This window comes from Mustela erminea, chromosome 6 (genome assembly GCF_009829155.1).
Source record: "Mustela erminea isolate mMusErm1 chromosome 6, mMusErm1.Pri, whole genome shotgun sequence".
NCBI lineage: Eukaryota > Metazoa > Chordata > Mammalia > Carnivora > Mustelidae > Mustela > Mustela erminea.
Window position 1 is genome coordinate 52,422,820 of NC_045619.1, and position 288,358 is coordinate 52,711,177.

At 40.2% G+C, this 288,358-nt stretch overlaps 5 protein-coding genes, 1 long non-coding RNA gene and 1 pseudogene across 29 annotated transcripts in view; 4 read left to right on the forward strand and 3 right to left on the reverse strand.

Moving 5' to 3' along the window:
- The first annotated feature begins 15,631 nt into the window (after window positions 1–15,631).
- On the forward strand, window positions 15,632–96,225 carry RIMKLB (ribosomal modification protein rimK like family member B). 8 transcript variants are annotated; one of them, XR_004286836.1, is made up of 9 exons: window positions 25,274–25,580; window positions 38,005–38,236; window positions 70,570–70,800; window positions 73,849–73,935; window positions 75,840–76,043; window positions 84,850–89,449; window positions 91,643–91,720; window positions 92,168–92,328; window positions 96,048–96,225. XR_004286836.1 is itself a non-coding variant. In XM_032347181.1 (7 exons), exons 3-7 carry the CDS (start codon window positions 38,062–38,064, stop codon window positions 85,311–85,313), a joined length of 1,161 nt encoding a protein of 386 aa, XP_032203072.1. In that variant the 5' UTR covers window positions 24,717–25,021; window positions 25,499–25,580; window positions 38,005–38,061; the 3' UTR covers window positions 85,314–92,228. The 8 variants fall into 8 exon arrangements, 5 of the variants coding, with proteins under 5 accessions (XP_032203076.1, XP_032203072.1, XP_032203075.1 ...); XR_004286835.1 differs by having other exon boundaries at window positions 91,643–92,328; XR_004286837.1 differs by lacking the exon at window positions 91,643–91,720.
- On the forward strand, window positions 84,924–177,473 carry A2ML1 (alpha-2-macroglobulin like 1). 2 transcript variants are annotated; one of them, XM_032347178.1, is made up of 36 exons: window positions 84,924–84,995; window positions 136,752–136,935; window positions 137,264–137,426; window positions 138,021–138,073; window positions 144,294–144,314; window positions 145,086–145,245; window positions 145,722–145,806; window positions 146,731–146,857; window positions 147,625–147,739; window positions 148,296–148,405; window positions 149,674–149,841; window positions 152,048–152,275; window positions 154,641–154,701; window positions 154,952–155,097; window positions 155,602–155,751; window positions 156,323–156,481; window positions 157,815–157,908; window positions 158,327–158,447; window positions 159,117–159,345; window positions 159,476–159,602; window positions 160,958–161,079; window positions 161,766–161,817; window positions 162,186–162,269; window positions 163,693–163,869; window positions 164,027–164,108; window positions 164,471–164,627; window positions 166,638–166,712; window positions 166,889–167,051; window positions 168,637–168,851; window positions 172,056–172,271; window positions 172,436–172,560; window positions 172,714–172,804; window positions 173,101–173,169; window positions 174,265–174,367; window positions 174,799–174,840; window positions 176,754–177,473. In XM_032347178.1, exons 1-35 carry the CDS (start codon window positions 84,958–84,960, stop codon window positions 174,837–174,839), a joined length of 4,311 nt encoding a protein of 1,436 aa, XP_032203069.1. In that variant the 5' UTR covers window positions 84,924–84,957; the 3' UTR covers window position 174,840; window positions 176,754–177,473. The 2 variants fall into 2 exon arrangements, with proteins under 2 accessions (XP_032203069.1, XP_032203071.1); XM_032347180.1 differs by lacking the exon at window positions 84,924–84,995 and adding an exon at window positions 111,205–111,326.
- An 18,471-nt stretch (window positions 177,474–195,944) lies between these two features.
- PHC1 (polyhomeotic homolog 1) lies at window positions 195,945–218,609 on the forward strand. Of its 8 annotated transcripts, none has more exons than XM_032347192.1 (15): window positions 195,945–196,574; window positions 199,541–199,698; window positions 201,376–201,486; window positions 202,472–202,552; window positions 203,124–203,273; window positions 203,874–204,029; window positions 209,791–210,289; window positions 211,768–212,552; window positions 213,348–213,495; window positions 213,741–213,952; window positions 214,540–214,654; window positions 215,319–215,445; window positions 215,663–215,813; window positions 216,285–216,516; window positions 217,378–218,609. In XM_032347192.1, exons 2-15 carry the CDS (start codon window positions 199,585–199,587, stop codon window positions 217,530–217,532), a joined length of 3,036 nt encoding a protein of 1,011 aa, XP_032203083.1. In that variant the 5' UTR covers window positions 195,945–196,574; window positions 199,541–199,584; the 3' UTR covers window positions 217,533–218,609. The 8 variants fall into 8 exon arrangements, with proteins under 8 accessions (XP_032203083.1, XP_032203084.1, XP_032203081.1 ...); XM_032347193.1 differs by lacking the exon at window positions 195,945–196,574 and adding an exon at window positions 196,603–197,446; XM_032347190.1 differs by lacking the exon at window positions 195,945–196,574 and adding an exon at window positions 197,509–197,883 and having other exon boundaries at window positions 203,898–204,029.
- A 438-nt stretch (window positions 218,610–219,047) lies between these two features.
- M6PR (mannose-6-phosphate receptor, cation dependent) lies at window positions 219,048–228,383 on the reverse strand. 2 transcript variants are annotated; one of them, XM_032347197.1, is made up of 8 exons: window positions 227,942–228,033; window positions 226,311–226,360; window positions 224,122–224,301; window positions 222,855–223,021; window positions 221,595–221,704; window positions 221,181–221,311; window positions 220,514–220,640; window positions 219,048–220,056 (listed from the first exon to the last, which is right to left on the reverse strand). In XM_032347197.1, exons 3-8 carry the CDS (start codon window positions 224,298–224,300, stop codon window positions 219,934–219,936), a joined length of 837 nt encoding a protein of 278 aa, XP_032203088.1. In that variant the 5' UTR covers window position 224,301; window positions 226,311–226,360; window positions 227,942–228,033; the 3' UTR covers window positions 219,048–219,933. The 2 variants fall into 2 exon arrangements, with proteins under 2 accessions (XP_032203088.1, XP_032203087.1); XM_032347196.1 differs by lacking the exon at window positions 226,311–226,360 and having other exon boundaries at window positions 227,942–228,383.
- A 12,175-nt stretch (window positions 228,384–240,558) lies between these two features.
- LOC116593230 lies at window positions 240,559–241,209 on the reverse strand (annotated as a pseudogene).
- A 7,125-nt stretch (window positions 241,210–248,334) lies between these two features.
- The window catches only part of KLRG1 (killer cell lectin like receptor G1), a 74,997-nt gene continuing 34,973 nt past the window's right edge, over window positions 248,335–288,358 (forward strand). For 2 of the 8 annotated variants that reach the window (XR_004286838.1, XM_032347199.1), the window contains exons 1-5: window positions 248,336–248,722; window positions 250,763–250,864; window positions 253,671–253,840; window positions 268,096–268,196; window positions 268,591–268,690. Coding sequence is in view for 6 of the 8 variants with exons in the window: in XM_032347199.1 (XP_032203090.1) it covers window positions 248,635–248,722; window positions 250,763–250,864; window positions 253,671–253,840; window positions 268,096–268,196; window positions 268,591–268,690 (561 nt within the window). In the remaining 2 variants the exon portion in view is untranslated. Of the gene's footprint in view, window positions 248,723–250,474; window positions 250,497–250,762; window positions 250,865–253,670; window positions 253,841–268,095; window positions 268,197–268,590; window positions 269,018–287,204; window positions 287,231–288,358 lie in introns of those variants that run through there. The other 6 variants (XM_032347203.1, XM_032347198.1, XM_032347202.1 and 3 more) reach the window with 6 other exon arrangements.
- LOC116593232 lies at window positions 269,715–272,032 on the reverse strand. Its single transcript, XR_004286841.1, has 3 exons — window positions 272,005–272,032; window positions 270,473–270,477; window positions 269,715–269,822 (listed from the first exon to the last, which is right to left on the reverse strand). It is a non-coding gene; the product is annotated as an uncharacterized LOC116593232 (long non-coding RNA).

Here is a 288,358-nt window from a genome sequence, read left to right on the forward strand (position 1 = left end):
TTTCTTTCAAATAAATAAAATCTTAAGGAAATTTTTAAAAAAGAATAAGATGTTAAAAAAAAAAATCCAAACAATTAGAAAATCTGTTTTGCAAGAAAGAACTAAAGGAATTTAAGTAATTTGCCTGGAGAAAAAAACCTGAGAAAGGAACTTAAATTTTTAAATGTGCTATTGAAGATTTTTGTAAATTTAAATATACCACTTCCACAAATAAAAGGACACTGTAAAAATGAATTTATTTTGGTGTTTAGTTTATATATTGGAGTGAGTTCCTGCATAAATGACTATGAGTAATTAAAATAAACCTACTCACTTTGCTTGGGTAGTTCAGTCAGTGGATTTGTATTACTTTATTTATTCATTTATTTATTTATTTTAATTTTATTTATTAATTTATTTATTTGAGAGAGAGATAGTGCTCGAGCCTGAGCAGATGTGAGCAGGGAAGGAGCAGAGGGAGAGAAGAGAATCCCAAGCCATCTCTGCCCTGAGCTTCACATGGGGCTCCATTTCACTGCCCTGAGATCATGACCTGAGCCCAACCAAGAGTTGGCTTAACGGAGCCACCTAGGTGCTCCAAGTGTGAGACTCTTGATGTTGGGGTTGCAAGCTTGAGCCCCAATTTAGGTGTAGAGATTACTGAAACAAAACAAAAACTTTCATAAATAAATAATATAGAATATTTATTCAACAAACAGGTAAAACTTCCTACACTCCCGCCATTCTTTTATGGACATTTGAAGTAGAGTAGAAATAAAGCGGGCAATATTTTGCCATTATTTTGCTTACATTCATTAAGGCAAGCTATGGTAATTCTTTCTTTGCAGATAGACTTCTTTAGTGACTTAACCTTGATCTATTTCTAGAAACAATGATGGACTGGATGGTCATTAAAGTTGGAACTCCTCATAAGTAGGCTCCACACCCAATGTGGGGCTTGAACTCAACAATCCTGAGATCCAGAGCGCAGGCGCTATGACTGAGCCAGCCAGCTGGCCTGTAATTCTTCTGGCAGAAGAGGGAAGGGGGCTCTTAGAGGGGTCTGGAAGATGGTGATAGGCAGGAGGGCAGTACCACACATTCGAACACTGCATTCCGATTGGTTATCATGAACAGTTGGTATCTTTCCACTTGAAGATTTTCTCCCCAGTTCCCTTAGTAGTGCTCTTTAACAAAACATGTATTCTTTTCCCGGAGTGGTGTGTGCTGCTTGCTGCCCACAGGAATCCACGACGCGGTCGCGGGCCATGGTTCTCCATGCCGTGTTGACTCATTTGGGTTTCGACAGCATAGCCATGGGTTGAGATAGAGCATTCCAAGAAACAAAGGACGAGGCAAAGGTCTCTCAAGGTTCGGCCTCAGAGGTTACCCAGCATCCCTCTCCCACGTTCCATTGGTCGAAACAAGTCTCCAGGGTCCGTTCCAATTTGGGGGGAGGAGCAACAGACTCCCTCTTCTTGGGAGGAGTGGCAGAAAATGCGTAGCCATCTTCATTCTACCTCGGTGTTTCTGAGGTTGCAGCGAATCTTTTCAACAGCTTAGGTAAGTGCCTTAGGGGCGACATTTGTATTTTGCGCTTTCCTGGAGACCTTCTCTTCCCAATGCAAAGGACAACTTCGCTCTCATTTTCTTGTTTTATGCACTGTTGACCCGTCCTCCTGGTTGAAATATCCCCTTCCCTGGGCATCTCTGACCCTTCATCCCTTTTTCTCTCTTTGCCTTGGCCAGTGTCCTTTCACATTACTTTTTCTTCTGTTCACGCTTAAATGCTGGTAGTTGTCAAGGTGCTTGCCCGGGTCCTTCCTCGTCATTATACTTGATCTCTCAGTCACATTCACTCCCGTGTCTGTGTTTTCCCTCTACAGACTTAGGCTCCCAGATCCACACCTCACTCTAACCCACATCTGTCCCCTGAGCTCCACATCTGTGAGTCCAACAACACGTCTCTATTGGCATGACGGTCCCACAGGCACACTGAGTCAGTCAGACTTACCCTGACAGGAGAGAAAGCTAAAGAGCAGAGCAGACTCTGGCTGAGCTTTCGGGAGTGGCTACCAGGAGACTCTAGTGCCCCTCACAGCATCACAAGGGTACCTTCTAGACTGAGAGCTCACCACTCAGGCTCTAGAACCACCCTGGCTCTGCCTCACTTATGTTGGTTTTGACCCCAAGTCTCCTAGTGCACATGGTTGCTGGAACTAAGTAACATCCTAGCTTCAGCTATAGGAGAGTCTAGAGTGTGTGGTTTTTAGTTTTCTGCCGTGGAATGCAGGGAGGTACCCAAGAAGGAGGTTGAAATAAATGTTGACTAAGTTAAATCCTGATGGCTTGGTGTCTAAAGTGAAGTCATCTTCTTCCCCTCACGGTCTCATCTCCATCCCGCCTTAGGACTGTGCTGCCGATATCTGGCCAGCTACTGAATTGAAGTATGGCAAGTCAAGCTCAGGCTCCCCATTGCTCTTTCCCCTCAACCCTGAGTCCTCCTCACACACCCTTGGTCATCAAAATTCTACGGATCTTACTTCCTTCATCTTTATGATCCGTCCATTCTGTCCATTCTTGCCATCACCACTTGAGGTCAGCCCAACCATTGTTCCCAGTTCCAACATTTCTCCACTCTCGTTCCTAATAACACAAAGCACAAAGAGCCCTATTTCTAGCGCTGGTCAAATGAAGTCACTTTCTGGCTTAAAGACATCAAAGGTTCCTCATCCTTAGAGTATGGATGGAATTCTTAGTGTGTATACAGGGCTATTTATATATTTTATCTCTCAGGGTGCCTGGGTGTCTCAGCCTGTTAAGCATCTGCCTTCGGCTCAGGTCCTGATCTCTGGGGTCCCGGGACTGAGTCCCGAGCTCAGTGAAGATACTCCCTGGGCCTCTGCCCTTCCCCGCTCCTCCCCCCCCCCCACTTGTGCTCTCTCTCACATTGCTCTCTCTCAAATAAATAAATAAAATGTTTTTATCTCTAATCTCCAGTGTTCCAGCCCACCCACTCCTTCGAGGATGTTTGCACCTTGCTTACCGCCTATACTGAATTACTTGCACTTTTTTTTTTTTTTTAAGATTTTGTTTATTTATTTGACAGAGAGACACAGCAAGAGAGGAAACACAAGCAGAGTGAGTAGGAGTGGGAGAAGCCGGCTTCCCTTTGAGCAGGGAGCCCAATGGGGGGGATCATGACCTGAGCAGGCAGACACTTAACAACTGAACCACCCAGGCGCCCCTACTTGCACTTCTGAAAAGCTGCAGGTTCTCTCTTCTAAGCCATTGTATATGCTACATTCTCTTTGCCACACCTCCACCATAGGTAATTTCCTACAATTTTTATGTTCATCTGGCTAATTGCTACTCATCCTTTTCACCTCAGCTTAGGTAATATCTCCTTCAGATTGCTTTCAAGAGCGTCTCCACTACAATGAGTGGCTCAGTGTGGACAGATTGTTTACTGTTGTATACCCAAAACTGAGCGTAGAGACTCAATCTGTGCATCAGAAGTGGAGTGGAAAGGGGAGAGGCTGTAGTTCCTAAAACTGATCACAAGAGGGCAGCAAATCACTTCTTTAGGCCAGGCAGGCAGTTTTGCTGGTTTTTCTCGCAAAGCATTTGCTATTCCAACTGTCTATTGATATTCATGTATGATGACTCTTGAGCTATGCTTAATGAGATGGAAGATTTCTAATGACTCAGAACTGTACTTCATTTATATTCTGATTGGTTTCTCAATGCCAGCCACTTCACTAAGTACTGGTAATTACAAAAAGATGAATCAGGGACACCTGGTTGGCTCAGTCCGTAGAGTATGTGACTCTTGATCTCAGTCAGGTTCATCAGTTGGAGCCCCATGTTGGGTGTATAAATTACTTAAAAAAAAAAAAAAAAAAGTTTTATCAGTCACAGTTCCTGCATTCAAGGAATCAGTTTAGTGGGAAAGAGAAGTGATCCTGAACTTTAGTCCTTGACATACGAAGAACAAGTGACTTGATCCATTTTGATGATGGAGCAGTGAGAGGGCTTCCCTGGTTCGGTCCATTAAAGCATGTGACTCTTGATCACTACGTTTGTGGGTTCAAGTCTCCTTGGGCCTAGAGCTTACTTTAAAAAAAAAAAAGGAAATAGCAGAATGGTTAGTTATTGGGTGTAGATAAGGCAGAATCCTTAAATGACTGAAATGTTTGAAGAGCAAGATCACCATGAACACAGCTAATTCTACCCAAAGTTATTCTCGGATGCCTGGAGAAGCTTAATCCATCTTAAACCCACTGCTTTTCTTTCTTTCTGTAACAGACTTAAGCAGTATTATGTTTGCAACAAAAATTAAGTGAAAAGTACAGAAAATTCCGCTATACGCTTTGCTCCCCACGCTCACATCCTCACCCACTGTTAGAGCCAAGCATTTGTTAACAACTGATTAAGGAAGCAGAGGGCAAAGCATAAATGGACACCCTGCAAACCGCTCCCCACCCAAGTCCGGGTGGGATCTATGTGACCTTCTTACAGGAATCTCCCAACTATTTTAATGTTAATACCTTGCTAGAGGTGAAAATAGCCTTACCTTGTCCTCTTTAGCATTATCCTATGGGTCATCTTTAGCTTATGGGCGCTCTTTTGGAACCACCCTTCTTACCTCCCCCAACTCCCAAGTATCTAATCAGTCCCCGCTAAACCCTGGGGCAGCAGCTCCTGCCCACCCAAGGGTCCTGTCCCCCTGCTTTAGTAAAACCATCATTTTGCACCAAAGTTGTCTCAAGAATTCTTTCTTGGTCATCAGCTCTGGACCTCACCCCGCCGAACCTCTCCTGTATTCTAAACCCGGATCACTGACTCTTCATCAACACATCGCTATCACCCAAAGCCCAGAGTTTACCTTAAGGTTCATTTTTTCTGTTTTAAGTTCTGTGGTCATGACAACACCATTAGAGTATCATAGTGGTTCACTGCCCTAAAAGTGCTCTGCCTAGTTTTTTTAAAAGTAAGCTTTATGCTCAACACGGGACTTGAACTCATAACCCTGAGATCATGAGAAGCCTGTGAGTTCTGTTTCTAGATTAGTGGATTTTTGTTGTTGTTTTTGCATGTGGCGGTCCAGTTGTTCAGCATGATATGTTGGACTGTCTTTGATCCATTGTATAGCCTTTGCTCCTTTGCCAAAGATCAGCTGACTCTATGTGGGTCTATTTCTGAGTCCTCTGTTCTGTTACTTTGATGTATTTGTCTATTCCTTTGCCAATGCTACACTGTCTTGATTACCGTAGCTTTATACTAAGTTTTTTCAGATTTGTATATAAGTATTGGTTTTATTTGGTGCTGGGACATCGTAAGTAATATATATTCAGTCTTAACTCCTCACATACAGTTCTTAAAACTCTTGGCATCGATTCGTGTCTTTTTCTATGCTAATGAGGTGACTGGTGGTTGCCAGCTCAGGGCTCAAGGATGGAGAGCCTTGGGATGGATGCTGGTTGCCAGGGGAACAAACCACGTGGTTAGAGGGCTGGAACTTTGAGTCCTACCTCCAGGGAAGCAGTAACTCCTCCTGGCCTTTGATGTAATGAAATCCATTTACCCCTTTGTAATGAAATCTCCATCAGCCGTATTTGAAGAGCTGCTCTTTGGGTGAACACACTCTGGGATAACATGGAAGTTCTTGAGGTGGTTTTGGAATATAGGTGAGGTTCGGTGGGGTGAGGTCTGAAGCCCACAACCAAGAAGGAATTCTTGGGATGACTTTGGTGTGGAATGGTGATTTATTAAAGCACGGGGATAGGATCTGTGGGTAGAAAGAGCTGCTGCACCGGGGTCTTGAGGAGTGGAGTTGGGGGGAGTAAGGAAAGGGGAGGGTTCAAAAGAAATTTCCTATGCTAAAGAGGATATACGTGCAAAATACCAGAGGCCTCGCCATTGTCAAATTAAGGTGGTTTTCCCCTCTAGGAAGGTATTAACAATAAGATCAAGATCGATGGGAGATTCCTGGGAAAATGTCACACATGTCCCACCCGGCGGGGTGGGGGTTGCAGGGTATCTGCTTGTGCTGTGTTCAGCCAGCCTTCCGCTCCCTCATCACTCTGTGCACTCATTCCTCATACCTTATCTTACGCGACCTCATCATTGAGCTGCTCCTGAGTTGTACTCATTGTAGTAAGTGGGCAGTAAGGAAAGCACTTCCTTGATTTCTGTGAGCCATTCTAGCAAATTATTGAACTCCAGGATGGACTCCTGATTTCTAGTCGTTAGAAGTACTGGAGGCAGGACGTCAGTTGATAGATGGGAGTCGTCGGTGGGACTGAGCCCCTGACTTGTGGAATCTGACCTTAACTCCAGGTAGCTGGTGTCGAATTTAACTGTGGGATACCCACGTGGAATTTGACAATTGATTAATGAGTTAAATAACCCTACACATTTGGCAGAACTTCTGTGAATAGAGAAGAAATGGCTTTTCCTTTCAGGTTATCATTAATGTTAAATTTTTTAGATTTATTTGTTTATTTGAGAGCCCAAGAGCAGGGTGAGGGGCAGAGGGAGAGAGAAAGGATCTCAAGCAGATTCCACATTGAGTGAAGAGCCCAGCTCAGGGTCCATCTCATGACCCTGAGTTCATGACCTGAGCCCAAAACAGAAGGTAGATTCCCAACCTGCTGGGCCACCCAGGCACCCCATAAATTGTATTTTTTAAATTTCAAATTCCAGTTGTTCATTACTGGTATATGAAAAAAAAAGAGTATTTTATTATCTGTATTCTGCAACCTTGCTATGATCCCTATTAGTTCCAGGAGGGTTTTTTTGTTCAATTCCTCGACATTTTCTACATAGATGATTGAGTCATATGCAAATAAAGACAATTTTATTTCTTCTTTCTCAATGCATGCACCTCTTTGCTGTTCTTGTTTTACTGCAATAGCTCGACTTCAATAATGTTGAAAGCAGTGATGAGAGGAGATAACCTTGCCTTGTTTATGATCCTAGTGGGAAACTGTCTCGTATCTCACTATTAAGCATGATGTTAGCTAACGGTTTCTACAGCTCTGGTTTGCAGCAGGACAATGGGATCCTCAGTGGAGACTGAGTAGTTCCCCATTACCTAGGGATGCAAAGTAACTCATCCATCCTGTGCGATGTCCCATTGCAAATTCCAGGAGATAATTCCTTTCTCAGGCATGATGAGGTTTGGTGTTCTCAGGGGCATAACCCCTTGATCCATGGTGAGTTTCTTGCACCTTCCATACCTTGACAGTATTGGGTGCCTTGATGGGGTCCCCAGTCTGGCATATGAGCATATGAGGCAACAGGCCTTGGGGCCCCTGGGTGGCTCAGTGGGTTAAGCCTCTGCCTTTGGCTCAGGTCATGATCCCAGGGTCCTGGGATGGAGCCCTGCATCGGGCTCTCTGCTCAGCGGGAAGTCTGCTTCTCTCTCTCTCTCTCTCTCTCTCTCTGCCTGCCTCTCTGCCTACTTGTGATCTCTCTCTGTCAAATAAATAAATAAATTCTCTAAAAAAAATTATGGGTCAACAGGACTTACAGGTTGATCATTCAAATGTATTAATGTTTAGGACAGGGGTCCTTGACTGGTTCAGTTAATAGAGCATGATTTGGGGATTGGAGATCAAGCCCCATGTTGGGTATAGAGAGATGACTGTAAATAAAATAAAAATTACATAGTTGTGAAAACCCAGTTTTTCTGAGAGAAGACTCCTTTTTTTATAAGTGATCAAAGACCTGATAAAGACAAAACACAGAATCTTTGTTTTTTTGGCAGATTACATTGAAGTTTTATGTATTCAGATAAATAAAAACCTTTGTTTACAATTTAAGAGCAAACCAAAAATCTAAGAAAATGTACTTAACAGAAAGGAAGCAAAATTTTAATTATGCAGTAGTGTACTTTTGATATTAAAACTGTCCTTTTCTTTTTTAACTTTAAGTACGTTCTGATCTTAGCTTGACTACACGTAAAATTCTTTAATGTTCTTTTCCCACAAACTTTCTCAATTTTCTTTATCCATTCAGGGGTGCCTGGGTGGCCCAGTCAGTCAAGTGTCTGCATTCTGCTCAGGTCATGATCCCAGGGTCCTGGGATCAAGCCCCAAGTCAGGGTCCCTGCTCAGTTGGGAGTCTACTTCTCCCTCTGCCACTGTCTCATTCTGTCTCTCTCTTAAATAAAATAAATAAATAAAAAGTTTTTGTATTGGGGCACCTGCGTGGCTAGTGGGTTAAGTCTCTGCCTTCAGCTCAGTTCATGATCTCAGGGTCCTGGGATCGATCTCCACATCGGGCTCCCTGCTGGGCGGGGAGCCTGCTTCCCTTCTTCTCTCTGCCTGCCTCTCTCCTACTTTGATCTCTGTCAAATAAACAAATAAAATCTTAAAAAAAAAAAAGTTTTTGTATCCATTCAGCTTTATCCTATCTTATTATTTTTTTCATCTTGGAACAATAACTTTATTTTAGGACAAAATTACTTTCTTTCCGCCTTTACCGAAACAGAACAAGCCCCCCCAACAACCGCTGCCCCGCCACCATGTCCTTCACATCTTTCTTTACCCTCTCAAAAAATTCTATCACATTCTACTTCCCTTACATTCTTTTCATGCAGTCATTTCCTTCCACCCTTATTATTTCTAGTAGTTTTGAAAAAAACAAAAACAAAAAACCCTTGCCTGTTTTATAAGTCAATTTTGGCAATACCCTAGAGGGTAAAGAAAAATTATATACAGAACATACATCAGTACAGATAACTTTTATTTCACTCCCATGGCTAAAGCTTTCTATTGACATTTGTGATCTTTTGGAGGCTACGGTGTAGTACTTTAGGGTCAAGGGAACTTACAAAGGACTGTATCTGAAAAATTCTCTTTTTGCTCCTTTTTTATCTTCAGCCTCCTCCTGCAAAGTTTTGGATAACCCCTAGGTCTTTACATTTCAAAGACATGATAAGATTTACAGTTTCAAGGCAGCAGCAAAAGAATGTTAAATTTTTGCCCTAGGCATTTTGGGATGATTGCTACTTAAAAATTGCTTTTGTTTTGGGCATTGACAGCAAGGGGCATTTTATTCCTTTCCTTGTCAATCATCACAACACCCTCTTCATTCACATCCCTTTTCCAGGGAATTCTACCATTTAGCATCCTAATCAGGCTTTGTCACAAGCAGTCAGACCTTAATCTGCACCCCCCCACCCCCCCACCCCCCGCTTTTGAAAATGACACACTGAGGTTTCCAGAATATTCCGCTATTCCACTTTGTCAGCTAGGCTAGGCCCAAAGCTAGCAGAAGAGTGGAAACCTTCATGCCCTTCTCTTAGCTCTTCCTCCAGCTCTAACGCCAGCTTCAGTGTCTTGTTGGATATTGGTGGCCGGCTAGGCTGTCCACAGGAGAAGCCAGCCCATCACAGCGGTCATGTGTCCCCCTTTTCTGCAGTATACTCTACAGTTCATCAAATAAACACATCAAACCAGCCTGCGTTTTCAGGGTGTCCTTATTCTCATACAGTGATCTATAAGCATCAAACATAGAAGCCACCTCTCCTGATGACTTAGAAGTCAGTGCCACTGTGGGATCTCCCTTGTAGACACCTCTTTCCCAAGGCCCATTTTTTCGCTTTCCTGGGTGGCTCAGCAGTTGTTGGGTTGCCCATTGGACCTATATGGAGTGGACAAGGAGAGACGGAAAGGCAGACTTTTCCAGATGAGTAAATGGCAGGATTCAGAAGCAAAAGATCTTACAAGGTTTGTCTTAAGGGGCGTCAGGATGAGTAGATCTGTGGACCTACCTGCCAAATCTTAAAAGTTGATACAGAGGCCATACCTGGGTTTAGTCACATCTGTAGTTCAGATAGCCTCAACACTGATGAAGTTCTAGAACATAGGTGAGGTTCGGTGAGATTTATCTCTGATTTATGTCCGTAGCCGATGACAAAGAAAGAATTCTTGAGACATTTTTGGTGCAAAATGGTGGATTATTAAAGCATGGGATAGGACCCTTGGGCAGGAAGAGCTGCTGCCCTGGGGACGTGAGGTCTATTATATACTTGTAAGTTGGGGGAGGGGATTAGGGATGATATAAGTCTCTAAGGAATTTGGGAAGCAAGGTTTCTAGGGTCTTGAGGGGCTAGCTATTGTCTGGGGGAAAAGGTTATTCATTACCAGTAATAAAAACTTCTCTTTAGATGTTTATCAGTGGGCCTTATGCTTGGGAATGATTGTCGACACTATCTTGGAGGTTTAGAGATAAAGTTGCCTGAGGAATTGTTAAAGTGACTTACAGGATCCTGGTTGCGGGTAGGGGGTCAGTCAGGCTAGGATTGTCTTTTGGGTTAGCAAAGCCTCAAGGGTGAGGGTAATTGAGTCCCTAGAGGAGAGTCACTCCGCCTGTTTCAAGGGCTTGTCAGTAGGTAAGCAAATTTAATAATTTTCTTCTGCCTCTGCTTCCCACATCAACACCATGTTTCTGTCTGAAGGCTGTGTCCTTGGGGAAGCTTCTGGGAATAGGGAAGGCAAACAGAATGCACATTCCAAAGATGGGGTGAGGGAGAGGGCCCTCCAATTATTGGTGGCCGGCTAGGCTGTCAGCTGGGCGAGGTCATGTTCTCTTGATGACCTCTGCCAACACTGAGCTGGGCCCACTTTAATTCTGGCTTATTCCTGAAGCCAGTCTGGAAAAAGAAATGCTCAAATCAAGCTCATAACACAAAAGTTACAGAGCTAAGGTCAGAGAGGCATGAACCCCTAACGTCCAGACACAGGGAAAAAGCAGTGAACTTATCGGGCTCACTGGGTATTTACCTGGCTCACTGGGTTGCTCTTTGCCTTGGGGGTTATGAGGGATCTCCTTGATAACCAGAGCTATTAAAAATATAAATGGAGGCATATTAAAAATTTTAAATAATTTTTAAATAATTTTAATTATTTATATTTATTATATTATTTTAAATATTTTAAATAATTTTTAAAAAGATTTTATTTATTTGAGAGAGAGAGAAAGAACATGAGGGGAAGAGCAGAGGGAGAGGGAGAAGCCGACTCACCGCGGAACCAGGAGCCCAACGCGGTACTCGATCTCAGGACCCTGAGACCATGACCACGGCAGAAGTTAACCGACTGCTTAACCGACTGAACCTCCCTGGTGCCCCTGAGAGAGACTTTTAGAGAAAAAAGGCAAAAGCAGGGAGATTAATTGCTTCATCATTTAGTTGATTTGGCCATTTGTGACTGGCTGTCCTTAGCTTTAAATTTTGTAACCTTGAGATATTTATAGATTGATTATGGTTTCTTATGTAGAGCCTCAGTTTAATGATCCCCTTGTTTATTAGTTAATTTAACATATTTCATGTAGATTTAGGAAGGGCTCTGTGGAAGAATTGAGAAAATTATCAAACTTAAGTATATCAAAATTATCCAGTTCGTGTCAAAAACTCTTGGAACTCTTTTGGCGATTTCGTATGTTTGTGTTGAGGGTAGGAATCTACACTTTGCAACCACTTCCTCTTGGTCTTGCTAAATGCCTGCTTTCTTACTTTGTTCCAGTGTTTCTCAGACTTGACCTGAGCTTGTGTCGAGATCCCCTGAGGATATGATTGGTAGATAAGATAAGCCAAATGAATTTGAATTTCAGATAAACAGCAGATAAATATTTAATATATCTCAAATACTGCAGTATTTGCAACAAATATCATGTTTTAACTGATATTTATTTTTTTTTAAAGATTTTATTTATTTATTTGACAGAGGGAAATCACAAGTAGATGGAGAGGCAGGCAGAGAGAGAGAGAGAGGGAAGCAGGCTCCCTGCCGAGCAGAGAGCCCAATGCGGGCCTCGATCCCAGGACCCTGAGATCATGACCTGAGCCGAAGGCAGCGGCTTAACCCACTGAGCCACCCACCCAGGCGCCCCTTTAACTGATATTTAAATGTACCTTCTCTCTAACCATCGTTAAAGTACTTTCACATTGGTTGTTTGAATCTTCCTTTTGTCAGATATATGTGATGGGTGTCTGTCTTTTAAGGGAATTTCAAAATATATAATCTCATCAGTAGTCTTTCTTTATCACTGATTTTTTTTTTTTTTTAATTTAAAGAGAGAGAGCGGGGGAGGGGTAAGGGGAGAGAGGGAATCTGGAGCCAAAATCAAGAGTCAAATGCTTAACCAGCTAAGCCACCCCAGCGCCCCTCACCAATTCTCTTTTTAACTTTCTAATCTCTTCTACTTCTAGGGTTACCACAGTAACTTACTGGGTAACAGAAAGTTTGAGAAGCTATTTTAACTAATCTGTCATAATTCTATCTCGGTTCTTTGTTTCTCCTTTTACTTTCACACCAGCTCCATTTTCTCTCTTCCTCAGCTCTCCCCTCTGATCTTCCTAAGTCTGCTTTTTGTTGTTGTTGGTTTTTTTTGTTTTGTTTTGTTTTGTTTTTTTTTTTTGCTTTTATTCCAGTTGTCCTTCTTGAAATTTCTACCAGGGCTTTCTCTTTTCCACTTCTTAACCTCTTTTCTGTTTTTTTTTCCTCCCTGCTTTCTCCATGTCGAAATGAGGCTCCGCTAGAATGTTAGGTCACTAGGACTCAGCCTACAGTGTTGTTTGTGTTCCAGAAGAAGATTCTGTTCCGACAGACTCTTTGGTGAAGCAAGTTCTCTGTCAGGAGAAAATCGAGCTTCAAGAAACAATTCCTTTGCCCGAGGACCTGTTGGGAGGGTGATGGATGGCACTGCAGTTACGACTTCCAGAACTGCAGGAAAAGGAGGGGAGCCTCTGCCAGCGAGCAGGGGGGAGGTGGCTGGGAGAAAGAGCCAGTGAGGAAGAGCTTGGAAGAGGGGAGGAGGAGAATGTACTGGCGGCGCCTGCTGCCTGCAAAGACCTTTCTGCAGATACTTTGTCTTTGTGAGCTGACTGCAGAGGCTCTGTGCATGCAGAATGTATGTGAATGCATGTGTTGCTGATTTCAGATCATGGGTCTGTGAACTGCTGAATGCAGGAAACGGGAATGTATTGTTGAAAGGATTTTGCAGTCAGAGTGCTTGTTTGTGGTTGTGTGGTATGTGTGACGGACTTTTTGCCAAATGCACTGTTCTGATTCCAGTTCTGAAAGTTTAGTGAAGTCTAGCCGACTAAGCCAAGTCACAACAAAGTCCGAAGGAAATATGGGGGCAACAGGAGCTGGAAATAAAGAGATCTGTTTCAACAAGAGAAAAAAAAGATTTGAAAAAGAGGGAATGAGAAAATAGAAGATCAAACAATAGACATTCCCTCCATAGGAATTTGAGAAGAGGAGGGAGAGAAAAGTAGCATTCTTCCTGATCTAGGCATTACATTTCCCTAGTTCTTCTGCACCTTGGTGAGATGGTTCCTAGTTTTTCTTATTTCTCTCGAGACAGGGTCTGTGTAAACATGAATATTACAGGTATATTTTGGTTACTCTGGGGGATGTTTTAAAACTTAACAGTTATCCAAACAGGAGCATTAATGGTTTTTAAAAAGAAAAAAGAGGGTTCATGTTGTTGTTGCTGTTAAATAGGAAAGCAGATGGACATTATGGAATGTCATAGTTTTGAACAGAGACTTAATTGGGGGGTGCCTGGGTGGTTCAGTCCTTAAGGGTCTGCCTTCAGCTCAGGTCATGATCCCAGAGTCCTGGGATCGAATCTGAATCAGGCTCCCTGCTCAATGGGAAGCCTGCTTCTCCCTCTCGCACTCCCCCTGCTTGTATTCCCTCTCTTGCTATGTCTCTCTCTGTCAAATAATAAATAAAATCTTTAAAAAAAGAGAGAGAGAGATTTAATTGAACAGGATTAGAGAATTACCTTTGTGGTGATTAAAATAATACGTGCATGACATTTCAAAAGCAGGGGTTGTGGGAACATGCCCTATCCCCACCCTCCAAAGTAATACTACAATTATTGACAAAATTTAACAGGAACTAATGAAATATTTAACTTTGGCAAAAGAACTTGTAGACCTAGACAGATAAACACAGAGGCAGCATCACTTTGAACTTGGATGCAGGCTGGGGAGGGGGAGTTCCAGTTGGGAGCGTCCCAGTTTTGCTTTATTGCCGAAACACTAACTACATTTTTTTAGTTTCAAATCGTAATCATTAGAGTGTCTTTCTCAGTTCTTTACTCACGTCATTTTTTTAAGGTTAGAAATTATTATAATTACATTTCCATTGCTACCTTTGCCCCATTAATTAATAAGGCTTTTGTTTCATTCAGCCATCTTTTCCTCCTTCCCTTCCTACTGTTTTTTGTTGTTGGTTTTTTTTTTAATCTGCCTCTCTCCTTTGTTATTTCCTCCTCTCCATCATGGTTCCCTGGATTTGATTAAAACTCTCTTTCACTTCTTTCCTCACCTGTCTCTCCTTTATCAAACTAATTATTTTTCAGGCTTGTCTTTCTCCTTGTTCCTTTCTCTGCCGTCTTTGTCTCTAGCAGAGGGGGTCTGATGGTGATGGAGGTAGGGATGAGGCCTGGGCGAAGGCAGGCTGGGAGGGGGAGGAGGAAATGGTGCGTCTGCTGTTTTCTGCCATCGGCCTACGAAAGGCTGAAAGGCTGATTTAAGCTCTGCTCTGCAAAATTCCTCACCAGCCCGCTTAACAGCCCTCCCCCTCAAAGAGTCTCGCTACTTTTCCACCTTAAATTTTACCTCCACTTCTCCCACCACATTTCTCAGATGACATCAGCTGTGACTCCCAGGGACACTGACCTACTTTTAACCTCTGTTAGGCACCAAACCCTGGTTTCTCTGCTAACCTCCGAGTTTCTGGTTTAACTACTTTTTGCCCTAGTGTGTCATTGGGTCCCTTTTTAAACCTCAGCACATTTCCTGGTCCCTCGTAAGGCAGTAATCCTTGACCATTGAGGAAAAGCTAATGATAAAGCTTTCATGACTTCAGCAAATTCATTTATGACTTAAATGGATTAGTACTTTTTTTTTTTTAAGATTTGTTTGCAGAGAAAAACACAGCTAGAGAGGGAACACAAGCAGGGGGAGTGGGAGAGGGAGAAGCAGGCTTCCGTCTGAGCAGGGAGCCTGATATGGGGCTTGATCCCAGGAATCAGGACCTGAGCCCTCTGGCACTTAAGGACTAAACCACCCAGGCAATAACAGGTATTAGTAATTTTTGTTCAGTCTTTATAGGTATGCTTGGCTAATGGACTCTTAGATCCTTTGTGACAAATTCTGATACATGTATTTGCAAACATTCTCTATATGATACTGAAGACATAAGCCCAAACCGCAGGCATTGATACCTGAATAAAACTTTATATACACTTATCCCCCACTTAGCCACCGGAGATATGTTCTAAGACCCCCAGTGGGGCCCCGAAACCACAGATAGTATCAAGACTTATGTTTTTTTCTATACATACACACCTGTGATAAAGTTTAATTTATAAATTGTGTATAGTATGAGATTAGTGATAAAATAATAAAAGAGAACAATTAAAATAATTTACTGTAAAAAAGTTACATGAATGTGATTTCAAATATCTTGTGCCGAACTCCCTCTTCTTGTGATGCTGTGAGATGACACAATGCCTGTGTGATGAGATGAAGTGAGATGAATGACATTGTGACATTGAGTTAAGCTGCTGTTGAGGAGGATCATCTGCTTCCTGACCTTGGTTGACTGTGGGTAACTGAAACCACAGAATGCAAAACCACGGGTAAGGGGGGCTGCTGTACTAAGAAGGGGGGGACCGCAGAGAAAACCAGTTTTATAGCCTTTGGAGGGATTAGAAGAAATGGTTAAGAGTATGTAGTTTGATGCTTGGACTCTAGCTATGGTTATGTCACTTAAAGCTGTGTGAGTTTGGAAAAGTTATTTGGCCTCTCTGTTCCTCAGTTTGCTCACTTGTAAAAGAAAACACTGAAATCCAGTAGGGTTATTACAAAGTTTAAAAGCTCTAAAAGCTTCCCTAAAAGCTCTGAGCATGTTCCATAATCTTTAGACATTTTAGGTTTATGAGTCTGGGTACAGATAATTATAAACTATACATATTTCAAGTATTTTTCTGGTAATTTTCTCATTCCTATGTTTTCATTCGTTTCTTTACTAAGCGAGTCACTATTATAGATCCTCTGTTTTAGTCTAGGTTGTCTATTCTGGCTGTCCAGAAAAGTTCTGGGAAACAAGCAAGAAGGATTACAACCTGTGTATTAGAGATTTGTCTGGTAATTCCATTGTGCCACCCAACATGGATTTCTTTCTCTCTTTTTTGTCTCTTCTGACTTTATATTGTGCTCTTAGGATAAAAATTCCAAAGCACTGAGAGAGAGAAGGAAAATCAAAGAGTTTGGGAATTCAGGTAGAGTTGATGGAAGTAAGGCTAACTAAAAAAGCAAGGAAGAGTTAGAACTAACTCAGGGGCACTTGGGTGGCTCATTTGGTTAAGAGGCCACCTTCAGCTCTGGTCTTGATCTCAGGGTTCTAGGATCAAGTCCCACATCAGGCCCCCTGCTCAGTGGGGAGCCTGCTTCTCCCTCTTCTACTCCCCATTCTTGTTCGCCTTCTGTCAAATAAATGAATCTTAAAATAATAATATGAAAATAACTCAAAAAATAAAAAGAATAAAAGTTAAAAAAAATTAACTCAACAATCAATCTGGGATTTGAAAGCCAAGAAAACAGAAGTGATCTAAGAACAAAATAAAAGGGGCACCTGGGTGATTCAGTTGGTTAGGCATCTGTTCAGCTCAGGTTCTGATCTTAGGGTCATCGGATTGAACCCTACCTGCATAGGGGCTCCGTGCCCAGCAGGGGGCAGTGTAAGTGTCTGCTTGGGATTCTCTCTGTCCCTCTCCTCTGCCCTTCTTCCCTCTGTGAATAAATCTGATTATAAAATAAAATGAATCTGGACAGAATAGATACTGCTGTTTCTTTTTATTTAAATTCAGTTAACATAAAGTAGTATTGGTTTCTGAGGTAGAGGTCAGGGATTCATCTGTCTTATATAATACCCATTGCTCATTACATCACCTGTCCTCCTTAATGTCTACCCAGTTACTTCATCCCCCTGCCCAAATTGCTCTGTTTCTTTGCACTGAGGAGAACAAATGAATTTATACTCATGAACAGGGCTTCACAGTTTAACTTTTTTAATGTGCAGAAGACAGCAAAGCTGACCGGAACAGTCATGGTGGTGCTAGATCATTAGAATGCTTCTAGAATTCTTTTTTTTTCCCCCCCTAGGGAGTCGTGAGGATGTTTTTGTTTGGTTTTGGTTGGGATGTTTTTAAGGAGCGTCATATAGATACTTATATATATAAATTATTAGTGTGGGGGGAGGGGCAAGGGGCATACATTGCAGAAGGCGCGCGCACAGGGACTGAGGACGGGCAGGGGCAGCACACGATGCAACGCAAAACAGCCACATCTAACAGATGAAATCATCACGCCAACGGGGTGGGGGAGGGGCGGTGGCCACCGAGGGCTGGGCACGGGGTAGGAAGAAAGCAGGAGGACAGGAAAAAGGGACCTGGTACAAGATACTGTGCGCTGCTTCTAGAATTCTTATTTAATATGTAAATATTAATAATTTGTGGCACTGATAGTGAGATAAATTGTGAAAGGTCCGCATAGCCCTTGTGTGGTTTAAATAACAGTTTTTCAGGAGGCGCCTGGGTGGCTCAGTGGGTTAAAGCCTCTGCCTTCAGCTCGGGTTTCATGACCCATGACCCAGGAGGGTCCTGGGATGGAACCCTGCATCAGGCTCTCTGCTCAGCGGGGAGCCGGCTTCCTCCTCCCTCTGCCTGCTTCTCTCTGCCTACTTGTGATCTCTGCCTGTCAAATAAATAAATAAATAAAATCTTAAAAACAAACAAACAAAAAAACAGTCTTTCAGGATGCCTGGGTGGCTCAGGTCATGATCCCAGAGTCCTGGAATTGAGTCCCCTGTTGGGGGGGGGTCCAGGCTCAGCGGGGAGCCTGCTTCTCTCTCTGCCTCTGCCTGCCACTCTGCCTGCTTGTGCTCTCTCTCTCTCTCTCTGTGTCAAATAAATAAAATCTTTTAAAATATACATTTTAAAATATAAAATACTGTTTTATATATAAAACCCAGGGGTCCCTGGGTAGCTCAGTTGGTTAGGCCTCCAACACTTGATTTCAGCTCAGGTCCTGATCTGAGGGTTGTGAGATGGAGACCCACATCAGGCCCTGTGCTCAACACTGAAGTTGGCTTGAGATACTCTCTCTCCCTTTGCCCTCCCCCTGCTCCTGCTCACATTCTCTAAAATTAATAAATCTTTTTTGTTTTTTAATGCTATTAAGGGGCGCCTGGGTGGCTCAGTGGGTTAAGCCTCTGCCTTCGGTTCAGGTCATGATCTCAGGGTCCTGGGATGTAGCCCCACATGGGCATCTGCTCAGCAGGGAGCCTGCTTCTACCTCTCTCTCCGCCTGCCTCTCTGCTACTTGTGATCTCTCTGTAAATAAATAAATAAAATGTTTTAAAAAAAATGGCTCAGTGTTTAAGGGTCTGCCTTTGGCTTGGGTCGTGATCCCAGGGTCCTGGGACTGAGCCCCACATCGGGTGCCCTGCTTGGTGGGAAGCCTGCTTTCCCCTGTCCCACTCTTCCAGCTTTTGTTCCCTCTCTGTGTCTGTCTGTCTGTCTCTCTCTCTGTGAAATAAATAAATAAATAAATAAATAATCTTGTTTTAAAAAAGAAGTTACTTATTTGAGAGAGAGAGAGCGAGAACAAGCAGGGGAGGTGCAGAGAAAGAAGCAAGTGTCCCCGCCGAGCAGCGAGCCCCACCTGGGACTTGATCCCAGGGCTCCAGAATGATGACCTGAGCTGAAGGCAGACATTCCACCTAATGAGCCACCTAGGTGCCCCAAATAAAACCTTTAAAAAAAATAATCATCAGCATTTCTGTGGTTGAAGTGTCTACTAATTCATTTAAGGTTTCTGTTACTCTTCCCAGATTGATAAACTTTAAAAAAAATTTTTTTAGATTAAAAAATTATTGGGGTGCCTGGGTGGCTCAGTGGGTTAAAGCCTCTGCCTTCAGCTCAGGTCATGATCTCAGGGTCCTGGGATCGAGCCCTACATCGGGCTTTTTGCTCAGCAGGGAACTTGCTTCCCGCTCTCTCTCTGCCTGCCTTGCTCTCTCTGCCTGCCTCTCTGCCTACTTGTGATCTTTCTCTGTTAAATAAATAAATACATAAATCTTTAAAAATTATTTAAATTCAATGTAGTTAACATATACTGTATTAGTTTCAAAGGTAGAATTTAGTGATTCATCAGTTGCATATAACACCCAGTACTCATTACATCATGTTCCTTCCTTAATGCCTACGACCCAGTTACCACACCCGCCCCACGCATGGACTACCCCGAACATGGGGCTTAAACTCAATCCCAAGATCAAGAGTCACGTGTTCTACCAAATGAGACAGCCAGGCGCTCCCGGATTGATAAACTTTTAAGATACTCCAGTAAAGAGGGAACAAGAGACTAGGAAATTACCACCAATGATTTAATCTCCTTGCCTCACTTTTCTCTGTCAGAGGGGACTCACAATCTAAGCTTAACCTTACCAAGTTGTCTGAAGCTAAAATGAGTTAATAAATGTTGATGGCTTTAAATAACATTTTACAAATGGTTATTTTTCTCTTTAAGACATTAATCTCAAACTTTCCTGTGTCTAAGAATTACTTAGGATGCGAATTAAAAATACAGTCATGGCTGATTCTGTAAGTTTTGAGTTTGTCTCAAAATGCAGATACGCAGGGCACCTGGGTAGCTCAGTTGGTTAAGCGACTGCTTAAGTGACTACCTTGGGCTCTGGTGGCGATCCTGGAGTCACAGGATCAAGTCCCGAATCTGGCTTCCCGCTCATCGGGGAGTCTGCTTCTCCCTCTGTTTCTCCTCTCTTTCTGTCTCACCTCTCTTTCTCTCAAGTAAACAAAATCTTTAAAAAACAATGTGGATACACAGGCTGAGTCAAAAGGTCAGAGGTGAAGGCCAAGGAATCTGCATTTTAAACAAGCATTCCAGGTTATTCCTGTGTAATAGAGAAAAAGAAATATTCCTAACAACCAGATACAATTAAAAAAGGAGAGGGAAACCTACATTACTCTTTTTAAGTCTTATCTTTCTTTACACCCTTTTCTTCTGATTCAGCAAATGTACGGTGTTCACTGCCTCCCCCGCCCCCATCCTCCTTTGTGTCTGGCACTGGCATTTTCTTAGCATAGTTAGACGCTCAGTTTAATGTGTAGAAATGGAGTGGCGGAAAAGGAGGAGGGATGTGGGTGGGGAAAGGCTAGATCAGTATTTAGCTATGCTAACTGTGAAGACTGTTGTTGTCGGGCTGGTTCTAGCCGGCTGGTTCTGGGAGAGGAAGCAGTGGGGAGAGCTAGATCAACGCAGCTGCTGCCACCATTCCTTATTTGCGAGTGTAGGTTCTGATGTGACACCCACTTTTCTCCACCAATAAGAATTTTACAGTAATCACTTAGCTAACAGCCTAAAGAACACTATTTGAGGTACTGAATACAATCCTGGATTCATGCCTGTTTACAATTCTCCTTTTTACTACTTTGAGGACTTTAATTTTGGTCAAATCCCAGCTTGTTTTCTTGTCTAAAGCCGGGAGGGAAGGATTTGCACCAGATGGTGTCTATGGGGGTACTTAAAGAGTTTTTTGTTTGATGTGCATTTTAGGTAATAATATATGAGTTCTGTTTTTCTGCCTGATGTAGAGATACACCAGTGCAACACAAGTCCAGAGAGAGGGAGTTGGTTGGACCTGGACAACTTTGTTAGGGGAGATTTTTTAGTTTTCATGAACTCGTTGAATTTTCTTTTTGTTTTTTAAAAAGATTTATTTATTTATTTATTTATTTATTTTGACATGGAGAGAGGGAACACAAGGAGGGGGAGTGGAAGAGGGAGAAGCAGGCTTCCTGCTGAGCAGGGAGCCCGATGCGGGGCTTGATCCCAGAACTCTGAGATCATGACCTGAGCAGAAAGATGCTTAAGGACTGAGTCACCCGGGTGCCCACTCGTTGAATTTTATGTGCCTTCCACCCAGGAACTTTTAGAAGTGTTTCTTGGGGCACCAGCGTGGCTTAGTCAGTTCAGCATTTACCTTCTGCTGAGGTCATGATCTCAGGGTCCGGGAATCAAGCCCCAAGGTGGGCTTCCTGATCAGCGGGAGCCTGCTTCTTCTTCGGCTCCCCACTTGTGCTCTTTCTCTTGCACTCTCTCTCAATAGTCTTTATCTGCTTATTTTTTTTTTTTAAGATTTTATTTATTTATTTGACAGACAGAGATCATAAGCAGGCAGAGAGGCAGGTGGGGAGAGAGAGGAAGCAGGCTCTCCGCTGAGCGGAGAGCCCCATGCGGGGCTCGATCCCGGGACCCTGGGACCATGACCCGAGCCGAAGTCAGAGGCTTAACCCACTGAGCCACCCAGGCACCCCTATCTGCTTATTTGTAAAGATTTTATTTTTTTTGAGACAGAGTGGGCACGTGGAGTAAGAGGGAAAATCAGACTTCCTGACAAGCAGGGAGCCCAGTACGAACGCCATCCCAGGACTGAAATCATGACCTGAGCTGAAAGCAGCCACTTACCTGGCTGAGCCACCCAAGTTCCCCAAAGATTTTATTTTTAATCTCTACACCCAATGTGGGGCTCAAACTCAAAACCCCAAGATCAAGAATCATGTGTTTTACCACTGAGCCAGCCAGCCGCTCCAATAGCTAATATTTTGGGAGCACTTACTATGTACTGCGTTATGTTTGAGTTACTTCATCTTTATTTTGTTGATGAGATAGCTAAGGCTTATAGTGTTGAAACAGCAATCACATGCCACTAATAAAGCTGGGATTTCAAGTCAAATTTATCTGACTCTAGAGATGCTAGGCTAATTATGTCTTCTCAAGGGATTGAACTGGCTGAAGAATGTTAATTTAATGGTTAAAAATGAGTGGTTAAGGGGCACCTGGGTGGCTCAGTGGGTTAAAGCCTCTGCCTTCAGCTCAGGTCATGATCTCAGGGTCCTGGGGTCAGACTCTCTGCTCCACAGGGAGCCTGCTTCCTCCTCTCTCTCTCTGCCTGCCTCTCTGTCTACTAGTGATCTCTGTCTGTCAAATAAATGGGTAAAATCTTTAAAAAAAAAAATGAGTGGTTAAAAACCAAGATAAGCTACTTAAAATACTTTTTTTTTTTAAAGATTTTATTTATTTATTTGACAGAGAATGATCACAAGTAGGCAGAGAGGCAGGCAGAGAGAGAGAGAGAGGGGGAAGCAGGCTCCCTGCTGAGCAGAGAGCCCGATGCGGGACTTGATCCCAGGACCCTGAGATCATGACCTGAGCCGAAGGCAATGGCTTAACCCACTGAGCCACCCAGGCACCCTTAAAATACTTTTTAAAGGAAGCTCTACCCCATCATGGCGCTCAGACTCAGAACCCCAAGATAAAGAGTTACATGCTCTACCCCCTGAGCCAGCCAGGTGCCCCAGAAGTACTTTCGAGCATACATTGCTACTCAAAGGAGATGTGAGTCTAAACATATCAACCATAAAAGTACAAAGATTACAACTGAGTCTAGGAAATCAAGCTTTTCTGGGCCTTCCTTTTCATTATGGAAATACCAAAAATAATTGCTTTTCCCTCATTACTTCATACAAAAATATAAAGTATAAATTTGATTATCATTAATGTAAATGTATAATAACAGTTGGTTTAAAATGAGCCATATCCTAGGCTTTTTTTCAGGGCATCTGGGTGGCTCAGTAGGTTAGGTGTCAGACTCTTGATTTTGTCTGGGGTCATGATCTCAGGGTCATGAGATTGAGCTCACATTGCTCTCCGTGGGGGAGTGGGCTTGAGGATTCTCTCTCTCCCGACCCCCCCGCCCCGCCCAGTGCCTGTGCACATACACTCTAAAATAGACAAAATCTTAAAAAAATAGAAAAACCCATTCTGTTTTTTGTTACTTTCTACTTTTAGTGGAGAGCAATGTTACATACATTATTAATTTCTTTGGATGTATCTGGCATCTAATGACAGTATGTTTATAGATAGCATTTTTTAAAAGGCAGATGGTGGGTGAATTAATAGTCTAATACTTCCTACCCACAGTTTCACCCTTCCTTTTCTGGGTGATGCATGGTTACCCCAAATTGGGTTTCTTAACGTTAAGAGTAATGGACAGGCTAGGTATTATTGATAATCTCCTGGGCCAGTCATGCAACCTTTTCCCTGTGTCAATTTCTTCCTTTATCTTTTGCCAGATTCTCATTGTGTTAATATCTCTGTGATCGAGGTTTCCTTGATCACAAAATGCTTCTCTTTTGTCTTCAGATTGAATATACTTTGTTTCAGGAGATGAATATCAGGGTGGAAATAAATAGAAACATTTTAGCTCTGTAAACTTTTCTTCCTTTCTTCTGAAGGTAGTGTGTCCTGTAGCACATTTGTTCCTCTAAATGTGTCCTTTGTGAAAACTGTTCATTATCCTAGGTTCACTATCAGTGGCAAAACATAACAGCAGTAATCACTTACAGTAGCACTGTAATTTGTAATTTGTTCCAGGCCTTAAGTCTTACACACTTATTAGCTCCTTTACTCCTTATACTAACTCAATGAAGTAACTACTTTTATAGTTTCTATAAATATTTTTTTAAAGATTTTATTTATTTATTTGAGAGAGAGAGAGAGCATGAGAGGAGAGATGGTCAGAGGGAGCAGCAGACTCCCCATGGAGTTGGGAGCGCGAGGTGGGACTCGATCCTGGGACTCCCAGATCATGACCTGAGCTGAAGACAGTTGCTTAACCAACTGAGCCACCCAGGCGCCCTCTATGAAATATTTTTATAGATAACTTGTGTAATCAGGTAGAGTAAGATACAGAGAAGTCAGGGTACTTTAGAAGATCACTTAAATCTAATCCAGTCCAGAAATTACCACCCTGGGTTATGTTGTATCTCTTAAAGGACTAAGTACTGAGTGAAATCAGCAAAAAACAGCAGACCATAAAGATTGGGAACCGAGTGCGGGAAAGAATTTGTTGGCTGAGGCTATTCAGAATAGAATGTGACTTGGAAGAATGCAAACTGGTTAGGACATTATGGTATTTCATATCTGGGATCTTGGTGGTAATAAATGACTAAGGTTATTTAGACATGCATTTGCCATGTAGAGTCGCACAGTCATCTGTTGCCTTTGTTTTCATTCTTCATGATCTAGAAAAATTAACAGTAGTATCATAGCTGAACATACATTCTTAGCTTCCTTTGGACTATAATTTTTATAGACATCTTGAGGATTTTCAGAATGCTCCTAAATATACTTCATTCTCACAGGAACCTTGAAATATACTCCTAGCTTTTCATAACAAAGGCTCGGAGGAAGTTAAGGGAACTGATTAGCAGGGGGTGTGGGGGGGTTATATTGGTTTCCAAGTAGCAAAGCTGGCTGTACCACACTACCCCGTCTAGATCTTTAAACCTGCTTAAAGTCCTGAGAATATATGGTGTATTGTAGTTTAAAATTTTGCCTCATAATGTACAGAGGCAATGTCTTTATTCCGTACACGGATAAGGACCTTATAGGTATTGATCTTTGTTCCCAGTCTTGGCCCGGGGGGGGGGGGGGGAGACCACCGCTTGAGGGGACTCTAGGCGGGGGCACCGGAAAGGCTGCGCGGGTGGTGGGCTGGGCTGAGCTGGGCTGGGCGTGGACACGCAGACAGCACACTGTCCCCAAGAGGCTTGGTGGGCTGGCGTCAGGGTTCGCAGTGTGGATGAATGGGGCCCTAGGAGGGACTGTGAGGGTGGGGAGGGTGTACAACGGAAGGAATCAATCTTGCGGTTTGGAGTTGGGAACAAACCTCGCCCCCCCACCCGTTTTCCTTCCTTAGTGAGGACGGTTTGGGGGCGGGTGGGGAAAGCGCGTCCTCGAAGCGCTCTCGCGCCCCCATTTCCCTCTCAGCGCGCGCCCTCCATCGCCCCTTCACCATCCGAGAGGCCGGCGATGGCTGCGAGTGGGGACCCGGAGCCGGGAGGGCGGGTCCCGACGCAGGTGTTGGATCCGCTAAGCTCGGCTCGGCGCGCTGGCCCGGCCCCTTGCCCTGCCGGCCACCGCCCCCCCGCCCCCTGCCCTCCGCGCCGCCGCGCCTGGAGGGCGGGGCCGGGGCGCGCGAGGGTCCTCTGCACGCGGGCGAGCGGCGCGCGGCGCCTCGGTCTGGGGGAGCGCGGGGCGGTCTCCGCTGGCGTCGCGCGCGCTGTGTGTGAGCGGGGTCGCGCGCGCGCGCACTACAGGCGAGTGAGGGAGTGAGGGAGCGAGGGGCGGCCGGGTGTGAGTGTGTGTGGGGGTGGGGGCGAGTGTGTGTGGGAGTGGGGGGTGAGGGAGAGCCACACCGACCGCGAGGCTGTGAGAAAGTGGGCGAGTGTGCGAGGGCGCCCGGCCTGGCTGCGGGAGCCGCGGTGGTGGAGGAGAAAGGAGGCGGCTCCCGGCATCCCGACCCCCTCCCCCCTCCTCTCGTTCTCGGACCTCCAGCCCGCCCGGCAGCCCGCGATTCCGTCGGAAGCCACCGCCCGGCTCCGCTGGCCGAGAGCGAGGGAGGAGCCGCCCGAGCCAGGTGAGCGGTGCGATCGCTTCTCTCCTCCGGTGTAGTGGCGTGAGGCGGGGGCGGGCGCGCCTCCCGCGCCCCTCCCCCCGGTGGGCGACTGCAGTCGGAGGGACTCGACGACGAGCCGGGGCTCGGCCGGGGCGGGGAGCGGGCCCGGGGCGCGCCGGGCGCGGGAGATAGTGAAGGCCGGGGGTCGCTCGCAGCAGGAGGCGGGGGGAGCCCGGGCCGGTGGTGGTGCTGGGAGGGGGCTGAGGGGAGCCGTGTGCGTGTGACGGGAGAACTGTTGTTGGAGAGAGGCAGCGGCCTCGGTCGTGAAGTGTGCTTCCTCGCTTGTTGAGGGGGTGTGGTAACCCTGGGAATGCTTGGTGGAGTAAAACACGTTGTGCCAACCTGTCCTCGAGAGTGTGGTAATCTCTCCTGTCGCTGCTTCCATCAGACATTCCTGTGGTGTGACCGAGGGAGGAGGATGTGTTCGTCCTGCACTTGAGCATGGTTTGGATTCCCTGTTCTCCTCCTGAGGCATCAGATTTTAGAAAGTGTGAGAGTCATTCTTTCTCTTTTGACAGTCCTCTGAATAAGAGTGGGGTGACAAATAATTTGACCTGATTTTTTTTTTCCCTTAAGCATTTGACCATGGTGCAAAGCTTGCCTCCCCAGCCCCTCCCTTTAAAAACCTCGGAATGGTTGGAGATAATAACTTCAGATTTGCCTTACTAATGCATCCTTATCTCTGGTTGCAGATTTGTAATCCCGGTATTTTATCCCAATTGTGGGTATGAATAGAGATGGGGCGTTAATTGTATTCAATGAGTGGGTTATTATGCTAACCGTGTTGAATTTAACTTTGATGTAAATTCTTTCAGCGTGCTGTTATTTTCCCATTAATTACATAAATTGTTCTCACATCTTTGGGGAGTTGGGTTAAATTCGAAATCTGTATGGAGAGTACGTGGGGCAGCCTAATATGGAAAATACTCCTTTTTTGTGGGCGCGATGTTTATTATATTTAACGAAGTTTGTAATTATTAACTGTAACCATTAGAATTTAAATGCTATGTAGATCTCATTTCTTTCACAGCCTTGGGTAGTTTAAAAATCTTATTTTTTGTTTCTTAAAAAATTCATTGTCAAAATACTTTAAGATATGCATTTGGAATAAAACACACAAATTCCAGTCATGGAGGTTGAGCATTTATTTTCTAACTTTTAGAGTGACAGCCTCTAATTTTAAAAATTAACAATCATAAATTTCCTTTCTAATACTTACTGTGTGATATTTGGTTAGTGTGTCAAAGGGGAGAAGGCCTATTTTGTGTAGAGGCCTTCTTTACCTACCTTTAGAGGTAATCTTTTGTTTATTACTTTCTATCTTGGTTAGTGCAGTTAATTTCCTTCTTTCCTATAATATATTCAGTTGTCAGTTTGGCAAGATGGCTGTTGATGTTTCTATCTTTCTCTCCTTTTTTTTCTCTCTTGTTTTCTCTTACCCCACTAGGTGCCGGAGCACTATCTGTCAGGGAGGGGGCACTCTATGATTTTGAGAACAGAGAGTCCAGGAGGGGAAAGCAAATCCAGTCACATAGAATCCTCCACTCAGTGAAGATCCTTTCTTTCTATTTCCACCTATGCCCCTGCAGGGGGTAAAGAATTGTATGTATCTAACCTTTAGACTTGGGGCTACCAGCCAAATGCCACTTACCTTAGTTTCTGGTGGATATCTTCATTTTTTTTTTTTTTCCATTTTCTTAGATTCCATATTGAATACAAAAGTGTCTGAAGGTGAGGGGAGAGTGACAGCAAATTTCCCTTTTTTTCTTTTCCTTCTCATTCAGTCCCCTTTTCCTCTCCAGAGGGAAATTGCTAGAAGTGTTTTATAAATTGTCTACCCCTTCTTAGCCATGTTACGAAGAAACACTAAAGAGAACATTTTTTTTTTGTTTTTTTACCTGAGACCAATGAATGCCAACCAAGCTTCAGGCATTAGTGTGTTGGGGTACAGCACAGAACATGGCTTTTAAAAAAACCTCTCCCAATTCTTGCTTTCCTCAGTATGTATCCATCTGGGATTTGCTAATGGGGTAAGTCTCTAGACTGATTTCTCAACTTCTCCCCTTCCCTATGAGCTGAAAGAATAAGATGAACACTGGAATGGGTTGAGGGGGAGGGGAGAGAACAGAGCCAGTTCCACAGATGGAGAAGTAGCTTTTGTCATCTTCCTCTGGGAAGCAGGCATAGAGTCCTAAACTAAGTGAAAGAGGGTGGGGGAAGAACTTCTGTACCCAGGAACAACATGTGAAGAGTGAGAGAAAACTAAACATAAAGCAAAGGAAGGAGTTTGTTGCTTACTACTGTCAACTGGTCTGGGGGTGTATTTTAGTGATGTGGATTTGTAGAGAGGGTTTATGACAGGTTAGTTTACAGAGAGTATTACAAAGAGCAAGTGGGGTTAAGTCATAAGCTTATGGGAAAAGAGCCTTGGGAAATTATAATCTAATTTTTTAAAAAATCTGGGAGGAGATTGTGATAAGGATATTTAGTTAACTGTACTGTGGGATGTGCAGTTGTTTCAAGAGAGGTTGAATAGGAGAGATTAGGTACAGATGATGAGGAAATTGTCTTTCATTACTTGGGAATTTTCCTGCTTGTCATATTAAGGATAATATTAGTATATTAAATAATATAGTATATTAAATAGTATATTAGTATATTAAATAATAATATACTACATCAAAATACCTGTACATAATGTATTTTAGATTCATGTACCATACTAGGTATGGTATTTTAGATTCATGTACATACTAGGTTTGCAGAAAAGAACAGAGTTTCTGGCTTCATGATAACTCATGCTGTGGTATTTTTTTTTAATGTTTTCTTTTCCAATTTTTTTTTTCCTTTCAAAATTGGCTTAGAGGACAAAAGCCACAGAGCTAGCCAGCACTACTCCCTTAGAGTCTCGTCTGCATGGAACCCATCTGCTTATATCTTTTTTACTCCTTTTACTAAAATTACAGGTTTTTTTTTTTTTTCCTCCTCTGACTTTAATTGTTAACAAAGCTAATTATTTAAGGATGAATTGTATAATGGCAGTGGAAAGTAGGATTAGGTTTGCGTTGTTTGTTTTTTATGAGAAACTGGAAAGATAAATTAGGAATTTTTAATTTTTAAAAAAATATTTTATTTATTTATTTGACAGAGATCACAAGTAGGCAGAGAGGCAGGCGGGGGGCGGGGGGAGCCCAATGAGGGGCTAGATCCCAGGACCCTGAGATCATGACCTGAGCTGAAGGCAGAGGTTTAACCTACTGAGCCACCCAGGCACCCCATAAATTATGAATTTTTTAAAAAGATTTATTTATTTGTGAGAAAGAAAGGAGGTGAGCAGAGGGAGAGACTCTTTAGGCAGGCTCCCTGCTGAGGGCAGAGCCCAACATGGAGCTTGATCCCAAGGCCCATGAGATCATGACCTGAGCTGAAACCAAGAGTCACCAACCGAGCCATCCAGGCATCCAGATAAACTGAATTTTTGACAGCTGTGTTTAGATCTAATGGGTATATTTACTTGGTATTAAATATTGAAATAGCTTTTTTTGGCGGGGGAGGTACTGCCTTACAATTCAATAAACAAACTCCTTTAAAATAATTCCTAACCCCTAAGCCTTAACATTTGTCTGTCATACTTAAGGTTCTGTTACCTGCTGGGGATAATACAGAATAAAATGGAATCTGTCTTCATGGAGCTCACAATGTAATTTCATTGATCCTTGTTCTTTTCATCTGGCAGTCTGTTCTCCCAGCAGTGTTTGGAGGCGTTTACTAGATTCTCGTAAAATGTGTACCAATTTGTCAATTTTTTGTCAATGATTTTTATTACCTTTCTTTCAAAAGTGGCAGTACATCTCCAAGTTGTGAAAAATTCTACAATTGTTGAATCACTGTATTGTACACCTGAAACTAATATAATATTTATGTGAACTAACAGGAATTAAAATAAAACCTTTAAAAAAATAATTCCAAATCTACCCCTTAATGTTTTTACTCTATTCAGCTCCTTACCACCACCCTCCACTTGTTTTAACCCTTTCTCATACTAGCTCTTGGCTTCATGTTCTTAGGCATATAAAAATATGGTCTCCAAAAATAGAACATGGATTTGCTATATTAGATCACACCAGTTCTTTCTTACTGCTCCACTGTCCCACATTTGGCAGCTTTTCAGACTTTGATAGTTTGTCGGAAAACTACATCTTGGAAATTCATGCAGATTTGTCTAAATAGCAGGCTTCAAATATTTCCTGAGTTGTTATTTCCTGAGCTTATCCCTTTGACATATAGTTAGCCATATCTATAAAGACTTTTTTCAGTTTCACTATATTAATAGTTTCCTGACTCATTTTTTCAGTATATTGTCCAGCAAGAAAATTAGGAAGACCCAACATTTTTAACATGTTAAGCATGATGAGACTTTTTTTTTTTTTTTTTTTAAGATTTTGGGGTTTTTAAGTAGTCTCTATTCCCAATTTGGGGCTCTTAATTCACAACGCTGAGATCAGGAGTTGCATGCTCCACTGACTGAGCCAGCCAGGCGCCCCTAAACATGATGAACTCTGAGGGAGCCACACTGTGCACTGCATCTTGGGAACATTTTGTAGATTTTGTACGATGTTCCAGAGAGAGATAGGTTGATTTAACATTCTTGTATTAAGTGAAATCTTCAGAAAAATTTTTTTAAGTTTATTTATTTATTTGACAGAGAGATTACAAGTAGGCAGAGAGGCAGGCAGCGGGGGTTGGGGGAAGCAGGCTCCCCACTGAGCAGAGAGCCCAACATGGGGCTGGATCCCAGGACCCTGGGATCATGACCTGAGCTGAAAAGGCAGAGGCTTTAACCCACTGAGCCACCCAGGTGCCTTGAAATCATTAGAAATTTTATTTAAATTCCATTCAATTAGAAATTTTATTTAAATTCCATTCAGAGAAAGCTCCCCCCCCGCCCCCGGACACTTTTTTAAAGGAAGATTTTAAGTAATCTTTACACTCAACGTGGGGTGAGACCCCACAATCCAGAGATGAAGAGAGGCATGCTCCACCAACTGAGCTGGCCAGGTACCCCATGCAGAGGAAACTATTTTAAAAAGTGTAATTAGTTTTGTATATCACAGACTGCTTTGAGAAATTTAGTAATAAAGCTACAGGTAAATTAAGTAAAGGTGACATTTTTCTGATCCCTTAGGTAAATATGTGTAAAAATTTGCATGTTAATTTGCTTATGACATTTTTTTTCTTCTCTAGTTTTCTTTTTATTGTGGTTAAATACATAGCACGAAATTTACCATCTTAGTCATGTTTTAAGAACGCACATTAGTGGTATTAACTATATTCACATTCTTGTGCAATTGTCCACCATATTCATTTCTAGAACTCTTCATACAAATAGTCTTGATTCCCCCAACATCCCAGCCCCTGGCAACCATCATTTTACTTTCTGTGAATTTGGCAGTCATATACTAGTGCATAATATCCTCCAGGTTCATCCATGTGTAGCATCCATTGGAATTTAATTCTTTTTTAAGGCATTGTAAGTATATTCTGTATTACTCATTCATCTTTCGATGAACACTTTGGTTGCTTCCACCTTTTAGTTATTGTAACGCTGTTGTGAACATGTGTGTACAGATACCTCTTTGAAAACTCTGCTTTCATTTCACTTGGTTATATACCAAAAGTAGAATTACTGGATCATATGGTAGTTCTATTTTTAATTTTTTGAGGAACTGCCATACTGTTTTTCATGGCTGTCGTACCATTTTACATTCCGACTGACAGTTTGCAAGGCTTCCAGTTTTTCCACATGCTCCCCAACATTTGTTTCCTGTTTTTGATAGTAGCCATCCAGTTTATGTGATTTTACTTAACATGGTTTTGATTTGCATTTTCCTAATGATTATTGATGTTGAGCATCTTTTTTTGTGGACATTTTAATATCAGATAGTTTTTAACTCTGTGAGGACTAGGATTATGTCTGTTTCGTTTACCAGAATTTTTTTTTAAAAGACTTTATTTATTTGACAGACAGAAATCACAAGTAGGCAGAGAGGCAGGCAGAGAGAGAGGAGGAAGCAGGCTCCCTGCTGAGCAGAGAGCCCGATGCAGGGCTTGATCCCAGGACCCTGAGATCATGACCCAAGCTGAAGGCAGAGGCTTTAACCCACTGAGCCACGTAGGCGCCCCTACCAGAATATTTTTAGAGTACATAGTAGTCAATCAAATATTAATTGAATATATTATTTAATCAAATACTTTATTTATTTAGTACTTAGAGTCTTAGGTGATCTGAGATTACAACTGATTTTTGACCTTGAACAATTTGCTTCTTTGGAGGGAGGGATACTTTTCCAGGGATGTTGTGAATATAAATGTAAAAGTGAAATGGATCAAATGTAAGATGATCTTGTTAGTGTAACACAATCCCTCTTACAAACAGTACTGCTGCATGCTGACATGCAGACTTTGATGTTAAAGGAATAATTTCCTAAAACTTTTGAGCAAGGTATGACAGACAATACTTAAAATAAAAAGTTCTGTGGCCTGTAATAATTCCCAAATATCACTGACATAAGCAAAAGAGGTGGTAGGTAGTCCAAGGTCATGGCACCACACAGCTGTCCGGGGTTCAAGTTCTAACAGGTAGCTGTGCTTTTCCTAGGGTTCACTCCTGTCCATAAGAGTCCAGGTGGTTGTTAGAGCTAATAGTGGGAGAGGAGAGAAAGAAAGGGAGAAAGAGAGAGAGAAAGAGAAAGAAAGAAATAGAAGTTAAGTTTAAGGAATTGGTTAGTATGATTGTGGCAAGTCTGAAATTCATGGGGCAAGCCAGTAGGTTGGAAATTCAGGGAGGGACTTCTGTTTTAGTCTTAATGCATAGTTACTTCTTTGTGGAACTTGTTTTTGCTCTTTAGACCTTCATCTGGTTGGATGAGACCCACCTACAACATAGAGGGAATCTTCACTCAGTGTCAACTTATTACAGACTTTAATCATATTTACAAAATATCTTCATAGCAACATATAGACTAGCGCAAAGAGTTGGGCATCATTGTCTAGCCACGCTGACACAGTTGAACTAACAAAATGAAAAATCCAGGTGTTGAAGCAGGTATGTGAATAAAAATCAACTTTTTACTTGCTCAGCTGAGGGAATAGTCGGTGGCATTTAGTTAGGAATGTACACTAGGCAGATTGAAATAGGATCTCTCAAATTTAGTTGGAAACTGGTTGGAAAAAGATTTAGTAGGTCAATGATATATTCAAATTTCAATAATAATAGTTGAAACCTGGTGAGGATGACAGTTACAGAGAAAGGAGAGAAGGGTTCAGGAAGGAAGTCCTAGGGATTATGTATAGAAAAAGAACTGTCAGGAGAGAAGGGTCACGTAAAAGAAGACTGAAGGAGTGCCTAAACTCAATATATGCATATTTGTTATTTTTCTCTGGAAGCCTGACATAACTCTTATATGCCCCATCCAAGACAGAAATGAAGTCATCAGAAGCACATCTGTAGTAATTGCCAAATGGAGTAAATTCTTAATTGTACATTAGTATGTATATTTTCCTTATCTAACCTTTTTTTCATTCTCAGTCTTTTGATTCTGAGTTTATATGCTATGTCTTATCTGGAATAAATAATGTTCCTAGGAGTAAGAGGTGCCTCAATAGCTTTATGGCAGATTATAATTGTGCTTTTTTCCTAGCAGAATAAGTACCATTGGGAAGGGGGTCTCATGAGAAAAATGAAAGAAGCACTTTATTTATGATTCCCATTTAATTAGCCCTGCCTAGACTATTGACAGATCACAGAGACTTTTATTTACATGTGTATCCAGAAGTTGCATGGGAGAACTATGTCTAATATAAATGTAAATTTTCTTTGTCACATGTCTCTTTGTTAAAAAAAGAAAAACTGATTTAGCAGTTTATCAGTAGCATTTATTTGGTATCTGATATTTGTGCATTGTTTTCCTTAATATTGTGTGTGTGTGGGAGGAACCATTTTACTTTTACAAGGGACTCTACTGTCTTTTAAAATAGTGAATATAATCTGAGGTTTTTTATTTTTGAGACTCAGGACTATCATTTTATTTGTGTACTTTTGGTTTCCTGGACTGTAGATATACCATTATGCTTTTGACTTCTTAGCAGTTTTTTTTCTCCTGGATGTTTATTAATGGGATAAACAGAAAAGTAGATATGTTGGAGGAAATGCTGGCCTCCACCTGGCCCGCAGGAAGGTGGCCTCCCAGACCAGGAGGGCCATGGGAGTGGGTTGGATGGGGAAATACAGAGCCTCTGCCTTTGTGGTTGGAGAGTCTTTACCTCTTGTTTCCTGGCTATTCTTAGATGTGAATCCCAATAGGGCAGCCTGATAAGGATAAGGGCCACCCTGGGTACCTTTCCAAATAGGAGTGGACCATTGGTTGGAGGAGAGAGTTGTGCTCTTTATTTCCCTGGCAATAAACTGGTCTTGGAGTTCACTGTAAAATTATAATGGATAAAAAATTGGGGGTGCCTGGGTGGCTCATTCAGTTAAGCTACTGCCTTCGGCTCAGGTCATGATCCCAGGGTCCTGGGTTCCAGCCCCGCTTTGGGCTCCCTGCTTAGCAGGAAGCCTTCTTCTCCCTCTCCCATTCCCCCTGTTTGTGTTCCTTCTGTTGCTGTTTCTCTCTGTCAAATAAATAAATAAAAATCTTGGGAAAAAAAACCCAAAGCCATTTCCTTAAAAAAAAAAAAAAAATTGGACAGGTATCACTTGAAGATACCAGTACAAATGAAACCGTAAATAATAAGCTGGAGGTTGTTAAGCTAACTTGCCTTTTTCAGGCTGGGGACATCATCTCCTTGGTGGACATTGGAATACAATGTGGCATGCCTCTGATTCTTCACATGAAAAGTAAGACATAACATAAGAATCTTTTGAAGCTGATAAAGAGAATGTATTCCATATGAAGAAGGCTAATCTCAGTGCAGGGCAAGGTCATGATCCCCAGATGCTGCCGTATTGACGGCCACTAGGTGGATTTGAGGAACCGTAGTCATTGGTATTGATGTTGGACCTCTTCAAGACAGTGTCTGTATATTTCATAAAGTCTTCTGCAGAGCATTTCTCCAGTTCCAGATCTGGGGGTGCTGGTATCCCCTATGAAAGCCTTGCAGAGATCAGGCTGCTCCATTGGGAGAAATGAAAGGAGGGGCACCTGGGTGGTTCAGTCAGTCAAACATCTGTGTTTTGCTAAGTTTGTGATTCTTGAGTCCTGGGATTGAGCCCTATATCAGGCTCTCTGCTCAGTGGGGAGTCGTCTTCTCCATCTCCCTCTGCCCCTCCCTGCTGCTCATGCTCTATGCTCTCTCACTTTCTCTAATAAATGTTTTTTTAAAAAATGAAAAGAAATAGGGAGGCTAACCCGAACTTGCAGTTAGTTGATGGTGGCATACCAGTGTGGAAACACCCAAAGATTATGCATGGGTGTAAGAGCTGCAGGATGAAGTCAGACATGATGCTTATGTGCATCATCTCTTGGGAGTTGCTGCACAAGGACATGAGATTGCAGCCCAGGAGTGTTTTTTTGTCCAATTATAGAATCAGTGAACATAACATGTTGTGTTAATGTTGTGGCCTGCGCATTTTCCATGAGTTGATATACCAGTATTGGCCAACATTTCTACTTCCCAGTTGCCAGTGGCTTTAATATCCTATCCCGAGTTCTGTTGGGGCCCACAACTGCTTTACTCATTCAATACAGTTTCATGCAGTGAAATTCAGTCATATCAGTGAACAGATGATGTTCAAGACCTAAGTGTCAGGGAAGGCACCAAGATGGCTTTGGAGTATTAAATGTCCTTGACAGGGTGGTCCAAAAACTACTTGGTCTAAATACCTTAATTTATCTAAATACCTTATTTTATAATGCCTCTCTCAAGGGAAACTGGGGAGGCATTAGGTACTCTGGTGCGACTTTTCTTATGTGGAGCTTTTCCTTTGAGACTTTTCAGTGACCACATCTTCAGTTCATATTTAGACTAAGGCTCAAGAGGGCATGTTCTTTTTTTAAGAGGTCACGTTTTTGTCGACAGCTGTGGAACAATAACACAAGGGGTCAGAAGCCTCTAGGCACTAGTCATCCCCTTTGCTGATTTCTTGGGTCTTGGCCTGATGCATTGCCACATTTGAGAGCTCTCCCCTTGCTTTTCCACAGGTACAAGTCATACTCTTAAGTGTATCTCCCATGTTATTTTATTCCTTCCCTGCTTTCCTGTGATTGATGCCTTGAGACCCTGGGTTATGGGGCAGGTGTGAGTGTGGCAGGCATGGCAGGCTAAGGTTTGGGGTTGGGGCTGTGTGTATGTGTGTGGTGGTGCATCTGGCTCGTGATGTTCTGGTCTTATGGTGTACATCTATGGAACAGGCCCTTCTGACCGAGACCCTGGAGAGTGTGTGAATGGTGCATGAGGAATCACTTTCAGTCGTGGTGCCGGAAGCCATCTGTATGGTCATTCCTTTCTCTAGTTCTTACCCTCATTCTTTTTTCTGTGTTAGGTTTGCCATGTCATCTGGGGTGATACTAGGAATTTTTTTAAAGTAGGCTCTATGCCCCAATGAGGCTAGAACTCAGGATCCTGATATCAAGAGTTACATGCTGTACTTCTGAGCCAGCCAGGGGCCTCAGGAATTTAATTTTTGAAAAGTTTTGTTTGTTTGAAACCACCTGTTAACATTTGTTAGTAAAACTTGAAACTTTTTGCTTCTTAGGGAAATTTTGAACTGTTGTCTTACTCGTGATACAAGCTTTTGCTCATGATGCAGATTCTGAGAAGCAGCACTCTGTGGAAGAAAGTCCTTTTTTGTATTCTAGTAAACAGTCTGTTGAAAAAAGTTCTATTTAAAGGAAGCATGAAAACCTTGAGTAAGAGTATGCTATCCCCTGACTAAAATAAATTTTAGTGAATGGACCCCAGCATTTAATGTTTTTTTAAGTTGCTTCATTCTTGAACTATTTATTTATTTATTTTTAAGATTTTATTTATTTATTTGACAGAGAGACACAGCGAGAGAGGGAACATAGCAGGGAGAGTGGGAGAAAGAGAACAGGCTTTCTGCAGAGCAGGAAGCCTGACGCAGGGCTGGGTCCCAGGACCCTGGGATCATGACCCCAGCAGAGGCAGACCCCTTAACGACTGAGCCACCCAGGCACCCCTTGAACTATTTATTTTGATTAAAGTTGCTATATAAATGATTTCAGTGTTGATACTTCTCTAGTAAAACAAGTGTTACTATCTCATTATTTAAAACATTCCTATAAATATGTTTGTAATAAAATAAATATGACAAAATAAGGGAGGAAAATTGCATAAAAAAACTACAGATATATGAATATATAGAGTTAATTGTGTTGGGAAGGATCAGGATATACTGATGATTAGTCTTATCTATTTTATATCAAGGTATTTAATATATAATTAAATATAATAGTATATAATATAGGGAATGACATTGAACATGATGTAGAAAATGGGACTTGTACTAAGTGATCTGCTGTAATTATAAAATAGCAGTGGTAGCTTCCCCAGTGGACGATGGAGAAATTTTGTTTCATGGGAAGTTGTGAGTTTCTATATTTCTAGTGGTATAAAAAGTTTTTATTTGAATGAAAGGGAAAAGGCATCATATTACATTATTCATTTTTTATTTGTATAGTTAATATATAATCACAGCATTTATTTGTGTGAAAGCCAAGAATCAGATTTCTTTTTTCTTACATATAAATATTTTATTTGTAATATAAATAATAAATATAATATAAATAATATAAATTATATTTTATTTTATATATTAATATATATAATATGATATATAGTTTATACATATTAAATATATATGTTATAATATGATATAAATAATAATCAAATAATGTTTTATTATATATAAATATATTTTTTATATTTTATTTTATATATGTATATATAAAATAAAACATTATTTGATTACAATCGCAGAGAGATTACACAAGCAGGGGCAGAGAGAGAGAGAGGGAGAAGCAGGGAAGTAGGCTTCCCACTAAGCAGGGAGCCCAATGTAGGACTCCATCCCAGGACCCTGGATCGTGGCCTGGGCCGAAGGCAGATGCTTAACCGACTGAGCCACCCAGACACCCCGTTAATATATATTTTTAAGTAATCTCTATGCCTAATGTGGGGCTCTAACTCAGACCACCAGAATCAAGAGTTGCACACCAACTGAGCCCAGTAGCCAGGTACCCCAAATAGATTTTTTTTAATATGAGGAAGTGAAACTTATTTTCATATATACAGGGGAGCCCCACAAACATGAAATTCCTTAAGTAGAATTCTTTATTTACTCTGTGAATTTTGTCTTTCTGTATAGAAAGAATCGGCATTCAGGAGGAAATAATTCAAGAGAAGGAAGACCAAGCAGATCAAGATGTGTAGCTCTGTGGCAGCCAAGTTGTGGTTTTTGACAGATCGTCGAATCAGAGAAGACTATCCCCAAAAAGAGATTTTACGAGCATTAAAGGCCAAATGTTGTGAGGAGGAATTGGACTTTAGGGCTGTGGTGATGGATGAGGTGGTACTGACAATCGAGCAAGGAAACCTGGGTAAGTCTATACTAAGTAGTTTAATGGAATTTTTCCTTAAAATATTTTGAATCCACATTTTTTAGGAATAGTTTGGAGGAAGGAATTGTTACTAGCTTTATCATTATGAAGTATCATCTAATCTTAAAATCTAGCATTTTTTTTTTTAAGAGAGAGAGCACAAGCCTCTTAACCAACTGAGACACCCAATATTATGGCACCCCCAAATCTACTATATGTTATGGAAGAAATAGAAACAGTAGTACTTAATGAACCTCTTGCTTTATTATGTGGGAAATAGTTGGGAGAGAAATTAAAGATGATCTACTAATTTTTTTCCCATTATTGCTGCCTTCTAATTTTTAAAGACCTTGTTTATAAAGTGCTCATACGAGAATTTACCTCATGGGGGTCCTTTTAGTAAACTCATCAAATTCCACATGTGAGGGGCGCCTGGGTGGCTCAGTGGGTTAAAGCCTCTGCCTTCAGCTCAGGTCATCATCCCAGGGTCCAGGGATCAAGCCCCGCATCGGGCTCTCTGCTCAGCAGGAAGCGTGCTTCCTCTCTCTCTCTCTCTCTGCCTGCTTCTCCGGCTACTTCTCTGCCTACTTGTGATCTCTGTCTCTCAAATAAATAAGTAAAATCTTAAAAAAGAAAAAAAATACTGTAAAAAAAAATTTCACATGTGATTCTTACTTTCTTTTTTCTTCATAAAATATTTTTTACATATAGTATAAAATACTAATAGAATTTTATTCTTTTTGCTGGTTAGAAATGTCCTAATGATTTGACTCAGTTGGTGAGAAGTCTGGTATTTTCAGTATTTCATGTTTGGTTTTGGGTTATAAGGGGAAGATATCTTAGAAATACAGAAATTCTTTAGAACTGACTTAGGAGTCTTTACATCTTTAGAAAGTTAAGACTTTCTTTTTTTAAGATTTTATTTTTTTATTTGACAGAGAGATCACAAGTAGGCAGAAAGGCCGGCAGAGAGAGAGGAAGAAGCAGGCTGTCTGCTGAGCAGAGAGCCCAGTGCAGGGCTCGATCTCAGGACCCTGAAACCATGACCTGAGCTGAAGGCAGAGGCTTAACCCACTGAGCCATCCAGGCACCCAAAAGTTAAGACTTGTTATAGCTAAGTTGGTCATTTCTGTTAAGGAGCATTATATGGTGGCATATACATGGCATTTTTAATTAACTTTCAGAAAATACTTCATAGTTTACTGATAGTATTAGGGTATAAGACAAACACTTAAAATAGATTCTACATTACTCGCTTTGTGTCTAGAATCATAATGAGATCATGTGTTTTAATTTTCTCATCAGTAAAGTGGAGAGAGATGGTTATTGTGAGAATATTATTCAGTATGTAAAGAGGGTAGTTTCATTCACACCTTAGTTAATGGATCTAGAATCTTACTTGATAACATGTTACTGTGGTTTAAGTAGGTAGAATCTCTTAGCAGTTACTCTTTACTCTGCCCTCTTGACATTTAATTCATTCTCAGTACCTTTCAGCAGTTACTGTTTTGTCAGCTGATCTTTAATATGTAAATTAATTTATATCAAAGACGTAATAGAAAAACAGAATGTTCCCCATTTTAGTATAAATGATCCTCATGCTAATTTAGGATCAAAAGTTATTGTTGCTGTAGAAATAACTTCTTTAGAACTGAACTTTTTCTAGATTATTTCACTTTAGTGTATAAGTAGTTACTACCTTTACAGGAAAGATGCGCAGTATTTTATTTCAGTCAGGCTTTCTTTTTTTAATGTATACACCTAGGTCTAGCACTTAGTTATTCAGATTCTAGAGATCTGGGATAGAGCCTCTTTCTTTCATTCTTTCATAAATATAATGAAAGTATTTATTATGTGCTAGTTAATTGGTATGGTGTGCAAAATGAAACAGGCTAAGATTAACATTAATCAAGTGATCATGCAAATAAGTGTAAAATTGTTATAACTTTGGTAAATTATAAATAGAGTGGATTTGCCCCCGTGCCCTGTACTGTACCTATGACAGATACTCCTGATCAAATAAATTAAAATCCTGAATCTAAGGCTCCTGGGTGGCTCAGTTGGTTAAGCATCTGCATCTTAATTTCAGCTCAGGTCATGATATCAGGTCCTGGGCTCCAGCCTCTTTGGATTCTGTGCCTAATGGGGAGTCTGCTTAAGATTCTCTCCCTCTGCCCCTCCCCCTGTTCATGAACATGTGCCTTCTTTCTCTCTCATATAAATACACATTTTATCTCTAGAATAAAAAAATAAAATTCAAAATCTGTCACATGCTTTTAGAGTTCACAGCTTTTCAACATAAGTGCATGTACAGTTGTTGAGATTGGAGTCAGAAATTTGGATACTGTATTGTGTTAGGAGCCATGCTCTTGAAGTATGTGTGAGAAGAGGCTTAAAGGGCGGTGTGGTACATAGCTCACTAAACACCACTTCCACAGGGTTAGGGTATATATTTCTGTGTTTTATTTATTTATTTTTTAAAAGACTTTATTTATTCATTTGACAGCACAAGCAAGGGGAGCAACAGGCAGAGGGAGAGGTGTTATTATGTTTTAAAGGTTGGAAAACCAAAGGCTGCATAACATGTACTGGCAAGAATATAGAGAAATTGGAGCCCTCCTACATTGCTAAGGGGAATATAAAATAATGTAGGCTCTTTGGGCAAAAGTTTGGCAGTTCCTCCAAAGGTTAAACGTAGAATTACCATAGAATCCATCCCACTCCTGCATATATATCTAAGAAGAATGACACATATGTTTGGGAGTGATTAAGATGGCTTGGTGTTACTTCTTCTTTAAATGTTTGGTAGAATTCACCAGTGAAAACATTTGGTGCTATGTTTTTCCTTGTTTGGCGATTTTGGATTATTGGTTCAATATGTCTATTCTGATTTTTTAAATTTTTTAATGATTCAGTCTTACTAGGTTGTATATTGGCAGGAATTTATCCATTTTTTCTTGGTTATCCAATTTGTTGGCATAATTTTTCATAGTTGTTTCTTATAAATCTCATTTATTTTGGTGACGTCCATTGTTAATATCTCCTTTCATTTCTAATTTTTGTTACTAAAGGCCTCTCTTTTTTCTTAGTCTAGCTAAAGGTTTGTCAATTTGTTGGTCTTTCCAAAAGTTAGTGTTGATTTTTTTCTGTTTTTTCTATTTCAGTGATGTGTGTTCTAATCTGTATTTTTCTTTTTCTCTTCATGGTGGGTTTAGTTCTTTTTCTGCTTGTTTATGGTGTAAGGTTAGGTTGTTGATTTGAGATTTTTCTTAATGTACATTTTTTTTAAGATTATTTATTTATTTATTTGACAGAGAGAGAGAGAGAGAGAGAGAAAGAAATCACAAGTAGGCAGAAGTAGGTAGAGAGGCAGGCAGAGAGAGAGGGAGAAGCGGGCTCCCTGCTGAGCAGAGAGCCTGATGACAGGCTCGATCCCAGGACCCTGGGATCATTACCCGAGCTGAAGGCAGAGGCTTAACCCACTGAGCCACCCAGGCACCCTAATGTGCATTTTTTTTAAATGTGCATCTTTATAACAGTACACTTGCCTCTTAACACTGCTTTCACCACATACCATAAGTTTTGGTGTGCTGTGTTTTGCTTTTGCTTTAAGATACTTTCTCATTTCCCTTGTGACTTCTTTTGTCTCATTTGTTTTAAGTGAGTGTTATTTTTAGGGGCTCCTGGGTAGCTTAGTTTGTTAAGTATCCAACTCTTGGTTTCAGCTGAGGTCCTGATCCTTAGGGTTATGAGATCAAGCACTGCATCGGGCTCAGCGCGGGGCATGGAGCCTGCTTAAGATTCTCTTCCTCTCCATTCCCCTCAAATTAAAAGTGTGTTACTTAATTTCCAGATATTTGTAAATAGTTTCCTTTTGTTAATTCATTTCTAGTTTCATTCCATTGAACTTTAACAAGAAAAGATACTTGGTATGATATCAGTATTCTTAAATTTGTTGAGATTTATTTTGTGGCTTAAGATGTGATGTATCCTGGAGAAAATTCCATTTGCCCTTGAAGAATGAGAATTGTGTTGATAGGAGTATTTTTTATATGTTAGGTCCATTTGATATGTAATGTTTCTTCCAGTTACTTTGTTTCCTTATTAAATTTTCTGTTTGTTTGCTCGATCCATTATTAAAAGTGTAGAGTATTTGGATTTTTCACTTATTGTTAGTGTCCATTTCTCTCTTTGGTTTCTCACAGTTTGTTTCATACATGGGGGTGCTGTATTGGGTGCCTGCATATTTATAATTGTTATAAGTTCCTGGTGAATTGACTCATCATAATAATGATGATTATCTCTTGACAGTTTTTTCTCTTATAGCCTATTTTGTCTCATAAGTAGGACCACTTCTCTCTTCTGGTAACCATTAGCATGGAATATCTTTTCTTAGCCTTTCACTTTCAGCCTTTGAGTGTCCTTACATCTCAAGTGAGTCTCTTGTTGATAGCATATATGTGGGCATTGTTTTTTTCTTTTAAGATTTTATTTATTTATTTGACAGAGAGGTAGAGAGTACAAATAGGCAGAGAAGCAGGCAGAGGGAGAAGGGAGAGGGAGAAGGAGACTTCCTGACAAGCGGGGAGCTGGATGTGGGACTCAATCCCAGGGTCCACAGGAAGATACTTAACCGATTGAGCCATCCAGGCCCCGCCCAGGCATTGTTTAAGGTCCATTTTGTCCCTCTATCTTTTGTTTGTTTTTGTTTTAAAGACAGATGTGGGGAGGGGCAGAGGGAGAGACTCTCTAGCCGACTGACTCCTCACTTGAGTGTAGAGAGGGATACAGGGCTCCATCTCACAACCTGTGAGACTACATCCTAAGCTGAAACTAAGAGATGAGTGCTTAACTGACTGAGCCACCCAGGCACCTCTCTGATACTTACTTTTAATGTGATTACTGAAAAAGCAAGACATTTTATCATTTTCTATATGTCTTATACCTATTTTGTCTCTTTTCCTCTCTTGTTACCTTCCTTTGTGTTTTGTTAATTTGTTGTCGTGTCATGCTTTAGTTCCTTATTTATCTGTATGTATCTTCTGTAGGTGTTTTATTCATCATTATTGTGAAGATTATATAATAAATACATAGTATGGTTTTAATTTTATTTTAGGTGATAAATTTGTTCATATATAAACTCTACCCCTATGAATTTCCCCTAATATTGTGTTAATAATGTCACAAATTATATCTTATATTTTGTATTCATTGACAGTTTTATAGGCATAGTTATTTTGTATGCTTTTAACTTTTTAAATTTTTAAAAATAAGCTCTAGGCCAATATGGGGCTTGAACTCAGGACCCCAAGATCAAGAGTTCCATGCTGTTTCTACTGAGCCAGCCAGGTGACCCTGTATGCTTTTAATTTCAAATGCTATACCAGTAATAACACTGATTTATGCACTACCATTAGAGTATTTTAGGATTCTTTATGTATTTATATATTTACCTTTACCCAAGAGCTTTTTTTTTTATACTTTTGTGTTGCCTTCTAGCATTCTTTATTTTTAAAGATTTTTTATTTATTATTATTATTTTTAAAGATTTTATTTTAGTTTTTAAAATATTTTGTTTATTTATTTGACAGAGAAAGAGAGAGACCACAAGCAGGCAGAGCAGCCGACGGGGAGGGGGGGAGTAGGCTCCCTGCTGAGCAGAGAGCCCAATGCAGGGCTCTATCCCAGGACTCTGGGATCATGACCTGAGCCGAAGGCAAAGGCTTAACCCACTGAGCCATCCAGGCACCTCAAGTTAATTTTTTTTTTAACTTTTATTCTTTTTCATTTCTATTATTGGACTTTCCATTTCAGTCTGCGATTACTCCTTGGTGTCTCTGTTGGGATTTTTGTTAGTTTTGTTTTGTATTTTGGATCTGTTGATTTTTGCATTTTTTTTCAACCATGGTTTTCTTGATTTCCTTCTCATGTTTTAGTTCTTTTAGTATCTTTGAGACAGTTGTTTTACTTCATTTGAAAGTTATACTTACCTGTTGCTTTGAAAGGCTATACTTTCCTGTTTCTTTGTATGCCTTCTTAGTTTTTGTTGAATATTGTACATTTGAATCTAATAATGTAGTAACTCTGGAAATCAGACTCTCCTCCTTCCCCAGGGTTTGTGTTTTTGTTTACTGTTCTTTGTTTTCTTATTGTTATAGATGGTCTGTGTCCTGCAGATTAGCCTGGGCTGTAAATGGAACGTCTTCTCAGGACTAAACCTTTCCTTGTTATGTATGGTCACTTTGTAATTTTTCCCATATATGCAGGGTTTTTTTTTTTTTAATTTTTTAAAAAAAGATTTTATTTATTTATTTGACAGAGATCACAAGTAGGCAGAGAGAGAGAGGAAGGGAAACAGGCTCCCTGCCCAGCAGAGAGCCCAGTGCAGGGCTGGATCCCAGGACTCTGAGATCATGATCTGAGCCGAAGGCAGAGGCTTTAACCCACTGAGCCACCCAGGGGCCCCTGCAGTTTTTTTATAATGTCCTAGTCTTTCATGTCTGGCTCCTGAAAGGGGAAAATGACAAGACATAAGGGAGCAGAGAGGTTATTTGAAGAAATAAATCCCCTGGAAGTCATTTTACCTGGAAGGGGAGGGGCTTATAACCATGGGTGGAGATAGTACAACAGTGACAGCTACTGCCCTTTTGGTTTGCAATTCTGTGATCAAAAGTTGTAACCAGTAATCAGAGGAGAGGTCTTCAATATCTGAAGGACAGGGTCCTTTTAGTGAACACTGGCTTCTGCAAGTTGTCAGTTGCCCCAGGAACAGGTGCATAGTGTGCTTTAGGGTTGACTTGGGGACTCTAACACAGTTATATATGACAGATTTTTCAAGTGCAGTAAAAGTCTAGGGGTGGCTGACCGATTCCTGGTGTACCCTACTCCACCCTTCCCAGAATTGTCTCTTATTTTTTTTTTAAAGAATTTATTTGAGAGAACAAAAGAGAGAGCATGTGTGTGCATGAGTTGGTGGGGGGATGACGGGGTGAGAGAGAAGCAGACTCCCTGCTGAGCAGTGAGCCCAATGTAGGGCTCCATGTGGCGCTCAATTTTAGGACCCTTGAATTAGGAGGCAGAGAGGCTCTTAAGTCTCTAAGCTACCCAGGCACCACTGTGTTGTCATTTTTTATTGCTTCTCTGTCTTTTTCTTTTTTGCTTTGTATTTTATTTTGGGAGTAAATTTCTTTTTATGTATTTATTTATTTATTTTAATTTTATTTATTTGACAGAGATCACAAGTAGGCAGAGAGGTGGGGCGGGGGTAGGTGGGGCGGGGGTGGGGTGGGCGGGAAGCAGGCTCCCCGCTGAGCTGAGAGCCCTATGTGGGGTTTGATTCCAGAACCCCAAGACCACAACATGAGCCAAAGGCAGAGGCTCAGCCCACTAAGCCACCCAGGTGCCCCTTGGGAGTAAATCTCTTGCTGGATATATATATATTGTGAATTACTCCGTGGCTTGCCTTTTCAGTCTGTTAATGGAATCTTTTGGTGGGTGGAAGTTGTTAATTTTAATTAGGTACAGTTGATATTTCTTTTTTTATTTTTAAACATTTTATTTATTTGAGAGAGAGAGAAAAAGCATGAGTGGGGGAGGGGCTGAGAGAGAAGCAGACTCCCTGTGGAGCAGAAAGCCCTGGGACCTGGGATGTGATCCAGGATCCTGGGATCATGACCTGAGCTGAAAGCAGATGTTTAACCAGCTGAGCCACCAGGTGCCCTATATTTTTTTGGTTAATGCTCTTTGTGTCCTGGTTATGAACCCAAGAATTCCTTTGAGACACATACTGAAATATCTACTTGATAAAATATGACGATGTTAAGTGAAATTATGAAGTTGGAGAAAAAGACATACTGTATGGTACCATTTTCTAAAGGAGACCTATATGTAATTATAACCTTTGCTGGGACCCTGTGATTTTATACTTTACCCATGAAGACCTTTGTTGTCTTCTTTAGGAAGAGATGGCAACAACTTGATTTATATTCTCCAGAACTCATTTCATACCTGAAATAGTCTGTAATCTCTTTTTCACATTGTCTCTGGAAAGATGTTCAGTCTGGAAATTTGAGTCTAGTTTTCTCTCTCTCTCTCTCTCTCTCTCTTTTTTTTTAAGATTTTATTTATTTTTTTGACAGAGATCACAAGTAGGCAAAGAGAGGGGGGAGGAAGCAGGCTCCCTGCTGAGCAGAGAGCCTCACGTGGGGCTTAATTCCAGGACCCTGAGATCATGACCTGAGCCAAAGGCAGAGGCTTAACCCACTGAGCCACCCAGGTGCCCTAGTTTTTTCTCATTTTTAAAAATGGTTTTGTAAGAAGAAATCAGTTTGCTTTTATATCTATTGCTTTACTTTGGTGTTTGGTTTTAATTTCTAGATTTATAAATTACCTCATTTTAATTAGACATATACTTTGTTGCCACCGCCCATGTTCCACCCACCCCACTCTTGATGTTATAGTGCTGTCATAAAATTGATTTGGTTGTTTGAAGCAGTTACTGCCAGTGACACCTCAGCTGGCCCTAATTTATTGGTCTAATTCCCTCTTTTGGGCAGTTTTCCCCCATTGTTGCATTAGTTGACAAACCTATCCCCAAATAACAGTTATTTCATATAGTTAAAATATTTTAATTTATTCTGAAGATTTTCCTTAAACATTCCCAGGAAGTTTCCTCTTAGCTGATTGCTAAGGAAAGAGAAAGGAATAGTTTGAGAGTAGTACTATATAAAGCATAGCACTAGGCACATATATCTCGTTTTTTCTCTTTTTAAAAATACTAATAGCTTTCTATTTTTATTTATTTATTTAATTTTTATTTATTTATTTATTTTTAAAAGATTTTATTTATTTATTTATTTGACAGACAGAGATCACAAGTAGGCAGAGAGGCAGGCAGAGAGAGAGGAGGAAGCAGGCTCCCTGCTGAGCAGAGAGCCCGAGGGGCTCGATCCCAGGACCCTGGGATCATGACCCGAGCCAAAGGCAGAGGCTTTAACCCACTGAGCCACCCAGGCGCCCCTAGCTTTATATTTTTATTAATTATTAAGTGACATAAACAGTACTGCAATATAAAGCAAATATCATTGGATAGTTTTACCATCCATAAATCAGTGCTAAATACATACACAGAAATGAATTGTAACAATACTGTTCGCTAAATTATTTTTTGCTTATCAGTGAGTGTTAGCTGTGTGCCAAGATAAGTATTGGACATACAGAGTTTAGCAAAATAGCCCTGTTCTAACTGCTTCATGCCCTCTTTAAGGTAAGTGGGAGACGTGGACATTATAGAAAAGATGAAATAATTATTCACTTAAGTGGTATAAAAGAAAAGTAAAGTGTGATACGGGAATAAAATGTGATCTATGGAATCAGTAATCAGATGGAACCAGTGGAATTGACTTTATTTTTAAGATTTTAAAAAATTTTTAAAGTAATCTTTATACCCATATCGGGGCATGAACCCACAACCCTGAGATCAAGAGTGGAATGCTCTACCAACTAAGCCAGGTTTCCCCAATGGAATCTAATTTAAATTTAAAAATTAGGAAAGGCCTCTCAAGGAAGTGAAACTAAAACCTAAAGATGGGTGTGCCTGGGTGTCTCAGTGGGTTAAGCCTCTGCCTTCGGCTCAGCTCATCATCTCAGGGTCTTGGAATTGAGCCCCGCATCAGACTCCCTGATCCTTGGAGAGCCTTCTCCCTCTCCCACTCCCCCTGCTTGTGTTCCCTCTCTCCCTGTGTCTCTCTCTGTCATATAAATAAATAAAATCTAAAAAAAAAGTCTTTAAAAATAATAAAACCTGAAAGATGAGTAGGCATTATCCAGAGTTACAGTGAGAGGGAGACTATATGTGTTGGTTTTAGGTAGTTCTGGAAGAGGAATTGCTGTTGTCAGACTGTCCTCCAGAAAGTTTGTATTACTCTGTCTTTTTTCAGTATCCTTTTCATTGTGATTGTTTGCATTTTAATGTTAGACAACAATGGCCCTGGTTGAATCACTTTTCTGCTTAATCTTTTAGGAACTTGGACTGTGATTCCAAACCCAGCTGGACAGTGAGATTTACAGTTGAGTATTTCCTTAAGTCAGAAAATAAGTTGAGTATCAAAGGAAAAACCTTTTAATGTCTTCAGTCGTCAGGAAGAAATATCTTTTCTTTTTTGAGCTCAGGTCCTCTACTCCCATTATCAAAATGGTTGGGAGCTTTGATTATGTTTTTTCTCCATGCTCAATTGGTCTGAATGTTTATTAATTCTCCAGTGGATACTTGAATCAAATTTTGTCTTCTCTAACAGCACCAAATGTGCCTATACCAGTCAGAAATCAGAGCAATTGCCTATCCCATATCCCTTTCCAAAGTAGTTCAGGAAAGTGAAGCAGTTGGATTAGTTGTACCTTTAATGCTTTAAACTTTCTGATTTAGGGATCAATTTTCTTAGGCAAATGTCTTTTTTACATATGATATTGAATATTATAGATTAAGGTATGAATAGATAATGTATGTTCATATGAATAAAAGTTACAGTGATAATTTACAGAGAAGAAGTGAGATAAATTAAGAGATGTGATATTCTGGCAAGTAAAAAAGCAGGTTCTTAATTATAGATGCCATGTCAAAATAATTCCCTTGGTTATGATATAGGATGAGATAGTGATGAAGACGTTGAGTATCCCTGGTCAGTGCCCCCAAACTATGTTCATTAAAGATAATCAAAACTGTCTTACCAAATACTATTAAGTTGTATGGACTATATAAAATGTAGATAAAGTTGCTGGTTCAGTTCTTGGCCTGTGGTACATTCTTATTTGTTGGCCTTCAGTATCTATCCCCCCCACCCCCACCCTGCTTTTGTAGAAACACCATACGGATTTTCTTTTGAGAAATTCCCTCTTCTATGTTGTACAGTCTTTTTTTTTTTTTTTTTTAAGATTTTATTTATTTTACAGAGATCACAAGTAGGCAGAGAGGCACGCAGAGGGAGAGGGGGAAGCAGGCTCCCTGCTGAGCAGAGAGCCCAATGTGGGCTCCATCCCAGGACCCTGAGACCCTGATTTGAGTTGAAGGCAGAGGCTTAACCCACTGAACCACCCATGCACCACTATGTTGTACAGTCTTGGTGGGACTGTAAGTCAATGGTGCCTTGCCCCTTGATAGTCAAGCTAGGTAGTAGTTTGGAAGTCTTTGTCCCTCTCCACCCTCCTCCCCTGCCTTTTTTTTTTTTTTTTTAAGATTTTATTTATTTCTCTCAGAGAGAGTACAAATAGTGTTGGCAAGCAGAGGGAGAAGTAGGCTCCCCGCTGAGCAAGAAGCTCCATGGGAGACTCCATCCCAGGACCCTGGGATCATGACCTGAGCCAAAGGCAGATGCTTAAAGGACTGAGCCACCCAGATATCCCACCTTGTTTTAAGATTTTTTTTTTAATTTTTTAAAATTTTTTTAATTTTAGAGAAAGAGAGTGGAGCAATGGGGGAGAGTAAGAGACTCTCAAGCAGACTCTGCAGTGATCTCGGAGCCCCATGTGGGGCTTGATTTCCCAACCCAGAGATCATGACCTCAGCCAAAATAAGAGTTGGGTGCTCAACCTACTTAGCCACCCAGGCACCCTCTTTTCCCTTGGAATTTGAGCAGTTTAACTAAAGGATAGAAGGAGAATGTTTGAAATTTAATAATGTTGGTATGCACCTAGAGATTCTAGGTTCGTTCTTGGTCTTAGATTCCCAGAATGGCCCTTGTCTTTTTTCTGTGCTTGTTCCATCATCATTCTTTTTGATTCTAAACACAATCCTGTGTCCAACTATTAATTGTTTTTTCTTGCTCAACTTAACTAGAGATAATTTATTCCTTACAAATCAGATAACCTTAAACAATGCAGAAATTAATTCCAGAGAATGTACTGCAGATTGTAGACCTTCAGAGAATTGATTACTTGGCATAGATAGGATAGAAATCAAATTAGGATAATTCTGGAATGGTGATCTAATAACCTATGATACACAGTGTTAAAAATGGTGATTAAGTAGTTACCTTTATTTACTTAGAACCATGGTTGTGTTGGTGTTGCGGCAGAAAACATTTTTAAGGAAGTATGAGGAATTTGGGGGCACCTGGGTGGCTCAGTCAGTTAAGTGTCTGCCTTTGGCTCAGGTCATGATCCTAGGATCCTGGGATTAAGCCCTGCATTGGGCTTCTGCTCAGTGCCAAGCCTGCTTCTTCCTCTCCCACTCCTCCTGCTTGTGTTTCCTCTCTTGCTATCTCTCTTTCTCTGTCAAATAAATAAATAAACTAAAAAAAAAAAAAAAGGAATTTGGAAGTGGGAGACTAGAATGGCCTTTTGAAGGAATTGGAGGAACTTAAAGGAATAAATTAGTTCAAATATCTCAGTTCTTTTTTTAAGGCAAATAATAAAATTCAGGGGCTTTTTAGTATCTGGGACTATAGGTCTAACTTAACCATTAGAGTATATTCCTGCTGAAAAGAGACTGCCACCTATCATGCTGCTTAGTGAATTAGCACAGCTAGAGTTGGGAATTATGTGACATAAAGAGGTTGTGCTTTAGAACTAGCTAGATTTAATTGTCCTGGCTGATCTAGTTATTAAACCTTTGTCAGTTGGTCAGATTGGTTGTATGGTTTCATTTATTTGCTGGAAAATTAAATCTGTTGGTAGGTTCTCTTTATAATAAGTGGAATAAAAATTTAAAGGCCTACTCTATAATGTTGCACTCGGGATTACTTTAGCTGTATCTAAGATTCCCTGGCATGGTATCTCACACTTAGTAAGTATACAGTAAATGATACTGTTATTAATTGGCAACAGGAAAACATGATAATCTTCTGTTTATGCAGAGTATTTTTTAAACATTATTTTTGTATTTAATGCTCTACATCCCTTGTGGGACTTGAATTCACAACCCTCAGATCAAGAATGTGCATGTTGTACTGACTGAGCCAGCCAGGTGCCCTGTACACACAGTACTTTCGATACTTGTGAAATTGGATGATCTGATTTTTGATGACTGTTCGGTGATAGGTACCCTAGTGACAAGTCACCGGAGAACTTAGAGTAGTAGTGAGTGTAGTTACTAAACTCAGGTAAAGAATAATAGTCTGAGGTCTTAGAATTCAAATTATAAAATTAAATTTCTTTTACAAACACTCACATAGCAGTATACGAAGCCTGTTACAAATATCAACTCATTTGATCCTGGCCATAATCCCATGAGGTTGGTGGTGTTATTTGTTTCTGTTTTACAAATGAGAAAATGGAATCCTAGATTGGTTAAATGTTTTTTACCCTAGATCATAAAGCTGTAAGTGCTGGAGTCAAGATTTAGAATCAGGCAGTCTGTCTTTTGATCTTGGAATATATTCATATTTCTTCTCTTTTCCCACATATAAAGTGGTATATTATAAATACTCCTTCCTGTTTTTTTCCTTATTTTGGTTCTCTAGGATTTTTTTTTTTTTTTAAAGATTTTGTGTATTTATTTAACAGAGAGGGAGAAGAAGCAAGGGGAGCAGCAGACTCTCTGCTGAGCAGAGAGCCCAGCGTGGAGCTCAATCTCTGGTCCCTGGGATCATGACGTGAGCCATAGGCAGATGATTAACCAGTTGAGCCACCTGGGTGCCCCAGGTTCTCTAGAATATGTTATGCAAATAATGCCTACAAATGATGACAGTTTTCTTCTGCCTGATCTTAAAAGGGAGTACTCTAAGTTTATTCCAGTAAATAAACCTGGTACTTACTATAAAATTTTTTTGGCAAATAACCTTTACCAAGGAAGTTCCCTTTTCTTCCTGGTGACCAAAGAAGTGGTTAAAACTTTTTTTATTTTTTAAATTATTAATGATTTTATTTATTTGAGATAGAGAGATTGTGAACAGGCTAGAGGGAGAAGCAGCTTCCCCACTTAGCAGTGAGCTCAGTACTGGGATCATTACTTGAGCCTAAGGTAGGCAGTTAAGTGACTGAGTCATCCAACTGCCTGAAGTGTTTCTCTTTAAACCACATACTCATCAGAACTTGTTAATGGTCAGCTGTCGGTTCTAGCTATTTTAGTGGGTATGAAATAGTGTCTTTGTGGTTTTATATCCCAGCTTACTAATAAGGTTGAATATCTGGGGTGCCTCAGTTGTTAAGTGTCTGCCTTCAGCTCAGGTTATGATCCCAGGGTCCTGGGTTCGAGACCCACATTAGGCTCTCTGCTCAGTGGGAAGCTTGCTTCTCTCCCACTCCCTCTGCTTGTGTTTCTTCTCTTGCTGTGTTTCTCTGTCAAATAAATAAATGAAATCTTAAAAAAAAAAGAAAGGTTGAATATCTCTCTCTTTTTTTTTTAAGATTTCATTTATTTATTTGAGCAGGGGAAGGAGTGAGCAGAGGGAGAGAGAATCTTAAGGACACTCTGTACTGAGTCTGAGCCAGATGTAGGGCTCTATCTTATGATCCTGAGATCATGACCTGAGCTGAAACTAAGACAACCTTTAACGGAGTGTGCTACCCAGGCACTCCAAGGTTATCTTCTTATATATTCATTTGGGTATCCTCTGTTGTGGAGTGCTTGTTCAATCTCTTGTCTATTTTGCTATTGGGTTGGTTGTCTGATTATTTTACTTTTCTAAATGCATCATTTGTAGCTTGCTTTTTACCTTCTTAATGATGTTTTGATAAAAAAAGAATTTAATGTATTTTAACTAATCTTGTTTATGGTTGATTCTTTCCATAACCTACATAAAATTTTTTTTTCCTGTGTTGAGGTCATGAAGATAACCTCTATGTTAGCTTTTAGACAGTTAACTAAGGGTTTTGTCATTTACATGTAGATTTATAATCCACCTAGAATTGATGTTTGTGTATGGTGATAGGTAATGATAAAGTTTCATTTTCTTTACATTTCAATGTTTGGTTGTCACAGCACTCTAGTAAGGGAGACTGACCTTTCCCCCCGCCCCGCTCTCCAGTGTTACTTTATAATAAATCAAGTATCTATACATGGGTGGATTTATTCTGCTCTTTTGCCTAATTTTGATTCTTTTCACCAGCTTTGACAGAGGCTTAATCACGACAGTGTTAAGAGTCCAGTAAAGCAAGTCTTCTATTTTTTTCAAGATTATCTAGTTATTCATGTTCTTTTGCATTTTGTATGTATAAATTTTATATATAAATTTTATTTTTAAGATTTATTTATTTATTTTAGAGAGAGAGAAAGAGAGGGGATGAGCGGGGGGTGGGGCAAAGGGAGAAAGACTCTCAAGGAGATTACACACTAAGTGTAGAACCCAGTGTGGGGCTTGATCTCAGGACTCTGAGATCATGATCTGAGCAGAAACTGGGAGGCGGGCATTTAACCAACTGTACCAGACAGGCACCCCGATTCATAAATTTTATAATCAGCTTGTCAAGTTTCACATAAATTCCATTTGAAATTTTGATTAGTTTTTTATTGAATTTGTAGATCAATTTGGGAAGAAATGACATATTCATACTATTGAACCTTCATTATGCAGATGTTTACATGTGCTCTTGGGCTCACTCTCTCTCATTCTCTTTAATGTTTCTAATGATATTTTTAAATTTTATTCCCACATGTCTTGCACATCTTTTATTAGATGTAACTTTGTTTCTGTGAATTTGTTGTTATTATAAATGGTAACAATAAAAATTTTTTGTTTCGGTGCACCTGGGTGGCTCAGTGGGTTAAAGCCTCTGCCTTCGGCTCAGGTCATGATCCCAGGGTCCTGGGATCAAGCCCCGCATTGGGTTCTCTCTGCTCAGCGGGGAGCCTGTTTCCTCCTCTCTCTCTGCCTGCTTCTCTGCCTACTGGTGATCTCCCTCTGTCCAATAAATAAATAAAATCTTTTTTTTTTTTTTTTAAAGATTTTATTTATTTGACAGACAGAGATCACAAGTAGGCAGAGAGGCAGGCAGAGAGAGAGAGGAAGGGAAGCAGGCTCCCTGCCGAGCAGAGAGCCCAATGTGGGGCTCGATCCCAGGACCCTGGGATCATGACCTAAGTCGAAGGCAGAGGCCTTAACCCACTGAGCCACCCAGGCGCCCCAAATAAATAAAATCTTAAAAAAAAGTTTTTTTGTTTCTACTTCATTGCTGGTTAAGTTTAATAATATACTGATAGGTAATTCATTTATGTCAGTAATTTATGATTATTTTGAATTACTTGCTTTTAAAATTATATCATTTACAAGTAATAACAGTTTTATATTTCATTTCCAATCCTTATATCTCACTTTCTTAACAGCATAGAGCAGGACCTTTGGGACATTGTTGGATTAAATAGTTATAGTGAATATCTTAGTCTTATGATCTCAGGGGAAAGCTTTCAACATTAAACCATTAAAAATGTTGTTGGCGGGGCACCTGGGTGGCTCAGTGGGTTAAAGCCTCTGCCTTCGGCTCAGGTCATGATCCCAGGGACCTGGGATTGAGCCCTGCATCGGGCTCTCTGCTCAGCAGGGAGCCTGCATCTTCCTCTCTCTGCCTGCCTGTCTGCCTACTTGTGATCTCTGTCTGTCAAATAAATAAATAAAATCTTTAAAAAAAAAATGTTGTTGGCTATAGGATTTTTAAGATATCCTTTATCAGATTAAGGAAGTTTTCTGTATGTATGCTAAAAGAATTAAAAAAAAATACTGAATGCTTGTTGAATTTTATCAATGTCCATACATCTATTAAATGGTTATACATATTTTTACAGTACTGTAAATTATATGATTGGTTTTTTTAAGTTAAAAAATTTTGCATTTATGTTCATAAATGAGATTGCCTTGTAACTTTCCTTTTGCGAACTAGTCATTTTCAGTTTCTGCTAAGTTGTGTTTGGCCTCACAAAAAGGGCTGGGGAGTGTTTTTTGTTCCAGAAGACAATATGGTAACACCTTTATTTTTTCCTTAAATGATGGAATTCACTTAAGGGAAAAAAAAAAAAAAAGATTTATTTATTTATTTATTTATTTGACAGACAGAGGTCACAAGTAGGCAGAGAGGCAGGCAAAGACAGAGAGTGAAGCAGGCTCCCTGCTGAGCATAGAGCCCGATGCAGGGCTCCATTCCAGGACCCTGGGATCATGACCTGAGCTGAAGGCAGAGGCTTTAACCCAGTGAGCCACCCAGGTGCCACTGGAATTCACTTTTGAAAGCTTTTGTGTCTAGAGATTTTTTTGGGAAAAGTTTTAGTTAATGGGTAATTTGTTTTAGTGGTTTATTTCTTCTTGCAGTTTAGGTAAATTGTATTTTTTTCTGGACATTTTTGTGCATTTTATCTAAGTTCTCAAATGTGTTATTTATAGAATCATTTCATTATCCTTTTAATGTCTACAGGATATACTGTGAAGCTCCCTTTTCATTCTCAACTTTGTGCCTTTTTTTTTTTTTAAACTCTGTATCAGTCTTACCAGGGATTTAAGCAAATGTATTTGTTTTGGGGGGCAAACTTTTCGTTTGGTTGTCTTTTCTATTGATGTTGGCTTTCCATTCCATTAATTTCTGCTCTTAAATTTTGTTTCCTTGTTCTTTGGGTTTTTTAGATGTTAATGTGATTTGACTTCTCTTTAGTGTATTGAGTTTGCTAGTTTTTCTTTTTTAAATTTTATTTTATTTGTCAGAGAAAGAGTACAAGCAGGGAGAGTGACCGGCAGAGTGTAGAGGGAGAAGCAGGCACCCTGAGCAGGAAGCCCAAAGTGGAACTGGATTCCAGAACCCTGGGATCATGACCTGAGCCAAAGGCAGACACTAAACTGACTGAGCCACCCAGGTGTCCCAAGTTCCCTAGTTTTTCTAAAGCAGTTTATAGAGACAATTTTGTTTTATGACAGTATAGCTTCAGGCTCAGACATGGGTTTCAGTCCCTTTTCTCCTTCTTGAAAACTGTGAGATAAGTTCAGATTTCAATAAATAATAATTGACCTTTTCTTATATGCCATATAGTGCTGAGAGACATAACTGTTAAGAAGATAGTTAAGATTTCTACTCTTATGGAATTTACTTGTTACTTTCTCTAGCTCTGATTTTCCCCGGCTGCAAGAGGGAGTAGTCGATGACAGTGATGATTAAGTTTAGTGCCTGTTATGTGCCGGGTACTTTTTCACTAATGTTAACCATCTTAGTCCTCACAGCAACTCTGTAAAGGAACTATTTTTACTTTTCCCGTTTTACAGATGAGGAACTTGAGACACAGATAAGTAAAGTAACTTTAGCCTGAGGTTGCACAGTGGATAAATGGTGGAACTAGGTTCGAATCAGATGTGGGGTTTTTGTTATAGGCATGCCAGAGAGGACTTGGCAATAGATCTTTCTTTTTTTGCCCTCACCATTATTCCTTGCTGGTTTTGGGTCTAAACGAAACATTTGAGAGGAAAAACCCTAATCGCCTACATTCTCTGTAGTTTTCTTTGGAACATTCAGTATTCAGAGAGTTTGATATAGTTCCTTTTTTTATTATTCCATAATCTTTCATTTATATTTATTTAAAATTACATAAATAGGGGCGCCTGGGTGCTCAGTGGGTTAAAGCCTCTGCCTTCAGCTCAGGTCATGATCCCAGGATCCTGGGATCAAGCCCCGCATCAGGCTCTCTGCTTAGCAGGGAGCCTGCCCCCCCCCCCCCCGCCGCCCCTGCCTACCTTTCCGCCTACTTGTGATACATGTCAAATAAATAAAATCTAAAAAAAATAAATAAAATTATATAAATATACTTGTATATTTGTATTTATTATAGTTGCTTTCAGAAAGTTTTAGTTATCATTAGATGTATAAGCTGGTATTGATTGCCAAAAGTTGGTAGAACAGATTGATATATTTGTGTTCAGCCCTGAACCACTGTTACAAAGAAGTTTGCCCTTTCTAAAGTGGGTGGAAGGGGCTTTGTCTACATCACAAGGAAGCTCTGCTGCCCACACACCCCCCTTTCTTCTATAGCAGCCTATTGCTGGAAGACTGCAGTAAATTTTCTTTTCTTTTCTTTTTTAAGATTTTATTTATTTATTTGACAGAGACACAGCGAGAGAAGGAATACAAGCAGGAACAGTGGGAAAGGGAGGAAACCTAATGTGGGACTCGATCCCAGGACCCTGGGACCGTGACCTGAACCGAAGGCAGATGCTTAATGACTGAGCCACCCAGGTGCCCCAAAGTTTTATGGCTTTTACAAGTCATTTACAGTGACTTGAATTATACATTTACTTACCTTCTATATAGCCTTTCTTTACCATTTCAGGAAAGATAATATTTTATGAGGGAACAAAATATATTAATTAGATTAGATACAGTATTTCAACTTCTAATTTTTTTTAAAGATTTTATTTATTTATTTGACAGAGATCACATGTAGGCAGAGAGGCAGGCAAAAAGAGAGGAAGGGAAGAAGGCTCCCTGCTGAGCAGAAAGCCCAATGCCGGGTTTGATCCCAGGATCCTTGGATCATGGACCTGAGCCGAAGGCAGAGGCTTTAACCCACTGAGCCAGTCAGGCACCTCTAATTTTTTTTTTTTTTAAGATTTTATTTATTTACTTGACAGAGAGAGACACAGGAGGAGAGGGAACACAAGCGGGGGAGTGGGAGAGGGGGAAGCAGGCAGGGAGCTGGGAGCAGGGAGCCCAATGTGGGACTTGATCCCAGGACCCTGGGATCATGACTTGAGCTGAAGACAGACACTTAATGACTGAGCCACCCAGGCACCCAGCTTTTAATTTTTAAATCATATTAGGATAGTAGAGGTAAACTTCATAAAGCTTTCATGCTAAGTTAGCAAAATAGAAGTATATCTTGTTTCTAATAGTGAGTTCTTGTGTGTCAAATATTTTAAAAATTAAATCAGTTTGATTGGGATTAGGGACAAAAGGGAACAAAGAAACAAGTTCCCAGGTTTTATTGCTATTAACAGTCACCATTTGTGCTATCCACCTACCCTCCCCAGCAATGTAAACTCAGAATAATTTATAGCCATAACAATTATTAAGCACTTACTATATGCCAATCATTTATTAAGTACTTTACATACATGCATCATTCCCCCCACCCCCTAACTGTCGTCCTCTTTAAAAACTCTCAAGTAGGGCTAGGATTTTATCCCGAGACTCAGATTATATTAAAGTGGGTTTTCAGCAAATGTTTCTTTTTTTTTTTTATTTTTTTTTTAAGATTTTATTTATTTATTTGACAGAGAGAGATCACAAGTAGGCAGAGACGCAGGCAGAGAGAGAGAGGAGGAAGCAGGCTCCCTGCTGAGCAGAGAGCCCGATGCGGGACTCGATCCCAGGACCCTGAGATCATGACCTGAGCCGAAGGCAGCGGCTTAACCCACTGAGCCACCCAGGCGCCCTCAGCAAATGTTTCTGAACAGATGAAAGAAGGACTATATAAATGGAAGAGTCCCTTAAAGCTATTTTGTCTTTTTTGTTCATCAATTTCAGGAAGTATTTCTCCTAAGATAATTATCTTAAAAAACTATATGTGGAAATGCTGAAGAGAATGTACTCAAACCTGCAGAGTTTGAATGTCCGCATCTATAAAATTTAAGGAGATGAATAATTTTATTTTTTTTAAGAGATGGATTATTTTAGTTAGTACCATCACATTTCTGTTAATTGGTGTCTTAGCTCTTTCTGCCAGTTTTTGGTATAGAGTTGGTTATATTGACCTCAGATTCTTTATTTGTTAAAGATACTTGGAAAAGAAACTACCAGTCACAACCTTCAATAAAGGTGCTTTTATAAAATGGACAGTGATAATTTGATTGCTTGTTTACCTGCTTTTGGTTTCCCTCTTCTTTTCTCTTCTTAAAAACTTTTCTTCATTTTATTTAAGTCAGAAAAAACCCCACCAAATAGTTCACCCACTTTCTGTCTTTTTTTAAAGATTTCATTTATTTGATACACAGCAAGAGGGAATACAAGCAGGGGGAGTGGGAAAGGGAGAAGCAGGCTTCCTGCTGAGCAAGGTGTTGCTGGGCTGGATTCCAGGACTCCGTGACCGGAGCCGAAGGCAGACGCTTAACGACTGAGCCACCCAGGTGCCCACTCTCTCTTAAAACATATGACTGTTAGCTGCAGTGCAGCAGTGCACAGGGATGATGAGGTAGACTATTAACAGTAGTTAATTGTCTCTTTTCTGCCACTGGTGAGGGATCTGGAAAGGAATTTTCATCATTCCCAAAAGGACTTAAAATAATTTTGTCTCTACCTGAGATTATTAGCTAAGACTGAGAAACAAATTGTAGGGCAAAAGGATTGCTGAGAAGGGTTAAAGAAGGATATTTTGATAGGAAACACAAAATATATCCTGTTAGGAAGCAAGTAAGCAAATAGGAAAGATATCATATATATTCTTTGTCGAATGGATTCTTAGTATTCCAGTTTTTGGTGTTTGATAATTAGTAGCTATTTGAATTCTTACCCAATTTTAATAAAGACTTTCCAGTGTTTTATATAATTCTTCAGAATTATCTGTCCTTTTGTACTATAAATTCCCATTATCCAATTGTGCTCTTTGAAATTTAGTAATTTTCTTACTTCATTTTGACAGTTTGGAACCTGGTCAGGGAAACAAACCAGTAATTAAAAAAAAAAAAAATTTAAGAGGACTTTTCTCATGTGTTAGATATATGTGAAGACAGATATGCAATTTGTATTTAATGGTAGGCATTAATCCTGTGTGACCAATTGGAAAATGGGTTTTAATGTCTTGAGTATCATAAAATGTTCTTTTTTTTTTTTTTTTTAAAGATTTTATTTATTTATTTGACAGAGAGAGATCACAGGTAGGTAGAGAGACTGGCAGAGAGAGAGAGAGAGAGAGAGCGGGAAGCAGGCTCCCTGCTGAGCAGAGAGCCCGATGTGGGACTCAATCCCAGGACCCTGAGATCATGACCTGAGCCGAAGGCAGCGGCTTAACCCACTGAGCCACCCAGGCGCCCCTCATAAAATGTTCTTTATTATTATTATTATTATTATTATTATTATTATTGTTTTTTGGTGATATGACTCTTTGAGATTTTAAAATGAGGGAAATACCACTTTTTGGTGGTAAATTTTCAGTAGTTTTGTCAGTTAAGTAATGGAACAGTTTCCTGGAGTGTTGACCCAAACAATTATATTTTTTTATGTGAATTTAGCTGGGAATATGGAGCTCAAACTTGTTAATCTCTTATACTGTAAACTTACTTTTTCTAACTAGAACTCACAGACTGAGAAACATTTCACGTCCTAGATTTGGTTGTGATTACCTTTAGCAAGCTATTCTAGCTATTAGTTACTTTTCCGTTCTCACTTCTTCCAAGATGAGCTAATAAGTAATTTTACTGCACTAATAACATTTTGAACATAAATGGCAAGGAAAGTAGGATAGCAGTGGAACAGTAAATGAACTTTCAGTATTGGTGAAAGGATGAAAAACTATTAACAAATAAGAGAGGAAAGCTGTGCAACAAACACTGGAGATTTTTTTAAAAATTTGATTTATTTATTGGACAGAGAGATCGATCCATCACAAGTAGGCAGAAAGGCAGGCAGGGAGGGGGAAACAGGCTCCCTGCTGAGCAGAGAGCCTGATGCGGGGCTCAATCCCAGGACCTTGAGACCATGACCTGAACCAAAGACAGAGGTTGAATCCATTGAGCCACCCAGGTACCCTGACCCTGGAGATTTTTAAATAGGAATGACCAGTATCAGTTTTCTCTAGATGAATTTGATATGATGTCTTGGTTTTGGCCCCCACTCAACCCCCACCTTGTATTTAAAGTTTTTTTTTTTTTTTTAAAGATTTTATTTATTTTATTTGACAGGCAGAGATCACAAGCAGGCAGAGAGGTAGAGGCAGGTAGAGAGAGAAGGAAGCAGGCTCCCTGCCGAGCAGAGAGCCCGATGTGGGGCTCAATCCCAGGACCCTGGGATGACGACCCGAGCCGAAGGCAGAGGCTTTAACCCACTGAGCCACCCAGGCGCCCCTGTATTTAAAGTTGTAAGTCTATAGAGAAGTTGAAAGAAAAGAATTTCGAGCAGCTATATTCTCGATGCCTAGATGGAGTGTTCAGTAGTAACCTTTTGTTCTTTATGTCTCTTTCTCCTAATATGTATAAATATTATATACATTAAACACAGCTTTTTGAGAGAGTTATTAGCCTTTTACAATAAGTAGCTATTTTCAAGTTCCCCCTAAATGCTTCAGTATCTGTAACTAAAAAAGTAAGGACACTGTCCTGTATACTTTAATACCATTAGCGCACCTTCAGAAATGAGTAACTCTTTAATGGCATCTGATACTTTATTTATTTATTTCATTTTTAAAAAAAAAAGATTTTATTTATTTGAGACAGTGATCTCAAGTAGGCAGAGAGGCAGGCAGAGAGAGAGGAGGAAGCAGGCTCCCCACCGAGCAGAGAGCCTGATGCGGGGCTCGATCTCAGGAACCCGGGATCATGACCTGAGCTGAAGGCAGAGGCCCTAACCCACTGAGCCACCCAGGCACCCCTGGCATCTGATAATTTAGAGTTGGATATTTATAGCTGAATCTAAATATCTTTCAGTTATTCTTTTTCGATCAGGCTCTGTAAGGGTCTATGCAAAGGTATTTGGATGTAATGTCTTGGTCTTTCTAACTCTAGAATAGTTTTTCGATTTTTTTCTTCAGTGACATCAAATTTTTCAAGTGATCGGAACAGTTATCTTTAATGTCTCATACTCTGGGTTTGTCTGATAGTTTCCTTGTGATGTCTGCCTTCTGAAGTTTCCTGTGAATTGGCGTGATTACATACAGGTTATGCATTTTGAGCAAAAAATTACTGACAGGGTGATGGTAGGTACTTCATAGTGCATTTAACCAGGAGGCACAAAATGGCTGTTTGTCACTGATAGTGATGCTGAGTTCGGTTCCTGGGTAAGTAATGTCTGTGTGGTCTATTACAAAAACCTATTTTTACTTTTTGCCTAGCAAATCTCTGATATTTTAGCACTATACAAATATCCCATCGATCTTTTCTTAATGCTTTTAACATCTTTGATCTTTGCCTGATTCACTTGCCGCATGAGGGTTTCAAATTTTGTTACTCTATGTTAATGGCATTCATCTCCAAAAAAGAGCTTTTCTTAGTAAACTGTAGTTCCTGCAGAAATGGTGGGATAAATGTAATTTTTCCTTAACTACTTGTTTTTAGAATAAGGAATTATGTAGTAGTCCCTTAAGTGATAGCAAATGAGGCCCTTTTTTTGGTCCTTCTCTATAATTATTATGAATTCATGAACTTTTTTTTTTTTTTTAATTTAAAATGTTATCAGCTGGGGTGTCTGGGTGGCTCAGTGGGTTAAAGCTTCTGCCTTCGGCTCGGGTCATGATCCCAGGGTCCTGGGATCGAGCCCCACATCAGGCTCTCTGCTCAGCATGGAGCCTGCTTCCTCCTCTCTCTCTGCCTGCATCTCTGCCTACTTATTATCTGTCTGTCAAATAAATAAAATCTTTAAAAAAATGTTATTAGTTAATTGACCTTTTTGATGGTCATATCATCTGAAATTTGGCTAATTTTGAACCCCTCCAAACTGTCACCTGTGTTTTAGGGACACATCTCCCTTAGTCTTTGAGTGCTTCATGATCTCTGACATAAGAGATTGTGTGGGTTTTTAATTGTGCACATACAGTGTTTTCACTTAAAACTTCCAGTTAAAATTCTGACAGTTTTTTTTCTTTTTGAAGATAAAATATTCAGAGCCACAATAAATAAATAAAATTCTTAAAATTCTGTAAGCTCTAAGTATCTCAGAAATCCTTAAGAATCCTCTGGAACATTAGAAGATGGAAAAAAGGGGTGCCTGGGTGGCTCAGTGGGTTAAATAAAGCCTTTGCCTTCGGCTCAGGTCATGGTCCCAGGGTCCTGGGATTGAGCCCCACATTGGGCTCTCTGCTCAGTGGGGAGCCTGCCTTCCCCGCCCCCCGCCTGCCTTTCTGCCTACTTGTGAGCTCTGTCAAATAAATAAATAAAATCTTAAAAAAAAAAAAAAAAGAAGAAGAAGAAGATGGAAAAAAAAATATCAGTCAGAAAAGAACCAATTTCTTGTTTCCTGAGGACAAAAACACTAGCGCCCCCCCCCCCACCAAAAAAACTGCTAGTACTTACTCTTATTGGTATAGCCAAATTCTACTCTCAGAAAGGACAGGTTTACATTAGAGCTACGTAAGAGATTCTCCACTTAATTTTTAGCAAGGAGATTGTTAATATCCCAAAGGAATCATTCAGCTTGGAAAATAATCAGCCCATAACACCTTTTCACAAAAACAGTAGGCTTTTAATATGTAACAGATTTTGAAAAAAAATTTTTTTTTCATCATAAGTATACTTTTTACTATCACCTTTTTCCCTGTCCCTTACCTGCCCACCCTTCTGGTAACCATCAATTTGTTATCCATAGTTGAGAGTCTCTTTGTCTCTTTTTTTCCTTTGCTCATTTGTTTTGTTTCTTAAATTCCACATATGAGTGAGATCATATGATATTTCTTTCTCTGACTGACTCAACTTCATTTAGCATAATACTCTCTGGTTCCATCCATGTCATTGTGAATGGCAAGATTTCATTCTTTTTTATGGCTGAATAATAACTCATTTTATATATATGCCACATCTTCTGTAGCCATTCATCTATCAGTGGACACTGGGGCTGCTTTCATAGTTCAGCTATTGTAAATAGTGCTCCAATAAACAGAGGGGTGCATGTATCCCTTTGAATTACTGTTGTTGAATTTTTTGGTAAATACCCGTCTATACAATTCTGGATCATAGGGTACTTCCATTTTTACCTTTTGAGGAACCTCCATATTGTTTCCCACAGCAGTTGCACCAATTTGCACTCCCACCAACAGTGCAAGAGTGTTCTTTTTTCTCAAAATCTATGCCAACACTTTTTTCTACTTTTTTTTTTTTTAAGTAGGCCCCATACCCAGCATAGAGCCCACTGTAGGGCTTGACCTCATGACCCTGAGATCAAGACCTAAGCTGAGATCAGGAGTTGGGTACTTAAGTGACAGAGCCACCCTGGTGCCCTTACATAATAAATTTTTTATCTCAAAAATAGAGGAATAACCCCACACACACACATTGCTTTTCTAAGATTCACTTACTATGGGCTGTTAATGCTTGATCATGCACTTAATCTAAAATATAAACTCTGAAATACTTGTACTGAAATGTTCATCCCAGTCCAAAATAAAATTAGATGAACAGTTTCACAAGGTGAGGTTTAAGATAAGTAAAAAAGGTAATATATTTCTGAGAAAGTGGAGTCAAATTGAGTGGTAGCACATTCATCTGCACTACCTGTTATATAATGAGTGTAGTAGAACTGTGGGGGAAATTCTACACATTTACATGCATGTATGTACTGAATAACAGGGATCTTATATTTCAGTTTTATAAGCTCTACATCAAAGATAATGGTAGCTTTTGCTAATAGTGCCCAAGAGATGAGTAACATTTAAGGCAGAGCTGTGAGAGAAGTTGCTTTGCCTTTTTGGGCTCACATTGATTTGTACCTGCCCTTCTTTCTAGCCTTGGTTCACCTTCCACTTGTCTAAAATAATGAAGTGTTTGTTTCTGATATAAGAGGTGATGAATTTCTGTTCATCAGTAATACCCCATAGTGTAGTATGCAGATCTGCACTTTGGGTAAAGTACTCCCATACTCCCAAGTTTTGGTGGCAACAGATAGGTGGTTTCTATTGGTGGTGTGGACTAAGCGAGGGAGTATCTCCATTGCTTTCTTTAACTTTTATGTGTATTTTGAGAGAGAGAGAATGCACAAGGGAAGGGGAGAGAGTCCTAAGCAAATTTTGTGCTAAGCCTGACTTGGGGCTCGATCTCATGACCCAGAGATCACAACCTGAACTGAAACCAAGTTGGCTGCTTAAGCAATTGTGCCAGCCAGGTGCCCTGAATTTACCACATTTCTTAAAAGTGCAGTTTAGGGAAATGCGATGAAAATGTAATGATGGTTGAATTTTTCTTTTGGCAATTGACAATATCTTTTTCTGATCACTCAAACTTCTTAGCATTCAGCCTTCCTATTTCTTCTGTTTTATTTAATGAATTTGATCATTCTCTCCTGATTATGCTGACCTTTCTCGTTTTTCACAGTATTACTTAAACGTAGATTTTCCTAGGGGCACCTGGGTGGCTTAGTGGTGAAGCATCTGCCTTCAGCTCAGGTCGTGATCCCAGGGTCCTGGGATCAAGCCCTACATCGGGCTCCTTGCTCTGTGGGAATCCTGCTTCTCCCTCTCCCAGTCCAACTGCTTGTGTTCTCTCTGGCTGTCTCTCTCCCTTTCAAATAAAATCTTTTTTTTTTTTTTTTAAGATTTTCCTAGTTTTTTGGCTGATTTTTCCCCCTTAGGTTTTCAGTTCCTTTTCCTGACTTTTATTGAATCTACCAAATCTTGGTCTTAGGTTTCTTCACCGCCCCCCCTACCCTTTTCAGCCTATATATCCATTTCTTTAGCTATTATGTTGTGGGCAAATTCCAGTAAACAGACAAATAAGTAAGTATGCTCACATGTATACATACTCCACATTACCAATATGAATTATGTACACATACATATGTATAGTTTTAACACACACTTCTGCCTACAGAATAGTTCTACTTTGATGTCCTCATGTTATCACCAAAATCTTTTATATCTGAATTCAGCATCTTTTGCCCTAAAATGGCTTTTCTTTTTTAAATCTCCCATTCTTCATGTCCTAGTTTAAAAACTTGTAACTCCCAGTCTGGTCATTAAGTTTCTTCTGACTTAAAAAAAATGCTTTTTACATTTGCCTTTTGATGCAAGTCATTGAGAAAACCTAAGAAATGGAGAAGTGCAGGGGTGCCTGGGTGGCTCAGTCAGTTAAGCCTCTCTCTCTCTCTCTTTCTCTCTCTCTCTCTCTTTTTGTTAAGCCTCTGACTCTTGATTTCTGCTCAGGTCGTGATTTTGGGATCATGACACTATGTCTCAAATAAATAAAAAACATTTTTTTTTTTTTTTTTAATGAGAAAGTGTGGGATTGCAGAAAACTGTGGTGCCAATCTCAAGATACTTGTAGCAGTACTATGAACAGTTACAAGAATCCCTGAAGACACTGACAAAACCTCACATCTCCTGATGACCACCTACCTGTGGTGCAGCTGACCCTCGAGGATAATGACTTCTACTTCTCTTTGACCTTTAAATTTTTGTGTAATTCTCTATTGGTGGTAGATTTTCAGAATTGAACCCTGCTGGTAAGGGAGTGTGGGAAATGCTTCTAGATCCTGCCATATTGAGAAGGATTAAAAGGTAGGATAGGGGCGCCTGGGTGGCTCAGTCATTAAGCATCTGCCTTTGGCTCAGGTCATGAGATCCCAGGGTCCTGGGTTGGAGCCCCAAATCGGGCTCTCTGCTCAGCGGGAAGTCTACTTCTCTCTCTCCCACTCCACCAGCTTGTGTTCCTTCTCTTACTGTGTCTCTGTCTGTTAAATGGGTAAATAGAATTTTTTTAAAAGTGGGGGGCGGATAGTGTGAATTATCAGCAGGTAGTATGCAGCGCATACCCTCAGTTCCTTTAGAACAAATATAAATTCTTTAGCTTAGAATTTTGTATCTAGCAATTCCAGATCTGAGTAGTTACCTGAATGAAACAAAATCACTGTCTTGAAGATTTATCTGCATGCCCCGTGTTCAGTGCATTATTATTTATGATAGGTAAAACAGGAATAACCTAAGTGTCCATTGACAGATGAATGAATAAAGAAAATGTAATATATATGTACATATATTTGAATATTATTCAGCCATTAAAAAGAATGAAATTCTGCCACTTGTGACAATATAGAGGACCTTGCAGGTATTATACTAAGAGAAGTAAGTCACACAGGGAAAGGCAGATGCTGTACAATCTTAAATGTGGAATCAAAAAAAAGCTGAACTCATATGTACAGATCATAGATACAGAAAACAGTTTGGTTGTTGTCAGTGGTGGGTAGTGGGATGGGGGAAATGGGAAATGATGATCAAACAGTACAGACTTCCAAGTTGTAAGTAAATCTTAGGGATGTAGTGTTCAACTTGGTGACTGTGACTAACGATACAGTAATGTATATTTCTTTTTTAAAGAGAGCATGGGTGGGGAGGTGCAGAAGGGAACGGAGGGGTGCCTGGGTGGCTCAGTGGGTTAAAGCCTCTGCCTTTGGCTCAGGTCATGATCCCAAGGTCCTGGGATCAAGCCCCACATCAGGCTCTCTGCTCAGCATGGAGCCTGCTTCCTCCTCTCTCTGCCTGCATCTCTGCCTACTTGTGATCTCTGTCTGTCAGATAAATAAATAAAATCTTTAAAAAAAAAAAAAAAAAAAGGAAGGGAAGGGAGAGAGATAGAGAATCTTAAGCCGACTCCACACCCACTGTAGACCCTGACACAGGACTCAGTCTCCCAACCCTGGGGTTAAGACCTGAGCTGAAATTAAGAGTTGGTCGCTCAACAGACTAAGTCATGCAGAGACTCCTATATTGTATATTTTAATGTTGCTAAGAGAGTAGATCTGATCACAGAAAATTTGTAATTGTGAGGTGGTAGATGCAGTTATCATTTCCCAATGTATTTCATGTAGTAAATCATTCTTTTGTACACCTAAAACTAATACAGTATTATGTGACAGTGATACCTTAATAAAAACCTGGGGCTTTTCATGTTTGACACCTTAAATGACCAGCCTTATCTTCTACATTCTGTCAGTAAAAATTGTAGTTGTTTGTTGTTTTTTTAAAAGATTTATTTATTTGACAGTCAGAGATCAGAAGTAGGCAGAGAAGCAGGCAGAGAGAGGGGGAGAAGCAGGCTTCCTGCCGAGCCCAGTGGAGGACTCGATCCCAGGACCTTGAGATCATGACCTGAGCCAAAGACAGGGGCTTTAACTCACTGAGCCACCCAGGTGCTTCTGTAAAAATTGTAGTTGAACCACGTATTTTTCTTACTGATCTTTTACTCTGTGACTTCCAGCTCACGTAATGTGAAGTTTTCTTCCTCTTTTCTTTAAACACACACATACCTAAGTCTTATGCCCTAACTCAGGTGTTAATCTACTTTTCTCTCCTATATCAGAACTTCCACATTTAAAAGTGTTTCTCCCACTACAGTGGATTCTTCTAAGAATAAGGACCTGCCTTTGCCAATCTATTTCTAATCTTTACAAAATAATCTGACACACAGTAATTGCTTAATAGTAAGTGAATGAGTAAGATATTGGTTGTATGGTTTATCTCTGAAAGGATAGAATTCCAGTTAATTCACTAAAAAGAGAAGGAAATAAAACTTTAAATGTACTGACAGAGGAAGAGGTCTCTGATATAATTTTGAGTGATGAGAGAGAGTAAAATATCTTAAATATTTTTCTATACTTAGCAGTGGGAAAAATATAGACCACTGTTAACACTGAGTACCGGGGCACCGGGGTGGCTCAGTGGGTTAAAGCCGCTGCCTTCGGTTCAGGCCATGATCCCAGGACCCCAGGATCCTGGGATCAAGCCTCGCATTGGGCGCTCTGCTCAGCGGGGAGGCTGTTTCCCCCTCTCTGTCTCTGCCAGCCTCTTTGCCTACTTGTGATCTCTGTCTATCAAATAAATAAAATCTTTAAAAAACAAAACACTTGAGTACCTAGGATGTTGATTGGGAGCTAAATACATTATATATTTTTTGTATTTGAATGTTTTAAAACAAGCATACTATTTTTTAATGCAAACAGGTTTTTTTTTAAGACTTGATAATTTTTTTTTTAAGATTTTATTTTTTTATTTGACAGACAGAGATCACAGGTAGGCAGAGGGGCAGGCAGAGAGAGAGGAGGAGGAAGCAGGCTCCCTGCGGAGCAGAGAGTCCGATGTGGGGCTTGATCCTAGGACCCCGGGATCATGACCTGAGCCGAAGGCAGAGGGTTTAACCCACTGAGCCACCCAGGCACCGCAAGACTTTATAATTTTTAAGTAATCTTATACCCAACTTAGGGCTCAGACTTACAACCTGGAGAACAAGGGTTACATGCAGTCCCAAGGAGACTCCTGGGCTCCCAGGTTTTGGATTTTTTTTTTAAAGAATACATTTTAACAGGTGTTGAATAAAATGCAACACCTAGGCATAAATTCATAACATAAATTAATAGAGTTAATTTAATGTTAGCATACAGTGTCGTATTAATTTCAGATGTACAGTGTAGTGCTTCAATTCCATACATCGATTTGCCTTTTTTTAATATATTTTCTTAAGATTTTATTTATTTATTTGACAGAGATCACAAGTAGGCAGAGAGGCAGGCAGAGAGAGAGAGGGGAAGCAGGCTCCCTGCCAAGCAGAGAGCCCGATGTTGGGCTCTGTCCCAGGACCCTGAGATCATGACCCAAGCCAAAGGCAGAGGCTTAACCCACTGAGCCACCCAGGCACCCCCTTTTTAAGTATTTATAAGTAATTTCTAGTCGCAGCATTGGGGCTGGAACCTACAACCCTGAGATCGAGTCACAGGCTGTACCAACTGAGCCAGCCAGGTGTCCCAAGATTTGCTTTTTAAACATTCAAGTGCCAGTTTTCACTACTACTATTACTACTACTACTACTACTACTACTACTACTACTTCTTCTTCTTCTTCTTCTTCTTCTTCTTCTTCTTCTTCTTCCTTCTTCCTTCTTCTTCTTCTTCTTTCTTCTTCTTCTTCTTCTTCTTTCTTCTTCTTTTCATCATCATCAAGATTTTATTTATTTATTTGACAGGGAGAGATCACAGGTAGGCAGAGAGGCAGGCAGAGGGTGGGGAGAAGCAGGCTCCCCACTGTGCAGAGAGCCCGATACGGCACTTGATCCCAGGATCCTGAGATCATGACCTGAGCTGAAGGCAGAGGCTTAACCTGCTGAGCCACCCAGGCGCCCCCCCAACTTTTTTTTAAATTCAGCATATATATCTGGACTTTTTTTTTTTGTCTCTGAACATAGAGATTATGACGGTCTTTTTAGTTTTATTAAGTAAGCTCTACACTTGATGTGGGGCCTTGAATGCATGATTCTGAGATCAAGAGTCCCAGGCTCTATCTACCACCTGACCCAGCCAGGTGCCCCATGACTTTTTTTTAAAGGCTTTTTGGGGTTTCATTTTATTGACACATACTAATTTAATCACTGCAGGAATTTTTCTCAAGTTTTCTTTTTTCTTGTAAAGAATATAAGGAATAGACGTCTTGTTCCTGTGAAATCTTAACAAAATTGTACTTTTAGTTTTGTGATCCAAACTCTTAAATATTTTGGTATATTCCCTTTTAATAATCTTGGCTTCATTCCTATGTATTTCAGGTCTTCGGATCAATGGAGAACTAATAACTGCCTATCCCCAAGTGGTGGTAGTGAGAGTACCAACCCCTTGGGTGCAAAGTGATAGTGACATAACTGTTTTGCGCCATTTAGAGAAGATGGGATGTCGGTTGATGAACCGACCTCAAGCCATCCTGAACTGTGTTAATAAATTTTGGACTTTTCAAGAGTTGGCTGGCCATGGTGTTCCTCTGCCAGATACTTTCTCTTATGGTAAGTGCACTAATAAGAATTTATAGCCCAAGTTTTACACCACTTATAGTTCCGAAAGCTGTACTAAATTAATAGGGTTATGTGATATAAGGAAATTGTGAACATGAAGGAATTTCTTACAGAAATAGCTTTCAGTCTTAACAAACTGGGCCCAAGAATTATATATTCTGCGTTAAGATTTAATTCCATGATATTGTAGAGTGGATTTAGTAAACTGTTTTTAAAGGGCCAAATAGTAAATATTTTGCACTTTCTGGGCTGTAAGTTCTCTCTTGTGACCCTCAGTAATGCTGTTGTAGTGTGAAAGCTGTGCTCCAATAAAACTTCATTATAAAAAAAAGACACTGGACCAAATCTGTCTTAAAGGCCTTAGTTTGCCAATGCCATGGTAAAAGATAATACAGTTTGGTGACATCTCTGTTTAATGTCTGATTATATTTATCAGCATTTTCGTGATAATTCTTCAAAAATTTTCTTTTAAGAAAATGACAGTATTCTAGGTATACTTGAAAACCAGTGCTCCAAAACTGTCTATGGTAAAGGTAAAGGGTCTTTTTTTTTTTTTTTTTTAAAGACCAACATGCTGTGTTTCAGTACTTCTTTTTTTTTTTTTTTTTTTTTAAAGATTTTGTTTATTTATTTGACAGAGAGAGACACAGTGAGAGAGGGAACACAAGCAGGGGGAATGGGAGTGGAAGAAGGAGAAGCAGGCTTCCCGCTGAGCAGGGAGCCCGATGCGGGGCTTGATCCCAGGACCCTGGTATCATGATCTGAGCCGAAGGCAGCTGCTTAACAACTGAGCCATCAAGGTGCCCCTTTGGTTCAGTACTCTTATGAAATACGATAAAAATGTCTGAGCAATGCAAGATGGCTATACAAGCTTCCAGTGCTACTCTTTTCATATTTATCTGGTCACATATCAGTAGCGGAGAAGTTACAAGCAGGCACAGGTTACTGGACACTTTTGAGTAGCACTGCCATAAATAATACTATGTTAGTATATTTCCTATCTGTCCATTTCTTTTGTTTGGAAAGGATCAGACTTGCTATAAATTATCACAATTTTCCATAAAGACAATTCTTCAAATAAATGTTCAGTAGTGTTCTTGGAGAGTTAATGAGGCCTCTTTAAAAAAAAAAAAAAGATTTATTTATGAGTGAGAGAACACGCACACACACGCACGTGTGGGGAGGAGCCGTTGGAAAGGGATGTGCAAATTCTGCACTGAGTTTGGAGCCCGACACAGGGCTCAGTCTCATGACCCTGAGATTGTGACCTGAGCCAAAATTTAGAGTTAGACATTTAACTGAGTGAGTCACTCAGGGGCCCCAACTTAAATATTTTATAGAAAGGAGCTCCCCAAGTCTGTATGGCATGTGTGGATATAGTTGATGATTTTAGCAATTGCACAAGAAGAGACAATATGAATAGTTTGAGAATTCTGTCAGATGCTTTTGGGATCTAGCTTATATTAGGGGTCTATACTTTGGATTTCAGGAAAGTGGAAAGGAGAAAAGGGTTAAACAAATTAACAAATGTTACTTATACTCTAATGTTGAAGGTTTAAAATTAGGGGACAGAATCATCTTAATGTCTCTAAGCTGCAAGTGTATGATATTGCAGTTGATTAATGAACTTTTTCTGGGTTAAATTCTTTTATATCACGATGCTGAGTTTTTATAGCTGTAGTTCATTTTTGCTCTAATCTTGTTACTGTATCATTTGTTTTTAGGCAATAAAAACAGTAAAGGATAAAACTTAACTCATAGGTACTGGGTGGCTCAGTGTAGAAAGAACTCTGATTAATGGAGATAAGAAAAATTAATTTGTATGTTTCATGAGAGGGAGAGAACACAGGTAGCATCAACCTTGGATAAGTCTTGTAAACAGACTTAGTCTTCTGTTTCTTAATCTAAACTGGGCAATGAGTACACTGAAGAAGAACTTGGTGCTTCTGTTATCTTGTGTAGCGGAAGAATAAGGGATAAAAATATAAAATACTGTATAGAATTAGGTAACTGAGTGGAAAGATAATTAATTTTTTAAGTTTGATATTAGAATATTTATAGTTTAAGATAGCTTTCATCTTTTTTTTTTTTAAAATAAGTGTGGGGTTTTTTTTTTTTTTAAGGATTTTATTTATTTATTTGACAGAGAGATCACAAGTAGGCAGAGAGGGAAGCAGGCTCTCCACTGAGCAGAGAGCCTGATGCAGGGCTCGATCCCAGGACCCTGATCATGACCTGAACCGAAGGCAGAGATTTAACCCACTGAGCCACCCAGGCGCCCCCTTTCATCCATTTTAAAAGGGGTTATTTTAAACTAGTATTTAACTGTTCTTACAGCTTTTTTTTTTCTTTTTTAATATCTATTTATTTATTGATTTGACAGGGAGAGAGAGAGGGATCACAAGTAGGCAGAGGCAGGCAGAGAGAGAGGGGGAAGCAGGCTCCCCGCCAAGCCGAGAGCTGGATGCGGGGCTCGATCCCAGGACCCTGAGATCACAACCCGAGGCAAAGGCAGAGGCTTTAACCCACTGAGCCACCCAGGCACCCCTCCTTACAGCTTTTTAAAGTAGGCTCCATGATGTGCATGGGGCTTGAATTCAGAACTGTGAGATCATGAGGTCAAGACCTGACCTGAGATCGAGAGTTGGATGTTTAACTGCCTGAGCCACCCAGGCAGTTTTAACTTTTCTTTTTAAAAAAAAAAAAATATTTTGTTCATTTATTAGCGTGTGAGAGAGAATGAGAGTGAGTAGTTGGGAGAGGGAGGAGCAGACTCCCAACTGAGCAGGGAGCCTGATGCAGGGCTCAATCCCAGGATCCCAGGATCATGTCCTGAACCGAAGGCAGATGCTCAACTGACTGAGCCACCCAGGTGCCCTAGGCACCTGTCAACTTTTAGTAACTTTCTTTAAGAAAAACAAAATTTAGCCATCAGGTTCTTAATCTTCTACCTTCTCTGTGTTGCTTACTTTAGTATAGATAAAACTTATCACAAAACACCTGTGTTACTGTTCTTAACTTCTTTTTTGTTCAAACCAGGCGGTCATGAAAATTTTGCTAAAATGATTGATGAAGCAGAAGTACTGGAGTTTCCAATGGTAGTGAAGAATACACGAGGTCATAGAGGTGTGTATGAATTGTTCCTATGGTACATCATTTTGAAATTACTCTTGAGAATTAATAATGAGGTTGGTTATACAAAAAAAAACAAATTTTTCTTAATCTGATCAATGCTATTATTATTTTCTTTGTATTTCCTCATGGTTATTGACTAGACAGTCTTACCACTTGAAATATATAGCTTTTGAAGGACTTCGGGAGAATAAAAGGAAATTGTTGGTGCATGGTACTTCAGGCTTCTGGAAGTCTGTTTTGGCTAGAAGCGATTTCTATTCATTTAGTGGTTGTCCTGTAGATTTTAAGGTGCATATTTAATTTAGACCAACTTTCAAATTATATCTTTATCTTCCTCTTTAATAATGCAAGGACCTTAGATCACTAATTCCAGTGATCCCTGTCCCAGTTTATATAGCTTGAAAACTTAAGTATATAAAGTAAAGCTATGAAGCTATAGAAGAAAGTATATAAAGATATCTATCTTAATGACTTCAAGTAAGGATTTACTTTTTTTTTAAATTTATTTGACAGAGAGAGATCAAGTAAGCAGAGAGGCAGGCAGAGAGAGAGAGGGAAGCAGGCTCCCCGCCGAGCAGAGAGCCCGATGCGGGACTCATTCGCAGAGCCCTGAGACAAAGACAGAGAGCACAAGTAGGCAGAGAGAGAGGAGGAAGAAGGCTTCCCGCTGAGCAGAGAACCTGATGTGAGGCTTGATCCCGTGACCCTGAGATCATGACCTGAGCTGAAGGCAGAGGTTTTAACCCACTGAGCCACCCAGGCGCCCCCAGAGTAAGGATTTCTTAAGGCATAAAATTTTCATGAATCCAAGTACTTCATAAAGCTTAATTCCTTGACAGTATGGCAGCCAAGAAGTCTTAGGGCTCCACAGAGAGGCTCCAGTGAACACAGAAGCTGCATGATCTCTTAAGAATTAGCCTCAGAAGTCATATAGAAAAGGTTCTGCTGTGTTCCGTTGTTTGAAGCAATCACAGGCCCTCCTTGATTCAAAGGGACAAGGATTCATACCCTTTTTTTTTTTTTAAAGGATTTTATTTTATTTATTTATTTATTTATTTATTTATTTGATAGAGAGAGAGAGAGCACACGATCTTAAGCGGGCACTGGGACAGAGGAAGAGAGGGAGCGTAATGCAGGGCTGATCCTAGGATTCTAGCATCATGATCTGTGTTGAAGGTAGATACTTAACTGACTTAGCCACACAAGTGCCCCACACCCATGTTTGAAAAACAGCCACTTGTGGGCACCTGGGTGGCTCAATGGGTTAAGCCTCTGTCTTCGGCTCAGATCATGATCTCAGGGTCCTGGGATTGAGTCCTGCATCAGGCTCTCTGCTCAGCAGGGAGCCTACTTCTCCTCTCTGCCTCTCTGCCTACTTGTGATCTCTCTCTCTGTCAAATAAATAAATGAAATCTTTAAAAAGAAAAAAAAGCCAGCCACTTGCTTTGGCACCAGAATTGACAAATACAGTAATGGAATTGACTAGTGAATTCAGAAATAAAACTAGGTATGTAGTAACATACTGCTATTTTTTACTATGCAAATGTTATATATATTTATAATAATATATGACTCATTTTTACTCAGAGGGCAATGTTATGCTAATAAATTAGGCTGGCATTATTGGCTGACCTGGAGGAATATAAATGTTAGACCCCTGCTTTATGACATATACCAAAATAAACTCTAGATTACTGTAGGAATTAAGGTAGTGGTAGGAGAGAATTAACTTTATACACATTTTTGCATTGTTTCACTCATTACCATAACTGTTACTTAGGTTAAAAGATAATAGATTCTGAAAGAGCAGGTTGAGACTCAAGAAAATGCAGGTGGTGCACATCAACTGTGAGCAGTTTCACTTACATATATTTTTTATTCTTTTTCAACCACAGGCAAAGCGGTTTTCTTGGCTCGAGATAAGCACCATTTGGCTGATCTAAGCCATCTTATTCGCCATGAAGCTCCATACCTGTTCCAGAAGTATGTTAAGGAGTCTCATGGACGGGATGTGCGTGTCATTGTTGTGGGAGGCCGTGTGGTTGGCACCATGTTACGTTGTTCAACAGATGGAAGGATGCAAAGCAACTGCTCACTAGGTAAAAACAATACAGGTGTCTTTCTCGTATATATAATACTATAGCTTCTCCAATGAGTATTCATATGTAACTACAGGTAACTTAAGGTAAACTTAAGATAAACTTAAGTTTAAAAACATTAACTTTCACTTGTAACTATGATCAGTAGTTATAATATAATTATATTATTATATGAATATAATAAATGTACTTTTGAGTTGTTTTCTAATAATAAAATTGGTTTTCTCTGAAACATAAATTTGCTTTTTACCCATGCTCAATTTGTAACCCAGTTCACACTTGTATGAAATGTCTGACCAGAGTTAAAGATTCCATCTGGTGATAATATTTAATTTGCATGTAATTGTAGTTTACTCAGGCTGGGTCCTAACCTGTTTTACCCATTGGTCAAAAGAAGATTACTGCTTTTGATTTACTTTACTGTGTATTTTCTTGATGTCTTATTGTTAAAGTACCTTAGAACTTAGTCTGGGTGTTCTTCCTGTGTATTTCATTTCCTTAGTCATCTGACTTGGATCGTGACCTTAAATACTATCTGTGTTGTTATTTTCAAATTTATATCTCCATGTTGGGCTTTCTTTCTGAACTCCAAGTACATAAAAATAGCTGCCTGTTCAGTTTTCTACCAGTAGTTGTATAACACAATCCTGTCCAAAAGTGTACTCCCCATATAAACTCCCCCTCCCAGTGTATTTCATTCCCAGTTTTCTCCTTATCATTTAACAACAACTCTGTCTCTCCAATTTAGACCAAAATCCTTAGTCTTCAAGTCTTATACCACAAATCAAAACTGTCAGATTTCAATTTCTTTATTTCTACTCTCAAAGTGTATCCAAATCTGACAATTTCTCATTATTTCTGCCGTTAATATTGTCTTACCATACTTGGATTACTTGTAGTAGCCCCTAATTGGTTGTTTTGCTTCCAGCCTTATTCTCTTACAGTCTAACACCGCAGTGATGTGATAGATCTTTTTAAAATACATCTCAAGCCAGGCTTTGTTTAAAATCCTCCAGTGGTTCCTTGTTTCATTCAAAGTACAGTAGTCTATAGTGGTCTTACAGTAGATTAACAATCCCTGCATGATTTGACCCCTGGTTATTACTGAGATCTACAGCTACAGCAGTAAATCTCAGAAACATAATGTTGAGTCAAGAAATGAAAGTCTTAGAAGAGAAGACCTATAGTATTCCATTTATATAAAATTTAAATATATGTAAAATCAGTCAAAGTTTGCTGAGAATAGAAATTTACATAGTCAGGTGTAAAGAAAAACAATACTGACAAGTGTGAAATTCAGCATAGTGCCATGGAATAGGAGCACAGGGAATTTGAAAGGTAATTGTGATATAAAGCCTCTTTTGTACTCTTGAAAAAATAATTTCTGCCTCCTGGCATTAGTTCTTCATATCCCATTTTCCGTCCCATCATATTATGCTTATTAGCAGCTACAGAGCTGAATGACATCTTTTCATTTCTGGGACATCTTTACCTTCTTAGTATTCTACCGTGAAATTTAATTAACAATTTTTATCCTTTAAGCAAAGAAATAACAAAGGTAAGTTAATTATATATTAAGTAATACTTTTAAAATTTTGAAGTAACTGAGAATTACAGAAAAGTATGAAGGATAATATAAAGGATTTGTTTGTACCCATTAACCAGCTTGCAAAATAAGTTGTTGATTTAGTTCTCTGTTGACTCCCTTTCCTGCTCATTTCTTCCTCTCCCCAAGTTCTGAACTTCCTGTTTCTCTTTCCCTTAAAAGTACTTTCAGTTCTTCCGTCTTCCTAAACAAGATATTATTTCATATGTTATAAAACCTTATATAAATGATTTATAACGATATATATATATATTTCAAAGATGGTATTTATTTATATGATAGAGCATGAAAGGGGAGAAGGCAAAGAGAGAAGCAAACTCCCCGATGTGCACGGAGTCCAATGCGGGAACCTGATCCTGGGACTCTGACCCTGGGACTCCAGAATCATGACTGAGCTGAAGGCAGTTGAACCAACTGAACCACCCAGGCGCTCCCCACCCCTTACCATTATTTTTGAAATTCGTGTATTCAACTTTTAGCAGTAGTTGACTGATTTTGCCTGTGGCGTAATTTTACCTTTTGACTGCTTCCAATTTGGACCTTTTATAAACAGTATTGCTATGAAAATTTTTTGTATCTTTAGATATAGGCCCAAGAGTGTTTCTAGGTTAACCCATTCACTCAAAAGTGGGATTTCTGTATCCTAGTGAGTTATACAACTTCACCTTTACTAGATATTACCAAATGAGTGTCCAAAGTCATTATATGTTTCTTATAGTGCCACCTTTTTGCCAACTTGGGATATTGATAGACTTTAAACATTTTGTCAGCCTGGTGTGATGGTATATTATGTTATTTTAATTTGTACTCCTGACCCTATCCAGCTATCTTTTCTGAATTGCCTGTTGAGGTCTTTTACCTCCTTTATTATTGGATTTTTTTTTGTTGTTCTTTTAATAAGACTTGGAAAAGAGTCCTTTATGTACTTCAGATCCTTCATCATTTACATGAATTGTAAATGCAGTTTTTCATCCCAGCTTATGATATCTCATCTTTTTTATTTCTTCCAAAGATTTTATTTATTTTAGAGAGAAAGGGGAGTCCAGAGAGAGAAACAGATTCCCCGCCCAGCAGGGAGCGCAACCATCCTAGGACTCGAGGTCTAGACCTGAGCTGAAAGCAGCTGCTTAATTGATTAGGCCCCCCCTTAGGCACTCCTCATCTTTTTTGGCTTATATATTTTAGTGAACAGAAATTTACAGTTTTCGTATCAAGCATATTCATGGTTTTCTTTACATTATTTTCTATTAAAGAAATTCTTTTTCACCACATGGTTGTATTCTATTCTTATTATAGTTCTCTAAAATTTTTTGAAGTTTAGCTTCCATGTTTATGTTTGTTAAGCAACCAGAAATTGATTTTGTTCTTCAGTGTAAGATAGAGATTCCCATTTTCTTTTTTCCAAATGAGTAACATCTGGTTTTCCCAACACTATTTATTGAATGGCTTGTTCATTACTGATTTATAATGCCATCTTTCTTCTGTTTCAGGGTCCTGTGGTCTGTTATATACTCTTCATTCCCTGTATGATTAGCAATGTGAATTCCTCTAGCATTATGCCTACTATCTGGTAGAGCAAAAGTACCTCTGCCTTATTCTCCAAAATTGAATGCCCTCATTATTCTGTCCTCAGGGAGGCCTTTTTTTTTTTTTTTTTAAATAATCCTGATATTTATTTTTCCATCTTTATTGAGATATAATTGACATATAACATTGTATAGTTTGAAATGTACAACATAGTGATTTTATATATGTATGTATTGCAAAATGATTACCACAGTAAGATTAGTTAACACATCCATTACTTCATTTATTACTGGTGTGTGTGTGTGTGAACTTTAAAAAAAAAAACTACTCTCAGGACGTGTGGCTGGCTCATTCGGTTAAGTGTCTGATTCTTGATTTTTGGCTCAGGTCAGTATCTCAGGGTTGTGAGATCAAGCTCCGTGTTGTGGGGCTCTGTGCTTGGCAGGAAGTCTCCCTTCTCTCACTCTCTTTGAAATAAATAAGATAAATCTTTTTAAAAAATCTACTTCTAGCAATTTTCAAATATATAATATAGTATTGTTAACAGTAGCTATCAATTCTATACATTATATCCCCAGAAGTTATTTATTTTATAACTGGAAGCTTGTACCCATTGACCACCTTCACCCATTTCCCCTGCCTTCCCCCTAGCCCCATTCTGGTAACCACCAATCTGTTATATGTTTCTGTGAGCTTGTTTGTTTGTTTAATTCCACATATAATCATACAGTATTTGTCTTTCTCTGTTTGACTTTTTCACTTAGTATAATTTATCCATGCTACAAATGATAGGATTTCTTTTTTTTTTTAATGGCTAAAAAAATATTCTTCTGTGTGTGTGTGTGTGTGTGTGTGTGTTTGTATCTCATATATTTTTTAAAAGATTTTATTTATTTGACAGAGAGAGAGATCACAGGTAGGCAGAGAGGCTGGTAGGGAGAGAGGGGGAAGCAGGTTCCCTGCTGTGCAGAGAGCCTGATGAGGGGCTCTATCCCAGGTTCCTGAGATCATGACCTGAGCTGAAGACAGAGGCTTAACCCACTGAGCCAGCCCGGTGTCCCCATATCTCACATTTTTAAAATATTTATCATTGCAGTGTAGTGGACATACTAGTTTCAGGTGTACAACACAGTGATTTGATAATTCTGTAAATTACTTGGTGTTCACCACAATAAGCATAGTAATCACCATATAACATTATTACACTGTTACTGACTATATTCTTCATCTATATCTTTATCTCCATGACCCATTTATTCATTTATTTATTTTTTATAAAGATATACACATGTTTGCATGGGAGGGCGGGTGAAGAAGAGGAAGGGAGCAAAGAAGAGATCCTGGGGGCAGGGCTCAATCTCATGAACCCGAAATCTCCTGAGCTGAAACCAGTTAGGTGCTTAAGGACTGTGCCACCCAGGCGCCTCCATGACCTCTTTGTTTTATAATTGGAAGTATGTACCTCTTAATCCCCTTCACCTATATTACCCAGCCCCCACCCTCTCCCCTTTGACAGCAGGTTGTTCAGAGGCCTTTTTTTATATGAATATTCTCTTACATTCAATATTTACAGTAAAAGTATACCTCTCAAGTTCTGGTACTGTAGTAAGTTCTTAATGACTATTAACTTCTTTAGGTATTGCTAGGTATTGTTAGTATTCCCATTTTATTTCAGAGATGAGGAAGGCCCAGAACAGTTAAATAACTTGCTTGAGATAAAGATCTAATAATGGTGCAGCCAGAATGCAAATGTACTATTTGGCTCCAGAGTTGTGCTCTTAACAACTCTTTGAATATGTTGATTTCCAAAATTGAAAAAATTACATGGATTACAGATACCATTTAGATTTCCAAGTAAATGACATGAATTTAGCTTTTTTTTTTAAACTGTTAAGCTGTGTGCCTCTGTACTCTTAAAGTTTATTAACTATAATATGATCTCAGTTATGTGAAATTATGTAGACACATCTGATGGATAGTTAACTAAATGTTAGATAATTATGGTTAGTACTGGAAATGAGCTTTCAAGCTGTTTTTGCAAAAAGACTTTTGGCTTTTTCCATAATGAATAGGTTTTGGTTGACTTTAAAACATTTTAGTTTTATACACAGAAATAATTTATAAAATTATTTAAATATCATCCTTTCATCCTCCCCCCTAATTTTCCTTACCTCTTCTACTCCTTTCACTTACTGTATACATCTGTCCCCTTATTGATTTGCACTTATTTTCAGTTTTTTGCCACTGTGAGCATTTACTTTAAATACATATCTTTGTGAATAATGCTTTTATATACTGGTACTTTTGTGTTGAGGAGTCTTCAAGATTAGTATTGCTGGATCAAAATATTTTAATTGTTTGAGATGTAGTCAGATTAATTTACCAGAAGGCGAGAAGTGTATTTCTATATCTAACATATTAAAATACCCTTTTTTCTTCTCCCCCTCATAAGAACTCTTACTTTTTTTATCCTAAGTTTTTGCCCATTTAATGGGAGTTAAATGCTATCTCACTATTATTTTAATTTTTTTAAGATTTATTTTTTATTTTTTTATTCATTTATTTGACAGAGAGACAGAGATCACAAGCAGGCAGAGAGGCGGGCAGAGAGAGGAGGAAGCAGGCTCCCCACTGAGCAGAGAGCTGGATGTGGGGCTTGATCCCAGGACCCTGAGATCATGACCTGAGCTGAAGGCAGAGGCTTAACCCACCCAGGCATAGGTTAATTTAATTTTATTTCCCTGTTAATGATGGACATATTTTTCATAGCTTCTTGGTAATTTATATGTACTTCTATATGAATTGCTTTTTATCATATTTGTCATCTTTTTGTTTAACATTTCCAGTAACCACTAAATGCCTGCTATAGAGCCCTCCTCCTCTAATCTCAGTTGAACAATCCAAAATGCCACATTTCAGTTTTTAAATTCTCCCCCTTTTGAGAACCACTGCTTGAGTACCTCTAGAACAGTGTTAAGTAATGATTTTAAGTATCTAAGTTTCTTATTTTCATTGAGATTGTTTAATGTTTTGCTATTCAGAATATTTAAGTAGCTTCATTCTCCTGGAGTTTTTAAGTAGGAATGACTGTCTAATTTTATCCTATGCCTTTTGGAATCCTTGTATTGATAAAATCATTAGTGTGTTTTCCACCTTTAATTTCTTGATGTGTAATGGATTATGTTGATAAATTTTAAATTTAAAACAGTTTTTGAACTATTCTTGCATTTCTAGAATAAACCTTTAAATAGGTATTAGCATGTTTTAAAATTGGGATTCCTTTAGTATTTTTTTTTTTTAAGATTTATTTATTTATTTGACAGACAGAAATCACAAGGAGGCAGAGAGGCAGGCAGAGAGAGAGGAGGAAGCAGACTCCCTGCTGAGCAGAGAGCCCGATGCAGGGCTCGATCCCAGAACCCTGGGATCATGACCCAAGCCGAAGGCAGAGGCTTTAACCCACTGAGCCACCCAGGCGCCCCTCCTTTAGTATTTTACGAAAATATTTACATCTGTTTTAATTGAAGATTGGTCTCTAATGTTACTTTTTAAAATGTCTTGATCACTTTTGATATCAAGGTTATATAACATTGGTTTTAATCAGTGTATTGGAATTTTCAGTCTTTTCCTAGGGCATTCTACAGGTAAAGTTGACATCGGATTAAAGGATAGCTAAAGACAACTCCACTTTGAACCCATCAGGTCCTGATTCTTTTTATAGAAGTAGCTCTTCTATCAACTTTCTGGTCTCTTCTGTAATAGTGGTTGGCCTGTTTAATAAAGTTTGCTTCTTCTTGGATCAGTATTGGTGATTTCTCATTTGCTTAGAAATCAGCCATTTTTTAAGGTTTCAGTCTCAATTTCTTTATGAGATGATTGCTTATGTTTACTTGAATCTCTCTTGTCTGCAATTCCGTCTTTGATATCATTCATAATTTTGTCAGAGTAGCATTTGGTTTTTTTTTCTCCTTTCTATTTTTTCTATTCTAGTCATTCAGTCTTTTATTAAAACTCTCTTTTTAGTTTCTTTTTCTAAGAGTACTTAATTTCTTCTTTCTAATTTCAAAATAAAAATTTTGGTATGAAGTGTTTTTACAGATGGTATTTGTTTTCCTTTAATTTAGGGGATCAGTGTTCCAATTTCTAAGTCCTTAACCTTTTGGTTACTTAAGTCATTAATTTCTAATTTCTAATCTTGCGTTATTGTCAGAGAATGTTGCCTGTAAAAAGTGTTTTATAATGTGTTGGGGCATCTCAGTTCCATCGGCTGAGCATCGGATTCTTGATTATGCTCGGTTCCTAATCTCATGGTTGTGAGATCCCTCGGTTCCTAATGTCAGGGTTGTGAGATCCCTCGCTGAGCTGAGCATGGGGCCTCCACAGGATTCTTTCTCTCCCTTTCCATCTGTCCCAACCCCCCACTCACAAGCTCTCTATTTCTCTTAAAAAAAAAAAAAGAGTTAAGGTTTTGTTTGTTTTGGGCAAAAACATGATTGATTGTTGTCAATATTTGATAAAGGAAAAATGGGTATATGGATATATACTATAAGGCTCTTAAGTGAAGTTTGTTTTTGCCTTTGTCCGTTATCTCTTTCCCCATCCCTTTAGTTTTCAAAAATTTTTTCATTTTGGTACAGGATATAGATAAACTTTGTCTTTTTTTTTTTTTTTTTGAAGATTTTATTTATTTATTTGATAGAGAACAAGTAGAGAGGCAGGCAGTGAGGAAGAAGCAGGCTCCCAACTGAGCAGAGAGCCCGATGCAGGGCTCAGTCCCCGGACCCTGAGACCCTGACCTGAGCCAAAGGCAGAGGCTTTAATCCACTGAACCACCCAGGCGCCCTGATAAACTTTGTCTTTTATACTGTGGGAAATTTCAGTTTGTTTTAGTGTAATTGCCAATATAATTCATTTTATTCCTTCAGTTCTATTTCATGTTCTCTGGTTTGTAACCTACCATTAATTCCATTTCCAACCCTGATTCCACCCCAGATTGGTCAATCTGGATGCTCATCCGTGGTTTTACATTCCATTAATGGTTGACTTCTCTTTCCCTATGCTTAAATCAGACACGTATTTCTTCCTGTTATTTGAGAAGTAATAGTTTTTCCCTGATACTCTCCGTTTTCTCCTCTCCTCTGTCTTCATAAAAATATAAAGTCTTTAAAATACCTTTGCCTCAATTTGTATTGTTTCAAATAAAATAGGTTTCTGTGAAAGTTTAATGCCATCTTCAGAATAGCATATTGAAAAAGTAGGGCGCCTGGGTGGCTCAGTGGGTTAAAGCCTCTGCCTTCAGCTCAGGTCATGATCTAAGGGTCCTGGAATCGAGGCCCGCATCAGGCTCTCTGCTCAGTGGGGAGCCTGCTTCCTCCTCTCTCTCTGCCTGCCTCTCTGCCTACTTGTGATCTCTGTCTGTCAAATAAGTAAATAAATAAAAATCTTTTAAAAAAATTAAAAAAATAATAAGAAAAAGTACTAAATTATTTCTTTGATTGAATTGGACAGGGATTCTCTAATGAAGGAAACTTAGGCTTAGGAAGTCACAGTGGTACAGTAAAATGTCATTTGTTATCACTACTGATTTAAAAGACAATTAACATTACAGGCAAGCTTTAGTTTTACTCCAGAAATTTATCATTTTGGTAACTTACCTTGTTTCTTTTTTGCCAGGTGGTGTGGGGATGATGTGCTCCTTGAGTGAACAGGGGAAGCAGCTAGCTATCCAGGTGTCTAATATCCTGGGGATGGATGTGTGTGGCATTGACCTATTGATGAAAGATGACGGCTCCTTCTGTGTCTGCGAGGCCAATGCAAATGTAGGTTTCATCGCCTTTGATAAGGCTTGTAATCTAGATGTAGCTGGTATCATAGCGGACTATGCCGCCTCCCTCCTGCCCTCTGGCCGGCTCACCCGGCGTATGTCCCTGCTCTCCGTGGTGTCCACGGCCAGTGAGACTAGTGAGCCGGAGCTGGGTCCCCCAGCCAGCACTGCTGTCGACAACATGAGCGCAAGTTCCAGCTCTGTTGACAGCGACCCTGAAAGCACCGAGCGAGAGCTGCTCACCAAGCTCCCAGGGGGCCTGTTCAACATGAACCAGCTGATAGCCAATGAGATCAAACTCCTGGTGGAGTGACTCCACCGGTAAATAATTACCAACAACTCCCTTGTAAAACTCACGTTCTTTTTCTTCTTTTTTCTTTCTTTCTTTCTTTTTTTTTTTTTTAACCAACTTGCAATGCTGTTCATGGAAGGTACTCAGGAAGATGAGAGAAAATTTAGTAGAGTTAGGAGAGAAGCAAGGGGAGCTAGATTAGACCTCTGCTATTAAGATGTTATTGACTTTCATTTACAGATACCACAGGTAGAATGGCGGAAGAGGTGAGACACAGAGAAGTGTCAGGCTTTTATACTTACCCTTTAAAATTACTCAGTGTGTGTGCTCTCATATGAAGGCCATGAAGAACAGTTTTTTTCACGGCCCCTCGCTTTTGCTTTTGTACAATTGCACAGATTTTGGCATAGTGTAACTTCACATTACGTTGCAAAGGTTTGTAATGAGAGAGGAAAAGATCTACCTAAATTATAGGAATTTTTACAAATCTGAAAGTTCTGCCTCTACCATATTAACTAGCAAGTTTATGTTCATAGTTTATGAAGTCTTGAGGCACTCTTTTACTGGAATTTTATTATTTCTGTTTTTTGGTTTTCCTTTAATTTGGGTGGGAGGGCAACATTGATATAATCCAATAAAGGTTTCTTAATGACAGAATTGGCATTTTCGTATGATGAAAGGGAAATGAACAGTATTGCAATGTGTGGTACACAAAATGACATTTATTCCAATGTAGATAAAATTACACTAGTTTAAAATATGTGCGTTGACTTGTATTTGTTAGTGTTTTAACCTTTTTTGAAAGATATGCTCTGTTAATGTTGCAATTTTTTTTTAATACATGCTAGTCTAACATTCCCTGATCTATGCCTGCATCTTTAACAATGGCCAAAGTGAAGAAAGTGCTACCTTTTTTGTTAACAAGACACTGACTTGAAACATGTGCATTTAAAGCCTTTTCCTTTTTCCTTTTTTTCTTTTGGTGGTTGGGCATTTAAAGTATAAGGACAAGGAAAAATATTTTTGGGGGGCAGATTAAGGGCCTATAAGTTCTTAAGTATAAAGCTGAAGTGATTTTATAATACCAGCATTATATATTTGCATTTTTCACATTTTAGGAGGGAGTATATATATATATATGTGTGTGTGTGTGTGTGCACGCATGCATGTGTATGTGTTTTGCTTTTTGTTTACACCAACCAATCAAAAAAGGATAGATTCTAGAAAATGGAGCATGATGGGGAAACACAGTTTTTACTTTAAATATCAGATAACTTGTTTTAATAACTACACTGGGTTAGAGGTACTCACTAAAGACATAAAGAGACTAGATGCTTCTTAGGCCTTTTTATGTATATGTATGTTGTTTGGTTTTTTCTTTGGTTCTAGACTGTTCAGTGTATGATTTCTTTAAGGCTACATGCTTTTCTATGCTTCTGGCTGTGCATTTTCTCCTATTATACATAGGTTTTAGGGTGGGGTGGATTGGACGTTTTTGTTTGGGGACTTATTTTGCAGTATTAAGTCTCTTATAGCCCAACTCTGAAGCCTTCAGTACTGTCCACTTTTTATATTCCTTTTATTTCTGAATTTATAAAAGCCCCAAATGGCATATAACACGAGCCTTTAAAACATGGGTAAATCTATTTGAATAATGGGTTTGGAAGCTGTGTTAAGAAATGGAGATGCTCCAGAGCTCAACGTAATTTTTTTTAAACAGCAAGTTCCATCTTACTGCAATCCTCTGAAGCTTTTACCCGAGTCCTTTCTTGCCTCTCCAGTGCTTTTTTCCTTCAGATGGACCTTAAACATAATTTCTCGGACACTACTAGAGAGACTTCGAGGCAATAATAAAGATCAGTATTAACCAGCTCTAACAGAGGTTTGATCATGCTTGTACAGTTTTGCCCCCATTTTAAAAAGGAATGTAATAAAATTTGTTTTTTTTCCATAGAATTAAATAATATTAAAGTTGAGTGAAAGGTTGATTGTTGGCAAATAGAATAGTACCTCTAATCTGTGCAGTGTCTCATTTCACCTCAAAAAGATGATAATAAGATTTTCTAATTTATTTTAATATATTCTAATCGCATATAAAAGAGTTTGACTTGCATAGGGTTATTTTGGGCCTTACGTATGTTTATAAGTACCTCTGACTCATTAACAGAAAGAAATACTTGGTACTTCTTTCACTGAATGACCATAGGAGGATGCATATTTGGGATAGAGAAATAAATGAGGGAGAAAGAAGTGCTTAATTAATTCATTTATATGATCGTGTAGAGAGCATCTGGTTGTCACATAAATTATGATACATTAAATACCTACATATATCACATGTATATAGATTTGCAAATTTAAAAACATTAATAGAACACCCTCTCTACTTGATAAAAAGTTCAGGGGTTTGTGTTGGGTGGGATAAGGTATCAGGAAAAATGTAGATAGCCTTTAAAACTATTTTACCACACTAACCATATACGATTATCAGATTATTTCACCTTTAGTTTTATTCACTACTGATCAATGTTTTGTGCATTCACACTATATTAAAATATAGCTTTACCAACCTATTTCTGGATTTGTACACACACGTTAGAATAAAGACGTTAGGAATGATCATCTTAGAGTTTAAAAACGTGAATATCTTCTTGAACTCCCTCAAATTAAGGTAAAGAATATGAACAAATCATTCTGGAAGAACCCAGATGAAACACCTCAGATATTTAAGTGAAAGTTAAATATATTTTCATATATTGTTTAATAATTTGTATAATCTTCATTGCTATTATGAGAGGTAAAAATGTATTTATCAATTATGTGTGATTCTTATGTCCAAATCTGAATTATTGTAAAATTGTGTATTGTTAAAATTGTAATTCTTAATTGTATTTTAAAAGTAATTCTGATACTGTTTTTATGTTACCTATGATGAAAACTGAACTACATACACGCGCGCACACACAGACACGCACACACACATGCACGACCTATTCACTTAAGATTTTTAATAGTTTTTTTCTTTTTTTGGTGCCTAATAATTGATTGGTCATTTCTGCTGGCTTTTGCTCCACTGAACTTTGAAATCTTTGTGTATATGCTATCAATAAGAAAATATGCTGGAACGTTAGAAAAAAGTCACCAAGAGACTTGTTTTCATCAAGCACTTTATCAGACTTTTAAGAAGGTATCGAAGGCATTGAAAGAATTGACTTTTCAAAATCATCTCTTCTTTTTCTCAAGAAGAAAACAGTGGAAAAACAAATTCTCTTCATTCAGTGAATCCCCAGTTTGGGGTCTGGGGAGCGTAGAGACATTGTGAAATCAAATCTTGTGTTACATTTTTCTCCTGGCTCACTCTTTTTGAGAAGGTTTATGGGCTATATGGCTGGTGAGACACGATCCCCTCCTAAGAAAATGTAGGTGCTCAGACAGGTAACCTCTGCTGCTACTGTTTTTATTTGTTTGTTTGTTTGTTTAATTTCTTTTAAAATTTGTTTTTGTTGTACTAGGATATTTTTAAATGTAATATATTGCAGGATTTATAACCAGGTTCACTGCTTTCTTTCTTTCTTTCTTTTTTTTTTTTCTCTTTAAAAAAAAAAAAAACACCAAAGTTTCATTTAAGATACATTTAGGCGCCTTTGAAGCTTGGATTTTGGAATGTTTCAGTAGTGGCCAGAAATCTGCTGTTGGAATCTTCTAGTCTTCCAGGTTTAATTTGAAATGTTTTTAGTTTTGTTTTGGATTTTTGTGTGGTATTTTATTTCCTTTATATCAGTGCCCTTTTGCCATGCTGTTTTGGGGTGGCTGCCTAACTCTAGTGAAAATTCTTTCTATATTAACGGAAATTTGGTGTTTTAAATTCCTTAATGTTTTGCATTTTTTTAAATTGTTTTTAAAGAAATATTCTAACTGCTTGCACTGTTACTGTTCTTTGCCAGCCTTTTCAGGAGCCAAAAAAACAAAAACAAACAAACAAAAAAATACCCAGAGAAAAAACTTTCCTTCTTCCCCCTTCCTGATGATGAGTGAGAAGTATTGAGAACTTTCGGGGTCAGTGCCCTTCTAAACTCCCCTTCCCCCAATAATGCAGCTGTATAATGAATGGTAAATGCAGCGGTTTGGATTCAGGCACAGCCCCAGCCTGCTTGCAGGTAATTTGATTCTCCTTTCTTTCCATCGCAAGGCTAACTTTACTTTCTTTTTAAAGTTTTTTCTTTCTTTATGTACTTTAAAAGGCAACCATGGATTTGTAAAAACTCTCGTATAGAAAATAATGCCTAAGTATATCTAACAAATAATTTGATTAAAGAAGAACTTTTGGGGGTAAAGTTTGAATTGGTTGGGATGAACTCAGGACTTTGGGGATTTACTTTAGCCATTTAGATAACTCCATTCCTTGCTTATATGTCTATAATTAAGTATTTCAGAGTGTGACTTTTGGCTTTGTTTTTGTTTTGGGTTTGTTTGTTTCTTCCATTGTGCTACTCTGGCTTAAGCTTTTTCAGGGGTTGGTGTTCGGAATACACAGTGAGCTCACAGTATAAAGACATCAATTAGGAGTTGACAGGTATGGAAAACTAGAGTTTTGAAAAGGTAAAATTAGGCTCTAGGTTATATATATGGTAAAAACTCACCATAGTGTTGAGTTGATCTTAGTGCTTCTCTTTCTGTGACATCATTATGAAAGTGAAAAGGAATGATGAGACAAAGATAATAGAAAGCATTTCAGTTATTTTAGGAACAGTGTGATCTCAGGAACTAATCATTTTAGTATTTCTAAGACACTTGTTCTAACAGAGGTAGATATGAACAGTTTCAGGTTATCATAGTGGTTCAAATTTTTAAAATTACAGGTTCAAACAGATTGGAGGGCATTTCTGAAGCACAAATCATTAAGTGCATTAACCAAGGCTATAAAATATAAAACAAAGTTAGTGGCAGGAATAGCAATACAACTTGTCCATTTTAATATAGCCTTTCTGTTACTTAATTAGTATACCTTTCTCTGTCTACACCAGTCCCTTACCCTTTCCTCTTTTCTCCTCCTGTGTTAACCAAAGTTTTAGTTCTAATATGAGTTGTTGCCATTGGGAAGATAATCTTTTTTTTTTTTTCTTTCTTGTTAGGTAGAACTTTAGTGACAGTGATCAGGACCTTTTCAGGATAGACTTCTGCACAATTTTATTCTGTGACTTTAGATATCCTATCTGAAGAGGTTTTAAGTTCACTAGTTAGCTAATAGGATATCATGGCTTGTTATGCATTTTACAGCTGAAGGCATAAAATGAATCATTAACCTGTTTTGTGCTTCAATTCACTCATATAAGATAGGGCCATCTCTCCCCTAAATATCCTAAGACAAAAATATGTATGTGTTGAAGTAAAATTTACTAACAGAGGAATCCCAACTGCCTCCTGAAGGAATTTGTGATATATACTAAAAAGGGCTTGTACCAGAGAACCTTGTTCTCTTACTAAGAATGGCAAGCATTAGAATGTGTGGACTATGTGATTGTGTGGGACTTGGAGAATTTCACAGTCTCCATTCAGCTTCCCCATGAAAGTCACGGACTTGTTAAGAACGGTCTTGCTTTCAGATTTCATCATATTCAAACTTATTAGCTGGGCCTTATATAGTGTATATACCTGGCTGCTACTGTGGGGTTTGGGAACATGAGGGGTGGGGTGAATTGTTGTTGTTTTAGGTTTCAGTCAGACAGACATCACTGTGCCCCAGTTCCCAGAAGCACAGCAGGCCTCTAGGAGCATCCGTGGGAACGGCGCAGTCCTGACATCACCAACTCTCCTGCTCAGGCTCATCCCATATACAGAGGTCAAAGGGTGGGGTTTGAGATCGGGGGAAGGAATGAGAAAGTAGAAACAATGTAACTGCAATGCCACTGTTGACTAGCCTTTGGTGCTTATGTCAGTGTTTGTTTTATTTCTTATGTTGGCAGAACTATTTTGGGGTAAAGGTAGTGGGGGGGTGGAACAAAAACAAGCCATTATTATTATTCATTAGTGGATACTGTTCTTTAATAGCTAATAAAGAATAACCTTGAAACCTAAACCTTCAGTGACAAAGGGAATGGGAATAGAAATTAATCTCAGGACTTTAACAAACAGAAAACATTTTATGTTGTGTTAGTTTCCAGTTCTACAATTGCTATTACATTTGTCCCTCTGTCTCCCTTTTTCACCCTGATTTTTTTTGTGTATATATACAGTTTGAGGAAATGTGCATTTGTGATCAGTCCTTTTAAAAGGACTCAGTGACTTAATCTTGCAAAAGATATACCCAATGCTTATATGGGCATACAAATGCTACCCTATTTTAAATATAGGTGGCGTATGTGTTCGTGTTTTAATGTATTCAGAGCCATTGAGCAATAAGCAGTCCAGAACATTGAAAACTCATGCAGGTAAAGCACCTAATGCCTTTAGTTTCTAGAATTACTATTAAAAATTCCTTTATTGCTGCATCTTCCACAATTCTTTAATAGTCTCTGAACTTAAAATTTACAGGAGTTGTGGACTCTGTCATTAAAATTTTAAGTTGCTCACTTATACATAATATTGTAGGGATTGGTGAAAAAGGAAAGTATAACAAAATAAATGGTTCCTTGAGATGGCAACTGCTGAGTATCTACATCTTTCCTCTTAAAAAATTCCCAGCTTAGCATGAATATTGATCATACATTGTTTAATTTTTTGTGATTGGGATTTTTGTTGTTTTAACTTGGGTGGGGAGATCTTGGGGAATCAGTGAGGAAGCTCATACACATGTGAAAATATGAAATGTTAAAGGAATTTTTCCATTTATTCTGAATAGTAAGCAAGAACTTTTTCTATATACCCTTCTGCTGCAGCAGAGAGATAAACTGGTAGGTGGCAGCAGAAGAAGGAATTCTTCAGATTGACGGCTACTGAAAGAATCTACATAGAAGAGATAGAGCATAACATACCAAGTAAAGGAAAGGGGGCAAAAAATGGAAACAGGACTAAAATGTTTGGATTTTGACTCTAAATGGTAAGTTATTTTCTACTAAGAATGTGTTAATCAGTCTACTGGTATATAAGGCATTGTGGTATGAAATCATAAATGGCCTTATAGGTCCTTACCTTAGGATGAATTTGGCCTAACGAAGGTACTATCATTTTTTTATTTTGGGGGGGGGAGAAAAAACAAAACAGAAAACTAGCAGTATGTAAAATTAGGGATCTTTCCCCAGTATATTGATATATATGAACGTTTCCAGCTTTATTGAGGTATAATTGACAAGTGTGAGATATGTAAAGTATACAACATAATGATTTGATAGATGTATACACTGTAAGAGTATCCCCCCCCAATCAAGTTATTCTTTCACATCTAACATGTGAATCTCAATGATGGCAAAAATTATGCCTCTCACAGTAAGTCAGGTTTTTAAAAATCTGCCAGATAAATGACATATATATTGTCTAACCATTTTGTAGAAAATAAACTGTCTCCTTTTTATTAGCAACACTGGGGAGATAGCAACAAAAGTAGGTAATTTGGAAAACTTATGGGGTGAAAATAATTTTTTCTTTAACTAGTTGTGTCTTATCTATCTAGTCCCATTTCCTTGTCATTGTGTCTGCTTATCCGTTCTACTCTGTTCACCTTTCTTCATTGCTTTTCTGTCTCTGTGCTTACTTTCTTCCATTTTCTTTTTTTCTTGTTTAAGATTTTATTGATTTATTTGACAGATCACAAGTAGGCAGAGAGGCAGGCAGAGAGAGTGGGGGAAGCAGGCTCCCCACTGAGCAGAGAGCCCGATGTGGGGCTTGAGCCCAGAACCTTGGGATCATGACCTGAGCCTAAAACAGAGGCTTAACCCACTGAGTCACCCAGGCGCCCCTCTCTTGCATTTTCTTCATTTGTGTTTTTTCTTCCCTATCTGTGTATTCTTCCTCCTCTTGGTCGCCCTGTATGCTTCTTTCATTCATTTCCTCAGAAGTTAACTTCCCCAGTGTTGACATTTTTCATCTCTGCCTCACTTTTTTTCTGTATGTGTGTGTCCTCCCCTTCTCATTTGCATTCTTTGTGTTTATATCTTTCAGGGTAAATAGCTTTATTTTTCTTTGCATCAACAACTACCTTAAGACACTTTAATCAGAGTATCAACATTGTAATTACCTATTTTAGAATTTGGAGAGGCTACATAGAAGAAATGGGGATATATTTTTTTTTTTGAAGATTTTATTTATTTATTTAACAGACAAAGATTACAAGTAGGCAGAGAGGCAGGCAGAAAGAGAGGAGGAAGCAGGCTCCCTGCTGAGCAGAGAGCCCAGTGCGGGGCTCCATCCCAGGACCCTGGAATCATGACCTGAGCCGAAGGCAGAGACTTTAACCTACTGAGCCACCCAGGTGCCCTGAAATGGGGATTTTTAAAGTCCCTGGAAAGATTAAATTTCAGAATTGAAATTTATAGTAAGATGCAGATCCATTTACTCATTCAGCCGCAAGTTTATTTTAACTATAGTATCTATTGTTGCTGGAAACAAGCTGTTTTAAGATCAATTGGACAGAAAGAAAAGTCCTGTGGTTCTTAATTTCATCTAGACTTAAGTTCAAATTGATTCTGATTTTTTTCAACTTTCTAATGAAAATGAAAGCAGTTACTAATTTATAGATGTTTACTAGAGAATAAATCTTTTTACTGAGATATAATCGACATACAGGTTTTAGATGTACAACACAATGATTTAATATTTATATACATTGGGACATGGTCACCATAGTAAGTCTAGGTAACATGCATCACTATATGTAATTACAGAATTCTTTTTTTCTTGTGATGAGGACTTTAAAAATCTACTCTCAGCAACTTTGAAATATGTAGTATGGCATTATGACTTAGGTATTTTATAACTGGAGAGAAAATAAATGTTTAGTCTTTCAGATAAAAGTAATTGAAACAATAAGTCTTTTTTTCTAGGATATACATGTAAACATTTAGAAGTGTTAATTAGCCTCATTAAAGTAGTACATAAATAATTGTTTTCAAGTTTTATAGATGGTAAAAACAGGGTATCCAGAAGAGAAATTATTATTTAAAGAAAAGGAGTCCTGTTTCCTGTTAACATATGTAATAACAGATTGAACTACCGCATACAAGTGCCTGTGATTGAGTTTAGAGGTTTTTTTTGTTTTGTTTTTTAAAGATTTTATTTATTTATTTGACAGGCAGAGATTACAAGTAGGCTGAGAGGCAGGCAGAGAGAAAGAAGGAAGCAGGCTCCCTGCTGAGCAGAGAGCACAATGCGGGGCTCGATCCCAGGACCCTGGCATCATGACCTGAGCCGAAGGCAGAGGCTTAACCCACTGAGCCACCCAGGCGCCCCGAAGTTTAGAGTTTTTAAGCTGGAAAGCTTAGAGGCTATATATTACAATCTTGAATATGCTGGTAAGAAAACTAAGGTTCACAGAAGTTAGTAACTTTCCCAAGATTATAGAACCACAACAAGGGCCCAAGTCTCCTACCTGCTAATAAAGTGCTCATTGCATTATATATCATGCATTTTTCTAAATCTGTTGTAGTATCTGAAGAAATGAAATGCTCTGTGATGAGAGTTGTGATATACCAATAAAAAGTTACCACTGCTTGTGCTTGTGGTTATCTCCTATGGTGGGGAATCTGTTCAAATAAAGGTTATTAAGGCAAGCTATGGGTGACCATTTTAGGTGGCTTATATGTAAAATTAATGAGCATATCATTTGTAAGGTTTGGTAATGAAAAGGCATCCCTTGTTAAGGTAAGACACAAAGAACCTTCAGGTTCTTTGCAGTTTCAGGTTAAGGAGAAGAGGAATGGATTCCTTAGATCACTATACCATGGATGAATAGTAACATGAAGCTAGAATAACTGGTACCATTGTCTAAATATGTAGTATTCTTTCCTTTAAAAAAAAAAAAAGGTATAAAAGGAACTTATCTTCTATTAAGAAATACTTATGGAACACAAAACTATACACCCTAAGTTAATACGGTTGGAATTTCTAAATCTTTTTGGACAGTTTTCTTTCTATTACAAATTTTCATATATAGTTCATATAGAGATGTCAGTGCTTTAGAATTGAAAGAAGATGACCAGCTTGAATTTTAATCTGAAACAAAATTTAATTGTTTATTGTATAACTTACTGAAAATGTAAAGTAGGGAGGCCTAACTGGCTCAGTCCATAGAGCATGTGAATCTTGATGTCAGAGTTGTGAGTTCAAGCTGCACATTGGGCATGGAGCCTACTTAAAATTAAAAAAAAAATTACCTAGGGTAATAGGGTAAGAGCATAACATTTAAATTTCATTTTATTTGTTGAGGTGTTCTACTGTAATTTTGTGTTTTATTTTGTGTGAAGTTTTGCAAGAATTATTTTTGCCTCAAGGTTTTCCTCTTGGTACAGTTTTTCTGACTAAAATCACAGTTTTCTATATTAATAGGATTGTTAAGGGATAATATTGCTAATACATCTTTATATGTCAGAAAAACAGACCATACCTTAGTATACTTAGTATATCTTTTTCAGATGAGATCACAAAGGCAAATGTGGTAATCACACACACACACAAAAAAACAGTTGTAAATTTTTTTGGTAGTCTAGACCGTTTGTAATATTTTATTGTCACATTAGTTAATTTTCAGTTTTTTTTTTTCTCATCTTAATTATAAAGACTGTTTAAATCTGATTTAAGTGAGCTGTATGTGTTTTTCCCCTCTAGGTTCTTTTGAAGTAACCAGTGATCCTTTTTGCTTATTACTTCATTCACAGAATGGACGAAGATAGATTTGACTGTATGTTTTTTGAAATGGAGTATAGAAATACCCAGAACAAGGAAGCAGTAGCGCTAACCTGTTTGATCGATGTGTTTTCTAAAATAAAAACATCAGAACTGGGAATGAAATAGTATGGAGTGTGATTTGTTCTTTTGGCAGTTATTCCTGCCCACTCCATCTTCTATGAATTCACTTCAGTCCATATGGCTAGACTTGAAGTCTAGCTCCACATGTGTCATTCTCTTTATCCTTCGTTTTCTTTACTTTGCAAACTCCTTTGGTTCTTGACATACTGATTTTTCTGTGATATATTTGGAAATGATTACTTTCTCCTTTTAGTACATAGGCACTAAAATATGTATCATTTTACATGTAAATATGTGCTACATGGATTTACTCCTACCTCTTTCCATTCCCACTTTATATGTCCATGCCAAACAATTGTTTCTGTGTTTTTTTTAATTTCTGAAGAAGTGCGACTTTTTTCTTTTTCACTCTGACAGCTCCCTGACATACACTCATCACAGTATCACCCACTATGTTTTAATCTTCTTTAACTAGAGTCTTTAGAAGATCTGATAACATATGTGTGTATACAGAGGCAGCCCTAATACTTAAGACAAAAAATACTGATATTCTTTGTAGTCAGATATTGAAACAAATTCTAATTCCATTATTTACTGGTTACATGGACTTTGGACAAATCACCCTCTTCAAGCTGTAAGGGAGTATTTGTAAAATTGGAATAATTGTACCCACTTTACGAGATTAAAGTGTAAGTATAGCTTTGCTATAATACATGTATAGTGCTTAGCACATAGTTGAATAATAAATACTGATCTTTAATTCTGTAAATTTTGGTTATTGATCAAGAGCTGCTGAATCTTTTCATCTCAGAATTAAAGTCCATAAGATTTTCTTTCTTGATTACTCCTTGGTTTTCCTATGTAAGCTCCTTTCATAAGATTTTGTGGTTGGAACACTGTGTGTATGCATGTATGTGTGTGTACACATTTGTGGCATTTCTCCTAGACTGATTATTCCTTATCTCTACACTTCATTGACTGACTAAGGAATTTTATATAAGAAAACTTTTATTTCATATTGTCTCCAGTTATTCCCTGCCAGCTCATAACAATAACTTTTTCTTAATCAGGAGAATTAAACAAGTGAGGAATACGCATACCACGCACCATAAGGAGTAATTTTAGGATAGTGTGACTTGTTTCCCTAAAAATGATTTAATGTGACTTACCAGAGTTGTACCAAATCAAATGGTGGAGAAGCCATAATAAAGGGCAAAAAACAGTAAAAGAAGGGTTAGAATCATACATAGGATTAGGTCTTATACATTTGCTTAGAGGTGTAACAAAATTGGCAAAGAGTGGAATAAGAAAATTACAGGGACACCTGTATGACTTGGTTGGGCAGCCAACTCTTAATTTTTGGCTCAGGTTGTGCTCTCAGGATCGTGAGATTGAGCCCTGCTTGCATGCTCGCTCTCTCTTGCGCTCACAATAAATCTTAATTGCACAAGAGAAGCAGTATGTTCTTTTTTTTTAAGATTTTACTTTCTTACTTGACAGCAATTACAAGTAGGCAGAGCAGCAGGCAGAGAGAGGGGGAAGCAGACTCCCTGCCGAGCAGAGAGCCTGATGTAGGGCTCGATCCCAGGACCCTGAGACCATGACTTGAGCCGAAGGCAGAGGCTTTAACCCACTGAGCCACCTAGGCAACTGAGGCAGTATGTTCTGATTTTGAGCTATCCCACGATGTAGATCAGTACTATGACACTAAAATGCAATCCATTAAAGCCAGCCCAGAAAGAAATCCTCTCGATGGTCTAAGCTGATTCAATCATAAAATTTAAATTTTCTTGGGGCACCGGGGTGGCTCAGTGTGTTAAAGCCTCTGCCTTCAGCTCAGGTCATGATCTCAGTGTCCTGGGATCAAACCCCACATCGAGCTCTTTGCTCGGCGAGCGGTAAGCCTGCTTCCTCCTCTCTTTTTCTCTGCTTGCCTCTGCCTACTTGTGATCTCTGTCAAATAAATAAATAAAATCTTTAAAAACAAATTTTCTCAGTGATCTACAACCACCTATAAAATAACCCTTCAAAAATATTTTTTAAAAATCTTTTTTTTTTTTAAAGATTTTATTTATTTATTTGACAGACAGAGATCACAAGTAGGCAGAGAGGGAGGCAGAGAGAGAAGAGGAAGCAGGCTCCCTGCTGAGCAGAGAGCCCGATGCGGAACTTGATCCCAGGACCCTGGGATGATGACCTGAGCCGAAGGCAGAGGCTTTAACCTGCTGAGCCACCCAGGCGCCCCAATATTTTTTTAAAAATCTTAGCTCAGGAACACCTGGGTAGCTCAATCAGTTAAGTGTCGAATTTGGCTCAGATCATGACCTCAGGGTTGTGGAGTCAAGCCCTCTGTTGGGCTCTGTGCTGGAGTCTGCTTGAGATTTCCCTCTCCTTTTGTCCCTTTCCCCTCTCTGATGTGGTTTCCCACTGTCTCTCTAGAATAAATAACAATATATTTTTATTATTTTAAAGATCTTATTTGTCAGAGAGCACAGAAGCAGGGAGAGCTGCAGGCAGAGGGAGAAACAGGCCTTCTGTTGAGCAAGGAAACTGATGAACTTGATTCGAGGACCTTGGGATCATAATCTGAGCCAAAGGCAGACACTTAGTCAACTGAGCAAAGCAAACATCCCAAATAAATACAGTCTTTAAAAATAAAAGTTTATTGTTTAAAGCATACATGCTAGTGTCACTTTGGATCCTCCAAATATGCTAGAGGTGTTCTGAAGAAGATGGCAGTGAAAGGTATAAGGGAAAAGGAACAGTAGCCAGGAAAAAGCATTTGACACCTATGACAGAAGAAAATTGAATGGAATGAGCATCAGACCTAAACTGTTCTGAGAAAGTCTCTGCCAGCCTGACAGAGGAATGTTAGAGCAGATTACCCATTATGGCCGTTCAGCATTGGGCAGAAATGGCCTGGCTAGTATGCTAGGAGCAGCCTGAGGAGAAATCAGCCTCCATACAAATGCTGTGACAGATCAGGAGCTGAAACTGGAGGCTGCTTACATCAAGTCACACACCCCCCCAGCTTTATTGAGATATAATTGAAATATAACATTGTATCAATTTAAGGTATTTAACAATGATTTGCTATGTGTATATATTGCAGAATTATTACTATGATAAGTTTAGTTAACACCCATCACCACAATTAAAAATATTTTTTCTTATGAGATTTTTAAAGATCTTTCTCAGAAACTTTAAAATACACAATACAGCATTATGTACATGACATCCCCAGAACTCATTTATCTTACCACTGGAGGTTTGTACCTTTTGTCCACCTTCACCTATCCTCCCTCTCCCCTCTGCAAATCCACCTAAACAACCACAAATCTGGTGGGGTTTTTTTTCCTATGAGTTTTTGTTTTTTAATTCCACATAGATGATTAGAGTATTTATCTTTGTCAGATTTTTATTTCACTTAGCATAATGCCCCAAATTCCATCCATGTTGTCACAGATGGCAAGATTTCCTTTTCTATAGCTGAATAATATCCCATTGCATCTAGTTGCATTGAGATACCTCATTTTTTTAATTTTTAAAAAATATATTATTTATTTGACAGATCACAAGTAGGCAGAGAGGCAGGTGGGGTGGGGCGGGGGGGAAGCAGTTTCCCTGCCAAGCAGAGAGCCCTATGCGGGGCTCGATCCCAGGACTCTGAGATGACCCGAGCCAAAGGCAAGAGGCTCAACCCACTGAGCCATCCAGGTACCCCAAGATACCACCTTTATTTTTATCCATTCATTCACTGATGGACACTTTGTTGTTCCCATAGCTGTTACAAAGCTGTAGTGAACATGTAGTTGCAGATAGAGGATCATACAGTAGTTCTATTTTTAATTTTCGGAGGGGCCTCCATAATGTTTTTCATGGTGGCTGTACCAATTTGCATTCCAACCCACAGTTGGAGCTTTCCCTTTTCTCCACATCCTTGGCGTATTTCTCATCTTTTTTTTTTTTTTAAGTTTTTATTTATTTGACAGAGGTCACAAGTAGGCAGAGAGGGAGAGGAGGAAGCAGGCTCCCTGCCAAGCAGAGAGCCCAATGAGGGACTCGATCCCAAGACCCTGAGATCATGACCTAAGCCGAAGGCAGAGGCTTAACCCACTGAGCCACCCAGGCGTCCTCTCATCTTTTTGATAATAGACATTCTACTAGGTGTGAAGTGATAGCTCATTGTGGTTTTGATTTGCATTTTACTGATGATTAGCAATGTTGCAATTTCTCATGTGCCTTTTGGCCTTTTGTAGCTTGTGTTTGGAAAAATTTCTGTTCAGGTCCTCTCCATTTTTATTAACCACTTATCAGATACATAATTTGTACATATTTTCTGCCATTCCATAGGTTGTATTTTTGTGGGTTCCTTCAGTCTGTAGAAGCTTTTTAGTTTGATGTAGTCCCTTTGGTTTTGTTTGCCTTTGTTTTTGGTGTCAAGTCCAAAATAAATTATTGCCAAGAGCACTGTCAAGGAGCTTACCCTCTGTTTTCTTCTAGGAGCTTCATGGTTTCAACTCTCACGTTTTCTTTCTTTCTTTCTTTCTTTCTTTCTTTCTTTCTTTCTTTCTTTCTTTCTTTTTTTTTTTGAGTTAATTCTTGTATGGACTTTACAGTAAGGGTTCAGTTTCATTTTCTTTGCATGTGGCTGTCCAGTTTTCCAGCACCATTTATTATAGTATGCTTTCCCCATTGTATATTGTTAGCTGCATTTTAAATTAATTGAGCATATATGTTTGGATTTATTTCTATGCTCTGTAATATTTTTTTAAGATTTTGTTTATTTATTAGAGACACAAGCAGAGGGAGTGGGAGAGGGAGAAGTAGGCTTCCCACCCAAGTAGAGAGCCTTGTGGGGCTCTATCCCAGGACTCTGGGATCATGACCTGAGCTGAAGGCAGATGCTTGACACTGAGCCACCCAGGCGCACCTAGGCTCTGTATTCTTTTCCATTGATTTATTTGTCTGTTTTTATGCTGATGTCATAATTTTGATTACTATAGCTTTATAATGCAATTTGAAGTCAGGAAGTATGATGTCTCTAGGTATGTTCTTTGCATCAGGTTTTCTTGAAGAGATCTGAGTGGACACCTCTGTGGCAACCACATTCCACCCCTTATGCTGCACAGATCGCCTCCACATACTTTGATGGAACAGCTCCTTTACAGTTCCATGAGTCTCTTACCTGAAAGCTGTATTGTATCTTTTCCCACCACTGACACATACAGTACCATAGATCTGGCAGATCATGTGGCCCAGTTCACAGGGGTACTTGGATCACATCCTGAATCTTCTACAGATCCCTTTCCTGATCCAGGCCCTACTCACACTTACGTCTTTTATATCCTCCAATATGTTGGTTGGAATATTTCTAGGTGGAATGTGTTATCTCCAGAATCCAGAGAGAGCCATCAGCTATTGCGTTTGCTTCCTTGTAGCAGGTGATGCAAATGTAGCAAGCTTTTACTTTGTAGGGGATGTTCCAGCATGCCCTTTACCCCTGGGTCTTCTAAAAACTTCATAAGAATGGCAGACCCTCAAATCTTTATTATAGTGTTTATCTCCTACCCTCTGAAACGTGTATCTCCACCAGGTGTTCAGTGTGGCAAGCTAACTTTTGCTTATCTTGTCCAATCAGCATGATGTTATTGATGTGATGTTCTGTGGAATGTCCATATGACAGATAATTTAAATTATATCATCAAAGATGCAATGGTTAACATATCTCTGGAGCAAAACTAAGTGAATATTTTCCATTCCATGTAAATGCAACTATTTCTGGTCCTCTTCTGTTCAAGATAAGAAGAAATTTTTTTATTCACCGGATCAATGACTGTATATTAGGTACCCGAGATCTAATACCCCTGCTATGTGCAGTCATTGGCAAGAAGTAAGCCAGGAAGACAGTGACCTTAAATGCTTAGGTGGATCCAAAAGAGGAGCAGCTGGAAACTGGCCAGCCAATTATATTTTTCTCAGCGAGTTTTAGGAGATGTCTGACTGGCAAACCTTAGTATCAGCGACTGTCACAGCACTCATGGTAAACAAAAGGTCTCAAGAAGAAAATAAGCCAGAAAGATTCACCAGTATACTTCCCCCACCTCCTGACCTTACTCCCTGGAGGGAATCACTGTTTTAATACTTTCTTGCATATCCTTCCAGAATTTCTAAATCCTTAAAAGTATGTCTTTTTTTTCTTAAACCCTGTGGGTTCATGATACAGACAGTGTCCCATAACTTCACAACATTTCTTTGAATATCTTGCCATACAAATATGTACACTGCTACCTCAGTTTTTTAAACAGCTACATAAAATTCTATTTGCTTTTGCCATAATTTATTTCCTTGGCTTAGTTACATGAAATACTCCAGTATTCTTTAAATGAAGTTTCCCTTTAAAAATTTTTTTTCTATTATATGCTACCAAAGAATTCTGATACAAGAAAAGAGAATGAGAAAAATAAACTTCGACAAATGTTCTTAGGATAACGATTGAGCTAAAGAGGTCAAAACAAAAACTGGCTTAATTCCATAATCCAGAAGGCTTATAATGATCTGAGTGGCACTAGGTCTAATGGAGGATAGCTGGACCATAATAGGGATATGGTAGAATTTAAGAATTGCCAAGTCTAATTAACATTTAGGGACTATACACTGCCAGCAGGAATAGTAAAGTCATTTCTACCAATTCAATAAAATCAATTTGAGTATTTAAACACACACAGGGAATATATTCAAAATCCATATTTGGCCTAATTAAGGTAGGGGATCATAATGAATGCAAGAAGAAAAAGGCTGCCAACCAATTCAATGTTTCCAAAACATTTTTTATAGTCCTCAATTTTATTTCTGTATACATTCCCATCTCTAAATCTACAGGAAAATCCATTTGAGCAAAAACATGCTATTAGACAGGAACATTTAATATATATTTCTTAGTGCAAGTCATAAACATTTTATAAATTCATCTTATAAGCAGAGGAATTAGCATAGTTCCAGACCACTTTATGTAAGGCATCTATGCCAAAGAGCCTGAAGTATTATATAGTGGGCCTAGTCTGGGTTGAACAGACCTGACTTTTGATTACATAAATACATTATCCCTAAGGGTATATGGCTTTTCTAGTACATGGAGTTTTTTAAAAAATATTCTATAAGAGAGAGCTCAAGCAGGGTGAAGGGCAGAAGGAGAAGCAGACTCTTGACTGAGCAGGGAGCCGATGTGGGGCTCAATCCCAGGACTCTGGGATCATGACCCAAGCCAAAGGCAGAGCACCCAGGTGCCCCCAGTTCATGGAGTTTGCAATGAAGTAAGATAGATCAAGTCTATTTGCCCACTAGTGTCTAATAACCCTAAGCTAATCATTTGACAAGTTACCACTGTGCATAGTGAGCAAATAAGTTAAAACAGACTCTAAATCTCAGTGGCTCCACTTACTAGATCTAAGATTGTGGGTAAGTTAAACTCTACACCATTTTTTTTTAATCTGCAAAAGATCAGTGGTAAATTTTTTCTTTATTTGGGAGTAATCCTAGTAGCATTTGATACATAATTGCTATTAAATGGCTTGCCCAGGATTTCTCCCCTTTGCACTGAACAATCATAACAAATATGGGATAATCTGTCTTCCACTAGCCAAAATTCTGCTGGGGTATGGAGAAAAGAAAAGAGTACTTATGAACAATTGAAAACATTTGCATAATATCAATAGTAAAAAAGCAACCCACAAAATGTAAGAATGTTTGCAAATCACCTATCTGATAGAATAATAACCAGAATATATAGAGAACTCCTAAAAATCAACAATAGAGAAAACCAAATTTTAAAATGGACAAAGGATTTGAATAGACTTTCCTCCAAAGAAGCTGTACAAATGGCCAATAAGCACATGAAAAAGATGCTCAACTTCCCTGATCAGCAAAGTCCAAATCAAAGCACAATGTGTTACCAACTTACTAGGATAACTAATAACAAGTGTTGACAAGCTAGGTCAGCCCCTCAGAGTTTCCCACAACAATAAAAGGGAAGGGGCAGTTTTCTTTACCAGAAACACAGAAGAGATGAAGGAAATGAAAATGGATGAGGAATATTAATGTAAAGACTCCTGGGTGGCTCAGTCGATTGAGCATCTGACTTCTGATTTCAGCTCAGGGCATAATCTCAGCCTTGTGACATTGAGCTCCACGTGGGGCTCCACACTCAGTGGAGTCTGCTTAAGATTCTCTCCCTCTACCCCTTCTGCCTCTTCCCATGCACTCTCTCTAAATAAATAAATCTTAAAAAAAAAAAAAAGACAACAGTGTCTTAATGGAGACAATATTTGAAAGGTTAATGTACAGATTTGGAGAAATTGAGTAACCTTCTAATGATCACATAGTAACCCAAGTTACAGAAAACACTAACCTTTTGTTAACTTTTAGTCACTGCTGTCAGAGTAGAGATTTCAAGCATTTTTGGTCTATTTTATGATGATCTGATAAAGGGAAATTAGTTGGAATAGCTCTGGAGACTCAGGAAGAAAGAAGAATGAAATATCTTCCACCAAGTATTGCAGTAGTCGGAATTCTAAAACAGCCTCCAAGATTCCAGTCTGTCAGTGTACATGCCCTATATATTTCCCTCTCCTTGAATGGAATCTTTGAATATGTTGGGATATTATTCCTGTGATTAGGCTATGTTTTGCTGTTATAATTTAGGCCTCTAATCAATTAACTTTTAAGTTATTAATCAAAATGATGGTCTTTAGTGGGCTCTACCTAATCAGGTGAGCCTATTAAAAGAAGATTTGGAATACAGGGACAGGAGAAGTCAGATTTGGAGCAGTGGAGACTCTTGTTGGCCTTTAAGAGACAAGCTGCCATATGGAAAGGTCCAGATGGCAAGGAGCAGTGAGTGACCCCTGAGAGTCAAGCCTAAACACCAACAACCAGTAAACTTGGAAAAGGAACCTGAGCCTCAGATGAAATGGCAGCTTAGGGAAGATCTGAGTAGACTTGTGTCCAGATTCCTGACCCATGAAAACTAAGATACATATGTGCTGTTTCAAACCATAAAAATTTATCATAGTTTGTTACACAGCAAGGGAAACCTAACACAAGTATCTTTATAGTAAAAATCTTTATACAAAATAATAAGTGTATTAAACATTTTTATATATGTGTATTATACATTATATAAATATACTTTATACTATAAAATATAGTCTATAGACTCTGACAGATTCATGCTGCCTTTTCTGATGGTGGGGTAATATAGTTTATAGGTTCACAGGCATAGGAGTCTAGTATATTGAATGATCTAGGACAATAGCATTATGTAATGGAAAGAATATTGAATTGAGAGACAGGAAACAATATTTTGTTATGGCAGTCACTGAGTAGCCCTACATAAATCACTTAATTTGGGGAGGGGGGTTTCAGTTCCCTCATCTGGAAAAGGAAGAAATTAGACTTGTTGGTGATGATAGTTGTACAACAATGTGAATGTACTTAATGCCACTGAACTTAAAAATAGTTAAAAGGGTAAATTTTATGTATATTTTGCCATAATTTTAAAAAACTAAATCTTTGGAAGACAATTCTGTCATTAGTTTATAAGATGCTCATTTTACCACATCTCTATCAACATTAAAAATCCTGACTTTTTTTTTCTTCTGACGATGTTTTTTAAAAAGGATGGTGATAGGGGTGCCTGGGTGGCTCAGTGGGTTAAAGCCTCTGCTTTTGGCTCGGGTCATGATCCCAGGGTCCTGGGATCAAGTCCCGCGTTGGGCTCTCTGCTCAGCAGGGAGCCTGCTTCCCTTCCTCTCTCTCTGCCTGCCTCTCTGCCTGCTTGTGATCTCTGTCTGTCAAATAAATAAATAAAATATATTTTTTTAAAAAAGGATGGTGATATTACATAGTCTTCAGTGTAATTCTAATAGGAATATTAGACATTTTTGCTTTTTGAAATTATGTTTTTGAGGCATTTCAAGCTAAACTTAATGATTCTCTTTCCACAGTTTCCCATCTCAGCTCAATATCTATATTAAATTCTGGTCTTTGGTAAAACACATTAAATATCTCTTGTTCAGCAATAACACTTGGCATCAAATAACCTTTGTTATTGACAAGACTCATTCTGATACTCTATTACATTTTTGGTAATTGTATTTGTTTTGTTCTTATGGCTGACTGCCTATTTTTGTAACTTTCCTAATATCCTAAGTGCTCCGACTTTCATTCAACAAATAGTTTAAATGTCTACTATGTACTGTGCACAATTTTAGCTGCTTAGGTTAAAACAGGGGAAAAAAAAGTCTTGCCTTTACTTTTTAGTACAGCAGAGGAAACAGTAAGTCATAAATGTGATTAAGCTGAAAGTGTTCCTGGAATGTTTGAGGAACAGCAGTATGGATGGACAGAGAGAGTAGGTAATGAAGGACCCAGTTAAACTGGGATTAAGATAACTGAGAGGTATTGTTTAAATTTGAGGGAAATTGAAAGACATTGCACACATTCATTTTTTTAGATTTTTTAAAAAAGACTTTATTCACTTATTTGAGAGAGAAGAGAGCATGAGATGGGGGAGGGTCAGAGGGAGAAACAGACTCCTGCTGAGCAGGGAGCCCAATGCAGGGCTTCGTTCTGGGACTCCAGGATCATGACCTGAGCCAAAGGCAGACACTTACCCACCTGAGCCACCCAGGTGCTCCTGTACTGCACACTTTTTTTTTTTTTATATAATGTATTACTTATTTCAGAGGTATGGGTCTGTGAATCATCAGTCTTACACAATTCACAGAGCTCACCAAGCACATACTCTCCCCAGTGTCCATCATCCAGCCACCCCATCCCTCCTACCCCCCTCCACTTCAGCAACCCTCAGTTTGTTTCCTGATATTAAGAATCTCTTATGGTTTGTCTCCTTCTCTGGTTTCATCTTGTTTCATTTTTTCCTTTCTTCCCCCATGATCCTCTGCCTTATTTCTCAGATTCCACATAGTGAAATCATATGATAATTATCTTCTGACTTACTTACTTGGCTTAGCGTTATACCCTCTAGTTCCATCCACATCATTACAAATGGCAAAATTTCATTTTTTAATGGCTGCATAATATTCCAGTGTGTGTGCATATGTGTGTGCGCACGTGCACACATGCGTGTGCGTGTGTGTGTGTATCTCACAATTTCTTTATCCATTCACCTGTTGATGGACATCCAGGCTTTTTCCATAGTTTGGCTATTGTGGACATTGTTGCTATAAACATTGGGGTGCATGTGCCCCTTCAGATCACTACATTTGTATCTTTGGGGTAAATACCCAGTATGCACTGCCCACTTTTTAACAGAAAAGTAATATGATCTAATTTATATTGTTAAAGACTTAAAAAAAATAAAGACCTACTTTAGCTACATTGTTGATAATAGACTCTGGACAGTCATAGGTAGAAAGATAGGCAAGAGGACTTCTAATTCTTGCTAAGATGGGGCTAACAGAGACTGAATTTACCCTGTCATCTGAAACAATTAGAAAACAGGACCATATATATATATATGACATCAGTAGAAGATGAATTCTTAGAGAGGGAAAAGAACCAAGATGAGCCGCATGATTTCCAGCATACTACATGGGGAGTTTCTTCATCACAGTGCAGGAGAAGACAATCTAACCAGGGCCTAGTGGTCTTACTGAGTTGAAGGAATGGAGCTGAGAATTAGAGAGCCAGCACACCTAGAATTCCCAGAGCAGAGTACAGAGGTTGCAGAGGATCTCCCTGAGTTTTTGGATGAGTACTGTTCAGCACATGTGTATGAAGAAACTACCCAAGGACAGGAAAAGAACCACCTGGAATCACTAGTGACAACAGTTCCTGGGGCTCACGAGAGGTTTAGAATAATTAGTATTCCCACCAGCCAGAGTGGAAAAACTAGGTAGATTATGGGAGAAAAAGTAGAGAAATCAGAAGGGTATTGCTTCAGGAGTGGGAAAAAATTGTTCTAGAGTAAAGGCTGCTCCATCACACCTAACAAACTTAAAAGAAAGCCTCAATCACAGTTGGGGCAAACAATAGATTAGCCAAAAGTCATTAAAGGGAAAAGGTGAGGAATGAGATGAATGAGGTGATGAATGAGATGGGCTTGAATACTCCAACATATTCCTGGGTTCTAAGAGCCTACATGGGACTGCGCACATGCTCAGGAAAGACCTGAAGTCTAAAGCTCTCATTTCTGACTGGCCTGGTGAGTACACACAAGCAGGAAATAAAGGCTAAGATAAAGTTGTAAACTGCATAGGTAAATGTAGAAGATGTGCTTCAACATACATAAAGACCGCTCAGCAGAGACAGAGATTTACTCTTTTTAAGCATGTAGGAAATTTCTCTCCAGTTATTAGGTGACCATTGAGCTGGGGAGGGGTGCCAGTGGCGCGCGCACACACACACATATACAGACTGAATAGAACCAGTCCAGAAAGAGTTATTGAACAAAAACAGTAACTACAACAAGTACCAACAACAACAAGCCCTGGGAAGGTGAAAGAATCTGATTTCCAGAGTTGCTTAATTATATTGTTTGAAATACCTCATTTTCTTTTTCTCTCTCTCTCTCTCTCTCTTTTTTTAATATTATTTATTTGTGAGAGAGAGTGTGTGAGTGCACAGTCAGGGAAGGTGGCATGTAGAAGAAGAAGCAGTCTCCCTGCTGAGCAAGGAACCCAATGTGGGGCTCCAACCCAGGACCCTGAGATAATGACCTGAGCTAAAGACTGACATCTAAGAGACTGAGCCACCCAGGAAATGCCCTATTTTCAACCAAAAATGAGGACATATGCAAAGAAACAAGAAAGTATGGTCCATACATAGAAGGAAAGAAAACATTCTATAGAAACTCTACCTGAGGAAGAACAAATGATTTACTAGACCAAGACTTTAAACTACCTATTTGAAATATGTGCAAAGAATTAAGAGAAATCTATAAAGAACTAAAATAATGTTCGAGGAGAATGTCTCATCAAATTGAGAATCCCAATAAAAAAAGTATTTTTAAAAAGATTTTAGGGGTTGGGGCGCCTGGGTGGCTCAGTGGGTTAAGCCGCTGCCTTCGGCTCAGGTCATGATCTCAGGGTCCTGGGATCGAGCCCCGCATCGGGCTCTCTGCTCGGCAGGGAACCTGCTTCCCTATCTCTCTCTCTCTGGCTGCCTCTCCATCTACTTGTGATTTCTCTCTGTCAAATTAATAAATAAAAAATCTTTAAAAAAAAAAAAAAGATTTTAGGGGCGCCTAGGTATCTCAGTGGGTTAGGCCTCTGCCTACGGCTCAGGTCATTATCTCTGGGTCCTGGGATCAAGCCCCACATTGGGCTCTCTGCTTGGCAGGGAGCCTGATCCCCCCCTTCCCGCCTGCCTCTCGGCCTACTCGTGATCTCTCTGTCAAATAAATAAATAAAATCTTGAAAAAAGAAAAAGCACATTTAAAAAAAAAGATTTTATTTATTTGAGAAAAAGAGCATGCATGCTTGAGCATGAGCTTGGGGGAGGGGCAGAGGGACAGGTAGAAGCAAACTCCTAACTGAGCAGGGAGCCCCACATGGGGCTCCATCCCACAACACTGATATCACAACATGAGCCAAAGGAAGATGTTTAACCAACTGAGCCACACAGGTACCCCAAAAGGTAAAAAGTATTCAAAAGATCCAGATAAAATTTCTGGAGTTGAAATATAATATATCTGAAACAAAATAAGCACTAAAGGAACTCTGAGGAGGAATAATAAAGAATTAGCAAACTTGAGGATAGGCAGTTAAGATTATACAAAATAAAATGGGTGTGATGTGTGTATATATGTATATATGTACATATATACACACACACAGTTTTTGCAAACTATAGAAATTAAATTTATTAATCTGAGTTAGAGTGCGATCAGTTAAAATGCTAATCCACAAAGCAACCACTAAGAAAATAAATAAGAAAACAATAAGGAAATTAAAACAATGCCATAGAAATACCCATTTAATGGAAAAGAATGCAGTAATGGAAGAACTGAGGAACGAAAAAAATACAAGTGGCAAAATGGGAGACATATATACTTCTTAATCCTCTATTACATTAAATGTAAGCAGATTAAATTCTCAAACACCAGAAATTGGCATATGGCTATATAAAAAGAAAAAAGAAATGTGATCCAATTTTTTGGATGAATTGAAATGTCATTTCTTTGAAATGTCATTTCAAAGAAGAAGTAAGTTCACATTAAAAGGATGGTAAAAGGGTGCCTGGGTGGCTCAGTGGATTAAGCCGCTGCCTTCGGCTCAGGTCATGATCTCAGGGTCCTGGGATCAAGGCCCGCATCGGGCTCTCTGCTCAGCGGGGAGCCTGCTTCCCTCTCTCTCTCTCTCTGCCTGCCTCTCTGTCTACTTGTGATCTCTCTCTGTCAAATAAATAAAGAAAATCTTTAAATAATTTAAAAAAAGGATGGTAAAAGATATGCCATGAAAGAGTAACCAAAAGAGAACTAGAGTACTGTACTAATATCAGATAATATGGATTTTAAGACAAAAATTGTTATGAGGGAAAAAAAGGACATAATGACAAAGGTTAGTCTACCAAGAAGAAATAACAATTATATGTGCAACTTAATAACAGAAATCCAAAAAGCATGGAACAAAAAAATGGACAAAATTGAAGATAGAAAAAATACCCACCTTTGATAATGGATAGAACAAGGCAGAAGAGCAAAAAGTAAATAGAAGACTTGAACAGCAGTATAAACCAGTTACACCTGATAGACATCTGTGGAATACTTCAGTACCCAATAGCAACAAAAGACATACTTTTTTCTCTAACACAATCAAAACATTTTGCAGGTTAGAACATACGCTATGTCATAAAAAAGCCTCAATAAATTTAAAAGGATTGAGTTTATACAAGTTACATTCTCTAACCACAAAGGAAGAAATTACAGACCAATAAAAGAAAGAAATTAGGGGAATTCACAGCTATGTGGAAATTAAACAACATCTAAGTAATCAATGGGCCAAAGAAGAAATCACAAGAAAACTGGAAGATAATTTGGGGTGAATAAAAATAAAGACAATATACAGAAAACTTATGGAATACAATGCAAGCAATGGTTAGAAGCAAATGTTTACTGTAAATACCTACATAAAAAATGAAGAAAAAATGCAAATCATTTACCTGAACTTCCACCTGGAGAACTAAGAAGAAAAAAGCAAAGTAAATCCCCAAAAAGTGAAAGGAAGGAAATAATAAATTCTAGAATAGAAATTAATGAAATAGGGAATACAAAAACAATCAAGAAAATTAAAACAAGACAGAACAATGTTGGTTCTTTAAAATAAACAACAAAATTGGTGGCGCCTGGGTGGCTCAGTGGGTTAAAGCCTCTGCCTTCCGCTCAGGTCATGCTCTCGGAGTCCTGGGATCGAGCCCCACATCAGGCTCTCTGCTCCGCAGGGAGCCTGCTTCCCCCTCTCTCTCTGCCTGCTTCTCTGCCTACTTGTGATCTCTGTCTGTCAAATAAGTAAATAAAATCTTTTTAAAAAAAGATTTTATTGATTGATTTATTTGACAGAGATCACAAGTAGGCAGAGAGAGAGGGGAGGAAGCAGGCTCCCTGCTGAGCAGAGAGCCTGATGTGGGGCTCGATCCCAGGACCCCGAGATCATGACCTGAGCTGAAGGCAGAGGCTTAACCCACTGAGCCACCCAGGCACCCCTAAATAAATAAAATCTTAAAAAAAAAAAACAAAAACAAAATTGACAGACCATTAGCCAAACTGACCAAGGTGGGGGTGGGAGTAGTGGAGAGAATACTCATTATTAAAATTTGAATGAAATAGGGAACATTACTTTTGACTTGATTGAAATTAAAAAAGATTATTAGAGATACTATGAACAACTGTATGTCAACAAATTAGATAATCTGGAAAAAAAGACAAATTTCTAGAAAAATAAAAACTATCAAAACTGACTCAAGGTAATACAGAAAATCTGAAATAGATATATAAAAATAAAGACTAAGTAATAAAAAATATTTTAAAGATTATTTATTCATTTGAGAGAGAAGGAGAGAGCTAGAGCATGAGCAGGGAGGAGGGGCAGGGGGAAAGGGAGAAGTGGGCTTCCTGCTCCAGCAGATTTCCTGCCAAGCAGGGAGCCATACTCGGGGCTTCATCCCAGGACCCCAAGATCATGACCTGAGCTGAAAGCAGACACTTAACTGACTGAGCCACCCCGGGGCCCCTAGTAATAAAAATTTCTTAACAAAGAAAAACCTTGGCAAGGGAACTTATTGAAAAATCCTACCAAATGTTTAAAGAACTAACACCAATTTTGCAATGGACTCTTCCAAAAAATAAAAGAGTAAGGAATATTACTCAGCTGAGTATGTGAAGTCAGTATTACCATGATACCAAAACTTGACAAAAACATCACAGATCAATCAAGAAAACTACAGATCAATATCTCTTACGAATATAGATGAAAAAATCCTCACCAAATACTAGCAAAATGAATGCAGCTTTGTATAAAAAGGATTATACGCTATGGCCAAGTGAGATTTATTTTAGAAATGCAAAGTTAATTTACCATCCAGAAATCAATTTAAGACTATATCATATCAATAGAATAAAGTCAAAACCACATGAATATCTCAACATGAGTTGCAGAAAAAGTATTTGACAAAATCCAATACCTTACATGATAAATAAATTAGGACTAGAAGGAAACTCCTTTGACTGGATAAAGGACATCTGGCAAGGTTGAATCAATTCAAAAATCAATTAGTATAATCCATCACATCCATTATATCAAAATATAATATCATTAGGTGCAGAAATGGCATTTGGCAAAATCCAACCCCATTCTTGATTAAAATTTTTAGAAGCATGGGGCACCTGAGTGGCTCATTGGGTTAAAGCTTCTGCCTTTGGCTCAGGTCATGATCCCAGATCCTGGGATTGAGCCCCGCATCATCGCATCGACGGGCTCTCTGCTCAGCCAGAAGCCTGCCTCCTCCTCTCTCTCTCTGCCTACTTGTGATCTCTGTCTGTCAAATAAACAAAATCTTTTTTAAAAAAATTTTTAAAGCAAAAAAATAAAATAAAATAAAAACAGAAACCCTCCAAACAAGCTAGAAAGAGAGTTTCAAAGTTTCTCAACTTGACAAAGAACATCTACACAAAAAACTCACAGCTAACATCACACTTAACAGTAAGACATTATATGTTTTCCTCCTACACCAGGAACAGGGAAAGTATATACTCTCTTACGTTGCAGGTAACAATAGTTCATTTATTTTTATTCCTGAGCGGACTTCATACATACTGTCAAGTATTCCCTCTTCTATTTTCTGGGAAAGCTGGTGTAGAATTGCTATCATCCTTCTCTAAATATTTGTAGAATTCACTAGGGAATGCACATGAGCCTAGATTTTTCTTTGTGGGAGGGTTTTTAAATACAAACTTGTTTTCTTTAATGTATATTGGACTAATTACATTATCTATTTTTTCTTGAAAGAGCTTTGTAGTTTGTATCTTCAAAAAATTTCTTTATTTAGCTAAGTTGTCAAATGCGTTGTCATAACATCATTTATAATATTTCCTCTATCTTTTAAAAAAATATTTTATTTATTTATTGAGAGAGAGTGAGAGAGAGCATGAGAGGAGGGAGGGTCAGAGGGGAAGCAGATTCCCAGCTGAGCAGGGAGTCCAATATGGGACCTGATCCTAGGACTCTGGGATCATGACCTGAGCTGAAGGCAGGTCGTTATCTTTTTGACGTCACTAGAATGTTTGTAGTATTTTGTAGTTGCCTCATTAGTTAACTTGGCCCAATCTTAAAGCTCCCCAACTGGCAGGGAAGCAAACATACTTAATCAAAATCTCTACTTAGAAAGTTTTCTGGGGCGCCTGAGTGGCTCAGTGGGTTAGGCCTCTGCCTTCGGCTGGGGTCATGATCTCAGGGTCCTGGGATAGAGGCCTGTATTGGGCTCTCTGCTCAGCGGGGAGGCTGCTCCCCCCACCCTCCGCCTGCCTCTCTGCCTAATTGTGATCTCTCTCTCTGTCAAATAAATGTTAAAAAAAAAAAAAAATCACTTAAAAAAAAAAGTGACCAGGGGCGCCTGGGTGGCTCAGTGGGTTAAAGCCTCTGCCTTTGGCTCAGGTCATGATCCCAGGTGCCAGGTGCTGGGATCTAGCCCCGCATTGGGCTCTCTGCACAGCCGGAAGCCTGCTTCCTCCTCTCTCTCTGCCTGCCTCTCTGCCTACTTGTGATCTCTGTCAAATAAATAAATAAATAAAATCTGGAAAAAAAAAAAAAGCGACCATTTCTTCTAAAAAACAAAAACAAAAAGAAAAAGTAAAAGGTTTTCTCTGAAGACAGTTTAAAATTCTTAAATTGTCCTTCAATTACTTCTTAGGAGAATGGGTGCATTTGAAAGACCGGCCAATCATTGAGGATTAAGAGATGTAGGAGATATATAAAAAGATTGAATAAAAGTTATGAAATGAGGGACACCTGGCTGCCTCTGTCCATGGAGCATGTGACACTTTATCTCAGGACTATGAATTCAAGCCCTATATTGAGCGTAGAGATTACTTAAAAAAAAAAAAAATCAGTGAAATGAATAGAATCTGAATAAGTCACTTAGGTCATCCTTCTGTCATGAGTTAAGTTCATGTTTGAACAACCTGAGCAAATGACGTTTATTTATAGATTTTATTTATTTATTTGACAGATTTTAAGCGTAGTTTCTCTTCTTTTCTTTCTTTCTTTTTTTTTTTAAAGATTTTTTTTATTTGACAGAGATCACAAGCAGGCAGAGAGGCAGGCAGAGAGAGGAGGAAGCAGTCTCCTTCCTGAGAGAGCTCGATGTGGGGCTCCATCGGAGGACCCCGGGACCAGGACCTGAGCTGAAGGCAGAGGGTCCAACCCACTGAGCCACCCAGGCGCGCCTTTAGCGTAGTTTCTTAAAACTTCTTTCACAAAGATTCTGTTACCTCCTTTTAGCCTTCTAGCCCAAAGATAACAATCTCTCCGAAAGGATGCTTCCTAATGTCAGTGCTCATGTGACTGTCAATTTCTGCTCATGCCTTTTAAAATAATTGCTTTGTCCTATTCCAATACCCTTTTTCCCTTGGATGGGTCCCTTGTACTCTGATTCCACCTACTGGTTGGAGCTTGAAATAACAATGGGTTTCACCAACAATCCACTTCCTTTTACTTCTGTGAATACAGAATTTGTCATTAATGGAAATAGGCATCTCTTTTAGGAACTTGGTGACATTCTTTGGATTTTAAACATCTTAATCTTTAATCTTATACCTTCAAATTTAAAAAAAAAATTTTTAAATTTTTTTAAAAAGTTTAAAAAAATTAAAAAATCGCCAAATCTGCCCCAAAGACCTTTACAAAGCCAGAGGCTATAGAAGGCATTTTTAGAAGGATGCTCTTGGAATTTTTATAGAATCCTACTATGCCTATTTGTTAGACAAGTTTTTGAAGATAAGTCTCTACTATTAACTTTTCATTTATTGGAGAAGTGGAATAAATTCAAGATAAGTTCCCTGCAAACGTCTAATTGATATTTGACAATAGGTCAACGCTAAATTTATAATTAGAACTTTTTTTCTTAGTGGTTGCCCTAAGGATTACCATGAGTATCTTAGTTATAACAATCTAATTTAGATTAATGCCAAGTTAATTTTGAGAGTATATAAAATTCTGTTTTTAATGTAGCCTGCCCCCTACCATGCTGTTATTCTTAGAAATCGTATCTTTAAACATATATACCCAACAACTTATATTTGTAATTATTGTATTATGCAATTGTCTTTTAAATTAGACAGGGAAGGAAAGCGTTACAAACAAGTAGTACAATTATACTCTATTTTTACACTTATCTACATAGTTTCCCTTACTGGTGCTCTTCATTTTATTCATGAGGCATTAAGGGATGCCTGACTGGGTCAGTTGGTAGAGCATGTGACTCTTGATCTTGCGATTGTGAGTTCAAGCCCCATATTGGGTGTAGAGCTTGTTTAAAAAAACAAACACCAGGCGGCGCCTGGGTGGCTCAGTGGGTTAAAGCCTCCGCCTTTGGCTTGGGTCATGATCTGAGGGTCCTGGGATGGAGCCCCATATCCTGCTCTCTGCTCAGCGGGGAGCCTGCTTCTTCCCCTCTCTCTGCCTGCCTCTCTGCCTACTTGTGATCTCTTGTCAAATAAATAAATAAAATCTTAAAAAAAAACAAACAACAACAACAACAAAAAACAACCACACACAAGGGAGAGCTAAGAGCCTGCTCAGCTTATGATCCCAGGGTCTTGGGATCCAGTTCCACATCAGGCTGCGTGCTCAGCTCCTGCTTTTCCTTCTGCCTGCTCCTCTCCCTGCTTTGCTTGCTCCTTCTCTGTCTCTCTCTCTGACAAATAAATTAAAAAAAAAAAAAATGAGGATTCAAGTTACTGTCTGAAGTCCTTTTACTTCTGCCTGAATGATTCCCTATAGGATTTCTTGTAAGGCATTTCTGTTACTAAGGAAATCTTGAAGTTTTTGTTTATCCATGAATGACTTAATTTCTCCATTTTGGGAGATATTTTTGCTGGATCTAGAATTCTTGAATGACAGTTTTTTTTTTTCCTTTCAGTAATTTAAATGTATTATCCCTTTTGATCTCCACGATTTCTTTTTTGTTTTTAAAGATTTTTTTAAAGTATCTTTATACTCAACGAGGGGCTCAAACCTATAACGCTGAGATCAAGAATTGCTCACTCTAGGGCTGAGCCTGCCAGGCACTTCTGATCTCTGTGTGTTCTGAGCAATCAGCTATTAATCTTATGGGAGATTTCTTATTCATGATGAGTTGTTCTCTCTTACTACTTTCAAGACTCTCTCCTCTTTTCATAGTTTGTAATGCATCTGGGTGTTGATCTCTTTCAGTTTATTAACTTGGAGTTCATTGCACTTAGTTGTGTAGATTAATGTTTTTTTAATCAAATTTGGGGAATTTTTGGCAATTATTTCTTCAAATACTATTTTCTGCTCCTTTCCCTCTCACCACTTCAGTTACGAGTATATTGGCATGCTTGATGGTCTCCAAGTCTCTAAGGCTCTGTTTATTTTCCTTCATTCTTTTTCTGTTCCTAATGCTGGATAATCTCAATTGACATATTTTTAAAGTCACTGATTTTATTTTTCTCACTGCCTGCTCAAATTTGATGTTGAGCCCCTCTAGTGAATTTTTCATTTATTTTATTTTTCAACCCCAGAATTCCTATTTGATTCCATTTTATTTTAATAAAGATGTTATTTATTTATTTATTTGCAGGTAATAGAGAGAGAGAGAGAGAGAGAGAGAACAGAAGTGGGAGGGCGGCAGAGGTAGACGGAGAAGCAGACCCCCTGCTGAGCTGGGAGCCTGATGCAGGGCTCTATCTCAGGAGCCCAAGATCATGACCTGAGCTGAAGGCAGAAACTTAACTGACTGAGCCACCCAGGTGCCCCTCTATTTGGTTCCATTTAAAATGGCTATCTCTTGGGGTTCCTTTTTGGCTCAGTTGGTTAAGTGTCTGCCTTCAGCTCGGGTTCTGGTCCTGGAGTCCTGAGATAGAATCCTGTATGAGGCTCCTTGCTCAGCAGGGAACCTGCTTCTCTGCCTCTGCCCCCTGCTTGTGCTCTCTCTCATATAAATAGATAAATAAATAAATCCTTTTAAATAAATAAATAATAAAATAAAATTGCTGTCTCTTTATTAATAGTCTCTATTTAGTAAAACATTGTTCTCATACCTTTTTTGCTTTTTTTAGACATTGTTTTCTTTAGTTATTTAAACCTAATTAAAATAACTAATTTGAAGTATTTGTCTAGTAAGTTCAGGGAATTTGGGGATTATTTCTGCTGAGTTTTGTTTTTTTTTTTCCCTGTGTATAGGTCAAACTTTTTTGCTTCTAATAATTTTTTGTTGAAAACTGAACATTTCAAGGGCACCTGGATAGCTCAGTGGGTTAAGCCTCTGCCTTCGACTCAGGTCATGATCTCAGCATCCTGAGATCGAGCCCTGCATAGGACTCTCTGCTCAGCGGGGAGCCTGCTTCTCCCTCTCTCTCTGCCTGCCTCTCTGCCTATTTGTGATCTCTCTCTGTCAAATAAATAAATAAAATCTTAAAAAAAAAAGACAATAGCATTTAAAATAATAAAATGTGGCATCTCTAGAAATCAGATTCTTCTGCCTCCTCTGGATTTATTATCGTTACTCCTTTTTTATAGTTGTTCTTTGTTTGTCCAGTGACTTCTGAACTAATTCCATAAAATTTTCAACATCCCTATGAATATCTCATTCCTCAGCGTTTCTTTTTAAGCATTTTGGTTAGTCTCTTATTTATGCCATCATCTTAGGCAGCTATAATGTTAAAACATTCAACAAAAGCTCTCCTCTATTTCCATGAGGTATTTAGCAGTGGGCACGTTTGTGTGAGATTGGATAAAGAAAGGACTTTCCAGTAGTCTTCCAGGGACCCATTGGCAGACAGGTCAAATAATGACATTTTGGGGGGAATGAGATCCTTTCCATATCCCCCTCCCCCATTATTAGAAGTGTAGGCAGGTTTCTTTCTTTCTTTCTTTCTTTCTTTCTTTCTTTCTTTCTTTCTTTCTTTCTTTCTTTCTTTCTTCTTGTTAAAGGTTTTATTTATTTATTTGACAGATCGAGAGAGAGAGAGAGAGAGAGAGAGAGATCACAATTAGGCAGAGAGGCAGGCAGAGAGAGAGAGAGAGAGAGGAGGAAGCAGGTTCCCCACCCAGCAGAGAGCCTGATGCGGGGTTCAATCCCAGGACCCTGAGTCCATGACCTGAGCCAAAGGCAGAGGCTTAACCCAGTGAGCCACCCAGGCACCCGAGGCTGTTATTTTTCAAGGTTACTATGGAACTGGAAAGTGGGGAGTGGGACTAAGGAAACGAGATGCCATAAAGCTCACTGCTCTTACCAAGATTCAGCTGTTTTTCTTAAATAAATATTCTCTGGACTGCTGCAAACCTTTGGTTGATTTCCAGGGTCCTAAAATCGATCCTGACAATTTTGCTATGATTTTTTGTTGTTGTTGCTTTTAAAAATCCTTACTGCATGAGTTTTGCTGAAATCACCCCAATTAGACCTTTTTGCTCTCATTTAAAAAATTAATTCAGGGGGACCTGAGTGGTTCAGTTGGTTAAGCATTTGACTCTTGATTGCGGCTCAGGTCATGATCTCAGGGTCATGAGATCCAAGCCCGGCATGGAGCCTGCTTAAGATTCTCTCTCTTTCCCTCTCCCCTTGCCCCTTCCCCCTCGCTAAAAGATGAGTTAATAATTTTTAAAATAAGAGTTCATTCATATTTATTAAATGCCTGCCACAGACAGACACTATTGTAAGTGGACTGAGGCTATAGCATCATGGTTCAGTTGCTGTCTGAGTTTGGGTGTGGTTGGGTGGCAACTTCTTTTGCCCTGATGCATTCATATTTGAACTTTGATACGCCGTATAGTTTACTCAAATGGATTTGAAGAAGAAATAGTGAAACCTATAATTAGTAGAGAAGGGTGGGGAGGACACAGAGGCAAGCAAGGAGTGGTCCTAACTTCAACTGGATCATCCCTTCCTTTTCCCCAAATTATAACTTGATCTGCTTAGCTCCTGATTCTCCAGCAGTCGAGTCCGCAGTCCTGGAGTGGGATGGACAGGCCCCTGTCTTCTGGCCTCTCCTGGAATGAGAACAGAAAGCTGGTTTTCTGAGAATACCATACCGTGTAGGACAGTAGTCAAGGTATCTTATAAGAGATTACTGAATAAGGTGTGCCAGTAGCTTTTTGGAGAACAAAGTATTCAAAGAGAATGTTAGCAGGTGAAAGACCAAAGATTATTTGTGAAAAAGTAGAAATAATCTGGACTTGAAAAAGTAACACCAGGGAGTAGAATAGTATGGACAAAATATAAGATAGGTAGATAGATATTATACACACACACACACATATTTTTTAAGATTTTATTCATTTTTTTGAAGACAGCAAGAGAGATAACAGAGGGAGAAGGAGACTCGCCACTGAGCAGACCCTGATTTGGGCCTCAATCCCATGACCACAAGATCATGACCTGAGCCAAAGGCAGATGCTTAACCAAAACCAACTGGTGTCCACATAAAATATATTTTTAAAGGGATCAAGAAAGCTGGAATAATATAAATAAAGAAGAATTCCAAGCACACAAGAACAATTTTTTTTTCCTTAGCTGTATTAATGAGTGCTTATCACTAGTAAGCTTTTGGTATAGATGAATTGGAAATTTATGAGTATCCCTGAATAACCATTATATACATTATATAACTAAATATATTTAACCTAGCTATGCCTAAGATAATATGTAGCATAAGGTAGCAAACTGTTAGGATAAGATGATAACAATAGGATAATATATAATTTATATAATTGTTATTCCAGAAACACCTTTATTATTTACAATAAAGTTCCCCCCTTCTAGGTGATATATTATGATGTTTATTCAAGCTAAAACCCTTAAGTCAGGCTTCTGATATCCATGACAAAACTAAGTAGGCTAAGTCTTTACAGAATAACTATTAACGTGGCTGTTTCCTCTGTATGTGTTTGTGATGTGCCAGCAATGGGATTTTATGCAGTTTTGGAAATTATTAAACCCTAGACATTTTCCCCCACCAAATTACAGGCAGGTTATCAAACTGATAACTGCATTAGATAGATTTTTTTTTTAAGATTTTTTTATTTATTTGTCAGAGAGAGACAGAGGGAGAGAGAGCGAACACAGGCAGACAGAATGGCAGGCAGAGGCAGAGGGAGAAGCAGACTCCCTGCCGAGCAAGGAGCCTGATGTGGGACTCGATCCCAGGACGCTGGGATCATGACCTGAGCCGAAGGCAGCTGCTTAACCAACTGAGCCACCCAGGCGTCCCTAGATAGATTTTTTAAAAAAAGATTTTATTTATTCATTTATTTGAGAGAGAGAGAAAGCACAAGCGGTGAGGAGGGGAAGAGGGAGGGGAGCCCAATGTGGGGCTTGATCCCAGGACCCCAGGGTCATGACCTGAGCTGAAGGCAGACAGCACAGACTGAGCCACCCAGATGCCCCCATTAAATAGATTTTAAAATGGATCAGAAGAGATAAAAATATTTGACTGAAAGGGTAGTAAAAAGAAGTAAGCAACTAATGGAAGGTCAGCTAGCCTCCCACAGAGGAGGGGTTGGTATTACTGGGTGATCTTCCTTATACAGAAAGCAGAAACAGGGTGATGGGACAGAGAGATGGGACAGAAACAGAGAGACAAGACCGGCCAAAATCAAGCTTGTATCATGTTCTTATCGGCTGCCAATATTACGGGCAAACCACATTCTTGGGGGCCTCAGGGAGTTCGTGCTCTGGAGCTTATTTCAAAAGCAGTTTGATTCAAATTTAGAGCTGACACTGAAAGGCTTCCTGATTCTAACTCAAAATATTTATTAGTTAGATCATTAAGTATAATGGATAGGAAATTATTTGGACTAAAGTAGTGTTAATATAATACTTAACTAGTGAAGCATGCTTGAAATTTCTCCCCTGCCACCAGCTTTATTGAGATATAATCCACAAATAACATTGTGTTAGTGTAAGGCATACAATGTGATGATTTGATATGTGTATGTCACATCCATCTTATTGAAAATGGCAAGGGATGCCTGGGTGGCTCAGTTGGTTGGACAACTGCCTTCGGCTCAGGTCATGATCCTGGAGTCCCGGGATCGAGTCCCGCATCAGGCTCCCAGCTCCACGGGGAGTCTGCTTCGCTCTCTGACCTTCTCTTCGCTCATGCTCTCTCTCACTGTCTCTCTCTCAAATAAATAAATAAAATCTTTAGAAAAAGAAAATGGCAAGATCTCATCCTTTCTTTATGGCTATGTGTGTATATGTGTACGTATACACATACCACATCTTTTTATCCATTCATTTGTTTATCAGAGAATTCTTAGGTTGCTTCCGTATCTTAGCTACTATAAATAATGCTTCAATAAACATAGAGGTGCATATATTTTCTTGAATTAGTGCTTTGTTTTCTTTGGGTAAATAACCAATAGTAGGATTACTGGATCATATGGTAGTTCTTTTTTTTTTTTTTTTTAAAGATTTTATTTATTTATTTGACAGAGAGATCACAAGTAGGCAGAGAGAGAGAGAGAGGAGGAAGCAGGCTCCCCGCTGAGCAGAGAGCCCGATGCGGGACTCAATCCCAGGACCCTGAGATCATGACCCGCGCCGAAGGCAGTGGCTTAACCCACTGAACCACCCAGGCGCCCCATATGGTAGTTCTATTTTTAACTTTTTGAGGAACTTCATACTGCTTTCCACCGGGGCTCTACCAATTTACATTCCTATCAACAGTGTGGGAGGTTTCCCTTTTCTTTACATCCTTACCAATACTTACTATTTCTTGTGTTTTTGATTGTAGCCATTCGGCAGGTGTGAGATACATCATTGTGCTTTTGATTTGCATTTCCCTGATGACTAGTGATGTTGAGCAAAATTTCAGGTACCTGTTGGTCTTTTGTATGTCTTCTTTGGAAAAATGTCTATTTTAGATCTTTGTGCATTTTTTTAAAAAGATTTTATTTATTTATTTGACAGAGAGAGAGAGAGAGCACAAACAGCGGGAGGAGAGGGAGAAGAAGGGTCCCTACTGAGCAGAGAGCCTGATGCAGGACTTGATCCCAGGACTCCAGGATCATGACCTGAGCTGAAGACAGACACTTAACACACTTAGCCATCCAGGTGCCCTTCTTCTAGCCCATTTCAAACTGGATTATTTGCCTTTTTAATTTTTTTTTTTATTTTAACTTTTATTTAGTTATTTGACAGAGAGAGAGAGAGAGAGAGAGCGCACAAGCTGGCAGAGTAGCAGGCAGAGGGAAAGGGAGAGGCAGGCTCCCTGCTGAGCAAAGAGCCTGATTCGGGGCTTGATCCTAGGATCCTAGGATCATGACCTGAGCTGAAGGCAGTTGCTTAATCAACTGAGCTACCCAGGCACCCCTATTTGCTTTTTTTTTTTTTTTTTTAAACTATCGAGTTGTACAAGTTCCGTATGTATTTTGGATGTCAACTCTTTATCAGATAGATGGTTTGCAAATATTTTCTCTCATTCAATACATTGCTTTTTCATTTTGTTGATAATTTCTTTTACTGTGCAGAAACTTTTTCATGTGATGTACTTGCTTATTTTTGTTTTTGTTGCTTGTGCTTTGGGTGTCATATCCAAAAGTCATTGCTGGGGTGCCTGGGTGGCTCTAAAGCAGCCATCTCTTGATTTTGGTCCAGGTCATGATCTCAGGGTCATGAGATCAAGCCCTGTGTCAGGCTCCATGTTCATTAGGGAGTCTGCTTGAGATTTTCTTCCTCTCCCTCTGCCCTTTCCCCCTGCTTGTGCTACTTCTCTCTCAAATAAATAAGTAAAATATCTTTTTATAAATAAAGTATTTTTTAAAAAGATTTATTTATTTTAGAGAGGGAGAGGGAGAAGTAGACCCTCTACTGAGCAGGAACCCCCTCCCCCCCACCCCCTGCCCAATGTAAGGCTCAATCCTAAGACCCTGAGATTGTGAGCTGAGCTGAAGGCAGACACTTCACCAACTGAGCCACCCAGGGGCCCCTAAAATAAACAAATCTTTTTAAAAAATTATTGCCAAGACCAGCATCAAGTAGCTTTTTTCTTATGTTTTCTTCTAATAATTTTATCATTTCAGCTCTTACATTTATTTAAGTCTTAATCCATTTTAAGTTAATTTTTTGAGATAGGGATCTTTGGGTATGGCTTTGTACTCGTCTCTCATTTGGGACAAATTTCTCTGTTTTCTTATCTTATCTAAGTCTCTGTGCCTGTTTCTGTATGCTCAGAAAGTCAGTTACATCTCCTGTTCTTGAGGGTAATGGCTTAATGAAGAAGAGGTCCTGTAGTGCCCTGCAGTATAGCATACCCTTGTTCCCCAGGGACTGGTGCTTCTGGAAATCTCTCTAACATGTGCAGCATGTGCTCTGCTGATGTGTCCTGGCTCCTTTATTCTTCAGGCTGGTTGTCTGCAGAGGCTGTCTTTACCTGTTTTGGTCAGTGTTTGGTCCCTGGCCAGAATGTGGCTTGTTTTAACTAGGTGTGCTCTAGTCTGCTTGTGAAGTGAGACCTGTTGCTGCTGCCATAGACACTGAGGCCTTGCAAAACTCCTGGGTTTGGAGATGTGGTGTTATCAGGGGTTGGAGCCAGTCTTCTGAGGGAGGGGGCCATTGTGCTGGGACTGAGGGGGCAGTGTGTGACTGGAAAGGGCAGTTCTTCAGAGTGCAGGGAACAGGGCTTGGTTTAAGCTTTCTTATTCTCAAAATTGCTTTGGCTATTTGGGGACTTTTGTGGTTTCATATGAATTTCAATGTTTATTTTTCTATTTCTGTGAGGAAAAAAACACATTGGAATTTTGATTGGGATTGCATTGAGTCTATAAATGACTTTGGATAGTATGGACATTTTAACAATATTAGTTCTTCTCACCCATAACCTTGAGATATCTTTCTACTTCTTTGTGTCTTCTTCATTTTTTCTAATTAATGTCTTATAGTTTCCACATGTACAGCTCTCTCACCTCTTCAGTTAAATTTATTCCTAAGTATTTTATTGATCTTAATGCTATTGTAAATGGGAATTTATTTTTTTAAGATTTTTTTTTAATTTACTGGACATACAGAGACATCACAAGTAGGCAGAGAGGCAGGCAGAGAGAGAGGGGGAAGCAGGCTCCCTGCTGAGGGGCCTGATCCCAGAACCCTGGGTTCATGACCTGAACCAAAGGCAGAGGCTTTAACCCACTGAGCCACCCAGGTGCCCTTCAAATGGGATTGTTAAAAGCTTCTTTTTCAGATAGTTTGTGTTTGAAGTGTCTATATAGCAAGACTGGTGCTATCACCAGTTAAAAGCTACCTGACACTTACTCTTCATAGTCACTTCAAGGAGAGACAGATAGAAAGGAAAGGGGTAATATAGGATAGAAACATATATTAAAAGACAAGTAATAAAAATTTTTTAATAAAAAATAATAAATACAAGTAGTTATTAATAATAGAAAATGGAATATAATTTAGGGTATTTCAAAATTTCATGTTTTATGTTCCTCCAAATTGGTATTCATTTTTTTATTAACTTTCTGTAGACTATGAATATAGAGTATAATAAAATTGATTATTTAAGATTTATTTGATGTAGACTAAAATTGAAATTGGACATACTGGTTTTCCCTTGTATCTGTATCAACCAGAACCTTCAGAGGCAACCACAAAGTGTTCTGTACCTAAAAAAGAGAGCACCTGGGTGGCTCAGTGGGTTAAGCCTCTGCCTTCGGCTCAGGTCATGGTCCCAGGGTCCTGGGATCAAGCCCCACATCAGCAGGGAACCTGCTTCCTCCTCTCTCTGCCTGCCTCTCTGCCTACTTGTAATCTCTGTCTGTGAAATAAATAAATAAATAAAATATTTTTTTTTAATTAGAAAAAAAAAAGAGAACTTTGCTGCGTACATGTGTGTGTATGTTTGTTGTGGGAATGAGAGAAACACATAGGAATTATTTTAAACTGTAGAAGCAAGTTTCCTAGTATATTTCTAACAAGACTCTGATGGATATTTATGGACAATCTAATCATGATCTCACCAGCACTTATCAGGGTTGACTGATGGACTGAAAGCTTCCTGGGTGCCAGGTACTATATTAAATGTGGAGATAAAACAGTTAGCAAAATAGAGTTCCTGTCCTCAGGAGTTATATAGTCTATGCCTACCAGAGAGGTTTCCAAATGAATGTAGATGTGAATCTTATATCCTGGGCCTTCAGATGCTAACTAACTATTTCACGGTGTGGATTAAATTTAACATTCACTGTTTTACTTGCATGTTACTATTTATATGGGTATATATTAAAGAAAATTACAGAAAATAAAACACAGAGGCAGCCCCTCATATTTTCTGAACAACTCTCCTTTCCCATCAAGGGAGAGTTCATGTGGATTCATTCCACAGAGAGCTCAGGAGTGTTGGCATCTTATTTCTTCTACCCCATACAGTTACCATTTTCACTTTATTCCAGGTAGCAGAGCACCAAACTACATTGCTAATGATAAGTTCAGAGAAGTTCTGGGAAAAACTGACTGCAAGAGAAGGAGAACAACGAGGGAAAGGTAGACAGTTTCATGACCTTTTCCTATTGGACATTGGTGTGGGAAGTGCAGAGGAGAGTTGGCATTCTGAACCTTTATGATCAGAACTTTGCTCTAAACTCCAGGCAGTCTTTCTGAGTAACTAGCATTATAGCAGCTATTCTCAAAATATGTTCCCTGGCCCAGGAACATCAGCATCATCTGAGAACTTGTTCAAAAGGCAAATTCTCAGGCCCCACCTTAGACCAAGGAGTAAAAAACTCTGGGACAGGGGCCCAACAAAAGGTATTTTAATAAAACATTTTGTCATGTCTCTCTTATTAATAAATCAATTGAGACGAAAGATAGATTCTTTGGGACGCCTGGCCGCCTCAGTTTGGTAGAGTGTGTGACTCTTAATCTCAGTGTTGTGAGTTCAAGCCCCACCTTGGGTGTGGAGCCTACTTAAGGGAAAAAAAAAAAACAAAAACATGAATCCTTCTTCCTAGTGTGGAAAGTAAGCTACAAGAAAGAACAATTAATTAATGGTGCCACTAATCATAAAATCATACCCAACAGAAGCTTCAAACAGAGAGGGAACATTGAAAGAGTGTGGAGAGTCAGAAAAGAGGAAATGAATTTGGAGATAATTAAGAGATGGATAAGATGTGGGATGATCTTTGCCCTTTGCTCCTTATTTATGCATTCATCCTGAGTAACTAGGCTAGAGGAAGGATTAGGATAAGCTCTGCCTCTCACAGAATAGGTTGGGAAAGAGGAACGTAAGTAAAGAGTGACAAGACAAGATGACTAGTGCTGTGGTCAAACTCACTAGGAACCCAAGTTTTGGGACATAGGAAAAAGACAAAGTTCTCTCTGGAGCAGTGAAGAATATGAAGTAAGGTAGAAATGTCTTATGGAAGTGTCAGCTAAATTTGGAAGGATGATGAGAGATTCTCCAGGTAGAGAAGGAGAAAAGGCAATCTGGGCAAAGGGAATGACATGGACAAAAGCTACACGTATGAAGTCCTATCCTGTCTGCTTTGCGGTGTCTCTCTGTGCCTTCTGCTGATCATGTGAAACCCTCAGTGTAGCCAAACAAAAGAAAAACATCTCTCTACAGATCTTTCTCTCTCTTTCTAAGATTTTATTTATTTATTTGACAGAAAGAGAGCAGGAGAGCACAGACAGGGGGAATAGCAGAGAAAGAGGGAGAAGCAGGCTCCCTACTGAGCAGGGACCCCCCCCACCCCCCCGCCAAATCCAGGGCTCTATTCCAGGACCCTGGGATCATGACCTGAGAAGAAGACAGTCGCTTAACCAACTGAGCCACCCAGATGCCCCCAGATCTTCCTCTTTTTAATGAAAGTTGCAAGTTTTTAAATTTAAAAAATACTGAAACACAAATTTACTTTTATTATTTTTTCACAACCTGCAGATCTTTTATTATTATTTAAAATTTTTTGAAGATAGTTTATTTATTTATTTATTTTTAAGTAGGCTCTGTGCCCAACATGGGACTCAAACTCATGACCCCAAGATCAAGAGTCACATGCTCCACCAACTGAGCCAGCCAGCTGCCTCTATTTTAATTTTCGATGATGGTAAAAAATACATAAAGTAAAATTTACCCTCTTAATCAATTTTAAGTGTATAGTTCAGGACTGATAACCACATTCACATTGTTGTGTAGCAAGTCTGCAAATCTTGCTTATATCATTCTTCAAATTGCTAATTGCCGGAAAGTTGCTAACTCTGAGAAAGCCTGTTCCACCATTGTCTTTAATAATACTGAAGCTAACATCTGGGGTGCCTGGGTGGCTCAGTCAGTTAAGTGTCTGCCTTCGGCTCAGGTCATGACCCCAGAGTCCCGGGATCAAGTCTCGCATTGGGCTCCCTGGTTGGCAGGGAGTCTGCTTCTCCCCCTGCCCCTCCCCCACTCATTCTCTCTCTCTCTCTCTCTCAAATAAATAAATAAAATCTTTAAAAAATAAAGCTAATATTTATAAGAAGCTAAGTATGTGTCAGGCACTTTTCTATACACTTCCATGCATCACATTATTTGATTCTTACAACAACTTTGTAAGATAAGTGGTATTATTGTTCCTATTTTATAGATGAGGAAACCAAAGCAGAGAGAGGTTAATACCTTGTCATGAGTCACACAGCTAACCAATGGCACTCGGTATACAGATTCTTTGCACCATTGTGTTTCTTCTGCAAGACTGGTGTGTTCTGGTTGCTATGGCAGCAAGTAGCTGTTTTAAATCTCCCTTTGCAGTGAAGTTAACATCCTAGAAATTCAAGCTAAATACATTTGATATAACTAAGCACCCTTTTCTAGCTCAGGCAATACTATTTTTTCATTCCATAACTAATACATTACTAGATGTACAGATAGTCCCCATGGCTGGAACCTTGCCTAGACCCATTCTAGCTTCTCTTTTAGATCCACAGAATTGGAAAATATTCAATAGGATCCCAAAGTTAACCAATCTTATTTGCTAGAATCGAAGGGCCAGGATAAAAGAAGATTAATGGTTGAAGAGAATTTAGGTGGCTTTATTGGGTTTATAGAAAAGTTGAGAGAAACAGACATGAGTAGTCGTGGGCCCTGAAGAAGTTACAAAGGGAAGAGGAGAAAAATTTCATCAGAAAATCAAAATAGAAGAGAAGAAAAAGATGCCAAAGAGATTATGCAAAGCATGTTCCTCAGTATTTCTTTCCTCATTTTTCATTCCCTTTGTCTTGACATGTAAAAAAATGCCTCATTCCTATGATGTAACTCCGAATGAACTGTTTTTTTTTTTTTCTTTATGCAGTCTTTTATCTTTTAAAGTGATTAAAAATGGACTTGAATGTCTTTTGTATTTATTTTGTTTGATACCATTTTCAGAAATCCTCATTTATTTGTGCAGTTTCTGTCTGGCACTCTGAGAGGAGTTAGCTAACTTTCTATAAATGATCAGATAGTAAGTAATGAGGCTTTGCATGGCAAATGGTCTCTTGTAATCCCTCAAGTCTACCAGGATAGCGCAAAAGCAAATGACTGTTACTGTGCTCCAATAAAACTTTATTTACAAAACCTGTGAGAGGCTGGATTTAACAGGCTCTCAGTTTATATAGTGCAGGCTATAGTTTGTCGCCTTCTGTCGTATCTGCCTCCTTAAAAGCTTCCTTTAATATTGCTTGTAGCACAGATCTGGCAATGCATTCTCTCAGCTTTGGCTTCTCTGAAAAAGTCTTTTTTCCCCCTTCATTATTGAAAGATACTTTTGTTGGCTACAGAATGCTGACTTTTGGGGTTTTTTTCCTTCATTATTTGGAAAACGTCAATCCATTGTCTTCTGGTTAACATTGTTTCTCATGGGAAATTTGGTATACTTCTTACCTTTATTTTTCTATATACAATGTGTCCCTGCCACCCCCTCCAACCTGGCCATCTTCAAGACTTCCTCTTCTTCTCTGATTTTCAGCAGTTTGAAAATAATGTGATTAGGTCTGTGTGTGTATGTGTGTTTTCAGTAGGCTCTACACCCAGTGTGGAGCCCAATGTAGGACTTGAAATCAAGTCTTGAAATCAACCCTAAGATCAAGACCTGAGCTGAGATAAAAGTCAGATGCTTAACCACCTGAGCCACACAGGCACTTCTAGGTGTATTTTATTTTGGCATTTATCCTGCTTGGAATTCTCTATGATTCTTGGATCTGTTGTTTGATTGGAAAATTCTCACCTGTTGTCTTTTCAAACGTTTCTTCTGCTTGTTCTTTCTCTCTTCTCTTTCTAGGATTCTGATGACATAGTTTTTTTTTTTTTTTTAAGATTTTATTTATTCATTTGACACAGAGAGATCACAAGTAGGCAGAGAGGCAGGCAGAGAGAGAGAGAGGAGGAAGCAGGCTCCCCGCGGAGCAGAGAACCTGATGCGGGACCCGATCCCAGGACTCTGAGATCATGACCTGAGCCGAAGGCAGCGGCTTAACCCACTGAGCCACCCAGGCACCCTGATGACATAGATTTTAAACCATTTGATATGCTCCTACAGCTCTTGGACGTATTGTTCTATTTCTTTTCTAGTTTTATTGAGAAACAATGGCCATACATCCCTGTATAAGTTTAAGGCATACAGCATGTTGTTTTCGTTTATGTATATTGTGAAATGATTACCCGAATATGTTCAGCTAACATCCATTTTCTTATAATAGATACAGTAAAAAGAGAAAGAAAAAAAAGAAGAAGAAAAGAAAAAAGAAAGAAAATTTCTCCTTGCCATGAGAAAGAACTTTTAGGATTTACCTTTTTATTTTTTATTTATTTTTTTTTAAGTCTTTTTTTTTTTTTTTAAAGATTGTATTTATTTATTTGACAGAGAGAGAGAGATCACAAGTAGGCAGAGAAGCAGGCAGAGTGGGTCGGGAAAGCAGGCTCCCTGCTGAGCAGAGAGCCCGATGCAGGGCTCGATAACAGGACGCTGGGATCATGACCTGAGCCGAAGGCAGAGGCTTAACCCACTGAGCCACCCAGGTGCCCCATGGATTTACCTTTTTAACAACTTTCCTATTTGGGGAACCTGGCTGACTCATTTGATGAAGAATCTGACTGTTGATTTCAGGGTCATGAGTTGAAGCTCCCTATTGGGCATGAATCCTTCTTAAAATAAAAATAAAATAAATTTAAAAAATAACTTCCCTATAAATCCTACAGCAGTGTTTGCTACAGTTATCATGATGTACATTACATCTCTACTATGTATTTATCATATAACTGGAAGTTTATACCTTTTGACCACCAACCTTCAATTCCCCTTCCCCTCTATCTCTGGTAACCACAAGTCTAATATCTTTTTCTATGAGCTTTGTTTTGTTTTGTTTTAGAGACATATAGAGAGTGTGCATGTGAGTGTGCAAATAGGGGACAGGGGTGAGAGGCAGAGGGAGAGTGAGAAAGAGAATCTTAAGCAAGCTCCATGCTCAGCATGGAGCCCAATATGGGGCTTGATCTCCCAACCCTGAGATCATGACCTGAGCCGAAATCAAGTTGAGCACTTCACTGACTGAGCCACCCAGGCACCTATTTTTTTTATTTTAGATTCCACATAAATAAGTAAACTCATAGAATATTTTTCTTTCTCCGTCTGACTTATTTTGCTTATCATAATGCCTTCAAACTCCATCCACATTGTAAATGGTAAGATTTCTTCATTTTTTATGGCTAAATAATATTCCTGTGTGTGTGTGCCAGTATATACACACATATATATTACAACTTCTTTTTTTTTTTTTAAGATTTTATTTATTTATTTGACAGAGAGAGATCACAAGTAGGCAGAGAGGCAGGCAGAGAGAGAGGAGGAAGCAGACTCCCTGCCGAGCAGAGAGCCCGATGCGGGCCTCGATCCCAGGACCCTGAGATCATGACCTGAGCCGAAGGCAGCGGCTTAACCCACTGAGCCACCCAGGCGCCCTATCACAACTTCTTTATCCTTTCATCCGTCAGAGGATACTTAGGTAGTTTCCATGTATTGGCTATTGCAAATAATGTTGCTGTGAACATGGGGGTGCAGATATCTTTTCAAGTTAATGTTCTCATTTCCTTTGAATATAGTCCCCAAAGTGGATTGTGAAATTATATGATAGTTCTATTTTTAAGTTTTTTGAGGATCCTCCATCCTGTTTACTATGGTGGTGCACCAATTCATAAGCCCATCAACAGTTCACAAGTGTTTCCTTTTCTCCACATGCAAGCTAACATTTGTTACTTCTTGTCTTTTTGATGAGGTTAAATTTTTTTCTACCTTTTTTTCCTCTGTGCTTCAGTTGGATAATTTCTATTGACTTATTTATAAGGTAAATATTGGTTAATTATTTTCTCAGATGTGGCAAGTTTACTTAAGAGCCTGAGGAAGGAGTTGCTCATCTCTGATAACTTATTTTTTTTTTAATTTTCAGCATTTTTAATTGACTTTATCACTTCCATCTTTCTGCTGAAATTTCCCATCAGTTTATGGATATTGTCCACCTTTTTTATTATAGTCCTTAAGGACTATAATATATAGTATTACTTGTACTTCTATTACTTCTAGCCATTTGATTTTTTATTTTTATTTTCTTAAAAGATTTTTTCTCAAAGTATTTTCTACACTCAACATAGGACTCAAACTTACAGGCCAGAGATCAAGAGTCACAGGCTCTACTGACTGGGCCAGCCAGGAGCCCCTCTTCTAGTCATTTTAAAGTTCCATTCGGATAGATCTCACTCCAATATCATCTATGAGTCTGACTCTGTCGGTTGCTTTGTATCTTCACAGGGCGTTGTCACCATTGTTGTCTTTGTTGTCATCATCATCTTCTTTTTGTAAGTCATATAATTTTTTTCTTTTAAGTAAGGTCTACACCCAGCATGGGGCTTAAACTCACAACCCTGAGATCAGGAGTTGCATGCTCTAATAACTGAGCCAGCCAGGCACCCCATCACATAATTTTTGGTTAAATGACAGACATCTTGTCCAAAACAGGGGAGATTAAGTAAATAGCCTTTATATCTAGAAAGGGACACATCTCTTCTCAGGCAGTTTAGCATAGTAGATGGAGTCATTCTGGTTAAAAGATGAGGTGGATTTAGGACTTGCTCTTTCAGTATACCACAAGCTTCAAATTCCTCTTATGATGCCTTGTACTTGGGGTCGGGTCTGGAATGCTGGAGGCTTTTCTCAATGTTTGTTTTCCACTTTCAGCTCTCAATTCCCTATACACATTATAGGCACCACAGAGGTGGTCTCTCTCCATATTTTTGCCCCTCTGCCAGTGGTGGACTGCTGCTATTTGTTATGTTTTTGGCTGGGTTGCTGGTGAGAGGGTGCGGTAGTTCTCTCTTGACCTTTTCATCTTCAGTCATAGGTAGTCTATATGCCTGTGCCTTGGAGGATAAGATTTTCTTAGAATTCCTGCCTCTACTCCTAATCAAACTTTGCTTTGTGTCTATGGCACGTCTTGTGTAGGTGTTTCCCGCCCTTCCTTCAGTCTTAGGAAACCTCTGAAAGTATGAGTATAGAATTCTTGGCTGAGGTCTGTTTCTTTTCCCTCCCTGTGAGGTTGGGTTTTTTTTGGTTTTTTGTTTTTGTTTTTGTTTTTTCCTCTTTTTCACTCTGTCCTTTCCCTGGCAACAGTGGGTCTTTACCTGTGCAACAATTTACCACTTTTCTCCAGAGTCTTAAGCTTTCTGAAAAGAGTTTGGGCAGCTGGGGCCTTTCCTGCGGGATAGATAATACTTTCCTCTATGTCTATACTACTATGGGAGGCTTTTTTCAGTCTCATTCTGTATCCAATCTTTCTTACGAGCCCTTGGTAAAGGTGATGGAAGAGAACCCGTAAATAAGTACAAGCTTCCCGTATGTCACACAGAGATTCTTTGTTGTTATTCTAGACCACACTAGACCTTTAGTGATTCATTAAAATCTTAGCTGTGTCCTTAGTTGCTTCTGTGATGGCCCAAGTACCTCCCATGTTCCAGCACAGAGGAGACAACTCAACACTTAAGTCTCTTCTCGGAAGAAGCTGTGCCTCCTTGGATTTTAGACTAGTGAGTTAACTGGCAATCTCTGCTCAGCTCTTACATTCAACTTTCTGGTTCAAAAAAGGTTATGATTTAGCTTTTTTCAGTATCAGGGAGGGGAAAATGCTCTTTCCAACTTTTTTTTTTTAATGTCCTAAGTGGAAGTGGAAATTCCTACCTATTGTTTTGTATCATACTCCCTCTTCTCTACCGTGTCATCCAATTAGTGTTGCAAACAATTCCCCTTGTCATGAAAATACTGTTTTTAATGGCTGTGTATTGTTGCTTTATATTAATATAGCAATTTTTCAACAAAATTTATATTATTGGGCATTGTATAGACTTAACATTTGATTTTCCCAGCATCTTTACTCCAGTGCACTTCCTATAGTAATGGACTCCTTTCTTTAGAAAACCCCCTCCTGTCCAATTCCATGTGTTATTTTGGGATTGCCAGTCACAGTACTTCATCGTGCTGGCCTCTGCGTGGTAAGAATGACCCAGGTCCACCTGTTGTAGTATCTTGGCTACAGTGATTAATCCAGAGCTGAGCATATGAGACAAGGAGGAACAAAATCCATTTTCAGAAATTTCTCTGAGTTAGATGAAAAACTTCTGTATCTTGGGATCATAGGGCTGGAAGGATTCCCAGCTCCCTCTTCTCCACTACTTGAAGGAAATCCTGTGTATAGTGGGACTGAGAGATTGGGAGAAATGAGTCCTGACAGCATCAGTGCCTAATTTCAGGCCATAACATTTCCAGTTTCTCTGGTTCCTTCGGTTCTTCATGTCTGATCCACCCATTACCAAAAAATTCTTTTTCGTCTAAGTTGGTTTGATTTGGGTTGTTCATTCATTGGGTTGTTCATTTGGGTTGTACTCCAGAAAGTATCCTAATTTATACCCTAGGTAGCGTTCAAGTCTCGCCAAAATAAAGAATACAGTGAAGAAACTTACGGTCGAAAGAATACAGTGAAGAAACTTACGGTCGATACATTTTTTGCATACATGCATGCTCTCTTCGCTCATTAAGAAACATTTCCAATGGGGCACCTGGGTGACTCAGCAGGTTAAGCCTCTGCCTTTGGCTCAGGTCATGATCTCAGGGTCCTGGGATTGAGTCCTGCATGGGTTTCTCTGCTCAGCAGAGAGCCTGCTTCCCACCCCCCCAGCTCTCTCTCTGCCTGTCTCTCTGCCTACTTGTGATCTCTCTGTCAAATAAATAAATTAAATCTTAAAAAAAAAAAAAATTCCAAAATAAGAATTGCTGGGTCATAGAAATGTGAAAGTGTTTCGATGTGTGTGAAATTGTCTTCAGAAAGGTTATCCATTTATACTTTTATAAGGAGTGTATATGTCCCTATTTCCACATAATCACAGGAATACTGAGTAGTATTAATTTTTTAAATTCCCCAATAGATAGAGATATACTGCTTTTCTCTTGATACTATTCCTATACCTGTGTTCCCAAGTATGTCTCTCTTTTTTTAAAGATTTTATTTATTTATTTGACAGAGAGAGAGATCACAAATAGGCAGAGAGACAGACAGAGAGAGAGATGAGGAGAGACAGGCTCCCTGCTGAGCAGAGAGCCCAATGCGGGACTTGATCCCAGGCCCCTGGGATCATGACCTGAGCCGAAGGCAGAGGCTTAACCCACTGAGCCACCCAGGCGCCCCCCAAGTATGTCTTAATAGAATAACAAGAGAACAAAGATCAAACGTGGATGGAAATTTGGAATGAAACCAGAAAAAAAGGGAGAAGTCCAAAATTTGTTCTGAGAGCATTACCACTGTGAATACTCAGCCCTGGGATTTCCCCAGAATAGGTATTAAGGACTGGCTGAGCCAGTATGAATGTTTCAGGGAGAAATAAATTTGAGGGAGTGAATAGAAGTCCTACCCAGGGTTACCACCTTAGCCTGAGGGCTCCAATAGGTGATTGGCTGATGCATTAATCAAAAGCTCCACACCCTGTGGGGTTAATATACATATTATAGCAGGGACCCAGACTTCTGGTTCCTGCTATTGAGGAATCTCACCCACAAGGATGTGGGCTCAACTCCTTCTAGGAATATTGACCCTAACACCAGCCATTGCAGAAAAATATCTCCCGTAAGTGCTTGGTGTCAGTGTTGATTTAGGGCAGGTGGCTTCTTTGCTTTTCTCAAATTAAATACGGGAGAGAAGAGATAATCTCTGATTTATTTTAATTTCCTTCTCATCTGTTCCTTCTTTGGTTTCATTTCTCCTTTATCCAGAGAGAAAGGCAGAGGCACCAAAAGGAAGCTTTAAGAAAGATAATGTTAGGGCACCTGGGTGGCTCAGTGGGTTAAGCCGCTACCTTCGGCTTGGGTCATGATCTCAGGGTCCTGGGATCGAGTCCTGCATTGGGCTCTGTGCTCAGCAGGGAGCCTGCTTCCTCCTCTCTCTCGCTCTGCCTGCCTCTCTGCCAACTTGTGATCTCTCTCTGTCAAATAAATAAATAAAATCTTTAAAAAATAAAAAAAAGATAATGTTTATAGTAGACTCCTCATACCCTGTTCTCTCTAATAGAATTAATTTCCTTCCTGGTACCCTAGGTGTAGATTCTCAGTGATGGCCTCCTAGTTGTGGTTGGTTTAAGGCTGTGCACAGCTTAAGGCTGATTTATTTGTTACTCACCTGTTTGTCCCTTATAGAAAATAAGGTTCACAAAGGCGGGGGATCAGTCTGTTAAATTCAATGCTGTATGCTGAGTGCTTAGGAAAGGGCTTAATTTTTCACTGAGTGAATGAATCATTACGCCCTGAAATCCTTTTGCTTCCTTAATAGAAATTACCTGGTGACAGTACCAGCCCAGCTTAACTTCCCCTCTACCCAGAGAGTTTGTTTGGATCTGAGCCCTGGGTGCCTTGATGTAAAATTCACTATTACTCTGGAGACCAAGGACAAGACTCAGAAGTTGCTAGAAACCTCTGGATCGAAGAAGAGGCACTTACAGTGCATCTCCTTTCTGGTAAGCACAGATTCAACTCCAACTCTGCTCTCTTCCTTTCTTAGCTTCCTTCCTAGGCATTTAGGCAATCTAAACTGTAAGTATGATTTCTGTTATTTTACTTTTGCCACAGTCTTTAAACCTGGTCTCCCCTAAACCTAAACTGAACTCTTGGCCGTAACACATTCACAATTTCCTTGACCTTGGATTTCTTCTTTTACTTTTTGACCTTAACCTCTGAATATGGTTTCTCTTCTTCCTGGCAACTTGTTTTATGACCCTACCCTTGCTACCCCCAGCTGTTTCCCCAATATCCTACTCTGCCACAGAGCTCCCTTCTCTTGTTCAGGTACCACCTCCTGCTGGTGGCACAGAGGAAGTGGCTACAATCTGGGTTTCGGCTACTGGAAATAATACCAGCTTTGAGGAGAAGAAAAGGGTTCTAATTCAGAGGCAGGGGAATGGCGTCTTTATACAAACTGACAAACCTATCTACAACCCAGGGCAGGAAGGTAAGAGGCACACAGATGGGATTTGACAAAAGACAGGACAAACCGTTGCTCATATTCTGAAAGAGGGGCTTTGTGGCTGGGTGAGAGGTCAATGGAACAAGGCAGGAGGGAGGAAGGTTTGCAGGGAGGAGGGGTCACAGGTGTTGAAGACACGCTGTGTTACATCAGTGGGAGTAAGTGGATGGAGTTGCTAGTGTGTGTGTGTATCTGAAACAAAAGTACACATTTTTCCTGGGATGGAATTTGGCAACTTTAACTGGGCTTCTGCATCTTACAGCAAGCTGCTGATGTGAATAAGACAGCATCAAGAAACATTTTATAAGGACATTTTCAAGGGCTTTTGGCTTGAGCCCCTGGTATTTGTACTTTGTGCCTTCTTCGGTAGAAGGGCCTTACATTCTAATGTTTCCAAGTGAGGGGCTGGGTGGGGCTTTGACCTCTCTCTCAGACTCAGTTTTTGTTTTTTGTTTTGTTTTAAAGTAAAACCTGATGGAATTTTGCTGACTTCGAAGTGTGTGGGGGAAGTAGAAAGGGTGGAAAAAAGATTCAGAGAAGGGAAAACCCCCTTTGCCAATGATGTCTGTTCTGTTCTAGTGCACTTCCGCATTGTCACCCTGAACAGCAGCTTTATCCCAGTGAATGACAAGGTGAGAATTTAGTTGGGAAGAGGGAAAGGGAGAGAAGTAGGGCAGACTGAGAGAGAGTGGGCAAAAGGAGATTCTTTCTAAAAAGTGCGATGAGGCGAAGTCATCTGAGATCCAGAATGTTTGTGCTAGTCTCAGATTACAAGTCTAAACCCTCCTTGTCCCATCTTCTAAAAACAGGCAGCGTGGATAGCTGAGAACAGCAGTTAGATTAGCATTCCTGAGAGATGCTCATATCCACTGTCATCTTAAAGGGATTTTTAAAGGGACACCTGGATGGCTCAGTCTGTTAAGCATCTGCCTCAGGCTCAGGTCTTAATCCCAGGGTTCTGGGCTCAAGTCCTGCATCTGGGACCTTGCTCAGCAGGGGAGTCTGCGTCTCCCTCTGCCTGCCACTCCCCGGGTTTGTGTGCTAGAGCACACGCTCCTCTCTCTCTCTCTCTCTCTCTCTGTGTGTGTGTGTGTGTGTCAAATAAATAAATAAGTCCTTAAAAATAAAGAGAGTTTTTTAAAACTTCCAGGCCTTTTCTCCAGGAATGACACCATGTGGCTTTGCAGTTCTGATATTAGAAATAATTCAGGAGGATGTTTAACAAAAAAAAAAAAAAAAAGAATATCCATCCCCACCATCCTTTACTACAAGGCAAGGTGTTTGATAAAGTAGGCAATTCTCTTAAGACTGTATTATGTGCCAGGGCACCAGGGTGGTTCAGTGGGTTAAGCCTCTGCCTTTGGCTCAGGTCATGATCTCAGGGTCCTGGGGTTGAGCCCCACATCAGGCTCTCTGCTCAGCAGAGAGCCTGCTTCCCAACCCCCAACTCTCTCTCTGCCTACTTGTGATCTCTCTGTCAAATAAATAAATAAAATCTTAAAAAAAAAAAAAAATAGACTACATTATATGCCAAAAGTTAAAAGGTGGTAATATCTGGAGATTATTTGAATGCTCCTTGAACAGTTCAATCCCTAGAATCATAAGCCTTATGATAAGTTTGATCTCAAGGTAGGCCTTGTGTCAGTTTTACATTTCTGAAATGCTTGCCTCTAGGAGATGCCTGTTGTTTTCTCTCTCCTTCAGTCACAGCCCGGGATACATGCTGTGTCACGAAGCTTCTAAAGATAGTGATAGGGTAAGCATTATTCTTTATTCCCATCTCCATGTTCTCAGAGCTTGTTTCTTTTCCCTGAACACACAATGAAGGGATCAGCTTATTGATCAGCAGCTTCCTTCACCACTACTTTCTTCCTCAATTTAGAATTCTTTTCTATTGCTCTTTCCTATCACCTGTATCCTTTCTTCATCAATCCAGCTTAATATTGCCTACTTTTTTTTTTCCCAGGATTTTATTTATTAATTTGACAGAGACAAAGTGAGAGAGGGAACACAAGCAGGGGGAGTGGGAAAGGGAGAAGCAGGCTCCCCACTGAGCAGGGACACCAATGTGGGATCCTATCCCAGGATCCTGGGATCATGAACCCAGCCCAAGGCAGACGCTTAACCGACTCAGACCCAGGAGCCCCTAATATTGCCCACTTTTTTCTCAGCAGACTGGTAATCCCAGTGCTGAGGGAAATACTAGTGGAGAGCGTGGCCACCACAGTCAAGTGTTAGTTTAGGCTCTACTGCCCCCTGAAGGTGGATCTCATTAGCTACCCCTTGTTACTCTCCTCCACACAGGTTAGACCCATTCCTGAGAGGTGTTCTGATTTCCATCCTTATTCTCTATTTCTGTTGTAAAATTACTCCTTCCTCTTCACAGCATTTCTTTACACAGCCCCCGACTCCAAGATCCAATCTGAAACACTGAAAATTTGAAACTCCAATTTGGAATACTGAGGTAAACTAAAGGAATTTTTTCTAAGAAACTGAGGGACAAAGATTGTGAGGTTACAGAGGACAGTATTTTATCCTGAGGCAACTGAAGTATACTTGAGATTTATTGAGCCTCTCTGGTTTGGTTGCTACAACCATGTATTCACAAATCTCAGCCTGCTTCCGGTTGGAAATGCTATTTTCCTAGCATTGTTGAACACTTGTTTTTTTACGGAGCCTACTTCTGGGTAATTGGTGTCCTCCCTGATTCTTGACTCTCTATGTGAGAAGAGTACTTTGTCATCTGAGAGGTATTCTTTTTCTGTACTTTTTAGCAGTCCACAGTAGTCTCATTTGTGTCTCCTTATTGTCTGTGTAGCTGTGGTTTGTAAGAATCCTGTCTCCCTCTTTATCTTGAAGGGGAGCAGAATGTGCTACCCCAACATGGGCTCCTTTGCCATGTGGATTATTTTGAGCTGAAGGCAATGATGAGCCAAAATGCTCAGGAAAAATTATTTTACTTCTCCCTTAACTGACTAAAAGAATTTACATAGTGGGGAAGGTGCCTGGGTGGCCCAGTTTGTTGCATGTCTGACTCTTGATTTTGGCTCAGGTCACATCTCAGGGTCTTGGAATCAAGTCTTGCCTTGGGCTCCATGCTCAGGGTGGAGTCTGCTTGAGATTCTTCCTCTCCCTCTCCCTCTGCCCTTCCCCCACTCTTGCTCTCTCTCTAAATAAATAAAATCTTAAAAAAAAAAAAAAAAAAAGAGAGAGAGAGATCTTAAATGGGGGCATGGCCCAGTTACCAGATACAACTTTTTTTTACCTAAAAGATCCATCTGCATGGTAGGACAAACATTTGATTACCAACCATCTGCTCTTCTGATCTTCCTGTGAATTGCCCCATTTCCCGCTGAAGCCCCAGGCTCCTATCTCATTCCTTAGCTTAGAATGGCATATAAGTGAGTCTCAGTTGCCTGGCAGCCCATGAGTCTCACTGTCTTTGTGCAGATGTATGTAATTAAATTTTTTCTCCTGTTACTCCATCTTTTGTCAATTTAATTATTAAACCAGCCAAAGAACCTAGAAGGGAAGAAGGGAAATTTTTCTGTTCCTATAATCCTTATCTCTCATTTTTTGGCTGTTCTGAAGAACTGCCATTATCCTGGATATCAAGGCTGATAGTTGTATTTAATGAATCTCTGTTTCTTCACTGGTTAACATCACGTGGTACTTGGTCTAAGAATCAAAGGCAAGCACCATCTTGATTTCATTCCCTTTTCCTTCCAAGTGAGATCCAGTTCTTGTATGCTCTCTGAGGCCCCTGTATTTAAATTCCAGCTTTCAATCTCATTTAGTTTTTAAGTGTATATAATACTAATTGGAATGCCCAGAATTCAGTAAGTGTATAGTCTCTAATCAAGTCTTTTTTTTTTTTTAAGATTTTATTTATTTATTTATTTGACAGTCAGAGATCACAAGGAGGCAGAGAGTCAGGCAGAGAGAGAGAGAGGGAAGCAGGCTCCCTGCTGAGCAGAGAACCCGATGCAGGACTCGATTCCAGGACTTCGAGATCATGACCTGAGCCGAAGGCACCAGCTTAACCCACTGAGCCACCCAGGCACCCTCTAATCAAGTCTTAATTATATTAATACTTTAGACATATACTCTCTCTCTTTTTTTAAGACTTATTAGAGAGAGAGAGAGAGAGAGAGAGAGCATGAGTAGCAGGGGCAAAAGGAGAAGGAGAATCTGAAGCAGACTCTGCAATGAGTGTGGAGCCTGATTTGAGACTCAGTCTCATGACTCTGAGATGCTGACCTGAGCCAAAACCAAGAGTCAGTGCCTATCTGACTGTACCACCCCAGCACCCCCAACATTTTAGATATTCTAATTACCAATTTCCTTGGCTATGATTTTGTACAATTCTAATTATTACAATTTCAAAAAAAATCAAAAGATCTTATACAAATAACACAATAAAAAGATGATTTTTCTCATAGATTATCTGGAGCAGCCATTTTGTTCTCAACTTTTTATTATAAGAATTTTCAAACATAACATTCATTATGTTTCATTTTGCCATATTCATTTTAATTGATCTTTTTTCTTTTTTTTTCTGAATTATTTAAAAATAAGTTGCAAATATCATAACATGTTATTCCTGAACACTTTAGCTTGTATCTTTTTAAAAGTAGATCCTAGGGGCATCTGGCTGGCTCAGTCAGTGGAGAGTGCGACTCTTAATCTTGAGGTTGTGAGTTTGAGCCACTGGTGGGTATAGAGATTACTTAAAATTAAAATCTTTAAAAAAAGAAAGAAAAGGTCCGTCTTAAATAATCATGATATCATTATCAAACCTAAGGAAATTAACAATAATCATTTAATATCATTTAATACCCAGTCTTTTTTTTTTTTTTAAGATTTTATTTATTTATTTGACAGAGAGAGATCACAAGTAGGCAGAGAGGCAGGCAGAGAGAGGAGGAAGCAGGCTCCCTGCTGAGCAGAGAGCCCGATGTGGGACTCGATCCCAGGACCTTGAGATCATGACCTGAGCCAAAGGCAGCGGCTTAACCCACTGAGCCACCCAGGCGCCCAATACCCAGTCTTAAATCAGCTTTTTTCAAATGAGTTTGAGGGTTTTTTCGAACTAAGATCTGATCAAAGTCTTTTAAATTTCTGTCTTTTAAATTTCTCTTAACTTAAAATAATCTTAATTTTTCATTATTGACTTTTTTTTTTTTTAAAGAGAGAGAGAGAGAGAGAGAGAGAGAGAAAGTGATCAGGCTAAATGACTTGTAGAATGTCATCATTCCAGAATATGACATCGACTTTTAGGGAAGCCTAGTTGTCTTACAGAGTATTCAACATTCTTGATTTGTCTGATAATTTCTTTACTGTGTAATCTAACTTGTTTCCCCATCTTCTGGAAGTTGTTCTGAGGTCTTAATTAGATTTAAGCTAAACATTTTTGGCAAAAATATTTACTAGACAATGCTATGAACCTCCAGTATACTCTAAAGGATACACATAATGACAGGTTGTCCCATTATTAGTGAAAATGAATTTGATTACTTGCTTAAGGTAAGTAATTTCTCTAGTGTAAAGATATGTCTTCTCTTCAGATTTTTAAAATTATTTTAATTTTTAAACTTTTATTTTTTTCAATATTAATTTGAGAGAGAGAGAGAGAGAGAGAGCATGAGCTGGGGGGAGGGGCAGAGCAAGAGGAAGAAGCAGACTCCCCGCCAAGCAGGGAGCTGGATGTGGAGCTCAATGTGGGGCTCAATCCGAGGACCCTGAGATCATGACCTGAGCCAAAGGCAGACACTTAACCGACTGAGCCATGCAGGTGTCCCTCATTTTTTTAATTTATTTAATGTAAGTTCCATGCCCATCTTGGGGCTTAGACACAACCTTGAGATCAAGAGTCACAAGCTCTACTGACTGAGCCAGCCAGGTGTCCCGGTCTTTTTTTTCTAATTAGTAAATAATTTTGGTGACACTTTAGCACTTAGCCCAATAACCTGTTCACCACTAACCTTTTAGTTTTAGCATCCATTTTCTTGAAGTCTTTTGATGGAACTCTTTAAAAAATTTTTAAAAATATTTTAATAATATTTTATTTATTTATTTGACAGAGAGAGAGAGAGAGAGAGCAAAAGCAGGGGGAGCAGCAGGGGGAGCCTGATACCTGGGGCTCAATCCCCAGGACCCTGGGATCATGACCTGAGCCAAATGCAGATGCTTAACGAACTGAGCCACCCAGGCACCCCCATGGAACTCTTTTTTTTTTTTAAAGATTTTATTTATTTATTTGACAGAGAGAGATCACAAGTAGGCAGAGAGGCAGGCAGAGAGAGAGAGGAGGAAGCAGGCTCCCTGTTGAGCAGAGAGCCCGATGCGGGACTCGATCCCAGGCCCCTGGAATCATGACCTGAGCCAAAGGCAGCGGCTTAACCCACTGAGCCACCCAGGCGCCCCCCCATGGAACTCTTTTAAACAAAATATTTTTTAGAAGGGATTCAGACAGCAGAGGAGGAGTCAAGGAGATAGTTGGCTCCCAAGAAGAGGTTAAACATCCGGGAGCCTCCAGATGCTAAGACTTTGTTTTCAGGCATGTTGTGGTAGAGCTCAGTCCCAGAGCCCTAAGGGATGCTGAAGGGTCTGAAGCTTTATTTCTTCAAATGTTCTGGAGACTGTCAGTCCCTCTGAGGAAATCTCTTCTCTCTCCTCCCCTAGCCAGTAAGCTTTTGCTCCATCGTTACCCTGATGAAGGCACAAAAGAGCCATTTAGGAAGGAAGAAGAGGGCAACAGAGAAAGAGAGAGGCCCTTGTGAACTTTCTGCTTTCAGCCCATCCTTATTGCTTATCCTGCTTTAACCCACATTATCTGATTTTCCTTTTCAGTACTCCCTGGTGGAGCTGCAGGTAAGTCGAAGTTTCCTTTTCTTTTCTGTCCATTGTGGAAAGGGGAAATGAATCTAGTGCTAAGCTTTAAAGCCAGGAACAACTCTGAGATCTTGGCCCCAAGCCTGAGACTGCCTCAGTACTGAGCACCCACAGCTCCACCCCAGCTGAGCCTTTCTCCTGCCTGTGCCCCCTGCCCCCTCGGTCCTGAACCTCTGTAGAGAAGGACACCACTCTGCTGTGACTAGCCCTCCTACTCTGATTCCTGTGACTTTTCTGGGCCAGCCTTGGTTCGGTACTCCTCTTATTCTAATCGCTATCGTCATAGATACTCAGCAGTTGAGTAGGACACGAATACTGTGGGAAGTACTAAGCAGGAAAGGGTCTAGAATGGTGACTGCCCACAGCAACCCCTCCATGGTTCTGTTAGATTATCTTTCGGGTACATTGTGCTAAATTCCTTCAGCATTGCCCCTAAATAGTTACCAAGAATAAGCACTTTGTAAAGGACATTTTAAAACCCACTTTCTGAAACTGGCAGTAACACATTTGAGAACTTAGTCTGATTATTTGAATCCACAAGGATGCTTTTTATCCCAAATGGGGTCGGACCCATAGGAAAATTTATTGTACTTAGTAATAAAAAAAATCATAGTTGAAACTATAGCTGTTCTTCCTGGTCATGAGCAACGAGTGGGATTCTTCCCCTGCACTTTGTGTCTTTACCTGCTTTTTGCAGTGCCGAGTGAGAAACAGGCAGGTACGTCATGAATTTCTTTCTAACAAACACAGGATCCAAATAGCAACAGGATCGCACAGTGGCTGGAAGTGGTTCCTGAGCAAGGCATTGTAGACCTCTCCTTCCAGCTGGCACCAGAGGCAACGCTGGGAACCTATACAGTAGCAGTGGCTGGGGGCACGGCCTTTGGCACCTTCAGTGTGGAAGAATATGGTAGGTGGGAGAATTAGCAGGTCAAAGTGTTGGACACAATCTTGTCCCCAAATCAGCAAAGGTAAAGTAAAATCTACTATGGGGAGGGATTTTTAAAACAATTTTTTTTAAGATTTTATTTATTAATTTCAGACAGGGATCACAAGTAGGCAGAGAGGCAGGCAGAGAGAGAGAGGAAGGGAAGCAGGCTCCCCACTGAGCTGAGAGCCTGACGTGGGGCTCGATCCGAGGACCCTGGGATCATGACCTGAGCTGAAGGCAGAGTCTTTAACCCACTGAGCCACCCAGGCGCCCCTAAATTTATTTTTGAATCCAGGCTAAACCAGCTAATAACTTTGGGAGCATTTTGCTTTAATACCCCCCCCTTAAATAATTAATTTAAGTATGACTGTTTTTATACCCCTCTGTCTACTACCTGTATGGTCAAATCCTCTTTCTTTCTTTTCCTTTCCCACATCTATTTCCACTCTCTCCAGTGTTGCCTAAGTTTAAGGTCGATGTGGTGGAGCCCAGGCAATTATCAACAATGGAGGAATCCTTCTTAGTGAAAATCTGTTGTAGGTAAGAGTAAAGCTCTGGATTTGGTGAAGAGTAAAACTGTATTGAGAAGCTGACAAAGGGAGTGTTATGGGGAGAGTTGTTGTGCAGGCATGGAGGCAGTGGTTAAAATGTAAGATATTGGGCGCCTGGGTGGCTCAGTGGGTTAAGCCGCTGCCTTCGGCTCAGGTCATGATCTCAGGGTCCTGGGATCGAGTCCCGCATCGGGCTCTCTGCTCAGCAGGGAGCCTGCTTCCTCCTCTCTCTCTGTCTGCCTCTCTGCCTACCTGTGTTCTCTGTCAAATAAATAAATAAAATCTTAAAAAAAAATAAATAAAATAAAAATAAAATGTAAGATATTTTTAGATGGTCCCAAAGTCATGACTTAACCATTTTCTTTCTTTTCTTCCTTCTTTCTTTTTTTCTTTTTTAAGATTTTATTTATTTATTTGACAGAAAGAGAGCACACCGTGTGCATAAGCAGGGGGAGTGGCAGGAGAGGGAGAGGGAGAAGCAGGCTCCCCACAGAGCAGGGAGCCCAATGCGGGGCTTATTCCCAGGGTGATGGGATCATGACCTGAACTGAAGGCAGATGCTTAACCACCTGAGCCACCCAGCAACCCCTAAGAACACATTTTCTAATTGTGTCTCTGCTCTTACGTTTCCATTGCTGAGTCAGCATTATTGATTCAGTGTCTACCTTATGCAGAAAACAATATTGAGTCCCATGAAGCAATAGGAACAAGGAGAGAGAAAATACCATGTCTGTCCTTCAGAAGGTTCATAAGGCTATGAGGGAAGCAGGGAAGTGAACAAGACTAGGGAAGGATTGTTAGTACTTTACCAAGTTGGAGTAGGGGAAAGAAGGGACAATAGTGTTCTGGAAGAGGAGGGCTGGATCTCAAGTGCACTCTCCCAACTCTGACTTCTCATGCTTTTCTGGGTTAGGTACACCTACGGAAAGCCCATCCTGGGGACAGCACAGGTCTCTGTGTGTCAAAAGGCATATACTTACCATTTTCCACAGGCAGGACGGGAACAGCTACCTGACAAGTGCAGGAATCTTTCTGGACAGGTGAGTAAGTGGAATGTAGAAAAGGAACCTTATTCCTATGTCCTAATGAATAGCCAAACATCAGTATTAAAAAGTGGGAAAGGAATTGAAAAATTGAAACAGATGAACATGAGAAAAAGAGAGGCTCTTAACTATAGGGAACAAACTGAAGGTTGCTGGAGAGGAGGCAGGTGGGGGGATGGGGTAACTGGGTGATGGACATTAAGGAGGGCACATGATGTAATGAGCACTGGGTGTCATATATAAGTGATAAATCACAAAATCCTACTAATGAAACTAATATTACACTATATGTTAACTAACTGAAACCTAAATAAAAACTGAAAAAAGAAAAAAAAAACTGAAAAAAGAAAAAAAAAATCGAAAAGTGGTTAAAAAATAAAAAGCAGTAAAAAGCCCAAAGTAGAAATCATTTCATACAATTATTGCCCTAGTTCCAAAGAACAAAGCAGTCTTCTTTACTCTAAATAGATGAAGTCTTTTTTAGAATCTGCCTTAGAGTCAAGAAATTAACCTAAATCCTTGAGAGGTACAGTTTTCCTGCAGTTGGTTCTCGCCCGCACCCCTCCCATATCTTGGAACCTCAGAGTTGTTTCCTGATTGTGTGTTGCTGGTGTATATACTCTATGTTATAGGGAAGTTTTTCTGTCTTGAAGGTGGAGAAACCAAAGCATGGAGATAAGAATTTCTTTCGATAGTGCGTTATGAAACGGGGTAAAAGTTAGGTTATTCATCCTCTCTTTTTGGCCCCCTGATTGCTTCACTAGACAGACAAAACAGGATGCTTCTCTGCTTCTGTGGACATGTCCACTTTCAACCTCACTGGTTACATGTACAGCCACACCATCAATATTGTGGCTACTGTGGTGGAGGAAGGTACAGGTAAGTGGAATAGTCTTGGTTCATTGAGAAAAGAGAAAGGAGAAGGCCTGTTCCAGGGATAAACTTATTCAGAGGACTCAAGACCTACCCTCACTAGTGTTTGGGAATGACTCTGTTCCTAGGTCATAGTCAAAGGGAAGTGCCAGATTCCAGTCTGTCCTCTGTTACTGTTTTCCCGAAAGGTTGGGGAGGAAGAGTTTGTTTGGATCTTTGGCCAGAAATATGTTCAGCTTCATACTTCTAGTGGCATTCTCCTTTCAGGGATTTTATGTGTTTTTTTGTTTTTTGTTTTTTTTTTTTTAAAGATTTTATTTATTTATTTGACAGACAGAGATCAAGTAGACAGAGAGGCAGGCAGAGAGAGAGGGGAAGCAGGCTCCCCACTGAGCAGAGAGCCCGATGTGGGGCTCGATCCCAGGATCCTGAGATCATGACCTGAGCCGAAGGCAGAGGCTTAACCCACTGAGCCACCCAGGCACCCCAGGGATTTTATGTTAAACATGAAGATGAGGATATCAGGTATTTCAATTGTCATACATCTGGTTTCGCTCTGCAGGAGTAGAAGCCAATACTACTCAGGATATCTACATTTCTTCAGAAGTGGGATCAATAACCTTTGAAGACACCAAAGACTTTTATTACCCCAATTTCCCCTTCAGTGGGAAGGTATGTTGAAACTCGTCTCTACACAAAAAATGTTTAACCATCCACCGTTGCCTTCTTCCTGTAGACATAATAATAGCTAATTTAGCATTGTCCTAAGTACTTTACAGGTATTTACTTATTTAATCTTTATAACTACCCAGTGAGGTAGAAACTGTTATTGGCCCCATTTTACAGATAAGGGGACTGAGGCACAGCAAGGTTAAGTGATTTTCCAAAAGTTATACAGCTGGTAAGTGGTAACTAGGATCAACATTAGGCCTATCTCAAGTGCACTCTTAAGTGAGAGAGTGAGAGCCAGGCTGCCTGGATCCAGAGTATATACTCTTAATTCCTTATGCTGTGCTGCCCTTAATCTCACATGAGATGCACTTTGAATATTAATGTGACTTTATTGCCTTTGCCAATGCCAGGGGCTCCTAATGTACACATCTTTGAATTTTAGACCTGCAAGGTGTCTAGAGAAATCATCTACTGTGGCTCCTCCCCTAAGCAAGATGAATGTTTAACTTTCCTTAACAGAGAGCCATTGATAGCTCCTTAAGCAGTTTCCTCAGAGATTTAAAAATTTCCTTTGTTGGTGTCTTCTTTCTTTCTTAAAAAAAAAACAAAAACAAAAACAAAAAAAACACAAAGCAAAACAAAAAACCAAAAACCAAAAACCCCATTTATTTATTTAAGTAATCTCTACACCCGAAATGGGGCTTGAAGGCTTGACCTTCAGATCAAGAGGTACATGCTCTCCCAGCTGAGCCAGTCAGGCTTCACTCCTGTCTTCTTTCTGATACTTAACAATCTATCTATCTTTTTTTTTAAGTTCCAAATAACTTTTCCACACAATAACCTTGTATATTTTTAGATCCATTTAGGCCCATCCTTAGTCATCTTTTCTCTAGACCAAGGACAATCCAGATCTCCTTAGAGCCTAAGGATTATACAATTTGCGAGTGGAAGGGGACTCTGTTTAAAAAAAATTAAAGCAATATAATGTACAGAGAGCCTTGGAAGCCTTGGAAGGGGCCCGTGTAAATGAAGCGTCTTAAAGCTTCATTAGCTACATGGCAAGTCTACTTCTGCTCCAGGCTGAGCTCCTCCTGTGCGTTTCTCATTTCCTCATAGATGTTAGTTTCCAATGCTTGAATCACACTTACCTGTTTTCTGGACTCCCTCCTGAAATGCGTTCTTAGAGTTTCTTTTATCACCTCAATTTACCACATACTCGAACTTACTCCAAACCTAATTCTAACATCCCAATAACCTTCATCCCCCAGATAAGAGTTAGGGGCCATGATGGCTCCCTTCTCAAGAATCATTCAGTATATCTGGTGATTTATGGCACAAATGGAACCATCAACCAGACCCTAACTACAGACAATGACGGCCTTGCTCCCTTCAAGCTGGATACAGTTAATTGGAGTGGGGGAGATATTTCTCTGGAGGTAAGGCTTCCCTGAGGGAAAACGTCAAACTTTTCCTGTTTCTCTCCCCTCCTCCCTCTGCTGTAATTCCATCTCCATCACTCATCAGTCCTGCTTCCCACTTGAGAAAATTTTGGGTTTTTTTAAAGATTTATTTGGAAGGGGGAAGGGGCAGAGGGAGGGGGAGAGAGAACCCCAAGCAGACTCAGAGCATGGAGCGTGACATGGAGCTTAATCCTAGGACCCTGAGATCATGACCGAGCCAAAACCAAGAGTAGCATGCCCAACCAACTGAGCTACCCAGGTGCCCCAAGGGTTTTATTGTTTTGTTTTGTTTTTAATATCAATCTAATAAATGGCCCTTCAGATAAAAATTGTTATTTCTTTATTTTTTTAAAGATTTTTTTTATTTATTTGACCAAGGGAGAGATCACAAGTAAGCGGAGAGAGAGAGAGAGAGAGAGGAGGAAGCAGGCTCCCTTCCAAGCCGAGAGCCTGATGTGGGACTCGATCCCAGGACCCTGAGATCATGACCTGAGCTGAAGGCAGAGGCTTAACCTCCTGTCTTCTTTCTGATACTTAACAATACATCTATCTTTTTTTAAGTTCCAAATAACTTTTCCACACAATAACCTTGTATATTTTTAGATCCATTTAGGCCCATCCTTAGTCATCTTTTCTCTAGACCAAGAACAATCCAGATCTTCTTAGAGCCTAAGGATTATATTTAACCCACTGAGCCACCCAGGCACCCTAAAAATAGTTATTTCTACTAATTCATCTTTCAACTTATCCCCATCTCTATTTTGATCCTATATTTAAAATAAGAGTGGTGGGGCACCTGGGTGGCTCAGTGGGTTAAAGCCTCTGCTTTCAGCTCAGGTCATGGTCTCAGGGTCCTGGGATTGAGCCCCGAGTTGTGCTCTCTGCTTGGCGGGGAGCCTGCTTCCCTTCCTCTCTCTCTGACTGCCTCTCTGCCTACTTGTGATCTCTGTCACATAAATAAATAGATAAATAAATAAATAAATAAATCTTTTTTAAAAAATTAAATAAAATCAGAGTAGGGAGGAAAAAATAGTTCAGAGTTATTCTTTTCCTCCTATTTCCCTCTTCTCACCTGCCCTGGGCCATTACTCATAAAAAATGGCAAAGAAGAAAACTCTACATTTTGGATAACTTATAAGGAAAACTACTCATACCAGTAATCAACTGTGAAATAATGCTGCTCAACAAACAACTACAAAACTTTAGTGTTATAACAACAAGGCTTTATTGCTCATACATCTGGGGTAGTCAGATACGCAGCTCTGCTGATCTTGGTGGACTTCCTTACATGTTTGGGGATGAAGGCCAGTGTCTCATGCTCCAGAAAGCTATCCCAGGGATATTCTGATGGCAACGATGAGATACAAGAGCAAAAGTGGACCCAAAAGGGTTTCTCCAAGCTGGCGTATGCTCACATCCCATTCCCAGCAAGTCACATGGTAGGCCTGAAGTTAGACTAGAAGGGTAATGATTACATGGTAAAGGACATGAACATGGGGAGGGATGGATTGTGCCATTAATGCAATCACTGAGCTATACTACTTAAGCAAACACATACAGTTTGTGTTGTGGCTAATTTAGTCCTTTACACAAGGCATCACTCAATCACCCTACTTAGAAATAATTTTTTTTAAAGATTTTATTTATTCATTTGACACAGAGAGATCACAAGTAGGCAGAGAGGCAGGCAGAGAGAGAGAGAGGAGGAAGCAGGCTCCCCGCGGAGCAGAGAACCCGATGCGGGACTCGATCCCAGGACCCTGAGATCATGACCTGAGCCGAAGGCAGCGGCTTAACCCACTGAGCCACCCAGGCGCCCTAGAAATAATTATTTTTAATCTTGTTATCCTTTATGCCTTGTTTTCTTATCCCTAGGATATATTCTTTAATTTCTAGGTAATCTTGATCATGCTTATCTATAGTCCCTACATCAATCCCTGAAAGTTTATCATCCACAATTGCCTATTACTTGACAGCTGTAATTCAGCCCTTACTTCACTCCTCTGCCTACTGAAGTACTGCTGTTGTGGATTTCTCAAAGATCCTTGGCTGGACCTCTAGTAAAATATCTACATGCTGCTCTTAGGCAGTGAAGATTTGAGAGATCTGTGAAAACCATAACTAGTCCATGGGCTTGCTCAGAGAATGTGTGAAGAGCCTTTTACTTTCTCTCATTTCTTAGGGAAGATTCCAAATGGAAAATTCGGTATATAATCCGGGACAGAAGCCTCATTACTACAGAAATGGCTATCTGCATGTGCAGCCCTTCTACAACCCAACTCGGAGCTTTGTTGGTATCCACCGGCTACATGGAGTCTTGGCGTGTGGCCAGCCCCAGGAAGTGCTGGTGGATTACTACATCGATCCTGCAGACGCAAACCCTGATCAGGACGTCATCTTCTCCTACTATGTGAGACAGGGCAATGAGGGCTGGTGAAAGTGCTCCGGGAGAGGAAAGGAAGTGACGAGAGTGAGCCAGAGAGAAGGGGTAGACTGTCTAGAGACCTAATGTGAGTCCCAGAGGTAATTTCAAAATGTTTAGAAGCCATATTTAAAAAATTAAAAGAGTAGGTAAAAACAATTTTATTTCATTTTATTTATTTAAAAAGATGTTACTTATTTATGAGAGAAAGAGGGAGAGAGAAAGTTCATATACCAGTTGGGGGAGGGACAAAGAGAAAGGGAGAAGAAAAATCCCAAGCAGATTCCCTTCTGAGTGTGGACTCTGACCTGGGACTCCATCCCAGGACCCCAAGATCTTGACCTGAGTTGAAATCAAGAATCCCCCACTTTGGGACCCCTGGGTGGCTCAGTCAGTTAAGCATTTGCCTTCAGCTCAGGTCATGATCCCAAGGCCCTGGGATCAAGTCTTGCATCGGGCTTGCTGCTCAGTGGAAAGCCTGCTTCTCCCTCTGCCTCTCCCTCCTGCTTGTGCTCTTTCTCTCGCTCTGTCAAATAAATAAATAAAATCTTTAAAAAAAAAAAAAAAAGAATCCCCTGTTTAATTGACTGAGCCAGCCACGTGCCCCTAGGTAAAACTAATTTTAAAAATATATTTTTGGGGCACCAAAAATATATATTTTTTGGTGGCACAGTGGGTTAAGCCTCTGCCTTCAGCTCAGGTCATGATCTCAGGGTCCTGGAATCAGGCCCTTTGCTCATCAGGGAGCCTGCTCCCCCCTCTATCTCTGCCTGCCTCTCTGCCTACTTGTGATCTCTTTCTGTGAAATAAATAAATAAAACTTAAAAAATATATATATATATGTATATATATATATATATTTTTTATTTTGTTTGGGCACCTGGCTGGCTCCGTTGAGGGGAACATGCAGCTCTTCATCTCTAGGTCGTGAGTTTGAGCCCCACATTGGGTGTTGAGAACACTTAATAAGTAAATAAACTAAAAAAAAAAAAAATCTATTTAACCCAGTGTATCCAGCATATGATGATGTCAACATGAAATCCATATCAAAATTATTAATAGATATTTCACATTTTTTATTTCAGCTGGTTATGTATTTTATAGTAGCCACATTTCAAAGGCTCCCGCAGTCCCTTGTGGCTAGTGGCTAATTGTATTTCAGTGTAAGCATAAAGGATTGGGGGAGGAAATGAGGGAAAAAAAAGCGATTTTAAACAGGAAAATTGTGTGGGAGGATAAAATGAGGAATTAAGGATAAAACCTTGCTGGTCGGGACTGGACGGGAGCTGGTGGGTGAGTAGGGAAGAGGATAAGGAGGGGATGGGACGCAGAATAAATTTCATACTGTGTTTCATTGGTTAAAATTTCAAAATAGATGATAAAGGTTAAAATTAAACACGGATAGCAGCTTCGTTGTACAAAACTGTAACTTGTAGCTTGAAAGAAATGTATAACTATAAGCAGCTTTAATGGTCACCTTGGTGACAGTGAGAAATTAGATTTGTGTAAATCCTGGGTTTGACGCCTTAGAGTCTCCATTTTCTTACCATCCTCTGGTAAGAGGAGGGTTGGAGTTTCTGAGGGATTTTCTCTGCATTGATTCATTTCCGTGTCTTTGTCAAGCCGAAACAGTCATCCTGGTGCAACAGAGTGAATAGTCAAGAGTGATGGCACTTGCCTGCCTTTAGGACAGGGGTGTGGTGAGCCCCAGAGAAGTAGCCAGCTGATCAGTGTAGAAGGGCTGAGTGTCAGCCAGGAGGCCCAGGACCTGGCCACAGGTCTGAGATGACAGCCCTGCTTAGAAAATTTCACTGAATTTGGTTTCAAGGGAATGAATAGGAAGGGAGACTCAGACAAAGGGGATTTCTCCTCCAAAGAGTCAAATGTCAGAAGGGCTCAAGTCAGTTTAAAGCACACTCATTTCCATTGAATTTTGGATTAAGTATAATTAAAAAAAAGGTCATGAAGATGAAGATGAATTTTAGGTAACTTTGTGCTATAAGGATCATAAGAGAATAAAACCTGGAGATTTTCAAGAATTGGTGGACAGCTATCCATTGTGGAGGATGGTTTCTCTTCTGTTTGGCCGTGAGGTACTCATGATCTTTGTCTCCTTCCATGCACCCCTGTGGTTCTCATGCAGAACCTCCTGGAGGAGGAATCAGCAGGGCTCTTAGCACTATCCACCATTTGACCAACTGATGGACGCTGCATGAAGTATTGACCCAGGCTCTGGAGATACGAAAGGAGCCTCTCTTTATGGAGAGGTGCAGGGATGCTCTAGGCTAGGGTCAAGGCTAAACTCTCATAACTTCCCTGCTGTTGATTTTTTTTTTTTTTTGGTCTTTTTTAGTTAATAGGGAAAGGGCATTTGGAGATGGAGGGGCAGAAACACCTGAACTTTGAGGAGGAAGGTGAGTGTTCATGCTTCTGCTAAAAACCAAAGGATACTTTAAGCTTCCAGGAAATGCTGTTATACTAGAAGCAAAAGAAGAAGCAATGAGAGTAGAACAGTAACGATAAGCATAGGAGAACAGGAAAATGGGATGTAACTTGCACCATGAGGCCAGCAGCAGGCCCAAGGAGAAGAGCAGACATGTGGTCGGAGGTCGTCAGTAGATGAGTATGTGTTCTCATCCCTGTGTATCCCCTCTTCTTTTTCAGGAACAGAAGGCTCTTTTTCCCTCTCACTGACCTTCACTTCCAGACTAGCCCCTGATCCTTCCCTGGTGATCTATGCCATTTTTCCCAGTGGAGGCATTATAGCTGACCAAATTCAGTTCTCAGTAGAGATGTGTTTTGACAATCAGGTAAAATGGCGGTTGAGAAAGGTGAAGAAAAGGTCTGGGCATAGAGAGAGATAGTGTATGTGCTGGGGTTGGAAATCAGGCAGGGGTAGGGAAATAAGATTATATTGAAGTAGATGTCATTGTTATATTTATGTCTCAGTATATTTTGTTGAAATCTATCTCCCACTTCTTTTTAAGAAGGAGTGCTAGGAAATTATATATTCTGTATAGCAGTTCTTTCTTTCTAGTTTTTGTTTCTTAAACTTTTTTTTCAACTTTTTTTGGGGGGATCTCTTAAACTTTCTATGTTTTTCTGTGCTATGCTGCTCACTTTTTCCAATTGTACCACAAGCCACAAGTTCTGAAAGGGCTAGACTTTACAAAAGAAAAAAAAAATCAGTATAAAAGTGAAAGATTGGGCTTGAATGCCAAAGTTGGGAGATATTGGCTGATGATCCAAATTACACTGTTTCCCCTTCTCTCCAGGCTGACCTGATCCCCAAGTTGCACTTTTTCCTTCCACAGGTTTTCCTTGGCTTCTCACCTTCCCAGCAGCTTCCAGGAGCAGATTTGGAACTACAGCTACAGGCAGCTCCTGGGTCCCTGTGTGCAGTCCGGGCTGTGGATGAGAGTGTCTTACTGCTTAGGCCAGAGACAGAGCTGAGCAACAATTCTGTGAGTAGTCTGCCAATGGGGTGGAAAGAGGGACTTGACAGAGAAGATGGTTTGACTGAATTAGAATAAAAGATGGGCTTCAGTGGGGTGGGAAGAAAAGTCTGAGGGAAATACTGTATCACCATAAGGTGGTAGAAAAGCTGGTGTGGAAATGACAGTCAAACGGTGGTATGAGAAAGGTATGGTTCATGTGCACATAGAGGTAGGAAATTTGTAATAGGTAAGGGTGACAAATTATTGAAAAAGGTGAGGAAGAGATCAGAATTTAGAAATCAGGGAAGGGATAGAGTGCCTGGGTGACTCAGTTGTTTGAGCGTCTGACTCTTGATCTCAGCTCAGGTCTTACTTAGTCTCAGGGTCATGAGTTCAAGCCCCGCATTGGAGCCCAGCTTGGCGTCTACTAAACAAAAAAAGTAGGAAGGGATTATGATGGAATGAATATAGGAACAATTCTGAAGTAATGAAGAGAAATAATACAAGAGCAGTGAACTATGGCACCAGAATCTGAGTGAAGATTCTCAACCGATTTCACCGTGTCAGTAGTTTATTTCCTTTTCCCCTCCTATTTCAGGTCTATAGGATGTTCTCATTCTCATATGGTCACTACCCCTATCAGGTGGCTGAATATGATGAGTGTCCAGTGTCTGGCGCCTGGGATGCTCCTCAGCCCCTCTCAGTTATGTGGAGGCCTTGGGTCTCTGAAGGCATGGACATTTTCCATTTTTTTCAGGTAAATGTTCTTACCCATTTTGTTATAGAAACAGTGGTGGTTGGGGGGGGGGTGAAGGAAAGTCCATACCTAAAAAAACAGAGATTCATGTGGGTACTGAAAGGATAAAATCTTAGAAGAAACTCCTGATATGTGAGGTAACCTCCCATGGTCCTTGTGCTTGAAGAAGGGGCCCAGTCACCTGATTGCATTGGAAGAGAGCCACTGAGAAGCTGTGTGCAGCCTCTTTCTGTCCCCAAATGAACTAATTTCCATGGGATCAGTCAAGAAGGAAAAATGATGAAAGATAGACCAGAGGTTTCTTACCACTATTATAAAAAGTACTTCATGAGTAGAAATTGAGTACTTTATGAGTAGAAGTTGGGGATGCTGTGGCCCAAGACTGACCAGGAAGTCTTTGAAGTCAGGAACCATGTCTTGCTCATCTTTGTATTCTCTCTATGACTGATCCTTCATAATCCTCAATGTATTTTTGTTGGATTGACTGAGCCAATATGGTTCCTGCCCTTGGGAAGTTCAGTCTAAAGCAAATAATAATGACCCAGTGACTAATATTTGGAAGAAGCATTAAACATATTTGGCAATGACAAAAGTGGAATACTATTCAGCCGTAAAAAAGAAAGAAATCTTGCCATTTGAGACAACATGGATGCATCCCAAGGGCGTTACGCTCAATGAAATAAGTCAGTCAAAGAAAGACAAGTACTATACGACCTCACTTACACATGGAATCTAAAAAACAATGACAACAGCAAAACCAAGCTCATAGATACACAGAACAATGTGGTGGTTGCCCAAGGCAGGGGTTGGGGGTGGGCAAAATGAGTGAAGGTTATCAAAAGGTACAGACATCCAGTTATAAGACAAATAAGTCTTGGGGATGAAATGTACAGAAAGGTGACAGTGTGCTTGACCTCATATTGCATATTTATAAGTTGCTAAAGAGTCGATCTTACAAGTTCTCATCCCAAGAAAAAATTTTTTTGTAACTACGTATGGTAATGGTTATTGACTGGACTTACTGTGGTGATCATTTTGCAAAGTATACATTTAAAGTATATATTTAAAAAGTATATTTAAAGTATATATTTAAAAATATATATGTATATATTTTTAAAAATTGTCATTGATATTCACATTAGCTGACAAAAGCAAACAGAACCTTGGTGGCTGAGTATTGGGGTATTGGGTAGTAACCACTAGTCTCAAAATTAATAGGAAAAGAATGTCTTGGTTCAGTCCTTTGAGGGTGGAATTCCTAGGCTGTCGCCCTGGTAATAAGGGAGGGGACCACCGTGACACTTCACTCTCTGGTTTCCTCGGTGCCTCTCAGGGTATGGGCCTGAAAATACTGTCCAATGCCAAAATTAAGAAGCCAGTAGACTGCAGTCATCAGTCTCTAAAATATAGCACTGCAGTGTCTGAAGGTAAGCTACCTGTGTGGCTTGTGGATTCTCTTGAAATGTTTAAATCATGGAACTCTGAACACTTAACTCTTTGCTTCCTGTTCCTGCACTGAGCCTCTTGCCTCAGAATGGCAGTGGGTTGTGGGTCATAGATGAGGCAGCCGGCTCTCTCTCCCTGGGGAGAATTTTTGAAACCTGAAGCCCTTACCTGTTCATCCCCTGGCCCAACCTCCTCATCTGTCACTTCCCACCCCCCCCATGGCCTTGTGAATAGTCAGTTCCTCAGTGGTCCTTTCTCCTTGTCTGCGACTGGATGTTTTCTGTTTCCCACTAAATTTCTCAGTAGTAGTCCCTCTGCTTCAATTTGTCTTACAACAGAAGTCTTCTGTCCACCACCAGCACTCCCTCCCACCAATTCCCTTATTCTTGCTCTCCTTAGTGAATTATGGTATTGGTGAAGCGAGTTTTGGGTCATCATCACCTTCATCACTTCAGTCACAGGACTCTCAGGTCCGCCAGTACTTCCCGGAGACTTGGCTCTGGGATCTGTTTCCTATCGGGTAAGTGATGCCTCAAAGGTAGGTACAGTAAGACTGTACAGTGGGGATTCAGCAGTAAACTCAGACTCAGATAATTCTTAATGAATCTCAGTCTCAAGTCAAGAGAGTTTAATGGGGACATGGGAACTTTCCTTTTTCCTGAATTCTTAGGCAAACACAGGCAATCCCTCAAAACGAACTCACATGTCTCCACATTTACACAGTGCAGACAGGGCATTCGGAGTCCACGTCCAACAGATGGAAAGGCACATGTTGACATCAGTTCCTGCCCACTGCTTACCTGCTCATTTTGACAAGCCAGAAGAATGGCACATGAAAAGATGCTTAAAATCACTAACCATCAGAGAAAGGGCAGTCAAAACTTCAGTGAGATATCCCCTCACAGGTTCAGAGGGCACTGACCGCTTAAGCTGTATTTGCACACATGACCCCCTACTCTCACTCACCCATTCACATCCCCAGACACCACCTCCTTCTCCCATATTCATACATCATCACTCACCTGAACATTCACACTCTGAGATTTGCACGTTCCTCAGTTCAGTTGCCTTTTTACCCCGCCCCTCACAACAACAACAACAATAACCATGACTTCTGTAGGTAAATTTATAGCTTAATTCACAATATTCTCCTGATGTGTGCCTCACCTGGGCTCTCGTGTTCTCACAGTGACTCTGGGAAGGAGGCTATCCATGTCACGGTTCCCGATACCATCACTGAGTGGAAGGCCATGACTTTCTGTACCTCCCAGTCCAGAGGCTTTGGTCTTTCATCTACTGTTGGACTGACTGCTTTCAAGCCATTCTTTGTTGAGCTGACTCTCCCTTACTCAGTAGTTCGTGGGGAATCCTTTCGCCTTACTGCCACCATCTTCAATTATCTGAAGGACTGCATCAGGGTAAGAGTTGGAGGTACAGGAAGCAGATGTCCCTGGGAGAGAGATGGGGTGTGCCTCCACCCCCATATTTTTCGAAGCCTCTGTGTGTTGTTTCCTGTATTCAGACCCTTTATTTCTTAAATATCTGCAGGTTCAGACTAACCTGGGCACATCAGATAAGTACCAGGTGCAATCATGGACAGATTCTCAGGGCTCCAGCTGTCTCTGTGCTGATGAAGCAAAAAGCTATCACTGGAATATCACTGCTATCAAGTTAGGTAAGAGAAGGAAGCAGTAGAGGAGCAAGGAAAACACAGAGCAAAAGCTCAGTGATTGAGGACTCTCTCCTTTCCTCTCCTGCATTTGCTTTATTCTCTTGTTCTTTCTCATTTTATTTGCCTCTATTTTTTTTCCCTCCTAAGTCTATGCCACAAAAAAATAAGAAAATGCTCTTTGATGGATGACCAAAAAATTATCCAAATGGGACAATTTTGAATGTGAAAAGGGGAGCTTTTAATATTTATGCCAGGACAAGGGATATATAGTAATGTTACTTATCAAATAGTTACTATGGGCCAGCTGCTATTCTAACTGCTTGACATGTGGTGACTCATTTAATCGTCACAATATCACTTAGATGTCATTTGCTCTTAGGATAAAACCCTGGCAACTGAAAGTATGGTCTTCAGATGAATAGTTATCTACTGCTGCTTAACAAATCACCCTAAAACTTTAGAGGCTTGGGGCACCTGGGTAGCTTGGTCAGTTAAGTGTCTGCTTTGGGCTTAGGTCAGATTTTGGGCTTCTGGGATGGGGCCCCACTCATGCTCTCTCTCTAAGAAATAAATAAAATCCTAAAAAAATAAAACAAAACAAAAACACAAAAAAACTCCCAACAACTTAGAGGCTTAAAAGAACAAACATTTCTGATCGCACAGTTTCCTTGGGCCAGTAATCCAGGTGCAGAGCATAGCAGGGTGCCTCTGGTTCAAGGTCTGTCATGAAATACAAGTCACGCTGTCAGCAAGGCTGTGTCTTTACCTGGAGACTCGACTGGGAGAAGATCCACTTCCACGCTCCTCCCAAAGCCTCTGTCCCTCACAGGCTGTAGTTCTGGGCCTCCGCTGTGGGCTAGGGGCCTCCCTCAGTATCTTACCACATGAGTCTTCCCACTGGGCTGCCTCAGGACAGGACAGCTGGCTTCCTGCAGAGCAAGGGGCCCAAGATAAAGCGTGTGCCTGACACAGGAGCTATACCCTTTTTTGTAACCTAGTCCCAGAGTGGCATCTCATTGCTTCTGCCCTAGCCGCCTCATTAGAAGTGAGTTGCTTAGTCCAGCCCCCACTCTGAGAGGAGCTTACACAACAATGTAGATATTGGGAAGCAGGGATCACTGGGGGTCCTTACAGGCTGCCTGCCACACTGGACCAGCATTATTGACGTCACCTAAAAACTTGTTAGAAATGTGAATATAGGCTCCACCCCAGATGAACTGAATCAATTTGTATTCTAACAAGATCTGTAGGTCTTTGCATGTTGTTAAGTTTAAGAAGCCCTGGTCTAAATGGGAAGAGGCCTCATTGGTACGTCTGGCAATAGGGCTAATGCCTTCCTTTCCCCTTCTTTCTTCCAGGTCATGTGAACTTTACCATCACTACTAAGATTCTGGACAGCAATGAACTCTGTGGGGGGCAAAAGGGGTTTGTTCCAGCAAAGGGCCAGAGTGACACACTCATCAAACCAGTTCTGGTCAAGGTGAGTTTTCTGTCCCTTCCCTTCCCCATTCTTCTTTCCTTTTTTTTCCCCCCTCCTTCCCTCCCTCTCTCCCTTCCTTCTTTTCTTTCTTTCTTCCCTTCCTTCCTTCCTCTTTCTTTCTTTCTTTCTTTCTGTGAGATTTTTGTAGACCTAGCTTTGGAGGTAGCAGTCAGCCCAGCAATGTTCTATGTGTCTAGCCATATAGTTAGTCTTTCACAGCTGTCTGACTCCACCTTCAATCAAGCAGCTTACCTTCCTTATTCTGTGGCCCCTTTCTGCCTTTTATTATTTGCTTAACCCATTCCAATGCTCTGTGAAAGTGCCTAATACAGTACCTGGTATACTCAATGAATGTTAGTTTTTCTTATTAAGATCTCTAATATCATTATTAACTGCTTTTTTATCCCATTATGAGCCCCATTGTCAATCCTGCCTCTTAGGAGTTTCCTAAACTTGTCCTTAGCTCTAGCCCTTGCCCAGAAAGAATTTTATTGATAGGCCCATTCCTGCATTGAAGTGTAGTTCTTGGGAGCTTCAAGGAGAAAGTGTATCCTCTCCAGTTCTGAGAAGCCTGGGGGCACAGGGAGGGCCTCTTCTCCCCATTTCCCTTCCCGTTTGCTGTTCCTTCAGTGCCATCTGCCCTGACATTCATCTTCATTGTTTCCCCCACTATGTCTCCATGTCAGCCTGAGGGAGTCCTTGTGGAGAAGACGTACAGCTCACTACTTTGCCCAAAAGGTAGGTGAATGCAGAGAAGGGTTGGTACTGAGAATTCCTGGCAGCAACAAGAGCTATTTGTAGGCCAAGGGAGGAATATATAGGACAAGAAGGGATAGGAGGGTGCTGTCTGGGGTGCTGTCCCTAATAGGGCCAATTAGCTGAGAGACAGGGTAAAGAAGAAAAAATATGCAACACATTTTTGGTTTTTTTGGTAATTTACTTTCAGCAGAGAACAATATTAACAGGTTAAAAAAAATTGCCCCCAACCCACAGAAAGCACTGGATACAGAAAACCCTGGATCACAGAAAGTTTTTTCTAAAGTTTGGGTTTTGAACTCGCTCTATTTCCACCTTCCCTACTTTCGCCTTTTCTCTGCCTTTCACAGGACAAGTGGCTTCAGAATCCATCTCGCTGGAGCTCCCTGCAGATGTCGTTCCTGATTCAAGCAAGGCTTATGTTACGGTTCTGGGTAAATAGCCAGGGATTCTTGCTCAAAAGAAACAAAACAAAACAAACAAAAAAATGGGGCTGAAATTTGCCAAAGCATGGAGTGGTTTGGGGCATGTGGACCAATCTGAAGGAAGGCATGTGATAGAAGAACTTATTTTGTATAGTTGGCATATACACCGTATAGGTAAGAGCACTCATGGGATTAGATGTATATGAGAGTCAAAAACAGGAAGGAGTCTGGACAGAGGAGGAAGTTAAAGGTCAACAAAGCTCCATATGTATTTAGGCTCAGGTGGTCTGTAAATTGAGGGGAGAAGAAACACAGTGTTTATAGCAGCCACTTAGAAAGTGAGGAATTTATGTATCTGAGTATAGTTAGGGAAGATAAAAGCATATTTACAGAGAAGGGACACTTCACTCCTCTGGGCAAGGAGGGGAACTGAGTAGAAAAGACTGAGCTTGTAAATCATACAAAACTGGGCCGGGATTGTGCCATTTAATAGCCAGGTGACCTTGAATAAATAAGTGAACAATTCTGATCCTTTTTTTCCCCTTCCTCAAGACACTGATGATAATCTACCTCTCAGGACTGGTGTCAAAATTAAATATAAAGTTTCCATCATAATATCTAGCAGGTAGTAGGAGCCCTGGACATGTTAGGTTATTTCTTTATTCTTAGTCCCTACCGAGATCCCTTCCAGGTTAAAATTTCTCTGTTTGGACTCTATTTGAATCTTATTTGTTGTTTATCAGTCATCTTATTGTAGTATAGCTCACTGTCTATGTCTGTCTTTCAAACTGCCTTATGGGGTCCTTGAGGGTAAGGGCCATGTCCTAGTATAGTTCCTGCCAAATAGTTTACCTTCAGTACCTATTTATAGATTTGAACTGAACTTGATGCTGAAAGTGCCAATCTTAATGGGCCGCTTATGTCAGGCTTACTGGCTTATAAAATAAATATATGAATGAGTCAGTAGCTATCCCTGGAAAACAGTGTCAGAATTGTGTATGGTTGGGGGGAACGTGGCACTTTGGAGGATAATGTATTTACAGGCAGTGGAGCACTTTAGAGATTGAGTCTGAGTATTGCGGGTTTTGTTAGGTCACTCACCAGCTCCGCTGACATATCTTCTTAAAAGTCCTGAACTCCCTTCGGTAGCCTGTGTACCTCTCTGTGTACTTCGGCACCTTGTATGAACCCAGTATTATAGTGCTATATTGCAATTGTTTGTAAGGAATTTTACCTGCAATATTCTGTCATTGTTTGCCCCTCTGGTTATGATCCTTTGAGGTAAAGACTGTATTTGTCTTATTGTCTCCCAGGCACAGTGTAGGTGCTCAACTAAATGGTCGCTGATACATGTTTGTTAAATGAATGACAGTAACTCACAAGGGCTCCTTTTTCTCTCTACCATCACCTTCTCTCTCCTTTTGGATCTCAGGAGACATTATGGGCACAGCCCTACAGAACCTAGACAATCTGGTGCAGATGCCAAGCGGCTGTGGGGAGCAGAACATGGTCTTGTTTGCTCCTATAATCTATGTCTTGCAGTATCTGGAGAAGGCAAGGCTGCTGACAAAGGAAATCAGGTCTCGGGCAGTGGGTTTCTTGAACCTAGGTGAGTTGGTTCAATCTTTTCTTCTTGGACACATTCTCTAAACCCTAATGCTAGTTTAATAAGACACAGGGGAATTTCCCCTGAAGTGCCCCGCACCCTTGAAAGCCATGTTTTTTGAATTTGTCTCTGTGATTTAACATCATACCTGGCTTCCCAGGGTACCAGAAGGAGCTAATGTACAAACGTAGAGATGGCTCATACAGTGCCTTTGGGGAGGAGGATGGAGATGGAAACACATGGTAATATTGCCCAGTTCTCAATGTACCCCAGTGCATAAATCCTGGAACTATGGAACTATTTCTCTTAAACTATTTCTCCACTCCTCTTAACCCCATTCTTTTTCTATCCATCCTCTCTACCTCTTTAATATTGTTTATTTCAGCCTCACATATGGTCAAGCCCCTCACCCTTCTTCCTGACCTTGTGCCTCCCCAGTTCATGTCCCCATTAATGCCCATCAATACTCCACTTTTCTAGGCTCCTATGGTCTTATGTTTCCTTAATCCCCTTCTGGAACCCTGTCCCAAAATAAGCTATTGAACTATTGTACCCTTGCTAGGAAATCCCCCTTCATGTCACACTTTCCTCTTTACCCATATAGGCTGACAGCATTTGTCACCAAATGCTTTGGCCAAGCTCAAGAATTCATCTTCATTGATGACAATAATATCCAGGATGCTCTCAACTGGCTGGCAGGAAAGCAGCTCCCCAGAGGTTGCTACGCCAATGTGGGAAGGCTCATTCACACAGCTATGAAGGTGCAAACCACAACACCACCCCCCCCCCTTGGCCCACTACCTGTCTGGGAGGAATTTGCATTTCTTTTCTTTTCTTTTTTTTTTTTTTTAAGATTTTATTTATTTATTTGACAGACAGAGATCACAAGTAGGCAGAGAGGCAGGCAGAGAGAGAGGAGGAAGCAGGCTCCCTGCTGAGCAGAGAGCCTGATGCGGGGCTTGATCCTAGGACCCTGGGATCATGACCTGAGCGGAAGGCAGAGGCTTTAACCCACTGAGCCACCCAGGTGCTCCGGAATTTGCATTTCTGACTGAGCAGAATCAAAAGAGCATAAGCCCAGGAAACAGCATTTTTTGGGTCTCAGCCCTGGCTCCAGATGACTTTGGCCACCATACTCAACCAGTCTGAGACTCAGCTTCCCTATCTGTAGAATGGGAATATGTACTGGCAAGTGGCTCCCATGGTGTGGTCCTCAGATCAGCCACATCAGCAGCACCTGAGAATTTGTTTGAAATGCAAATTCCAGTCCTACCTTGAACCTACTCTGGGAAGCTCTGGGAGTGTGGGTCAGCAATTTGTACTTTTAACCAGCCCTTGAGCAATCTTTCAAATGTGTGTATTTGTGTGCATGTGTACTGCTTTTGGAATCAGGAAAACTGATTTATGTGATAATAAAGCAAGAACTATATAATCAGGAACATACACTTAGTAAGTACTATGTCTCCACTGAAAAAATTCACAATATAAAAATACAAATAAATACACATGCAGTGTTAACCAGAAGTTAACCTTGGTTAACCAAGGTTAACCAAGTTAACCTTGGAGTAGTTCTGATATTCGTGGAAGTGTGAGAACCACTGGACTAGAAGTTCTCTGAAAGTTCTCTCTAGAAGTTTTTTTTACTATTTCCCTAAATCTGCAGCAAGGCCATCTGCTCTGGTGAAGACTGATAGGTGGCCCAGTATTTTTTGTAAAAGGTTTACTCTGTGCCAGGCACTGTTCTAAGCACTTTGTTTATTTGATATTATTTAATGTTTACGACAAATTAATGAGCTAGCTGCTGGTATACCATTATTAATCCCATTTTACAGAGAGAGAAACTAAGGAGCAGAGATTAAGTGAATTGCCCAAGGTGAATGCTAATGGATGGTAGGACTGTCCTTTGAACCACAGCCGCTGGCCTCCAGAGGCACTGCTCTGGTTTGTTCACTACATTGCCCTTGCCCCTTCCTAAACACAAGATGAGGTGTGGATGCTTCCAGAGAATTTGTTCAATTCAGAATATAGCCAGTGAAAGAAAGAGCTGTGGGTATGTTGCTTGAGAAATCATTGACAGTGCTGTTCCAGGGCCTGGATTAAAAATCCTGGGCATTAAAAAAAAAAGTCTCTGTATAGTATTCACTGGTTTTCCTTATGTAGGATTTTATTAGTGCCCCTGAGGCTCTCTCCTCTTAGGCACTGTGTGAAGTACACGTGGGAGGAGCCCAAGCCAGGGCTGGACCCCAAGATCCCAGATATCTTTCCTCTTCCTTTCTTACCAGACCTGGCCAGTCTTTTAAAAAACCATCCCCTGCGTAGCAAGGTCAGTGATGTAGTGCGGGAACTCCATACCTAAACTCCCTGCGTTCAAATCCTAGTCCTGCTGCTTATTAGCTGTGTAATCTCAAGCAAGCCTTTAACCTTTTAAGTGGTTTTTTTTTTTCCTTATGTAATAAATGAGGGTAACAATTTAAATTAGCTGTTTTTAAAAAATTGCTAATATCTTTCTGTGAAAGACATTAAACAAGGCAAATGTCACCTAGTCTCTCCTGGAGAAGAGGGTGGGCCTTTTTCTTCTTGAGAGGATATCCATTTGAGGAGACTCAGATTGAGTAAGAAGCTGAGAATAAGAGATTGTCTCCCTATCCCCTGGGCTGTGTTTGTTTAAGTAATCCACCCATTCGGAGGGGATGCCTTTTTGCAAATTGCATACAATTCTCACATAGGCCGTGCTGGCGGCTGCCCTGACCCGTCTCCGTGTCACCCTCTAGGGCGGCGTTGATGATGAGATTTCCTTGACTGCGTACATCACAGCGGCATTGCTGGAGATGGGAATGACCACACATGTGAGTGTCTCTAGCTCCTCCTCTTTATATCCTTATTGTGCCTAGTTCTAGAGGAATTCACCTACTTTTAATCCCTATTCACCCTTGTAAACTCAAAAAGGATATGACGAGTCTCTCATTGCTTTCCATTTTCCAAGGAATGCCTTATCAGTTCGGTTCTTCATCTTACTTTCCAGGACCCGATGGTGAGTCAGGGTCTGCAGTGCCTCAAAGGTTCAGTTTCCTCCACTACCAGCCTCTACGCACAGGCCCTCCTAGCTTATATATTCTCTCTGGCTGGGGAGATGGACATCAGAAACATTCTCCTTGAAAAGTTAGACCAGCAGGCTATCATCTCAGGTATGTTGACTGGGTTAGGAGTTTTTTTGAAATTATGAAAATATGTTCTGAGTTACCTGTAGTTTTTCTCAGTCCCCATAGTCCCACATATATTCTATCATATATAAGATTCCTTTTAGGAAGAGTTGTAAGGTCATTAAATCATTGTTGAGAGTTTTGTGAGAAAGCCCATGTAAGTCCTTAAAAGGACTTTTTTTTGTTTTGTTTTGTTATTTTAAAGATTTATTTATTTATTTATTTGACAGAGAGATCACAAGTAGGCAGAACAGCAGGCAGAGAGAGGAGGAAGCAGGCTCCCTGCTGAGCAGAACCCTGAGATCATGACCTAAGCCGGAGGCAGAGGCTTAAGTCACTGAGCCACCCAGGTGCCCCAAAAGGAATTGTTATACTTTTAGCACGAAGAGGATAGAGACAGTGGAAGCTAGTCAGAAGACCTGGGCATTGTAAAATCACCCCCTTGTAGGTCTTTAACAGTTCCTTGGTATGAGATCACTGAGGTTGACTGGTAAGAGTTAAACTTGAGACTTTTTTTTTAGAGAGGCATGGGGAGGGGGAGAAGGTGAGAGAGAGAGAGAATATTAAGCAAGCTCCACACCCATTAAGTTAAGGGTCCTACTCTTTTTTTTTTTTTTTTATCTGTCAGAGAGAGAGAGCACAAGCACGCAGAGTGGCAGGCAGAGGGAAAAGAAGGCCCCTGCTGAGCAAGGAGCCCTATGTGGGGCTTGATCCCAGGACCCTGGGATGATGACCTGAGCCGAAGGCAGACGCTTAACTGACTGAGCCACCCAGGCAACCCAGCGGTCCTACTCTTGGTTTCAGCTCAAGTCATGATCTCAAGGTTGTGAGATGGAGCCTGTGTCAGGCTCTGTGCTTAACGGGAACTCTGCTTGGGATTCTCTCTTTCCTCACTCTGCCCCATCCCCAATGAGGGCACACCCTCTCTCTCTCTCTCTTTCTAAAATAAGTAAATCTTTAAAAAAAAATGTTAAACTTTTGCTTAGATTAAAGAAAGCCTAGGGGCGCCTGGGTGGCTCAGTGGGTTAAAGCCTCTCTGCCTTCGGCTCAGGTCATGATCCCAGGGTCCTGAGATCGAGCCCCATGTTGGGCTCTCTGCTCAGCGGGGAGCCTGCTTTCTCCTCTCTCTCTGCCTACTTGTGATTTCTGTCTCTCAAATAAATAAATAAAAATCTTTAAGAAAGCCTAAAAAATTAAACTTAAAATTCTATAAGCCAAAAAACTGCCCCCAGACACATAAGATTCTTATATGTTTCTACTTGACTGTCTCCACTAGCATGAGAATTTATAAATTAGTAAGAGTGGTTTTCATGTAATTGGTGGAAGCATTTATTGATAGTGTTAGTTTCATCTTGGGGAAGGATGTATGGCTGTACATACACACTTAGGTACACACATCCCTATGTAAACATTATGGCTAATATATCAGAAGATACTGAGAAATATGTTTTTCTAACTAATGTTTCATTTTTGGTTGGTACTTGCTCTGCTCTAAGATACAACATTTACAAATTGAATATGAGAAATCATTTCCTTCTAAGACCTTCCTAATTGTGCTGCTTTCCCATAGGAGAGTCCATTCACTGGAGCCCAAAGCCTGCTCTGTCCCTGGATGCCAGACCTTGGTCTCAGCCTGAGGCTGTAGATGTGGAACTGACAGCATATGTCCTACTGGCCCAGCTTAGCAAAGCCAGCTTGACTCAAAAGGAGATCGCCAAGGCCACTGCCATAGTGGCTTGGTTGGCCAAGCAACGTAATGCATATGGAGGCTTCTCTTCTACTCAGGTAAATAGCCTGCTCTCCAACTGCCACTTTTCAGGTACTATTAGGTCCTGTGTAGAGATAAGAAAAACAACAACAATAAGAACAACAACAAAAAACCAAAGCTGTTGCCCTTGACTTCTAGGTCAAGGGACTTATAATTCTATAGGGAGGGAGAAAAGCATGTGAAAAAGATACAGGATTCATAACATTGGGTCATGTGAACACATACATAGTACTATATGCATTTAATGCTCTTTCTCTTTTTAGAGTATGAGACATCATGAGATCAATGTTTTACCACATGTGAATAAGACATATATAATTACAGCTAAATTATAAATTAACAGATTAAAAGCCAATTATGGGATTAGAAGCATAAAAGCAAGGTTTTATGGGTTCCTTCCTTCTACTTCCTTCTACTATTGAATGTATTGGGAAGCCAATAAGATATATAATCTTTACTCTTAAAGAAGTTTACGAACTAGGGGGTGCCTGGGTGGTTCAGCAATTGAATGTCTGCCTTTGGCTCCGGTGATGCTTCTGGGGCCCAGGGACCAAGCCCCCCATTGGGCTCCCTGCTCAACGGGCAGCCTACTTTGCCCTCTCCTGCTCCCCCTGCTTGTGCTTTCTCTCTCTCTCTCTCTCTCACTCTCTCTCTGTGTCCAATAAAGAAATAAAATCTTTAAAAAAATTAAAAGTTTATAAACTAGAAGTAAAGTTAGGAAAAGTTCTATAATTACAGAGCAGGATTTGGTTATATAACATAAGATACAAAAGGTACAAAACAACACATTTCAAAAGGGAAAGAGAGCTTCCATAAACTTGAAGGATAAGAGAGGTCTTCAGGGGCATGGCATTTGAGATAGATCTAGAAGGCTATGTAGCGATGCCTGGCTGGCTCAGTCAGTAGATCATGTGACTCTTGTCCTTGGGGTTGTGAGTTCAAGCCCCACATTGGGTGAAGAACCTACTTAAAAAATAGATTAAAGGGGCGCCTGGGTGGCTCAGTGGGTTAAAGCCTCTGCCTTCGGCTTGGGTCATGATCCCAGGGTCCTGGGATCACGCTCCACATCGTGCTCTCTGCTCAGCGGGAAGCCTGCTTCCTCCTCTCTGCCTGCCTTTCTGCTTACTTGTGATCTCTGTCTTTCAAATAAATAAATAAATAATCTTTAAAAAAAATAGATTAAAAAAATAGATAGATAAAATAAAAGGGTGTGTATGATTTTGAGACAGAACTATTGAAAGGAAGGGGAAATGGCTTGTGCAAGACAACAGTTTGCAAAAGTCCAGAATGACTTGGGGAAACTGGGTTAGCTAAAGCATAATGGGACTTCAGTTTAGAATGTTAAAGCAGTTTTATACCAAGGGGGCCCTTTCATATCAGACTCAAGATTTTGCCCAATTCTGAGGAGCTATTAACTTTTTTTTACCTTGTTTCAGAGAGAATGACCTGTTATTGGTGTAGGGGGTGATTTAGTGGAGGTAGACACTGGATTTGAAGCGATAAGGACACTACTTCATTTGCCCAGGTTAGGGGTAAGGAGAAATTGAATTAGTAGGGTGGCAGTAAGGGAAGAAGGGGTAGAACTGCATGATAAATTTGAATAGTGCCATAAAAATTATCTTAAATGATCATAAAGAGTGCAGTCATTAATTTATCTGCTCTGCAAATGGTATCAATGTCTAATTCACTGAGAAAACAAAATAATCAAAAAAACCATATTTCTTATTTTTGTAAACATTATATTCTGACTTGTTGAAACTAGGGAGTTTCACTGAGGATATAACATGTAGATTAGACCTGGAAACAGAATAGATTTTAATTGATACAATGTTTGGTAAAGATGTTAAGAGCACTGAACTTGAATATGATAAAGACTTTATTGGAATTTTTAAAAAACTCTGTGGGAGGTACCTGGGTTACTCAGTTGGTTGAACATCTGCCTTCAGCTTGGGTCATGGTCCCAGGGTTTTGGGATTGAGCCCCCCATAGGGCTCCCAGCTCCGTAGGGAACTGGTTTCTCCCTCTCCCTCTGTCTGCTGTTCCCCTGCTTGTATACTCTCTCTCTGTCTCAAATAAATAAATAAAATCTTAAAAATAAAATAAAATTAAAAATAAGTAAGAAATTATATGGTACCTTACTTCCTTACTTCAAGGAAATTTTTAGCCAAAGATCAGGAAGGACTTTCTTCTTCTTGCTGAGCCCTAAATAATTATGATATACAATTTTAGAAAGCAGTGGGTAAGATGTTTAGAAAACTCAGTGACACATATGTCAAATTTGTTTTTCAATAAAGTCCTTAGCTATTACAAGAAGTCACATATCACCCACATGGGTTTTTCAGCTAATGATGAGGTCTCATTTCTTGAATTGTTTCCACATATTTGAGCAATAAGGACCTCCTTGGACCCTGTTCACAGAGAGTAGACAAAAAGTTGTTTGTCTATGGTTAACTGCACAGCTTTTACTGATTCCCAGCTTCCCTAGGGAAGGTCCCCAGCGACCTATCTTCCCATTTTTATATGACAGTATGATGTCTCTTTAATTTGGGAGAGGAAGAAGTGAGGTTCCTTGATTCTGTGGGTACTACACAAGCATGTAGATACACTTGTATCAGTAAAATACAATTTTCTGAACATCTCTTTCTTTTTTGTCTTTCCTTTTGTTGTAATGTATATAAATCATGTTTTCAGAATGGAGAAGTCCCAAGTACACAGTGTCATGCTCTCTTAGTGGCAGTTTATCTGTCTTATACCCAGATGAAGAAAAGATTGTCACATGGCACAGGGCTTGCAAGAAAGGATCCCAGCTGTGCCACAGAAGATCATTGCACAGCTAAATAACTTCAAAGAATGTACAGTTTTTAGAGCTATCATGTCATTGCTCTTTCCTCTCCAAATAAGGAAACTGCAAAATATATACTGAACAGTTATCCACTGGCTTCTAACCCTAGCTCATTCTGAAGCTAGGCTTGGTTGAATATGAATATGAGATTAGCCTAGTGACCTATAGACGTTTAATACTGGCTTGATGGCAGTTTTCTCTACAGGCAAGATATGATCTCTATGTCAGCTTCCGCAGCATTGGTGACTGTGGTTCTTAGTTACTTAGAGCAGGTTTTGTCCATGCTGGGGAACAGCAACCAGATGTGTAGGGTATAGGGTTGTTTGAGGTTAATACCAGTGGCTCGGTTCATAAGTGTATACTTGGTTGTTTTCTTAAGGACACTGTAGTTGCTCTCCAAGCTCTTGCCAAATATGCCACTACTGCCTATGTGTCATCTGAGGAGGTCAGCCTGGCTGTAACATCCACTGAGGATTTTCAGCACGATTTCAACATTCAGGCTGCCAACCGGTTGGTACTTCAACAGGAGAGTCTGCCCAATGTCCCTGGGGTGTACACTTTGGAGGCCTCAGGCCAGGGCTGCGTTTATGTGCAGGTAAGCAGTGGTCCAGGAGAACAAGCATGCATTGGGAAGGAGAACCTGAGGACGACTTTGCCTCCAGTAGAACCTTTTCTCTATCTTACTTGTAAAGGGAATAGTTTGGACTGTGCGGAAAGTTCTTCCCAACTCTGATTTGGTTCTCTATTTCTCCCTACTAGACGGTGCTGAAATACCATATTCCCCCTCCTAAATTTGCGGACACCTTTGGTCTTAGTGTGGAAATGGGAAAAGCTAGATGTGAGCGAGCTACTTCTCGATCCTTGACACTTACTGTGCATACCAGGTGAGAAGAGCTGAGCTGGTGGTGGCGGCACCTGGATCACAGAAGCTGAGTGTGTGTGTGTGTGTGTGTGTGTGTGTGTGTGTGTTGAGGATATAGGGTATGCTAAGAGGAAACATAACGGTTTCACACTGATGTGCTCCTTTCTGCATTTAGTTATGTGGGCAGTCGCAGCTCTTCCAATATGGTCATTGTAGAAGTGAAGATGCTTTCCGGGTTCAGTCCCATGGAGGGCACCAATCAGTTGGTAAGTCTGTTCTGTTTTCTGCATTTAACTAGCCCCAAGAGGACCCAACATTATCCCTAAAAAGCTGGTGCAGTGGGCGTCACCGTACATACTTACAACTCACGACTGCATTGTCTTAGTGGACTACAAAGGTGCATCAGAAATATAAAATGGAAACTGGAATAGTCTTGTTCCTTTTTCTTACCTTCCCACAGTATTTATTATTCCCTTGATCATGAAAGAGCTTTGGGATATTACCCTAGGTCATAGAGAAGGCTCTGGATCTTCGTCTGTTTTATTTTCCCCTTTTTATTCAGCTTCTCCAACAGCCTCTGGTGAAGAAGGTTGAATCTGGAACTGACGTACTGAATATTTATTTGGAAGAGGTAGGTATTCGGAAATGAACCTAAGAGCTTGCTTGCTTATACAGCTTTGCAACTTCCCTTCTAATCTCTATGTACTAGTGTCACATGCACAGGGAGGAGGGAAAGGAAAGAATGAGATAGAATGAGTCCACAGCCAGAAAATGAATTCTGCCTCCATGCTGGTATTCTATAAAATACTCCTGTTCACCTCCAGGGAGGTACTGCCTAACGGATATGGAATATGAACTATCTATGTCATTTAAAAATGTGTGGCCAGAATGTGACTATTTTATTTTATTTTTAAAAGATTTTATTTACTTAAATGAATATATATATAGAGAGAGAGACAATGAAAAAGAGCATGCGAGAGGAGAAGGTCAGAGGGAGAAGCAGACTCCCCGTGGAGCTGGGAGCCCGATGAAGGACTTGATCCCAGGACTCTAGGATCATGACCTGAGCTGAAGGCAGTTGCTTAACCAACTGAGCCATCCAGGCACCCCAGAATGTGACTTTTTAAAAGAAAGTGGTCGGGGAAGGCTTCTTTGAGGAGACGTTATTTGATCAGACTGCAATGAAGAGATAAAGCCAATAGGGAGTATAGAACTGTTGAAGTAAAATGAAAGTTTGTTTCTTTGGCCACTTCAGTTAATTTAGTGGAGGAGCCACAGGTTAGAGTAGACCAAGAACAGAGGGGACCAATTTACTGAAGAGCGAGGGAGCTGTAAGCTCCTAAGAAGAAAGAGTCAGGAAGTCAGCAGAAGCCAGTACCTTTAAGACTAGCATGGGGCAGAAGGGACAGGTAGAAAGGTTTCGGAAAATTTGTGTGAAACGGGAGTCTTTTTTTTTTTCCTTTTCTTAAGGGAGGTTTATTTATTTATTTATTTTTAAGAATTTATTTATTTATTTGTCAGACAGAGAGCATATGTGCACAAGTTTGGGGGGAGAGATAAGGGAGAAGCAGGGAGCCAAGACTGAGGATCATGCCCTGAACTGAAAGCAGACACTTAACTGACTAAGCCACCCAGGCACCCCAAGATAAGAGTCTTTTAACCTCCACATAGACAGTGTTATTTTCACTTTAGTTTTAATATGATATTTTGTCTTTCTTCTCCATAGCTGAGTAAGAAGACTCAGAGCTATACCTTCACCATCAGCCAAAGTGTGTTAGTCACTAACCTGAAACCAGCAACCATCACAGTTTATGACTACTACCTCCCAGGTGAGGGCTGAGATCTACTTGTGTCTCCCAACATGTTTCTGCCTCATTCTTCATGACATGGCTCTTTATTTTACAAATACAGCTTCCCAATCCAAGTGACACATAACTACATTATTCAATCTTCTAAAACATTATAATTTAATTAAATATTATTTTTAAATCTTCTGCACTGGGATATTTTATCAGAAATGGTCCATAGACCAAAAGAAACTATACAAACCATTGTTCTTTAAGGACTAACTATTTTGAATATTTTGCTATGATTAATAATTTACCACAGTATTAGTATTTGGGACTTTCCTGTAATTCTTAATATGCTCATAACCTATAGGGATCCTCTGAAAAGGGATAAAGTGTAGTTTTCATGAAGTATTTTCTCTTTGAATGCATGAAGCCTGTAACATAATGATACATGTCATTTCATTTTACAGATGAACGGGCAACAGTTCAGTATTCTGACCCCTGTGAATGAGGTAAGGGTGAGCTTTTAGGGTAGCGTGATACTATTCAGAAGTTAAGGGGAACTTCTTCTGAGTTACTGTTACTGTCTTTTGGAAGCTAAATTTTTTTTTTGAAAGATTTTATTTATTTATTTGACAGAGGGACAGTGAGAGAGAACACAAGCAGGGTAAGTGGCAGAGGGCAGGGAGCTTGATGTGGGGCTTGATCCCAGGACGCTGGGATTATGACCTGAGCCGAAGGCAGACACTTAACTTAAAACTGAGCCATGCAGGGGCGCGTGGGTGGCTCAGTGGGTTAAAGCCTCTGCCTTCGGCTCAGGTCAGGATTCCAAGGTCTGGATGGAGCCATGCATCAGGCTCTCTACTCAGCAGGGTTCTGCTTTCCCCTCTCTCTGTCTGCCTCTCTGCCTCTTATGATCGGTCCGTCAAATAAATAAATAAAATCTCTAAACTAGGCTTAAAAAAAAAGAAAAAACCTGAGCCATGCAGGTACCCTGGTAGTTAATTTTTGATAGAAAGTAGGCTTTCCGGGGTGCCTGGGTGGCTCAGTGGGTTAAAGTCTCTGCCTTCGTCTTGGGTCACGATCCTAGGGTCCTGGGATCGAGCCCCGAATCAGGCTCTCTGCTTGGTAGGGGAACCTGCTTCCACCTCTCTCTCTGCCTGCCTCTGCCTATTTGTGATCTCTGTCTGTCAAATAAATAAATAAAATCTTAAAAAAAAAAGAAAAGAAAGAACTAAAGTAGGCTTTCCTTTTCTTTTTTTTTTTTGTCTTGAACTTTTTTTTTTTTAAAGTAAACTCTGTACCAAACATAGGGCTCAAACTCACAAGACTCAAGAGTCATGTGCTCTACTGACTGAACCAGGCTGGCACCCTCATTTTTTGTCCCAGACTCTGAAAGGAAGAAGAATAATCTCCATAGTCCACACCAGAAAAAGTTAACAGTGGAATTTGTGTGAGGATGTCTATGTGATGGGTTTTATTTTATTTTTTATTTTTTTAAAAGGTTTTATTTATTTATTTGACAGACAGAGATCACAAGTAGTCAGAGAGGCAGGCAGAGAGAGAGAGAGGGAAGCAGGCTCCCTGTTGAGCAGAGAGCCTGATTTGGGGCTGGATCCCAGGATCCTGAGATCATGACCCGAGCCGAAGGCAGAGGCTTAACCCACTGAGCCACCCAGGCGCCCCAGATGATTTTTATTTTTTTATTTTTAAAAAAGATTTATTTATTTTAGAGAGAGAGAGAGACAGAGAGACAGAGAAAGCAAGAGTAGGGGGAGGGGCAGAGGGAGAAAGAGAGAAGCAGACTCCCCAGTGAGCATGGAGCCAGATGACACAGCTTGATCTCAAGACCTTGAGATCATGACCTGACCCAAAATCAAGAGTCAGATGCTTAACCAACTGAGCCCCAAGCAGCCATCTATGTGATTTTTAAAAACAATATTTTTTCTGATTAAAATTGATGAATTTTTAAAATTATTTTTACATTCTACATCTTTGTTATATAAAAATACTAAGGGAAAAGTAAAAATTACCTGATTCTACTCCCATGAGATAACACTATTAATAATTTCAACATGCTTTTGTGAGATTTTTTTCTAGATAGGAAAAAACAAGGACAAGCCTGGCTGGCTCAGTCAGGAGAACATTGGACTCTTGATGTCAACACTGTGAGTTCAAACCCCACGATTGGCATAGAAATAACTTTTAAAAAATAATTAGGGGCGCCTGAGTGGCTCAGTTGTTAAAGCATTTGCCTTTGGTTTGGATCAGGATCCCAGGGTCCTGGGATCGAGCTACACATTGGGCTCCCTGCTCAGTGGGAAGCCTATTTTTAAAAATTAAAAAATAAATGGATAAGAAAAAGCTTCTCTATACTTGTGAAGATTTTCTGAGTATCATGATTTTTTTTTTTTTCGTCTCCCAGGATAGAAGTTGGAAAGAGACTGATTTAATCCTCTGTGACATTACTGGACAGCATTCTTCTGCCTCTTAAAGCAAAACACATTCAATCAAATAATGTGCTTTCTGTGAGTGACTAGAGAGTGAGTAATAGATGAGCAGGCTTGAACCTCAGCTACTTTCTACTACGTAGACGCATAGACGCCAGAATGAAGGGCTGCGGGAGATGGGGAGGAATAATCACACAAAGAGGAATTACATGGAAAAGCCCACTGGGAGATGTGGTTTAGCCACGTAGGGGAACTCTCCAGAGGGGATACAGAGGTGATCCAGGGAAGATAAAAACATCTTCCTGAGGGTTAAATCTAAGAGAAGATGTAACTTAGGGCTTTGGGAATAGATTAAAAATATTTTTTTCTTTGGAAAGAAAATCTGTGTCCTTGGCCCTGTGCATATTTCTGTGGATACCAAAGGCTCTGTTTGAAGATGATGATCTCCCTTTAACCAAAACTCACATTCTGGCTTCTTCATTAGACCTTTTGACCCAGACACGTCAGAGAATCATATTTACGGATTCAGGTGGGGTCAGAGTAGAGAATCCTAAATAAGGGACTGACTGTGTTCAGCCAGCCAGCACTGCAGGACAAAACATGATTAATAAAAGAAGACTAGCTGACCAGGATTCCCTATCTTTGCTTTTCTGCATTTCATCCAAGTAGTCCAGCACACTCATGGGTTTGTGTATGTGTGTGTGTGTCTTTTTTTCTTTTAAAGATTTTATTTATTTATTTGACAGAGAGAGATCACAAGTAGGCAGAGAGGCAGGCAGAGAGAGAGAGAGGAGGAAGCAGGCTCCCTGCTGAGCAGAGAGCCCGATGCGGGACTCGATCCCAGGACTCTGAGATCATGACCTGAGCCGAAGGCAGCGGCTTAACCCACTGAGCCACCCAGGCGCCCGTGTGTGTGTGTCTTAAAGTTAGTTTGAGAAAGTAGAGGGAAATTGTACAATACATGTACAATACATGAGAGAGGAAAACCTTTGCTTCTAACCCCTTCTATTCAGTGCCTGGGTCCTGTGAATTAAACTGGCAAAAGACAGATTAGCAGGAGAAAAGATCTATTTGTATGCACCAGGTCACTTCACAGGAAAAAAGTGAAAACCCCAAGAATCAGTTAGGCCTGGGGGCTTATATTATTATTTTTACAAAGGGTGATGCTGTTGTGGAAGAAATGACAAAACAAAGGAAAAGGGATTTGGGCTTCTAGGTGCAATGACATTGCATGAAAGTAAATAAATAGAGGGGGAAAGGAATAGAAGATTGAGGCTATTTTAGTAAGGTTTACTTGTGCAGATACAAATTAATGCTGACTGGGCACCTGGGTGGCTCATTTGGTTAAGTGTCAGCCTTAGGCTCCTGTCATGATCCTGGGGTCCTGGGATTGAGTCCCACATCAGGCTCACTGCTCCATGGGGAGTCTACTCCCTCTCCCTCTGCTCCTTCTCTCTCTCCATCTCACTCACTCACTCTCTTATCAAATCAATAAATAAAATCTTAAAAAAAAATTAATGCTGACTTTCTATCTCCTGTGATAAAGGTTGGTCTCTTCCTGGTATGGGAGAAGGGAGTGGAGACACTCTCACAAAAGGAAATTAATGCCCTGCTTTCAGGCAGAAACGGGGAAGGAGGAAAGCAGAGAGTTCTTCCTGTATCTGCTTCCCGATGTCCCTTTGGTCTCCCCACCTTACCCTTATTTCTCCAGGAACACCAAACTACGTTTAGTTTCCTGTTTCTAATATGTTCTCTGATAATTCTGAAACATGCTTTTTATGCTGCTTGCAAAGCCTCTCCATCTCCACCTCCACCCTGCCTGGAGGACTTTCCTTGGTCCTGTAAGCTATGGCCTTCAAGGGGTGTTTTCTACTCTAGTAAGTCTTCCGCAAGAACTCCTCTCCATTCCTACAGCACTATGTACTTCCTACTGAGGACTTACCAAACTGGGCTCACATTTTCTGTTAGAAACTGCATATTCTGGGTTGCCTGGGTGGCTCAGTCGTTAAGCGTCTGCCTTCGGCTCAGGTCATGATCCCAGGGTCCTGGGATCGAGCCCCACATCAGGCTCCTTGCTCAGCGGGAAGCCTGATTCTCCCCTTCCCCCTCCCCCTGCTCGTGTTCCCTCTCTCGCTGTCTTTCTCTCTGTCAAATAAGTAAATAAAAATCTTTGGGGAAAAAAAAGAACCCTGGAGGAACAGCATCCTTTTGCAATCATGCAGATGAAAGCCATATGCTGAAGCTGAGAGAGCAGAAAGATAAAAGGTGTTTGGGTGTCTGATCACATCACGGATCTGTCCTATTCTTGGACATATTGGATAGGTAATGAAAATAATAAATGGTTTACTTATTAAAAAACTTTTTAAAAGAGATTTTACTTACTTATTTGATAGAGAGAGCAGGGGAGGGGCAGAGAGAGAGGGAGATAAGCAGACTCCTTGCTGAGTGCCGGGCCTAACGCAGGGCTCAATCCCATGATCCTGAGATCAAGACCTGAGCTTAAGTCAAATGCTCAATTGACTGAGCCACCCAAATGCCCCTAAACTTTTTACTGAAGTATAATAAACAGAAAGTACGCATATTATAAATATGTATTTCAATGAATTTTCACAGATCAAAACCACCCATGTAACTAGCATCTAGAATGTTACCAGCATCCTTGAAGCCCACTCTCCAATTCTGGTCGCCAACCCCCAGGGTAACCACAACATTAACTTCTAAGAGCACAGATTATATTTGCCTGTGCTCTTTACTTATAAAACAAGAATGTGGGATGCCTGGCTGGCTTGGTTAGTGGAACATGTGACTCTTGATCTCAGAGTCCTAAGTTCGAACCTCATGTTGGGCATAGAGTTTACTGTTAAAAAAAAAAATTGTAAGAATATGTATGGTTGCTCCTGGCTTATTTCCCTCAACAGTATGTTTATAGATATTCTTGATATTCTTTTGAATAGTTACAGATCATTCATGCTCATTGCTACATAGTATTCCAATGTATGAGTGTACCTCACTTTATCTATTCTTCATTTGCTGGGAAATTAGGTAGTTTCAATTTCTATTACTTTGAATAGCATTGCTCTGAATATTCTAATACAGGTCTTTCGGTAAACATATCGTATGCATTTATATTGGATGTATACCTAGGAGTGTATAGGGTCATAAGGTATACATATGTTTTACTTTGATAAACTATTTTCCAAAGTGTTTGAACAAATTTACACTCTCAAAAGCAATGTATGAAAATTTCAGTTATTTTACATTTTTGCCAACACTTTAGTATTTCCTGACTTGTTTATTCTAGCCATTATGGTAAATGTATACTGTTGTTGCATTGTTTTTAAATTTGTATTTTCCTGATAATAAAGTTGAGCACTTTGAAAAAAGTTTCTTGGCTATTTGGATATTCTTTTTTTTAAAAAACAGGTTTATTTTCTTAAAATATTTTGTTTGTTTTAGAGAGAGAGGGCATGCACCTGCTAAAGGGGGAAGAAGAGAGAGAGAGGGACAAACAGACTCCATGCCAAGTGCAGAGTCCAATGCAGGGCTTGATTTCACTACCCTGAGATTATGACCTGAGCCAAAAATCCAGAGTTGGACACTTAACTGACTGAGCCACTCAGGTAACCCCTAAAAGACATCTTTAGTGAGAAATAATTCACATACCATATAATTCACTCATTTGAAGTATCTGATCCAATGGTTTTTAGTATATTTACAGATATATACAACCATCACCACATCAACTTTAGAATATTTCCTTCATCTCAAAAGAAACCACATACCCTTTAGCTATCATCCTTAACCTTCTTGTCCAGCCATAAGCAACCACTAATCTACTGTCTATATCTGCAAATTTTCATATTATAGAATATAATCCTAAATACGTGAACTTTTTTTAGAGAGAGAGAGGTGGGGAGGGGCAAAAGGTGAGGGAGGGAGAGAATCTTAAGCAGGCTCTAAGCTCAATGTGAAGCCTAATGCAGCTTGATCTCAGGACCCTGAGATCATGACCTGAGCCAAAATCAAGAGTCAGACGCTTAACTGACTGAGCCATCCAGATGCCCCAAATGCGAACTTCTGTGACTGGCTTCTTTGATTTAGCATAATGTTTTCAGGGTTTATCCATGTTGTAGTATGAATCAACACTTTATTCCTTTTTATAATCAGATAATATTTCTATGACCTGGTAATATGGTCAGATATTATCTGTGGCTCTACCATATTTTGTTTATCCATTTGTCCATTGATGGATATTTAGGTGGTTTCTACCTTTTTGCTATGATGAATACTACTACTATAAACACTCATTTACAGGTTATTGAGCACATATATATTTTCAGTTCTTTTGGATGTATACCCAGGACAGAATTACTGTGTCATATGGTAACTCTGTGTTGAATTATTTGAGTAATTGATAGAGTCTTTTCCAAAATGGCTACACTTTTATATTCCCACCAGCAGTGTATGTGCATTCTGCCTTCTCCACATCCTCCTTAATAATCATTGTTAATTTGATTTTCTGATTCTAGCCTTTGTAGTTGGATATCCTTTTTTTACAAAGTGTCTGTTCAAGCCTTTTGTTTATTTTTCTATATTTGAAATTCTTTATATATTTGAAATAAGGACTTTTTTAGTCCTTATTGTATTGCAATATTGTCCTTATACGTATTGCAAATGTCTTCTTTCAGTCAATGGGTTGCCTTCTTACTCTTTCAATAGTCTCTGGTGAACAAAAGTTCTTAATTTTAATTCAGTTCAGGGGAGTGATTTTATATTATATTTAAGAAATATTTGGAAAAAAAGAGAAATCTTTGTGTGTGCTAGGGTCAGAAAAATGTTTTCCTTATGTTTTCACTTAAAAGCATTTTTGTTTTAACTTTCACATTTTTTAAAAGATTTTATTTTTGGGGGCGCCTGGGTGGCTCAGTGGGTTAAGCCGCTGCCTTCGGCTCAGGTCATGATCTCAGGATCCTGGGATGGAGTCCTGCATCAGGCTCTCTGCTCAGCAGGGAGCCTGCTTCCCTCTCTCTCTCTCTGCCTGCCTCTCTCTCCATCTACTTGTGATCCCTCTGTCAAATAAATAAATAAAATCTTTAAAAAAAAAAGACTTTATTATTTTTTAAAAGTAATCTCTGCACTGAACATGGGACAGACTTGAGATCAAGAGTCACATGTTCAAACCACTGAAACAACCAAGTAAATGTAAATGATAAGTGCCTCCTAACTTTCACATTTGATATAAAGTCCACTTGGAATTAATTTTCGCAAATGGTATGAAGTAGGGGACAAAATACATTGTTTTTCTCTATGGATACTCAATTGACTCAGCATCATTTATTGAAACACCATCTTTTCCTTACTACATTGTGGTGTGTTATTTTACTATAGACAAGGTAACCTTACATATGAGAGTTTACTTCTGGATTCTTTTTTCATTGTTTAGTTTGCTTATTCTCACAATAATATCACCCACATACACATACACATACACATGCACACACACACAATAGCTTTATAATGGTAGTATAGTTTCTAGTTTTGGATTCTTCTTCAAGATAGCCTTTGCCAGGGGTGCCTGGGTGGCTCAGTGGCTCAGTGGGTTAAAGCCTCTGCCTTTGGCTCAGGTCATGATCCCAGGGTCCTGGAATCGAGTCCTGCATTGGGCTCTCTGCTCAGCAGGGAGCCTGCTTCCCTTTCTCTCCGCCTGCCTCTCTGCCTACTTGTGATCTCTGTCAAATAAATAAAATCTTAAAAAAAAAAAAAAAAAGATGGCCTTGGCTATTCCCTGGCCTTTGAATTTCCATATGAATTTAAATCAGTTTGTTAATTTCCTCAAAACACCTGCTGGGAACTTGGAAGGATTGTTTTGAAGCTATAGATTTGCAGATTACTGACATCTTTATAGTATTATCTTTTGATTTATAAATATGCTTTATCCATTGATTTAAGGGTCATTCTTAATTTCTCTCATCAATGTTTTATAGTTTTCAATGTAGTGGTGTTGTGCAAATTATGTTAGATTTATTCCTAAGTATTTATAGGGGTTTTTTGATACTATTGTAAATGATAAGTCTTTTTTTTTTAAGATTTATTTATTTATTTAACAGAGAGAGAGAGAGAGAGAGAGAGAAGCAGGTTCCCTGCTGAGCAGAGAGCCCAATGAAGGCTCGATCTCAGGACCTGAGACCATGACCTGAGTGGAAGGCAGAGGCTTAACCCATTGAGCCACCCAGGCACCCCTGATAGTAGTCTTTATTTTTTTTTTTTTAAGATTTTTTTTATTTATTCCTCAGAGAGAGAGAGGGAGAGAGAGTGAGCACAGGCAGACAGAATGGCAGGCAGAGGCAGAGGGAGAAGCAGGCTCCCTGCGGAGCAAGGAGCCCGATGTGGGACTCGATCCCAGGACGCTGGGATCATGAGCTTAACCAACTGAACCACTCAGGCGTCCCTGATAGTAGTCTTTAAATTTAATTTCCTGTTTGTTTTATATTTGGACTTGAATCCAGTGATCTTTAGAAATCTGCTTTCTTTTTTTTTTTTTTTTTAAAGATTACTTATTTATTTGACAGAGAGGGAGTCAGCGAGAGAGGGATCACAAACAGGGGAAGTGGGAGAGGGAGTAGCAGGCTTCCTGCTGGGCAGGAAACCTGATGCCTGGCTTAATCCAAGGACCCTGGGATCATGACCTGAGCTGAAGGCAGACGATTCAGACTGAGCCACTCAGAGGCCCCTAAATCTACTTATTGTCTTGATTTTTCCTTAGAGTCTTTTAGATTATTTAGGTACAAAACATTGCAATCTATATAACAGTGTAGCAGACTCTGGCACAGCACCCACATCTATTCCATTTCAGCTCAGAAGCATTTATTTGCTCCAGGTACTGGGAGTATTAACAGCTGACAACTTGCAGCCGTGTTCCTTCCGGATTATTGTCCTCAGCTATTATCCATTTCCCTGGGACAGCCCATAATCAACAACGGGCCGGTGTGGGGGATAAATAGTCTACCTTCTTGCCTCAATTTGGGAACAGTCTGCACAATCATCTCAGCTCCAGAGCTCCTCATGAGATTCACTGAAGGAATTAATTGCAGCCAGCTTCTCCCTTCATCAACAACAGGTATTGGTCTTGAGATCATTCCTTAATAAATTTCCTGCATGCGAAGTTACATCTCAAAGTCTGCTTCCTAGACGATCTGATTTGAAACAGTGGTATCAGAACAGGTCCAAGAAAAAGACTCTAAATGGTGCTTTTGTTGCTGGATCCTCAACTGACCAGCTGCAGAAGAGAACCTCATCCCTGCAGGCATTGCGCAGTCACCACCCCGGGTGACACCCCTGTCATCACAGGCAGCACGATTGTTAAAATTTTCATGTGCACTGAAGTGAAATGGCATATCTGCAGAAAGAAATGCAGGCAGCAGGGTGTCTGGGTGGCTCAGTCGGTTAAGCATCTGCCTTTGGCTCAGGTTATGTATGATCTCGGGGTTCCTGGGATCAAGGAGCCCCACAGCGGGCTCCTTCTCAGCAGGGACCCTGCTTCTCCCTCTGCCTGCCACTCCCCCTGCTTGTGCTCTCTCTGTTCCCCCATCCACCAATGAATAAAGTCTTTAAAAAGAAAAAGTTGTAGACTTTAAATATGTGTGGTTAGTTATATTAATTTTACCTTAAAGCCATTAAAAATATTATTTGGCATTTAGTAAACATTCAATAAATATTAGCTATTATTGTGAGGAGAGATCCTGAACCCTTCCTTCCCAGGAGTTCCTTTCAGGTCTACTGCCCTGTAACTGACTGAGAAAGGGTAGAGGCAGCTTGGACCTACGTAAGAAAGTGACACCTTCTGGCCAGAGAGGGGAGTACACAATGGTATCTTCGCTTTTAAGTGTTCGGATTTTACCTCATTTTTGTTTTTATCATTTATTTAGGAATAGATAAAACATACTGCTGTAAAATTCAAGGGCACAAAAAACCCTACCTTCCTCGTGTCTTCTCTCAGTTTGCTCCTCTAGATTAACGACTGTTAGTTTTGTCAAATGCTAACTAGCTCCCTGAAAATACTAATACCCATGATAAGGCAAAGCTGGGTTTATTCAAACGGTGGTAAGGAAGCACCCTGCCTTGGAGAAACTTTAGTAGTGTTTGGGAGGGGAGGGCTAAGTCAAGGTATTTGTGTGATTTGGGGGTCTGGTTTGAATGGGGGCATCTTTCAGTGCAGGGGTTTGATTAAGATTGGTTAAGGATCATGGTTTAGGACTATAGACACAGTGATGGTGAGGGTTTTGAAATGTCTTAGGGAATAATCATTTGATAACTGCCTATGGAAAAGCTCAGGAGTTTAAGATGGTTTTTCTGGATGTTCCTGAATTGAACACGACAATTATTTGCAACTTTTATTTTCTGGGTTAGAATTTCCTGGGATACTAAATTCCTGTTGGTGAGGACAGTAGAATAGTAAAGTCAAGTTAATGTAGACAGTACACTGTGTGGGTGTAGAGGGTTCTCAGTTTCTTGTATATCTTTTCAGAAATATTCTGCGCAGGCACCTGGGTGGCTTAGTAGGTTAAGCCTCTGCCTTCAGCTCAGGTCATGATCTCAGGGTACTGGAATCAAGCCCCACAACTGAACTCTCTGCTCAGCAGGAAGCCTGCTTCTCCCTCTCTCTCTGCCTGCCTCTCTGCCTACTTGTGATCTCTCTCTGTGTCAAATAAGTAAATAAAATCTTTAAAAAGAAAGAAATATTAAAAAAATATTTTTTGCTTACTCAGTCATACATGTATTCAGGTAAGAAATGTCAGCTTTGGAAAAAAGTAAAAAAAAAAAAAAAGGAAAGAAATGTCATCTTTTACTCTCTAACAGTTGTTACAGAAATACAGAAGCTGGGTATGAGATATTCCTTAAATAATAGCTATCCACTAGCATTTGCTCTTCAGTGATATGTGATGTACTCTTTTTCAGAATATGCATGTTTTCATCTCTTGTGTTGAATGATTCCATTCTGTTTGAATTCTAATGCTGTTTGAAGTATTGAACCAGCATTTTTCCCCCTCAACAGTTTATCTAACAGATCATGGTTCTGGCAAAACCAGTGGGGCACATTTTCTCTTATTCCTGATTTCTTCTTTTCTATCTTAAAGTACAGTTACAAGGCTCTATGGCAGGGGAGAGAAAGAATTACTCCACAGCACCATAATATGAAGGCAGCTGGAGAGGGCCCTATTAAATACGAGTTCAGGGGTGCCTGGGTGGCTCAGTGGGTTAAAGCCTCTACCTTCAGCTTAGGTCATGATCACAGGGTTCTGGGATCAAGCCCCGCATTGGGCTCTCTGCCCAGCAGTGAGCCTCCTTCCCCACCCTCTCTCTCTACCTGTCTCTCTGCCTACTTGTAATCTCTGTCTGTCAAATAAATAAATAAAAATCTTAAAAAAAGAAAAGAAAGAAAGAAAGGTAAGGAATCCTGAGCTCTTTTTTTTTTTTTAAACTGGAAAAATTGTTACCCTGGAGAAATTCTAGACAAATGTTCAGAGGGTCTCTTACACAGGAGATGAGGAATTTTCTTTTTCTTTCTTTCTTTCTTTTTTTTTTTTAAGGTTTTATTTATTTATTTATTTGCAAGTAGACAGAGAGGCAGGCGGAGAGAGGAGAAAACAGGCTCCCTGCTGAGCAGAGAGCCCGATGGGGGGCTCGATCCCAGGACCCTGGGATCATGACCTGAGCTGAAGGCAGAGGCTTTAACCCACTGAACCACCCAAGCGCCCGGATGAGGAATTTTCTTAATCAGGAATTTTCTTAATCAATTCTGTTTTCCAGGTGGGACTCACCAGTCTGTGTTCTCTGTGGTCCTGGCTCCTCCCTCTGAGAGATCTTCCTTTGCCATTATTTCCCTTGGCCATTGCTGAAGAAGATGCTAGATTACTGAGCTGTGTTTACGCCTTGCTTGCTCTCTACAGAAGATTAAGCATCTTGGAGTCATTTTCCGTCTCCGATGTTTATAGATTTCCTAATTCAGGTTCATGGTTTCAAAGTTAGTCAGCTTGTTATCTCTTTTATTCTTGTCACCTCCATGTGTCATTAGCCACAACAGTAATTCTTTCAAGATTTATATCTTTCTCAGTCTGGGGCTACTCTAGACCTAAGCGGCTTTCTTGGGAGAGCTATACTCTGAGCCATTTTTTCTAACTGAAAGAATTTGCTGGGCAATACATTAATCCATTCTGAGGTTTTAACAACTAATGGGACTACCATAACTTTATTTGATCTTTGCCACAAAACTAAGGTCTCATTGACCTCTATTATTCAGAAGCTTTAGCTCACAGTTGCCCCTTCAGATCGCATTAAATGCCCAGAGCTAAGGATTCTCCTTTCCCTTACACTCCTGATGGAAAACTGGCCAGTTCTTTGCCGTGGTCATCTCTTGTAGCACCTTGTCAATTTCTGTTGAACGTAGTAACCAAAATATGCTACTAATATTCCATTTTCCAACTTCTTCTAGACCTATAACATGGTCAAACATATTTTCTGACTTTCAGGTTATTACAGACAAAATAACAACATATCGTCCCAGACTTTCAGTCTCCAATGAGTTTCCTCATCACCTGCTGACTAGTTCTTAAGCTAAAGTTACATATTTTAGGAATTTAATGAGAATGGCTCCATATTTCCAGTTCTAGTGAGTTAGGACTGGTTATAAGTTGCCAAAGTAAACAAACTTAAAGCTTAGTGCTTAAAGTAAAAACACTTATTCCTCATTTTTCATGTCCCTTGAGGGTTGGATAGGGCCTGTGCTCCATGTTGTCTTCATTCCAGGGCCCAAAGTGATTAAGCAGCTGCCATATTGAATATTGTTACATTTTGTGGCAGAGGAAGAGAGAACAAGGTTAATTGGGTGTACCAGTTCTTGAGGCTTCTGCTCAGAAATGATTCATATCACATCCGCTCACATTTCACTGGCTGGAGCAGGTCACACGGCCATGCCTGACTTCCAGTGGGCAGAGAAATATAATCCCACCATATGCCCAGAAAGAGAAAGATCTGGAACATTTGTGACAAGTCTTTTTATTATTATTTAAGATTTTGTCTATTTATTTGAGAGAGAGCAAGCATGAGCAAGGGGAGAAGGGCAGACAGAGAGGGAGAAGCAGGCTTCTGCTGAGCAAAGAGCCAGAAGAAGAAGCAGGGCTCATCCCAGGACCCTGGGATCATGACCTGAGTGGAAGGCAGATGCTTAACCAACTGAGACACCCAGGCACCTCCCTTTGTAACAGATCTTAAAGGTTGCCTCTATATGGTAAAAACAATAAAGGATGTAGTTTTAGTCTGAGTTCTAATATTTATTAATATTACCATGGATTAATTATTTCGCTCATCAGTTACCATGGATAAGTCATTTAGCATGTTAGTTTTGGTAACCTCATTTATGAAAGTGGAGAAAATAGTCCTTAATTCAAGGAATGCTTGAGAGAATTAAATAGGACATTACATGTGAAATCCTTTAGTCCGATATTAGTTTTCTTTTCTTCCATTCACTGTCCAGAGATTATATATGATACGGTTAGTATTTTCAGCAAAGAAAAATTTGTATGTTTTGATTGCCTGCTGCAATTTATATCAGTAATTTTCTTCTATACTACCATATTACAAGCTTTTTGAGAACTGGCATAATGTTTTATAGTTCTGCTGTATCCCTTACATAGGATAGCACAAGCTAAAATATATACAAATTGATTATTTTCTCCTACAAAGTGCCTTACTTCTATGGGACTGTGTTAACTCTCAAATGAAGCTTTCAAAAATTTTCAATTTTCTCTCCTAGAACTTGTAACTTTGTCTTACAGTCTTCTCCAATTGATTATTTTATTATGCAATATTATATTATGCAATATTATGATGACACAGAGAACATGTTGCAGTCACTTACAAATAAAAAATAGAAATCAGGGGAGACTTCATGAGTTCACTCTACAGTTCGCCTTTTGGCACAACAACCTTAGAGGCTGTACAACCCAAGAAACCATTGACATGGGACACCTGGGCGGCTCAGGTAGTTAAGTGTCTGCCTTTGGCTTGAGTCATGATCCCAAGATCCTGGGATCAAGTTCCGCACCAGGCTTCTTGCTCTGCAGGGCCCCTTCTCCTTCTTCCTCTGCCTGCTGCTCCCCCTGCTTGTGCTCTCTCTCTCTCTCTCTCTGACAAATAAATAAATTTAAAAAAAAAAAAAGAGTCTGTTATGGCTTGTTTCCCCTATTCTTTTTTTCCTTTTCCCTCTTCCCATATGTTCATCTGTTTTCTACCTTAAATTTCACAGATCATATGATATTTGTCTTTCTCTGACTGACACAGTCCACTTAGCTTAATATACTCTAACTCCATCCATGTCATTGCAAATGACAAGTTTTCATTCTTTTTGATGGCTAAATAATATTCCATTATATATGTGCATGTGTATACATATGTATGTGTACACATATCTTCTTATTCCTTTCTTCGCTGCTAAGCAGTTTTATAGTCCGGCATCCGGTTCTCTGCTCAGCAGAGTCTGCTTCCACCTCTCCTCTTTGCCTGCCTCTCTGCCTACTTGTGATCTCTGTCAAATAAGTAAATAAAATATTTTTGAAAAAATTGACTGTAAGCACCAAGCTTCTCGAAGTTTGAGCTGATTTTAATGTCTCATTTGTTCTTTCATTACTTAACAAGTTATAGAAAACCTTTGACACTTCTTCATCTTATATTTGCAGGAGAGTTGGGACTCTACATTTTTGAAAATTACACGTTAATATCATTTTCACAGAACTGAAAAGATGCCACTCAAAATAATTCCTGGCACTTAGTCATTGATTAGTCAAAGCATTGATACAATATATTGTATCCTGCTGTTAGCAGACAAAGAAGTCATGAAGTTGGCAATCGGATGGACTTTAGGTGGCAGAGAAGGCCTAAAATTTGCTGCTGCTTTTGGAAATATTGGTCAGCTTATATGTTAGTTTTCTATTGCTGCTCTAACAGTTTTTACCACAACTCAGTGTTTAAAGCAACACAAATTTATTACCTCACAATTCTATAGGTCAGAAGTCTGACATGCATCTCACTGGGTAGAAATTGAGGGACCACAGGGCTGTGCCCTTTACTGAAGACTGTAGGGGAAAATCCATTTCCTTGTTTTTTTCCCCAACTTCTAGAGGCTTCCTGCATTGCTTAGCTCATGGTCCCCTTCCATCTTCAGGGTCAGCAATGACAGTCCTTCTCATACGGCAACATTCAACTTGTCTATTCTGTCTCCCACTTACACTTTTAAAGATCCTTGCTATTTGGCTTCATTAAGATAATATAGAACAATCTCCCTATTTTTAGGGCAGCCGATTCACAACCTTAATTCCATCTGCAACTTTAATGCCCCCTTTCCATGCCATAATACGTTCGCAGGTTTCATAGATGAGGACATCTTTGGAAACATTCTCTGCATACCATAGGTTATAAGCATCAAGGGAGAAAACAGAGAATTTAGGGAAATAATATATACAATTCTCGTCTTTATTTTTTTGCTGAGACATCTCTCCAGTATCTTCGCGGACCAGAGCTAGGTCCCTTGCTAACAAAGGCAGTGTGGGCCTTCCACGGCACGTATTTACAGTGGCAAATGCTGGGTATCTTTGTGCAAACGTTAATGTGTGTGCTATGCATTTTAAATAGATCTTTTGCACTACTCTATTTTCATAGAATGAAAGATGTGATGAACTCAGGCAGAATTGAATTTAAATTCTATTACTTACCATTTTCATGAACTTTGAGCAATTTCCCCAACCTTCCTACACTTTAATTTCTTCATTTGTATATTAAGGATTAATAATAGCTAGTGAAAAAGGTTATTGAGAGGGTTGAACACAATAATGTATGTGAAGTCATGAACAGAAGCTCTAAGTATATTTAAATCATTTTTTCCTTTTGGACTTCTTCCCAGGAGATTAGCTCTCTTGACCTAGGGTACATAACCCCAAGTGGTATAAATCTAATGCTTGGTCTCAACATAGATTTGTACCCAAACCTAGAAAAGTAGACCAGAAGACACACAGGAAACCCCAAGGAGGTAATTTTTTTTTAAAAGTAATCTCTACACCTAACCTGGGACTCCAGCTCACCACCCTGAGATCAAGAGGTATATGCTCTTCTGACTGAGCCAGCCAGGCATCCTCTCCGCCTCCCCCAAAAAGGAGGTCAATCTTATACATAGGAAAGGAAACACTCTTTTTTCTTCTCTTTTCTTCTTCCCTCCTTCCTTCTTTTCTTTCTTCCTCTCAATAAAAAATAGAGATTTAGGAGGGTATGTGGGTGGCTCAGTTGGTTAAGCATCTGCCTTTGGCTCAGGTCATGATCCTAGGGATCACGGGACCTAGCCCTGGTCGGTGCCTCTCCCTCTGAACCTCCCCACCTACCCCTGCACTTGCTGGGTCTCTCTCTTTAATGAATAGACAAAAAAATCTTTAAAAAAAATAGTGATTTAGATAATTTGGTGATGACAAAAATATTGAGTTAATGAAATCGGCTAATAATAAAAGATCATACTGTGTGTCTGACATTGTATGAAATAGTTTATAAGTGTTATATTTACTTCCAATAACTACAGGGTATTATTCCTATTTTACAGAAAAAATCAAGGCCCAAAGTAGGTACATTATTTGCCCTAATTGGATGCTAACAGTCTAAACTGTTGAACCCTATGTTATTGTTAACTTTTTGCTACTCTGGGATGTGGGGGTGTATCCATTTCTTTTTTCTTTTTTTTTTTTAAGAGTTTATTTATTTATTTGACAGTGAGAGAGGGAACACAAGCAGGCGGACTGGGAGAGGGAGAAGCAGGCTTCCCCCAAGCAGGGACCCCCGATGATGTGGGGCTTGATCCCTGGACCTTGGGATCCGGACCTGAGCTGAAGCCACCCAGGGGCCCCTATCCATTTTTTTTGATGGACATGCTGGATGGAATACTGAGAAGAATCAATCAATATGGTAAGTTTAAACTTCTACTCTAAAGGAAGTATGGTCAATGTAGTAGATGGAAAAAGTTTTCCTTTAACCCTCTTAGGGTCGCTGGCCAAGCCTGAGAGTTAAATTGACAAGGACAGATTAACCGGAGAAAAGCATACAAATTGTTCAAAAATGATTAAATAAGGGGCGCCTGGGTGGCTCAGTGGGTTAAAGCCTCTGCCTTCGGCTCAGGTCATGATCCCAGAGTCCTGGGATCGAGACAGTATCGGGCTCTCTGCTCAGCGGGGAGCCTGCTTCCTCCTCTCTTTCTCTGCCTGCCTCTCTGCTTACTTGTGATTTCTGTCAAATAAATAAATAAAATCTTAAAAAAAAAAGATTAAATAACATGGGCCCCTGGGTGGCTTAGTGGGTTAAAGCCTCTGCCTTGGGCTCAGGTCATGGTCCCAGGCGATTCCCGCATGGGGCTCTCTGCTCAGCAGGGAGCCTGCTTCTCTGTCTCTCTGCCTGCCTCTCTGCCTACTTGTGATCTCTCTCTGTGAAATAAATAAAATCTTTTAAAAAAATGATTAAAGAACACAATGTAGTAGACACAAACAAACTTTATTTAACACTTTAACAAGTGGACAGTTTCCATTCGGAGAACTACAAAATGGGGCAGAAGGCAGGAAACTTTTATAGAATAAATAATAAAAAACAAGGAAGTAATTATTGAGCTCAGGTTTGGCTTAGTGTTTGGGGATTGGCTGATTGTATATATTGAGTTTTTGGCCTAGTGAAGTATTTACAGGGACATGACATTTATCTAAATTTCAGTTTGCTGGCCTAGCATCCTGGGCAGAAGTGACCCCATCTCAGACCTACAAATTTATTTCAACAAAATTTATTTATTATAATTTTGATGTGACTTGGGAGCCTTCATCAGAAAATGAAGACCTAAAGATATAGACCAGGGTGGTTTTATGCTAGGTTTGATAAAGAGTGAACAGTAGTAGGAGAATATCATAAGTTAAAGAGTATGAGGTAATTGTTATAAATCGGGAGACTCGTCTTGGTGTCCCTTTGTCTTCAGAGATAAGGATGTTCCTTTCTGCCCAGGGCACCTCTCACAGGAGGGTTTTATGACCTGTTTTAGAGAAGAAGGAAGAGGGAAGCAGGAGTTTAGAATGACTTTCAGGGTTTCTGCCATTTTTTTTCAAACTCTCTTCAGTTAAAAATAATCTACAACAAGGTGCTTTATTTCAGGGTAGTGTGTCCTGAGAACTCCATCATGGGTATTAGTGGTAAGGAATAGGAGGCATTTTTTATTTTTTAATTCCGCATATTTTATTCAGTTATTCATTATATATAAACTATATAATAAATTATATAGTTTATTCAAAGAAGGGCAAACATCTAGGGGATTAATTCAGTTAACTAATATTTACTGGACATCTTCTCTTTAGTAAGGATTACGAAATGTCCCTCTTTTACATTCATCTTTTAGCTTTCAATTTTCTCCATTAAAGTTGAGGGGCTTGGATAATTTTAAAGTTCTTTTTTTGCGAGAGTCTCTAAGTCCTTTTAATCTTCATTTTATTTCCTCCCGACTAGACCTTAAAGTGGCATATAGCCTGGTGGTGGCATGGGACTGTGACGTGTATGGTGGTTCACACCTGCAATTGGAGATGGTTAGAGTGAAGGTTATGGTTTCCTATTTTCCCTACTTCGTCCAGGCCACCTTTGCATAGAAGTCGTGATCATACTTGTTTACTTACTTGGTTACCTGTAAACAGATACTTTCCAATGGTACTAACACCTCGAGGGGTAAGGGCCCACTCTTCCTCAATTTATTGTGCAGTGCTGGGCTTGGAAGTTTTGAGGAAAGGTTATTCAATGTTAGGTTGATATGCAAAATTATATTGACCAACCTACTATTCTATTTGCTTTAGTTGTTGTCGAACAACTGAGCTCCTTTCAAATCCTGATCTTTCCTTATTTAGCTGAGCTTGCAGGGGGAGGGCTTCTACTTAAACAGATAGAATGCATTTCCTTTTCACCTGTTTAGGCTAATGACTTTCAGTGTTATGCAGAGTAAAGAAATTATTTAGCTTTCCATTCAGAACTATTTTGTTTGAAAAAGAAAAGACTAATTCCAGCAGAATCATTAAATGAAAATGAGAAAGCTTAGCAAAATTAGAAAAAAAAAAAAAAAGGAAAAGTCAGTCAAGGATTTTCTAGGGATTACAAATTGTTTTGCTCTGTTTACATCGAGGGTGACACATTCTTCAGTACCTGTTCCCAAGCTGATTTAGTCCGCGAGAATGATTTTCCTATGGATGGAGTTTTTCCCAATACTTCACTTTATTATTGATCCATTTCTTTTTCATCCAGAAATTGTGTTTGGAAAACTGCTACGACCCCATGACTCTGAAAGACTGGTCTGTCTTAGAGGGAAATGAAGTTGAAAAGAATTACTGTGAAATATGGGGTACAAGATTTTAGGTCAGAAAATTAAACTACTGGTTCATAATCCCTAAGACATGGTCTATGAGTATTCCCAGGCTAGATTGAGATCATTCAACAAAATTATACATCATCACTATCTTTTTCCCCTAATATCATCAAAATGTGTAACTTTTGGTAGAGGTAGGGCTGGTGACCAGGGAATACAAAACATCTTTAGAGCCAGAATGCATCTCGTAGTGCTTCATTTCCAATGGGGCTGGAATGGCCCTGTTCTGCCAAGGTATGCAACTTTCACAGGCTTTTGGAAAAATACTCTCTGGCACCTGGATTCCTTATCCTTGGAATATATTACAGACCTTCTTTAGACACTTAACAGCAATAATTCTCCCATGGAACCCATGGAAGTACATGAGTAATGTGAGCCTTGTATCATCTGAAAATTATCTATGGATACAACAACTTTTTCATTGGTGCTCGGAGATTTAGCTTAGGCTCAATATCCACTGTACATTTCCGCAAGAAAGCTTTAAATTTCTTTGACATGCCAAAAACCTAAGTTTGAATTAAATGACTAATGCTTTACCTAGTTTTTACCACTAGTTCTCTGCCAGAATCTTTTCAATTCATCCTCTGCCAAAGCCTGTCAACCATCATGACAACATACCCTTTCACCTCCCTATACCTCATGCCTTTGGCTTTTCCAGTCCTTTGGCTGCCCTCCGGTTTCTTCCCTCACATACTCGTCTGGCTGGTTCCTAGAAGCCTGGCAGGGATTTCTTGACACAAATCTGGCTACCACAAACTAAGAGCCAGGAGTCCAAACACACCTCTCTGGGTGCAAATCTAAATGGATCTAATTTATAAACAAAGAGAGAACTCCTATTTTTTCCTCTAAAAACAAAGCATGCATTGGCTTTTAAAGGAGAGAATGAAGAGAAAATAACTGACGAAAACAGAGTTTAGAAAAAAATACGACGTAAAAAATAGTTACTGGATTAAGAGGACACCAGAAAAGCACCAGCCTCAGTTACTAGTCCACGAGGAGTCCCCCAGCCTTCTGTAAAGGTAAAGGAGGGCAATTATCTTTGTTCTGTGCACGGAAGTAATCCAAGCTTCCAAAACAGGAGGCGGCACATCCTAGGTGCTCTGCGAATATTTCCTGAATATTCACAAGACTAGGAGAATTAAAAACTGACAAACTGCTATCGTAAATAAAATGACAAAGGCTACTGCCTCATCCAGTGTTTAGCATCCCCAAATACAGCCCCATTGTTCTGTTCTCTCTATGCCTCTTCCCTTATTTTTGTCGTTCTCTTTTACATACACATTTAAATCTAACAACACACACGTACATAAAATCCCTGAAACTACAGACCTAAATGTGTTATTCAAAGCAAGTCTTATTGCGGGGCTGCTTTTAAATGAACGTCAACTCCTAATGGGTTCAGTTTCTGAGCAGCCTTCTTTCCCGCCTTCCCGGAGTTGAGGTGAGGGATTAAACAATCAGCATTCTCTCTGCAATTCCTCAGTCATCCCCCCTCCCCCGTTCTCTCCTTTCCTCGGCTTAATTCCCTTTCCCAGTCTGTCGTTTCTCTTAGGGTTGTGGCTTCGCTTTCTCCCTCTCTGCTTGATCGTCCCTTTGATCCTTTCTTTCTATCCCTTATTCCCAGAAGCTCCAGAAAATACCTCCTTTTTTCCCCCCCTTTTCACGTCACTTCCCTCCCTTCTCGCATCTCCTCGGTGAGAGCGAGGTCCCCACTAGAGGCCAGCACTTTCTCAGTTTCGTCCCTCCAACCGGCGTGCAGAACTCGGAGAGAAAGAAGGGAAAAAAAGAGGAGAAAGAGAGCGAGAGACGGGGGGGAAAAAAAAAACCCAACAAAAAACCAACCCCGGGGCCTGGAGCGCAGAGGCCCGGGAGCGGCGTCGTCATGGCAACGGGCGCCGGCAGGAAACGAGGGACGCGCGGGAGGGAGGAGGGGGGGAGGGCGCTGAGGGGAGGGGAGGGACGGGGGAGGGGTCCAGCTGCCCCGGAAGCACCTCCCCGCCAGCCCCCTCCTCCAGCCCGGCCCGCAGCCCCCGGCCCGCAGCCCCCACCCTCTCGGCCCGGCAGGAAGTGACAGGCCCGGAGCGAGCCCCGGAGGCCTGGCAGAGCCGCGGCCGGGCCCGGACCCGGAGCGGCGGGAGGGGCGGGGAGCCGCGGCCGCGCCGGGCACCTCCCACCCCGCCCTCGGCGCCCCCGCCCCTCCAGGAAGGGGAGGAGGAGAGGGGAGCCCGCCGCGGAGGCCGAGCGAGCCCCCCGCCCAGCCTGGCGACTGGGGACCCCGGCACATGAGGTGGACGCCCCCCGGGAGCACTTGGGTGCAGAGCCAGGCGCGAAGGTACCCGGGCGGCCGCGGGTTGGGGAGGGGCAGGACCTCTGGGGGCTTGGCTGCTCGGGGATGTTTCTTCAGCCACCTCGGTCTGTAACGCCCCAGGTACCTCCCCCAGTTTCTTTCCCTGCCTACCTCTGCGCTTCGCTCTGCCGTCCTTCGGCACTGTCTGTCCAAGTCTTCTTGCTATTCATTTCGCTGCGCTGAATGCCGTCTGTCCGTCACCCTAGTTGCTTCTGACTGCTCATTTTCTCATTCATTTTTCCTTCTCTGACTTTGGTCCTCCCATCCAAGCATGCTGTCTGATAATCCCCTGCGTTTTATGGTCCGCTTGGTCCCTCGGTCTCCCAATTCTTGACTTCTGTCTCTCTCCTGCTTGTCTCCCGGCTATCAGTAAGCACATTTCCCTGCTCACTTGGGTCAGTTCACTCCTGGCTCCACTCTATCTGTCCCCTTCCCCTCGGTGTCTTTGATTCCTCTTTGGAACCTCATTTTCATCAAGGTTCTGTATACAACAAGGACCCCTGGGCGCTTACTATCCCTATTCTCCAGATCACTTCCATTTCTTTGGCACAGTCTTCCCCAACAAGCCCCCACTCCCTTCTCTTGCCGCCTTCTGTGTCCCGTACTTTCTACAAGACAGAGTTTTAGGTTTAGGGAAATTTATTTCCTCCAACTCTTGGCTCAGTGAACACAGTCGCAGGTCCACTTAACTATCTTTTTCTAGCTGCCTTCCAGAGGTCTGTGCTCCTTAACCACCCAAACTGACCCAATGAACCCAACCCAGCCCATACACACTCAAATACTGCCTTTCAGGGTGACAATAGTTTAGCGATTGTAGGCACCTCTGTGGATCAGCTTCTCACACTTTCTCTCCTGAGGTAATTCTGAACATTTAAATGCACTGTGCCTCCCAAACCTTTTGTTGTTTTCATTTTCTGTATTTAATTGTGCAGTCCCAACGTTGATCACAAGTGAATAGATCTGTGTGCCTCAGGTCCAGGACTCCTGGTTTTGATGTCAGTTTCTCCTGATTTTATTACTTAAGCCAGCATCTTTCCATCTCTATTTTCATTTCACCATCTGGAAAAAAAAAAAAAAAGACTTCCATTTTGGGGGAGATGTGGGGTCCTACAGTATTAGCATTTTCACCTATGAATGTAGGAGTTAATGTCTCCTCTAGCTAAAGAAGGGGTCTCTTCTGTCTTACTGTCTTTGAGTACAGTAAACTAAGTCCATTGATCTATACAACTATGCCATGCTGCCTCTAATCCTTACCCACTTTTTTTCTTCACATGCTGATAATGAGGATTCATGGGTCTGTATCTGTTTAGTGCTTTGATACTGTGGGAGAAGATAACTATAGAGTTGAAGCTGATATGATTTCTCCTGTGTTATATTCCATGTTTGCAGTGACGTTTGCTATACCTAAATAAAACTGAAGAGATGGGTTGAGTACGTGGGGGATAATGATGCGATCAGATGATATTGGGAACTGAATAAGAAATCTCCCCAACTCTGTTTCCAGGGCCAAGCGGTTTGATTTTATTTACTTTATTTTGGATGTAATCATTATGATAAATCCATTGTGATAAAACTGTTGACAGGCCTTAGCAGAAATTCTGGTTTGATGTTTACATTCCTAAACCAAACAGTGCTTTGCTGACCCAATATTTCTAGTGGCCCTGTGCCTCCGGAGTAGAGAAGGTAGTGTCTAGGCCCAACAAAAGAGGGAAAAAAAGAATGAACAAAACCCCTCATTGTCATTTAGTGTTATTTGGAGGCATATTTCTTCTTGCTTCTTTTCTCCTGTCTCTGCTTGGTTCCTAGCAATGTCTTCATGTCTTTTGGCAAATTTTAGTGTAGACCGCAGAGAGTAAACTCTGATTACTAAAGTGAAAAGTTTAGTTTTACTTTCTTGAAGCCTTTCATTGCTGTGTATTTAATATGTTTAATGCCTGGTAGTCATTTGTTAAAATGATATATTATATTCAGTTGTGAAGGCTTTTCTGCAAATGGGGGAACTGAGGGGCTGGCAGGGAAAGTGATGTGCCCACAGTATTTTTATTAGTAGCCTGAGCTGGAATCAGGCAGCTATTTTGGCTGCAGACTAGCTCTCCTACCTCCTAGTTTTTGTTCTGTTTTGTTTTAAAGTTGTATTTAAGTAATCTGTACACCCAGTGTGGGGCTTGAACTCATGATCCCAAGATCATGACTTGCATGCTCTTCCCACTGAGCCAGTCAGGCGTCCCTCTACCTCTAGTTTTATGACTTTCCATGATGCATTTAACATATCTGTATCTTGAGCCCCTTCTCCATAAAATGAGGACAGTGAACACTCAAACGAAATGACACTGCCTTAATCACAGCCTTTTTTTTGTTTGTTTGTTTGAGGAAGCAGCATGTATTAATGTAAAGACTTGATACCTACTAGGATAACTTCTTTAATCTTGGAAAACCTCATTTCTACAATTATAAGATGAGGACAATCATATTTACCTTAAAGCACTATGAGAGGTAATGGAGATGAAGAGCCTAGGCTAGTGAGAGGAGGCACCTGGTGGCTTCTCAGTTAGTGGTGGCCATTGTTAAGGTGATGTTGGTACTGATGTTGCAGGTGCAGATAAAAATGAGAAAACAGTAACTTTTAAGCAGGACTATTTTAAACTGTTACAAATGCTATGGGAATGTAAGGTAGCCTTAGTATTATGGTCTTACATTCTAGCCACTTGATATTTAATAGACAGTCCTGAGGGAATCTGTAAAGGTTTCTTTTGAGACACTGGATAGCTTCAAAAGATGGTATAGGAAGCATGTGGTTATAAGTGTGTATTGCAGATTTGGTAGTTAAAGAAGCCCAAGGAATCATGGATAACAGAGGGAAGAGAGGAAGAGTATTAGATAACATGAAAAATAACAGGAAATATTAGTTTGAGATCAGGTGTGAATTTTAATCCTTCGCTACTTCCATCTAGGTCTTGAGTCAGAGCAACGGCTTTTGGGACCCTGGACCACTATCATGGAGACTGAGAGTGAGCAGAACTCCAACTCCACCAATGGGAGCTCCAGCTCTGGGGGCAGCTCTCGGCCCCAGATAGCTCAGATGTCACTGTATGAACGGCAGGCGGTGCAGGTGAGGCTCAAGTGTGAGGGGCTGTGATCTGTGAATATTGGCTTCAGGTGGGCACTGGTGCTGGAAGATAGCCGCTCGTTGTTCCTTTCCAGCAAACTGGGAGAGTTGGATTAGGTGATGACTAACGTCCCTTCCAACTCTGAGAATCTTAGGAGTTTACAATAGTTCAAGCAAGCAGAGAATGAGATTCAGTCTTCAAATCGTGGTTTTTTTTTATACCATTCAGTTCATGTAGCTAGAGTTTAATTAACCGTTTTTAACCTTTTGTCTCTCTTGTAAATCATCCTGGACAAATAGTAAATCTCATGCTTTAAAAAATCTTGGGAATGGGGCATCTTACTCAAAACATCTTGGTTGCTAGAATAACCACGCACAAAATAAGAATAGTTCTAGTTATTACGGAATAAGAATACAGTAATAACCCAAAGGTGACACTCAAACTGCATTACCAGCATCATCTTTATAAACATTTATGTGTTTGAAAATGCCAGTTATTTGAAAATATTACTTGATAAAATCTTTCACAAGCCACTATTTACTCTGTTTTTCATCATTTTCAACCACTTGGGGCTCTGTCACCTTTGTGTCCTAGAACATGGTCTTTTGTGTCCCTAGAATTGTGTCCCTAGAATATGGTCTTTATTTTTTTCATTCATTTATTTTTAAGTAGGCTCCATGTTGGAGCCCAGCCTTGGGCTTGAACTCATGACCCTGAGATCACAGACCTGAGCTGAGATCAAGAGTTGAATGCTTAACTGACTGAGCCATCCAGGAGCCCTGTTTTTGTTTTTGTTTTTTAAAGATTTTATTTATTTATTTGACAGAGAGAGATCACAAGTAGGCAGAGAGGCAGGCAGAGAGAGAGAGAGAGGAGGAAGCAAGCTCCATGCTGAGCAGAGAGCCCGATGCAGGCTCGATCCCAGGACCCTGAGATCATGACCTGAGCCGAAGGCAGCGGCTTAACCCACTGAGCCACCCAGGCGCCCCAGGAGCCCTGTTTTTTACTTTTTTAAAGTAAGCTCTATGCCTGGGGCTAGAACTCACAACCCCGAGACCAAGAGTTGCATACTCTACCAACTGAGCCAGCCTGGTGCCCCTTCTTCTCTTTATATTATTTGATGTCCAGTTTACTTTCAACTTGTCTAGTCCAGTTCTTTTTCTTGCTATGTCATTTTGGGAATTCATTCCATTTTGGGAATTAAGAGTTCATGTGAGTTACATTGCTTATATTCCTTTTCTTTGTATACAAGAATAGAGAATAACAGAATTAATTGTTTCTCCACTTTTTTTTTTTTAAAGACTTTATTTCACAGGCAGAGATCACAAATAGGCAGAGAGGCAGACAGAGAAAGAGGAGGAAGCAGGCTCCCTGCTTAGCAGAGAACCCGATGCGGGGCTCGATCCCAGAACCCTGGGGTCATGAACTGAGCCGAAGACAGAGGCTTTAACCCACTGAGCCACCCACGCACCCCTGTTTATCCACTTTTTGAAGACTATGTGAACTTACTAGTTCTAATATAAAAATGGGCAAATCAGATGTTGATTTAGCCACATTCCCCATCTCCCTTTGTTTTTCTTTTTCCCAATTGTCCCTTTCACCTTATCACAGTCATTTGCATAGAATAGGAATTAGGAGTGATTCATTCTAAGTGGGTTGATCCTTTCTTTTCCTCTTAGGCTCTGCAGGCACTGCAGCGTCAGCCCAACGCGGCTCAGTATTTCCACCAGTTCATGCTCCAGCAGCAGCTCAGCAATGCCCAGCTGCATAGCCTGGCTGCGGTCCAGCAGGTGAGAGGTCAGCAGCTAGCTGGCCCAAGAGGGAGGGGATGGGCACTACAGGTGGGTTGGGGCATACTGCTTCCACTGCTCCTGCCACTCAGGCAGTCTTTTCTACCTCCTGTCCTCCTATAGGAGGATGAAAGGATCTTAGTTTTTGGGGTTGCAGTAGGAATTAGGAGGTAGAATGGCTGTGTTCCAGAACTGCACTGTCCAGTATGGCAGCCATTAGTCACGTGTAGCTGTTGAGCACTTAAAATGTGGCCAGTCCATATTGAGCTGTATAGTACAATTTGGATTTCAAAGACATAGCGTAAGAAAATATAAACTATCTCAGTAGTTTGTTTTTATTGGTTGTATGTTGAAATGAGATACATTGGCTTGAGTAAAGTTTATTTCTCCTGTTTCTTTTCCCTTTTTTACTTTTTATTTTTTAAACTTTTATTTATTTGAGATTGAGGAAGAGCAAGATAGAGCGAGCACAAGCTGGTGGGGAGGGGAGAGGGAGAGAAGCAGGCTCCACGCTGAGCAGGGAGTCCCAGGGCGGTACTTGATCCTGGCACCCTGGGATCATGACCTGAGCCAAAGGCAGACGCTTAACTGACTGAGCCACCCAGTTGCACCTCTTTTCACTTTTTAAAAATGCATACTAGACAATTACTTGTGTGGCTCACATTGTATTGTTTTAGACAGCCCTGCGTTAGACATGAGTGACTCATGATTATGATCTGATCAAAGGTTGTTCTTCCACCTAAAAGAAAGTGGGAGGAGGGGCAGAGTACCTGATTGCCCCAGAAGGGTTATGTGGGAGTTATTAGGCTGGCATATGTGGTAATGTGAGGGTTTTGGAGATAGGGAATATGCTTTTCCTTGTTCCATAGTAGAGCCTCTGGCTTTTTATCTGAACTCTCTATTACATTTTGTGCCTGTGATTCCAAGATTCAGTCTTTTCCTCCATTGTCTCTGCTCTTTTTTGTTTTCCTTTCCCCTCTAACAGGCCACGATTGCTGCCAGTCGGCAGGCCAGCTCCCCAAACACCAGCACTGCCCAGCAGCAGACTACCACCACCCAGGCCTCAGTGAGTAGTACTGGGTCTCCCCACTGAGAGGCTTCCTTCCCTGGGTCTCTGGGTGGAACAACCTTGTGTATTGAGCCGTGAATGAAGAAGATCGCTCTTACGTAGACAATATTAGTAAAAGGGAAACAACTGACGTGAGCCTAGATCAGAGTCTCAGGGAGGAGGTCTAAGAAAGGAGAAAGAAAATCCTGGGGAAGAAGAGAGGATGAAAAAGGAAGGGGACTCATCTCTGGACCTTTTAACGAGGCGTGACGTCTGTTCCATTTTGTTCCTTTTCCCTCTCAGCTAGTAATGTTAGTAGTTAGGTTAGTGGTTAGCGGTGGTGGCTAGTGGTTAGTGGTTAGGGACTAGTTTCTTTACTTTGGTACTACCTTGCAGTAGTCAGGATGACAGTTATGGTCAGGAAGGTATTCATTTGCCCCTGACTCTGAAAATGAGATCGTCTGTTCTTAAAAAAGGAAGAAAATGAGATATTCTGTTCTTGACTGTGTCCCTCTGCATTTGTCAGTGATGTGCGTTTCTTTTTACCTTTCCAAAATCCTTAGTTCTGGTTCCTTTCTGTACCACACAGATCAATCTGGCCACCACGTCGGCCGCGCAGCTCATCAGCCGATCGCAGAGTGTGAGCTCTCCCAGTGCTACCACTTTGACCCAATCTGTGCTACTGGGGAACACCACCTCCCCACCTCTCAACCAGTCCCAGGCCCAGATGTATCTACGGGTAAGCCATAGACACAACCGCCATTGTTCCAGAGGCATAATTGTTGTGCCCCTGGCAAAGACTTGAGTGAAAGCTGTTTGATTTAAATATGGTTGCCCAAATATGGTAAGATACGCTGATGGACTTTCTGGGCCTTACCTATCTCTAGAAGTGATGCTTGGTATTCACAGGTAGCCTGCAGATTGAATTGAGATCCTAAGTGAGAAGGTGTTCGCCTTAGTATTTTTGACTGAAGTAGTGTCACATATAATCTAATCTTTAAACCTGTGGCTCTAGTACCCAAATTCTAAGTGTTATCTCTTAGCCTATCTACTTACTACACATAAATACTTGCTCTAAAATCCTCATTGTCTCAACTTCCTTGATGTTTGACTCTTTGATATCAATCTATAGTTTTATATACATTCTAGGTTTCCTTCTGGATGATTCATTGCATATGGAGAATAAGGGTCTCCTGGGTTGGTGTGGAAAGGGGCAGGGCTTAGCAGTTTCGTATCTTCTGTTTATTTTGTCTTGTGGTCCTTCCCTTCCGTTTCTTCTGTCTTTCTTCTTCTCTTGTTCTCTTTCCTTTGCTCTTCCTCTTCCTCCTCTCCTTGCCAGCCACAGCTGGGAAACCTATTGCAGGTAAACCGGACCCTGGGCCGGAATGTGCCTCTAGCCTCCCAACTCATCCTGATGCCTAACGGGGCGGTGGCTGCGGTCCAGCAGGAGGTGCCATCTGCTCCATCTCCGGGAGTTCATACAGATGCAGATCAGGTCAGTGGCAACCACTTGACCTGCGGATGGGCACTGGGGAGGATGAAGGGAACCACCACAGACCAGGGCCTACCCTGCTACCCCATGACGACTTCTCAGGGTTCTTATTTTTTCTCCCCTTTTCTTCATTTCCATAGCCCTCGAATTTCTTGTAACTTTTGAGTTATCTGAGTTACGAAGGGAGGTGAAGTTGACTGAAAACAGCCCTGTGGACCTGGGAAGCCTTATTCTCAATCCAGGGCAGATGTCCTTACATTCTTTTAGACCTCCATGGCTCAGTTTTATTCAGGAGGTCTTAATTCTCTTTCTTTGCAGTGCTCTCTTAGAGTAAGGGATGGCTGAGGAAATTCTGCAGTTAGGTAGATGTGAAGCCCACCGGGCTGTTGCAGGAAGGATGTGTGTGTCCTTCTCTTTATGAGTCACGGTGGCTGCTGACTCTCAGTGGTCTCTGTGCCCAGGAAAGTGTTCCTCACCGTTGCTTTCTGTGCCTTACCCCCAAACATGGACGCGGATTTCATGCCTGAAGTTTTGGCTTCTTATGATGGAATACAAATTGAGATCTCATAATAACTTTTTTCATTTTCTTAGTTTATCAGTTAGCAAGTAGTGAGTTTGAGCTCTTTCTACTGATGTGCTCAGATATATACTAGAAACTTGGGAAGCTTGAAAAGAAAGACAAGTCAAGTCTTCAAAGATCTTAGAGAACAAAGAAGTAGAAAGACCTTAGTGCCCAAAGGAGTCCAAAGTAAATGGTCCTAACTCAGAGTGACACATGAATTTAGAGAAGAGTTGGCTGCATTCCTGCTCAGTGACTGTTGGGATACTTGAGCAGATTCTCGAAAGATTGGTAGGATTTGATTTGGAGTTAGAAGAAAATTGGAGAGAGAACAGTGTGTGTAAAGCCATGACTTGTATGTGACTGAATTGGGGATGAGTGGATAAAGTGGAGACAGCACACCTGATGTTAGAAAAGGTCATTGTCAGGGGCGCCTGGGTGGCTCAGTGGGTTGAGGCCTCTGCCTTCGGCTCAGGTCATGATCCCGGGATCCTGGGATCCAGCCCCACATCGGGCTCTCTGCTCAGTGGGGAGCCTGCTTCCTCCTCTCTGCCTGCTTGTGATCTCTCTCTGTCAAATACATAAAAAAAGAAAAAAAAAAAAAGAAAAGGTCATTGTCAGGGAGAAGTCTGAAAGCCAAATAACTTTGTAGGTAGCAGGGGTCATGGCTGGCTATTGAACAGCAGATTAATAGGATAAGGACAATACTCTGGAAAGAATCATCTAGGAACATGTGCCTGGAGAAGAAAGAGAAGTTAAGGAACCTAGTAAGAGATTCGTGGGGCTCATTTAGTTAATGGGGTAAAACATTCTTTTTTTTTTTAAGATTTTGTTTATTTGACAGACAGAGATCACAAGCAGGCAGAGAGGCAGGCAGAGAGAGGAGGAAGCAGGCTCCCTGCTGAGCAGAGAGTCCGACTCGGGGCTCGATCCCAGGACCCTGGGATCATGACCTGAGCGGAAGGCAGAGGCTTTAACTCACTGAACCACCCAGGAGCCCCAGACATTCGTTTTAGACTGTGGTAACAGCGTCGGGATCAGAGGATGAGGTTGAGACTGGTTTCATATCCAGTTCTTTGATTCATCCATCTCTTTACTCATCAGATACTCGAGTGTCAATATATGAAGGGACAGAGTAGTGTTTGAAAATAAGAATCTGATTCCAAGTCCATGACTTCCTGTGTGACCTAGGCAGACGGCCTAACATCTTTTTGCCGGTTTCTTCGTGTATAAAATAGCTGTTGTTAAATACCTACCTTGGAGTGTGTTGAGGATAAATGAGTTAGAGATGACATATCACTGAAGCGCCAGACATTAAACAAAAATCACCTGAATCGCTTAACAATTGCTTCATTAGAAAGTACAGAGTGCTTTGAAAACACAGGAAGAGACCTAATTCAGCCTTGGGCTTGGGGTGAAAGTTGAGAAGACCGCCCCGAGGAGGTGACATTTAAACTGAGTGTCTGGTGAAGGCATGGAAAGAGAGTGGTGAAGCCAATGGAAACCTAATGTCCAAATACCCCTTGAATCCAAAGAGGAGGGAAGGAGCTTTATATATTTGAGGACTTGAAAGAAGACCTACATGCTTGGAGTTTGGCAAAGCAGGATGGAGATGGTGCTGAGGAGGTAGGAGAGACTTCATCTTGCAGGGCATTGGGGACAGTGTTTAGGATTTTGGGCTTTATGCGAAGGGTGATGGGACATTATGGGAGGATTTTAAATTTGGAAATCACATGGTGGGGTTTGAGGCTTGTTCATTTGTTTGTTTAGAGACTGTGTTGGGGGCATAGTGGCTCAGTGGGTTGAGCATCTGCTTTCGGCTCAGGTCATGATCCCAGGGCCTTGGGATGGAGCCCGGCATGGGGCTCTCAGCTCGGCCGGGAGCCTGCTTCCCTCTCTCCCACTCCCCCTACTTGCATTCCCTCTCTCACTGTCTCTTTCTCTGTCAAATAAATAAGTAAAATCTTAAAAAAAAAAAAAAAGACTATGTTAGCTCCTCCATAGAGAATAAATGGAAGTGTGTGTGAATAAATGAGTGTGAATCTAGGGACAACAATTTAGAGGAAAGATGGTGTTTGGGTTAGGCAGTAACAATGGACATGGACAGAAATGAATAGATTTGAGAAAAAACTTAAAGATCTTTGAAAAAGGAAAGCTGATTCAGTTGAGAGAGGTGCCAGGGACGAGATGTGACAACAGTGAGGTGACAGCGTAGTGTGACTAGAGAGGTAGAATGTTGGAGAAGTGGACTTATGGTGAGGTTAAATTTTGTACACCGCTGTCTTGGATGTGCTTGTGAGTCACTGAGGTCAGCAGTTTTAGATAGTTGGTGCTTGAGAATAGAGAGAAGGTCTGCATGGAAATCAACATTCAAGAGTAGACACAGGATAATGGGAGTCAAGAGAGCATTTGGCATTGCTTAGGGAAAGGTACAGATTGATATGAGAAATGGAACCCTGAGGGTTAGGACTACTTCTTGGAAAATATAACAGCTCAGGGTCAGTAGAGGCTGATGAAGTGGCAGAGGGGAGTAGAAAGTGAAACAGGAAAATCTGGATTGTGTAGTGTCATGAAAACAAGGGAGCAGAACGTTAGAAGTGGCAGGGAGTCCTCTGTCAAATGTAGTAGAGAGGACAAGAAAGAGTTACCAATATGGACAGAGAACCATTTCAGTGGAGTTTGGGGGTTGGGGGATTGAAGCCAAACTAGTATCACCTGAGGAATGGCTGGATAGTGAGAATAGATGCAGTGAATGTAAACAATCATTACCAGTTTAGCAATCAAAGGAAAGGGGGATGAAGCTGGGGTTGGGAAGTGGGCTTCAGGTGTGATTGGAGGGCGCCTTAGAGGGGAGGTTGAAGAGACAGGAAGGAATTGATAGCACAAGCTCCTTGAGAAGGAGGAGAGCTGAGGCCCTGAGTGTGGAGAAGGATTTGATAGGAGGGCTGATAGAGGGGAGAGCGGGGAAAAGGCGGTGGTGGGGATTCATGAAGGGGATTATAGATTTGGTGATGGAACTGCTCACATAGTGGTTTTATCATCTCTGCAGGGTGATGAGGAAGAGGGGGAAGAGCAAGTGGTTCTGAGGTATATTGGGAACTAGGAAAGTTTTGAGTAGTCATTGTGGAAACCTGATTGGAAACAAACTATATAAATGTATATAAATGTACTATATAAATGTATCACATTAAGTGCCCCAACACCCCATCCTGGTAATTCCTGTAAAGCTCTCTCAAAAGCTCTCACCTCTTTACTCCTCGCCTGAACTCAGGTCGCCTGAACTCAGGTTCCTTGTATTTTTCACCTGCATTATTCTTCTAGTTTTCTAATTGGTCTCTTGACTTCAGCCTTGTCTACCTCTAAGCATCTTCCATATTATCCTCAGAATAAGTTTTTTCAATAAGAAAATACATGTTGTTCCTAACGTTATTTTAAATGGTACTTCCGGTGTGCCGGGTTTGATAAGTCATAATCCTTGGTTCATGATACCTCCCAGCAGTGGTCCAATCATGGCCCAATCTTATTTACTTACTATGTTTTAATGATGTAATAAGCATTCCCCAGCTCCACCCACTGCCTGCCCCACCTATGGTAACAATCATTCTGATTCCTAGGTTCATCCTGCCCTCTGTCCCTTTTTCTATAGTTTTATTGTGTTTACATGGGTTTTTCAAAAGTACTTCTTATTATGGAAAATTTCAAACTTATGCAAAAATAGAAAAATACATGAATCTCTGCACACCTGCTAACCAGCTGCAGTATTTATCAACACACAGCCTTTCTCTCCAGGCCATTTCCCTCCACTGTGGATTATTTAGAAGTAAATTCCAGATACCATATGTTCTATATATTTTATACACACACACACACACACACACACACACACACATTTGTATTTAAGTGTAGAAGGTCTTTGTGCTGTATGTAATTTGGGGGGAATACTTTCTTAATAGCTTATTGTCAAGATCCATCTGTATTGTTGCATGTCGTTGTATTTTATTAATTTTGATTTCTCTGTAGTAGTGAACCATGTGAATATACTGTGGTTCATTCATCTTCTCTTCTGATAATGGCCATTTGGGTTGCTTCCAGACTTCCATTAACTGAATAGTGCTGCTGTGGACTTCCCTACACATGCCTCCTGTTGCTACAGGAGCAAGAGTTGCTCCTGTAGAATTCCTGGATCAGACGGTGTGTGAATGTCCAGCTTTGGGATAGGATGCCAAACCGTTTTCAAAGCAGTTGTACTGATTTACACTCCTGTAAGCAGTGTTTAAAAGAATGTAGTGTTGTAGTGTTGTACACTACAGCTGTAGTGTTGATGATCTTTATTCCGATTAATAGTCTTCAGTGGCTTCCTGTCATTTGAAGTGCTCATCAGTCTTCTCTTCATATTTCAGAATACTTACTCTATCAGGCACTGTGCTAGATGCTGGAAATACAACAATGGGGAAGACAGACTTTCTGTTCCTCATTTGAACACACATTTCTACCTCCCCAGCCTCAGCCTGTCTTCCTAGCTTCATTTCTTGCTACTCCCTCTAACTCACCCCAAACATAATGAAATATTTATAATTTCCAAAAATGCTCTGCTCTTTCTTCACTCGATGGTCTTCCAAGTGTTGTTACCTGTGTCTTCAAACTTCACTTTCCCTCTCACCCATGGAGTCTCAGATGAAACAAAAGACTTTTAGGAAGTTTTCCCCGGTCTGAGTCTGTCTTCCTCCTTTGTGCTCCCATGGCACTTTGTGTATATCTCTGCATAGTATGACAGGTTTATTGGTGATTTTCGTGTCTGTCCTTTCTGGTAGAAAGTACTCATTAAGAGCAGGGACATTCTTTCGTCCCTGCATTTCCAGTATCCAGTGTACTACTGGAAGCATAGTAGGGTATTTGGTCGATGTTGAATGAATAAACAGAAGAAAGGAAAATTTGAGACATTTCGAAGGAATAAATGAGCGAACTTGCTGATAGATTTGATAGTGAATGAAGGAGACTAAAAGTCAAATAGGATTCAAGAGTTCCTCCCCGGGTGACCGGAAGGACTTCAGTGTATGTAATTGTAAAGGTAAGGGGACAAGTTTTGAGGGGGGCTGGGAATATCTGTAGCTGTCTTCACTGCTTCTGAATCGGTCACAGACATCTTTGACCTTCATGCTTCCTGTTCCCCTCTTCTCAATATATCTTTTTCTTCTTATCTTTCAGGTGCAGAATTTGGCAGTGAGGAACCAACAGGCCTCAGCCCAAGGACCCCAAATGCAAGGCTCTACTCAGAAGGCCATTCCTCCTGGAGCCTCCCCTGTCTCTAGCCTCTCCCAGGCTTCTAGCCAGGCCCTTGCTGTGGCTCAGGCTTCCTCTGGGGCCTCAGGCCAGTCCCTCAACCTCAGTCAAGCTGGCACAGGCAGTGGGAGTAGCATCCCAGGGTCCATGGGGCCAGGTGGTGGTGGCCAGGCACCCGGGGGCTTGGGTCCATTGCCTTCCTCAGGAATGGTGGGTGGGGGTGGGAGCTGTCCCAGGAAGGGCACAGGAGTGGTGCAGCCCTTGCCTGCAGCCCAAACAGTGACTGTGAGTCAGGGAAGCCAGACAGAAGCAGAAAGTGCAGCGGCTAAGAAGGCAGAAGCAGATGGGGCTGGTCAGCAGAATGTGGGCATGAACCTGACACGGACAGCTACACCTGCTCCCAGCCAGACCCTTATTAGCTCAGGTAAGCTCTCACCTCTCACAATGTCCTTATTCTCTCAGAACTTGTTTGAAATCCTCAGAGTACTTTTCTTTGCCATTTATCCTGCTTCTCTGGGTCCTGGAGTAGTGGAAGGAAAAAAAAAAATCACATCAGCCTTTATCAGATTAGTCCAGGGAGAGAGTAGTAGGACAGGTAGCAGAAGTAGATCTCTGTTTCCTCAAGGCAGCAATCTGTACAAATTGCTTTGTCCCCTTCTTCTTAGGCCCTGAGTCTGTCAGTTTATCCATCCCACCCATTCATTTACCCAGCTCTTACTGGGTATTGCCTACTGTGTTGTAGGAGGTGTTAGGGATACATCTTTTTTTTTTTTTTTTAGTTATTTTTATTAACATATAATGTATTATTTGGGGATGCATGTTTGAAAAACAGATTCCTTGTCCCCATGGAGTTTACGATTTAGTGCAAGGAATGACTTCTCTCCTTACTCTGTTTAATGATTAGTTGGACCAGGGTAGAGTGGAGAGGGTCTAAGTGCCTTAGAGCATTCAGGACTAGCAAACGGTTTAGTATAGTTAACTTGTGATCATCTGATCAAGGATAAGGATAAAAAAAGGAATAAATAATAATAACCTCAGATGGTTTATAGTTGCTTTTAGAATGTGGTTCGGTATAGTTAGATGTACGTACCTCACTTGGTAATGTTTATTTTTACCTGCCTTGTTTCTGGCACTTCAGTTGTTGCTCTGTTTGAATGATTTGCTTACAAAAAAAGTGAAGAGTTAATCACCGGCTGTACTACTACCACCTAGTATTTACATACCGTAGCACTCTGTTTCCAAAGTGCTTTCATGTTACATGTGCTCTCTGAGTGATCTGGGAGATGGTGTGTCTTGGCTTCACCTGCAGTGGAGGAAACTGCATAAAGGCTGGGCCTGCAGCCGCTGATTCTTATGCCTTCTTGTAGGTGGTGACCAAACTGATGAGTCTGAAAAACCCAGGCATTCGTGGGAGGATGTTTGAATCTTTACCTTTGTGGACATTAATTCTCTCAGTGACCATTGAGTCTTTATCATGTGCCGGGCATGGGGCTGGGTTCTAGGGATGTAAAAATGAATAGAGCAAGGACTCAACCCTTGAAGAACTCAGTCTAATCATAAGGGAGATGGGCCAGCCATTCTCCTTTGCTGGGTCAAACTATCAGGATTTAGTGTAGCAAAGAAAATAAAAGTTAGATAGCTTCAAGAAATTACCGAGGACCGTGAAATGATTGGGCAAGGGACTTCTTCCTTGGAGGTGCTTCGCTATAGAGAGAGACTTGGTTATGTCTGACTCAGAGGCGAGAGTGTGAATGAAGTGATCTCTTGGGTCCGACAGGTTCGATTTCCCTTCACTGTGTGATCCCAAAGCCAAGTACACCTTGGAAAGGTGATTTCCCTTTCAATTTGTAACGATGATAATTTTCCGCTCTTTTTTGTTCCACTTGGGGCGCCCCGCTGTAGCCACCTACACGCAGATCCAGCCCCACTCCCTGATTCAGCAACAGCAGCAGATCCACCTCCAGCAGAAACAGGTGGTGATCCAGCAGCAGATCGCCATCCACCACCAGCAGCAGTTCCAGCACCGGCAGTCCCAGCTCCTCCACACAGCCACACACCTCCAGCTGGCCCAGCAGCAGCAGCAGCAGCAGCAGCAGCCGCCGCCGCCCCCGCCGCCAGCTGCCACACTCACTGCCCCTCAGCCACCGCAGGTCCCACCTACTCAGCAGGTCCCTCCTTCCCAGTCCCAGCAGCAAGCCCAGACCCTGGTGGTCCAACCCATGCTTCAGTCTTCACCCTTGTCCCTCCCGCCTGACCCAACCCCCAAGCCACCCATCCCCATCCAGTCCAAACCACCTGTAGCACCTATCAAGCCTCCTCAGTTAGGCGCTGCTAAGATGTCAGCTACCCAGCAACCACCACCCCATATCCCTGTGCAAGTGGTGGGCACCCGGCAGCCCGGGACGGCCCAGGCACAGGCTCTGGGGTTGGCACAGCTGGCCGCTGCTGTCCCTACTTCCCGGGGCATGCCCAATACAGTGCAGCCCAGTCAGGCCCATTTGGCCTCCTCGCCACCTTCATCCCAGGCTGCCGGGGCCCTGCAAGAGTGCCCTCCCACGCTGGCGTCTGGGATGAGCCTCGCTCCTATGCAGGGGACAGCGCATGTGGTAAAGGGTGGGGCTACGACCTCCTCACCTGTTGTGGCCCAGGTACCTGCTGCCTTCTACATGCAGTCTGTGCACCTGCCGGTGAGTGAGGTCTTGAGTGGACCTGGGGCTCAGTGGACATAGAGCTTAACTTAGGAGGGGAGTAACGAGTTCGGAAGGTTGAGATACTGATACTTATCATTTTACCTTCATTACTTCCTTTGAAGCCCCATCTCCAAATACAGCCATACTGGGGTTAGGACTTAGGAATTGGGTGGGGGAGGGGAACCACAAACATTAAGTCCATAACAAATAGATAATTAATATGTGTGGGTGAGTGAGCATGGCGGGTGAATATGGTATTGCACCAACTGCTCTGTGAATCATATTGTTTTATCTGTAACAACTATTTGTTACAAACTGTAACACTTAAAAGATATTGGTTTGTCCTTTTGTAAGAGAGGCACTGATGGAAGGTTAAGGTACTGGTATTTATTTGTTCCCTTTGTAGGAGAGACATTACCGTGTATAATAATCTGTACTTCACACTGCTTGATTTGCTCCTGAAATCATTCTGGGTTTTTGGATCTGTACTAAATTAGGTCAAGATAGCCCTACTCACTTAAGCTGGTCTTTAGAAAAACAGAGGTTCTCGGTGGAGCCATAATGAACTAGAATCCTGAGGTGTAGGTCAGGACTAAATGTGACATTTTCTTTTGTCCTGATGTAGAAGATACACTTCTTGGGAATGACCGGGAATTCTAGTGTACCATGGGAAGTATGCAGATTGGGTAATCTGGAACCAAGAACGTTTTCACTGATAGTATGGTGGTCACTGAGGTTCCTTATATCCTTCATTCATACATCTTGGTTTCTTTCCTGTTTTTCACTATATAGAGCAAACCCCAGACATTGGCTGTCAAACGCAAGGCAGAGTCTGAGGAGGAGAGAGATGATATCTCCACGTTGGGTTCAATGCTTCCTGCCAAGGCATCTCCAGTAGCTGAAAGTCCAAAGGCCATGGAGGAGAAGAGCAGTCTTGGAGGTAACTGACTTCTGCAGTGTGATTTGAGTGCAGAGATTAGAGAAGTGTTCTGAGTGAGCTCAGAGCTAAATCTGGTTCCATAGAAGATGACCTTGAACTTGGTGGACCAATGGGTAGATCCAAAAGCAGGGACTCCAGGGTGAATGATCAAAGGTGAACATGTATTATTGTGGAAGATCAGACTGGCTTGGCTAATAGATGGATCAGTTACGTCATCCTTTTATCTGTTCCTTAATCTGTTCCAGAGAAAGCTGAACCAGTGACTGGTGTGAATGCTAGTACTCCAAGCAGTGAACTAGTAGCCTTGGCTCCTGCCCCAGCTGCACCGCCCCCTACACTAGCCATGGTGTCCAGACAAATGGGTGACTCAAAACCCCCACAGGCCATCGTGAAGCCCCAGATTCTCACCCACATCATTGAAGGCTTCGTTATCCAGGAAGGAGCAGAGCCTTTCCCGGTGAGGGCAGGGCCATAAGGTGGGACTTTCAAGTGGGGACTTGGTCTGATTATTATCTTTCCAAAGTTCACTAAAATCAAATCTCAGAACTATTTAATTATTGGAGAATGGTTCAATTCTCTTGTTTGTGTAGTTAATTGTGGAGGAGGAAGGGAAGGGGGAAAGGAAATAGTATGTGTAGACCAACAAATGCAAATGTTGGGAAGAGGAGAAGAGAAGGAAGAAGCTATAATGTTTAGTTACACAAACTAGCCTGTCTCATAATGAAGAAGTTTGTGGTAGAGAAGTTAAGGGACTTTTCTAGATATCAGGAGTTGCAGAACTAGGCCTAGAATGCAGGTGTCTGCAACTTTGGAAGGAAAAGGACAAGCTAGGATATCAAGTTAGGAACATGTTTTCCAGTGGCTCATCTGAAAAGAGCCAGGTAGGGCCTCTTGATTGCCATGTTGAGAAATGTTTCTCTAAACCAGACGTGGCCATTAACTCTGAGAACCAGGCAAAGACATGGCAGTGAGAAATACTGGGGAAAGTTATAGAGAAGCAGAAAGGAACTAGGCTAATTTAACTGTAAACTTTTTCTGGCACAGGTGGGTTGTTCTCAGTTACTGAAAGAGTCTGAGAAGCCACTACAGACTGGCCTGCCTACAGGGCTGAATGAGAATCAGTCAGGGGGCCCCTTGGGAGGGGACAGCCCATCTGCTGGTAAGTATTTATTTAGAGACCCATCTGGGGAAGGAGGCTCAGGGAGATAGAGGTGTTTGAGCACTCAGTGTGAAATAGTAATTATTTAAAGTGGGAGTTATATGAAGTCCAGCCACATGCAGGAACTGTATTAAATATCAAAATGTATAGAATCACACAAAAGGAGTTCCCTATAGAATTAGGGTAATTTTATCAAGCTAACCTCTCGAATTATTTACTCTAAGTATGTATTTTTCAAAAGATGATGTAAAATAGGATATTTCTAAATTTCCATTTCTCATTCTAGGTTTTATCATCTATATTAAGGACTCTTGTTTATATTACTCCCACTGCTTTTGTAAACTTGTGTTGGGAGACGGATCCAACATCTTTCTAGTTAGTAATTAGTTCCTCTCTACCATTCTAAAATGCAGTTTTGTTGGCAACCTGAGAGTATAAATTGGGATCAAGTTAGTCATTGAAGATGGAAACTGGGCTGGTTTAAGTCAGGAAGGCCATGATGTTCCTGAAGGACGTGTCTTTATGGTTTTGGATTTTGAACTCTATGTTTTAGGGATTCTGAATTAGGTTGTATAGGTCTTGAGGGGCAAACCCTGAGAGTAATTAGCCAGCTGTGGGCCTAAGGATGGCCTGAGCAGCAGCGGGATCAGCAATAGCTCCCCAGGGATGCGTTATTTTCCAGAGCTAGATAAGAAGGCGAACCTCCTGAAGTGTGAGTACTGCGGGAAGTATGCTCCTGCTGAGCAGTTTCGCGGCTCCAAGAGGTTCTGCTCAATGACCTGCGCTAAGAGGTACTGTGGGCACCTGCCCCTTCCTTACCTTCAGCACCAGTTCCTCCATCGAATAGCGGGCCCCTTCCCTAGGATGACCTCATAGCTGACGTTTCCTGTCTTCGCTTTCGTGTTCTTCCCCAAGTCGGTTCTTAAAATACCAACTCCCATGTAGCCACGGCTAGCCCGGTGGTCTCCTCCAGCACGGCTGACACTCCGTATATGCCCTGACCTGTAGGTATAATGTGAGCTGTAGTCACCAGTTCCGGCTGAAGAGGAAAAAAATGAAAGAGTTCCAAGAAGCCAACTATGCTCGCGTTCGTCGGCGGGGACCCCGCCGCAGCTCCTCGGACATCGCTCGTGCCAAGATCCAGGGCAAGCGCCACCGGGTGAGCTTCCGTTGCGCGGCCAGCTACCTTTAAAATGGTCCTTCTTCCTTCCTCATTCCCTGCCAGGCAGTTCCTTTGCCCTGATAAAAGAGTATGAGACCAGAACTCTGAGTTCTGTATTGATAGCATTCGTCCAGATTCCAAGAGATCGTGACTCCTTGTCTCTTCTCAAGTGATTACTGGGTCATGTACACATTAATCATTATATCACATTATATTTGACAAAATCTAGATTGATTGTTGGAAGAAGGGGTGAATCAAGAAAGTGATAGTTTATACTTGGAAGTTACTTGAAGTTACTTGAGGGTGGACTAGTGACTCCGGGCATTTGCAAACAAAGTACAGTTTCTTTACTCTAATACTAGTTTTTGCTTTGTGCCTAGTATTAACCCAAACCCCGTTGGCTAGGAAGGGGTGAAGAAACGTCCTGACACTGTTCATGACCTCATGGCTTTGTGTTGTTCTCCGTAGGGTCAAGAGGACTCTAGCCGGGGTTCAGATAATTCCAGTTATGATGAAGCACTCTCTCCAACATCTCCTGGGCCTTTATCTGTGCGAACTGGGCATGGAGAACGTGACCTGGGGAACCCCAATACGGCACCACCGACGCCAGAATTACATGGCATCAACCCTGTGTTCCTGTCCAGCAATCCCAGCCGTTGGAGTGTAGAAGAGGTGTATGAGTTTATCGCTTCTCTACAAGGTATTGAGGGCCTATCCAGGAGAACCCAGATCACATACAGGTTTACTTTTCTTTAGGTTATCCCACATGGGCCTTTGTGATAGGGAACAGAATGGACTTTTAAGCAGTAGGCACTTAAGTATGGTATGGCAGAGGTTCTATTCTTCATATTTCCACAAAGTAACTTGCACACACCCTGGTTTAATTTCCTTTTGGGTTGATTGTCCTCTACTATGTCAGCAATCTTGCAGTGTTTGATTTTCACTTTTCTATTTCTTACCAGTAATTTTTAGATAAAGTGTATTTTTTATATGTGATTTTTGTGACACCTGTCATGGATAAAACACTGTTTCCACTAATGGGATTAGGAAAGTAGGACCATTGTTATCCCACACTCTTAGGAGTGTGGGACCATTGTTATCCCACACTCTTCTAGGCAGGATTGTTTATAAACTCTTCTTGACAAAGGATGGTTTTCTCCAGAAAAGAAAATCAACCTACCCTTTTTGCCATTTGTCTGAACCCTGGGCTCTTAAACAAAGAGGTCATAAAGGCTCTGAACTTTGATTTTTTTTGCTAGTGTAAAAGAAAACATATGATCTTGCTCCTTCCCTTTTCTCCCTCAAGCTAGTTGAATGAAGTTTTTTCTGTGATTGAACAACTTTGTTATTCTTTCCTCTCGGCTTTTTTAAATAGCCAGTTTCTCGGATTTCATTTTACTTCCAAAGCTTGCCACCCCAGACTTTTATATTCCTGAATTTAGGATGAGTACATTGGGATTAACCACTACCGGATTCCCCTTTATTTCATCAATTCTCCCTCCTGTCCTCTGTATGTACCACCACATAGTTTTTCATATGTATTCCCACCATTTCCTTCTAGGCTGCCAAGAGATTGCAGAGGAGTTTCGTTCCCAGGAGATTGATGGACAGGCCCTTTTATTACTTAAAGAGGAGCATCTTATGAGTGCCATGAACATCAAGTTGGGCCCTGCCCTCAAGATCTGCGCCAAGATAAACGTCCTCAAGGAGACCTAAGGTGGCCCTCTTGCACAAACGAGCCTAAGGCAGACACTCTCCACTGTCCAGGTTATAACCTGGTACCAGCAGACTTTACAGGGAAGAAAGAGCTGTTCCAATTACCCGAATCTTCTGTAGAGGGGATTACTGAGACAGGGAAGAGAAGTGCAAGAATTGGTTGCTGGTGCTACATGGCGGCAGCTGTGACATTTTCCTCTGGTTCTACCTTATTTTTTAAAATCATTACAGTTCTTACTTTTCTCACCTAATCCAATCTTTATAAAAGCAGTCTAGAGAACAAGGACTGCTCAGCCTTATCCTGGAGTGGAGGATCTAGCCAGGGTCTCAGCTCTCCAAGAGGAGTAGACAGTACATATGGTAAGGCAGTGGGTGGGACATAGGTGTGCCTCAACAGTGGGAGAGAGGGTTTCTCTAGCTTGTGTGACACAAGTAGCGACATCTGGTACTCCCTCTCTTCCCTCTGGATTGCCCAACTGTGGCTGGGGCCCAGAGATTTCTTTGTTGTCGCTCCCTTAGTACTGAACATTTTCTCCTGCATCTGTGGGAGGCTCGCTCGCTGGTGCAGAGCAAATTCTGATTTGCTGCAGGGGCTAAAAGGTGTGTGGCACACACATGGTTGTCATTCTTTTTGCATCCCCCTGCTCCCTTCAGTTTCTCTGTTGTGTCTCCTGCCCTGCCTTTCTTTTCAATTCCAACTCTGCTCTGTCCTATAGCTTTATTAAAACGGGAGTGTGTGGGGCTGAGGTCAGGAGTATAAGTACCTACCTTAGGCGCTATTCCTTATACAACAAAAATATTAAATATTTTTTTCCTTCTCTGTAAAAGGATGAAAATTGGTCTGTTGTCTCTTACTCCATTCCAGTGTCTCTACCCTCTTCTTTCATACAAAAGACTAGGGCAACTTGTTTGTTTGTTTTTTTAATCTTTTAAGTGTTTTTATACAAAAAATGTAGTTTTTCTCTTTTTTCTTTTTGCATTTTTAAAACACCAGTGTGGGGGAGGGATGCAAACAAGTTAACAAAAAAGATGCTTTTATAACATTATTTTCCCTGCTTAGAAAGAAGAAAAAAAAAATCATTCCAATAGTATTTAAAAGTCCAAAGATGAAATAATTTTTTTCTTCCCTAAAAGCTATTAAAAGCCCCTGCCTATTGCGCCCTCTTGTGTCCAGTGGAGCCGTGTTACTCTTCAATGGCCCAGGTTCACTACTATGGAAAGATTGGGCCAGGCTTCTTTCTGGGCACATGGCCTAAACAAAAAAGTGGAAGCATCAGAGGATTCTCCCCACAGAAACTGCTGGGGGCAAGAAGATACTTCCCTGAGCCAGAAGGGACAGGTGCAGCAGCATTCCACACCCAGAGCACAGGATAGCCAAGCACTAGATATCCCACCTCTGCTTTCATTCCTTTCCAGAAGATTAGGTGGGGAGGGAAGGGGGAAGTCGACATGCCTGTGAAGAAAGTGCAACATATATAGAAATACCGGTAGAGGAAAACAGCTTAGAAGAAAAGCTTTGCCTAAAGCTTTTACTGTGAGTGGGAGAAGAAAGCCATCAAGGAGATCCCACCACGGGTAAACAGACTTCCTTTTCTGAAACCCCTATAGCACAAGAGGTCCCATTCACTTTCCCTTTCTAACGGACTAGACTTCTGGATAAGGTATTTTGGCCATACAAGGTCCACGACCACAAGGCCACAATCCAGGGTCCAGTTCCAGCTATAAGGTCACTCCACTGCCAACAACTGATGTGATGGTATTTTATAATCCTCTAAGTGGGAAATTAACATTTTCCCCATCCCAATCCCAGAGGTGGAAGAAGCAAGCCTGCAACATCCCTAGGCTCAGACCAAATAGAAATACTTGGAATGTAACCAAGTAATCACCATAGAGTAGTTCCAAGCAGCAAGAAATTACATCTAGGTTCTCATGGAGACTACTGTAGGGTACAGAGTAACAGCATGAAAGCAATCAAACCTTGTATAAATAATGTTTCTTTGCCCCCTTTTTTTTTAATTGAAGAAATCCAGTGTCTCAAAAACTTGTGAAAATATGTTTAAAAAAGACTCAGGGAGCCTGCCACACTTTTTTGCTCATTGTAACTATCTTGTACCTTCTGATACCAAGAGATAGTGTGATAGCCTCTTCTGCACAGGCCCTATTATTTTTATCTCTGTCCTATAACTGTACCTCTCTAGAAAAAAAAAAACAAAAAACAAAATGGGGAGCAAAGAGAAGGCATTTCTGCTAGTGAGAAGAGAATGCAAATCAAAAGCAAACTGGAAAGCAAGATCAATGTTAAGGATGGGATGAGAGACTGGAGTGGAGACTGCCTAAGAAATCTGGCTGAGTATGCTTTGGTTTGGGGGACTGAAGAAGCAGCTGGGCATTTAAAGTGCAATCACATTGGTAATAAATGATCATCCCTTTCTTCTGACTCCTCGCCCAGCTGATCATCCCCCACACCACGATACGCAGCAGGCACATTGCGGGGTTTAGAACGGCACACAAAGTCACAACCATCCTGTAGAGAGAAGCAAAGGAAGGAAATGATAATCTGGAATAACCAACTTTGAGGGTGAGGCAAAATACACCTATGGCCTAAGAATATGGCAAGAACTAGGTTTCTTCAAGGATAATGAGAAAATCCAGAAGCTCTAAGGGCCAGCCTAAATTGAATTTAGGGCTAATGCGAGAAAAATTCTAATTAGGTCTTACTTTCTCCCCATCCAGGTCCCTTAACAGCTTTATCAGATTCCTCAACTTAAGCAACAGTGTTGCTCTTCCAGCGAAGCCTTTCCTAAGGCCAGACACTAAGATGCTATGCTACTTGTTACTTTGTACTACGGCCTGGGACTCCTTTGTGTTTAGCACCCGAAGTCCTATGTCCCTGGAAATCCCCCTGTCTAGGTAAGCCAGGGTGGTTGGTCACTCAGCCTTGGCGGCAGGCTACAGACTCAGCCACCAGTCCTGTTACTTACTGCTACCAGGTTGCCAAGATCTTGCCAGAAGGCTAAGTGGGGAAACTGCTCCATTCCCTTGGCTCCCACCACCAGTCGCTGGTATAGGAACCCTCCGATGATATAGACAGCAACCAGTGATGCAAACCTATTAAGAAAGACATCACTAGTTAAAAACCAAGGACTAGTAAAACTGATAAGAAAAGGTAATCTTTATATTCATTAGTGGTTTCCTAGTCTGTATTCTATAAAAATGGGGGAAAAAAACGCCCCTAAAATGGGAAGGGTGCCTTCTTTAGAAAACCAGTTAGAGCACATCTAAAAGCAAAGGCTCAGACAAAAATAAGACTTAATGTGTGACTCTGACTTGTAGCCAAGAATAAGTACTATTAGCTAGGTATAGAGTTCCACTTCCCCGAAAATTCTTATAATCTAATGGGATAATAAAAAAACTGTCCGGTTTTCCAGTAATGGGACGTAAAGCATTTCCAAATGCAAATATTAGAGGTGAAACGTTGTATCTAACTTTTTAAAACTTGCATAATCAGAGTTTAAAAGTACCCCCCCTCCAATTATAGTATAGTGTGTACACATATACAGACAATTTGTGTCTAAGTGTCACCAAGTAATTGAGTTTAAGGGGGGAAAAAAAGGGAAGGTTTGGACTGATAAAGGAAAAAGCACTCACGTGACTAGTAAGATAGAACCCACACTGAGGTGAGAGATCTCTGGGGAGCAGGCTAGGCTGCTATCCATCTCAAAGAGGTAGAAACAATCTTGAACTTTGCCTCGCTCCTCAAACACAAGGTTAAAATTGTCCTGATGATGAAAGGACAGAACAGAACACAACAATGTGGTTAACTGTTTCGACGCTTACTTAGAAAAAGAAAAAACCCACAAACTAAAAAACATTTGCTTTCTCTCCTGATTCAGTAATTTATTTTCCATGTATGATCGAACACAGGTGTCTGTGACACAAGGAAAAACTGAACTAGTTTTCTCTTGTCTGTCCCGATATATCTTTTTCTCTGTGGAAATTCTTTCCACCTCAGGTCAGTGCTCTCATCTGCTCTCTAGGCTCATGTGCCCCGGGATGCCTCACCGCTAGTGTGTGTCGATTGCAGGAGATCATCACCACTGCACGACGCTGCTCCATGCCACAGTGACTGTCATATTCGTCACCCCCTTTATAGGTCAGCATGATCCAATTACCTGAGGAGGGACAATGGAAATGTTGCTTTGGGGCAGGAAGGCAGGCCTAGGTATGATGGCAGAAAGGAATGGAGGAGTTCAATGAAATTGGTTTTGATTAAAATAACCAGTATCAGTATGAGCTCTGTAAACCAGAAATACCAAGTTAAAACGTGCTTCTTTGTAACAGCTTTGTGTTCCCTTAAGACAACGAAGAATCAGATATTCACGTAAGAATAGTCTTAATTTTCCATATTAAAGGCAGGCAACTAATAGTGCAAAAACAATTAGGACCCATGCTTTCACACTGATTGACATTTTCTGAACACCTGCTCACATCAAAAGAGGTTCCATAAAATTCTTAGGTGGTAGGGGAAAACTTAAGATTTAAAATTAGCCACAGATAAATGCAAGGTGTAAGACCGGGAGCCATTTCTTCTTTAGTACTTATGGCACTCAAATTTCTTTTGCAAAATATCCTTTGATTTATCAATCATGTGAGGTGAATAAGGTAAAGATTCTGCTTCTAATCTTGCACATATGAAGAAACACAAGATGAAATGATTTTTCAAAGTCATAGGCAAGTAAACATGAGCTGGGTCAAAAATCCAGTCTTCCAACCCCTACTTACCCCCAAATTCTTGATGTTATTTTTCATTATATTATTGATATGAACAAATATCTGCACTGGAAAATACGTTATCTGCTTAAGGGAGGGAATTAGACCATAGGTGCTCACATAGTTCTTTCCAGCAATATGATTTTATGACTTTTGAGAAACCTAATCACCACAGCCCAAGTTAGCTGGGGAAGTTTTGGTAGACAGGTTTGCAAAAGAAGTTTAATCTCTGAAAATGTAACTGGCAAAACTGGACTAATTCAATGAGAAATGGTTGTTGGTGTTTTCAAGCCTGGTATGAAAAACATATTAAGCTACAGAATCCCAGCTAGATTCTTTATGCATGAGCTTTTCATTAACTTTAAAACAAACATAAAGGTCCTGACCCATGACTCCAGAGGAGCGGTGGAACTAGGTATCTTGTGGTTTAGTCTCAGGTGAACTGAAGCACATGTACCATATAATACTCTAAAAAGAATGCAAAAGGCTGACACATACAGGATCGTCAGAGGGATTGACCTGGGATCTATTAACCAACAGGGAGAGTCTTACTTCCATTGAAGACGTGAGTCTCGTTGAGTCTCCCTACCACTCTTTCCTTCCCATTACTTTTGTTGATCTGCACCAGGCCTGCCCCAGAGGTGCGGTTGCCAGCTTCCCGGCAGACCCTGAACATATAGATGTATGTGTCCGGACCCTGGCCCACAGTGCTCTCAAAGCTGTAAGGAGAAGTGAGGAGAAAGAAGGAAGAGAAGTTACTGGCTATCAGCTTTAGGACAAGCAGCCTCTCTTCCTTTAAGCTGCCTACCCCTACCGCCCCCCCCCAACCTCCTGCCAAGTGTGATTAATTTACTTATCTGTCACAACTAAATGTACTAGTTAATAATATTTGTTGATTATGAAATACCCATGTAATAGTGAATAGTTCATTTGTTGAAAGAAGACAATCCTAACTGCTGACGATGATGGTTTAAAACACAACATCCAAGGTAGCTAGATATTCTAGAATACCTATTCTAGACTATGCTGAAGTGTCAGTTGCTATTTCCCAGTGAATAGGATCTATGTTCATGGGAAGTATCCCATGGCTTCTTGTTCCTTGAAGATCATCTTCAGATTTACATACCCAAAGATTCCTGACACTTCTGATGTGTACAGGCCTCAATGTTTATCTGATACTTCTAAAGTCCTATTACATGGAAGTACCAAATAATGCTTTTTAATTCCTATAAGGTGGTCTCCTGGATCCAGTCTTAAAAACAGTGCATTTTCTCTTCTGCATAAGAGAATTGCACACTGCTACTAAAAACTGGGCTCAGAATTTGCTCTACAGCATTTAAAAAAAAAAACAAAACAAAAAACCAACAAGCAAAACCAAACAGGAGTGCCTGGGTGGCTCAGTAGGTTAGCATCCAGCTCTCAATCTCAGCTTAGGTTTTGATCTCAAGAGTTGTGGATTTGAGCCCTGCCCTGGGCTCCACGCTGGGCATGGAGCCTGCTTTTAAAAAAAGTAAGATATCATGGCCAAATAAGACCAACATTACTAAAGTTCAGACTAGAACCATCTCCCAGAGTTGGTTATTATACACGTTTCCCCTCCATACAGAGTAGTAATACTAAAAGTCAGTAAGTGGAGGAAAAAAATATATTCTTAAGATTCTGTTTTAAAAAGTATTTCTATACCCAATGTGGGACTCGAACTTACAACCCCAAGATCAAGAGTCATATGCTCCACCAACTGAGCCCGCCAGGCCCCCGAGAAGAAAAGATTCTTTAACAAAGTTATTTTCTCAAGTCCTTTAAAGCTGTTCTCAGCTACCTTTTGTTATACAGTGGTTGCAACCTCTTCAGAAGAGCCAACTCTTTCTCAGACTCTCGCCCTTTTTCTCCTACCAGGTCGCAGGTTTTTTCTTCTGTCTGCCAGGATTCTCTTACTGCCACAGCTAGGAGCAGTGGCAGGAGCAGTCCAGTCCTCCGGCAGCTGTAGAAGAGGAACATCCTTTTGGGAGAGGGAGTGTGGGTGTTGAGGAAGCGGGGAAGATCGGGGTCGGGGAAGAGAGAGAGAAAGCACATGAATGTACAATTTTTACTGTTTTATCTTCCATCCACCACTTATTCTACATTAGTCAGTTATCCTTATTAACACAAAGTTGGGTTTTATTTTTTTGGGTCTATTTCGGGCTTTTAGCTTTCCACCCATTATTTTTTTCCCTCTCCTCTAATACTCAGAACAGGATTCTTAATCTTTAGGTTTATTTTTCTTTTTAAAGATTTATTTACTTATTTTGAGAGAGAGAGAGTATGAGCATCTTTACTGTTTCATGAAAAGTTAGACTGCAGTATCTCACACTTAAAGTTTAATACTGTTCATACAAATGGCTTCAACCTGCAGTCCTCCCTAAGGTAACACTCACATTATAACTTAACACTTGATAAAGTCTGGTTGAAAGTTATTGACAGATGTAAAATAGGGAAAGGGACTCCAGTACTTTGGCTCCTAACTTCTCCTGTCAATATTCAGAAACTTCAACAGTCTTTGTTCATATTCATCGTAAGAAAGATGGTAAGAGATAAATAAAGCCACAGCACCTAAAAGCTGACATTTACCTAATTTAATGGCTCATCTCTGAAAACACAATCGTTTAAATTATAGAAGAAGAAAATTCACTAGGTTGAAGTGACTGAAGACATCTTTCAAAATCCACCTCAGGCTCTACATATCATAAATCTCAAGAGTTTCTAAACTTCCAGTAAGCAGTTGTCTTTGTACACTCTGAACTGGTGACAATTCTTGGCAATCACTAAGTCACTTTCCAATTCCCCTGTTTCTTGTACTGCTCTAGGAGTGGAAACACATGGTTCCATTTCCTAAACTCATTTTTCTTTTCCTCTAATCCATCTTCACCCAGGACATACTCATTCATCCTTGCAAAAGACTTCACTCTGATGTCCATTAGTTAATGATCCTCCAGGCCACTGCTACTTGTTAATTTCATAACAGTGTCACTGTTATCATACAAATATTTAATTCTTCCAAACTTTTCTTACTTGTAGTAACATGCTGCCAGACTACAAGCCTGGACTTTGGCTAATTAACTCTTTAGAGTCCTCTAATTCTTTTTCAGGTTAGTTAATCAACTCCAGTACATTTCTAGAATAAAAAACTAGGCAGAGTTTAATGGGTATTAGTAAATTTGAAGATAGGAAAATGGAAGCTCTGAGCCCTGACTGAATTGTCTCTGCCCTGACTGAATTTTCTCTACTCCCCTAAACAAACTTACATTTGACCTTCTGTTTTCCACACTCCATTAGGGCAACATATGCTTGGGAAATTGTCTCCCTGACTTTGTGTATTTTTTTTCTCTTACGATTTTATTTACTTATTTGAGATAAGAGAGAGAGCAGAAGCATGGGGAGGGGCAGAGGGAGAAGCAGACTCCACTTTGAGCAGGGAGCCTGACATGGGGCCTGATCCCAGGATGCTGGGAACACGGCCTGAGCCAAAGGCAGACACTTAACTGACAGAGCCACCCAGATGTTCCAACGACTTTGTGTATTTCCAAAACCAACTCACTACAGTAGTATTAGTAAAGTGTTTCCATAGAATAAGTCTCACCAGACGTAATGTCCAAGGCCCCCATAAAACAGATTTAGAGCACTAATAGGAAACTTTATAATAGAGTACTTGCCTTTTACTCTTAAAAGCATTTAACATGCATTAACTAATTAATCCTTACAAAAACCCTATGCAGTAAATACAATTATTGTCCTTATTTTACAGATGAAAGAACTGAGACATAGCCAATGGAGTGACCCAGAAAGTCTGGCTCCAGAGCTCATGGTCTACATTTAACCACTACATGTGTATCCCCTTTCACATTAATTTTTTGGGACTCAGGGTAGGCAGCCAAAGCCTTGCTTTCTTTTTGACAAAGCAGGGGGAAGTGATTCCTCACATAGTTCATTGAATAAGAGGTAGAATAAAGAACTCAAAGCTCAAACTCCTACCTTCCCTAAATTAACTCATTGCTCAACACATTACATGACCAGCATTGTTCCTAAAAAAAAAAAAAAAAATATTAAGAGATTCCTTTTACTAGATTGATTTAACATGCCATATTCCTTATATTGTCTCAGGATCTAATTTAAAATTTCAACTTTCTGGACTGTCAAGCCTTTTTTTTTTTTTTTTCCCCCAGGACCAGTTTTCCAGAGGGGATTCTCATACAGAAGACTGTGTTATACGGCCTAAAAGTTAGTTCCTTATTTGTTAACAGTTTATGATTTCTCTTCCCAAATTAGAATAGGATAAAGGGTTAAACACCCCGCAGTCTCCATTAGTGGAGCTGAACTCTCTTTCATTTGCTTATTCGTTCAAGAAGTTAGGCTGAGACTCAACTTACACTCTTCTCTCTTTTCTGCCTAAGGTTTGTCTGTTTTGAGCTACTTCTTTGATTCAGTGGCAAATGCTCTAAGTGCTTTATCTAGATTGTCTGTAATCTTCACAGCCAAGAAAAGTAGGTATAATTTCTCCCATTTTACAGATGAGGAAACTGATGCTTACAAAGGCTAAATTATTTGCCCTAGGTTACACAAGTATTAAACATGTATGAAGTTGGTGGGGCAACTTGGATGATTCATGGCATAAAGCTATTTTCTGATAAATATAGGGGTGCAAAAATTTATTAGCGAGCGTATGAAATCCAAGGGCTGTGTAGTTCCCTTTTAATGTGCTACACTTAGATCCTGAAGGTGCAACAGTCTGTCTAGATACTTTGGAAATAAAGGGCCGAACTTTAAGATTTTGAAAATCCCCTTCAATTTTCTTGTTCTAGGACAGATCTATTTTGGTAATGCTAAAACAATTCTCTTCAATGGAGTGACCACTGACTAAGCCAGGAATTGGGAAGCAGTTCAAATCACTGGGCATCTGTACCACTCTTTCCCACCCGTCAAGACTAGCCATGAGCATTTTCCATTTTTCAGTGGAATTTCTACTTTCTGCTGTCTGGCTCATTCCTGAGGTAACCACCCTCATCTCCTGTCTCCAGCAGTCTACCCTTTCAGAAGAGCAGCCCTAACTAGCTAAACGGCCCGACGCTGAGAAGCCCTAGACAAGCGGCTCTAGGTCCCATGGGCGGAAGCTCCCCAGAAAGAGAAAGCACGAGATAAGCCCTCTAGTAGCTATCCCATACCATACACGCATCCTCTTCGAACTTCTCCCAGGGTTCTAGAAATTCTTATTCCCTCTAGTCTCCTGATTTCCCAACTGCCTAGAGCCGTATCCTCTGCATATGATGCCACTTTACCTTCCTCCACAATGCAGGCCAAAAATTCCCTCTACAGGTATCCAGGAACACCTCCAGCGACTCCATACCCAGGGTCCTTCCTTTCTCTGCCTTCCAAATACACGTCGAATCCTTCTCCGGTCTTGGTAGGTCCTTTCTCCCTCACTCCCTTCGGGACTCTCTAACTCCCCGCCCTGACGCCTCCGCCTCCATTCTGCCCTAGGGCTCCTCAGCTGGAATCCTGGCTAGAACCGCGGCCAAGGGAGACTTAGCGATCCCCAGCCCCTGTTCCGGGCACCGGGGTGTGAGCGCTCTCCAGCTCCCCTCCTCCTCCACGCCCCTCATACTCACGTGTCACGGGTACAGGGAGTAGCCAAGGCGCAGAATCCCTGGCTGAATACCTGTCTGGGGCTGGGAGACAGGGCCAGCGAGGGGCCAGCCACAGACCCCGTACCCAGAACTCGTGTCAAAGGCCAGCGTTCCCCAAGGCGCCTCGCCGTGCTCCACTCCGGGAACCGGAAACAGGAAGCACCAGGCGTCTTCTGGGCAACTGCTCCTCCCACTAGACCCCGCGGCATGTGACCACAGAACCATTTCGCCCCTTTCCCCTTCCCGGTCTCCCGGCCGATCTCAGGCCCTGATTGGTCAGGATCCCGGTCCTGTAGCTCCGCCCTTGTCCTATCAACTCCAACCACTTTCCGAGATTTTCAAGTTGCGTTCCACCTTCGCGGGGGGGGGGGATTCGCGTTTCTACCACTGGGGTCCCAGAGTCCCGCCCCTGAGCTTCTCTGCTCGCGGAGTCGCTCGCGGAGTCACGCGCGGTCACGCGGGGTCACGCGCGGTCTCGCGCCGGCCAGCTCCCAGAAGAGGGTACGCGAGGGCGGGCGGCGGAAGCGGAAATTGGGAAAGGGGGCCGTCGGCCAGGCTTCAGTGGGAGCTGTAGTTCTCGCCCCGGGTCTCTTCCTGTCGGCGTTTCCCGTGCCGGTTTGCCGCCGGCGAGAGGCGCTGTTTCGCCGTCGGCCTGTGCCGAGTCGCGTTGTCTTCAGGATCGGCATCTAGAGGAGAGTGGACAGCGATTGGTCGCGGCTTTCTTAACGACACCTTTGTTCTTTATTTCCTTTCTATACTTGAGTACCTTGGGGTCTGTTGTTACCCGTACTGTTTTCGTTAACCTTGTCATCCCGGTCATTCTGCGTAAAACACGGCAAACAGTTCTGTTCACCGGAGGTTTCGCGGCATTTTGCGTGCTGAGCCCTCCGTAACCGATTCTGTTCAGCCCACCCTGTCCGCATTTCTGGTGTCCCGGGGAAAGAACTATCCTCTTTTAGTCTGCGTGCCTTTGCCAAGATCCTCCGCGGTTTCCCTCAGGTCGGTCTGAACTCGTCGCTTGCTCAAGTCCTGCGCGTTCCTGGAACTCGGTTCAAATGCTTTTGCTCCCGGGACTTTCTGGATTTTAACGCTTTTCGGAATGAAGAACTCCTTCCTCTAAGTGCCCGCTTGTTGCCTCTACTTGGTTTTAACCGGATTTCATCCTGCTTTGACTCCTGCGTTGCTTTTGTGTGTGTCCCCCTCTCTTCGCGGGTAGGGACTGGATTTTGATGCGTCTTTCTCACCAGAGCTAGTACAATGTTTTGAATCCAGTAATAATGGAAGCGAATACGTGCCTGGTTCTGTGGTGCCGGCACTGTTCTAAGTGCTTTAAATGGGAATTGATTGATTTAATCTTAAACCTAAGCTTTCAATTTTAAAGCTGATGGTGGCTAAGGAACTTACTCTGGTTGGTTGCCACGTCTATTAAGTTAATGTTGTCAGTATTCAGGTTCCGTCATGGAGGCGTAAGTTAGTTACATGTGCATGTAGTCTTCAGAGTCGAAGCTCTCACGCAATACTTTATGCTCACTGTTTAGGATTCTGCATTTGTTTATTGATTGGTACATTCAGTTCAGCCAAGGTGGGTATCATGTCTGGGTTGGGTTTGAATGTGTTCTCAAGAAAAATATAAGAAAATTCGGGGCACCTGGGTGGCTCAGTGGGTTAAAGCCTCTGCCTTCGGCTCAGGTCATGATCCCGGGGTCCTGGGATCGAGCCCCACGTCCGGCTCTCTGCTCAGGGGGGAGCCTGCTTCCCTTCTCTGTGCCTTCCCTGCTTCGCTCTCTGTGCCTGCCTCTCTGCCTGCTTGTGATCTCTGTCAAATAAATAACTAAAATCTTAAAAAAAAATCTTTAAAAAAAGAAAAATATAAGAAAATTAAAAAGTTAATCTCTTTTTAATAAGAGTAATTTGTAATCAGAAAATACAGAGAAGGACAAAATAAAAATCCAAAAACCCACAAAGAGGTTATGTATTTCTCTCAGGAATGTGTTATCCATTTCCTTCTTAAAAACATTTAATGTAATCAAAGTTTTTCTCTATATCGCTAACTTTACAAATAAACTTTTAATTTTTTAATTTTTATTATTTTAAAGATTTTCTTTATTGATTTGACAGAGATCACAAGTAGGCAGAGAGGCAGGCAGAGAGAGGGGGAAGGCAGACTCCCTGCTGAGCAGAGAGCCCAATGCAGGACTGGTCCCAGGACCCTGGGATCATGACCTGAGCCCAAGGCAGAGGCTTTAACTCATTGAGCCACCCAGGCGCCCCACAAATAAACTTTTTAATGGTTGCATAATATTTAGGTGCATGGATTACTGCTTAAGCAATTCCATTAGAGTTAGGTATTTAAGGCATTTCTACTGAAATTTTTTTTTTTTCAATTCATTCAACATATAGTTACTGAGCAGTTACACTGTTATAGATTTTGGGTGATGAATGGGAGAAAATAAAAGACAAAAATCTCTTTTACAATGAGCTTTCATTCTAGAATTAATGTTGTTTTGTTGGTGAATTCAAATTTTAACTTCAGAAATCTTGCCTCTGGTCATTGCCTACAGTCGTGTTGGGCTTGAGGGAAGGTAGGTTGTATGTTGGAAATGGTGAAAGGTCCAGCAACACAGTTGAGTAGGATGAATAATTTGTCTTATGTAGTAGGAGTGAGAAGGAGGGAGAGACCTCCCTTTCCATCCCTTACAAATAACTTGGGTTACTTCCCTGCTTCTCAGCCTTTAGGGCTGATTATGGAAACTATCTATGTCAGGGACAAAACTGAAATTAGCAGGGTTTTTGCTTTTCTGCTCTGTGCCTGTCTAGCCTTATCATTAACAAGAACACCCTCCATACTCTACCCACACCCACACCCCCTCCCACATACAATTGCTCACTTTGTTTAGAAAGTTCTGTGACTTTTGTTCTAAAATCATATGTTAAGGATGCCTCCTGTTTAGTATAAGCAGAGGGGAAGATGCTGGAAAGATCTAGTGCTCCCCACTTTGTACATGGAGGATATATTCCAAGATCCCTGAAACTAGGAACAGTACTGAACCCCATATATACTGTATTTTTTTTCTTATACATAACCTATGATAAGGCTTGATGTGTAAGTGAGGCATAGTAAGAGATGAATGACAACAATAATAAAATAGAACAATTATAACAATATGTGAATGTGGTGTCTGTCAAAATATCTAACTGTGGGGTGGTTGGGTAGCTCACTGGGTTAAGCCTCTGCCTTTGGCTGAGGTCATGATCTCAGGGTCCTGGATTCCAGCCGTGTATCGGGCTGTCTGCTCTGCAGGGAGCCTGCTTACCCCCTTCTCTCTGCCTGCCTCTCTTTCCTACTTAAAATTAAAATCTGTTAAATTAAAAAAAAAAATCTAACTGTACTGTACTCATCCTTCTCATTGTGATGGTGAGAGATGATGCGCTCACATGATGAAAGGAAGTGAGGTGAATGACATACAATTGTGATTTAAGGTTAGGTTGTTATTGACAGATAAGTCAGGAGGAGGATCATCTGCTCCCAGGATGTGGTTGACCTTGAATAACTGAAACCATAGAAAGCAAAACTGTGTATAGGGGATACTACTGTATCCTGGATCCATCAATTCATTGCTTTGATAATTTTCCCCGTCTACTTTTTTGTTAACTCTGAGCTGGGAGGTTGGGAATGGCTTTTTAAACCTCTCAACAGCTTCCTTCTGTATGAGTTTTGCATTGCAGGTTTTGCTCTGGTTTTACTATCAAATCCAACCTGCTCACAATTTCTGATCTACTCAGGGATATTTTGAAATTTGTTGGTAGATTCTTAATCCTGTTATGCATGTATTTAGTTTGCTGTCTTGAATTGGATTTCAGTTTTGTATTTTTTTTTTAAGATTTTATTTATTTATTTGACAGAGAGAGATCACAAGTAGACAGAGAGGCAGACAGAGAGAGAGAGAGAGGGAAGCAGGCTCCCTGCTGAGCAGAGAGCCCGATGCGGGCCTCGATCCCAGGACCCTGAGATCATGACCTGAGCCGAAGGCAGCGGCTTAACCCACTGAGCCACCCAGGCGCCCCTCAGTTTTGTATTTTTATTGATGCTTTCCTTTTAAAACATTTAACATATTTCAAGGACTAAATACATTTTTTGGTTTTGATAATTTTCAACTTTAATATAATTTAACATTTTTAGAATAGATGAAAGAATAGTAAAAAGAACTCTTGTATTCACTTTACCTCGATTTACCAGTTGTTTACAAGTCGCCCCATTTGCTTTATTGGTCTCTCCCATCCCTGTAAACACACACACACACACACACACACACACCACACAATATATACACACTCACGCAATGGTTTATTTTGAACAATTTGAAAGTTGCCCGTTACTGTTAAGGACATTAGTGTGTATTTCCCAAGAATAAAGACATTCTCTTAACTTATTACAGTGTAATCATCACAATTAGGAATATAACATTGGTAGGATATTATTACCTAATCCATGGCCCATATTTAGATTTCATCAGTCATCCCAGTAAATATGCTTTGTAATTATTTCCCATTCCCCAACCACAGAGTCCAAGCAGGAGTCACACATTGCAGTTAGTTGCCATTTTTCTTTGTCACTTAAATTTTGAAAAGTACAGGTCACTTAATTTGTAAAATATCTCTCATTTTGGGTTTTCCTCATGATTATATTTAGGTATACGTTTTCTTTTTCTTTCTTTTTTTTTTTAAATGTTTTTAAAAAGATTTTATTTATTTATTTGACAGAGAGATCACAGGTAGGCAGAGAGGCAGGCAGAGGGAGAGGAGAGGGGGAAGCAGGCTTCCTGCTGAGTTGAGAGCTGGCTGCGGGGCTGGATCCCAGGACCCTGAGACCATGACCTGAGCTGAACGCAGAGGCTTAAACCACTGAGCTATCTAGGCACCCCTAGGTATGTGCTTTTTGATAGGACTAAGAAGTGATGTGTCCTCTTACCAGTCAAGATGCAATTAGAAGACAGATACCAGACCAGTGATTTTAAGGAAAAATTTAATGTAGACTTGTTTTCTAGTAAAAAATAATTAGTAAGAGGGGCTCAACAAGGACTCTAGGTTATAGAGAAGTTACACAGAAATAACAACTGGGGTGCCTGTGTGGCTCAGTGGGTTAAGCCTCTGCCTTTGGCTCAGGTCATGTTCTCAGGGTCCTGGGATCGAGCCCTGCATAGAGCTCTCTGCTCGGTGGGGAGCCTGCTCCCCCCCCCCCCCCTGCCTACTTCTCTGCCTACTTGTGATATCTCTCTCTCTGTCAAATAAATAGATAAAATCTTTAAAAAAAAAAAAAAAAGAAATAGTAACTACAAAATGCAGCTACTACCTCTGGGCTGAAGAAGAGTTAGCATAGCAAGGAAGTACCTTAGAAGCTTGAAGAAGTGCTCACTTCCCCCAACCACGAGGTAGAGATTCAGGCCTGTGAAGAGATTGTGTAGTTCCTGCCGCAGGAACAGGCAGCCCACTGATGAGATAACAGATAAATTGCTGGAGGGTGTGGGTTGATGTCGACTGCCAGTGGGAGCCTCCTTTTGTCATTTTGACATCTCCCCAACACGTTTGGAGCAAATTCTTTACTTTTAGATATACAGATATTCCCTGCTTATCTTGTATTTTAATTATCCTAGAATCAGTCATTTCTCCATGGGAGCCTGGTTCCTCTTAGTGGAGAGTGGTGTTGAAAAACCAAGATCTGATTACAAGGTGTGTTTGTTGCTACTTTTGGGTCACTGCTTTAGTGCCTCTAGGCAGAGTTAGGAAATCTATATATATTTCTAAGAGTGAGAAACCGCTCCCATTACACAATATATTTATACATTTGTTTACAGACAAGAAAATACAGGAAGTAGCTTTATAACTGATAAACCATACCAATGTGTAAAGCAAGCCTATTGGAGTTCAATATTTGTTTGAAGTTTTATTTTTTTGTTGTTGATGAGGTACAATTTATCAATAATGAAGTACACAACTCATAGGTGTATAATTCAATGCATCTTAACAATGCATCATAACTGTAACCACCTTGTAATCAAGATTTAGTAGATTTTCATCACCCAAGAATATTTCCTCATGTTCCTGTCTAGGATTTTCATTACAGTGTTGCATAGAAATGATAAAATTAAACATCATCCTGGCTTTGCTCCTGGGATAAACCGCACTTTGTCATGATGAATTGTCTCTTGTATTTTTCTGAATTTCATTTGCTGATATTTTTTCAAAGATTTTGAAGTCTATATTCATGAGTGTTCATGAGTCTAGTTTTTTTTTTTTTTTTGAAGATTTTATTTATATATTTGTCAAGGAGAGAGAGAGGGAGAGGACGAGAGAGCATAAGCAGGGGAGCTGCAGATAGAGGGAGAAGCAGGCTCTCCGCTGAGCAGGGAGCCCAATGCAGGATTCCACCCCAGGACTCTGGGATCGTGACCTGATCCAAAGGCAGAGGCTTAACTGACTGAGCCATCCAGGTGTCCATAATCTTTTTTTCTTGTAATTCTTTGTCAGTTTTGGTATCAGAATCATGATAGCTGCCTAAAATAAGTTGGAGTGTATACTTTCATTTTCTATTTTCTGAAGGAATTGTGTTATTTATACTTCGAAGCTTGATAGAACATGCTATTGAAGTCATCTGAGCATGAAGCTTTTTTAACGGGAAGGTTTGTATTAAGAAATTCAGTTTCTTTAGTAGAGCCATTCAGAAATTTCTGTTTCTTGTTGTGTTAGTTGGTAAATTGTGTTTTTCTTTCTTTCTTTTTTTTTTTAGGAATTATTATACATTTAATTTATTTGAACTCTTTATAAAAAATTAAAAATCAAATACATTTTCATTTGCTAATATTATTATGAAACATTATCCTATAAAATCTGTTATCTGTTTATATTCCCTACAGACTTTTTAAAAAAAATTCAGTTAATTAACAGATAATGTATTATTGGTTTTAGAGGTAGAGGTCAGTGATTCATCAGTATTATATAACACCTGGTGGTTTTCAAGGAATTTTTCCATTTTATCTAAATTGTTAAATTTTTTGGCATACAGATAGAATATTCCCTTATTACTCTTGTAGTGTCTTTAAAATCTGTAGTAATATACTTGCTTCATTCTTGATATTCATAGTTTGTCTTTCTTTGTTTCTTGGTAAATTTTGTTAGAAGTTTATCAGTTAATAATCTTACCAAATAACCCAATTTTTATTTGTTTATTTTTAATTTTGTTAATTTATATTAAATGTATTATGTAACATATAAATGTATATATTATATAATAGTCAAATTTTGTTCATTTTTCTGTTGGTTGTGGTTAGTTTTTTAAATATTATTCGTTTAGAATTTAAAATTCCCGACCTTTATTCTGCTTGCTTTGGTTTTAATTAGTTCTTCTTTTTTATCTTCTTAAACCAGAAACAGATTATTTATTTAAAGTATTTCTTCTTTTTTAGTCACTTAAAGCTCTAACATTCTAAGTTACTGTTTTAGCTATGGTCTACAAATTTTTGTAATTATTTAGTTTTTTAAATAATTTCTAATTTTGTTTATTATTTCTTCTTTAACCTATGGATTATTTAGAATGTGCATGTGTGTGTGTTTTAGGTATACAAAAAGTCGTGTTAATTATTCAAACAGAACTTAATTTTTGAGTGTACATGTAATGATATGATATATGCTTACATTTCAGAATGATTACTACAGTAAGTTTAGTCAGCATCCATCACCCCAGTTACCAGTTTTTTTCTTGTAGTGAGAACTTCTGAGATCTACTCTCTTAGCAGCTTTCAAATATATAATACAGTATCATTAACTACAGTCACCGTGCTATACGTTACATCCCCATGACTTACTCATCTTGTAATTGGAAGTCTGTACCTTTTAACTAACTTTACCCCCCCTCACCCCCTACAGCTGGCAACCACCAGTCTCTTCTGTCTGTGAGTTCAGTGTTTTTTTGTTTGTTTGTTTTTTAAATCCTACATATAAATGAGATCATACAGTATTTGTTTTTCCCTGTCTGACTTATTTCACTTAACAGTACCCTCAAGGTAAATCCATATAGTCAGAAATGACAGGATTTTCTTCCTTTTTTTTTTTAATGGCTAAATAATCCGTTCTGTATATACACCACATTTTCTTTATTCATTCATCTATCAGCTGATACTTAGTTTGTTTCCATGTGTTGGCTATTGTGAGTAATGCTGCAGTGAATGTGAGAGTACAGATGTATTTTGATATAAAAGATACAAATGGTAGTGATTTTGTTTTCTTCAACTGCATACCCAAAAGTGGAATTATTGGATCATATGGTAGGTAGTTCTACTTTTTAAGGTGGCTTCACACTGTTTTCCATAATGGCTACACCAATTATCATTCCCACCAGTAGTGCCCAGGGTTGCCTTTTCCTCACATCCTTTCCAATACTCTAATAAACACTTGTTATTTCTTGGTTTTTGTTTCTGGGTTTTTTTGGGCTGTTTTTAAAAAAGATTTTATTTATTTGAAAGAGGGAGAGGCAGAGAAAGAGGGACAAGCAGATTCCCCACTGAGCAGGGGAGCTTGATCTCAGGACTCTGACCTTGATCCTAGGATTCTGAGATCATGACTTGAACCAAAGTACCCAGGTGCCCCTGGCTATTTCCATTCTAACAAGTAGGAGGTCATACCTCATTGTATTTTGATTTTTATTTCTCTGATGATTATAAGTGTGTTTTAAAATTTTTAAGTATTTAGGAACTTTCTAGATTTTTTCTTGTTATTGATTCTACTCTGGCTGTAGAACACATCTTTAAGATTGTAACCTATTGAAATTCATTAAAATTTGTATTAGTATCCAGTATTGTAATTTACTTGGTAAATATTCCATTTACACTTGAAAGACACGCATATTCTGTGGTTATTTGATATCATTTTGTTGGATATACTTCAACTAAGTCAAGATGGTTATAGTATTGCTTAAAAATTTTTACTGATTTTTTTTGTCTAGTTGCTTTATCAGTTATTGAGAAAAGGGTGTTTAAATTTTCAACTATAATTATGGATTTGCTTATTTCTTTTTTAATTCAGTGAGGTTTTGCTTCAAATGTTTTGAAATTGTATTATTAGGTTCATACTTACTTGCAGTTGTTATGTATACTTGATGCTGTGATTCATATAACTATGAAATGTACCTGTTTTTACTTGTCAATTTTGTTGTATATTAATAGAACCACTTGTGGTATGCTAAAAAATGTCCCCCATTCCCACCTCCAAAGATGTCTATGTCTAATACCTGGAATCTGTGATTACATTTCCTTACATGGCAAAAGAAACTCTGTAGATACAATTAAATTAAGAATCTTGCATTGGAGATTATGTTGGATTATCCAGGTAGATCTAGTATAATTGTAGTGAAGCAGTAGAGTAAAAGTTCGAAAAAGGAGTATGATGATGGAAACAGGCATTGGAGTGATACACTTTGAAATGAGAGGAAGGGGCTGCAAGCCAAACAATTCAGGCAGCCTATAGAAGCAGGAAAAATTGGGGTGCATGGGTGGCTCAGTTGGTTAAGCCTCTGACTCCTGGTTTTGGCTCAGGTCATGATCTCAGGGGTGTGAGATCAAGCCTCACATGAAGCTCTGTGTTCAGCACAGAGTCTGCTTGAGATTGTCTCTTTCCCTCTCCCTTTGCCCCTTCCCCACTCATGTTGTCTCCCACTCCCCCCCCCCAAGTAATATATAAAAAAATACCCCCCCCTTTGAAAGATGCAGGACAAATAAAGAAAGTGAATTCTTCTCTAAAGCTTCCAGAGGAAAGCAGCCTTCCAACATTTTCATTTAAAATTTTTGACATGCAGAACTGTGAAAGAATAAAGGTACATTGTTTTAAGCCACTGTGTGATATTTGTTACAGCAACATTAAGAAACCTATATACCACTTCAGGTTCCTTTTGCTTACTGTTTGCAGGTATCTTTTTCTATACTTTCTTTCAACCTCTTTGTGTTATTATGTCTACAGTGCATGTGTTATATACAGCGTATTGTTAGTTTTTTGCTTTTTTCCCTAGTGTTCCAATCTCTGCCATTTATTTGATGTATTTAGTGCATTTATGATGAATTCAGTTATTGATATGGTTGGCACTAGGTCTGTCATTTTGCTCTTTGTTTACAGTTCATCTTGTGTGTTTTATTTCCTTTGTTTCTTCTTTCTTTTAAGGAAGTTAAGAAAAACACAATCTTTTATATGTTCCTATGTACTTATCATTTCTGTTCTTCTTCAGTCTTATAAGTCTACATTTTCATCTTGTGACATTTCTTTTTAGTATGAAGAGCTGCTTTTAGCATTTCTTATAGTGCTGGACTGCTAATGACAATGCTATGTTTTCTTTAAATAAAAGTGTTTTTTTCTTCCTCTTTATTTTTGGTGGATGTGTTTGCTGGATATAGAATTCTGGCTGGTAGTATCATTTACCACACACCCCACATTTATTGAGATATAATTGATGTATAACATTGTATAATTTTAAGGTATACAGTGTGATGATTTGATACATGTATATATTGTGAAATGATTACCGCATAAGTTACTACATCCAACACCTCACATAATTTTCTCTCTTTCTTTCTTTTTTGTGGTAAGAACATTTAACATTCACTCTTAGCAAATTTCAAGTATGCAATATAGCATTGTTACCTGTAATTACTATGTGGTACATTACCACTTACTCATCTTATAACTGGAAGTTTATACCTTTTGACCTACATCTCATTTGTTCCACCCCTCAGCCCCTGGCAACCTCCATTCTCTTTATTAATATGAGTTTGTTTTTTTTATTTTCTTTAATTTTTTTTAAGATTTTATTTATTTATTTGACAGACAGAGATCACAAGTAGGCAGGCAGAGAGAGAGAGAAGAGGAAGCAGGCTCCCTGTCGAGCAGAGAGTCTGATGCGGGGCTCGATCCCAGGATCCTGCAATCATGACCCAAACCAAAGGCGGAGGCTCCAACCCACTGAGCCACCCAGGCACCCCGAGTTTGGTTTTTTAAGATGCTACATATAAATGAGATTATGTAGCATTTGTTTTTCTCTGACTTATTTCCCTTGGCATAATGCTCTCAGGGTCCATCCATGTTGTCACAAATGGCAGGATTTCTTTCATTTTTATGCCTTAATACCATTCCATTATATATGTATATGACATTTTCTTTATCCATTCATCCTTTGATAGGCACATAGATGGTTTTCATGTCTTAACTATTGTGAATAATGCTGTAGTGAACAAGAGAGTGCAGATACCTCTTTGACATTATGATTTAATTTCCTTTAGCTACATACCCAGAAGTGGAATTACTGGATCATATGGTGGTTCTGTTTTTAATTTTTTTTAGGAGTTCCATTGTTTTCTCCTTCTTGGTTTCTGATGGGAATTCAGCAATCATTCACGTTATTATTCCCCTCTGTTAATATGTTGTTTTTCTCTGGCTACTTGCAATATTTTCTCTTTATCTGGTTTTCAGCAGTTTTGTTATGATGTTCTTAGGTGGGATTTCCCTTATATTTATCCTGAAAGGGGTTCATTGAATATCTCATATCTGTACATTTTGCACTAACTTTGGGAAATATTTGATCATTAATTCTTCAAATTGTTTTCCTGCTCCAGTATTTTTCTCCTCTTTTTCTGGGGCTTCACTTATAAGCACTTGATATTGTCCTGCAGATCATTGAGGCTCTACTTATTTATTTTTTCTGTTATTTATATTGGATAATTTCTAGCAATCTATCTTCATATTCCGTTGACCTTTTCTTCTGTCCTCTCCAGTTTGCCAATAATCCCATTCAGTTGGGTTTTTTAAAATCTTTAATTAATTTTTAATTTTGGGGGGCTTTTAATTTTAGTTTTTAAAAAAGTTATGGGTCATGATCTTTTTTTTCATTTAAAAAAAAAGATTTTATTTATTATCACAAGTGGGCAGAGATGCAGGCAGAGAGAGAGGAAGGGAAGCAGGCTCCCTGCTGAGTTGAGAGTTTGGGGCTCCATCCCAGGGTCTTGAGATCACAACCTGAGCCAAAGGCAGAGGCTTTAACCCACTGAGCCACCCAGGCACCCCCCCCTTTTTTTTTCATTTTTTAAAAAGATTTTTATTCATTTATTTGACAGAAAGAGCGAGAGAGGGAACAAAAGTAGGGGGAGTGGGAGAGGGAGCAGCAGGCTTTCCACTGAGCAGAGAGTCCGGTGCAGGGCTCAATGCAGGCTCGATCCCTTGCCAAAGGCAGATGCCCAACCAACTGAGCCACCTAGACGCCCCTTTTTTTTCGTTTTATTTTTTATTTGTTGTTTTTTTTTCTTTTTTTTTCATTTTAAACAAGAAGTTTAAACAAGATGCTTGACTTGAAGGGAAAACTATCTAGGATTCATTTCTTTTAATTTATCCCTACTTAAAGACAGAGTGCCCTACATGTAACAGCTACATACAAAAAAGTCATAAAATTGCTCTTAGTTTTATAATGATAAATGAAGAACATTAAAATTCTCCAGTCGAACAAGGTGTGCAAGGATTTTTATGTTTTTGTTTTTTTGTTAAACTGTGAGAACAAAATAACTTACTGGAATATAAAGGTAACAGCTGACTGAGCATGCGACTAATGGAGAGAGTGGGTATTTTCACAGAAGCAGTATTTTCCTCCATCCCATCTCCATTTGATGTTGATCAAAACATACCACTGGCCATTTACTTTAAAAAAATGTGATACGCTTGTGCACATACACAGTTCCTTTATGTACAATAAAGGAATAGGGAAGGGGAAAAAGAAAGAATAGAGGAAACTACTGTAGTAGTCAGGATGTGGTAGAACCCAATTGTGGCTTTCTAATTGAGAATGTCTTTTTGGTCTAGAGGAATGGAATTCTGGAGTAAAGCAGCAGGTTCCCTGTTTAGTAGACACTCCTATCTGCTGCTGGAACACATCAATTGTATCTTCCGCCTCCATTTCCAACTGTGCAGGTGTGTCTGTTTCATTGACTGGCTGCCTATCAAATCAGAATCTGATCTGCCTCGTTGACAAACCCTGTCGTTCACAATAGGCTTTCATCAGTTCCTTAAGTGGTGTATGCTTCTTAATCTTAAACTGCACTACAGAACCATCCTGCCCCACCACCTTCAAACTAATTTGATCTTTGTTCTCAGTCTTGTCTCCTTCCTTGGGCTTTTTGTTGGCCATGCAAGCCTGAGTCTCTTCTGCTGTCGCTTCACAAAAGAGTTATCAGGTCATCACCAAACGAGCACACAAGCAGCACCAGCCATATTCCTTTCTGATTAAGAATTTTACTTGGTTCTTTCTGTTTCCCTGCAGTGGTTCTTCATCTTCTAGTTCATTATGACCATATTTTCCTCTTGTCTGAGCATATTTATACAGCTATTAAAGTCCTTGTTTGCTGATTCCAACATCTATGTCATTTTAAGTTTCTTTTTAGTTATTTGCTTTTCTCTGAGTGGTGGCCCACAATTTCTTATTTTTCTGCGTTGTAATACTTTTTTATTGTATGCTGGACATCAAATACATTATAGGGAATATGCATTATGTTGTCTTTTTTTAAATAAAATTTTTATTTGGGAATAATGTCAGATTTTTAGAAGATAGTACATAGCAATTTTTCATATCCTTTACCCCATTACTTCTAATGTTAACATATTAAATAATCATTTAATCATTGAATCAAAACTAAGAATTAATAACTGCCCTACTTTTATTAACTAACTGCAGGTTTTCTTTGAACTTTACCAGGTTTTCACTGATGTTTGTTTTCTGTTCCAGGATCTAATCCAGGATACTGCCTTGCATTTATATTTCCTTAATCCTCTGGTCTGTTGTAGTTCCTCAGTATTTCCTTATTTTTCATAACCTTGATATAGTTAAGAGTACTAGTCAGGTATTTAGTAGACTACTTCTTTTTTCTTTTTAATTTATTTTTTATTTTCAGCATAACAGTATTCCCTGCTGAGCAGAGAGCCCGATGCGGGGCTCAATCCCAGGACCCTGGGATCATGGCCTGAACCAAAGGCAGAGGCTTTAACCCACTGAGCCACCCAGGTGCCCCAAGTGTCTGACTCTTGATCTGAGATCCTGATCTCTGGTGCTGATTTCAGGGTAATGAGTCCAAGCCTAAAAAAAAAAAAGAAAAAAAAGCCAAAAAACCCCCCCAAACAAGAAAAAAAAAAGCAAAAATAAACGGGGGACTATGTGAGATTAAGTAGTTTTTGCACAGCAAAGGAAACAACAAAATGAATGGGGATGTCAATTAGTATAGCCACTATGGAACAGTGGCTATATATGTTTTGAAAAAACATAAAAAATGGAACTACTGTATGATCCAACAATACCACTTCTGGTTGTATATCCAAAGGAAATAAAATCACTATTTTTGAAAAGATATCCACACTGCCATGTTCATTGCAGCATTATTCATAGTAATCCTAATACAGAAGCAAACTTAATGTCTGTGGATAGGTAAAGAAAAAATATATACTTATATACACTGTATATATGAGAATATATATAGAACAGAAAATTATTCAGCCTTAAAAGAAGAAAGAAATACTGCTATCTGCAACAACATAGATGAAACTAGAGGAATTATCTCTGTCAAATAAGCCAGACCAGAAAGACAAATTTTGCATGATCTCACTATGGGATCTAAAAAAACGAAGAAAAGGAAAAAAGTGTTGAACTCATAGTAACAGAGTAGAAAGGTCATTACCAGAGGCTAGTAAATGGGGGAGAGAGGAGATACTGATCAAAGAGTACAAGCTTTCAGTTACAAGGTGAATAAGCTCTGGAGACCTAATGTATAGACAGCATGGTGACTGTACTTGATGGTAATGTATTAACAAGAGAGTGGATAAACAAACTAGTCTGGTCTATCCATAGGTTGGAATATATTCAGGATAAGAAAGAATGAATTATTGATACACACTTCAATATGGATGGGTTTCCTTTTATGAAAGACTTGGGATAGATACAAACTAATTTATGGTGACAGAAGGCAGATCAGCGGAGGCCTAGAGAAAGGGGAATGGGAGGGGCAGAAGGGCAGTAGTAGAGTACACAAGTAAATTTTCAGGGGTGACAAATATGTTTACTTTCTAGATTGTGGTAATAGTTTCACTGATGCATGCATATATGTTAATTGTACCTCAGTAAAGCTATTAAAAAATAATGTATACTTGAGGGGCCTCTGGCTGACTCAGCCACAGCGTATGACTTTTGATCTTGGGGTTGTGAGTTCAAGCCCCTTGTTAGGTGTGGCAACCTACTTAAAAAACAAAAACTTGAAGTTTGTTAAGAGAGTAGATTTTGGGGCACCTGGGTGGCTCAGTTGGTTAAGTGTGTTAAGTGTCTGCCTTTGGGTCAGGTCATGATCCCACAGCCCTGGGATTGAGTCCCAGATCAGGCTCCCTGCTCAGTGAGAGCCTGCTTTTCTCTCTCCCTCTCCCTCTGCCTGCCACTCCCCCTGCTTGTGCGCGCGCTCTTTCTCTCTCTCAAATAAATAAATAATAAAATCTTAAAAAAAAAAAAAGTAGATTTCAGGTGTTCTCACCATAATCCCACACCCCCACACAGAGACGGTAACTGTTGGAAGTGTTGAATATGTAAATTATTTTGTGGTAATCGTTTCACAATGTGTACTTACATCAAAAGTTCCACATTAAATGCTTTACATAGATACATTTTTTCCCCAAATTAATTAACATATACTGTATTATTAGTTTCAGAGGTAGAATTCAGTGATTCATCAGTTGTGTATAACACCCAGTGGTCATTGCTTCAAGTGCTCTCCTTCATGCCCGTCACCCAATTATCCCTTACCCCCTACCCACCTCCCCTCCAGAAACCCTCAGTTTGTTCCCCATGATTAAGAGTCTCTTATGGTTTGCCTCCATCTCTGTTTTCCTCTTATTTTATTTTTCCTTTCCTTCCCCTTCATCTGTTTGTTTTCTCAAATTCCACATATGAGTGAAATCATATGGTATTTGTCTTTCTCTGACTCATTTCGCTTAGCATAATACCCACCAGTTCTACCCACGTCATTGCAAATGGCAAGATTTCATTTTTTTTGATGGCAGAGTAATAAATATGTACAACTTTAATTAAAAGTGCATGCAGATAAAAACCAGTCAGTATGAAATCATAGTTCTTTTTTATTCCCGAGTTATACTCCAATACTATTATTTATTTTCTTGCTCTAATTGTTTCATTTTTAGCCATTGGGAGTTTTGTCAGCTTGGTTCCTGTGTCCTTCTGACATGCCCTCATTTTTTTTTTTTTTTTAAGTTTTTGAGTACTTCCTCATTTTCTAGCACTAAAAGACTAAAAGGTGCCCCAGACTCATCTTGGGTTTTTTGTGCTCTGACCCTGGATTTAGTCATTTCCTCAAGAAGTTCTGGTTCTTATGCTGCCGCCACTGCCTCCTCCTACTCTTCTTTCTTCTTCTTCTTCTTCTTCAGTCATCTTAACTGTTTTAAGTGTACAGTTCAGCAGTGTTAATTATAATTATGGCCTTAATATTTGTGACCCTTCCATCCTCAAAGTCATTTGTTGAAACCTTAACCTCCAGTGTGGCTTCGTTCGTTCTTTTGTGATGGGACCTCTAAATGTTACAGGATTTTTGTCCCCTCAGTGCCCAGGTTCTTGGTCATGCCATTTTGAAGAATGAAGAGGTAGATCAGATGGAGAGTGGTGGACAGCAAAGCAAAGTTTACTGAGCAAGAGTTTAAATCTCCTGCAGGGAGGGGGGCAGCGAGTGGGTTGCCTCCAGAGTTTCTAAGTTCAGGGCTTTTTTTTTTTTTTTTTTTTTTTTTTTTTTTAAAGTTTAGGGCTTTTTATGAGCTCTTTTGCTGAACTATCTTAAGCAATCAGGGTGTGCTGAGTCATGCCAGTTAGGGCTTTGGTTACGGATCTGTCTATCTATTAGGTTAATGTCTCTGTGCAGATGCTCTTTTTTTGCTGATGTCTGGGGGCTTATGGCTTCACTGCCCCTTGCCCGTGATATTGACAAATGCTTTTGTGGTTGTCTTATTTTAGGACATTTTGCAGAAGTCATTTCTGCAAAGGCTGCAAAGCAGAATGCTAGCGCAGTCCTGTCTAAGCTGCAAAACAGGATGTCAGTGCTGTTTTATCTTAGCTGTCCTGACTCCATATTTCTTGCTGGGGACCCTGGCCCTGACTATCTAACTGTCCAACTAAGTCCTAACATAAGGAATAACTGAAGTTATATGAGGTCTTGATGTTGGGGTCCTGATCTGATAGAATTAGTGTCCTTATAAGACGAGCCCCCAGGGAGCTTGCTCACTCTCTTCCTGTACACGTGCACCGAGGAAGGGCCATGGGAGACCACAGTGAGAAGGCCACTGTAACCCAATGGGGGAGTTCTCAGCATATACCAACCCTGCAGGCAGCTTCATCTTGGACTTCTAGTGTCCAAAACTGTGAGCAAATAAATTTCTGTTGCTTAAGCTACCCCAGCCTAGGGGATTTTGTTATGGCTCTCTAAGCGGACTGATACACGTCCATTCACCTTGTTGTACAACAGAGCTCCAGAAGTTTCTCATCTTGCAGCACTGAAACTATAACCATTAAATAACTCCCTGTTCTTCCTGCTCCCCAGCTCCAGCAATCTCTATTTTCTGTTTCTATGAATTGACTACTATAGATACCTCATATATGTGGAATCTTAGAGTATTTGTGTGTGGGGGGGGATGGACTTATTTCATTTATCATAACGTCTTCCAGGTTCCTCCATGTTGTAGAGTGTGACCCAATTTTCTTCCTTTTTAAGATTGAATAGTATCCCATTTTATGTTAGACCACATTTTGTGTTGTCTTCTTTTTAAGGGCATCAAAATTTGTTTGTTGGGACAGCTAAATTACTGGTAGATCTTTTTGGTTCTGTCAGACTTGACTTATTTTTTTTCTCTGTTCACACTGGTCAACACTGCATCAGGTTGGGTCTCTAATCAGCTGTCGGCCCTGCTGGAGGCCATCTCAGCGGGGAGGGGGGCTGCTAGGGGCTTGTCCTCTGCCTGTGCAGCCTAGCTCTTAGCCAAGGAGCGTGGTGAATTCCCATGCTGTTTTTTGGATACCTATCTCTGCAGTCTCTTGTCAGTTACCCTGTCCTGCAAACCCCAGGCACATAAACAGCTCAAAACCTGCACCTGCCTCCTGAGCTTGGTGAGACTGCTGCTCTTAGAATTCAGTTTCCTGCCAAGATGGGCTTGGGAGGGAGACAAACCATAAGAGACTCTTTTTTTTTTTTTTTTTAAAGATTTTATTTATTTATTTGACAGAGAGAAATCACAAGTAGACGGAGAGGCAGGCAGAGAGAGAGAGAGAGGGAAGCAGGCTCCCTGCTGAGCAGAGAACCTGATGCAGGGCTCGATCCCAGGACCCCGAGATCATGACCTGAGCCAAAGGCAGCGGCTTAACCCACTGAGCCACCCAGGCGCCCCATAAGAGACTCTTAATCTCACAAAACAAACTGAGGGTTGCTGGGGGTAGGGGTGTAGGGAGAGGGTGGTGGGGTTATGAACATTGGGGAGGGTATGTGCTATGGTGAGTGCTATGAAGTGTATAAACCTGGCGATTCACAGACCTGTACCCCTGGGGCTAATAGTATGTTATATGTTTATAAAAAAAAATATTAAAAAAAAATTTAGTTTCCTGCTTTGGGCCAGAAAGTGACCCTGGGTAGTATAATGCCAGGGTGATGCTGGTGCTCGCCTTTGCGTGTTTCATTCTCTCAGGGATTGCTGTGCTGCTTGTACTTCTGTGCCTGAAAACAGTTGCTTATGTATTTTGTCATATATAGTTCCTTTTTTTTTTTTTTAAGAATTTATTTAGTCATTACAGAGAGAGAACACAAGCAGGGGGAGTAGCAGGCAGAGGGAGAAACAGGTTCCCTGCAGAGCAAGGAGCCCGATGCAGGACTCGATCCCAGGACTCCGGGATCATGACCTGAGCTAAAGGCAGATGCTTAACCAACTAAGCCACCCAGCCATCCCCATATATAGTTTTTTTGTTGAAGAGCAAATCCAGTCTTACTTTGTCATGGTGGGAAGCAGGACTATACTAGGTTGTGGGAAGCAGGACTATACTAGGTTTTCTTTAAATTTCTTTTAATTTTTTAAACTTTTATTATTATTATTTTTAAAGTAATCTCTGGGGGACTCAAAGTCCCTCAAAGGGGCTCAAACTCATGACCCTGAGATCATGAGTCGCACGCTCTACCAACTGAGCAGCCAGGTGCCCCGGAGTTCTACTAGTTTTTATTAGTATACTCTCCCTGTTTTTCATCTCTTTCCTGTCTTGAACTTACATAGATTTTAATTCCGTTTCTGTTTTCCTTACTTTAACTACTTATTAACGTTTTACCTATTAGAAATACATTATTCACCCTTTAGTATGTATTTATTTAATTTGTTCTCCTTATAGCTGTCTTTGCATATAAAAATAAAGGAACAGGGGCGCCTGGGTGGCTCAGTGGGTTAAAGCCTCTGCCTTCAGCTCAAGTCATGGTTCCCGGGTTCTGGGACCGAGCCCTGCATCAGGCTCTCTGCTTGGCTGGGAGCCTGCTTCCCTTCCTCTATCTCTGCCTGTTTCTCTGCCTACTTGTGATGTTTGTCTGTCAAATAAATAAATAAAATCTTAAAAAAAATAATGGAAATAGGAGAGAAAATTTAATGGAATTTCTGACCCAATGAAGTATAAAGATTAGAACACAATCAGGAAGATATTTGGGGGAATGTAGGGGTACAGCACATTCACAAAACATATATCGGGGAAATAGTTCATTTTTCTCATGATGCCAGGCACATGCAACCAACAGTCAATTTCTCTTGCCATATATCACTAACCAAAAGCTCTAAGAAACAATGAAAATTGTCCCATTTGGCATGCATCTATTTTCTCAAAAGGAAACAAAGCAAATATAAAATCTGAGATAAATTCATAGCTAAGAAGACTGTCATTTTTATTCCAGTTTCTATAATTGAAATTATAGAAATTATAGAAATTATAGTGCTCTGGACTTCAGAGCAACTTTTCCTGTTAAATAGACTGAGTGAGGTGGGAATCAGTATGTATTTAATGCATATCTAGAGAGAGTGCTGAGGCAGAAAAAAAATCATAGTTTAGAATATTAATTTCTATTTATTTATTTATTTATTAAAGATTTTATTCATTTATTTGAGAGAGAGAGAATGAAAGAGAGAGCATGAGAAGGGGAAGGGTCAGAGGGAGAAGCAGACTACCTTCCACAACGCAGAGTACTAACCACTATACGATCACTGCGCGCCACCTGCCAGGCAGCAGGGAGCCTGATGTGGGACTGGATCCCAGGATTCCAGGATATGACTTGAACCGAAGGCAGTTGCTTAACCAACTGAGCCATCCAGGCTCCCCAGGAATATTAACTTCTTAATCAGCAGCAGATTTTGAGCCATTTCCTGAAAAACTGCTTCTGTCTTTATCATACTGGGCCATTTGAAAAAAACAAAAAACAAAAAACAAAAACCAACTTGAAAACCTTCAAATTTCCTGCTCGCGGTTGAGACATTGGGTTGTTCCCTCACTGACATGTGTCTCTTCATACTTCTGTAATTTTACTCTCTCAACTGAATGCGGATGATATTAGATGGAGATAATGGACAATGGTATTTATTTTACATTTCCATTGTCTACTGAACCTCAAACCCAGAATGATTGCAGACCACAGCAAAAAGGTGAGTTAATCAAGTTAGTGTGCAAAACAATGCACAGTGCCCATAGACTAAGGGATGAATGGAAGGTAGAATAAGTTTGGAGTAGAGGATGCAGAAATATGGATGGTAGTTTGAAGGAATACATCTGGTTCAGTTTGAAGTCCAGACTGGGGGTATGAAAATCTGGTATACAGTCATGGATCTGCTCTTAGTTCTTAGTTCTTAGGTAAAGTCTTTTCTAACTGTTCACTTCTAAGGTCTCATCTATGAAACCCAAGCTAAGGCTGTTTAAATTCTAAGTATCTCTGTTTTTCTGATTTTGAAATTGGGAGAAAGACACCAGTAACTTTGCTAATGGATAATAGTAAGAGTTTGTCAGAAAAGAAACTGATTCACGTTCTCTAGGTTTCCCTCCCACAGTACCGTACGAGAGTGTGACGGGAGTAGGAAGAAGGCATTAAGAATATTACAAATAAGTATTCCCAGTGACTCTTTGGGGATTCGAGGATGAAAAAGATATTTTTATATGGAGCCCTGAAAAAATGCTTTCTGGGATAGACACATTATAGTATAAGAGCCAAAATTAATATTTGTTCTTTTATCTTAGGCAATACACTCCCATAAAGTATGTTCTTTAGGGCGACTTCATCAGCTTTCTCTCTTCTGCTACATAATCATATTATTATAATTTTTAGTATTGTTCTTTGAAAGCAATACTATAATTCGCTATGTCATTCTAGTACATTTGGACATTTATTTATTTCCATTACTCTAATTTATATGGCATTGGATATTGGATATGTAGATTTCTTTTGGCTTAAATCTGTACCAATTTCTAAGGAATAGGAACATTAAGTTAAAGGAATCGATATTCTAAAGTTTAAGGGCAAGGTCACACAGGTTATGGTAAGTTGGAACTTGAATATAATTATTTTGATTTCTAGGCAAGTAGTTTTTTATTTACATACACTCCACATTGCCCATTCTTGTTTGCTGCCAGTATGCTCATTTCTACCCCAGCTTTCTAGGGTACTATATTTGGGAAGAGGAAAATAGACTAGGGGCTTTAAAATTACATTAAGAATCTCTTTACAAGGGGTGCCTGGGTAGCTCAGTGGGTTAAGCCTCTGCCTTCGGCTCAGGTCATGATCCCAGGGTCCTGGGATCGAGCCCCGCATCAGGCTCTTCGCTCAGCAGGGAGCCTGCTTCCTCCTCTCTCTGCCTGCCTCTCTGCCTACTTGTGATTTCTGTGTCAAATAAATAAATAAAATCTTTAAAAAAAAATCTATTTACAAAATTATTACATGTTTGTTATGGAAAATAGGGAACATATTAAAGCAGATAAAAGAAAATAAAAATCATTAATAATTTTACAACAATGTGGTGATTATTACTGTTACTGTTTTGATTTTTGCCTGTCTATGCAATGTACTGTATGTACTCTACTAAAAGCCTTTTACTATGTATATTTCTAAATTAAATTTTAAAAAAATTTAAATTTTCACAAATTGTGGTTACACAAATGCAATTAAGTTTTGGTATCTCTTTTCATTTCGTGTAACATCTAAGTTTATTTCATTAAATATTTTACTATAGTGAAAAATGTATTTTCTTTACTTTCTTTCTTTCTTTATTTTTTTATTTTTTATTTTTTTAGATTTTATTTATTTATTTGTCAGAGAGACAGCTCACAAGCAGGGGGAGCGGCAGGCAGAGGGAGAAGCAGGCCCCTCACTGAGCAAGGAGCCTGATGCAGGACCCATCCCAGTACTCTGGGATCACAACCAACCAGAAGGTAGATGCTTAACCAACTGAGCCATCCAGGCATCCCAAGAAAAAGTATTCTTAGCTCGATAAATATAGAATGTTTCCTGATAAAGATGTGGGTTGTCACTCTAGACTTCAGAGCAAATCCCTAATATCTAGCAAGGAGACTTTTAGGGCCTAGGTCTCAGTTCTCACTAGGCCAAATTTGTTCAAGACTCCAGATATCCTTTGCCTTTTCTTGTCCTTCAACTTTTATTCTAACTCAGGATTTTGTTTTGGATTCTCTTCTTGCAGTTTCTCCCAGGTTCCCTTTCTCACACCGGGTGGCAATAGTTTTGGGTCTTCTGAACATCATTTTTGTGTGTCTCCTGCTTGTCCAATGGATTCACTGCCAGGGTAAGTACTAACTTAAGTCAAAATCTTTTGTTTTGCCTCTTTTTTAAAGAAAGTTTACTTATTTAAGTAAACTCTACACTCAGTGTGGGGCTCGAACTCATGACCTGAGATCAAGAGTTGCATGCTCTTCTGACAGAACCAGCCAAGTATCCCTAATTTACCTATATTGTGTTATAAAAGCAATATAACAGAAAATTTGAAAAGTGAAAATGCTAACGAAATAAATCATCACTTGTATACAACATTTCCTGACTGTCACCTCCTAGTCTTGACTACATGCATTTGTAGAAGTATTTGTTCTTTTAACAAAGAATATCAAGGGGCGCCTGGGTGGCTCAGTGAGTTAAAGCCTCTGCCTTCAGCTCAGGTCATGATCCCAGGGTCCTAGGATTGAGCCCCGCATTGGGCTCTCTGCTCAGCAGGGAGCCTGCTTCCTCCTCTCTGTCTGCCTGCCTCTCTGCCTACTTGTGACCTCTGTCTGTCAAATAAATAAATAAAATCTTTAAAAAAAAAACAAAACAAAGAATATCAAGTCCTCTAAAATCTTCCCCACCTTATTTTTTTAAAGGTAAGACTAGGTATAGGGGCACCTGGGTGGCTCAGTGGATTGAGCCGCTGCCTTCCGCTTGGGTCATGATCTCGGGGTCCTGGAATCGAGTCCCAAGTCGGGCTCTCTGCTTGGAAGGGAGCCTGCTTCCCCTAGCCCCCTGCCTGCCTCTCTGCCTACTTGTGATCTCTGTCAAATAAATAAATAAATAAAAATCTTTTAAAAAAAAAAAAAAAGGTAAGACTAGGTATAGTTCTAATAATTGGATGCTTATAATTCATATATTGCTTTTTAATTATATTATGTCATAAACACTTTCCTAATACCATATTTATTATGATAATAAAGTTAAAATTGTACTATTTATGTATTGTATTTAACTTTGCACATAATAGATATATCAAATTTTAATTAAATATATTCTAATTATTTTCAACTAGAGTGCTTTCACGATGTTTGAAGTGAAATTTTGTAGATTTAATCCTTCTAGGTCATTAACTACGATGATCCAGAAAGCCCTCGGTTTATTGTTTCACAATCCAGAGTCCTGACTTAAGTTTATGTTATCTGAAGATGATTGTTAGTGACAGATGATTTTTTACAGAATTTATTCATTAGGACTCTAATCCTAAACTAAGGGTTCAGCCCTAGGACCTCTACCTCAGACCTAAATCCTTTGACAGAAAGAGACTTCAAGAAAGTTGGGAATTTCTCATTCAGGCTGGGTAATGTCACAGTTGTATGGAAAAAGCACAAATTTATAAAGTGCCAACTTTGTAGCTTAATCTCCAGAACCCTCTTTTGGTCCCATGTCAAGCCACAGAAAAGCTGCCTAATTTTGACATTTTTAAAAAAAGACTGCCTTTGCTTTTTAACTCCTAAATCTAGATTAGGTATATAACCTATTATGCAGTCATATATCCACATGTGCTCATTTGCTATAATGGCTCCTGTGTGCCTGTTGTGAAATTGTGCCTGTGAGGGGTTTATACAAATATGTTTTATGAAAGTAGAAAATCAGTTGAATTATGGAATCTTGGCTGAAATGACCTTGAAATCTTATTAGGTTTCCTTTCATTTTCACAGAACCATAATCCACCCATTTTTAAAAATGATTTTAGTTATTTGTTTGAGAGAGAGAGTGAGCACAAGGCAGGGAGAGGGACAGAGGGAGAGGGAGAGGCAGACTCCCTGTTGAGCAGGGACCTCAACATGGAGCTTATTCCCAGGACCCCAAGATCATGACCTGAGCTGAAGACAGATGTTTAAGGCAGACATTTAACTGACTGAGCCATGGAGGCATCCCCCCCCCCCCCACTTATAAAAGATATAATCTGGCCATTTTAACCTTTTTTTAAAAATTAATTAATTTATTTATTTGACAGACAGAGATCACGAGTAGACAGAGAGTCAGGCAGAGAGGGGGGAAGCAGACTCCCCGCTGAGCAAAGAGCCAGATGTGGGGTTCAATCATGTGACCCTGAGATCATGACCTGAGCCGAAGGCAGAGGCTTAACCCACTGAGCCACCCAGGCGCCCCTAATTTGGCCATTTCAAAGGAGTGAGAATGTTCTGTATTGAAAAGAGCCCTGTGAAGAAATTACATCACTTATGACTTCAGCGTCTGATATCCTTCTCTGTCAGAAACTTTTGTTCGATAAATTATTTTTGCTGAAGTGTAAGACTTTTATCTAATATCTAATGATGACAATCACATTTGTGATAAATGATAAAACACTCTAGTTAAGTTTGCTTTTTCTAGTTTCTGTCCTTTTCTTTTGCATTATCATGTGGTATCAGGTTAAGGTTGGACATTTTGGAAGATTTGGCCTGATTTCAGCGATGTATATTACGCAGTTACACAGTGTGTGCACTAAAACTACATAGACAATGGACAGATACATATAATGCAGACGCTTAGTTATTTTATCTGGTATGAATACAGCAGATGTGCATAAGGTTCTCTAGCACAAGTGATGTACTCTGTCCACGATCCGCCGCCAGGCTGTATCCATTTCCTTACCTGCTTTAGTCCTAGTCACATGCTTCAGTGGTGGAACGCACAGGAGTAGTGAGAGAGCTGGACATCATGAAGATTTTAATCCGAGGCCAGGCATTGTTGTGCCTTTCTCTAAACCTCAGTCTGGAAAGTGGTGGGGTAGGGAAGACGGGGCGACCGCCATGCTCTATTTATCTCCCATTTCGTTTCCAAGACTGAGTGGTCCATAAAGGTGTGAACCAGGTCCTCTTCCTTTCCAGGTTCCAGTCGTGCCAGTTGTGCCAACTGTTGCAGTTGTCCAGACCTCTTTATGAAGAATGGTAACTACTGTTATTACTTCTCACTGGAGAAAAAAGACTGGAACTCTAGCCTGGAATTCTGCCTGGATAAAGATTCACATCTCCTTGACTTCACAGACAGAGGGGAAATGGTAAACATAAACATTTAGCAAATGGTTGTTTTGTTGATGAATGCTGTTCCGATGTATTGTGTATTCTCTTTTGAGGAACAAAAGGAACACTCTTCTCCTTCCCTATCCTTCTCTCTCCTCTTTCCCTTCCTTCCTCCCCCTCTACCCCTGCTCCTTCCCTCCTTCTTATTCCGTACTCAGTCTCTGCTTGACCCAGCAGCCCTCAGGTATGGAAAGCTAGATGTTTGCCTACTCCTGTATGTGTGTCTGTGTGTGCTGGAGGTGGAAGGATGGTGACTATTACAGATAGGAATTAGGCCTGAAATACAAGTCTAATGAAAAGAAAGCATTAGAGCCAGAAATATACGGGTCCAACAACAAGGAGATAGCAGATTCCTGTGCAACAGCTGGTGGAATTTGGGAGCGAGCAGAAGGGAGAGAGATCATGGGAACAAAGGGACTGTAGCAAGGGCTTCAGTGCCTTTTTCAGTGATTTCCCTTCATTTATTGGAATCCAGTAAGTTCTAGGTAGGCTAGGAAACACTTGGGTTGAGGAGTAGGGCATGAGGAGGAAGCAGTTCCAGAGAGCTGGAAAAGAAGAAAGGAAAGGTGTGTGTGTGTGAGAGACAGAGAGGGAGAGATCGTACTCTCCTTGCAGGGCTAATCTGTGGGCTCCACTTCCTGTGTGCCCCGCAGATCCTTCCTGTCCATCCAGCAGTCTCCTGGAGGAGAGCTCTTTATTAATTCTAGAGCATCTCAAGGAATTGATATCCTGAGATAACCTGGTACAAAAATCAAATTCTAACTTGTCAGTGTAAATAAAGTATACACAGAAAATAAATCCTAGTTACGTTTTTAGTGCTAATTTCATGTTGATTTTTTGTGTGTTGATATTGTTTTACATGTTCTCTTTTGGGTAGAATTAAGTCATAGAGAACAGTTTATTAAGAATTAAACTATAGGGGTGCCTGGGTGGCTCAGTGGGTTGGGCCTCTGCCTTTGGCTCAGGTCATGATCCCAGGGTCCTGGGATCGAGCCCCGCATGTGGCTCTCTGCTCGGCAGGGAGCATGCTTTCCCCCCTCTCTCTCTCTGCCTGCCTCTCTGCCTGCTTGTGATCTCTCTGTCAAATAAATAAATAAATAAATAAATAAATAAAATCTTTAAAAAAAAAAGAAACTATAACTTGTTATTTGCAATGATGTGGTTGGAACTAAAGGGTATTATACTAAGCAAAATAAGTCAATCAGAGAAAGACAATTATCCTATGGTCTCACTGATACGTAGAATTTGAGAAACAAGGCAGAGGATCATAGGGGGAGAGAGGAAAAAATATAACAAGAGGAAACCAGAAAGGGAGACAAATCATAAGAGACTCTTAATCCCAGGAAACAAACTGAGGGTTGCTGGAAGGGAGGCAGGCAGGGGGTTGGGGTGGCTGGGTGATGGACATTGGGGAGGGTATGTGCTATGGTGAGCTCTGTGAATTGTGTAAGACTGATGAATCACAGGCCTGTACCCCTGAAACAAATAATACACTATATGTTAATAATAATAATAAAAAAGAGAAGGATAAGGAAGAAAAAAAAAGAAACTATAATGATTATAACAACCTTGTATGGCAACGGATGTTAACTACTTTTGTAGCATTGTTTACCCAGAGTTGTCCACACTATATTCTACATCTGAAACTAATGTAACATTGTGTGTCAACTATACTTCAATTAAAAAAAAAAAAAACTCAATTATATTAACATTCTTTGGGGAAATTCAGAGAAGTAACTACTCTAAAGCTGATGAGGAGAACATACAGTCCCTAAATTGTGTAACTTTCTATTTTAAGAAAAGATTGAAGTATCTAGATGTCTTGTTTTCTGTTGAAAGAGGAATAGTCATTCCTTTGAAATTCTTTTTTTGGGGCGTCTAGGTGGCTCAGTGGGTTAAGCCTCTGTCTTCAGCTCAGGTCATGATCTCAGGGTCCTGGGATCGAGCCCTGCATCTGGCTCTCTGCTCAGCGGGGATCCTGCTTCCCCCGTCTCTCTGCCTGCGTCTCTGCCTACTTGTGATCTCTGTCTGTCAAATAAATAGATAAAATCTTAAAAAAAAAAAAAAAGAAATTCTTTTTTTTCCCCCCTAAAGATTTATTTATTTATTTGACAGAGACACAGCAAGAGGGAACACAAGTAGGGGGAATGGGAGAGAGAGAGAAGCAGGCTTCCAGCTGAGCAGGGAGCCCAATGCAGGGCTCAATCCCAGAACCCTGGAATCATGACCTGAGCTGAAGGCAGACACTTGACTAAGGCACTCAGGTGCCCCCATTCCTTTGAAATTCTACATAGAATCTAATTTCAAATCAGTCTGTCCCTGTTACTCCCTTTTCTTTTATGCCTTCCCTAAACTAGATGATAGGATGCATTGAGATCTATTCGTTCGATATGTGAGATCTTGGTTTTGTGGCATCTGATCACAATAGCCTTGCTTTCTGCACCTTTTGCAGCAACTTCTGTTCTCACTCTGATATATCCACATCTGAAGACTTGAGCTGACCAACGTCAGTAGAAGTGAGCAAAGAGCTTGAAACATTGCAGGAACCTTGCTGATAAACAGAGTAGTGAGTCGCAATGCGAAACAATGCCAGAGGCAGTGTGGTGTAGCAACTATTATTACAAATGAGGCTGTGTGCTAATAAGAAGGGAGGAAGACGGGCTAATGCTCAGAATATCTGGGGCTTGGGATATTTCTGATTCTCAGCGCTTCCCAAAGGAATGGAACGATATTAGAGGGATTTTTGTCTGTCTTTCTTTCCTTTCCCTGAGTCTTGCCTCTGCTGTCAAGTAAGCTGAACAGAGTTAGTTTGGCTGCATTTCCAAAACCTGTTTATTTTCTCATAAGGCCCCTTGGTTCAAGGTGATGCCGGAGAGGGTACAATGCCCCTGAGAGATACAATAGCAGTCAGATGGGTTTCGCTTCTGACCTTCCAGGGAGCCTTGCTCGATTCTTGGGTCTAATTCTTTGTCTTGCCCCCAGCTTTTGTCAGATTCTGTAGCACTGGCTTGACTTCTGTCTGATCTGCTGAGCCTCCTGTACTAGCGATATTATTCTTTTGTTCTCAAGGCAAGATTTATATTCTATTTTAAGGTATGCCTGATATTCCTAGTGTCATACTTCGGACTAAACAGCTGCTAGAAGAGCATACGGGTCTATTAAGGAGGAAAGTTTTCAAACTGGGATTCCACTGGTGGAGAACACATCTAGAGAATTAGTTCGCTATATGCAAAGGTCAACCTTTTAAAGTCACTCATGGAAATATTGTACTTGATGGCTTCCAGATACATCTTGCACATGCTGAAAACTGAGATGACTTTCCCATTAATTGTCTGCTGTGCTTTTTTTATTCATGTTTAAAAAATTATTTGAAGTTGAAATCTGGAATGTACCTTATAGGATTTAAATCTATTTAAGGTAGTGAGATTCTACTTATTATCTTTTTTTCTATCTTGGACTTAAATATTTATTTTATTTTTGAGAAAATAATAAAATGGAAATTGAATCACTCCATTATTTCTTCAGTTTTCTGTTTACATGATGGCATTGACTCTGTTGTTTTTCTTACTCTTTTGAATTTATCTTTAGATCTTTAGGTATATTGATTTAGGTTCTTGATTTTTGTTGCCATGTTTTTCTGTTAGGCTCAGTTCATTTAGGATGTTAGCATTTGCTTTTAGGGTTTTTTTGTTGTTGTTTTGGGTTTGTTTTTAGCCGCACCCTCCGCCAGCTCACAAGAACCAGCCCCTTGTGGCTCTGCCCTTCTCTTAACCTTTTTTATAGTTGTTGGTAAATTATCGTAAAATACACCCTTGATGATCAGAAAGTTCCCCGTGGAAATACTTTGGTTTCTTTAAAGCTATTCCAATGCTCCTCACCTTGTGACATCTTTCTTCCTTATTATCATAATCATTCTATCACCTGGCTCTTGTTTTAACAACCTCTCATTCAGCCTTAACCCTCTTCCCTGTCAGAGTTTATGACTTTGGGATTGTCCCTATCTTCCTCCTGAACTTTTGATATTGGCTTTTCTTTGTTTTTAGGATTTCCATCTAAACATAATCAGGGCTTCCTTCTTTGGATACTACAATACAAACACTATGGTAAGGTGGTCACTTTCCCCCATATTTTAAGTAACAGAAAGGGCTTTTTCTGGTGTCTTTAAGACAGTCACAAGTTGGTTTTTACTACCTTGCTTTACTAGCTACGTGAACTCGAGAAATTTTCTTACCTTCTGTGACTCTCAGTTTCCTCAGGTATGAAGTAGAGAAAGTTCTTTCCAGAATTATTATGATATTAAATGAGAAAATCTGTGTGGAATTTCCTTTAACATATAGGAATCACTTAATTTTAGTTTTTCTTCTTTTCCACTTTAATTTTCCTTGTCACTCAAAATGAAGCCTAGAGTCAAAATAACTTGCTTTTCTCTTTTGTCTCCCAAGATTTGAAATTTTAATAAATATGTATCACAAAATAAATTATGACTTGTCGAGCTAAGCATTTTTGTTATGAGGATATCTGAAATATGTTAGAAGATTCAAAGAAATGCCTGGAAACACAGGGTGATGGTAGGAGAACTGTTGAACTCTGGAGTTGTTATAGTCTGATAATGTCTATGTTTTTGTCACCCTTCCCTCATAAACAGAATGAGCAGCAGCTGTGACCTTCACACAAAAATTGTAGGTGTGGTAGATAGGTTAAGATATCTCTCAGTATCTTTTTTTTTGGTTAACATTTTACAGAATTGTGGTAAAATATATGCAAAACATAAAACGTACTGTTTTAACAATTTTCAAGTGTACAATTCAGTGGCATTAAGTCTAGTCACATTGTTTTTCAACTGTCACCACTGTTCCTCTCCAGAACTTTTTCTTCATCCCAGACCAAAACTCTGAATCCATGAAACACTTAACTCCCCATTCCCCCTTCCCCCAACCCCTGGTAACCACTGTTCTACTTTTTGTGTCTCTGAATTTGCCTATTACGTCCTTTTGTATCTGGCTTATCTCACTGACCATGTTTTCAAGGTCCATTCATGCTGTAATACGCATCAGAATTTCATTCCTTTCTATGGATGAATAATAGTCAATTACATGGATATATCACATTGTGTTTATCCATTCATTTGTCAATGGACAGTCTCACTGTCTTTTAAAGAGAGTGCTCTGGTTTACACAGCAAGTCTTAATTTATTTTTAGTATTGTGCATATTCACAAAATTATAGGGAACATTCATATCAATATTAAACTCTAGTAATTTGTAGCCTGTCAAATTTTCCTTTGATATATTTTAATGTATCTGCATGTTTTTATATGATACTAATTGCTGTCTGTAAACTATAAGGTATCTGAAAGTCTGGAAACATAGGATAAACTTATTTTTAAATAGTATATTAGTTACATTTTCAAGTAATATGCTCCATATATCTCTAGATATGTTTTTAGGCAAAACTTTTTTAAATTTAAAACAATAGATCCCAGTTGATTTTAGATATGGGTGATCTGTATTGTACTTTTTTTTCCAAATTAATAACTACATCCATTGCTTTAAATACCTTACATGAAAAGGTGTCCAGAGATTGAAGAAAAATAAATTAATGATATTATTTAGAAATATAACATATACATTTATAACAGATATATATATATATTTAAAAATATATTTATCCTATGTTTCCAGGTTTTTTGGACACCTTATATTTATGTTCTGCTTTCATCATATAACATTGTTTCCTTACTGTTTTTTCCAAACATTTAAAAATTATTGTAGGTATTTATTTTTTATGGATCTGTATTATTCTATTATTGTTTATCTATTTTTCTTATCTTAGACAACATTTTTCTTATTTCTAATTTTTATTCATTTAAAGCATATTTATATGAATTATTTCTCTTGAAGTCATTTTTTAAGGATATAGTTCCTAAGATTAGATGAGCCAATTGAAGATATGACCAAGTAACTTTGACATATTAATAGTTTATTTCCATACAGATTGAAATAACTAGATATATCCTGTAAGCCATGTTAGTTTGGTAGTTTAAGGAGTATGTTCTATGCCTTAATAATATTTAAGTTATAATTTAAAAATATTACTTGCAAAGGTATGTGGGTATATAAGCATAAATACTGATCTAAAAAAAAAGAAAGAAAAATATATCTGATTTTATCTGTTTGAGCTCTGTCTTCATTTTGCTTTTAGGTTTTGCATTTTTTTCTCTGTAAAATAAGACCAAATATCATAAACTCTAAAGTAAATACAACAAACCCGAGTCCTTTCATTTATACCCTCTCTGGAGGACGAGGATTCTGAGTCAACAGAATGTTTATGCTTGTGTGCTGTTTATGCTTCTGTGCTGTTTCTACACACACACACGCACACGCACGCACACGCACACGCACACGCACACGCACACAGTCCACGAGTACACAGAGCACTGATCATTACAGTCTGGTTTTGAGGTTTATTCTGAGTGGGGTATTAAAACTTTCACTCTCCAGCCTCACCAGTGAGAAGTGGTAAACTGGTCTGATCATGTGACTTAAAATTGTGTGGGTTGAGAGAGTAGTAAATTAGTGCAGGGTTGGCATTTGTATGCCGCCACTATCTAATCCCAGCTCCTCAGACTCTACCTCAGGTTTTTTTTTTTTTTTTTTTTTTTTTTAAGATTTTTATTTATTTGACAGACAGATCACATGTAGGCAGAGAGGCAGGCAGAGAGAGAGAGAGAGAGGAGGAAGCAGGCTCCCCCCTGAGCAGAGAGCCCCAGGTGGGGCTCCATCCCAGGACCCTGGGATCATGACCTGAGCCGAAGGCAGAGGCTTTAACCCACTGAGCCACCCAGGCACCCCTCTACCTGAGGTTTTTGACCAAGTCTTTGTTCATTTCTGTGCTTTATCAGCCATCCCTCTATCCTTGAAATAAAGGGAAGAAAGAAACAGACTTTTTCTTGCCATGTCCAGAGGAATGAGGACAAACTCATTTTTTCCATTTTAAATAATCCTTTAAAGCAACTTGGTTAAAAACTGCATGAAAAGTTTCAAGCTATTCTGGAAATTAAGACATCATTTCATCTCTCTTACCCTTCCTTGACTCTTCAGTTTACCTCCCTACCCCCAACATATATAAGTAAGTACTCCATGGGGGTAAAGTAAAAAGGGCAGAGCATTTGTGTTCAAAAGGTTTTAATTTCTTGTGGCACAAGACTTATCTTTTTTATATATATATATGTCTTGTTTCTCTGTCTTGTTCCTGACTGTAGAGGAAAAGCTCTCAGTTTCCCCCGTTCCGGATGGTATTCACTGTGGGTCTTTTATAATGGCCTTTATGATGTTAAGATGTGTTCACTCTATCTCTATTTTGTTGAGGGTTTCTGTCAAGAATGGATGCTGTATTTTGTCAAATGATTTTTCTGCATCTGTTGAGAGGATCATATGGTTCTTATCCTTTCTTTTATTAATGTGATATGTCATGTTGATTGATTTGCAAGTATTGAACCACCCCTGCAACCCAGGAATAAATCCCACTTGATCATGGTGAATAATTTCTTTTAAGGTACTGTTTGATTCCATTTGCTAGTATCTTGTTGAGGATTTTTGCATCCATGTTAATCAGGCTTATTGGCTTGTAATTCTTATACCCTCTCTGGAGGTCTTTTGTTTTTAGTGAGGTCTTTTGTTTTGGAATCAAGGTGATGCTGGCCTCCTAGAAGGAGTTCAGAAGTTTTCCTTCCATTTCTATTTTTTGGAACAGTTTGAGAAGAATAGGTATTAGCTCTTCTCTAAATGTCTGGTAGAATTCCCCTGGGAAGCCATCTGGCCCTGGACTTTTATCTGTTGGGAGATTTTTGATTACAGATTCAATTTCCTTGATGGTTATGGGTCTATTCAAATTTGCAATTTCTTACTGTTTCAGTTTTCTATTGGTAGTTTGTATGTTTCTAGGAATTTTTCCATTTCTTCCAGATTGCCCCTTTTGTTTCCATATAATTTTTCATAATATCTTCTTGTAATTGTTTATAGTTCTGTGGTGTTGGTTGTGATCTCTCTTCTTTCACTGGTGGTTTTATTTATTTGGATCCTTTCTCTCTTGCTCTCTTTTTTTAAATAAAAATCTGTTTATTTTTTTTTAAAGGTTTTTATTTATTTATCAGAGAGAGAGAGAGAGAGAGAGAGTACAAGCAGGAGGAGCAGCAGGAAGACCAGGCAGAAGGAGAAGCAGGCTCCCCACTGAGCAGGGAGACTGATGATGGACTTGATCCCAGGACCCTGAGATGGTGACCTGAGCCAAAGACAGATGCTTAACCGGCTGAGCCACCCAGGCACCCTCTTTTTCTTTATCATATGTCTGATTAGGGGTTTATCAACTTGATTAATTCTTTCAAAGAACCAGCTCTTTTTTTGTTGATCTGTTCTGCTGTTTTTGTTTTTGTTGTTTGTTTCTATATTGTTTATTTCTGCTCTAACCTTTATTAAAATTTTACTTCTTCTGCTGGTGTTAGGCTTTATTTGCTGTTCCTTTTCTATCTCCTTTCAGTATAGGTTAGGTTGTGTATTTGAGACTTTTCTTGCTTCTTGAGGTAGGCCTGTATTGCTACATATTTTCCTTTTATAACCACCTTTGCTGCATCCCAGAGGTTTTGGACTGTTGTGTTTTCATTTTCATTTGTTTCCATGCATTTTTAAATTTCTTCCTTAATTTCCTGGCTAACCCATTCATTCTTTAGTAAGATGTTCTTTAATCTCTATGTATTTGTGGTCTTTCCAAATTTTTTCTTGTGGTTGACTTCAGGTTTTAGAGTGTTGTGGCCTGAAAATACACATAGTATGATCTCAGTGTTTTTGTACTTGTTGAGGGCTGATTTGGGACCTAGTATGTGATCTTTTCTGGAGAATGTTCAATATGCATTAGGAAAAAAAAAGTGTATTCTGCTGCTTTAGGATAAAATGTTCTGAATATGTCTGTTAAATCCATCTGATCCATTGTGTCATTCAAAGCCATTGTTTCCTTGTTAATTTCCTGCTTAGATGATCTATTGCTGTAAGTGGGGTGTTAAGGTCCCCTTCTATGATTGTGTTATTATCAATGAGTTTCTTTTAAAAAATTCATTTATTTATTTATTTATTTATTTGAGAGAGAGTGCGCATGAGTGGGGGGAAGGGCAGAGGGAGAGGGAGAGAGAGAATCAGACTCCCTGTTGAGCAGGGAGCCTGATGTGGGCCTATCCCAGGACCCTGGGATCATTACCTACACTGAAGGCAGACACTTAACTGACTGAGCCACATAGGCACCCCATCAATGAGTTTCTTTATGTTTATTATTAATTGGTTTATATATTTGGGTTCTCCCAAGTTGGGGGCATGTATATTTATAATTGTGAGATCTTCTGGTTGGATAGACCCCTTAATTATGATATAGTGCCTTCTTATTCTCTTGTTACAATCTTTGGTTTAAAATCTAGTTTGTCTGATATAAGTATCGCTACTCTGGCTTTCTTTTGATTTCCATTAGAATGATAGAAGTTTCTCCATGCCCTCACTTTCAATCTGGAGGTGTCTTTAGGTCTAAAACGAGTCTTTTGTAAGCAAAATATAGATGGGTCTTGTTTTTTTAATCCATTCTGATACCCTTTATCTTTTGATTGGAGCATTTAGTCCATTTACATTCAGAGTAATTATTGATAGATAAGAATTTAGTGCCATTGTATTACCTATAAAGTTGCTGTTTCTGGAGATTTTTTTCTGTTCCTTTCTAGTCTTTGTTGCTTTTGGTCTTTCTTCCCCATTTAGGGGTCTCCTTTAATATTTTTTGCAGGACTGGTTTAGTGGTCATGAAACTCTTTTAGCTTTTGTTTATCTCAGAAGCTCTTTATCTCTACTTCTATTCAGAATGTCAGCCTTGCGGGATAAAGTATTCTTGACTGCATATTTTTCCCATTCAGCACATTGAATATATCATGCCACATTCTTGTGGCCTGTCAGGTTTCTGTGGAGACAACTACTGCTAATTTGATTTATCTTCCCTTGTAGGTTAGGTATTTCTTTTCTCTTGCTGCTTTCAGGATTCTTTCCTTATCTCTATATTTTGCAAATTGTACTATGATATGTCTTGATATTGGCCAGCTTTTGTTGAATTTGATGCTTCCTGGATTTGGATGACAGTTTCCTTTCCTAGATTAGGGAAGCTCTCAGCTATAATTTGCTCAAATAAACTTTCTGCCACCTTTCCCTCTCTTCTTCTGGGACTCCTGTGATACAACTTTTATTATGTTTTATGGAGTCACTGAATGCCTTAAGTCTCCATTCATGATCCATGAATCCTGGATCTTTCTTTTCTTTCCCTCTTCTCTTCTGCTTCATTATTTTCCATAATTATATCTTCCATATCACTGATGAGTTCCTCTGTTTTGTTCATCCTTGTCATTGCGTCCAGTCAGTTTTGCATCTAGGTGATAGCATTTTTAATTTTTAAAAAATACTTTGTTTGTTTGTTTGATACACAGAGAGAACATGCACAAACAAGGGAAGTGGCAGGCAGAGGGAAAGGGATGAGCCCTATGAGGGGCTTGACCCCAGGACCCTGGGATCATGACCTAAGCCGAAGGCATATGCTTAACCAAATGAGCCATCCAGGTGCCGCTCAGTTATAGCATTTTTTATTTTGGCCTGACAAGTTTTTAGTTCTTTTATCTCTACAGAAAGGTATTCTCTAGTGTCTTCTATGCTTTTCTCAAGCCCAGCTAGTATACTTAGCATTGTTGTTTTAAGTTCTGGTTCAGACATATTATTTATTATTAGTTCCCTGGTCATCACTTCTTCCTGTTCTTTCTTTTGGGGTGAATTCCTCTGTCTTGTCATTTTGGGTAGGTCACTGTTTTTTCTGTGTTAGAAAGCCTCTTATGTTTCCTGCTCCTGAGAATAATGGCTATATTAAGAGGTCCTATACTGTCCCAGGCCTGGTGTTTTAGGATGTGTTTCACAGTATGCACTGTGTTTTTCTGTTTTGGCGGCTCTATCCCTCAGGTCAGTCCTCTGCAGTCTCCTCTCTTGTGTTCCTGGCTTCCATCAGGCCCTGCCCTCATGCTGTCTGTGACTGAGCCATCTGCCCACAGCGTGACACAGTACTCCTGTATTTTCTGTCATGCTCATGGCTAGGTTTCAAAACTCCAAATTTTAGGGACCCAGAGTGGTGCAGAGTGGTGATGATCCTCTGGGGGAGGGTCTTGCCATGCTGCAGCTGGTGTCCCTTAGTCCCAGAAAAGCAGTGACATGATTGTGCGTTGGCTTGTAGTTTATGGTAAAGTGTAGCAAAAGCAGGCACCAGGGTTTGCTGCTCTCGGTGGTGTCTCTGTTCCTATGCTAATGAACGGGGCAGCACACTAGTGTCCACAAGCTCTTTTGACCTCTGAGAGGCCATGCTGCCTCTCCCAAATGCACTCCAAGAAGGGGAACTCTCTCTTCCAGTGCAACCCAGGGGATCCTCAAACCATGCTATCTGGTCCCAGGTCTCTGCCTTCCTTCCTCACGGAAGCACTGCTGTGGCCACCAGGCTCCACTGGGCTGTGGCTAATGGACTTCTGAAGCTTCAGACTTTGGACTTCCTGGCTTGTAAAAACTTGTGATAATCAGCTGCTCTTGTTTTCCCAGTCAGTGGTTTTGGGGAAGTGTTTGTCTTGCGCAGTTCCCTGCACTGCTTTCTTTCTCTTCTCTTTCTTTCTTTCCAGGATCAAAACTCCCTCCCATCACAGCACCTGCATTTCTTTTCTCCCCAGGATTATGTCCCCACACTTCCTCTCTTCCCTGATGTGGCTACTTTTCACCCTCTAGTTCTGCAGTTTGTACTTTACCATGTGAGGTCTTCCTCACCCAGCCCAGGTTTTAGGATATCTGACCTTGGTTGTAATGAGAAACAAACGTGATGTGTTCACTTTAGTAGACCTCCTTATTCATACATCAGCCTGTTCTGTGGCAACACTGGGACCCAGTAAATAATACTGAAATCTAATGTTATAATATAAGCTTAAGTTGTCTTCTTGGTGTGTTTCATCAAAGAGAATGTGGTCTCTTAGCCAAATGTGCACGTTTCTTGACACATCCTATGAGTCTCATGATCTTTTTCAGGGCTGGTAAAGCATCATTTTATTTTATTTTTTAAGTAATATGTACACCAAACATGGGACTCCAACTTACAACCCCAAGATCAAGAGTCTCATGCTATACCAACTGAGCCAGGCAGGTACTCCAAGAAAGCATAGTTTAGGAGAGAGATAGGTTGCAGAGAGATGGACTATCTCAGTACAGGACATGCCAAGGTGTTGCGTACTAGGTCAAGACCTTGGGTTCTAGTCCAAGTACTATCACTAAGTTGCTGTGGAATAATTGCTCTTTTTTTGAGTTTCTATTCCTTCAAACAGAAGAAGTCTATGGAGGGAGGAGAGAGATCAAAGTTCACTGAATTTGAGAATATGGTGCTTTTGTGATGGCCACTGCCAGATGAAGTCACAGTTATCTCAGAGCATTAATGTAGGAAGGAGGCTTAAGACAAATAGTCAGGAAGTACATGATCACAGGAACAAGTTATGGCCTTTTCATTTAACATCTATCAGGTCAAACTCTAACTCAGAGAAAACCAAACCAACCAAGCAACCAAACAAAACCATTAACACACAAGATTCCTGGTAGCAAAATCGAAGGACTGGAGATATAACTTGGATGCTTTCTTATTAGTTTTAGTTTTTATTTTTTTTCACAAGGGAATTGCAATGACTTCAAGGATTAAGAATAAGAAGTAGAGTGTTGAGAAGATGCAGGAAATTATCTCATTAAGTATACATACAGTATTTGCTGAATACACAGGGACATCAGTTATCAAATGTCCACAAATGCTCCTGCACGCATATTTGCTTGCCCACCACTTGTAACCCAGGGGGTTGAGTATCTGTTAAAATACATATGAATACCTTTAAATATTCACTCATGCTCTAAACACACCCAAACTGAGCTACTTATGTTATATGTAACTGTCTCCCATGAATAGATTGGTCTTCAGACTTACAATTTTATCCGTTTTGCTCATGAAGAAACACATTACTTGTTAACATTAACATCACATTGAAAATTCAGCATCACAAGAAAAGTCTCTGTAACAAAAGCAATTTTCAAAGCTGAGGATGTTTATTGCAAAGTCTATTCATTACACTAATGCCAAATCCTACAATAGAATTAATCTTCTGGGATTTATCCTTTATTTTATTCCACTTATTGAGGCAATTACCTTAGAGTATAACTCCTTCATTTGAATGTCAGACTCTACAGAGCAAAGAATCTGTTATCTCTGTTCTAGTGGTAGCATGGGACCAACTTAACTTTGTCTTATGCTTGTTTCCTTAAGAACTGTTTTTATTTTACTTGTCATATGCAAGATTGATGAGAACTTGAAAAATAAGAGTGTAGTGGGAAAAAAGCAAGTATATTGCTGAAAGCTTAATAATAACTTATGTATTAAATGATAATGAGAAAGATGACTGCTTCCGTAGTGGTATTAAGCTTTTCTTCTGTAAAAGTTATTTGAATACCGATTAAGTACTTCATCTAACCAAGGAGGAAGTTACAGTGGAAGGCAGAGTATAATATTTATCTTGTCTTTCATGCTATAGAATGCAATTATACACATAAAGTTGAATTATAGGAAATGTTGCACTCTGCCGTGTAACTCTAGAATTAAAGTTTAAAAGAGAGATTAGTTATTTGAACTAGGTGGTGGTTTTAATCAGCTTGAACTGCTAACCAGAGTATCACTGGGTGGCTTAAACCATAGACATTGATGTCTCACAGTTCTGGAGGCTGAGAAGTTTAAGATCAAAATGTTGATGGGTTCCGTCTCTGGTGAGGATCTTGTTTGTGGCTTGCAGACAGTTGCCCTATAATTGTGTCCTTTCCTGATAGAGGTAGAGTGTGCTGGGAACTCTTCTTCTTACAAGGACACTAATCTCATCATTAGTGAGGACCTCATGACCTTGTCTAAAACTAATAACCTTCCAAAGGCCATATGCCTAGGTACCATCATGTTATTAATTAGAGCTTCAATATATGAATTTTGGGGAGAAATAAATATTCAGTCCATAATAATGGTAACGAGAGGGGGTGTAAAGAATAATTATCGATCACGACACTGAATCTCTTCTTTAGTTTTCTACATTTTCTTACCTTTTTCCATCATCTTCAATCTCTCCCTAGAGCCTGCTTCTACGGTTCCTCAAAAATGATTTTTATTGGATTGGTCTGAGGAACAAATCTGGCTGGAGGTGGCAGGATGGGTCACCCCTAAAAATCTCAAGGTAAGGGGGTTCAAAAAAATGGGGAAAAAAGAGAAAAGGAGAAGAGAAAGTATGTGATGGGGAAATAGGTCAAGGTCAATAGATGGTGGGGAGAGGAAAGGGTAAGGAAAGGAACTAGAGAACAGGAGAGGAAATGAATGGTGGATAAGAGCCAAAAAAAAAAAAAAACCCCAAAAAACCAAAACAAAACCCAAAACCCCAAAAAACAAAAAACCAAAACCAACAACAAAAATCCCCAACAACAACGAAGAAAAGAGAGGCTAATGTTCTGGGAGCTGAGAGAAGTGGGGCCTGAATAGGGAGAAAGAACTGCTCGGTTTTTATCTCTTCCATGCCTCGCAGCTCCTTTGCTCTCATGTTACCATAAGTGATTGACTTTCCTGATTTCTTACAGCATTGTTTCAAACAGCTTGATCCAGAAGTGTGGAGCCATCAACCAACACCATCTCCAAGCTGCTAGCTGTGAAGCTCTTTTACCGTGGATCTGTAAGAAGGTCAGACTTTGAGGGGGTCAGATCTGTGGTCAGGCTCCCTCACACGAGGGAGCAGGCCTCTGGGTGCTCAGATGATCATGAGCATGTATTTATTTGGTGAATGATGAACCTTCTAGGACATAGCATTTGATGTAAGATTAGTGCAGCTTCCCTGGGAACTGAAGGTTTGTTGCTGGACTCTCCTTGAGAACATTTAGATATTATCCAAACAATTTAAAGATCAGATCTAGGATCATTTGGGAAACATAAGTTCTTTGCAGTACTTCTCACTGTATTGACTGATGCTGCCTCCTTCACCCCCATTCTTACCATTTCTGTCAAAAGTGTACCTTTCCTCAATGTTATGGTCCGAACTGATGAAATCTGCGCAGGTATATACTACTGCTCATGTGTTATAGGTGTTTTTGATGTGTGCTAGGAAGTTGGCATGTTACTGATTCCTCATAATATATTTTTATCCTAATGGTGGCCCTTCACGGAGAAAGCTATATTCTAAAGGATAATGCTAATAGTGAGAAGCTAAGTTGTAGAAAGAGGATGAGAACAGGGTGGTGCTTTCTGCTTCTCAGCTCTTCACCACTTAAAGACATGGCTTTGGCTGAATTTAATTTTTATAGGCGTGCATAGATGTGGTTGAATAAACTGATATATGACCATACATTTTCCATGCTGTGGATGTGTGATTTGCAGGTTAATTTCACATAGTGGTCAATCTGAGGAAAGTTTACAGAAGCCATTTATGTGCTTGATTCCCAAATTATTTTAGGCATGAATGCCTCAACAATGAGAAAAACTTGGTTATTTCTCTTACGTAGGGTTTGGAGAGGGACGCCTGGGTGGCTCAGTCGGTTAAGTGACTGCCTTCGGCTCAGGTCATGATCCCAGGTCCTGGGATCGAGTCCCACATTGGGCTCCCTGCTCGGTGTGGAGCCTGCTTCTCCCTCTGCCTGCTGTTCCCTTGCTTGTGCTCACTCACTCTCACTCTCACTCTCTATCTGATAAATGAATAAAATATTAAAAAAAAAGTAGGGTTTGTAGATAGGGAGGGAAGATGCTGTTTAAAAGATGTAGGAGGGAATACTGAGGGGGACCATCATTCCATACTGTACTGTTGATGATGCTGGATTACAATCTCTTACCTTTCTCTCAGTTTTAAAAAAAATTAACATAGGGCGCCTGGGTGGCTCAGTGGGTTAAACCGCTGTCTTTGGCTCGGGTCATGATCTCAGGGTCCTGGGATCGAGTCCCGCATCGGGCTCTCTGCTCGGCAGGGAGCCTGCTTCCCTTCCTCTCTCTCTCTGCCTGCCTCTCTGCCTACTTGTGATCTCTCTCTGTCAAATAAATAAATAAATAAACTTAAAAAATTAACATATAGTGTATTTATTATATGTTTCAGGGACACAGGTCCGTGATTCATCAGTCTTACACAGTTCACAGCACTCACTGTAGCACATACCCTCTCCAATGTTGATAACTCAGCCACCCCATCCCTCCCACCCGCCTCCACTCCAGCAACCCTCAGTTTGTTTCCTGAGACCAAGAGTCTCTTAAGTTTTGTTTCCCTCTCTGGTTTCATCTTGTTTTCATTTTTCTATCCCTTCCTCTCTGATTCTCTGTCTTGTTTCTCAAATTCCTCAAATCAGTGAGATCATATGATAATTGTCCCTCTCTGATTGACTTATTTTGCTTAGCATAATACCCTCTAGTTCAATCCACGTTGTTGCAGATGGCAAGATTTCATTTTTGATGGCTGCATAGTATTCCATTGTATATACACACCACTTCTTCTTTATCCATTCATCTGCTGATGGACATCTTTCCATAATTTGACTGTTGTGGACATTGCTGCTATAAATATTCAGGTGCATGTGCCTCTACAGATCACTACATTTGTATCTTTAGGATAAATACCCCATAGTGCGATAGCTGGGTCGTAGGATAGCTCTATTTTCAACTTTTTGAGGAACCTGTTTTCCAGAGTGGCTGCACCAGCTTGCATTCCCACCAACCATGTAGAAGGGTTCCCCTTGCATCCTTGCCAGAATCTGCATTTCCCGACTTGTTAATTTTAGCCATTCTGACTAGTGTGAGGTGATCTCTCACTCTGGTTTTGATTTGTATTTCCCTGATGTCAAGTGATGTTGAGCACTTTTTCATGTGTCTGTTGGCCATTTTTCTTAGGTTTCTTTTTTTTTTTTTTTTTTTTTGAGGAACATGAACTCTATTTTATCTATTGTTATATCCTCCCCCCCACCTAAAATAGTGCTTGTATCAGTGAATATTAAATAAAAGAATGGATGAATAAAAAATTAAAACATTCTTATTCTAGTTTTTTCTGTTAGCCCATGAATTGATTACAGGAATTAAGGGCAAAAAGTGCAGTATTTTCTAATCCTTTCTGACCCCATTCATGTGTGCGTTCAGTAGCTGCCTCTAAAAAGGCAAAGAGGCAGTTTGGTCTGGATGTAATGTTTAGAGAAGGAAGTGGTAGAAACAAAGTTCTGTCTGCTTATGATCTCTTACTGTTGGCTCTGGGGAGGGAGGGTGTCTGTTGATTACTCATGTGATGGTAGCAATTCTGGCTTGGTTAAGGATGCGATGATCCTGATTCCTCTTGGGCCCTGGCGTTGCTGCTACAGAGCACACAATCTCAGTTACTTATTCAAAGAGAAGCAGAGGAGGACAGTGCCCTCCCAAGCTCTCCCCTGAGTAGGCAGCTTGTGGGCAATTCTTCTCTGTGATGAGGTTTCAGTCTTTTTGCAAGAATTTCTCACCATCTCTCATCAGAATTGGATCTAGTTCTTCCCTGCTCTTCCTCCCTTCAGGATGTTACATTAGAAATCACTGATCTCCTAGCTATTTATTTGTTCCCTGGACTTACTCATTAGGAGCCAGGGTCAGTTACTAACTCAAATTCTTCTCCCTTGCCTAGTGAAATAAAGTTTGAGTTTATCTTTGTGTCTGGTGCAAGAAAGTGGTCCATTTTCATTCTTTTGCATACTTTCGACTAGTTTTCCCAACACCATTTTTTAAAAAAAAATTTCAGATGTTTTTTAGTCAAGGGTTTTCAAAAGAAGGAAAACAGAAAAGGCTAACAATCTGACCAAATGTACAGTTCAAAAATGTCTTTTGGCATTTAGCAACAAATCCTAGGAAAGAAAACCACAGTTTTCTTGAACCAAACAAGTTACCCCTGGCAAGTTTGTGGCACTAGTAAAGCAAAAATAAAAAGTTAACTCTCTTGATCATACAGTTATCTCCATGAAATTCTTTTTTTCCCAATCTGTGCAGAAGGTCTTTCTTCATAAATTAACTTTTTTTAAAAAAAGATTTTATTTATTTATTTGACAGAGATCACAAGTAGGCAGAGAGGCAGGCAGAGAGAGAGAGAGAGAGGAGGAAGCAGGCTCCCCGCTGAGCAGAGAGCCTGATGTGGGGCTCAATCCCAGGACCCTGAGATCATGACCCGAGCCGAAGTCAGAGGCTTTAACCCACTGAGCCACCCAAGCACCCGCATAAATTAACTTTTTAAATAATTTAATGGCTGCCTACTATGTGATGTTCGACTAATTTTTTTTTTTTTTTTTTTAATGTACAGAGGTTGTTTCTCAACTCTTACCCAGAAGAGTATGGCTCAGTTCAGATCTAGCAGCAGATTTCCCCTCCCCTCTAACCGAGCTACCAAGCTACCAAGTTTCTCTCTTAACTAATGCAAACATATCAAGTAGTAAGAGACCCAGGCTTACAGATGTGCTAAATACAAGGAGGGCGCTGCATCCAGTTGGACTTTCACAAAGCAGTAGTATTCTAGGGAGTGTAGAACCAATAATAGCACAACTTTTAAAAAGGAAACAAAAACATAATACATTTAAAAAAAAAGATTTTATTTATTTATTTGACAGAGAGAGATCACAAGTAGGCAGAGAGGTAGGCAGAGAGAGAGGGAGAAGCAGGCTCCCTGCTGAGCAGAGAGCCGAATGCAGGGCTCGATCCTAGGATCCTGAGATCAGGACCTGAGCTGAAGGCAGAGACTTTAACCCACTGAGCCACCCAGGCGCCCCCAAAACACATTTCTTTTATGGCGATGTAATTTTCACTAGACTCTACACTTCTCAGAGCATCAAGGACTTTGAAACCATGAAATGTCACTGACATCTATAATCAAATACAAGCATAAAATTTAAGAACTAGAAAGTCCTGGAAAGAAATAAATGCTTAGCCTTAGCTCGACTACCATTGGTCGAGGGGACTTTTTCCCTCTTGCATATTCCTGCCTCCTTTGTCAAAGATTTGTTGACTATATAACTGTGGGCTTATTTCTGGATGTTTTCTCTTCCATTCCATTGTTTCATATGTCTGTTTTGTGCTAGTACTGTACTGTTTGGATTACTACAGCTTTGTAGGGATTCTTGAAATCTCAAATTGTGATACCTCCAGTTTTGTTTTTCTTTTTCAAGACTGCTTTGGCTAGTTGGGGTCTTTTGTGGTTCTATACAAATTTTAGGATTGTTTGTTCTAGTTCTTTGAAAAATCTGTTGGTGTTTTGATAGGGATTGCGTTAAAATTATATACTGCTTTGGGTAGTGTAGATATTTTTAATAATATTCTTTTTTTAAAATATTTTTTATTATTTTAAAGTAATCTCTATACCCAGTGTGGGGCTCGAACTTACCATTCCTGAGATCAAGAGTCACATGCTTTACTGACTATGCCAGCCAGAAGCCCCCAATATTTATTTTTCCAATCCGTGAGCATGGGATATCTTTCCATTGGTTGTGTTGTTTGCAATTTCTTTCATCCATGTTTTAAAGTTTAGAGTATAGTGATTAGAGTTAATCAAATTCCTAAGGTCATGGGTCACCATCTTCATCAGTCATATATGCCTCTCTTGCAGTCCATTTACCTTTCCCCTTGCCCCCATATCCCCACTTTCACAAACATAATTTGATGTTTGATATAGTCCTTGAGCTTGTTTGTATCCTTTTTTTTAATTTTTAAAATTATTTATTTATTTGACAGACAGAGATCACAAGTAGGCAGAGAGGCAGGCAGAGAGAGAGGGAGAAGCAGGCTCCCTGCTGAGCAGAGAGCCCAATGCGGGGCTCGATCCTAGGATCCTGAGATCAGGACCTGAGCTGAAGGCAGAGACTTTAACCCACTGAGCCACCCAGGCGCCCCCAAAACACATTTCTTTTATGGCGATATAATTTTCATTAGACTCTACACTTCTCAGAGCATCAAGGACTTTGAAACCATGAAATGTCACTGACATCTATAATCAAATACAAGCATAAAATTTAAGAACTAGAAAGTCCTGGAAAGAAATAAATGCTTAGCCTTAGCTCGACTACCATTGGTCGAGGGGACTTTTTCCCTCTTGCATATTCCTGCCTCCTTTGTCAAAGATTTGTTGACTATATAACTGTGATCATGACCCGAGCCGAAGGCAGAAGGTTTAACCAACTGAGCCACACAGGTGCCCCAGCTTGTTTGTATTTTTTTTTTTTTTAAAGATTTTATTTTATTTTATTTGACAGAGAGAGATCACAGGTAGGCAGAGAGGCTGGCAGAGAGAGAGAGAGGGAAGCAGGCTCCCCACTGAGCAGAGAGCCCGACGCGGGACTTGATCCCAGGACTCTGAGATCACGACCCGAGCCGAAGGCAGCGGCCCAACCCACTGAGCCACCCAGGCGCCCCGCTTGTTTGTATTTTTATAAAATATGTACTCTTCTTATTTGTTTCATATTTAATTAAATTATTCTATATATTTTATTATTTTACTTTTTCCATGAACGTGTTTTTGAGTTCTATTCACGTTGCACGAGCTACATGTAATTCATCCTTCTAGCTGCTGCATTATCTCCATTTCATGTATTCATTCTCTTAATGATGGACACCTAGTTACCCCCGTTTCCCCACTAGCACAAACAGTGATGGGGTAGATATTCTCTTCCATATCCCTACTCCAAAGTCTTCCCCATCTTAGGAAATGACCTTAAGTTGTTCAGATTCCAAACTGAAGAGCTTCCTGATTTCATTTTTCTACATCAACAAATTTTATCATTGCCACCAGCGAAGTATATTCTAAATCTCCTCTCTTCTTTCCATTTCTACTTTTGAAAAAAAGATTTTATTTATTTATTTGACAAAGAGCGAGCAAGCAAGAGAGAGATCACAAGTAGGCAGAGAGGCAGGCAAAGAGAGAGAAGGGGAAACAGGACCCTGAGATCATGACCTGAGCGGAAGGCAGAGGCTTTACCCACTGAGCCACCCAGGTGCCCCTCAATTTCTACCTTTTAAAAAAGATTTATTTATTTATTAGGGAGCAAGAAAGCATGCACACTAGTTTGATTTGGAGAAGGGGCAGAGGGACAGACTTTCAAGCCGACTCCCGCTGAGCAACCTGGGCTCCATCTCATGACCCATGAGATCATGACCTGAACCAAAAATATCAGTTGAGACACCTAACAGCCACCAAGGTGCTCCTCCATTTCCACTTTTTTTTTTTTTAAAGATTTTATTTATTTATTTGACAGAGAGAATTGACAAGCAGGCAGAGAGGCAGGCAGAGAGAGAGGAGGAAGCAGGCTCCCTGCTGAGCATAGAGCCCGATGTGGGGCTCGATCCCTGGACCCTGAGATCATGACCTGAGCCGAAGGCAGCAGCTTAACCCACTGAGCCACCCAGGCGCCCCCCATTTCCACTTTTAATTCCATTCCAAACCTCTGTTGTTGTTCACCTACATTACTGTGACAGTGTCTTTTGTTATGAACTCCTTTAAAAATAGTTTCAGTGAGGGGTGCATGGGTGGCTCAGGGGGTTTTGTCCAGCTCTTGGTTGTGGCTCAGGTCATGATCTCAGGTCATGGGATGGAGTGCCAAGGCAGCTCTGTGCTCAGCAGGGAGTCTGCTTAGGATTCTCTCTCTCCTTCTGCCTCTTCCCCTGTTCATGTGTGTGCACTGTCCAAATAAATAGAATCTTAAAAAAATAGTTTTATTGAGATATAGTTGACACACAATAATATGAATATATTTCAAGAGTAAAATTTGGTAAGTTTTGATGTATATCTCTCTCTCTATCTCCATTTATCTATCTCCATGAAAATGTCACCATAATCGAGATGGTGAAAACAGCAACTATCCTGAAAAGCTTCCTCGTGCGTTTTGTAATTCCTCCTTCTCTCTTGTCCCTGTCACCCAACACTCTCCTGTCCTCAGGAAACCCTGATCTACTTTATGTCACTATAGATTAGATTATGTCTTCTAGAGTTTTACAGTACATAGAGTTTTACAGAGTCATTAAATATGTACTCTTCTTTTTCAGTGTTCTTTCACTCAGAATAATTATTTTGAGATTCATTCCTGCTGTTGTGTGTATCAATGGTTTACCCTTTTTTATTGCTAATATTCCATTATATGGATGTGTCATAATTTGTTTCTTCATTCACTTGTTGATTGACATTTTGGTAGTTTCAGTTTTGGGCTATTAAAAATAAAGCTGTTCTGAACATTTGGGTACAAATCTTAGTTATGGACGTAGCCTTTCTTTTCTCTTGATACAATATGTAGGAGGCGGAATGGCTGGATCATATGGTAGGTATACGCTGAACTTTTTAAGAACCTGTAAACCTTTTTTTCAAAGTCTTTGTACCATTTTATATTCCAACCAGCAGTGTATGGGAATTCTAGTTCCTTCACATCCTCGGTGATCCTGGGTATCAGCAGTCTTTTCATTTTTAGCCATTCTAGTAGGTACTCAGTGGTATTTTGTTGTGGTTTTAATGACCATTTCCTTAAAGGTTAGTGGTGTTGAGCAACTTTTCATACGGTTAATTGCCATCCATATATTTTTCTTTAGTGAAATAATTGTTCAAATATTTTGCTTCTTTGTTTTCTTGCTGCTGTGTTTTCAGAGTGCTTAATATTCTGGATACAAGTTCTTACCAGATACACACTTTGTAAATATTTTCTCCCAGTCTGTGGTTTGTCTTTTTATCCTCTTAATAGTGAGTTTCAAAGAACAGAATTTGTAAATTATTATGAAGTCTGTGTTATCAATCTTTGTATTCTAGTTTGTGTTGTTTGTATGTTGTCTAAGAAATCTTTGCCTAGTCCATGTTCTCAAAGATTGTCTTTATGTTTCTTCCAGAAATTTTACAGTTTTAGCTTTTGCATTGAGGCCTGTGATCTGTTTTGATCCAACTTTAACATATGGTGTGAGGTATGGGTGGAGGTCTCTTTTTTCTTCTTTTTATCTAAACCTAATTGTTCCAGCACTTTTTATTGAAATAACTACCCGTTTGTCATTAAGCTCCTTTGATACCTTTATTGAAGATCAATGATCATATTGGCCTATTTCTGCATTTTATCTTTTGTGCCATTTATTAATGTGTCTATCATTTCATTTCTATACCACTGTAATTTTATCATATGTCTTGAAATCAAGTAGTGTGATCCTCCAACTTTGTTTTTCTTTTTCAAAATTGTTTTAGTTGTTCTAGGTCCTATGATATTTTACTGTATATTTTAGATAAATATTCTATTCCTGTGTTATTTTGTAAATGTATGAATATATCAGGATGGATTGCTGGGTCAATGGATACTTTGTTCAAATCAGCCTACTAATTTAAACTCTCCAGCAATGTATGAGGTTAAGTACCTGTTGCTCTCTACCCTCCTCTCCTCTGGTAAGGCTGAAGTGAGCCACAGTCTCCTTATGATCATGAATTTTCACGCCTGGCTCTATCCTCTTACGAGTTTTTTTTTTGTTTGTTTGTTTTTTTAGAAGTTTCTTCACATTGGAAGACATCTATAAGGCAAAGCTAGTAATGATCTTTGCTAGTAATCCTCTCTCAAAGTAAAATCTTGATGATAATAAAGTCTTTGTTTCCATATTAGTAATGAGATGAGGAAGTAAATAAAGGGTAGGGGAGAAAGCTCTTAGCACAGAGCAGAAAATACAAAAGGAATGTGATAAAAGCTAAGGAAAGCTTTCAAGGTGGAGGGAGCATTCATCAGTATAACATGCTAAAGAGATGTAAAGTAGCATAATGACAGAAGAATATTCAATGAAATTGACAATATGGAGGTCATTGTTCATCATGCTTTATTAGTGTGCTGGTGAAAGATGTGAAATTTCAGTGACCTGACGGGGGTAAGGGAATGGAAAAAAATGAGTTTAGATATATCTTTTAAGAAGTTTTTAAGAACTTTTCTTACAGCAGAAAGGAAAATGATAACATCTAAATAAAGGGCTGTATGTTGCACCAATACATTTTTACATATAGATAAGAAAGAGTAGCTCGTGTTTATAGCTTTCAACTTAGTTGAAAGAGAGAGATTAAAAATTGATGCAAGACCAGGATCCTTGAGGCAGTGGATGACTGGGTGACCCAATGCTCAAATGGAAGAAATAATTTTGCGTGGAAAGAGTGTCTCTTTTCCTATGGAAGGGGGAACGATGGGGGAAGATTCTGATATGTTTGTCTAAGTGATAGGAAAGAGAAAGTACTGTTCTTGCCTGGTGAACTCTATTTTCTCAGTGAAATAAAGGACAAGTCTATATGCTAAGAAGGAAGGAGAAAGTGATAGGTCTGGGATCTATGGAAGGCAGAATTGTGGAATTTCTGCACAGGGAAAAGAGACCTCTGCCTAGAGATCCAGCACTGCTGGCCAGCACTGAGAGCTCAGGTGAGGCAGGAGGCCACACACGTTTGGTGATTTCAGCCTGCACTACTGCCTGATTATTGGCTGCAGCCCCTGTCAGACTAGTTGTAATAACAGAGAAGTCAAGTGGTGGGAATGATGGAGGGTGGGGATTTTGCAGGGAGTTTTCAAGGAAATAGAAGTAGCCAGAAGTAGATAAGAAACCCAAAGAATAGGGAACCCTGGAGTGAGGAACGTACTGGATGGGAAGAGATTTGGGAGTGACAGGGATGTACTTTAGGAATGTAGGTGAGGTCCAGAGGAGACGACCAAGAAAGAATTCTTGAGCCATCTTTGGTGCAAAAAGGTGATTTTATTAAAGCATGGGGACAGGACTCATGGGCAGAAAAAGCTGCTGCCCTGGGGCTCTGAGGCGTGACTGGTTATATACTTGGTGGTTGGGGGATTTAGGAAAAGGGAGGTTATCAAAATAACTTTTATTTGCTAAGGAGGACCTACAAGATACTGGGGCCCTTGTCACTGCACAGTTAAGGTAGTTTTCCCCTCTAGTTAAACATTAACATTAAGACAGTTTCCTTCCAGGGGCGCCTGGATGGCTCAGTGGGTTAAGCCTCTGCCTTCAGCTCTGGTCATGATCTCAGGTTCCTGGGATGGAGCCACCACATCAGGCTCTCTGCTCAGTGGGGAGCCTGCCCCCCTCCCACCCCCGCCTCTCTGCCTGCTTGTGATGTCTCTCTCTCTCTCTCTCTGTCAAATAAATACATAAAATCTTAAAAAAAAAAAAAGTTTCCTTCTGGAAGTTATGTTATTGATAAGAATGCTTTTTTTCTTGTAAACACTAAGACATTTGTAAATTGAGGGAGACTCCTGTCTTGTTGGACTGTGATCTCTGTTAGTTAACCATCCCCCCGGCATCCCCCCCCTTCCCTTAGGTTTAGAGCAGCCAGGAGTGCCTGAGGAATGTTCCAGATCCCACCTGGGACTGGGAGTGGGGGATTTGCGGGGAGTCAGCTAGTGCTTTGTTCTCAACTTGCCTTCTGCTCCCTCTTCAATAGTAGAGGAGATGACAGAAATACTGCAGTGAACATTGTTGTACATATATCCTATTTCTCTATAACAGATTCCTAAAAGTGAGAGTCCTGGGCCAAAATGTATGCCAAATTAAAAATTTAAATGATACTAAAAGATTGTAAGACTGAAACCATTTTACTTTCACTAGCAGTGGATAAGAACACTGGTTCTCCCTTCTTCTCAGCTCCAGATGTTTTCCAAGTTTTAAATTTGGCTTAGTATCATCAGTCTTACTCTTTTTCTTGTGTTGTGTATGAGGGGAGGAGGAGGAATATTACATCGCTGTTATAGTTTGGGTTTTTCTAGCTGCTAATATCTTTGAGCATCTTCTCACGTTTATTTGTAATTTGTATTTCCTTTGAATTACCTTTTCATACATATTTCTTGACTATTCTCTCAGCGTTTTTGTTTTTTTCCTTTCTTACTGATCTGTAGGCACTGTGTATACTTGGAATAAATTTTTGTTAGTTATATGTGTTACAGATGTTTTCTTTCTATTATTTGTGTGTTTTTTTAATGTCATGGAGATTTTTTTTCCATTCATGTATTTTAAGTTTTAATAAGGTCAAATCTATCATTCTCTACTACCACCCCTCCCCCCCCAAGTTACGGAGTCTGGTTGTCTACTTTGAATCCCCTACCTGGGATTATGCATACATTTTCCAAATTTTTTCCTAATGGGACACCTGGGTGGCTCAGTCTTTAAGCATCTGCCTTCAGCTCAGGTTATGATCCCAGGGTCCTGGGATCGAGTCCCACATCGAGCTCCTTGTTCAGCAGGGAGTCTGCTTGTCCTTCTCCCTCTGTTTGTGCTCTCTCTCTCTTTCTCTCTCTCATTCTGTGTATCTCAAATAAATAAATAAAATCTTTAAAAACAAAATGAAAAAACTGTTGTGGCCAGTTAAGATAAAGAAATTTGGGAACATTCTGCACACAGGTGAGTACTATAATGTAACATGTTTTCAGCGTGACTGGAGTTCAGTGAGCACACCCGAGGGGTAGAGGATTTGCCTGCAGGAGCAGCAAGAGGGTGGCTGATCAGCGAGGCCCAGATCAGGACACAAGAGTGAGCATTTCCTGCCGACTCAGACAGGACACTGATGGTGCCTCACACCAGATCACTCTTCCTGCTTCCAACCCGGTCAGTAAGCTGGTAATGCCCACAATGGATTCGAAAGGGATGTTTGTATGCCTGCACCAAATTTGATGTACAAAGAACGTTATTACATTTCTCCAATGGGAAAAATTACAAACGACTCAAATATCTATAGGTATTGAAATGATTAAATGTATCACCTTACCTTTGCTTTCTTTCTGTAGAATAGACCTTATAAAATGAGAATGTTTTTATCTTTTGCCCGAACAACAAAAATAATGGACAAAAAGCCACCAGCCTTTATCCTCCAACAAAATCGTCAAGCTCGAACTCCCATGAGGGCTGAGGAGGTCCTCGGGCTCCATGGTGCTCTTTTTTACCCGGACTCCGGGTTTCTGCACAGCTCTTCCCAGCTGGAGGCTTAGTTTGGTTTGGCTCCGGTGGGAATGCATGTTTAGACGATGGTCCCGTTGCCTTGTGGTGCTTGGGATTGCTTAGTGTACCTTTTCCTCTCCCCTCTACCCCCACCACTCCACTATCAAATGTTGCATTTTCTTCTTCTCCCCGCCCACCCCCTCAGAACAGATCCTCCCTCATTTTAAAATTGTGACACACTTGGTCACATGACTTACAGAGTCAGTGACTTCCCTCCAGATTCCTAATGGATGCCGAGACGAAGGTGGTGGCCTTTCTGGGCTAAAAGTTCTGTTGTGGCCTGTTCTGCTTTTACCAGCTTGGCCCCCAAACAGCTGTTATGTATGTGCTGTCTCTCCACAGGCTGGTAGAATGTGTTCTGTAGATTCCCTGGTCAGAACCAGGAGAAGGTTTTTTGTTTGTTTTTGTTTTCCCCTTAGTCCTTTCTGTTTTTGTTTTTTTTTTTAAATATTATTTTATTTTATTTTATTTTTTTAAGTATTTGTTTATTTAAGAGAGAGAGAGAGAAAGAGCATGAGATGGTGGAGGGCCAGAGGGAGAAGCAGTCTCCCTGCTGAGCAGAGAGCCCAGTGCAGGACTCCATTCTGGGACCCCAGGATCATGACCTGAGCTGAAGGCAGGCGCCTACCCAACTAAGCCACCCAGGCACCCAGTTTTTTCTGTTTTTTTTTTTTTCCTTAGGTATTCCTTACTGCAAGACCCTATGTGACTAGTAACATCTAATTGCTGCTTACTGTGATTGGTATACAATGCTCAAACACTCTCCTGAAACCTATTAGTTACACTGGCTCTTTGTATGGCCGTATGTTATATGTATATTTTTAGACAATACTTTGTCCCTACCTGGGAGCTGTGGGAACATATTGGGAAGAACACCAGTGCTGGAGTTAATAAGACAAACCTGTATTTGAATCCTTTTTAAAATAATTACTGTGCGACTTGAGGCAAAATGCTTAACTTCTCCCAGCGTAGGTTTATCCATCCTGTAAGATCATTCCATCTAAAATAGCCAATCTCTTGGTCTCTATGACATCCACTGTGTAGTTCCTTCAAAACTCCTGTCAAGTCTGTGATTCTCTTTATGTGTTACTTTGAAATTATTACTTACTATGTTTTGCCAGTGTGTATGTTCACAGTTTAAAATGCAAAAGCGACAAAGGGATGTGTCTGTGAAAACAGTCTGTTCCCACCTCTGATTGCTGACTCACTCAGTTTTATTCCTTTTCGTGTTCCTTTCCAGATATAATCTTTTCATACACAGCATTTACTTACATGAGTGTGCGCGCGCACACACACACACACACACACACCTGAACTATAGCATAGTACACGTGCTGCTCTGAACTTTACTCATTAACTCATTTACCCATTAACAATCTATCTCATATCTTTCTTTAAAAAGACTTTATTTATTTATTTATTTGACAGATTGGGAGAGATCACAAGTAGGACAGAGAGGCAGGCAGAGAGAGAGAGGGGGAAGCAGGCTCCCCGAGGAGCAGAGAATACGATGCAGGACTCCATCCCAGGACCCTGAGACTATGAGCAGAGCTGAAGGCAGAGGTTTTAACCCACTGAGCCACCCAGGTGCCCCTATCTCGTATCTTTGTATGATTATACTCATAAGAGCTGCTTCTTTCTTTTTAATGGTTGGATAGAATTCTATTTTATGGATATAACTATTTAGCTAGTCTTCTATTTTTTAAAAATGTTTTATTTATTTGAGGGAGAGAGCAAGAGAGCACAAGCAGGAGGAGTGGCAGAGGGAGAGGGAGAAGCAGGATCCCTGTTCAGCAGGGAGCCTGCCCCCAGGACCCTGGGATCATGACTTGAGCCGAAGGCATCCCCAAGCTAGTCTTCTAGGCACCTCTAACCTAGTCTTCTATTAATGGAAGTTTTAGATCATTTCCTCTTTTTTGTCTTTACAAACAATGCTGCAATGATTATATTTCATATAGGCATAACTACATGCTTTTTGAGTGTTTGTAGACCTGCCAAATTGCTCTGTGTAAATCTGCAGATTTGTCTTTCCACCAGCAATGTATAAGAATTTCTTCACCAATGCATTTTTTCATCAAACGTTTTGATCTTTGCTAATTAGATAGGTAAAAAATATTTTCCCATTATGGCTTTAATTTGTATTTCTCTTATTAAGAACTATAGAGAGCATCTTTTCACATGCTTAAGGTCCATTTCCTTTTCTGTGAACTGACACAACCTTTATCCTTTAAAAAGAAAATGGATGAGGGGGATACCTGGGTGGCTCAGTTGGCTAAGTGTTTCCCTTAGGCTCAGGTCATTATCTTGGGGTCCTGGGATCGAGTTACAGATTGAGTCCCACAATGGGCTCCCTGCTCAGTGGGGAGTCTGCTTCTCCCTCTGCCTGTACCTCTCCCTTCCCCTCCCCCTCATGTGTTCTAAAATTAAAAAATAAAGTCTTTAAAAAAACTTTGGATGAGCGAGCTTTTCCTCAATAATTGGTAAGAAAAAATGTTCTTTATATACTAAATAAATTAGCCTTTTGAGTGTCATAAAAATTGAAAATATTTTGTCTTAGTAGGTCACTTTTTTTCTTATATATGATGGGATTTTTTTCCTGGTTAGAAATTTGGGATTTTTATGTCTCAAATTTATAGTTTTTAATTTTTTATTTACTTATTTTTTTAGATTTATTTATTTATTTTACAGACTGAGATCACAAGTAGGCAGAGAGGCAGGCAGAGAGAGAGAGAAGGGGGAAGCAGGCTCCCTGCTGAGCAGAGAACCCGATTTGGGGCTCGATCCCAGGACCCTGAGATCATGACCTGAGCCAAAGGCAGACGCTTTAACCCACTGAGCCACCCAGGCACCCACAAATTTATAGTTTTTTAATCAGTTCTGGGTTTCATAGCATTTGAAATCTTTCATTCTCCATTCTAAGATCAAATTAGTTAGACAACTTAATTAGTTAGACAATTGACTTCTAATGAAATGCAGAATTACGGAAGGATCAGAACTAACTGATCGGCATGGTTGTGACAAGAAGCGTGGAAAATTGGTGCATCTGCCAGTGAGACATGGATGAGTCAACGATTATGCGTTTGAAGATTCATCCAGGAGGCTTTAAGAACCACAGTACGGTGGGACAGATAGTCACTGACTCATGAGCTCATCAAATATCCCTAGACTCAGAAACAGCTGCAAGTGGAAAACATTGTTGAAAGTCTGGAACAGCCTGGGATGCTCTATAAAGATACAAAATTCTACATAGAAGCTTACCTATGAATAATATCTTTTCCTGAGAGTGCAAACGCTTAGTGATGAGAGCCGTAGAATATTAGAGGAAGATCTTATCCTATGATCTTGAAATTTTGGCTGAAAGCTAACGCTGGGAGTAGTAGGTGACAAGAAGTCCTATGTTCTAAAGGGAGTCCTTAGACCGACCCCGTACTGGGTTTAGGGACAATTACTAAGAGTTCATTAGGGGAAATTAAAGACTGATTTCAGGTAAGCCCTTTGCAGGAGTTTGTAGATGGAGAGATGACTGGGGTATCTGTGCTCCCACAACCAAGCCAAGTGAGAGGAAAAACTAGAAGGCAGCTGGGACAGAGCGGGGCTTCTTCCTGGAGGTGGAAACAGAGTCGAACTCCCTGGTTCTGTGTTGCTCAGCCCTGGAAACTTGTAGATTTGAGGCTGCCTGGAGAACAAGAGAGGGCTTAGAAGAACTTGACCCAAGTTCCCTACTTTGGAGGGCATAGAAACTTCTCTCTGAATGCTGCTTTCAAGAGGTCTGATGGTTGTAGAAAAATTTGTAGAGATTGCCCCTAAAGATGAGGTAAGGAAGAAGAGCTGGCGGGGACACAAGCTGCAGTTTCACTGTTTGTTGAGTGCCTATATGAGCTCCCTGAGCACAGAGGAAGTGGAAGAAGGTAATGGGATTTGAGTTACCTACAACGGGATTTATCCAACAGGATGTCCTGCCAGCCAAAGGGACTCCAGAAGGAAGAAGTCTTGTGGAATGTTTCACCATAAGTTGAGAGCTAAGATAAAGCCGTTAAGAGGCTCTAAGAGGCCTTCTAGAGAGCATATCACCTGTATCATGGAATGATGCCGGGCAGAAATTCCTCAAGAGTGTATCTCTCTGCATATAGGAACTGCTAAAACCTATAGAAGGGCCTGTGAAAGATAACTAGTATTGGTATTATATCCAATCCGACAAGAGAAACAGAACCAATAGGTTTACATGAAGAGATTATTGCAAGGAATTGGTTTGTGCAACCGTGCAGCTGACTTGGCAAGTCCAAAATCCATAGGGCAGGCTGCGGGGAAAGGCAGGCTAGAACTTCTCCGCAGGGCTGAAGCTGGGGTCCACTGGGGCGGTTTCTTCATCTGAGAAGTGTCAAGTCTGCTCTTCAGGCCTTTGAACTGATTGAATCAAGCCCACCAGGATTATCTATCACCTCTCTTAATAAGTCAATTGGTTATAAACTTTAATTATCTCTCTAAAATACCCTATAGCAATATCTAAGATTAATGCTTTAATTAAATAACTGGGGACTGTTGCCTAGTCGGGCTGACACATCAGCTAACCATCACAGATATCTTCCACACAGAATCACCACCCGATAACCTCAGTACCAACGAGAAGGACTTTGCTTTTTCTTCCAGTCCCCTCCAGTCCTGAGACTGGAGGACTGCCTCACCTCTGCACTGCTGGTCTGCGGAAACAAGGATCAGAACCAAGAGAACAGCAGGGGAAATTTTTGAATTGGTTATAAGACTGACATTTTGATTTAGATTGGATTTCACTTATCAGGCATCAGTTTGTGGGCATAGAAACAGAGAACTGACAACGCGGTCTTACCTCTGCACATGTGTAATATTATGCTTTTGCTTTTAAATTCTTAAATTCTTTTTTTTTTCCAAGATTTTATTTATTTATTTGACAGACAGAGATTACAAGTAGGCAGAGAGGCAGGCAGAGAGAGAGAGGGAGAAGCAGGCTCCCTGTTGAGCAGAGAGCCTGATGTGGGGTTTGATCCCAGGACCCTGAGCCAAAGGCAGAGGTTTAACCCACTGAGCCACCCAGGCACCCCATGCTTTTAAACATTAGAACACTTTTTCCTATTCTACTACCTTTTCCTCTGTTTCTTTACTTTAAAAAACTGATATGTAATCATCTCATTACACAATGGGCAATTAAACCCTCTTGCTGTCAAAGCCAAGGATGGCAGTGATAATGATAGTTGCTAAAGCACTTAGCCCAAGGTCATCTTAGAAGATACTTAATTACTGTACCCCTGGGGATAAAAATACATTATATGTTTATTAAAAAAATTAAAAAATTAAAAAAAAAAACAAACAAAAAAGCAGATACTTAATTAAAGATACCCCTTCACGTATCTTGTTTGTCTGTTTTTGGTGGCCAATCAAGGGTAGAATATTTTCAATCACTTGTGGAAAAAATATTTTCTTATTACCTTGATTCTAGACAGATCTCACATACAAATAGTTTATTTGTGGCCAGGCATTCCCATTGTTCCTGTACATTTTCAAGATCAAGATCTAGGATCATTTGATTAGCAAGACTGCATGTACATTGTATTCAGGTTGTTGCTAGTTCTGAACACTAGTCCAAAAATGATAGCAAGTTAGTAAGAAAGAAAAAAATGCTAGCATTCAGTAGCAAGGAAACTTGGAAATTTCAGGAGTAGAAGTTTCTATAATGAAAAAAGAACATAGGAGGCTAAAACAGAGACACGTCATATGCTTAATAAAAGGTGACACTGAATTATAGGAAATTAAACTTTCAGTAAGGTAGGAGAAAAAGCAGTGTGGTAGAATAAAGAGCTAAATCTTGTTTTTTTTTTTTTTTTTTAAAGATTTTACTTATTTATTTGACAGAGAGATCACAAGTAGGCAGAGAGGCAGGCAGAGAGAGAGGAGGAAGCAGGCTCCCCGGTGAGCAGAGAGCCTGATGCGGGGTTTGATCCCAGGACCCCGGGATCATGACCCGAGCCAAAGGCAGAGGCCCAACCCACTGAGCCACCCAGGCGCCCCTCTTGTTATCTTTTAGAATGGCTCATAATCCTATATTGAAATTATGTAATTTCAATATCTAGCACAAAACCCTCATTGTCACAGACACAGTGCTAACTCCCCAGGCCTTTTCTGTCCTTGCAGTGCTTTGACAGAATTTTATAGCACTGAACATGTGTGTTAGAAAAAAAGAAACATCTAAAATCGATAATGTACGCTTCCACCTTAGGAAACTTGAAAAAGAAAAGCAAATTAAATCCAAAGTAAGTAGAAGGAAGGAAATGATAAAAATTAGAGCAGAAATAAATGAAATTAAAAGCAAGAAATCAATAGAAAAAAATCAAAAGATCAATTAAATTGATAAAATTTGAACCAGGTTAATCACGGGGGAAAAAAAAGCACACACAAATTACTAATATCAGAAATGAAAGAGGCAACATTACAGCCGATTCTATGGGAACTAGAAGGGTAATTAAAGGAATACTATGAACAACTTCATGCCCATAAATTTAATAACTTACCTAAAATGAAAGATACAATCTACCAAAACTCTCATATGAAGAACTTGATCATCTGAATAGGTCTGTATCTATTAAAGAATTTGGAGCAGCAATTAATAACCTTCCAAAACAGAAAGCACAAGAACCAGATGGTTTCGTTGGTGAATCCTACCCAACATTTATTTATACAATTCTCTACTCTCTTCCCAGAGGTAGAAACAGGAGGAACACTTCCTGACCCATTCTATGAGGCCAGCATTACCCTAACATCAAAACCAGAGAAAGACATTACAGATGTTTGTCAAAGAGTCGGATCCCTACGAAGGACAAGGAGGCCACAGAGCAGGGAAGGGTCATGTAGGCTATCAATAGGTGTCGGCAGCCCCTGAAGACCCAACACCTCCATCCTGCATTCGTTCCCCAGGATATCTGGGATGAATTTCCTGTAGTCCAATGGCGCTAAGGCTTAAAGTCACATTTCACTGATAGAAAACAAAAATTGTAATCTTTCTTGTAGAATGCACGGATTCCAAGAACTGCTCCCTGCCCACTAGCCCACGCTGTCCTGCACTGTGAATGTGATTCTGCCCACAGATAAGGACGGTGTGTTCTAGCTACCTCAGTTTGGTATCTTCTTGTTTTAAGTTTCCATAATTATTTATTCCTCTTTTTCTCTTTTCCTTATGCCTAACTTAAAAAAAAAAATTTTTTTTATTAAATAATGCAGAAGCGGTACTCACTCTTTAAACTTTGCTGCCACCCTGTGGCTGATTGTTGTTACTGTACGTGAAAAGGGGGCATGGCCCCGCTACTGCTAAGCTGTTAGAGGAGAGGCAAGTGTGCAGGAGACGCGTTAAAGAGAAAAAAAAAAAAAAAAAAAAAA

Bases quoted from the DNA above. Each gene is read 5' to 3' on its own strand.
- RIMKLB (XM_032347185.1), top strand. From the start codon at position 38,062: ATGTGTAGCTCTGTGGCAGCCAAGTTGTGGTTTTTGACAGATCGTCGA. The intron at 73,936-75,839 runs GTGTGTATGAAT...TTTCAACCACAG, and splicing joins GAATACACGAGGTCATAGAG to GCAAAGCGGTTTTCTTGGCT. The intron at 76,044-84,849 runs GTAAAAACAATA...CTTTTTTGCCAG, and splicing joins GCAAAGCAACTGCTCACTAG to GTGGTGTGGGGATGATGTGC.
- A2ML1 (XM_032347178.1), top strand. From the start codon at position 84,958: ATGACGGCTCCTTCTGTGTCTGCGAGGCCAATGCAAAT. The intron at 137,427-138,020 runs GTAAGAGGCACA...GTTCTGTTCTAG, and splicing joins CTACAACCCAGGGCAGGAAG to TGCACTTCCGCATTGTCACC. The intron at 146,858-147,624 runs GTGAGTAAGTGG...TTGCTTCACTAG, and splicing joins GCAGGAATCTTTCTGGACAG to ACAGACAAAACAGGATGCTT.
- PHC1 (XM_032347188.1), top strand. The intron at 203,274-203,873 runs GTAAGCCATAGA...TCTCCTTGCCAG, and splicing joins AGGCCCAGATGTATCTACGG to CCACAGCTGGGAAACCTATT. The intron at 215,814-216,284 runs GTGAGCTTCCGT...TGTTCTCCGTAG, and splicing joins TCCAGGGCAAGCGCCACCGG to GGTCAAGAGGACTCTAGCCG.
- M6PR (XM_032347196.1), bottom strand. From the start codon at position 228,168: ATGCCGCGGGGTCTAGTGGGAGGAGCAGTTGCCCAGAAGACGCCTGGT. The intron at 224,302-227,941 runs GTGAGTATGAGG...CTCTCCCAAAAG, and splicing joins ACTCCCTGTACCCGTGACAC to GATGTTCCTCTTCTACAGCT. The intron at 223,022-224,121 runs GTAGCTGAGAAC...TTCTCCTTACAG, and splicing joins CAACCACTGTATAACAAAAG to CTTTGAGAGCACTGTGGGCC.